The sequence below is a fragment of the Oncorhynchus mykiss genome, chromosome 15, assembly GCF_057628025.1.
Source record: "Oncorhynchus mykiss isolate SJ-2025 chromosome 15, ASM5762802v1, whole genome shotgun sequence".
In the NCBI taxonomy this organism is placed as follows: Eukaryota; Metazoa; Chordata; class Actinopteri; order Salmoniformes; family Salmonidae; genus Oncorhynchus; species Oncorhynchus mykiss.
Window position 1 is genome coordinate 15,442,944 of NC_143036.1, and position 287,057 is coordinate 15,730,000.

Consider the following 287,057-nt stretch of genomic DNA (forward strand, 5'->3'; position numbering starts at 1 on the left):
AGTCATAACACAGTCATAACACAGCCATTACTCAGTCATATCAGTCACAACACAGTCATTACTCAGTCATTACACAGTCATATCAGTCACAACACAGTCATTACTCAGTCATAACACAGTCATATCAGTCATAACACAGTCATAACACAGTCATTACACAGTCATAACACAGTCATTACTCAGTCATTACTCAGTCATATCAGTCGTTACTCAGTCATATCAGTCATATCAGTCATAACACAGTCATAACACAGTTATATCAGTCATAACACAGTCATTACTCAGTCATAACACAGTCATATCAGTCATAAGACAGTCATTACTCAGTCACAACACAGTCATTACTCAGTCATAACACAGTCATTACTCAGTCATAACACAGTCATATCAGTCATAACACAGTCATATCAGTCATAACACAATCATTACACAGTCATAACACAGTCATAACACAGTCATAACACAGTCATATCACAGTCATTACACAGTCATATCACAGTCATAACACAGTCATAACACAGTCATTACACAGTCATTACACAGTCATATCAGTCATAACACAGTCATAACACAGTCATATCAGTCGTTACTCAGTCATATCAGTCATAACACAGTCATATCAGTCATAACACAGTCTTAACACAGTCATTACTAAGTCATTATTAAGTCATTACACAGTCATTACATAGTCATAACACAGTCATTACTCAGTCATATCAGTCATAACACAGTCATATCAGTCATAACACAGTCATTACTCAGTCATATCAGTCATAACACAGTCATATCAGTCATAACACAGTCATTACTAAGTCATTACACAGTCATTACACAGTCATATCAGTCATAACACAGTCATATCAGTCATAACACAGTCATTACTAAGTCATTACACAGTCATTACACAGTCATTACACAGTCATATCAGTCATAACACAGTCATTACTAAGTCATTACACAGTCATTACACAGTCATATCAGTCATAACACAGTCATATCAGTCATTACTAAGTCATTACACAGTCATATCAGTCATAACACAGTCATTACTAAGTCATTACACAGTCATAACACAGTCATATCAGTCATAACACAGTCATTACTAAGTCATTACACAGTCATTACACAGTCATTACTCAGTCATATCAGTCATAACACAGTCATATCAGTCATAACACAGTCATTACTAAGTCATTACACAGTCATTACACAGTCATTACACAGTCATATCAGTCATAACACAGTCATATCAGTCATAACACAGTCATTACTAAGTCATTACACAGTCATTACACAGTCATTACACAGTCATATCAGTCATAACACAGTCATTACTAAGTCATTACACAGTCATTACACAGTCATTACACAGTCATATCAGTCATAACACAGTCATATCAGTCATAACACAGTCATTACTAAGTCATTACACAGTCATTACACAGTCATTACACAGTCATATCAGTCATAACACAGTCATTACTAAGTCATTACACAGTCATTACACAGTCATTACACAGTCATATCAGTCATAACACAGTCATTACTAAGTCATTACACAGTCATTACACAGTCATATCAGTCATAACACAGTCATATCAGTCATAACACAGTCATATCAGTCATAACACAGTCATTACTAAGTCATTACACAGTCATTACACATTGACACAAGATGACGTTGAAGGATGGCTTCAACCAAAATATGTTGATGGCTCTGTGGGGTTATGTTCACACAAACTGTGTGCGTGTGTGTGTGTGTGTGTGTGTGTGTGTGTGTGTGTGTGTGTGCGTGCGTGCGTGTGTGCGTGTGCGTAAGAGAGAGAGTAAAGGCCAATTTTTCTTGTTTTTCAAGCGAAAGTCTTTTAAGGGAGTATGCGAACACACTCGTTTGGTTCGGCTAGCCGAATTCGGCTAGGAGCCAGCCAAACTGCAGCATGCTGACGCCTTAAGAGACAGAGACAAAGATAGAAAGAGACAGACAGAAACCGAGAAAGGGTGAGAGAGGTTTCAGTCAGAGTGTTGCTGTGCTATCTGGTGCTCCTGTGTGAATGGTCTTTGAGAGGATGCCTGCGTGGCTCTTGGCTCGTTTAACGCTAGCTAATCTTTGTACAAATATCTACTTAGCACACACAGGACTGTTTGTCTACACACACTCTGCTTACTTACCAGTGTCTGGAGTTTATCAATGATCTAACAACACTATGTCAGTCTCTCACACACAAACAGCAGAGTGTGTGTCAACACACCTAGAGGTCACTGACGCTAAAGGTCACACGTGCCTTTATTCAAACATAAGTGTGACTTCTACCTACGTAAAACTAGTCTTCTGATTCAGGGTGGCAAGCTGATGATGGATACTATGCAGTCAGCAGTACAAAACAACAGTATGTAGGGACGGGCATGTTCCACTTCAATCAACCAGTTTAGAGTTTGTGATAAAACTGTCCTCATTTGGAATGCAGCTTGTGTTTTCCATCCCGTTAGGATACAAGCTCCCGTTAGGCCTACAAGCTCCCGTTAGGATACAAGCTCCCGTTAGGCCTACAAGCTCCCGTTAGGATACAAGCTTCCATTAGGATACAAGCTCCCGTTAGGCTACAAGCTCCTGTTAGGATACAAGCTCCCATTAGGATACAAGCTCCCATTAGGCTACAAGCTCCCGTTAGGATACAAGCTCCCGTTAGGATACAAGCTCCCGTTAAGCTACAAGCTCCCGTTAGGATACAAGCTCCCGTTAGAATACAAGCTCCTGTTAGGATACAAGCTCCAGTTAGGCCTACAAGCTCCCGTTAGGCCTACAAGCTCCCGTTAGGCCTAAAAGCTCCCGTTAGGGTACAAGCTCCTGTAAGGATACAAGCTCCCGTTAGGATAAAAGCTCCCGTTAGGATACAAGCTCCTGTTAGGCCTACATGCTCCCGTTAGGCCTACAAGCTCCCGCTAGGTCTACAGAAATAAAGGCCTATAAAAACAAAAGATTTTTTTGCAAATGTCTAAAAAATAAAAACTGAAATAATTTATTTACGTAAGTATTTCAACCCTTTGCTATGAGACTCTAAATTGAGCTCAAGTGCATCCTGTTTCCATTGATCATCCTTGAGATGTTTCTACAACTTGATTGGAGTCCACCTGTGGTAAATTCAAAGGATTGGACATGATTTGGAAAGGCACACACCTGTCTATAAGATCCTACAGTTGAAAGTGCATGTCAGAACAAAAACCAAGCCATGAGGCCGAAGGAATTGTCCGTAATACACCGAAACATGATTGTGTCGAGACACAGATCTGGGAAAAGGTACCAAAATATTTCTGCTGCATTGAAGGTCCCAAAGAACACAGTGGCCTCCATCATTATTAAGTGGAAGAAGTTTTGAACCACCAAGACTCTTCCTAGAGCAATCGGGGGAGAAGGGCCTTGGTCAGGGAGGTGACCAAGAACCTGATGGTCACTCTGACAGAGCTCCAGAGTTCCTCTGTGGAGAACCTTCCAGAAGGACATCCATCTCTGCAGCACTCCACCAATCAGGCCTTTATAGTAGAGTGGCCAGATGGAAGCCACTCCTCAGTAAAAGGCCCGCTTGGAGTTTGTCAAAAGGCACCTAAAGGACTCTCAGACCATGTGAAACAAGATTATCTGGTCTGATGAAACCAAGATTGAACTCTTTAGCCTAAATCCAAGCATTACTTCTGGAAGAAACCTGGTGGTGAAGCATGGTGGTGGCAGCATCATGGCAGGTATGTTTGTAAGTGACAGGGACTGGGAGACTAGCCAGGATCAAGGGAAAAATGAACGGAGCAAAGAACAGAGAGATCTTTAATGAAAACCTGCTCTAGAGCGCTCAGGACCTCAGACTGGAGCGAAGGTTCACCTTCCAACAGGACAACGACCCTAAGCACACAGCCAAGACAACACAGGAGAGGCTTTGAGACAAGTCTCTGAATTTCCTTGAGTGGCCCAGCCAGAGCCCGGACTTGAACCTTATCCAACATCTTTGGAGAGACCTGAAAATAGCTGTGCAGCGACGCTCCCCATCCAACCTGGCAGAGGTTGAGAGGATCTGCAGAGAAGAATGGGAGAAACTCCCCAAATATAGGTGTGCCAAGAAGACTCATGGGTGTAATTGCTGCCAAAAGTGCATCAACAAAGTACTGAGTAAAGGGTCTGAAAACTTATGTAAATGTGATATTTCAGTTTTTTTTTATTTTTAATACATTTGCAAAAAATTCTAAAAACCTGTTTTTGCTTTGTCATTATGGAGGATTGCGTGTAGATTGATTAGGGATAAAAACAACTTCATCCATTTTAGAATAAGGCTGTAACGTAACAAAATGTGGAAAAAGTCAAGGGGTCTGAATACTTTCTGAATGCACTGTATGTACTGTATTATCACTGAGACAGGTCTCAAGGAGATTTATTCAACACCGCTGAAAGGCCAAAAGCACATCGTTTCAGGTACATCTGTGTAATGTGATCAATTGTTAGGTAGGTGGCAGGGATACAGGAGTGTGAGCAAACATCTACAACTTCTATGTGTCTCGAACTATGCAGACTTTTCACTCCTCCACTTGCATTTTTTATCTCTGTCCTCCCTTCCCTTTCTCTTCCATGCTTCTCTCTTGCACAGCTATGTTCTCTATTCCCTCTCTCCTTCATTCCCCTCTCCTCTACCTCCTTTCTCCATCCCTCCCTCTCTCTCCCTCTCTCCCCCTCATCTTGTCTGGAAGAGGCTGTGGAAGGCTATCGAGGTATGCAGGGTCAGGCTTGGGAGGCAGGGCGGCTCGGAGCCCCATGGGAGGGTACTGGACCCTGGCCACCTGTTGCTCCAGGTGGCCTTCTCTGAGACTGGACACCTAAAACCACCAGGACATGAGAAACCTGACCCTACAACCCCTGCAACACTAAAGCATAATATGTCAAGTAAACTACACAGCCCTATATGCAAATCTACAGAACAATAGGTTTGATCTGTGGGAAAATGTTCAAATGAGCTTCCAGCAACCAAGCCTTTATAGTTGGCTATGTGTATGATCACCACTACACTAAAACACTAGTATAACCGCCTAATATGGATAGACTCACAGCCTAAAGTAGCTCTCTTTCACAAGCACAGTCCACAGTGCAGGCTATGAGAAACACACAGCATGCCCTACACTGAGATCTGACTTCACTGGGACATGCAGGTGATCCTGAGAGGGGCGTGTTCAAGACGAGAGTGACAAGCTGCACATTCCAGTGTAAAGAGATAATCCTGATTGGAGAACCATCATGCACACACACACACACACACAGAGAGTTAGGCCCGCAGATAGTAGCCTGCAGGCTGTTATGACTACATGATCGTACCCGCTGTAGCACAGATGAAAGTACACCCTCAGGAGTTATTTTTCTCCTTTTGCCAATTAACATTAAATCCTAAGAAAACAATAAACCTTTCCACAGTTGTAGCCAAAACTTAGACAGAACTCAAAAAGTCCCACATTGCCAGAACAAGAACTAAAGAACTATCCACCCAGAGTCACAGCCAGGACAAAAATTATCCATGGACTCAGTGCCAATCTATATTCATGGCATCAGAAGCAAAACAACAGCAACCAGAACCTAGCCAGAGTAAGCACTAACCATGGACCCATAGCCAGAACATAGCCAGTACAAGAGATATCCTGCCCAGAACCAGAACTATCCAAGAAAATACATCCAGACAGGATGAGATCTATCCATTGAGTCATTGTCAAAACAAGAGCTATCCAATGAGTCCTAGCCAAGCCAAGCTATTCATAGACAGAACAAGACATACCTACTGAGAGTGGACCAAAACACCAATGCCAAACACACACCTATTAAGGCAACACAGTACTTCAAGGCCTGATGTTATCTTTCCAGAATAGGCCTATGGACCAGTCCTTGTCTTTAACCCTGTTGTTAATAGTTATTGAACGTTGGGCTGACATGAAAATGGAACAGTGAAATGTGTGCGTTCATCGGCACATAGCTAAGGCTGCTCAAAACTCTGCCACCAAATAAGATCAGAAGACTGAGAAAGGAGAGAAAGCCAATCAGACTGGAATGAATTAGAGAATAGCTTTGACCAGAGACCGCCGAAGGTCAACAACAAACTCTACCACACCAGAGATGATGTTCCTTAGATGTCCCTGAGACAGAGGCACAGGAATCAATGCCAAACATACATGGCCTCTTGGTAAACCAGTTCACTTATTCAGTTAATTGAAGAGATCATTCTTCTTGATCTCTTCAAGTAAAGGAATGCAAAGATCACACATTTTACTGCAGTGGGCTAAATCAGGGTCACGCAGAGTGTTTCTTGGTAGTCTTAAACAAATCCACTTTGAAACAAACACCTCACACACATGGTTATGGGCTGAAACCAAATAATACACCTGACATGGTACAGGTGTCGAGTTGAAATGTATTACATTTAGAGTTTGCATCCCAATATTACACTTTATATATATCACAGAATACTGAAATATAACAGAACTCTGTGACATAGAAACACCGGACTTTCTATTCATTTAAAAAAAATCCTGTTTATTAATTATGAAATTATGAAAAAGATGAATAATATTCCAGCCATAAGGCCACTAGGAGACAATTTGGTCATTTGACTGCAGGAAAGGGTTTTAATAGCGATGGGGGAAATCAATACAGTTACATATCGGGATATTCTTTTTTTTACAATATATTGTATCTTTTAGTTTTGACAATATCCAAGTCTTATTTTTACACTAGTTGACTGTACCTGCACCAAAACAAAGTATTTGTCTTTCATAGCTTGTTCTCCATCTTCGATTTAAATAGGGAGACAATTAGTTTTCAGCCCTTTTATTTCCATGACTGATTAAAGCCTGTTTTCTCATGACTCTCTCTTGTCCCTCTGCTGAAGACATGGTGAGCAATATGTTTGGGACATAAAATCACAATTAACAACTATAAAATCACAGTATCGAATAGAAATACATATTGAATCATGAGAATCTCAATACATACATTATCCAGCACCAGTCAAAGGTTTGGACACACCTACTCATTCTAAGGTTTTTCTTTATTTGTACTATTTTCTACATTGTAGAATAATAGTGAAGACATCAAAACTATGAACTAACACATTTGGAATAATGTAGTAACCAAAAAAGTGTTAAACAAATCTAAATATATTTTATATTTGAGATTTTTCAAAGTAGCCACTCTTTGCCTGGATGACAGCTTTGCACACGCTTGGCATTCTCTCAACCAGCTTCATGAGGTAGTCAGTCACCTGGAATGCATTTAAATTAACAGGTGTGCCTTGTTAAAAGTTCATTTGTGAAATGTATTTCCTTCTGAATGAGTATGTGCTAATCAGTTGTGTTGTGACAAGATAGAGTTGGTATACAGAAGATAGCCCTATTTGTCAAAAGACCAAGTCTATATTATGGCAAAAACAGCTCAAATAAGCAAAGAGAAACGACAGTCTATCATTAATTTAAGACATGAAGGTCAGTCAATCCGGAACATTTCAAGAACTTTGAAAGTTTCTTCAAGTGCAGTCGCAAAAACCATCAAGCACTATGATGAAACTGGTTCTCACGAGGAATGCCACAGGAAAGGAAGACCTAGAGTTACCTCTGCTGCAGAGGATAAGTTCATTAGAGTTACCAACCTCAGAAATTGCAGCTCATATAAATGCTTCACAGAGTTCAAGTAACAGACACATCTCAACATCAACTGTTCATAGGAGACTGCATGAATCAGGCTTTCATGGTTGAAAAACACCAATAAGAAGAAGAGACTTGCTTGGGCCAAGAAACACAAGCAATGGACATTAGACCGGTGGAAATCTGTTCTTTGGTCTGATGAGTCCAAATTTGAGATTTTTGGTTCCAACTTCCGTGTCTTTGTGAGATGCAGAGTCGGTGAACGGATGATCTCTGTGTGTGTGGTTCCTACCATGAAGCATGGAGGAGGAGGTGTGTGATGGTGTGTGGTTACTACCATGAAGCATGGAGGAGGAGGTGTAGATGGTGTGTGGTTCCTACCATGAAGCATGGAGGAGGAGGTGTGATGGTGTGTGGTTACTACCATGAAGCATGGAGGAGGAGGTGTGATGGTGTGGGGGTGCTTTGCTGGTGACATTGTTGGTGATTTATTTAGAATTCAAGGCACACGTAACCAGCATTGCTACCACAGCATTCTGCAGCGATACGCCATCCCATCTGGCTTGTGCATAGTGGGACTATCATTTGTTTTTCAACGGGACAATGACCCAACACACCTTCAGGCTGTGTAAGGGCTATTTGACCAAGAAGGAAAGTGATGGAGTGCTGCATCAAATGACCTGGCCTCCACAATCACCCAACCTCAACCCAATTGAGATTGTTTGGGATGAATTGGACTGCAGAGTGAAGGAAAAGCAGCCAACAAGTGCTCAGTATATGTGAGAACTCCCACATCAGTAGGTGTGTCCAAACTTTTGAGTGGTACTGTATTTACAAAAGTATGTGGAAACCCCTTCAAATTAATAGATTCGGCTTTTTCAGCCACACCTGTTGCTGACAGGTGTATAAAATCGAGCACACAGCCATGCAATCTCCATAGACAAACATTGGCAGTAGAATGGCTTACTGAAGAGCTTAGTGACTTTTAACGTGGCACTGTCCCACATTTCCAACAAGTCAGTTCATCAAATATCTGCCCCGCTAGAACTGCCCTGGTCAACAGTAAGTGCTGTTATTGGGAAGTGGAAACGTCTAGGAGAAACAATGGTTCAGCCCCAAAGTGGTAGGCCACACAAGCTCACAGAACATGACCGACGAGTGCTGAAGTGTGTAACACGTAACAAATCGTCTGTCCTTGGTTGCAACACTCACTACCGAGTTCCAAACAGCCTCTGGAAGCAATGTCAGGCTGTTATAGCAGCAATGGTGGGGGGGGGGGGGGGGGGGGCAACTCCATATGAATGCCCATGATCTTGGAATAAGATGTTAGATGAGCAGGTGTCCACATACTTTTAGTCATGTAGTGTATCATATCGGCACCAAAGTATCGTGATAATATGGTATCATGAGATCCCTGGCAATTTCAAGCCCTCGTTTTTAATCCATCTGACATCATGGATTGAGCTGAAACAATCTCTCCAGCTGTCAGGATATCTTTTCGGTTTAACTGAGGTCTATTTTCTATGCGAGGCAGTTGGGCTAATTGTATTCTAAATAGAGCAGTGACTATCTCACCCATTCGCGGATTCGCCAAGAGCTCATTAGCCCATTGGATTAGAAAAAAATATTTTGTCATTTAAATTATTCCTCAGCAAAGTGATGATATGAGACTCATTGAGAGACGCCCTTGACAGCTCACAGCTAAAAGACATTCAGGCATTCCACCACATTGACGGTTCAGAGGAGTTGACCAGCTGTCCATTTATTGTAATTAGGTTATTCTTGCACAGTGTACGTTTGGTTTAGTGATGAGGGGAGTGGGTTCTTTTTAAAAGCACACAATTAGTGGTGTCAAAGCTGTGCGTCATGAGATAAAATCCAATCTGTTTCTGTTGACATTGAGGCAGGCTAATAAATAAGATGTAGGCATGAAACCAACGATTTGGGGAGGGAATTTGGCAGCGCTTTGCCATGTCTGTTTTCTGTTACTCTCCTCTATAGGAACGACTACGGACTGAGGCCTGCAAAAATCTACACACTGTTGGTCTTAAAATGACAATGTTTTTACCAAAAAATAATATACATTTTAATCATGAGAATAATACAAAATGCATTCAGACACAAAGATCTAACGTTTGAGAAACGAATTTGGCAAAAAAAGACGCAATTCTGAAAGCTGAAGGCAGAAATGGTCAAAAGCTACTACCATCACTCAATGCGTCCCAAAACTATCTTCTACAACCACCCTAAAATCACATTTTCAAATTAGTACTTTTTATGACCATTTCGTTCCATATTCCCAATATTAAGCGAGCAGTCTTTGCTTCTATTGATTTGCCCTGAACGGTTGTTGAATCAAATAGAACGTGGAAACAAAACAATTGTTACACACAAAGTTAGCGAGGTATCCGCATCCCGATTACAACATGAAAAACACTGAACATACAAGGTTTATGTTATCACACATCCGTGTCTAAAATATGATTCCCTGAGTGAATCCGTTATTACACATAAATAAAAGCATATTGTTAACTTGTAACGCATGTGTCATTACTTCGCGTAGTACCTACCGCAAGACAGGGATCATTAGCAAAGAAAAACTTACCAAAACGTGCTATAGTTGGTATTTACTCCTCGGACAACAATCTATCTCTTTCTCAGCTTTTTACTTCAGTAAAATCCGGGGGGAAAAAACACTTTTCCTTTTTCTTTACTGCTTTAGTAATTTACTGCGATGCCACCGACATTTTCTTAGGCTCCCCAAGTTCTCACATTGAATGGCCGTTTTTGGATGACTGAGCTCTCAAACAATTCTCCCCTTTGCGACGCCTTTTCGGGTCCACCCACTTCCCAAGAAGGGGGAGGGATCTGAACAATAGGGGCTCGCTCCCAAATCACAAAGTTTGGTAAAGCTCTCTAGTTTCCCCCAAGAAACACACTCTATTGTCAGGCCCAGTTGTTCTCACCGCAGTGCGTAATGATGAAATGTGTTGTTATAATGAATGTATGTACCTGGTCATAAAATAGTTTTATAGGAACAGTATAAGACAAACAAAAAAGTCCCAAAAGTTCTACATGGTGGGGGGAGCAAAAAATGCCCCTCCCCCTCATTGCCTAGACTGGTGTGTTCCTCCAGTTTTTATTGAGCCCGTCCATTGAAGCCCGCATGCCTCTATCTCTCTCTAGCGCAGCTGTCAGGAGATGGAGGCAGTAAGAGGCATCGCAATACTCTCTCTCTCTCAGTGATCACAGAAAATAACCCATGCACATGCCTCGCAAATTCTACTTCACTTCAATCAGCGCCATTTGAAATGAGGGCGCCAAACTGTCCACTTAATTAATAAAGGACTATCGCGACTAAGATTACAGGGGTTTGACAGGGTCCAGTTGGTGGGGGGTTGTCCGGGAGCTGAATGGAGGAGATCCCACCATGCACCTGAGCTGTTATTGCAACACAGTGGGGTGTTATTTGCATACAAAGCCTTTCAGGTTTGTGACAGCTGCTGTTCTTGTTCAAGGTGAAAGTGTATGAAGTGTGTGTGGTGCTTGGGGTAGCTGGGTTGTTATGTGTGTGTGTGTTATTGCCAGTGTGCAGTTGGTCCTGTCTGTTCTTTATGCACCCCCCTCCTGCTAGTTCATATCCACATGTTATTGGTATGCATGGGACTGATGATATTATTGACATGTTGGTGAAATAATCATGTTCATTCGTCAGATTGACTAAAAATAAACAGTGTCCATAATCAGACATGCTCCCTCATAAAGTAAGGATACTCTCTCCCTGTCCTGTGTACACAGACACACACACACACACACACATTTTTTGGAGAGTCATCTTCAGTATTTGAGGGTGTTTTCCCAAAGCTTTGGTGTGGGTGTGGTTTGCCAGTGCTTGGCCAGTGTTCTGGTGTTGCTGTTGCTACTGCTTGGGGGGCTGTTTCTATGTGGTTGTCAAACTCTGGACTGCTCTGGACCCTCCAGTGACCACTAGGAGCAGAGCGAGAGGGTCCCAAACTCTCAACCAACCCCTCCATACCGCCTCTTCCCCCTCCCCCTCTCAGCTCTGTGCTGGTCTGGCTGAATTAGGCCTGGACAAAAGGCTTTGTAGCCCAGCCATGAAAGGCCCATTAACCATACTGCAGCCCCCAGAGGCCTTGCCTGCAGCAGACCACCTCCCAGAATGCCTCTCTCTCAGCAGGCTGCTGTCCCAGCATGCAACACTCCCCTTCAGCTAGGCTGTCCTGTCACCATTCCTAGCTTCAGCCCCCCCCCCCCCCCCCAACCACCAAACCCCATTATAGACCCAGACAAAGATTGTCATGTAGATTGTTATGAATTAAGTTATTAGAGTGATAGAGAGGGAGTGAGAAGTTGGGGAAAATAGTGGGAAAGTGGACTGTTTTTGCTGTGTGAATGTTGGCAGTGTTTAGGCTGTAAATCTATCTGTTTGTACTGTCTATACATATAGACTACTTACAGCCTATTGTATGTGGCTAGTAGGTACTCATTGAGTATGAATGAAAATGGGGAGCTAACTACAGCACTACAACGTCTCAGTTATATCAATGTTGATCATTGATCATATCAAATAAGCAATATAAATAAATAAAGTACAGAATAAAAATGGGTTTGCGTGACCATTGAATGCATGTAATTTCCTGTGTCTGCAGGTGTGTGTGGGGTACTGTACGCATCAATGTTGAGTGTGATGTTCTCCTAAACCCCCCCAAAGTCTCATCAGTCTTCACTGAGCACACTATTATTCATGTGGGCGCCATGACAACGACCCCCTCATGCGGTGTCTCCTACTGACCTCAGCAGCTGTGTCACATCCTCACTGTGACAAAACACTGAACAAATCACACACACACACACACACACACACACACACACACACACACACACACACACACACACACACACACACACACACACACACACACACACACACACACACACACACACACACCTGCTAATGTACGCTTGCACACTATGACACAAGTGCACTATAGTACCCTGTTAAAATGTTACAACTGGGAACATACAGTCTTACACATTTGGAACCACGTAAAGATAAGAAATTATCTGAAAATAAAGCTGTGCACATCCACCCTGCAGGACTCAAAATACTCACCACTACAGACTAAAAACTTTGCATGTTGCAAAAAATATGATTGCAAAAATATTCATCCCCCTTGGCATTTTTCCTATTTTGTTGCATTACAACCTGTCACGCCCTGTCACGCCCACCCGGACCCTCCCCTGTAGGTTCAGGTTTGCGGCCGGGAGTCCGCACCTTTGGGGGGGGGGGTACTGTCACACCCTGACCTTAGAGAGACGTTTTATTTCTCTATTTGGTGAGGTCAGGGTGTGATTTGGGGTGGGCATTCTATGTTGTCTATTTCTTTGTTTTAGCCGAGTAGGGATCCCAATCAGAGGCAGCTGTCTATCGTTGTCTCTGATTGGGAATCATACTTAGGCAGCCTTTTTTCTCACCTGTGTTTGTGGGTGGTTATTTTCTGTTTAGTCTCTGTTACCTGACAGAACTGTTCACTTTCGTTTTGTTACTTTGTTCGAGTGATTTTTGATAATAAAAGAAATCATGAACACTTTCACGCTACGCTTTGGTCCACTCCTTCCGACGACAGGCGATACACAACCTGTAATTCAAATAGATTTTTATAATGGACATAGACAAAATAGTCCAAAGTGCTGAGGTGAAACGAAAAAAAATTACTTATTTCAAATAATTAGAAAAAAAAAACGGAAAAGTGGTGCGTGCATATCTATTCAGCCCATCTACTATGAAGCCCCTAAATAAGATCTGGTGCCACCAATTACCTCCAGAAGTCACATAATTAGTTAAATAAAGTCCACCTGTGTGCAATCTCAGTGTCACATGATCTGTCACATGATCTCAGTATATATACATCTGTTCTGAAAGGCCCCAGAGTCTGCAACACCACTAAGCAAGGGGCACTACCAAGCAAGTGGCACCATGAAGACAAATGAGCTCTCCAAACAGGTAAGGGACAAAGTTGTGGAGAAGTACAGATCAGGGTTTGGTTATAAAAAAATATCCAAAACTTTGTACATCCCACAGAGCACCATTAAATCCATTTAAAAAAAATGGAAAGAATATAGCACCACAGTAAACCTGCCAAGAGAGGGCCGCCACCAAAACTCACGGACCAGGCAAGGAGGGCATCAATCAGAGAGGCAACAAATAAACCAAAGATAACCCTGAAGGAGCTGCAAAGCGCCACAGTGGAGATTGGAGTATCTGTCCATAGGACCACTTTAAGCCGTACACTCCACAGAGCTGGGCTTTACAGAAGAGTGTCCAGAAAAAAAGCCATTGCTTAAAGAAAAAATAAGCAAACACGTTTGGTATTCGCCAAAAGGCATGTGGGAGACTCCCCAAACATATGGAAGAAGGTACTCTGGTCAGATGAGACTAAAATTGAGCTTTTTGGCCATCAAGGAAAACGCTATGTCTGGTGCAAACCCAACACCTCTCATCACCCTGAGAACACCATCCCCACAGTGAAGCATGGTGGTGGCAGCATCATGCTGTGGGGATGTTTTTCATCTGCATGGACTGGTAAACCTCCTTCACCTCCCATCAGGACAATGACCCTGAGCATACTGCTGAAGCAACACTTGAGTGGATTAAGGGGAAACATTTAAATGTCTTTGAATGGCCTAGTCAAAGCCCAGACCTCAATCCAATTGAGAATCTGTGGTATGACTTAAAGATTGCTGTCCACAGGCGGAACCCATCCAACTTGAAGGAGCGGGTGCAGTTTTGCCTTGAAGAATTGGCAAAAGTCCCAGTGGCTAGATGTGCCAAGCTTATAGAGACATACCCCAAGAGACTTGCAGCTGTAAATGCTTCAAAAGGTGGCTCTATAAAGTATTGCCTTTGGGGGGGGTTGAATAGTTATGCACGCTCTAGTTTTCTATTTTTTTTCTTATTTCTTGTTTGTTTCACAATTTTAAAAAATGGCATCTTCAAAGTGGTCGACATTTTGTGTAACTCAAAATGTTCTGTTCTTTCTCTCTCTGACTGTGCTGGGGCTCACTGCTGTGTGTATGTGTGTGTAAAAAAAACAAATCTAATTTAATTGTCACATGCGTGGAATACAACAAGTGTAGACCTAACAGTGAAATGCTTACTTACAAGCCCATAACCAACAATGCTTTAAGAAGTGTGTATGCATTCATCTTCATGTACACAACTGTTCAAAAGTTTGGGGGCACTTAGAAATGTCCTTGTTTTTGAAAGAAAAGCAAAAAACGTTGCCCATTAAAATAACATCAAATGAATCAGAAATACAGTGTAGACATTGTTCATGTTGTAAATTACTGTTGTTGCTGGAGACAACAGATTTTCTATGGAATATCTACATAGGTGTACATAGGCCCATTATCAGCATTCAGTGTAAGTTGTGACTAGACTATAGTAGTGTAGGTCTGGCATTCAGTGTAAGTTGTGACTAGACTATAGTAGTGTAGGTCTGGTGTTCAGTGTACGTTGTGACTAGACTATAGTAGTGTAGGTCTGGCGTTCAGTGTAAGTTGTGACTAGACTATAGTAGTGTAGGTCTGGCGTTCAGTGTAAGTTGTGACTAGACTATAGTAGTGTAGGTCTGGTGTCAGTGTAAGTTGTGACTAGACTATAGTAGTGTAGGTCTGGCGTTCAGTGTAAGTTGTGACTAGACTATAGTAGTGTAGGTCTGGTGTTCAGTGTAAGTTGTGACTAGACTATAGTAGTGTAGGTCTGGCGTTCAGTGTAAGTTGTGACTAGACTATAGTAGTGTAGGTCTGGCGTTCAGTGTAAGTTGTGACTAGACTATAGTAGTGTAGGTCTGGTTTTCAGTGTAAGTTGTGACTAGACTATAGTAGTGTAGGTCTGGTGTTCAGTGTAAGTTGTGACTAGACTATAGTAGTGTAGGTCTGGTGTTCAGTGTAAGTTGTGACTCTAGACTATAGTAGTGTAGGTCTGGTGTTCAGTGTAAGTTGTGACTCTAGACTATAGTAGTGTAGGTCTGGCGTTCAGTGTAAGTTGTGACTAGACTATAGTAGTGTAGGTCTGGTGTTCAGTGTAAGTTGTGACTAGACTATAGTAGTGTAGGTCTGGCGTTCAGTGTAAGTTGTGACTAGACTATAGTAGTGTAGGTCAGGCGTTCAGTGTAAGTTGTGACTAGACTGTAGTAGTGTAGGTCTGGCGTTCAGTGTAAATTATGACTCTAGACTATAGTAGTGTAGGTCTGGTGTTCAGTGTGAGTTGTGACTCTAGACTATAGTAGTGTAGGTCTGGCGTTCAGTGTAAATTATGACTCTAGACTATAGTAGTGTAGGTCTGGCATTCCGTGTAAGTTGTGACTAGACGATAGTAAATCAAATCAAAATCAAATTTTATTTGTCACATACACATGGTTAGCAGATGTTAATGGTCACATACACATGGTTAATAGATGTTAATGGTCACATACACATGGTTAATAGATGTTAATGGTCACATACACATGGTTAGCAGATGTTAATGGTCACATACACATGGTTAATAGATGTTAATGGTCACATACACATGGTTAGCAGATGTTAATGCGAGTGTAGCGAAATGCTTGTGCTTCTAGTTCCGACAATGCAGTAATAACAAGTAATCTAACTAACAATTCCAAAACTACTGTCTTGTACACAGTGTAAGGGGATAAAGATACATAAGGATATATGAATGAGTGATGGTACAGAGCAGCATAGGCAAGATACAGTAGATGGTATCGAGTACAGTATATACATATGAGATGAGTATGCAAACAAAGTGGCATAGTTAAAGTGGCTAGTGATACATGTATTACATAAGGATACAGTCAATGATATAGAGTACAGTATATACGTATGCATATGAGATTAATAATGTAGGGTAAGTAACATTTATATAAGGTAGCATTGTTTAAAGTGGCTAGTGATATATTTACATCATTTCCCATCAATTCCCATTATTAAAGTGGCTGGAGTTGAGTCAGTGTCAGTGTGTTGGCAGCAGCCACTCAATGTTAGTGGTGGCTGTTTAACAGTCTGATGGCCTTGAGATAGAAACTGTTTTTCAGTCTCTCGGTCCCAGCTTTGATGCACCTGTACTGACCTCGCCTTCTGGATGATAGCGGGGTGAACAGGCAGTGGCTCGGGTGGTTGATGTCCTTGATGATCTTTATGGCCTTCCTGTGACATCGGGTGGTGTAGGTGTCCTGGAGGGCAGGTAGTTTGCCCCCGGTGATGCGTTGTGCAGACCTCACTACCCTCTGGAGAGCCTTGCGGTTGAGGGCGGAGCAGTTGCCGTACCAGGCGGTGATACAGCCCGCCAGGATGCTCTCGATTGTGCATCTGTAGAAGTTTGTGAGTGCTTTTGGTGACAAGCCGAATTTCTTCAGCCTCCTGAGGTTGAAGAGGCGCTGCTGCGCCTTCTTCACAATGCTGTCTGTGTGAGCGGACCAATTCAGTTTGTCTGTGATGTGTATGCCGAGGAACTTAAAACTTGCTACCCTCTCCACTACTGTTCCATCGATGTGGATAGGGGGGTGTTCCCTCTGCTGTTTCCTGAAGTCCACAATCATCTCCTTAGTTTTGTTGACGTTGAGTGTGAGGTTATTTTCCTGACACCACACTCCGAGGGCCCTCACCTCCTCCCTGTAGGCCTTGTAATCCTGGCGTTCAGTGTAAGTTGTGACTAGACTATAGTAGTGTAGGTCGGGCAATCAGTGTAAGTTGTGACTCTAGACTATAGTAGTGTGTATTTGGCATTCAGTATAAGTTGTGACTCTAGACGATAGTAGTGTAGGTCTGGCATTCCGTGTAAGTTGTGACTAGACGATAGTAGTGTAATCCTGGCGTTCAGTGTAAGTTGTGACTAGACTGTAGTAGTGTAGGTCTGGCATATAGTGTAAGTTGTGACTCTAGACTATAGTAGTGTAGGTCTGGCGTTCAGTGTAAGTTGTGACTCTAGACTATAGTAGTGTAGGTCTGGCATTCAGTGTAAGTTGTGACTCTAGACTATAGTAGTGTAATCCTGGCGTTCAGTGTAAGGTGTGACACTAGACTATAGTAGTGTAGGTCTGGCGTTCAGTGTAAGGTGTGACACTAGACTATAGTAGTGTAGGTCTGGCATTCAGTGTAAGTTGTGACTCTAGACTATAGTAGTGTGTATTTGGCTTTCAGTATAAGTTGTGACTCTAGACTATAGTAGTGTAGGTCGGGCAATCAGTGTAAGTTGTGACTCTAGACTATAGTAGTGTGTATTTGGCTTTCAGTATAAGTTGTGACTCTAGACTATAGTAGTGTAGGTTGGGCAATCAGTGTAAGTTGTGACTCTAGACTATAGTTGTGTAGGTCAGTTGTGTAGGTCTGGTATGGCGTTCAGTGTGAGTTGTGACTCTAGACTATAGTAGTGTAGGTCTGGCGTTCAGTGTAAGTTGTGACTAGACTGTAGTAGTGTAGGTCTGGTGTTCAGTGTGAGTTGTGACTCTAGACTATAGTAGTGTAGGTCTGGCGTTCAGTGTGAGTTGTGACTCTAGACTATAGTAGTGTAGGTCAGGCGTTCAGTGTAAGTTGCGACTCTAGACTATAGTAGTGTAGGTCAGGCGTTCAGTGTGAGTTGTGACTCTAGACTATAGTAGTGTAGGTCAGTTGTGTAGGTCTGGTATGGCGTTCAGTGTAAATTGTGACTCTAGACTACAGTTGTGCAGGTCTGGCGTTCAGTGTAAGTTCTGACTCGACTTAACTGGGTCCAGATGCTGCAGACCCTCCTAATTGGACCTGGAGCCGCTCAAATCCCAGAACCACTCAGCTCCGCCTGGATAGCGTTTCATTTCAGAGCACGACTGGATTGGCCGATAGCCTGGGTTAAGCTACGTTGTAACTTGAGATTCACAGTCACGTGACAAATCTCTATTTACATCAACATGTTTTGATCCGAAAGCTAGGCATGTGTATTATTCTAAAACGTATGAGGGGAAAGGGTAGACTGACAGTACAGGGTAGAAAGTCTAAGATGGAAGGTTGAAGTGCTAGAGGAGTAGGGTGGCCTCAGACACTGATCTATGGTCAGTTTTGTGTTATTGCAGCAAATGGGAATAGGATAAGATAAGATGATCCTAGATCTGTGCCTGCAGGGTACTTCTCTATGAGTGGGCGACGTGAGGATAGGGTGGTGCAAAATGGTGCATGGATGATACGAGGAAGGATAACATATAATTGATGATACGAGGAAGGATAACATATAATTGATGATACGAGGAAGGATAACATATAATTGATGATAAGTGGAAGGATAACATATAATTGATGATATGAGGTAGGATAACATATAATTGATGATACGAGGTAGGATAACATATAATTGATGATACGAGGAAGGATAACATATAATTGACAGGGTTGGAAGAAAGTTGAGAGAATTGAGTTGTTGTACAGTGTATCAGAGTTCAGAGTGAACTTCAGAGGTAAGAGAGGGAGTAGAGGGTTGAGAAAGCCCTGACATGGTAGAACAAATCTGACGAAAAATGTTTGACTTTCTCCTTTCATCAAGCTCCTGGTTTTATCATGTTACCCTCCCTACATATGGCTCTATTTGGACCTCTCTTTCTTGCTCCCCCTCTTCTCTCTCTCACTCCCCCTGTTATTTTCCTCCCATCATCCATCTCTCTACCTCCCTCCTTTTCTCTTTCTCATTCCCTCTCTCGCTCTCCTCATCCATCTCTCTCTCCACTCCATTCCTCCCTCTCTCACTCTTCCTGTTCTGTATGGTGTATGGTGTGTGTGTGTATGGTGTGTGCGTGCCTAAACACAGGTCTCTGTTTCCCTGTACCTCCAGACCTGGCCTGAGCTCCCACTCCTCTCAGTGTTTCCTCATGCTCAGTGTAAGCAGTGAAGAATGATCTCACCTCCAAAAAACACACAAAATTACTTACAGAATCTCCAAATCAGGGCAACAACCCACAACGGCCTACTCTCCAAGAGCAATAACACACACACACACACACACACACACACACACACACACACACACACAAACACACACACACACACACACACACACACACGACACTCGCAGTAGCCCTCTGTGAATGAGTAATTCACTCTGAGGAGTATTAGAGTACGTCTGACTTTCAGATGAATAATGTCTCAGTGTGTTGTTTATCTGACTTGTGTTTGTGTAGTGTCTTAATGTTGAATTGAAGTTTATGTTTAATTAAGAGTATATATCCATGACATGTGTGTCTGTGTTTATTGTGTGTGTGTGTGTGTGTAATAATAATAATCATCATTTGGAGGGTGCTTATATTTGGCCTATTTCACACATGTGCAAGTGTGTATTATACGCAGGTGTGAATTGGAAATGTGTTTTTAGGGATAAATGCCGTCCTCAAGGGCACATCGGCAGATATTTTACCTTGTCGGATCGGGGATTTGAACAAGTAACGCTCTAACCGCTAGGCTACCTGCCACCCAGTGTGTGTGTGTGTGTGTGTGTTCTCTGTATGTGTGTGTGCCCTCTTACCCTGGCACTGTTCACCATGACGTGACATCATAATGACATCTCCTCACTACTTCACACAGACCATTCCATTCAGAGGGCTGACAACACACAGACCATCCCATTCAGAGGGCTGACAACACACAGACCATTCCATTCAGAGGGCTGACAACACACAGACCATTCAATTCAGAGGGCTGAGAACACACAGACCATTCCATTCAGAGGGCTGAGAACACACAGACCATTCCATTCAGAGGGCTGAGAACACACAGACCATTCCATTCAGAGGGCTGAGAACACACAGACCATTCCATTCAGAGGGCTGAGAACACACAGACCATTCCATTCAGAGAGGCTGAGAACACACAGACCATTCCATTCAGAGGGCTGGGAACACACAGACCATTCCATTCAGAGGGCTGAGAACACACAGACCATTCCATTCAGAGGGCTGAGAACACACAGACCATTCCATTCAGAGGGCTGAGAACACACAGACAATTCCATTCAGAGGGCTGAGAACACACAGACCATTCCATTCAGAGGGCTGAGAACACAGAGACCATTCCATTCAGAGGGCTGGGAACACACAGACCATTCCATTCAGAGGGCTGAGAACACACAGACCATTCCATTCCACAACCCTGATAAGGACCAGAGCTGATCCTATCTGTCACTCATAGCGAGGGACAGGGCCAAGACAAGGGCACAGTCTCTTACAGACCTACTGCAGCTTCCACACATCCACCAATAAACAAACATATGTGTGTCAGAGAGAGAGAGAGAGGGGGGGGGAGAGACAGAGAGAGAGACAGAGAGAAGGAGAGAGAGAGCGACATAGAGAGACAGAGAGAGAGAGAGAGAGACCCGAGAACACAGCAGGAAAGGGTGGCCACAGCACTCAAGGGAGTGATTTAAAAAACGTATTCTACTTTCCACAACAAACATGTAGTTATATCCACCCTGCTATCACGAAAAGACTTCCAGCCTGCTACCATACAGCGCTTAAATGCAAGTATTTCCTGTGACTGTGTCTCCAAACTAAATGTTTACCTAGCCCACCACTCTACCCTGGACTTGAACAGCCTCTATGACCAGGTCCACCTCTATAAGGCAGCAGAGCCCACCACTCTACCCTGGACTTGAACAGCCTCTATGACCAGGTCCACCTCTATAAGGCAGCAGAGCCCACCACTCCACCCTGGACTTGAACAGCCTTTATGACCAGGTCCACCTCTATAAGGCAGCAGAGCCCACCTTCGCTCTCAAACGCAGCCCCAACACACAGGAGCAAGAGATCAATAGACACCCTGCCCAGACCAGCGAGATACTCCCCCCCCCCCCCCCCCCCACCAGCCCATCCCCCACCAGCCACATACACACCCCCAACAGAACCGATCAACACCCCATCAAGTCAACCATGGCCACACCCCATTTAGGCCCCCTCAGATCAGACCTGTACCCCTCCTGCCCACCCCATGCACCCCATCTCCACAAAGAAGGCCTCAACATGGAAGTCACACATACGCCCAGGCCATGAACAGGCAAACAGGCCCAACCCCCACTCTTACACTAACCAAAGAAAATGAACAACAATGACAAATGGTTTGATGAAGAATGCAAAAACCTAAGAAAGAAATTGAGAAACCTTTCCATCCAAAAACATAGAGACTCAGAAAACCTGAGTCTACGCCTTCACTATGGTGAATCACTAAAACAATACAGAAATACACTACGGAAAAAGAAGGAACAGCATGTCAGAAATCAGCTCAATGTAATTGAAGAATCCATAGACTCTAACCACTTCTGGGGAAATTGGAAAACACGAAACAAACAAGAACACAAAGAATTATCTATCCAATATGGAGATATATGGGTAAACCACTACTTTAATATTTTTGGCTCTATAACAAAGAACAAACAGCAAAAACATATACATGATCAAATACAAATCTAACAATCAACTATTAAAGACTATCAGAACCCACTGGATTATCCAATTAACTTGAATGAACTACAGGACAAAATACAAACCCTCCAAAAAGGCCTGTGGTGTTGATGGTATCCTCAATGAAATTATTAAATATACAGATCACAAATTTCAACTGGCTATTTTTTTTAATTTATTTCACCTTTATTTAACCAGGTAGGCCAGTTGAGAACAAGTTCTCATTCACAACTGCGACCTGGCCAAGATAAAGCAAAGCAGTGAGACACAAAACAACAATACAGAGTGACACATGAACAAAACATACAGTCAATCACTGTCACGCCCTGACCTTAGAGAGACATTTTATTTCTCTATTTGGTGAGGTCAGGGTGTGATGTGGGGTGAGCTTTCTATGTTTTGTATTTCTTTGTGTTTGGCCGAGTGTGATTCCCAATCAGAGGCAGCTGTCTATCGTTGTCTCTGATTGGGAATCATACTTAGGTAGCCTTTTTCCCCACCTATGTTGTTCGATCTTGTTTTTTGTACAGCTCTTGTAGCCTACGGAACGGTACGTTAGTTTTGGTTTCACTTTGTTATTTTGTCGCTGGTTCTCAACTTCTTATGGCTGCAGGGGCAGTATTGAGTAGCTTGGATGAAAGGTGCCCAGATGTGCCCAGAGTAAACGGCCTGCTCCTCAGTCCCAGTTGCTAATAACTGCATATTATTATTAGTATTGGATAGAAAACACTCTGAAGTTTCTAAAACTGTTTGAATGATGTATGTGAGTATAACAGAACTCATATGGCAGGCAAAAGAAGAGAAGAAATCTAAACGGGAAGTGAGAAATCTGAGGTTGGTCGATTTTCAACCCAGCCCCTATTGAATTCACAGTGGGCTATGGATGAAGTTGTACTTCCACTAGATGTCAACTGTCTTTAGAAACTTGAATGAGGCTTCTACTGTGTTGTGGGGCTGTATAAGAGCTGAATGAGTCAGGTTACTGGCAGAGAGCCAGGTCATGGTCACGCGCAATTCACATCATAGCAACCTGCGTTCCATGGCTTTTCTACACACAAAGGAATATTTATGATAACAACACCCTAAAAATTGATTCTATACTTAGTTTGGCAAGTTTCTTCAACCTGTAATATAACTTTTTCGTTTTCGTCCGAATGTCCTCTGGTCTGATAAAACAAAAATAGAACTGTTTGGCCATAATGACCATCATTATGTTTGGAGGAAAAAGGGGAGGCTTGCAAGCCAAAGAACACCATCCCAACCGTGAAGCACGAGGGTGGCAGCATCATGGTGTGGGGGTGCTTTGCTGCAGGAGGGACTGGTGCACTTCACAAAATAGATGGCATCATGAAGCAGGGAAATTATGTGGATATATTGAAGCAACATCTCAAGACATCAGTCAGGAAGTTAAAGCTTGGTCGCAAATGGGTCTTCCAAATGGACAATGACCCCGAGTATACTTCCAAAGTTGTGGCATAAGCTTAAGGACAACAAAGTCAAGGTATTGGAGTGGCCATCACAAAGCCCTGACCTCAATCCCATACAAAATTTGTGGGCAGAACTGAAAAAGCATGTGCGAGCAAAGAGGCCTACAAACCTGACTCAGTTACACCAGCTCTGTCAGGAGGAATGAGGCCTACAAACCTGACTCAGTTACACCAGCTCTGTCAGGAGGAATGAGGCCTACAAACCTGACTCAGTTACACCAGCTCTGTCAGGAGGAATGAGGCCTACAAACCTGACTCAGTTACACCAGCTCTGTCAGGAGGAATGGGCCAAAATTCACCCAACGTATTGTGGGAAGCTTGTGGAAGGCTACCCAAAACGTTTGACCCAAGTTAAACAATTTATAGGAAATGCTACGAAATACCAATTGAGTGTATGTAAACTTCTGACCCACTGGGAATGTGATGAAAGAAATAAAAGCAGAAATAAATCATTCTCTCTACTATTATTCTGACATTTCACATTCTTACAATAAAGTGGTGATCCTAACTGACCTAAGACAGGGAATTTTACAAGGATTAAATGTCAGGAATTGTGAAAAACTGAGTTTAAATGTATTTGGCTAAGGTGTATGTAAACTTCTGACTTCAACTGTATATCAACAAATTGGCGAAGGCACTTGAACAGTCTGAAGCACCCAGCCTCACACTACTAAAATCTGAAGTCAAATGTCTACTGTTTGCTGATGATCTGGTGCTTCTGTCACCAACCAAGGATGGCCTACCGAAGCACCTAGATCTTCTGAACAGATTCTACCAGACCTGGGTAGACCTGTGTTCCAAAAAAGGTCCAGTCGCCAGGACCACAAAATAAGTTCCTTCTAGACACCGTTGCCCTAAAGCACACAAAAAAAACTATACATACCTTGGCCTAAACATCAGCGCCACAGGTAACTACCACAAAGCTGTGAACAATCTGAGAGACAAGGCAAGAAGGGCCTTCTATGCCATCAAAAGGAACATAAAACTCAACATACCAATTAGCATCTGGCTAAAAATACTTGAATCAGTTATAGAACACATTTCCCTTTATGGTTGTGAGGTCTGGGGTCCGCTCACCAACCAAGAATTCACAAAATGGGACAAACACCATTGTAAATACAACCCATATTTATGTTTATTTATTTTCCCTTATGTACTTTAACCATTTGCACATCGTTACAACACAGTATATATACATAATATGACATTTAAAATGTCTTTATTCTTTTGGATCTTCTGTGAGTGTAATGTTTACTGTTCATTTTTATTGTTTATTTCTCTTTTGTTTCTTATCTACTTCACTTGCTTTGGCAATGTTATCATATGTTTCCCATGCCTGTAAAGCCCCTTGAATTGAGAGAGAGAGAGAGAGAGAGAGAGAGAGAGAGAGAGAGAGAGAGAGAGAGAGAGAGAGAGAGAGAGAGAGAGAGAGAGAGAGAGAGAGAGAGAGAGAGAGAGAGAGAGAGAGAGAGAGAGAGAGAGAGAGAGGAAAATCTAATTTAGGAAAATTGTGAGAGAAAACAAAAAATGGCCTGTGTGTGTGTATTGCAGTATAAATATTGTGTTGTGCTTCAGTAACGTCTCTTCCTGTGTCTCCAGTAGCAGCACGCTCTTCTATTTATTTTCCTTCAAGATGGATGAGTTCTTATCAAATAAGCAGACACCGCCCACCGGCACACTGTCCAACCATGCGCTTCCCACGGATGTCCCGCCCACCGGCACACCGTCCAACCATGCGCTTCCCACGGATGTCCCGCCCCCGGCCCACTGCACTGTTACACAGCTCAGCATCCTGTCACTCACACGTGCTGACAGCCTTCCTAGCCATTCTAATTAGCACAACCACTTCAATAAGATCCTTGTTTTGACTTCACAGCCAGTCAAATTATCAACACTATCTTTCACAGAGAATTCCAACCCATCACAGTAGGACTGGGAACTGTGTTATGTTAGTACAGTAGGACTGGGAACTGTGGTATGTTAGTACAGTAGGACTGGGAACTGTGTTATGTTAGTACAGTAGGACTGGGAACTGTGGTATGTTATTACCAATTCTCCCTCCCTCTCACTTCCATGCTATACCCAGATGTGTGTGTGTGTGTGTGTGTGTGTGTGTGTGTGTGTGTGTGTGTGTGTGTGTGTGTGTGTGTGTGTGTGTGTGTGTGTGTGTGTGTGTGTGTGTGTGTGTGTGTGTGTAGTGAAAGCGAGAGAGAGAGAGAGAAGATAGAGAGATGGAAACAGAGTTCTTATAAGAGCGCAACCATGTGGGGTGGAGTGCAAATGTGTGTGAGTGTGTTTATGTCCGTTTGTAAGAAAATGTGTGAGCAGAAGAGAATGTGTGTTAGTGTGTGTGTGTGTCATCTCAGTATGTGTGTTAATGTGTGTTAGTGTGTGTGTCATCTCAGTATATGTGTTAGTGTGTGTTAGTGTGTGTGTCATCTCAGTATGTGTGTTAGTGTGTGTAAGTGTGTGTGTCATCTCAGTATGTGTGTTAGTGTGTGTTAGTGTGTGTCATCTCAGTATGTGTGTTAGTGTGTGTCATCTCAGTATGTGTTTTTTAGTGTGTGTGTGTGTGTGTGTGCGGGTGTCATCTCAGTATGTGTGTTAGTGTGTGTTAGTGTGTGTGTCATCTCAGTATGTATGTTAGTGTGTGTGTGTCATCTCAGTGTGTGTGTGTGTGTGTGTGTGTGCGTGTGTGTGTGTGTGTTGTTTGTGTGTGTGTGTGTGTGTGTGTGTGTGTGTGTGTGTGTGTGTGTGTGTGTGTGTGTGCGTGTGTGTGTGTGTGTGTGTGTGTGTGTGTGCGTGTGTGTGTTAGTGTGGGTGTCATCTCAGTATGTGTGTGTGGGTGTCATCTCAGTATGTGTGGGTGTCATCTCAGTATGTGTGTTAGTGTGGGTGTCATCTCAGTATGTGTGTGTTAGTGTGGGTGTCATCTCAGTATGTGTGTGTTAGTGTGGGTGTCATCTCAGTATGTGTGTGTTAGTGTGTGTGTCATCTCAGTATATGTGTTAATGTGTGTTAGTGTGGGTGTCATCTCAGTATGTGTGTTAGTGTGGGTGTCATCTCAGTATGTGTGTTAGTGTGGGTGTCATCTCAGTATGTGTGTTAGTGTGGGTGTCATCTCAGTATGTGTGTGTTAGTGCGGGTGTCATCTCAGTATGTGTGTGTTAGTGTGGGTGTCATCTCAGTATGTGTGTTAGTGTCGGTGTCATCTCAGTATGTGTGTGTTAGTGTGGGTGTCATCTCAGTATGTGTGTGTTAGGGTGGGTGTCATCTCAGTATGTGTGTGTTAGTGTGGGTGTCATCTCAGTATGTGTGTGTTAGTGTGGGTGTCATCTCAGTATGTGTGTGTTAGTGTGGGTGTCATCTCAGTATGTGTGTGTTAGTGTGGGTGTCATCTCAGTATGTGTGTGTTAGTGTGGGTGTCATCTCAGTATGTGTGTTAGTGCGGGTGTCATCTCAGTATGTGTGTGTTAGTGTGGGTGTCATCTCAGTATGTGTGTGTTAGTGCGGGTGTCATCTCAGTATGTGTGTGTTAGTGTGGGTGTCATCTCAGTATGTGTGTTAGTGTGGGTGTCATCTCAGTATGTGTGTGTTAGTGTGGGTGTCATCTCAGTATGTGTGTGTTAGGGTGGGTGTCATCTCAGTATGTGTGTGTTAGTGTGGGTGTCATCTCAGTATGTGTGTGTTAGTGTGGGTGTCATCTCAGTATGTGTGTGTGAGTGTGGGTGTCATCTCAGTATGTGTGTGTTAGTGTGGGTGTCATCTCAGTATGTGTGTGTGAGTGTGGGTGTCATCTCAGTATGTGTGTGTTAGTGTGGGTGTCATCTCAGTATGTGTGTGTGAGTGTGGGTGTCATCTCAGTATGTGTGTGTTAGTGTGGGTGTCATCTCAGTATGTGTGTGTTAGTGTGGGTGTCATCTCAGTATGTGTGTGTTAGTGTGGGTGTCATCTCAGTATGTGTGTGTTAGTGTGGGTGTCATCTCAGTATGTGTGTGTGAGTGTGGGTGTCATCTCAGTATGTGTGTGTTAGTGTGGGTGTCATCTCAGTATGTGTGTGTGAGTGTGGGTGTCATCTCAGTATGTGTGTACACAGAGAGTTGTGAGAGTAAATAAACGCTGTGCAGCAGGGGCACACGTGGCGTTATTATCAGACCTCAGAGAAAAAACTAACCCCCCCCTCCCCCTCCCCACGACCCACCACAGTCCACCCCCCCACCACCACACCCCTCTCTCCCCCTGACTCCAAACACTCCCCCAATTCCACACATGGTTCCAATAAAATAGTTATTTTTAGGACTTTTTTAGGAAGAATTTCAATCAGTTGTAGCATTGTGTATGCTGTGCCCTGATAGACTGATAGTTTGTTTAGAAACATCTATTGAGCAGAGTGACGTTTTCCAGAACTAGCCATGTGTACTTACACCTCCCTCCCCAAAGTGACCCCCACACAGCATCAGAGGGGTGAGATCATTCATCATGGGTCATTCCTGGTTTTCCAGACTCCCACCGCTAGATTGCGATCATATCCGAAGCCGAACAGCCTGATGGTTGGGACTTCTTTCTAAAATGGCCGATATGAAACGCAAATGCCAACGTTCTGTGGAATCACTTACTTTGATGGTTAAAAAAAAAAAATCCACTAAATGAAGTTTGGTTTGGAGACGACAGATAAAACACACACAACCTGTGGTATACTAAAGCATTCTTTCTCTTTATATGTCACACACACACACACACACACACACACACACACACACACACACACACACACACACACACACACACACACACACACACACACACACACACACACTCATTAATCTGGGCAGACTCAGGAAACCGCTCCAGTGAGCTGGCTAGAGGCCCTGAGAGTGAGGAGGGGGGAGGGAGGGAGGGATCAAAGCCACGACGAGAGCAGCAGACTAGCTGAAAAGAAACAGCAGAAGAAGGAAGAAAAGAGAAAAGAAAATGTCCTTTGCTCTGGAGCTCTGAGAATACAGGAAGGAGAGAGTATTTGCTCTGGAGCTCTGAGAATACAGGAAGGATCGTCTTTGCTCTGGATCTCTGAGAATACAGGAAAGAGAGGGTCTTTGCTCTGGAGCTCTGAGAATACAGGAAGGAGAGGGTCTTTGCTCTGGAGCTCTGAGAATACAGGAAGGAGAGAGTCTTTTCTCTGGAGCTCTGAGAATACAGGAAGTAGAGGGTCTTTGCTCTGGAGCTCTGAGCATACAGGAAGGAGAGGGTCTTTGCTCTGGAGCTCTGAGAATACAGGAAGGAGAGGGTCTTTGCTCTGGAGCTCTGAGAATACAGGAAGGAGAGGGTCTTTGCTCTGGAGCTCTGAGAATACGGGAAAGAGAGGGTCTTTGCTCTGGAGCTCTGAGAATACAGGAAAGAGAGGGTCTTTGCTCTGGAGCTCTGAGAATACAGGAAGGAGAGGGTCTTTGCTCTGGAGCTCTGAGAATACAGGAAAGAGAGGGTCTTTGCTCTGGAGCTCTGAGAATACCGGAAACTGAGAAGATCTCATCCCCCTCGTTTTAATCAACTGGCACAGACACAAGTGTGTGTGTGTGTGTGTGTGTGTGTGTGTGTGTGTGTATGTGCATATATTTATAGACAGTGTGCATGTGGCACTTTGTGAGCCTTTTTCTACACTCTTAGAAAAAAGGGTTAAGAGAACCCTTTTGGTTCCAGGTAAAAACCCTTTCGGGTTTCATGTCAAACCCTCTGTGGAAAGGGTTCTACCTGTAACCAAATAGGGTTCTTCAAAGGGTTCTCCTACCGGGACATTCCCCAAAATATTCCCCTCTTGTCTACCCCCTTCCCTCCCAGTCTCCCCCTTCCCTCTCTTGGTTCCGCCTTCCCTCCCTTGTCTCCCACTTCCCTTCCTTGTCTCCTCCTTTCCCTCTCTTGGTTCCCCCTTCCATCTCTTGTCTCCCACTTCCCTTCCTTGTCTCCTCCTTTCCCTCTCTTGTCTCCCACTTCCCTTCCTTGTCTACTCCTTTCCCTCTCTTGTCTCCCACTTCCCTTCCTTGTCTCCTCCTTTCCCTCTCTTGTCTCCCACTTCCCTTCCTTGTCTCATCCTTTCCCTCTCTTGTCTCCCACTTGCCTTCCTTGTCTCCTCCTTTCCCTCTCTTGTCTCCCACTTCCCTTCCTTGTCTCCTCCTTTCCCTCTCTTGTCTCCCACTTCCCTTCCTTGTCTCCTCCTTTCCCTCTCTTGTCTCCCACTTCCCTTCCTTGTCTCCTCCTTTCCCTCTCTTGTCTCCCACTTCCCTCCCTTGTCTTGCGCTTCCCTCAACTTTCTCCCCCTTCCATCCCTCTCCTCCCTTCCCTCCCCTTCCCCTCCTTGTCTCCCCCTTCCCCTCCTTGTCTCCCCCTTCTCTCCCTTGTCTCCCCCTTCCCTCCCCGTTCTCCCCCTTCCCTCCCCTTCTCTTTCTCCCCCTTGTCTCTCCATTCCGTCTCTTGTCTCCCCCTTCCCTCTCTTGTCTCCCCCTTCCCTCTCTTCCCTCCCTCCCCCTTCCCTCTCTTCCCTTCCCCTTCCTTGTCTCCCCCTTTCCCCCCCTTCCCTCCCCCTTGTCTCCCCCTTCCCCTCTAAGTCTCCCCCTTTCTTGTCTCCCCCCTTCCCTTTCTTCCCCTTCCCTCCCCCCTCCCTCCCCTTTCTCCCCCTTCCCTCCCCTTTCTCCCCCTTGTCTCCCTCCCTTGTCTTCCCCTTCCCTCCCCTTTCTCCCCCTTCCCTCCCCTTTCTCCCCCTTGTCTTCCCCTTCTCTCCCCGTCTTCCCCTTCCCTCCCCTTTCTCCCCCTTGTCTCCCCCTTTCCTCCCCTTTCTCCCCCTTCCCGTCCTTTTCTCCCTCTTGTCTCCCTCTTTCCTCCCTTGTCTCCCCCTTCCCTTCCCTTGCTCCCCCTTGTCTCCCTTGTCTCCCCCTTCCCTCCCTTTTCTCCCCCGTTCCCTCCCCATCTCCCCCCTTCCCTCTCTTGTCTCCCCCTTCCCTCCCTTGTCTCCCCCTTCCCTCCCCTTTCTCCCCCTTTTCCTCCCTTGTCTCCCCCTTGTCTCCCTTGTCTCCCCCTTCCCTCCCCTTTCTCCCCCCTTCCCTCCCTTTTCTCCCCTTTCCCTTTGCCATAAAAAAACACACAAAACAAAAGAATGCTGTCAGAGAAAGGGAGAGAGAGCGTTCCACTGGCTGGCCTGGGTCAGAACCCTATTTACCTACCGCATGCAGCACTGCTCTCCCAGAGCCTCCCCTCAGAGACCTGGCCCCACACACGCACATGCAGGAACACAATACATTCACTTTGCCCAGAAGCAGCACATGGTCCTGGTTAAGGGGCTCTGGGCCTTAAATGAAACTCAATCTCTCATGGAGTTATTTCTCTCATTTCTCAGAAATCATTGAAAAAAATGTATCTCTCCCTCTCCCTCCCTCTCTCTCTCTCTCTCTCTCTCTCTCTCTCTCTCTCTCTCTCTCTCTCTCTCTCTCTCTCTCTCTCTCTCTCTCTCTCTCTCTCTCTCTCTCTCTCTCTCTCTCTCTCTCTCTCTCTCTCTCTCTCTCTCTCTCTCTCTCTCTCTCTCTCTCTCTCTCTCTCTCTCTCTCTCTCTCTCTCTCTCTCTCTCTCTCTCTCTCTCTCTCTTCAATACAATTCAATTTAAGGGCTTTATTGGCATGGGAAACATATGTTAACATTGCCAAAGCAAGTGAAGTAGATAATAAACAAAAGTGAAATTAACAATACAAATTAACAGTAAACATTACACTCACAAAAGTTCCAAAATAATAAAGATATTTAAAATGTTAAAGTACAAAAGGGAAAATAAATGAGCATAAATATGGGTTGTATTTGCAATGATGTTTGTTCTTCTCTGGTTTCCCTTTTCTTGTGGCAACAGGTCACAAATATTGCTGCTGTGACGGCACAGTGTGGTATTTCACCCAATAACAAATTGGGTTTGTTTTCAAATTCTTTGTGGATCTGTGTAATTTGAGGGAAATATTTCTCTCTAATATGGCCATACATTTGGCAGGAGGTTAGGAAGTACAGCTCACTTTCCATCTCATTTTGTGGGCAGTGAGCACATAGCCTGTCTTCTCTTGAGAGCCAGGTCTGCCTACGGCGGCCCTTCTCAATAGCAAGGTTATGCCCACTGAGTCTGTACATAGTCAAAGCTTTCCTTAAGTTTGGGTCAGTCACATTCTGCCAGTGTGTACTCTCTGTTTAGAGCCAAATAACATTCTAGTTTGCTCTGTTATTTTGTCTATTCTTTCCAATGTGTCAAGTAATTATCTTTTTGTTTTCTCATGATTTGGTTAGGTGTAATTGTGTTGCTGTCCTGGGGCTCTGTGGAGCCAGCTTGCTTAGGGGACTCTTCTCCAGGTTCAGATACAGAAAGAGAACAATAGCAGACACAAATACACTTACACTGGTTCACAACCAGTCTCTGTTTGCCTTTCGGTATGGTGAATAAAATACTGTATAGGAAAGAAGGAAACTAGATTGCTACATTGCCGCATTGAGCCCATTTGTCTTCAGTTTGCGTGAGTGGATAACATTAAAAGCACAGTACGATACAAAATAGCTGACCTATCCTTCACAGTTTCCACACTCCTGTGGGTGAATCTGCCTCCCAGTCATGCACTCTCCAGCCCCACTTTGGTCGCTCATTAGGAACAGCTCACTTAGGGTAACTGTGTTATTTCAGTGTTTGTAGCTCATTGTGTGTGTGTGTTTGTGTGTGTGTGTGTGTGTGAGGGGGGTTAGATTAGAGTGTGATTCCAGATGTGGTTTTACTGCACTGGCAGCGGCGACAGGGCTGTAAAGAACCTCTCTGGAGTAGCCTGGGGGAGAGGGGGAACAAAGGGGGGAGGAGGAGGAGGGGGGGGAGGGGGAGATGGAGAGGGAGAGGGGTGAGTGCTGGACAGCTTAGGGCCTTGGGGAGGTGGATGGAGGGAGGTGAAAAGAGAAGAGCGGAGAAGAGATAAGTGCTGTTTTTAGGGCCTGGGGGACTGAAATGGAAGGAGGTGGGTGGAGGTGGGGATGGAGGGATGGAGGTGGAGGAGGGGGAGTGAAAGGATGTGACTGGCGTGAGCACTCAGCTTTATTGGCTCAGGTTTGGAGCGTCTGGCTCAGGAACCACAAAGGTATGTGTTTGTGTGTTTATGCAATAAAGATGCCTTAATGGAAAATGGCTCAAGTAAAAGTGTCCCACCCGGATCTGTTTTACCTGCCTTTGTGATTGTCTCCACCCCCCTCTAGGTGTCACACGTTGGCAGCGGAGAGTGCGTAGAACCAGGATGCACTGTTTGACATGTTCATGTTCCTGTCTCGGAGGAGGTTAAGGATGAGCTTGCTGCTCGGGAGTTACCCACGGATCTTGACTTCCTCATCGCTTTGACCATCTGCATCGATGGGCGGGTGTGGGAACGACGGATGGAGAGGTCATTCGATTTCGCTCGCACATCCAGAGATTCCACCTTACCTCCGAGTCATCCCGAAAGTCCCCGACGGTCCCGTTGTCGAGAGCACCCGAGGTTTCCCGACCTTCCTCGAGAGTCATCGAAGACGGCCGAGGCACTGTTTCCCGAGCCTATGCAACTAGGAAGAGCTGGGCTGTTGCCAGCGGAACGGCAACACAGGATCAACACAAGGAGCTGTCTGTATTGCGGGATTTTTGGTCATTTTGTGTCCTCTTGCCTGGTAAAGACCAGGCTCACCATTAGGAGCGAGTACTCTGGTGGGCCATATGGAGAACTTTTCTGCTTCCCTTTCTTGCACCCCTTTTCATTTCTTTCTGCTGTGGGGAAACCAGTCCAAATCTCTCCGGGTCCTTATTGACTCTGGTGCCGATGAGAGCTTTTTGGATGCCACACTGGCTTCCGAGCTGAACATCCCCACTCAGCACCTCTCCATTCCCATGGATGTTAGAGCGCTGGACGGGCGCTCTATAGGTCAGGTCACCTATAACACCATTCACATCAACCTACGTGTGTCAGGGAATCACAGCGAGACAGTTCAATTCCTGCTCATCAAGTCCCCCCAGATTCCTGTGGTTTGGGATTCTCCTGGCTCCGGGGACACAATCCTCTCATCAACTGGTCTACGGGTGCTAGTGTAACGGATGTGAAACGCTAGCTTAGTTAGCGGTGGTGCGCGCTAAATAGCGTTTCAATCGGTGACGTCACTTGCTCTGAGACCTTGAAGTAGTAGTTCCCCTTGCTCTGCAAGGGCCGCAGTTATACTGTTACATTGATGCTGTTGACCCGGATCACTGGTTGCTGCGGAAAAGGAGGAGGTCAAAAGGGGGGTGAGTGTAACGGATGTGAAACGCTTGGCAGAACGGACTCCAGCCCGTGATAGTGTAACCGTATAACTTTAGACCGTCCCCTCGCCCATACCCTGGGGCGAACCAGGGACCCTCTGCACACATCAACAACAGTCACCCATGAAGCATCGTTACCCATCTGTCGAGACCAGAGACCAAGGCTATGGAGACCTACATCAGTGACTCCCTAGTTACAGGATTTATCCGTCCCTCTTCCTCTCCCGCTGGCGCAGGGTTCTTCTTCGTGGAGAAAAAGAACAAGGGGACTCAATGACATTACGGTTAAGAACCATTATCCGCTACCACTCATTTCCTCTGCCTTCGAGCGACTCCAAGGGGCCACGGTTTTCTCCGAGCTGGATCTATGAAACACCTTCCACCTGGTGCAGATACGAGAGGGGGACGAGTGGAAGACCTTCAACATGGCCAGTGGCCACTATGAATATCTGGTCATGCCCTTTGGCCTCACCAATGCCCCTGCCGTGTTCCAGGAGCTGGTGAATGATGTTCTCCGCGACATGTGGAACCGGTTCGTCTTTGTCTACATTGATGACATCCTCATCTTCTCCCGCTCCCCACAAGAACACATGCTCATCGTCCGACAGCTTCTCCAGCGCCTTCTGGAGAATCAGTTGTTTGTGAAGGTGGAAAAGTGCTAGTTCCATTGCTCAACCATTCCCATTCTGGGCTACATCATCTCTGCTGGGAGTATCCAGATGGATCCCGAGAAGGTGAGAGAGGTGGTGGATTGGCCTCAGCCTACATCCAGGGTGCAGCTGCAATGCTTCCTGGGATTTGCCAACTTTTATCGCAGCTTCATCTGGGGTTACAGCACCCTGGCCTCCCCCTGTCTGCACTCACCTCTACCAAGGTTCCGGTCATGTGGTCCTATGCCACTGACCGGGCGTTCCGGGTCCTTATCGCTTAACCACTGCTCCCATCCTGTTTCATCCTGACCCTTTCCAACAGTTTGTGGTGGAGGCCGATGCTGTGGATGTCGGAGTGGTGGCTGTCCTGTCCCAATGTTCTGCCCTGGACCTTAAGGTGCCTCCCTGCACCTTCTTCTCCAACCGTTTAATTCCACGGAGAGGAACTATGATGTGTGGAATCGGGAGCTTCACGCCGTGAAGATGGCGTTGGAGGAATGGAGGCACTGGCTAGATGTTCATCCACCTTCGCCGTACCTGGAAGAGAGCCCAGGCCCCTCTGTTGAAGACCACTTCCAGGTATAATCGACAAGTGGATCACCACCAGACCCCTGCTCCATGCTATCGGCTCGGGCAGAGGATATGGCTCTCCACCCGGGACCTTCCCCTCCGGGTGGAGTCCCATAAACTTTCCCCCCAATTCATTGGCCCGTTCCCCATCTCTAGAGTCATTAGCCCCCCTTCTGTTCGTCTGTTACCCTCCGTATTCACCCTACTTTCCATGTGTCTAGGATTAAGGCCACGTCTCACAGCCCTTTGTCTTCTGTTTCCAGGCACACCAGTCCTCCCCATGTCATTGATAGCCATTCGGCGTACACAGTGAGACGCTTCCTGAGTAATCGACCACGGGGCAGGGGTTTCCAGTACCTGATTGACTAGGGCGGTTATGGCCCAGAGGAGAGGTGCTGGGTCCCCGCTAGAGACATCTTGGACCCAGCCCTCATCGACAACTTCCACCGCCGGCACCCCGGTCAACCAGGTATGCGCCCAGGTAGGACGCCAGGTGGTGTCCCTAGAGGGGGAGGGTACTGTCACACCCTGATCTGTTTCACCTGTCTTTGTGATTGTCTCCACCCCCTCCAGGTGTCGCCCATCTTCCCCAGTATCCCCTGTGTATTTATACCTGTGTTCTCCATTTGTCTGTTGCCAGTTCGTCTTGTTTGTCAAGTCAACCAGCGTTTTGTTCCCAGCTCCTGCTTTTCCCCAGTCTCTCTTTTTCTCGCCCTCCTGGTTTTGACCTTTGCCTGTCCTGACTCTGAGTCCGCCTGCCTGACTGAGCGTGTAAGAGTGTGTGTGTGTGTGTGTATGCAAGCATGTATGAGCGAGTGAGTGTGTAGTGAGGGGTGTGTTCTTGGTCTGTGGGTCCTGCAGCTTGTTAGTCACGCTCGTTAATATGCGTCTGCTTTACAGGCTCTGTTCAAAGACTGACGTGGCATTTCATCTAGTTCACCTTCTACACACACTACTGAGAATAACAGGAGGAAGAGGATGAGAGGAAGAGGAGGAGGAAGTGGAGGAGAGAAGGAAGAGTTGGAGGAGAGGAGGAGAGGAGGAGGATGAGGTAGAGGAGAAGAGAGGAGGATAAGGAACATGAGAATGAGGATAAGTAAGGTACTAGTGGATGAGAAGGAGGAGAGGAAGAGGAGAGGAGGGGATGAGGTAGAGGAGAAGTAAGGTATTAGTGGATGAGGAGGAGAAGAGGAGGAGGAGGAGATGAGGAGGAGAGGAGGGGATGAGGTAAAGGAGAAGTAAGGTATTAGTGGATGAGAAGGAGAAGAGGAGGATGAGGAGAGGAGGAGGAGAGGAGGAGGAATGGTGAACACCAGGAGGAGAACAGTACACCCGACTGAAACATGCCACGTCACACCATCTTCCACCTGACACAGAGTTTGAGCGTATGACCATTCACTTGCCCTCTCTGCCTCCTTTACCCTCCCTCTCGCTCTCTCTCCACCTCCCTTGTTCTCTCTTCCTCTTCCAAAGGCACACCAGCACCTCCAGGCCCGGAGAGCAAGGCTTTCTGGGAGATCAGGAACAGATGTGCCTCTTGCCCCACTCGCTATACACACACACACACACACACACACACACACACACACACACACACACAACCTTGACAACAATGCACACACGCACACGTGCGCACACACACACACACACTCCCCCCTACACATACACACCTCACAGCAGATCAGAACTGGCAGCAGGACCCAGTCGGAGTGGCGGTCCAGAGCGACCCCGGACCTGACCCCAGCCTGCAACACCTCAGACAGGAAAGGTCCGCAATTGGGTTCAGCTGTGACCCTACTCCCTCGGCCTCCAACCGTCTCATTAAAACACACTGTTTTTAAAGGCGAAGCAACTTTCACTACCACTAAAACCAACACCCTGGAGCTGAGGGAGGGAGGGAGGGAGGGAGGGAGGGAGGGAGGGAGGGAGGGAGGGAGGGGTACAAAGAAAGAACAAAAGATCAAGGTAAAGGAAAATACAGAAAGGGAGGGAGAGGAAGAGAGAAATAGGAAAAGTCAGCTTATATCACAAGCAGCTGTTGAAAGGCACCCCGATCCCAGAACGCATTGCCACATGACATCGCAGTCCTAATAAGAGCAGGCGGCGTCATGGTTACATCCCATATCAAAACATTCCTAACAACAAGTTTTAATTGCAAGGGGAGGCATTATGAGTTCACTTATTAAAGATAAAGTAATGTCATTGTAGAGTATCTGGCAGTGAACAGGCAGCCTGCTTGGAGCCGAGCTGTTGTGTTTGTGTATAAAAACGTATTTGTCTGTCTAGGCACTTGAACTCTGAAACACTGAGAGAATACAACTCCACTGCTCCACTCTTCGACTTCAAGACTAATTCCTCCCTTTCATTCATGTCTCTTTTCATTTGTCCCTCTCTTCATTGCTTCATCCCCCTATTTCTTTCTCTCTATTCATGATGGTAAGTGTGTTATTGTTTGGGATTTGTCATTGTAGTGTTGTTTATGTATGAATATTGTGAGAAAAATTCATGTGACCACTGAAATATTTAGCTTCTTTGTACTCATGTTTCATGGTGGCTCCAAATAAACTTTTCAAATAATTGTGTGTGTGTGTGTGTGTGTGTGTGTGTGTGTGTGTGTGTGTGTGTGTGTGTGTGTGTGTGTGTGTGTGTGTGTGTGTGTGTGTGAGTGAGTGGCAGGGCATGCTGAGGTAGATTAATACGCTGGCTCAGTCGTCCATTCAGCTCTGACTGATCTGCGTCCCAAATTGATTTATGAAAACGCCTCTTAATCAATTACGTGTGGCGAAAGAGGGCGAGAGAATGGAGAGAGGAGAAGAAGGGATCCAAGGGGGGTGAAAGTGGGAAAGAGAGAGGATAGAGGGACAGAGGAGAACCAGGGGGCAAAGAGGAAGGAAAACAAGAGGCAGAGAGAGGTGGTGTGTTGTGGAAAACAAGAGGCAGAAAGAGGTGGTGTGTTGTGGAAAACAAGAGGCAGAGAGAGGTGGTGTGTTATGGAAAAGAAGAGGCAGATAGAGGTGGTGTGTTGTGGAAAACAAGAAGCAGAGAGAGGTGGTGTGTTGTGGAAAACAAGAGGCAGAGAGAGGTGGTGTGTTATGGAAAACAAGAGGCAGATAGAGGTGGTGTGTTATGGAAAACAAGAGGCAGAGAGAGGTGGTGTGTTGTGGAAAACAAGAGGCAGATAGAGGTGGTGTGTTATGGAAAACAAGAGGCAGAGAGAGGTGGTGTGTTGTGGAAAACAAGAGGCAGATAGAGGTGGTGTGTTATGGAAAAGAAGAGGCAGAGAGAGGTGGTGTGTTGTGGAAAACAAGAGGCAGAGAGAGGTGGTGTGTTGTGGAAAACAAGAGGCAGAGAGAGGTGGTGTGTTGTGGAAAACAAGAGGCAGATAGAGGTGGTGTGTTGTGGAAAACAAGAGGCAGATAGAGGTGGTGTGTTGTGGAAAACAAGAGGCAGAGAGAGGTGGTGTGTTGTGGAAAACAAGAGGCAGAGAGAGGTGGTGTGTTGTGGAAAACAAGAGGCAGATAGAGGTGGTGTGTTGTGGAAAACAAGAGGCAGAGAGAGGTGGTGTGTTATGGAAAACAAGAGGCAGATAGAGGTGGTGTGTTATGGAAAACAAGAGGCAGAGAGAGGTGGTGTGTTGTGGAAAACAAGAGGCAGATAGAGGTGGTGTGTTATGGAAAACAAGAGGCAGAGAGAGGTGGTGTGTTGTGGAAAACAAGAGGCAGATAGAGGTGGTGTGTTATGGAAAAGAAGAGGCAGAGAGAGGTGGTGTGTTGTGGAAAACAAGAGGCAGAGAGAGGTGGTGTGTTGTGGAAAACAAGAGGCAGAGAGAGGTGGTGTGTTGTGGAAAACAAGAGGCAGATAGAGGTGGTGTGTTGTGGAAAACAAGAGGCAGATAGAGGTGGTGTGTTGTGGAAAACAAGAGGCAGAGAGAGGTGGTGTGTTGTGGAAAACAAGAGGCAGAGAGAGGTGGTGTGTTGTGGAAAACAAGAGGCAGATAGAGGTGGTGTGTTGTGGAAAACAAGAGGCAGATAGAGGTGGTGTGTTGTGGAAAACAAGAGGCAGAGAGAGGTGGTGTGTTGTGGAAAACAAGAGGCAGATAGAGGTGGTGTGTTGTGGAAAACAAGAGGCAGATAGAGGTGGTGTGTTGTGGAAAACAAGAGGCAGAGAGAGGTGGTGTGTTGTGGAAAACAAGAGGCAGATAGAGGTGGTGTGTTGTGGAAAACAAGAGGCAGATAGAGGTGGTGTGTTGTGGAAAACAAGAGGCAGAGAGAGGTGGTGTGTTGTGGAAAACAAGAGGCAGATAGAGGTGGTGTATTGTGGAAAACAAGAGGCAGATAGAGGTGGTGTGTTGTGGAAAACAAGAGGCAGATAGAGCTGGTGTGTTGTGGAAAACAAGAGGCAGATAGAGGTGGTGTGTTGTGGAAAACAAGAGGCAGAGAGAGGTGGTGTGTTGTGGAAAACAAGAGGCAGATAGAGGTGGTGTGTTGTGGAAAACAAGAGGCAGAGAGAGGTGGTGTGTTGTGGAAAACAAGAGGCAGAGAGAGGTGGTGTGTTGTGGAAAACAAGAGGCAGAGAGAGGTGGTGTGTTGTGTAGTGTTTGCTGGGGAATGAGGTTAGTTGTGTTTTGGAATACTGGTCCTGTAGTGTCATCACATGTTGGGATAGTTTGTCTATGTTATTGGATATTGATGGGCAGTGGTACGTTATGAATGGCATTGCATGGTGTCGATGCTCTGTTGTTTGATACTGTGTGTGCACATTGTTTGGTTAATATCGTACAGTGATATGTAATTACACTGTTATTACTCTGCAATAGTATTGCACTGATGTGGTGCCCTCATAGTGGTGGTGTATTGATGTGTTATCATAGTGGTGGTGTAATGATGTGTTATCATAGTGGTGGTGTAATGATGTGTTATCATAGTGGTGGTGTAATGATGTGTTATCATAGTGGTGTTGTAATGATGTGTTATCATAGTGGTGTTGTATTGATGTGTTATCATAGTGGTGTTGTATTGATGTGCTATCATAGTGGTGTTGTATTGATGTGTTATCATAGTAGTGCTGTAATGATGTGTTATCATAGTGGTGGTGTAATGATGTGTTATCATAGTGGTGGTGTAATGATGTGTTATCATAGTGGTGTTGTAATGATGTGTTATCATAGTGGTGTTGTATTGATGTGTTATCATAGTGGTGTTGTATTGATGTGCTATCATAGTGGTGTTGTATTGATGTGTTATCATAGTAGTGCTGTAATGATGTGTTATCATAGTGGTGTTGTATTGATGTGTTATCATAGTGGTGTTGTAATGATGTGTTATCATAGTGGTGTTGTATTGATGTGCTATCATAGTGGTGTTGTATTGATGTGTTATCATAGTAGTGCTGTAATGATGTGTTATCATAGTGGTGTTGTAATGATGTGTTATCATAGTGGTGTTGTATTGATGTGCTATCATAGTGGTGTTGTATTGATGTGCTTTCACAGTGGTGTTGTATTGATTGGCTAAGTAATGGTATAACTCTCGGTTACTGAGAGTTTCTTCAGGTTTCTATTTTGTAGAGAGTATTCCATTTCAGCAACATGTTATCTCTATGTTGTTGTGTTAAGTTGTAGCGTGATCCTTGTGTGTTGGTATCTGCACTAGTAACACTATAGTCTGTGTGTTTTATGAAGTGATATGTGTGTTAATAGCATGGTGTGGGTGTGTGCTATGATAATGGCCCAGTATTGGGTGTTGGGGTTGGGGGGGCGGGCATTGTTAGAGTTGAGCGGGGCTGCAGTTGTTTAAAAAGTCCTTCTCCTGGCGGCCCCATTGTGCCTCAGACGGGGAGGGGGGTCATGCTGGGAGCTCGTTTCTCCTGCCTGTCAGAACTCTATCTGGGATCCAGCCGGAACTAATCAACTCCAATAGGCCTCGCCATTACCCATCCTGCACTGGGGCCCGGACAGGGGGCTAAGGGTAGGCCTGTGGGAACAGAAGAGGCAGAGCGGGAGAGACAGAGGGAGGGGGAGATGACCCCCCCCCCCCAACACACTCACACACAGACACACACTCCCAGTTCATACACACACACACACTCACACACACACACACACCCGTCAGCCAGCATGGCACACACAACACTCCCACTGTTTCACACTGAAGCAATAATAAACACTTGCAATAATATTTTCACAGCAAGCAACAGCCTGCTTCACATCAGAACCTAACACAGCTGTGCTGTACACACACACACACACGCATACAGACTCACTTCAAAAACACACTCTTCCTTCTTCACACACCCGCTTATAGAGACATACCATGACAGTCAATGTGTTACTCTCTGGTAGTTTCTGAATTCTGACGACACACTTTGAGGTTCATTCAGGCCAACTGCAATCTTTCAGAAAGACAAAATCTTCCTAAAATGGCCCCTGTACTCAACTCTACATACCAAGGAAAGTGAGTTACACATTTGATGCATCTAAAAACAAGTCAACCAAAGCTGAATTAATATTGAGACTATGGTCAAACAAACACTACTTAACTTCCTAACGACAAACTAAACAACCCTAGTAAAAGAAAGTAAATAGTCAACCTCACAGTGGAAACTACATCGCAAAGAAGAGGGAAGTCATAGTTAGTGGCTTTATATGTTGAGAGAAAGAGGGCACATTCCAACACACAACTCCCTCAACACAAGCCTCGTACTGTGTGTGTGTGGACAGTGTGGTGGTATATGGATGTTGCCCTCTGGTGGAGGCAAAGTGACGCTACAAAGTTTAACGAGAACTCAGTATGTTCCCTGAGAGTGTACAGCCACTGGGCTCCAACGGTTCTTATAGAAGTCAATGAGGAAGAACCAGCGGATACATGCCAAAACCACACTCTGCAAAAGTATATTGACAGTACAGTTGCTGCATTGAGTCTTCCTTCTTTATCTTTGATCCACCGTCCTGGTTCCATTGTGCAGCCAAACAGAATGGAAGCTGAAATCAGCATGGTTGGAAGAGGCTGCTTTGATATTGGATATTCTGATAGCAGTCGTATGTATTGATGCGTGTCTGAAAGCCTAAACCATCTGCAAAAACCAGACAGCAAAGCTTAGTAGCTGAGTGAAACCCGAGGTATTTTGATGTACCAATATCAGACAGTCTAGATGTAAGAAAGGTATATCTGGAGTCTCATCCCCTAAGGCCTCCTGTGGTGAAGCATTCACATGAGCTAATAGCCTGGAGGAGAAAGAGCCAAATCAGGCATTTATACCACAAAGACAGAGTGCTTCATCATGAAATCTGTTTCATTCTGACCACCAATCTCCCCATTAACCTCTCCTTCAGCCTGTCAAGTGTCCCTCACAACCTCCCTCACAACCTCCCTAGACAATGTGGAAGTCAATCCTGTCAACCAGTGACTGAGCGTGTGTGTGAGACAGAGAGTGTGTGTTTTCTGAGCTACGTAGAGGGGGCGACTACAACCCCCCTTCATTAAGGTGAAGTGGGAGCAGATTTAAATGTGTTAAGAAAACTAAAGCGTGTGTCTGCACAGTCCTCCCCACACACCTCTCATATTGACATTTCCTCTGTGTGTGTGTATACTTTATGTGTGTATGTCTCTCTCTCTCTCTCTGTGTGTGTGTGTGTGTGTGTGTGTGTGTGTGTGTGTGTGTGTGTCTACCCTAAATGAGAACATTACATTTTAACGTAATGCCTGTGCATTAGGAGTGTGTATGTGGTGTGTGGAGCGGCTGGCTGGTGTAGAAGAGGAGAAAGGACTCTCCTTTGACTCCCAAGAGGCAGATAAAGGAGGGTTCCCAGATGGGAATGTCCCCAGGTCTCGGGGTGTGTGAGGGGGGGTATATAGCCACTGGGGCAAGGTTAATCCCCATTCATCCCCTTTTCCACTCAGCCGCACAGAACACAATAGACCCCTCCTCCTCCCCCTGTTATCACCGTGACGACCCTTAACCCTGCGTTTACCGCCGGTGCTCCCGGCCTCTTTATACAGCAGCAGTTATTATCTGACATATTTACTCCTTTAGATATTTCCCCTGGCTATTGTGGCACTGTCACCCCTCTCTGGAAAAACTCAAGTGGTCCTCTCCTTCCTCCCCACTCTAATCTGCTCTACTCTGACCCCTGGCCCTGCAACCTGCAGACCACAGAATATAGCATAGTACACACCTGAGGGGATAAATATTATATTGTTTGGTTCATAAAATGGTTTGTGGATAAAAGTTAATAAAGCAGTCTAAACAGCTACTATATAATCACTCAACATGTAGGAGAGAAAAAATCTGATCCTTTTCTACAGTACCTCTCTATGTTTTGTCTGGACTGAAATGAAAGAGAGCGGGAAGGCTTTAGGAACTGCTCATCATACTAATATTTTGGAGCTTATTTTGCTGTTGGGGACATTGTGGACTTTCTTGCTTCCTCAAAGTTTAGACAGGCTAGCTAATAAGACATCACATTGCACTATATCAATTGCAGCAAAGAAACTCTTGCTTTTATTCTCTGAATTGTGCCCTTGGGTCCACTAAGTCCTCAAAAGCTCCCCCAATAATTACCTCCTCAAATACTATATTTCCAAATCGACTTTCATATCAATTAAGTTTTGATTGAAACACCCCCATCTGTTGGCAATTCAGTGGTATTGCAACATCTAGTTGCAACGTACTTTTGCTTTAGGGGAAATGTTGAAACAACCCCATTTAGTAGATAAAACACTTAATGCATGTTTTGAATAATTGCAGTAGAGTCAACTGCTTGAATGTGGAAGGTCAACTCAACCTGCTCTCTGGTGATGAAACTGATCTGTGACAGAGAGGTCAAGGGTGAAAATGTAATGACCCTCACAAACTTCTACAAATGCACGATTGAGAGCATCCTGTCAGGCTGTATCACTGCCTGGTACGGCAATTGCATTGTCCGCAACCGCTGGGCTCTCCAGAGGATGAGAGACTGAAAAACATCTTTCTCCGGGCCATCAGACTGTTAAATGGTCACCACTAGCCGGCTACCACCCAGTACTCTACCCTGCACCTTAGAGACTGCTGCCCTATGTACATAGTCTTTGAACACTGGTCAATATTTACATACTGTTTTACCCACTTCATATGTGTATATACTGTATTAGAGTCAAGGCTCATCCTATATAACTACTGCTGCACACACCTTTTCTTTTAATATACTGTCCATACTGTCTACACACCATCATATACATACATACACTATATATAGAAAAGTATGTGGACACCCCTTCAAATTAGTGGATTCAGCTATTTCAGCCACACACGTTGCTGATAATTGTATAAAATTGAGCACACCGCCATGCAGTCTCCATAGACAAACATTGGCAGTAGAATGGTCTTACTGAAGAGCTCAGTGAATTTCAACGTGGCACCTTCACAGGATGCCACCTTTTCTGCCCTGCTAGAGCTGCCCCGGTAAACTGTAAGTGTTGTTATTGTGCAGTGGAAACGTCTAGGAGTAACAACGGCTCAACCGCGAAGTGGTAGGCCACACAAGCTCACAGAACAGGACCACCGAGAGCTAAAGTGCATAGCGTGTAAAGATTGCTTGTCCTCAGTGACAACACTCACTACCTAGTTCTCAACTGGAGCAGTGGAAACACATTCTCTGGAGTGATGAATCACACTTCACCATCTGGCAGTCCGACGGACAAATCTGGGTTTGGCAGATGACATGAGAACGCTACCTGCCCCAATGTGTAGTGCCAACTGTAAAGTTTGGTGGAGGAGGAATAATGGTCTGGGGATGTTTTTCATGGTTTGGGCTAGGCCCCTTAGTTCCAGTGAAGGGAAATCTTAATGCTACAGCATACAATGACATTCTAGATGACTCTGTGCTTCCAAATGTGTGGCAATAGTTTGGGGAAGGTGCACTTTCCTGTTTCAGCATGACAATGCACCAGTGCACAAAGCGAAGTCCATACAGAAATTGTTTGTTGAGATCGGTGTGGAAGAACTTGACTGGCCTGCACAGAGCTCTGACCTCAACCCCATCAAACAGCATTGGGATAAATTTGGAATGCTGACTGCGAGCCAGGCCTAATCGCCCAACCTCACTAATGCTCTTGTGGCTGAATGGAAGCTAGTCCTCTAAAGTAATGTTCCAACATCTAGTGGAAAGCCTTCCCAGAAGAGTAGAGGCTGTTATAGCAGCAAAGGTGGGGGGGACCAACTTCCATATTAATGCCCATGATTTTGGAATGAGATGTTCGACGAGCAGGTGTCCACATACTCTTGGTCATGTAGTGTATCTACCTCAATTACCTCGTACCGATGCACATTGACTCGGTGCTGGTACCCCTTATATATAGCCAAGTTATCATTACTAACTGTGTATCTATTATTAAGTGTTTTACTTTTCTATTATTTGTTTATTTTCTTTCCCTCATCATTGTAGGGAAGGGCCTGTAATTAAGCATTTCACTGTTAGTTCACACCTGCTGCTTGTGACAAAATCAATTCAGATTCTATCAGGCAGGTGGAGTTGACAGTTTATGGTTGCAACCATAGTGATTCTAATATTGTCTCTCTATCAAAAGAAGAAAACTTTTCAGACCATGAGGGGTCTTGTTGCACTACATGTAATGAGGATATGAACAAGGGGTCCTTATGGTACAGCTGACCCTGCTCAGTCCTGATTCATTTAGGATTTAGCTTTACCAAACATCCTGAAACATATTTTAGCATTCACAGTTTTGAGATAAATATTATTTAAAGTCATTTTTCAGTTCATATCAATTTCTGCCAGCTTTCTGTTATTTTTTTTAGCTTTTTTTCCCCCTTATAAAATACCCCTGAATGTAAATTTTAAACTAAAATAATTGAACAAAATCCATTTTTTTTCAACTATGTAAATAGTTTCCCTGTCGAACAAGGATTGTATCGACTTTAAAGAATCCTTGAGCTAGTTTCCTGCTATTCTACACATTTTGCCATGAAGCTGAGAGAAAATAAAAAGTCAATATGTAACTTTTTGGGCGACTCACCAAATTCATGTAGAAATATGTGTTATAGGGCTATCATTCTACTTAAAAGCAAGTCTAAGAAGGGGTAGATATGTTCTATGTATGTTATTTCTATGCTTCCCGTTCATACGTTTTGTTTTTGGGTCTTTTACTTTGGGTTTTGTACACCAGCTTCATACAACTGAAAATAGATTTCACTGCGGTTTAGATGGTACAATGATTCACACTATACTAGCTTATTTTGTGACATGAACTGAAATTAGGTGAACTATTCGAGTTTTAGTAACCAGGGAATGGTGGAGGGATTTCTGCATAGTACAACTCTAAAGCTAATTTCCTGTAATAAAAAAACAGAAAAAAAGTAACGTATTATGTATGACATGTTCATATGCTATTTGGGGGTGCCGACCCACAGGGGGACGATCGATGTAAGCGGCCTGTTCCTGATCTTTCACATTGCCGCGGCACCTTCAGCTGTCAAATGCTAAAATCGCTTGCGTAATATTAAGCTCTATTAGTTGAGTGACAAACAACCTATGTGATTTCTAGGTTGTTATTATCTATGCGCTGTTTGAAAATGTTGTTTTACTGGAAACACAACACTCACCAGGCTCTAACTTCTGAAAGTTGTTCAAGGTCACCATCAACAATAGTTTTGGTATTTTGCTTTAAACAATAAGTGTATATGGTCATTTTTAGATATACAGGGTAAAATTGATATAATATCATAACTAGCAATCACATTTGCGAGGCACATGCATTCGATGTTGAGATGGAGGTGAAATCCACATTTGTGCTATATACAGTATATTCATTGGCTATGTCATCATTTTGTAAACAATAAATATTTATATATTACTAGGTCAAACATTTAATCTACAAAAACGACACATTCATTAGTGGGTGATGGTGATTTCATTAGTGGGTGATGGTGATAGTCTCCTTTACGGCTCAACTCAGGCGTTTACATTAGAAGCCTACATACACCATAGACGTACAGTACGTCATTTACACACTTACACAGCAGACACACAGAAGTCAGCTCAGACAGATCCAGCTCACAGAGGCCAAGCTCATGGGTTCCATCAGCAGCAGATTTCATTTTAGAATGGAACATATATGTGTTTATGCAACAAATGTTAAGTGCATCGAAATGATTCGTTCTCTAATCAAGCCGAAACGCACCGAATCGTTTGAAACTGAAATGTATCGGAGCCCATGTATATTATTGATACATATCGAATCGTCTCGATACATATCGAATCGTCTCGAAAGGGAAAGTTGCTCATCTATTTCCCTTTATGAGGCTTTCGAAAAATTCCCTGGTCTGTGAAGTTGAATGTGTGCTTGAATGTCAATACTTGACTGAGGGACCTTCCAGGCATTGTACGGTAAGTACGGGGACAGAAGAAAGGGTAGTCATTCACAAACCATGTCAACCCGTATTAGTCCACACAGAGGGAGTCCATGACTTATGTGATTTATTAAAGGTCCAATGCAGCTGTTTTTATCTTAATATCAAATCCTTTCTGGGTAACAATTAAGTACCTTACTGTGATTGTTTTCTATTAAAATGGTCAAAATCAAACCAAAATAGCTTCTTAGTAAAAGGCTATTTCTAAAGCAATAATTTTGCTAGCACTGTCTGGGAGTGGTCTTACAGAGGGACCCAACTGGAGGAGCCTAATGGGAGGGATGTCTAAACCTGAAAACTACAGTGCCTTCACTTTTTCCACATTTTGTTGTGTTACAGCCTGAACTTAAAATAAATTACATTTAGATGTTTTTGACACTGGCCTACACACAATACCCCATAATGTCAAAGTGGAAATATTAGTTTTTTAATGTTCACAAATTAATCAAATGAAACCCTGATTTGTCTTGAGTCATTAAGTATTTGTTATGGGAATCCTAAATACGTTCAGGAGTAAACTGTGCTTAACAATTCACATAATAAGTTGCATGCATCCTGTTTGTGTCAAGGTTGTTCGCTACTGGTGGAGAAGTCAGGTGCAGGAGAGCAGAGAGTTGTGAACAGGAGCACACTTTATTAAGGCATTTTTCACTATAATTTGCAAATAAATTCATTAAAAATCCTACAGTGTGATTTTCTGGATTTTTTTTCCTGATTTTGTCCGTCATAGTTGAAGTGTACCTATGATGAAAATTACAGGCCTCTCTCATCTTTTTAAGTGGGAGAACTTGCACAATTGGTGGCTGACTAAATACTTTTTTGCCCCACTGTACACTGAACAAAAATACAAAGGCAACAATTTCTAAGATTTTACTGATTTACAGTTCATGTGAGGAAAGCAGTCAATTGAAATAAATGTATTAGGCCCTAATCTATGGATTTCACATGACTGGGAATACCTGTTACGTCCGTCGTAGAAATGAGAACAAAGCGCAGCGTGGAAAGTGTACATCTTCTTTATTTAAAATGAACAACAAAAAACAACAAAAGATAAACGAACATAAAGTTCTGCAGGGCTATACAGCTACTGTGCAAAAACAAGATCCCACAAACTCAGGTGGAAAACAGGCTGCCTAAGTATGATTCCCAATCAGAGACAACAATAGACAGCTGCTTCTGATTGGGAACCATACCCGGCCAACAAAGACATAGAAAACTTGAATGGCCACCCAAATCACACCCTGACCTAACCAAATAGAGAAATTAACAGGCTCTCTAAGGTCAGGGCGTGACAATAACAATATGTATCTGTTGGTCACAGATAACTTAAGAAAATGGGCCTAACAATGGGTCTCAGGATATCATCATGGTATTTGTTGTCCTTAAGCCATTTTGACACAGGTTATTATCCATTTGGAAGATCCCTTTGCGACCAAGCTTTAACTTCCTGACTGATGTCTTGAGATATCCATCATTTTCCTTCCTCATCATGCCATCTATTTTGTGAAGTGCACCAGTCCCTCCTGCAGCAAAGCACCCCCACAACATGATGATACCACCCCCGGGCTTCACGGTTGGGATGGTGTGCTCCGGCTTGCAAGCCTCCCCCTTTTTCCTCCAAACATAACAATGGTCATTATGGCCAAAAAGTACTATTTTTGTTTCATCAGACCAGAGGACATTTCTCCAAAAAGTACGATCTTTGTCCCCATGTGCAGTTGCAAACTGTAATCTGTTTTTTTTATATGGCGGTTTTGGAGCAGTGGCTTCTTCCTTGCGGCCATTCAGGTTATGTCGATATAGGACTTGTTTTACTGTGGATATAGATACTTTTGTACCTGCTTCCTCCACCATCTTCACAGTGGGCGGCAGGTAGTCTAGTGGCCTAGTGTTTAACACGTTGGACTAGTAACCGAAAGGTTGCAAGATCGAATCCCCGAGCTGACAAGGTAAAAAATCTGTCGTTCTGCCCCTGAAAAAGGCAGTTAACCCATTGTTCCTGGGTCGTCATTGAAAATAAGAATTTGTTCATAACTGACTTGCCTAGTTAAATAAAGGTAAAACATTTTTTAATTTAAAGGTCCTTTGCTGTTGTTCTGGGATTGATTTGCACTTTTCGCACCAAAGTATGTTCATCTCTAGGAGACAGAACGCGTCTCCTTCCTGAACGGGATGACGGCTGCATGGTCCCATGGTGTTTATACTTGCGTACTATTGTTTGTACAGATGAACGTGGTACCTTCAGGTGTTTGGAAATTGCTCCCAAGGATGAACCAGACTTGTGGAGGTCTACAATTATTTTCTGAGGTCTTGGCTGATATCTTTTGATTTTCCCATGATGTCAAGCAAAGAGTCACTGAGTTTGAAGGTAGGCCTTGAAATACATCCACAGGTACACCTCCAATTGACTCAAATTATGTCAATTAGCCTATCAGAAGCTTCTAAAGCCATGACATGATTTTCTGAAATTTTCCAAGCTGTTTAAAGGCACAGTCAACTTCTGTAAACTTCTGACCCAATGGAATTGTGATACAATGAATTATAAGTGAAATAAACTGTCTGTAAACAATTGTTGGAAAAATTACTTCTGTCATGCTCAAAGTAGATGTCCTAACCGACTTGCCAAAACTATAGTTTGTTGACAAGAAATTTATGAAGTGGTTGAAAAACGAGTTTTAATGACTCCAACATAGGTGTATGTAAACTTCCCAACTGTTTTTACTGTACATGTGTGTGTATATGTGTATATATATGTTGGTATATATAAAAAAATATAAAAAAATATATTATTACTATCATTATTGTGTTTTGTGGTTGAGGGGCGGGGCGGGGGGAGGTTGATGGGGATGGTGGAGGTACTGTGGGTGTGCTATTGAGGGTTTATGGGGATGGTGGAGGTACTGTGGGTGTGCTATTGAGGGTTGATGGGGATGGTGGAGGTACTGGGGGTGTGCTATTGAGGGTTGATGGGGATGGTGGAGGTACTGGGGGTGTGCTATTGAGGGTTGATGAGGATGGTGGAGGTACTGTGGGTGTGCTATTGAGGGTTGATGGGGATGGTGGAGGTACTGGGGGTGTGCTATTGAGGGTTGATGGGGATGGTGGAGGTACTTGAGGGTCCTATTGAGGGTTGATGGGGATGGTGGAGGTACTGGGGGTGTGCTATTGAGGGTTGATGGGGATGGTGGAGGTACTGGGGGTGTGCTATTGAGGGTTGATGGGGATGGTGGAGGTACTGTGGGTGTGCTATTGAGGGTTGATGGGGTTGGTGGAGGTACTGGGGGTGTGCTATTGAGGGTTGATGGGGATGGTGGATGTGCTGGGGGTGTCCTATTGAGGGTTGATGGGGATGGTGAAGGTGCTGGGGGTGTCCTATTGAGGGTTGATGGGGATGGTGGAGGTGCTGGGGGTGTCCTATTGAGGGTTGATGGGGATGGTGGAGGTGCTAGGGGTGTGCTATTGAGGGTTGATGGAGAAGATGGAGATGCTGGGGGTGTCCTATTGAGGGTTGATGGGGATGGTGGAGGTGCTGGGGGTGTCCTATTGAGGGTTGATGGGATGGTGGAGGTACTGGGGGTGTGCTATTGAGGGTTGATGGGGATGGTGGAGGTGCTGGGGGTGTCCTATTGAGGGCGAAGGGAACTATTGGGAAGGGGATTCTTCATGGAGGCACATTCAGTCCTAGTTTTGTTTATTATATTATTATACATTAATATTTTACATTGCTTTAGCCTTACCGAAATCCCCCCCCCCCCCCTCCTTCTAATTTATTTAATTTTGTGGCTAGAGTCAAATAATTTCTGCGGCACACATCAGAGTCAAATATTTTCTATAGAACAAACTTCACGTCAGAATAGGCAACCGAAATGAATAATTATTGTATGTGTGTTATATTAAACATAGAGGAAGAAGTAAAATGTAGTCAAGCAATAAACATTTCAGACCAAGATGACGAGTTTACGAATTTTGGCAAATACATTTATTTATAGACAAATACACACTTGAAACAAAGAGCCAAACCGAAAACTGCAGACATTACTAATTCCTCCCCCGCGATCAAACCGACATAAAAATAAAATTAAACGCAGCCTAACGTGATCAGAAATCTCAACTATCACGCAATGAAGAATTGAGTGCGTGCGCGTTCACGCGAAGGGGGGGGATTCTGGCGGGGGGGAGCTGTTCGTCACAACACCTGTGCTGTGTATCCAACAGTTGCGCGCTTCTTGGTTAAATAACTTCACTTCCTAGTTACCAAGGACGCTATTTTACAGTAGAGCATGATGGGAAATGTAGTCTTCAACATAGCCACAAGTAAAGGGTGTAGTGTAGCTAGTGGGAGCTTCAGACAGGGCTGAATAGTGAAAATCAAATTACCTGAAACATAGGCCAACTATTCATCATGTCCCCAAATAAAAATATAAACAATGTAAATAAATTGCATAATTTGTCTTAATTATGGAAAAAAAATGTATACTGTCATGTGTACTAATAGTTAAAACCACCAGATGGCAATGTCATCTAACGAATGATTTTCAACTTCACTAATGTTTCAAATGTGCTCGATGATCGAACAGTATACCCACACATACAGTGGTGTAAAGTACTTAAGTAAAAATACTTTAAAGTACTACTTAAGTCGTTTTTCGTATGGTATCTGTACTGTACTTTACTATTTATATTTTTGACAACTTTTACTTTTACTCCACTACATCCCTAAAGAAACGCAGTTATCAAGAGATCATGGTGGACTGATTAAACACAAATGCTTCCTTTGTAAAGATGTCTGAGTGTTGGAGTTTGGTCCAGGCTATCCATAAATTAGAAAAACATCACAAATCTTGCCATCTGGGTTGCTTCAAATATGGCATTTGAAATTACATATACTTCTAAATTGGATACTTATGTATATTTTAGCAAACACATTTACTTTTGATACATAAGCATATTTAAAACCAGACACTTTTAGGCTTTTACTCAAGTAGTATTTTACTGGGTGACTTTCACTTTTGCTTGAGTCATTTTCTATTAAGGTATCTTTAATTGGGTACTTTTCCCGTCACTGTACACATAGCATAATGAGGCCTATACCATAACTACTTTTGTAATTTTCTAGCTCTAGTAGAATACAACTTATTCCCAAGACCATGAACACTGAGCATGCAATAAGTAGGTAGGTAATGAGTTAGCATTCACTTGATAGGGCCTATTAATATCCAACTATGTGTGTGTGTGTGTGTGTGTGTGCGCGCGCGCGTCTTGGCCATAGTTTGTACGCACACAATTCAGTTTAAGGTGATAATGTATGAGTGAGAGCTACTCTCGGCCAGCAGTCAATACGTCCACTCCATTCAACAATCGGGCCTTCCATTGTGCGCGCAGGGGTCCCAAGGGGGTAACCACACCCAACACCGCACGGGGGCTACCCTCGGAAAGCGGAGGGGCTCTTCAGAACTGAGCGCAGTGACACTTGTTCACACTGACAACTGGCTGGCTGGCTGAGCACTGAAAAGTCTAGGAACATGTCAGTGACCAATGCGCAAGCGGAAGTTTAACTGTTGCCCACCTTTCATTGAAACTGGACACGCTGGTTCGATGCACTCTCGCCCTAGATGGACTCGGACTGGGAGGCAGTACTGTATGAATGGGTGCAAAATTGATATCTCTTGCACAGATCTTTCTGACGTAGACTATCCACAAGAAACCGTGAATAACGTGCTCTTTTCGAATTTAGTATCATGGTCTAGTTTCCTATATGTTAGTCTACTGTAGAAACGTTTGGAGGAGTTAATCGACATGCATTAGAAGAGGAGAAACAACTTGCTGGGCTGGTGAACTGGACAGAAGAAGATTTCGCGAGGACACTCGCAGGGCGCGTATGGATTACATGTAAAACCAGTGTTGGTTTCGCTGCTATTTGGGGGAAAGTCATCCGAGAAGTGCATTTTCAGGAGACCATGGACAGCCTCGCTTCCGTGCTAGAGGGATTCGGTTCAGCCTGGATTGATGTTTCCCGGGACTCGAAGAGCTCACAGCCGTGGAATGGAGAGTGAAATAAGCTCTATGAAAAAATAGGCTATTTATAATATTGGTGTGAAATGTATTTATGTTCTGGGTATCGTGGTTTATTTCCCCAACAATCGTAAATAAACTACTTGGAATCTAGTGATACACTTCGAATAGATACTTTTAAAAGGAGCGCTTTGGTGACACATGTATGGATCTATTGAATTAGGCTATGCACGGAATTCAACTGTCAAATGACAGTTTTAAAGACGTTTTGTTTTGTTTCCACTTTGTCGCCACTATCTCTTTAATTTCATCCATCCACCGTATCACTCCATTAACCAGGTTAGAGCCGTAGAGAAAGATAAATAAACCCCCTGTCTCTTATAGCGCGCCCACACGGGTACAGGGGTCGGGATGTGGGGTGGCCGAGGTCTCCCAATGTCTGTCACCGTGGTTGTAACTCTACTCCTGGTTATTATTGACGTTAAGGCGAGTGGAGAATACTGTCACGGTTGGCATGACACCCAGGGCACCTGGAGAGAGGGCTTCCAGTGCCCGGAGAAGTTTGATGGTGAGGATGCCATCATCTGCTGCGGGAAATGCGAGCTCCGGTACTGCTGCTCCAGCACTGAAGCACGACTGGACCAGGGGACTTGTGAAAACGACAAGCAAGCCCAGGAACCGGGCACCAACAGCAAGGAGAACAAGGATACGGGCGCAGGTAAGAACTCTGTCTCTCTGTCTGGCCCAGCACGGTCAGCTTTAGGGGCCATAGCAGCTCTGCCTTAAGGCTGCAAAGCTCTCATTGTCTGCTCAAAATTATAATGTATTTTATAAATTAGATTTCATACTGGTCTAGTTGAAATTGTTTAACTTAATTGTTATACACCAGCAATATTGCATTTCCAAGTAGTTGAGAGCGAGACAGAAAGTGTGGGCCTAATTGCCTAAGTTTAAATGTTAGGCTACACTGGCCCAAGACTAGAACAAATGACACAGGTCTAATTTAAGTTGGAGGTATGGGGTTCTTCATTATTTCAAACATTTCGGTATGTTCTAGTTTTTCCAAACACTATCTCTATCTGGGATCTTAACAATCGCTTCAGTTGGCAGCGACAGCTGCAGAGGAGTTTGCCTGGCTACCCAGACTCCCTACTCCGGCCAAACGCTACGCCACGCCCACGGATATTAGTTTCTTCTCTGTAACGAGTCTGGATCCGAGTACCCCCAACGCTTCACCAAACGTGAAAACATTCGGGGCAGTCTGATTGGTCAAGGAACCGATGGGTTGGGCCAGAGCCAGAACACACTTGTGTAAAACAGGACTTTGAAAACTCTAACCACTAGGCTACCTGCCGCCCCTACGCTCTAACCACTAGGCTACCTGCCACCCATACACCCTAACCACTAGGCTACCTGCCTCCATCTATTTAAGCACTTGACTCCAGCACATGCCTCAGCAGACGCTGGTTCATGCACGTCGATGTGCCCTTGAACAAGGCACTTAACCCCAATTGCTCCTGTAAATTGCTCAGGATAAGAGCATCTGCTAAATGACTAAATGTATGTTTCAATGCTCGCGCATGCAACGTGGCAGGTGAGGGTTGCATGAGTATTTCGGCTACAGAGACAGTGGACACCAGAAAGTGCCCACTCACTCACAAATGGCAAATTGTGCTGCGTTGCGTTATAAATAGCTGTGTTTGTTCTAGCTCTAACAAAAGCGCGCGCCGCAGGGAATGCAGAGCAGGAGCTCTGTCCCCATGAGGATCATGTTTGGACTTGACCGGATCTTTAGGGCAGTGGTTCGCAACGGCGCTGACAGCTCTGTTCATAAAAACAAATCGCGATATGGATCATTTCCCCGCGCTTGCGTGTTGATTTCCATCCAGAACACCTCGAGAGTGGGGATCCCTTGAGTGTTCCTGAAGTTAGCTGAGCTAAAGTGACGTCTGTTTGTCTGGTTACCTTCACATGATTTTCTGCGGCTGGCCTTTTTATGTTGCGGATGACTAGGGTGTCCATATAACCCATTGCCACGGAACGGAAGCCCCTAATAATGTCACATTGTAGCCTCTTCTCAGGTTTAGTAGTGATTTAGTATTAATAATTGGGTGTGATTGGAAGAACAGATGTCATAACTCTTCATAATTTGTATTGAAAGTAGATTTGCTGAAATATTTAAAGGTCTGAACTGGTATTAGGTCTTAATCTCTTGTTTCCAACATGTTTCCATCTTTTTCATAACATCAGAGTTTATAGGAAGAAAAGAGAAATTACATCATTTAATTATGCAAAATGAGAGGCACATTTACTAAGACTCCAAAATCTTGCAACGGTAATTTTTCAAAGAAAAATGAATAGTTATCTAGACTTAGTCCAGATATTGAAAGATATGCATCAACAGAGCATGCCTTTCTTGTAGAGTAACCTACAGTATGCTTCTCTCTTGGCATTTGTTGAAACAATCATCCCTTATCACTCCAGAAAGAGCTATTTACATTTTTCATACAGTGGACAGCGGCCAAAATAACTAAAAGTATGGAGGGTTTTTCTCCCAAGAGCCAAAAAGGAAGTATTTTGTCGTGCAAGGCACCGTTTGTACATTTTATACATTGTTCATCTACAGGGCAACCTATTAATCATGAAGCAAAGATACACACAGCCACGTCAATGAATAACCCTGAGGAGGATATTAGATATGCATTAAGAACAACAAACAGAGCGTAACATTCAACATTAAGGAACATGTGTGGATTTCAGGAAAGGAGAGGACCCCTGGAATTATCTTGCCGGCGAGATATTTTAACTGACACTGTTGCTGTTCAGTAGGAAATAGGTCATGGTCTCAGATTATTGATGTCGTAGTGTCTCAGCTTCTACCTCTTCTGTACTCTATCTAGACTAAATCTAGTCTAGTCAGCTGTTCAAATCAAATGACATTTTATTTGTCACATGTGCTGAATACAACAGTTGTAGACTTACAAGCCCTCAACCAATAATGCAGTTCAAGAAATATAGTTAAGGAAATATTTACTAAATAAAATAAAGTAAAAAATAAAATAAAAAGTAACAATAAAATAACAATAACAAGGTATACAGGTTAGTTGAGGTCATTTGTACATGTAGGTAGGGGTAAAGTGACTATGCATAGATAATAAACAGTGAGTACATGTAGGTAGGGGTAAAGTGACTATGCATAGATAATAAACAGTGAGTACATGTAGGTAGGGGTAAAGTGACTATGCATAGATAATAAACAGTGAGTACATGTAGGTAGGGGTAAAGTGACTATGCATAGATAATAAACCGTGAGTACATGTAGGTAGGGGTAAAGTGACTATGCATAGATAATAAACAGTGAGTACATGTAGGTAGGGGTAAAGTGACTATGCATAGATAATAAACAGTGAGTACATGTAGGTAGGGGTAAAGTGACTATGCATAGATAATAAACAGTGAGTACATGTAGGTAGGGGTAAAGTGACTATGCATAGATAATAAACAGTGAGTACATGTAGGTAGGGGTAAAGTGACTATGCATAGATAATAAACAGTGAGTACATGTAGGTAGGGGTAAAGTGACTATGCATAGATAATAAACAGTGAGTACATGTAGGTAGGGGTAAAGTGACTATGCATAGATAATAAACAGTGAGTACATGTAGGTAGGGGTAAAGTGACTATGCATAGATAATAAACAGCGAGTACATGTAGGTAGGGGTAAAGTGACTATGCATAGATAATAAACAGCGAGTACATGTAGGTAGGGGTAAAGTGACTATGCATAGATAATAAACAGCGAGTACATGTAGGTAGGGGTAAAGTGACTATGCATAGATAATAAACAGTGAGTACATGTAGGTAGGGGTAAAGTGACTATGCATAGATAATAAACAGTGAGTACATGTAGGTAGGGGTAAAGTGACTATGCATAGATAATAAACAGTGAGTACATGTAGGTAGGGGTAAAGTGACTATGCATAGATAATAAACAGCGAGTACATGTAGGTAGGGGTAAAGTGACTATGCATAGATAATAAACAGCGAGTACATGTAGGTAGGGGTAAAGTGACTATGCATAGATAATAAACAGCGAGTACATGTAGGTAGGGGTAAAGTGACTATGCATAGATAATAAACAGTGAGTACATGTAGGTAGGGGTAAAGTGACTATGCATAGATAATAAACAGTGAGTACATGTAGGTAGGGGTAAAGTGACTATGCATAGATAATAAACAGTGAGTACATGTAGGTAGGGGTAAAGTGACTATGCATAGATAATAAACAGTGAGTACATGTAGGTAGGGGTAAAGTGACTATGCATAGATAATAAACAGTGAGTACATGTAGGTAGGGGTAAAGTGACTATGCATAGATAATAAACAGTGAGTACATGTAGGTAGGGGTAAAGTGACTATGCATAGATAATAAACAGTGAGTACATGTAGGTAGGGGTAAAGTGACTATGCATAGATAATAAACAGTGAGTACATGTAGGTAGGGGTAAAGTGACTATGCATAGATAATAAACAGTGAGTACATGTAGGTAGGGGTAAAGTGACTATGCATAGATAATAAACAGTGAGTACATGTAGGTAGGGGTAAAGTGACTATGCATAGATAATAAACAGCGAGTACATGTAGGTAGGGGTAAAGTGACTATGCATAGATAATAAACAGTGAGTACATGTAGGTAGGGGTAAAGTGACTATGCATAGATAATAAACAGTGAGTACATGTAGGTAGGGGTAAAGTGACTATGCATAGATAATAAACAGTGAGTACATGTAGGTAGGGGTAAAGTGACTATGCATAGATAATAAACAGTGAGTACATGTAGGTAGGGGTAAAGTGACTATGCATAGATAATAAACAGTGAGTACATGTAGGTAGGGGTAAAGTGACTATGCATAGATACATTTAAATACAAAAATAGAAAACAAATGGACAGTACAACTTTCATAACAGTTACAGTTGAAGTCAGAAGTTTACATACACCTTAGCCAAATACATTTAAACTCAGTTTTTCACAATTCCTGACATTTAATCCTAGTAAAAATTCCCTGTCTTAGGACAGTTAGGATCACCACTTTATTTTCAGAATGTGAAATGTCAGAATAATAGTAGAGAGAATGATTCAAACACACCTGGCTGGGTGGTGCCAGAATTACAACCTATCCCTCAATGTAACCAAGACTAAGGTGATGATTGTGGACTACAGGAAAAGGAGCACCGAGCACGTCCCTATTCTCATCGACGGGGCTGTAGTGGAGCAGGTTCAGAGCTTCAAATTCCTTGGTGTCCACATCAACAACAAACTAGAATGGTCCAAACACACCAAGACAGTCGTGAAGAGGGCACGACAAAGCCTATTCCCCCTCAGGAAAATAAAAAGATTTGGCATGGGTCCTGAGATCCTCAAAAGGTTCTACAGCTGCAACATCGAGAGCATCACTGGTTGCATCACTGCCTGGTACGGCAATTGCTCGGCCTCCGACATTATGGCCAAACAGTTCTATTTTTGTTTCATCAGATCAGAGAACATTTCTCCAAAAAGTACGATCTCTGTCCCCATGTGCAGTTGCAAACAGTAGTCTGGCTTTTTTATGGCGGTTTTGGAGCAGTGGCTTCTTCCTTGCTGAGAACCTTTCAGGTTCTGTCGATATAGGATTTGTTTTACTGTGGATATAGATACTTTTGTACCTGCTTCCTCCAGCATCTTCACAATGGGCGGCAGGTAGCCTAGTGGCCTAGTGTTTAGAGCGTTGGACTAGTAACTGAAAGGAAGCAAGATCGAATCCCAGAGCTGACAAGGTTAAAAATCTGTCGTTCTGCCCCTGAACAAAGCAGGCCCCTGAACAATGTTCCTGGGTCGTCATTGAAAATAAGAATTTGTTAATAACTGACTTGCCTAGTTAAATAAAGGTCATTAAAAATACAATAAAAAGGTCCTTTGCTGTTGTTCTGGGATTGATTTGTACTTTTTGCACAAAGTATGTTAATCTCTAGGAGACAGAACGAGTCTCCTTCCTGAGCGGTATGACGGCTGTGTGGTCCCTTGGTGTTTATACTTGCGTACTATTGTTTGTACAGATAAACGTGGTACCTTCAGGCGTTTGGAAATTGCTGCCAAGGATGAACCAGACTTGTGGAGGTCTACAGTTCTTGGCTGATTTCTTTTGATTTTCCTATGATGTCAAGCAAAGAGGTACTGAGTTTGAAGGTAGGCCTTGAAATACATCCACAGGTACACCTCCAATTGACTCAAATTATGTCAATTAGCCTATCAGAAGCTTCTAAAGCCATTACATAATTTTCTGGAATTTTCCAAGCTGTTTAAAGTCAACTTAGTGTATGTAAACTTCTGACCCACTGGAATTGTGATACAGTGAATTATAAGTGAAATAATCTGTCTGGAAACAATTGTTGGAAAAATTACTTCGGTCATGCACAAAGTAGGTGCCCTAATCGACTTGCCAAAACTATAGTTTGTTAACAAGAAATTTGTGGAGTGGTTGAGACACAAGTTTTAATGACTCCAAACTAAGTGTATGTAAACTTCTGACTTCAACTGTACGTACCATTAAAAATAGTCTAGCCTGCTGGCCTTACTGGGTCGATGGGAACATTAGCCCCAAGCATTTTGGAGGGATATCACACCTGGCACAAATGATTGTTTAGTTCAGTTTTTCCTGCCGAGGGGTGCCCTATACCTGCGCTCAGAGGGGAGTAGTTCAAAGTCCGGGTACAGGGGGTGGCTTGGGTGTAAAATTATTTTGTGAGCCTCGTAGAGGGCCCTGACTGGTCTGCTTGAAACATTGCAGACTCGGTCAGGGAGAGGTTGAAAATGTCAGGGAAGTCACTTTCCAGTTGGTCTGTTGTCCCAGAATTACAGTAAAAGAGAAAGAGAAAAAGACAGACAGACAGACAGACAGACAGACAGACAGACAGACAGACAGACAGACAGTTCCTCTTTGTGCTTCAAAAGGATGTGTGTGTAACACCTTTCGGTCATTGCTGCCAACATTCCCCATGAGTGCTCACTGTTGGGTCAAAAGTTACCTCCCCAAAAAACATAAACATTTAGTATGAACCACCTTGTTTACACAGTAGTAGGCTACACTGCCATTATCTACCTCGCTCTGTAAGAGAGTTAGCCTACTGCTTGATTAGCAAGTCATCTTCAGTCACTACAACATGCAGATGGTCTAAAGCTCATAATGTGATAACTGTACTTCCTGGAGCTGATTTACAGTAGACACATGGTAGAATAAAAGCTATGTACTCTGTTATGGAACTTTGAGGGGTAAATTATATGCTGATTATCACAGAATCATGCAGATCTAACACACAGTAAGCCTGTTTCATGTCCAGATTCACAGGGGTTATATTAAACACAATTACAGAAAGATAGATGTAGTGTACATTAGAGCCCCACTGCAAGGTTGGCCTTTATAATACTGAAAATATGGATGGAATTAGGCCTGTAATGTGGCCTGCTTCACTACTCCAAACCAGCCACCGTTAATGCCACTCTCAATATGTCTTAATGCTGCCTCTATACAGTTTAAGTGACTATGTTGTCTTGAAGGGCCTGGCGTTATGTGGATTTATATATGGGAAAAGGGCAAAAGTACCCACATAACAAATTCTGTCTGCATAACTTTGGTATGAGACAGAATCTCCCTCACACAGACATAAATACAGATCAAACACACACACACAGAGAGAGAGAGGGGTGCAGGGTCGGCGGGGGAGGGGGGTGGGGGGGTCACAGCTGGGCGTGCAGAATTATAACAGATGAAAACAAAGTTGATAAGTATTAATGAGGGCCTGGGGCCCCCTGGGGACACGCCACTAGTCCACCTCTGTCTATCCCTTTCTTCCTCTCCTTTTGTCTCTCCATCTTTTCTCTTTTGTCTCATTGTCTCACTCTACCTCTCCTTCACTCACGTGGGAGATTTGAGTTTGTGGGCGAGGTTGAAACACGTGATTGTAAAAGTTCTTGGTTTAAACTCTAGACAACCTGGTTTCCTCATGGTGGTTGAATCGTAGTCTTTCAACTTTACTCATTCAAGCAACGAGTGTATTTTCCAAAATCATGTCAAATGTCTTGATGGCAGAAAATAAATCACTTCATCATGTTGCTGTTGTACTGTGTTCAGTTTGTTTTCTCTGAGGGCGTAAGTGGTTATGGTCTGAGGAAGTTCTGTCCTCGCTCTGCTCTACTTGTTATAGAGAGAATGAGCCTGCTGCTTGATTCCTATCGTACTGTCATTCCTGTCATACTGTATATTTGATAATGAGAGAAAGAGAACAGACCCATTTTTTGTTGAAAATCCATGTGTTATCGTCAGATCACTGACAATACCTTTCTCTCTCTCTCTCTGTCTCTCTCTCTCTTTCTCTCTTCAGTACCCATCTACGTTCCCTTCCTGATCGTGGGCTCTGTATTTGTGGCCTTCGTCCTGGTGGGTTCCGTTGTTGCCGTGTGCTGCTGCCGCTGTCTCCGCCCCAAACAGGAACTGTCTTCAGGGGGTGGGGGAGGAAGCGGTTCTGGTGGCGGCCGTCTCCTTGAGACCATTCCCATGATGGCCAGCGTGGGCACGTCTCGCGGTTCCTCCTCCCGCCAATCAAGCACAGCCACGTCATCCAGTTCCTCTGCCCCTCCTGCCCAGGTGCCTCGCCCGGCCCCCCAGCCCATGATGCGCACCCAGGCCTCTTGCTGTCTGCCTACAGATGCCAGTGTCTTCGTCAACATGCCCACCAACTTCTCCGTGCTCAACTGCCAGCAGGCCACCCAGATCATGCCCCACCAGGGACAGTTCATCCACCCCCAGTACATCGGCTACGCCACCCACCACATGTCCCCGCCCCAGGGGGTCTACCTGGACCCCACCCAGGGGGGCTACAGACAGTTGCAGTCCCCCTACCCCCCACCCACCAGTGTGGCCAGTGTCACCAGTGAGCAGAAGTACCCTCCAGTAACAGTTTGAGGAAGGGGCCATTTTGGTGACTGTGTGTCTCAGACCGTGTGAGGACTTTGTGGAACTCTGCCAGAAAACCTTACAGAGGTTGCGTGAGAAACCTTATGGGGACATTGGGAGCTCGCCAGCTTGGAGAGAGAATGATATGGACTCTGGCTCACACAGAGGACTCGTAAAACCCAAGCTGGGATCTGTGCCTAACCAGCCACAGTGTGTTGCGTGCGTGTCTGTCCGACATCCCACTGGGCACACACCGGTTGAATCAACAATGTTTCCACATTATTTCAATGAAATGACGTTGAACCAACGTGGAATAGATGTTGAATTGACTTCTGTGCCTAGTGGGATGTGTGTGATATTACGTTGTCTCAGGGTAATCATTCTGACTGAGTCAACCTCACCCCAAGATGGAGTATGTGAGGACAAGAAAGGGGTACATCTTTCTGGATGTCCTCATTCAAGAAAACACAATCACATAGAGGGGTCAAGCTACTCACCATGGCCAACGACTCTCATCATACAGTGGCTTGCGAAAGTATTCAACCCTTTGACATTTTTCCTATTTTGTTGCAATCTGGAATTAAAATGGATTTGGGGGGGTTTGTATCATTTGATTTACACAACATGCCTACCGCCTTGAAGATGCAAAATAATTGTTATTGTGAAACAAACAAGAAATAAGACAAAAAAATGAAAACTTGAGCGTGCATAACTATTCACCCCCCCCTCCCCCAAAAGTCAATACTTTATAGAGCCACCTTTTGCAGCAATTACAGCTGCAAGTCTCTTGGGGTATGTCTCTATAAGCTTGGCACATCTAGCCACTGGGACTTTTGCCAACTCTTCAAGGCAAACTTCTCCAGCTCCTTCAAGTTGGATGGGTTCCGCTGGTGGACAGCAATCTTTAAGTCATACCACAGATTCTCAATTGGATTGAGGTCTGGGCTTTGACTAGGCCATTCCAAGACATTTAAATGTTTCCCCTTAAACCACTCGAGTGTTGCTTTAGCAGTATGCTCAGGGTCATTGTCCTGCTGGAAGGTGAACCTCCGTCCCAGTCTCAAATCTCTGGAAAACTGAAACAGGTTTCCATCAAGAATTTTCCTGTATTTAGCGCCATCCATCATTCCTTCAATTCTGACCAGTTTCCCAGTCCCTGCCGATGAAAAACATCTCCCACAGCATGACGCTTCCACCACCATGCTTCACTGTGGGGATGTGGTTCTCGGGGTGATGAGAAGTGTTGGGTTTGCACCAGACATAGTGTTTTCCTTGACGGCCTGAAAGCTCAATTATAGTCTCATCTGACCAGAATACCTTCTTCCATATGTTTGGGGAGTCTCCCACATGCCTTTTGGCGAACACCAAATGTGTTTGCTTATTTTTTCTTTAAGCAATGGCTTTTTTTCTGGACACTCTTCTGTAAAGCACAGCTCTGTGGAATGTACGGCTTAAAGTGGTCCTATGGACAGATACTCCAATCTCCACTGTGGCGCTTTGCAGCTCCTTCAGGGTTATCTTTGGTCTCTTTGTTGCCTCTCTGATTAATGCCCTCCTTGCCTGGTCGGTGAGTTTTGGTGGGCGGCCCTCTCTTGGCAGGTTTGTTGTGGTGCTATATTCTTTCCATTTTTTAATAATGGATTTAATGGTGCTCTGTGGGATGTCAAATCATATCAAATGTATTTGTCACATACACATGGTTAGCAGATGTTAAAGCGAGTGTAGCGAAATGCTTGTGCTTTTAGTTCTGACAATGCAGTAATAACCAACGAGTAATCCAACCTAACAATTTCACAACAACTACCTTATACACACAAGTGTAAAGGGATAAAGAATATGTACATAAAGATATATGAATGAGTGATGGTACAGAGCAGCATAGGATGCAGTAGATTGTATCGAGTACAGTATATACATATGAGATGAGTAATGTAGGGTATGTAAACAAAGTGGCATAGTTTAAAGTGACTAGTGATACATATATTCCATAAAGTTGCAGTACAGTATATTCATATGAGATGAGAAATGTAGGGTATGTAAACATTATATTAAGTAGCATTGTTTAAAGTGGCTAGTGATATATTTTACATCAATTTCCATCAATTCCCATTATTAAAGTGGCTGGAGTTGAGTCAGTGTGTTGGCAGTGTGTTGGCAGCAGCCACTCAATGTTAGTGGTGGCTGTTTAACTGTCTGATGGCCTTGAGATAGAAGCTGTTTTTCAGTCTCTCGGTCCCTGCTTTGATGCACCTGTACTGACCTCGCCTTCTGGATGATAGCGGGGTGAACAGGTAGTGGCTCGGGTGGTTGTTGTGGTTGTTGTTGTTCAAAGTTTCAGATATTTTTGTATAACCCAACCCTGATCTGTACTTCTCCACAACTTTGTCCCTGACCTGTTTGGAGAGCTCCTTGGTCTTCATGGTACCGCTTGCTTGGTGGTGCCCCTTGCTTAGTGGTGTTGCAGACTCTGGGGCGTATATATATATATATATATAGGTGTATATATATATATATATATATATATTGAGATCATGGAACAGATCATGTGACAGTTAGATTGCACACAGGTGGACTTGGAACTAATTCTGTGACTTCTGAAGGTAATTGTTTGCACCAGATCTTATTTAGGGGCTTCACACCACTTTCTCGTTTTTTATTTTTTATAATTTTTTAAAACAAGTTATATTTTTCATTTCACTTGACCAATTTGGACTATTTTGTGTATGTTCATTACATGAAATCCAAATAAAAATAAATTTAAATTACAGGTTGTAATGCAACAAAATAGGAAAAACACCAAGGGGGATGAATACTTTTGCAAGGCCCTGTACATTCGTGTGTTTAACATCTTGAAGTTTGTCCATGTAGTATCTGTTGTATGTGTAAATGAGGGAATGTGTGTATGTACAGTACAGGTTGTGAGGTGCTGTGTCCAGTGTGTGTACTGTATGTGAATTGTGAATATATGAAGAGTTTATTTCCAAAACGCTATACCAACCAATTGTTCATGTTTTTAAAAAAAAATCAGAAATTATTGCTTATGGGTACCTTCATGTGTGTGTAAAATATTACTGTTGTCAGATTTTTTATAATAGATTTTAGATGCAAATGAAAATGTTTTTTTTTCTTCAAAATGCTATGTATCTATTGTTTTGCTGGAATGGAATGTTGGTGTACTGTTAATTTGACTAATGTGGTTGTCTCAGCTAGCTATCTTAAGATGAATGCACTAAATGTAAGTCGCTCTGGATAAGAGCATCAGCTAAATGACTAAAATGTAAAAGTTTTACATACAGATATTATCGTATTGATTTATTTAGTATTTTTTTTATATTGATGTCACAAGTGTATAATTTCTAGTTTTTTTGTAATATGTGACTGTGTAAAAACGAACTACTTATTTCTCTCAGAGTGAGGTGGATATATAGCATTTTGCAACAAAAAAAACAATTGTCTGTCTCTCTGAAATGAAACCATTAAGTAATAGATGTCACACAAATACATGTGTCATTGAACAAGCCCATGCCATGGTTAGATAGTGAAAAACACAGCACTCTCGTTCATCATTTCTTTGAACAATAAAAGCTAATTTACTAACATTTCTGAAAATGGTTAGCGTTTTGGAATGAAACTCTTTATATGTACAGTATGTGCTGTGTGAGCAATATGTGGTGCTGAATGGCTCTATGTTAACAGAGGTACTGTGAGTGTATGTGTGCTGTGTAATGGGAAATGCAGGTGGTGGGATGTGAAAAGCAGTCCCTCTCTCCCTGCAGACCGGTTAAAGTCCAATGAAGTGAACACAGGACACAGACTGTGACGCCCCCCCCCCCACACACACACCGCTGCCCTGAGCAGAAATATACACACACACACCCCTGCCCTGAGTAGAAATACACACACACACACACACTGCTGCCCTGAGCAGAAATACACACACACACACCCCTGCCCTGAGCAGAAATACACACACACACACCGCTGCCCTGAGCAGAAATACACACACACACACTGCTGCCCTGAGCAGAAATACACACACACACACTGCTGCCCTGAGCAGAAATGCACACACACACACCCCTGCCCTGAGCAGAAATACACACACACACACCCCTGCCCTGAGCAGAAATACACACACACACACTGCTGCCCTGAGCAGAAATGCACACACACACACCCCTGCCCTGAGCAAAAATACACACACACACACACACACACACACACACCGCTGCCCAGAGCAGAAATACACACACACGAAAATACACAAACACTCACACAAGGATTTGGAAATAAATGTGCCCGAAAGGTGAAAGGAGGTGTGAGACTGAACAGGAGTGCCGTGCTTTCTCCCTGTGTAGCTGTGATCGGCAGCCTTCTGAAGACTGCAGAGTTAATAATGCAGCCAAACTGTTCCCCTTCACTAAGCCTCCCTCCTGTGAAAGAAGTGTGTGTGTATGTCCCTCTGTGCAAACTGAAGGTAGACTGGAGTTTTGTTGGAAGGTTTCAGGGTATTTCCAACATTTTGAGTCCATTCTTTTCACCTCAGCAGGGATAGAAAAATACCTACAAAGTCACAACTGACAGTCACATTGGGTGTCTGGTCTTAAAGGGGCCTTTTGGACTCTGGAACCCCTCCTGTTTTAGAACTGGTTCTGTACACACAACTCAGCCCTAAGTGCCAGTTCATCAAATTGCAGAAGTGCATAAATGTCCCAAAGCAGACTAATCTGACTGCGTGTGTCGTGGATTTCAAGCACAATGTCTGTATGATCAGCTGTGCGTGTGTGTGTGTGTGTGTGTGTGTGTGTGTACGTGTATCCTGAGGTTGAATGTGTACCTGCTCCGTGTGCCATTTTTCAGAAGAATTATAATAAATAAATATGAAACAGAGTCTAAACTCTCATGAAGTCATATGTCCATTCTGCCTGAAGTTCAACTGCTACCATTTAGCACGTTTCTAGAATAAGAGAAACACACATTGCTGAGGTTTTGCCTGGCTTAAGAAAGGAAATATACTGCTAACCTCACAGTCGTTTGGGCCATGTCTGTTCTTAACCATCCATTTACCCCCCACCACCACCACCAGTCCACACAACACATGTTCCATGGTTAGGTTAGAGAGGCAATGTCTGTAGCCATCAGACTAGCACCATGGCTGACTCGGTCCTGGCAGGAGCTGTGAGATATTAACACGCTTAGAGACGAGGCGAGAACTAGAACTACAGAAACAACATTCCCAAGTGTAAAAACTGACAGCCAGCAGGAGCCGAACCACAAAACAGTCTCGGGGAGTGAGTAGCCAACATACACACTAGATATAGCACTCACACTTTTACACACTCTCGTTGCCTCACACTCTTGGTCTTTCTCACACTCTCCCGTTCGTACAGACAACATACAAATCATACTTAGTTACCATACCTTAATGCCTATAAACACACTAATTACAGACAGAGACAGCCGTACCACCCAGTGTAGACAACACAAATACCGGTCACATCCATCACCAGCCACATAACGCTGTGATATTAACAAACCACAACAATTACAGTCCCTAAACCCCAACTATTTCCTCTGTGCTCGGGAGGTGTATTCTTGGCAAGTCTCTATGGAAACTTGGGGACTAGAGAGGGGAAGTGGAGTTGAGTGGAGAGAGAAAGTTTGAAGGCTGAGGGTGAGTCATTTTAGGAAGGTGAAATGGATCTACTACTCATGCTGGGGAGGAGAAATGGATTCTCCATATTGGATCTGGAGCCAGGCTGCAGGCTGGGAGACATCCAAGAAGGTAGGTGTGGCATCCCCATGCTTATTCCCACTGATCAGGGACAGGAGTTTAATGGTGGTTCTAACAGGACGTGACTGGCTTGCACAGCATTCACAGCTTACATTCATAATGTATATTCCGTTCACATTCCATCTCTCTCTGTGAAACTGGCTGTAGATGTACTATTCTGAGTGTTCATCTCATTCTCCTTCAACATGCTCTTAGCCTTCAATCACCTTGGGACTTTATTTACCCTACCCTCATGTCACAATGTTTTCATTGATCAAGAAACCTAAACTGCCTACTCTATCCTGCAGAACGAAAGTTCAGGTTTAGTAAGTAAAAGTCAAGAAGCATTTAAATCACAGATTGACTATGTCTAATGATTCCATCTGAAATGTAGTAAAATTCCCTGACCCTTGCATTCCTTCCCTGAAGTGTCCTTAACACAGTTTACAAACACACCACATTCACACAGACCACAACACATAGGGTTGAATCCAACTACATTCTGCAGAATATTTATTGGAATGTCAACTATGTGGACTCCGATATAGTGCTTATTGATGAAGTGGAAATGGAATTGACCACAACCCGAACATTTGTGAAGTATATGTAGCACCTGTTTCTAGTTCACATCATATCCCTTTTGCCTCCAGCTAATATAGTCTATAGTCCAGTATGAGATAGAACATATAATAGTATATATCTATCTATAAAGGAGCAGAAACACAGATATTAAAAGAGAAAGACAAGTCCATTTATTCAACAACAAAAGAAGTCCATAGATGAATTGAGAACCCAACCAACCGCTACAAATTAGGCTGCTGCTGACCTGACCTCCTGGGGGAGACAGCCAGGATTCACAGGAATCACAGGAGCGCCACTATACAACAGAAAACACATTCAACCAAGCAGGTACAGGAGACGCCCCGCAAATGAGAGGGGGGAGAGATATGAGGTCGCTGAGCCAGAGAGGGAAGTGGGGATCCTTGTAGAGTAGTGGTCAGTATGGGTAGGGATCCATGTAGAGTAGTGGTCAGTATGGGTAGGGGTCCTTGTAGAGTAGTGGTCAGTATGGGTAGGGGTCCTTGTAGAGTAGTGGTCAGTATGGGTAGGGGTCCTTGTAGAGTAGTGGTCAGTATGGGTGGGGGTCCTTGTAGAGTAGTGGTCAGTATGGGTAGGAATCCTTGTAGAGTAGTGGTCAGTATGGGTGGGGGTCCTTGTAGAGTAGTGGTCAGTATGGGTGGGGTTTCCCCCTCAATGGCATCTCTGTGATCTTTGGCAGTGGGGCTCTCTTCTCTTCAGCTCTCAGAGAGGAATTCCTCCTGGGCCAGTATATGTTCAGTCTTTATTTCAAAGTGCCCCTCCTCCTCCTTCCTTCCCCCATCGTCACGGTGATGACGGATGAGCTAAACACCGGCTCAGGAGAGCGAGATGAGAGGGAGTATAGCCACACACACACACAAAAACACACACACAGATACATACAGTAGCACAGACAAGTGCAGACATACACACGGACAAAGACACACTGATGTGTAAACTAAACCCAGTCCATGCTATAATTAGATACACATTACAGTCTCTGTGGTTGATTTATTATGTCTGTTTGTGTGGTTGTGATTACTCGTGCCTGTGTGTCTGCTCTATGGGTGTGTGTGTGTGTGTGTATGTGAGTCAGCAAGAGCGTAGACCAGTTTGGACAGTACAGACGGGTCTGGTCCTTTCCCTTTAGTCAGTGTTCCATGCCGAGCAACGGCCTCCAGGGGTCAAGGTCCCAGGTAAAGGTCAGTCAGTATAAGTTCCAATAAGGCCACAGCAGGGGTGATCCCTTATCATCAGTCTGTCTCCTCTGTTGCCTGGGCAACCGTTGCCAAGAGCCCCGTAGCCAGGTGGGCCTTGGGCGGGGGGGGCTAGACACTGGGCCGTTGGCGGGTGGTGTCGTAGGATCGACACACCTGGGACTGAGACACCACCCCATGTTCCTCCTGGGAGAAGGCATAGCCATCTAGAGAGATGGAGAGGGGAGAGAGAGATGGCGAGAGAAGGAGAGACCGTGAGAGAGAAGGAGAGAGAAAGAAAGAGTGAGATAGAGAAGGCGAGAGAGTGAGAAAGGAGAGAGATATGGAGAGAGAGCGAGAGAGAGCGATATGGAGAGATAAAGTAAGTACACACCTGTATTGTCACCTACCTAGACAGTATATTATATGACCTAGACAGTACATTATATTACCTAGACAGTATAATATATTGCAAAGACAGTATATTATATTACCTAGACAGTATATTATATTACCTAGACAGTATATTATATGACCTAGACAGTAAATTATATTTCCTAGAAAGTATATTAAATTAGTAGAAAGTATACTATATGACCGAGAAAGTATATTATATTTACTAAACAGTATATTACATTATAGAGACAGTATATTATATTACCTAGACAGTATATTATATGTTCTAGAAAGCATATTATATGTCCTAGAAAGTATATTATATTACATTACCTAGACAGTATATTATATTGCAAAGACAATATATTACCTAGACAGTATATTATATTACCTAGACAGTATATTATATTGCAAAGACAAGATATTACCTAGACAGTATATTATATTACCTAGACAGTATATTATATGTCCTAGAAAGTATATTATATTACATTACCTAGACAGTATATTATATTGCAAAGACAGTTTATTACCTAGACAGTATATTATATTACCTAGACAGTATATTATATTACCTAGACAGTATATTATATTACCTAGACAGTATATTATATGTCCTAGAAAGTATATTATATTACATTACCTAGACAGTATATTATATTGCAAAGACAATATATTACCTAGACAGTATATTATATTACCTAGACAGTATATTATATTGCAAAGACAGTTTATTACCTAGACAGTATATTATATTACCTAGACAGTATATTATATTGCAAAGACAGTTTATTACCTAGACAGTATATTATATTACCTAGACAGTATATTATATTACCTAGACAGTATATTATATGTCCTAGAAAGTATATTATATTACATTACCTAGACAGTATATTATATTGCAAAGACAATATATTACCTAGACAGTATATTATATTACCTAGACAGTATATTATATTACCTAGACAGTATATTATATGTCCTAGAAAGTATATTATATTACATTACCTAGACAGTATATTATATTGCAAAGACAATATATTACCTAGACAGTTTATTATATTACCTAGACAGTATATTATATTGCAAAGACAGTTTATTACCTAGACAGTATATTATATTACCTAGACAGTATATTATATTGCAAAGACAGTTTATTACCTAGACAGTATATTATATTACCTAGACAGTATATTATATTACCTAGACAGTATATTATATTACCTAGACAGTATATTATATGTCCTAGAAAGTATATTATATTACATTACCTAGACAGTATATTATATTGCAAAGACAATATATTACCTAGACAGTATATTATATTACCTAGACAGTATATTATATGTCCTAGAAAGTATATTATATTACATTACCTAGACAGTATATTATATTGCAAAGACAATATATTACCTAGACAGTATATTATATTACCTAGACAGTATATTATATTACCTAGACAGTATATTATATTACCTAGACAGTATATTATATTTCCTAGAAAGTATATTATATTACATTACCTAGACAGTATATTATATTACATTACCTAGACAGTATATTATATTACCTAGACAGTAAATTATATTTCCTAGAAAGTATATTATATTACATTACCTAGACAGTATATTATATTACCTAGACAGTATATTATATTACCTAGACAGTATATTATATTACATTACCTAGACAGTATATTATATTACCTAGACAGTATATTATATTACATTACCTAGACAGTATATTATATGTCCTAGAAAGTATATTATATTACATTACCTAGACAGTATATTATATTACATTACCTAGACAGTATATTATATTACATTACCTAGACAGTATATTACCTAGACAGTATATTATATTTCCTAGAAAGTATATTATATTACATTACCTAGACAGTATATTATATTACCTAGACAGTATATTATATTACATTACCTAGACAGTATATTATATTACCTAGACAGTATATTATATTACCTAGACAGTATATTATATTACATTACCTAGACAGTATATTACATTACCTAGACAGTATATTATATTACCTAGACAGTATATTATATTACATTACCTAGACAGTATATTACATTACCTAGACAGTATATTATATTACCTAGACAGTATATTATATTACCTAGACAGTATATTATTTTACCTAGACAGTATATTATATTACCTAGACAGTATATTATATTACATTACCTAGACAGTATATTATATTACCTAGACAGTATATTATATTACATTACCTAGACAGTATATTATATTACCTAGACAGTATATTATATTACATTACCTAGACAGTATATTATATTACCTAGACAGTATATTATATGTCCTAGAAAGTATATTATATTACATTACCTAGACAGTATATTATATTACCTAGACAGTATATTATATTACATTACCTAGACAGTATATTATATTACCTAGACAGTATATTATATTACATTACCTAGACAGTATATTATATTGCAAAGACAATATATTACCTAGACAGTATATTATTTTACCTAGACAGTATATTATATGTCCTAGAAAGTATATTATATTACATTACCTAGACAGTATATTATATTACCTAGACAGTATATTATATTACATTACCTAGACAGTATATTATATTACCTAGACAGTATATTATATTACCTAGACAGTATATTATATTACATTACCTAGACAGTATATTACATTACCTAGACAGTATATTATATTACCTAGACAGTATATTATATTACCTAGACAGTATATTATATTACATTACCTAGACAGTATATTATATTACCTAGACAGTATATTATATTACATTACCTAGACAGTATATTATATTACCTAGACAGTATATTATATCACCTAGACAGTATATTATATTACCTAGACAGTATATTATATTACATTACCTAGACAGTATATTATATTACCTAGACAGTATATTATATTACATTACCTAGACAGTATATTATATTACATTACCTAGACAGTATATTATATTACCTAGACAGTATATTATATTACATTACCTAGACAGTATATTACATTACCTAGACAGTATATTATATTACCTAGACAGTATATTATATTACATTACCTAGACAGTATATTATATTAACTAGACAGTATATTATATTACATTACCTAGACAGTATATTATATTACCTAGACAGTATATTATATCACCTAGACAGTATATTATATTACCTAGACAGTATATTATATTACATTACCTAGACAGTATATTATATTACCTAGACAGTATATTATATCACCTAGACAGTATATTATATTACCTAGACAGTATATTATATTACATTACCTAGACAGTATATTATATTACCTAGACAGTATATTATATTACATTACCTAGACAGTATATTATATTACCTAGACAGTATATTATATTACATTACCTAGACAGTATATTATATCACCTAGACAGTATATTATATTACCTAGACAGTATATTATATTACCTAGACAGTATATTATATTACCTAGACAGTATATTATATCACCTAGACAGTATATTATATCACCTAGACAGTATATTATCTTACCTAGACAGTATAATATATTGCAAAGAAGGTATATTACCTAGACAGTATATTATATTACTTAGACAGTATATTATATTGCAAAGACAGAATATTACCTAGACATTATATTACCTAGACAATATTACCTACAAAAAGTATATTAACTGTATACAGGAAATGAATACAAGTAGCTGAGGCCGGGACAGGGGAAGGACAGGGATACTCACGGGACACGTTGCTCTGCTGCACAGAGTTTTTGCACCCCACATTGGATGGTGTTTTCCTAAAGACCCGGGTCAACAGGTGGGCACGCTCGTTCAGACTGGAGGGCAGGAGACAGACAGGTCAGTCCACCAATCACAGAACACACAGACACTCAGTGACAGGTCACAGCACCAATCACCCTGGAGACTCTGTTACTGACAGGTTAACACGACCAACAGGACAGGTGGAAGTTCTACTCAGGAGACTAATTGTGACCTAATACTTTTAGAAGCCTTAATTTCCTGAATGTCACTGACTTGCTACACTTAGACGTACAGTGTGAGATGCTCATATTCATTAAATGAAACCTGGTCCTAAGCATCTCAGGTCCGCTCTGGTTCCATGTTCAACATAACGCTCACGTCCCAGAACACTGGATAACATGGCACGTGCTCTGCTCTGCTGGCCAAAGGTTACTTGTCCTGTGTAGCAGGAAAAAAAACTACTGTGTTCCTGATACCCCAGTGTAGCTCCTATGTCAGCCTGTTTGACTATCCCAGTGTAGCTCCTATGTCAGCCTGTTTGACTATCCCAGTGTAGCTCCTATGTCAGCCTGTTTGACTATCCCAGTGTAGCTCCTATGTCAGCCTGTTTGACTATCCCAGTGTAGCTCCTATGTCAGCCTGTTTGACTATCCCAGTGTAGCTCCTATGTCAGCCTGTTTGACTACCCCAGTGTAGCTCCTATGTCAGCCTATTTGACTACCCCAGTGTAGCTCCTATGTCAGCCTGTTTAACTACCCCAGTGTAGCTCCTATGTCAGCCTGTTTGACTACCCCAGTGTAGCTCCTATGTCAGCCTGTTTGACTATCCCAGTGTAGCTCCTATGTCAGCCTGTTTGACTATCCCAGTGTAGCTCCTATGTCAGCCTGTTTGACTATCCCAGTGTAGCTCCTATGTCAGCCTGTTTGACTATCCCAGTGTAGCTCCTATGTCAGCCTGTTTGACTATCCCAGTGTAGCTCCTATGTCAGCTTGTTTGACTATCCCAGTGTAGCTCCTATGTCAGCCTGTTTGACTATCCCAGTGTAGCTCCTATGTCAGCCTGTTTGACTACCCCAGTGTAGCTCCTATGTCAGCCTATTTGACTACCCCAGTGTAGCTCCTATGTCAGCCTGTTTAACTACCCCAGTGTAGCTCCTATGTCAGCCTGTTTGACTACCCCAGTGTAGCTCCTATGTCAGCCTGTTTGACTATCCCAGTGTAGCTCCTATGTCAGCCTGTTTGACTATCCCAGTGTAGCTCCTATGTCAGCCTGTTTGACTATCCCAGTGTAGCTCCTATGTCAGCCTGTTTGACTATCCCAGTGTAGCTCCTATGTCAGCCTGTTTGACTATCCCAGTGTAGCTCCTATGTCAGCTTGTTTGACTATCCCAGTGTAGCTCCTATGTCAGCATGTTTGACTATCCCAGTGTAGCTCCTATGTCAGCCTGTTTGACTATCCCAGTGTAGCTCCTATGTCAGCCTGTTTGACTATCCCAGTGTAGCTCCTATGTCAGCCTGTTTGACTATCCCAGTGTAGCTCCTATGTCAGCCTGTTTGACTATCCCAGTGTAGCTCCTATGTCAGCCTGTTTGACTATCCCAGTGTAGCTCCTATGTCAGCCTGTTTGACTATCCCAGTGTAGCTCCTATGTCAGCCTGTTTGACTACCCCAGTGTAGCTCCTATGTCAGCCTGTTTGACTACCCCAGTGTAGCTCCTATGTCAGCCTGTTTGACTACCCCAGTGTAGCTCCTATGTTAGCCTGATTGTGCTATCATGCCAACTCTTTGTCACGAATTGTCATGCCAATGACAGCAAGGGAGTTGGCACTTGCAAGAGCACAAACAAATCTGGGACCAGGCTATCATTTCCTCATCTCCTTTCCTTTATGGACACATATAGGTGAAAAGACAATCTGTTTCCACCATATTGCTAAGACCATTCAGACCTTCAGATATGTGGTCTTGAAGGAAAGAGAGAAGTGAGAATAGATGATCTAGTTCTATTAGGGTTAAAGAAGTCAGTCTGGCATCCACCCTTGCCTAGACCTGACCCCAAGATAAGTCTACTTTTTGATGTGACTACCAGAGTCATACCTGATAGGGTAGAGTCTAGGCCAGGGATGGGCAAACTTTTTGGCTCGATATTGGGATTTTGAAATTCAACAGAGGGCCGCATTTTTTGGGGGACCAATTGTTTGTTAAAATCAATTTGCAGGGGCCTCCCGAGTGGCGCAGTGATCTAAGGCATCACTACAGACCCGGGTTCGATCCCAGGCTGTGTCACAGCTGGCCGAGACGGCGCACAATTGGCCCAGCATCGTCCGGGTTAGGGGACGGTTTGGCAGGTCGAGATGTCCTTGTCCCATCGTGCTCTAGCAACTCCTGTGGCGGGCCGGGCGCTCGGACACGCTGACACGGTCGCCAGGTACACTGTGTTTCCTCCGACACAGTGGTGCTGCTGGCTTACGGGTTAAGCGGGCAGTGTGTCAAGAAGCAGTGCGGCTTGGCTGGGTCGTGTTTTAGAGGACGCACGGCTCTCGACCTTCACCTTTCCTGAGTCCGTATGGGAGATGCAGAGATGGGACAAGACTAACTACTAATTGGATACCACGAAATTGGGGAGAAAAAGGGGAAGAGGGGGGCCATACTTTTGCCCCCCACTGGTCTAGGCATATTTCTTGGCTGGTACTGAAGAGCAGATTGACATTCAGTTAATCCAATCACATCTCATTATGTGACTGACACTATTTTTCCAGACAACACACCATCATCGCTCCTCTACCCCAATAACCAGCCCCATTCCTGCCCTTGTTAACACACACCGCATGCATTCTCGCTCACATGCAAACTCTCACACACACACACACACACTCCCCCAGCCTTCTTCTCTCTCTCAATCCTCCTCCTACCCATCTTCCTCCTCCTCATCACTAATGGCAACGCAAAACATTCGGATAACAGTCTGTATCCAAATGGAACAGATTGCTTCCTCCTAATAGAATGCTACAGGATGCTCCCCAGATCGTCGAATTCCGCTGTGGAACACGGTAGGTTACTTCTCTAGATCAGGCAGCCAATAAGGCCTTATATCATCACATGAGGGAGGTTTTCCAAGCACTGGGCACGGGCCCTGATTTGATCCACAGAGTGTATGGACCGGGGCCAGCCTCCCCAAGGTCACACTTCTGAGCAAGCAGCTGGGACCCGCTCCTTACGGTACCACAGGGAACCTAGAACCGGCGTGTTTGGCAAAGCCTGAAATAAAGTTTTGCAACCGTATCATTCGGCAAAGAAAATGAGGTCTGCTAGATGAATAATAAGGTGAATGACTGAAGAATGAATGGATAGACGAACACATGAATAAATAAACATCGAAATAGCACATATTTAAACTATGCCTGAATCCTGTACTGTCGCTGTCTGGAAGGGCATTGAGACTTCAAACAGTCCAAGGATGCGCCACATCTAAATACTTCCCCAGAGAAACTTTGGTCCTCTACCTTTCCCACCCCCACCCTCATCCCAACCCTCGCCCGTTATGAAATACAAATACAGATGTGTGCGTTTCTGCTCTGTTCCTCTCTGAAACTCCTCCTCAGTGTTATCCATGGTCGTTGCTGGGGCCCCTCCTGGTTCCTACCCATGTTTGGGAGCAGGTTAAGCCCAGGACAAGGCCCTCACCTCAGGGCTAGGGAAGGCTGTGTGCGTCCCCTGTCCAAAAACAACGCCCTGCCTCCCCTCCCTGTCCCTGAGCACCTCCCTGCGCCAGCTCTGTCCAAGCCAGTTCTCTGCTCTGGACGGGATTGTTAGCCTAGCCGTATCACTGGATGATTGAGGACTATTGTTCCTGCCCAAAGCCCACCAAAGAGCCCCATCCCCAGCCAATATCCCACATAACAGTCCCTCAAATGGCCAAACCTCAGTCTTCCATCTCCCACTCCACTTCTCAACCTAATACCTCCAATGTTCAAACGTTTTCCACCCGGAGCTGTTCTACTCCTTCTCTTATGACAGATATGACTATAAACACACAATACAAACTAACACAAACGGCTCTCTCTAACACACAACCACAGAAGCTACAGTACACCCAGTCCACACACCCAGTCCTTACAGCAGTGGAAACCTGTCCACTTCCTGACTCGAGAGAATCAAATGGAGGGATACAAAAATAGACGGAGAAAGAAAAGAAAAACATAACATGAGACATGAGACATGAGGTGGGTGAGAGAGACGAGGGGAAGAAGGGATCACTCCACACACAGGTCAGAGGTCACACAGTGAGACAGGTCAAACCAAGCCAAGGTGCTACCTGTGTGTGTGTGTGTGTGTGTGTGTGTGTGTGTGTGTGTGTGTGTGTATGTATGTATGTATGTATGTATGTATGTATGTATGTATGTATGTATGTATGTATGTATGTATGTGTGTGTGTATGTATGTATGTGTGTATGTGTGTATGTATATGTGTGCGTGTGTGTATGTATGTGAGCGTCTGTGCCCCGAGCTGTGGGACTAGGGGACCTCAGCTTTGGCCCTGTGGATGGGTCAACCAGGTTACCAAGAGGTTACCAAGAGGTTACCAAGAGGTTACCAAGAGGTTACCAAGAGGTTACCAAGAGGTTAGAGGGCCATGGTTACAGCACTGGTCTTCTCTCATACAAACAGTCATATAAACACTAGGACATAAATCAAAATAAACACGCACATTAATCTTATAGACTCGTAACAAAATCTTTGAAGGGTGTTTCCCCTCAGTCCAAGGAGTTATCATGATCTCTGATATGGCATGAAGATTAACTATGCCACAGTCAATTCTGTAGAGCTCCTGTCTGTGGCCTCCCAACTGTGATCCCATGATGCAGTGCGTGTGTGTGTCTGACCTGCGTCCGCTGGCGTCTCGGAGCACAGCGGCCCCCGGGTCAACAGCCCTGGCCTCCAGCTCCTGGACCTCTTCCAGAAGAGACTTCTTCACAGTGCGACGACCCCTACAACACATTCATAGGGTTCTATTGCTTATTAGCCCCACCAGGATTTCACTGTTTCTGTGGTAAAAATCTCCGGACAAAAAGGCTCGATTTTGCTGCAGCAATTCTGATTGAACCATTTTATGCAGTAAAAGTGATGGTGATTGGTTAAAAGTCCTCTTTTTGTAGTGTGGTGATCAGACAGTTTTAAGTGACTAATAATTAGAAGATTGGTCAGTTTTGCTAGTCCTTGAGGGGTTGATTTTGCAAAAATTATCTGCGTTCACTAAATCGCAAAATCCTGGAGGGACTGTTTTCCACATACATGTAGGAGTATTTATTGAAATGTGACTTTTTAAAACATGTTTATATAATATGCATGTGTGTGTTTTAGAATGTCTGTGTATTGCTTTGGGTGGTACATACGGTGCATTCAGACCCCTTAACTTTTCACACATTTTGTTACGTTACAGCCTTATTCTAAAATGGATTAAAACACATTTTTTCATCAATCTACACACAATAATCCATTATTTTTTGCAAATGTATAAAAATATCACATTTACATAAGTATTCAGACCCTTTACTCAGTACTTTGTCGAAGCACCTTTGGCAGCGATTACAGCCTCGGGTCGTTGTCATGTTGGAAGTTGAATCTTCGCCCCAGTCTGAGGTCCTGAGTGCTCTGGAGCAGGTTTTCATCAAGGATCTCTTTGGACTTTGCTCCGTTCATCTTTCCCTCGATCCTGACTAGTCTCACAGTCCCTGCCACTGAAAAACATCCCCACAACATGATGCTGCCACCACCATGCTTCACCTTAGGGATGGTGCCAGGTTTCCTCCAGACGTGACTCTTGGCATTCAGGCCAAAGAGTTCAATCTTGGTTTCATCAGACCAGTGTAGCTTGTTTCTCATGGTCTGAGAGTCCTTTAGGTGCCTTTTGGCAAACTCCAAGCGGGCTGTCATGTGCCTTTTACTGAGGAGTGGCTTCCGTCTGGACACTCTACCATAAAGACCTGATTGGTGGAATGCCACAGAGATGGTTGTCCTTCTGGAAGGTTCTCCAATCTCCACAGAGGAACTCTGGACCTCCCTGACCAAGGCCCTTCTCCCCTGATTGCTCAGGGTGGCCAGCTCTAGGAATAGTCTTGGTGGTTCAAAACTTGTTCCATTTAAGAATGATGGAGGCCACTGTGTTCTTTGGGACCTTCAATGCTTTACAAATATTTTGGAACCCTTCCCCAGATCTGTGCCTCGACACAATCCGGTCTCAGAGCTCTACGGACAATTCCTTCGACATCATGGCTTGGTTTTTGCTCTGATGTGCACTGTCAACTGTGGGACCATATATAGACAGGTGTGTGCCTTTCCAAATCATGTCCAATCAATTGAATTTACCACTGGTGTAGTCAAATCAAGTTGTAGAAACATCTCAAGGATGATCAATGGAAACAGGATTTTTCTGAGCTCAATTTCGAGTCTCATAGCAAAGGGGTTGAATAATTATGTAAATAAGGTATTTCTGTTTTTTATTTTTAATAAATGTGCAGAAATGTCTAAAAACGTGTTTTCACTTTGTCGTTATGGGGTATCGTCTGTCGATTGTTGAGGAATTAGATTTATTTAATCCATTTTAGAATAAGGCTGTAACGTAACAAAATTATGAAAAAGTCAAGGGGTCTGAATACTTTCCGAATGCACTTTATCTGTTCATATTCATGTAGGTATTGATTTTGATAGTACATATGCAGTGTGAGTGTGTTACTCACGCGTTCCAGGCAAAGTCTTTGAGTAGACAGGCTGCTGGCACCAGGACCAGCCCCAGCCAGAAGTGCCAGCAGTGCATCACCCTGTCAGCCTGCAACAAACACACACAACATCAACATAACACACACACCGTCAACATCACACACACACCCACACCATCAACATAACACACACACACACCGTCAACATAACACACACACACACACACCGTCAACATAACACACACACACACAGTCAACATAACACACACACAGTCAACATCACACACAAACACCATCAACATAACACACACACACCATCAACATAACACACACACACACACAGTCAACATAACACACACACACACACACACACAGTCAACATAACACACACCGTCAAAAATAACACACACACAGTCAACATAACACACACCGTCAACACAACACACCCACACACAACAACGCACACACACACACACACACACACACAACGTCAACATAACGCACACACATACGTCAACACACACACACGTCAACACAAACACACACACGTCAACACAAACACACACACACACACACACACATCAACACACACACGTCAACACACACGTCAACACACACGTACACGTCAACACACACACACGTCAACACACACACACACACACACACAACGTCAACACACACACAATGTCAACATAACGCACAACGTCAACATAACGCATGCACACACAACGTCATCACACACACACACACACACACACACACACACACACACACACGTCAACACAACACACACACGTCAACACAACACACACACACGTCAACACACACACACACACACACAACGTCAACACACACAACGTCAACACACACACATAACGTCAACACACACACACACGTCAACATAACGCACACACACACACTTCAACACACACACCGTCAACACACACACACACACTACGTCAACACACACACATGTCAACACACACAGTGTCAACACACACACACACACACACAAACGTCACCACACACACACAAACGTCAACACACACACACACAAAAACGTCGACACACACACAAACGTCAACACACACACAAACGTCAACACACACACACACAAACGTCAACACACACACAAACGTCAACACACACACACACAAACGTCAACACACACACACACACAAACGTCAACACACACACGTCAACATAACACAATGTCAACATAACACACACACGTACACACACACACCATATCAACATAACACAACATTCCAGCAACAAGTTAGACAGATACTCTTCATTGAGTAACTACTAGGGTCTCCTCCCTCTGTCATCCAGCTGCAGTCAGTCGCGTTGACCTCTGACCTCTAACCCTGACTCTAGGGGTTAATCATCCACTCAACTTCTGTCTCTCTGCCGCTCTCTCAATCAGCTACGTCTTCCTTTCTCTCCACTCAGATTCTCTCCATCTGTATTTATTTTTATTTCTCTTGATTCATCTCTGCCTGTTGTCCCCCTTGAGCCCCCTCCCCTCTCCCCCCCCTCTTGTCTTTCTACATGGTATCCATTTCTGCCACCATATGCTGAATACCAGTAACAGTTAGCTGAATATGCCATGGCAACAAAGCCCATCTCTCTACTATACTGCATTAATACAACTGGACACTGTGCTGTAGTCTACGTTGTACTGGCTAACTAGCTACATCCTTAGTAGCTGTTATGAGGCTGTAGTTCAGAGATAGATAGTTTGGGCCAGACACAGCTGGCATTCCCAGGAAGATTCTCCGGACTGAATTGGAAAACCATTATGAAACATTCCCTGTGACAGCTGGAAACACACCCAGAGACGCTCAGACTACACACACATTCCCTGTCTGACACACACCCACAGACTGTCAGTCTCCGACTAACACCTCCACGTATACGTACATACACACAAACACACATTCTCAGTCTGTCAAAACACCAACACACACAGACACGGTCTCCGACAAACACCGACACAAACACAATTATTAGAAGAGTAGACAGAGCACTCAATGAACAGCCCATTATTCATCCCTTAAGGGAAGATGAATGCAGAGATAGGGGGAGCAAGGGTGAGGTCAGAATGTGTGACGGGGGAAGTGATGCGTAGAATGAGAGGGGCGGGAGAGGTGGGGTGAGGGAGGGGGAGAGAGGTGGGGTGAGGGAGGGGGAAAGAGGTGGGGTGAGGGAGGGGTTGTGACGGGGAAAAGAGGTGGGGTGAGGGAGGGATTGTGACGGGGAAGAGAGGTGGGGTGAGGGAGGGGTTGCGACGGGGGAGAGGTGGGGTGAGGGAGGGATTGTGATGGGGGAGAGAGGTGGGGTGAGGGAGGGGTGTATGTATTTCTCAGTTCCCCAGTTGGACTGAGCAGCTGCAGGGTTATTCATGTTCCTCATTTCTGACACAAATTGAATTAATGGTCTGAAGGGGGCTGAGACTTCCCCCTCTCTCCCCCTCCCTCCCCAGCACAGTGGGGTACCCCCGCACCAACACACTACCCCCCTAAAAACAGTCAATCAGGGGGTACCCCATAGACACCCACCCACCGGTCCTCCACCAGCCCTGCACAGCCAATCCCACCCACTCTAGAGTCAACACCTCCAGGGCAGGCCGTAAAAGCCTGGGGCTCGGGTGACGGCGCAGCAGGTGCAGAGGGCCTGCAGAGCGGGCTGGCAGGGTATGAATCTCCCTGGGGCTCCAGCAGTGCTGATATGGAACACCCAGAAGGCCAGCCGCCCTGGCGCCAGGCGTAATGAAGGGTTATTACCTACCCCCCACCATCCCATTACCAAAATGACTGACACGTTTGGGGAGAGCTGGGAGGTGGAAAGCACTAAGTCCATATAGAACAGGTCCACGGAGCTGTTTCCAAACTATTATGACATATTTACAGCATGGTCTGAGGCGGGGTTATTGGGGCTGACCGCACACCTCTACCGGGTACCTCAGCTTTTCAAGTCAACAGGGCACCGTGGACACGGCTTCGTTGAACAGAAGAGACCATTTGAACCATGAGGAGGAGGAGACTTGCCTGGCCTTGCATGTCAGGAGCGATGGGGATGGACGGCCAGAAAGCTGAGTAGACCGTGAAGAAGAGCAGCCAGAGAATCATACTGCCCCACACCGCCAGGTGGGAGAACTATAGGGAGAAGAGAGGGGGAGAGAGAAGAAGAAGAAGAAAGGAAGGGAATAAAATAGAGGAAGTGAGGTCACATAGTTAGTTACTGTACATACTGCATATAGACAACCTTGTCCCCGAGTGTCGCCCCTCCTCTCTGTGGCTCTCCCGTCCTCCCCCTCTGTACGGGGCAGTGGTGGAAAACGTATTGGGGACTTACTTGTCATACTTGAGTAAAAGTATAGATACCTTAATAGAAAGTTACTCAAGTAAAAGTCTAAAAGTATTTGGTTCTAAATATACTTAAGTATCAAAAGTAAAAGTATAAATAATTTCAAATTCCTTCTATTAAGCAAAGCAGACGGCACCATTTTCTTGTTTTTAAAATGTATGGAAAGCCAGGGTCACACTCCAACACTCAGACATCATTTACAAAAGATGCATTTGTGTTTAGTGAGTCTGCCAGATCAGAGGCAGTAGGGATGACCAGGGATGTTCTCTGTTTAGTGAGTCCACCAGATCAGAGGCAGTAGGTATGACCAGGGATGTTCTCTGTTTAGTGAGTCCACCAGATCAGAGGCAGTAGGTATGACCAGGGATGTTCTCTGTTTAGTGAGTCCACCAGAACAGAGGCAGTAGGGATGACCAGGGATGTTCTCTTGATAAGTGTGTGAATTGGACCATTTTCCTGTCCTGCTAACTATTCAAAATGTAACGAGTACTTGTGGGTGTCAGGGAAAATGTATGGAGTAAAAAATACATCATTTTCTTTAGGAATGTAGTGAAGTAAAAGTAAAAGTTGTCCAAAATATAAATAGTAAAGTAAAGTACAGATACTCCAAAAAACAACTTAAGTAAAAAATACTTTAAAGTACTACTTAAGTACTTTACACCACTGGTAAGGGGACACTGTGTGAATTCCTATGGGACCCTGCTTCACTACCGGTGGGGGGGGGGGGGGGGGGTGGACAGCAGAATGGACAGGGGGTGTCAACCCACCTCTACCCCCCCTCACCGCAGTAGGAATGAGCTGAGATGGCTGTAACACATGGCAAGGACTGTGTGTGTATGTACAGTATATACGGGGTGCTGTCTCTCTAAACTAGAGTATACCCCACACTGCCAGCTGTCAATCTGTAGACTGCCATCTGCAGGCTACCTTCTATGTACAGTCGTGGACAAAAGTTTTGAGAATGACACAAATATTAATTTTCTCAAAGTTTGCTGCTTCAGTGTCTTTAGATATTTTTGTCAGATATTACTATGGAATACTGAAGTACAATTACAAGCATTTCATAAGAGTCAAAGGCATTTATTGACAATTACATGAAGTTGATGCAAAGAGTCAATATTTGCAGTGTTGACCCTTCTTTTTCAAGACCTCTGCAATCCGCCCTGGCATGCTGTCAATTAACTTCTGGGCCACATCCTGACTGATGGCATCCCATTCTTGCATAATCAATGCTTGGAGTTTGTCAGAATTTGTGGGTTTTTGTTTGTCCACCCGCCTCTTGAAGATTGACCACAAGTTCTCAATGGGATGAAGGTCTGGGGAGTTACCTGACCATGGACCCAAAATATCGATGTTTTGTTCCCCGAGCCACTTATCACTTTTGCCTCATGGCAAGGTGCTCCATCATGCTGGAAAAGGCATTGTTCATCACCAAACTGTTCCTGGATGGTTGGGAGAAGTTGCTCTCGGAGGATTAGTTGGTACTATTCTGATGTTTTTCCTGGAGAGAAGTGGCTTCTTTGCTGCCCTTCTTGACACCAGGCCATCCTCCAAAAGTCTACGCCTCACTGTGCATGCAGATGCACTCACACCTGCCTGCTGCCAGTCCTGAGCAAGCTCTGTACTGGTGGTGCCCCGATCCCGCAGCTGAATCAACTTTAGGAGACGGTCCTGGCGTTTGCTGGACTTTCTTAGGCGCCCTAAAGCCTTCTTCACAACAATTGAACCGCTCTCCTTGAAGTTCTTGATGATCTGATAAATGGTTAATTTAGGTGCAATCTTACTGGCAGCAATATCCTTGCCTGTGAAGCCCTTTTTGTGCAAAGCAATGATGAGGGCACGTGTTTCCTTGCAAGTAACCATGGTTGACAGAGGAAGAACAATGATTCCAAGCACCACCCTCCTTCTGAAGCTTCCAGTCTGTTATTCGAACTCAATCAGCATGACAGAGTGATCTCCAGCCTTGTCCTCGCCAACACTCAAACCTGTGTTAACAAGAGAATCACTGACATGATGCCAGCTGGTCCTTTTGTGGCAGGGCTGAAATGCTTTTTTGGGATTCAGTTTATTTGCATGGCAAAGAGGGACTTTGCAATTAATTGTAATTCATCTGATCACTCTTCATAACATGCTGATATGCAAATTGCCATCATACAAACTGAGGCAGCAGACTTTGTGAAAATTAATATTTGTGTCATTCTCAAAACTTGTGGCCATGACTGTACAGTACCAATCAAAAGTTTGGACACACCTACCTACACATTCAAGTTTTTTTTGTTTTACTATTTTCTACATTGTATAATAATAGTGAAGACATCAAAACTATGAAAACACACACAAATCATGCAGTAACCAAAAAAGGTGTTAAACATTTTAGCCACCTTTGCCTTGACAGCTTTGCACACTTGGCATCCTCTCAACCAGCTTCACCTTGAATGAGTAGGTGTGTCCAAACGTTTGAGTGGTTCTGTATGTCACCACGATACATCTAAGCAGTCTATAGGAGTAGTGCAGTGTGTGTGTGTTGGAGAGGAAATCGTTACGGTAAAAACAGACTGTACCCTGGTCCAGGCAGTGGTTTCCATACCAGCTTTCAAACACACTGTTACTACCACATACTGCAGAGAGAAGAGAGAAAGGGAGAGGGGGAGAAGGGGAGAGAAAGAGAGAGAATGAGGCAGGAGAAGAGAGAGAGAGAGAGAATGAGGGAGGGAGGGGAGAGAGAGATTGATGGAGGGGGAGTGAGAGAGAATGAGGAAGGGGGAGAGAGAGAGAGAGAATGGAGGGGGAGTGAGAGAATGATGGAGAGGGAGAGAGAAAATGAGGGAGGGAGAGAGAGAAAATTAGGGAGGGGGGAGAGAAAATGAGGGAGGGAGAGAGAGAAAATGAGGAAGGGAGAGAGAGAGAGAGAATGGAGGGGGAGTGAGAGAATGATGGAGAGGGAGAGAGAAAATGAGGGAGGGAGAGAGAGAAAATGAGGGAGGGAGAGAGAGAAAATGAGGGAGGGAGAGAGAGAAAATGAGAAAATGAGGGAGGGGAGAGAAAATGAGGGAGGGGGAGAGAGAAATTGAGGGAGGGGGAGAGAGAAAATAGGGGTTAGGGGAAGAGAGAAAACAGGGTGAGGGGAGAAAGAGAGAATGCGGGAGAGAGAATGAGGGGGAGAAAAAGAGAATTAAGGAGAAAGAGAGGTGGGGTTAATTCACAAACGACACCAGAGATGATAAATATCCATAAAGATACTGTAAACAATACCTGTTAAACCACTCAAAGTATAACCACTGCTCTCAGCCATCTAAACACTCACTAACAAATAAGCAACAGACACACACCGTGCTGAATTTAAGGAACAGAGTGATAGAGAGGACACTGTAGATGAATGGAGCGATTGCTGAGGACACTGTAGACCCATGAGTACACTTCATTACTTCTGTAATTAGTGGGATGAGTCCATGTTTTTGTTCAGAGTATCAGCACCAACACAGACGAGACACACTGTGAGGAGCTGTAGAGGCGATGTGCTTACCGTGTACACCATGTTCCCCACAAACAGGTAGTCAGTACCATGCCCGTTGTTGAAAGGACTGTCTGGGGAGAACACATACGCACACAGTGAAACATTTACTACAAGATGTACAGTTGAAGTCAGAAGTTTACATACACCTTAGACAAATACATTTAAACTCAGTTTCACAATTCCTGACATGCCCTGTCTTAGGTCAGTTAGGATCACCAATTTTTTTTAAGAATGTGAAATGTCAGAATAATAGTAGAGAGAATTATTTATTTCAGCTTTTATTTCTTTCATCACATTCCCAGTGGGTCAGAAGTTTACATACACTCAATTAATATTTGGTAGCATTGCCTTTAAATTGTTTAACTTGGGTCAAATGTTTCGGGTAGCCTTCAACAAGCTTCCCACAATAAGTTGGGTGAATTTTGGTCCATTCCTCCTGACAGCTGGTGTAACAGTCAGGTTTGTAGGCCTCCTTGCTCGCACACGCCTTTTCAGTTCTGCCTACAAATTTTCTATAGGATTGAGGTCAGGGCTTTGTGATGGCCACTCCAATACCTTGACTTTGCTGTCCTTAACTTCTTGGTGACAGGGGGGCAGTATTGAGTAGCTTGGATGAATAACGTGCCCAGAGTAAACTGCCTGCTACTCTGTCCCAGATGCTAATATATGCATATCATTAGTAGAATTGGATAGAAAACACTCTGAAGTTTCTAAAACTGTTTGAATGATGTCTGTGAGTATAACAGAACTCATATGGCAGGCAAAAACCTGAGAAAAATCCAACCAGAAATCTGAGGTTTGTAGTTTTGCAACTCTTTGCCATTCCAATATACAGTGTAAATGGGGTCATATTGCACTTCCTAAGGCTTCCACTAGATGTCAACAGTCTTTAAACCTTTGTTTGAGGCTTCTACTATGAAGGGGGGCTGAATGAGAGGGGATTGAGCCAGGTGTCTGGCAGAGTGCCACAGGCTCGTGATGCGTCGTCACGAGAGAGTTAGCTCTCATTCCATTGCTTTTCTACAGACACAGGAATTCTCTGGTTGGAACATAACTGAAGATTTATGATAAAAACAACCTAAAGATTGATTCTATACTTAGTTTGACAAGTTTCTACGGGCTGTAACGGAACTTTTTGAACTTTTCGTCCGACGTTTGGCTGGACCGGCACGCACGTTTGGATTTGTTTACCAAACGCCCTAACAAAAGAAGCTATTTGGACATAAATTAAGAACTTAATCGAACAAATCAAACATTTCCTGGGAGTGCATTCTGATGAAGATCATCAAAGGTAAGTGAATAATTATATTTTTGGCTGTTTTGTTGTCTGAACACTGTACTCAGATTATTGCATGGTTTGCTTTTTCCGTAAAGGTTTTTTTAAATCTGACACAGCGGTTGCATTAAGGAGAAGTATATCTCTAATTCCATGTACAACACTTGCATTTTCATCAACATTTATGATGAGTATTTCTGTAAATTGATGTGGCTCTCTGCAAAATCACCGGATGTTTTAGAACAACTGAACGTAACGCGCCAATGTAAAATTAGATTTTTAAAAATATAAATATGCACTTTATCGAACAAAACATACAGGTATTGTGTAACATGAAGTCCTATGAGTGTCATCTGATGAAGATCATCAAAGGTTAGTGATGAATATCTATCTCTATTTGTGCTTTTTGTGACTCCTCTCTTTGGCTGGAAAAATGGCTGTGTTTTTCTGTGAGTTGGTGGTGACCTAACATAATCGTTTGTGGTGCTTTCGCTGTAAAGCCTTTTTGAAATCAGACACTGGCTGGATTAACGAGAATTCTATCTTTAAAATGGTGCAAAATACTTGTATGCTTGAGGAATTTTAATTATGAGATTTTTGCTGTTTTGAATTTGGCGCCCTGCACTTTCACTGGCTGTTGGCGAGGTGGGACGCTACCGTCCCACATATCCCAGAGAGGAAGCCATTTTGCCACAACTTTGGAAATATGCATGGGGTAATTGTCCATTTGGAAGATCCATTTGCAACCAAGCTTTAACTTCCTGACTGATGTCTTGAGATGGTGCTTCAATATATCCACATAATTTTTCTACCTCATGATGACATCTATTTTGTGAAGTGCACCAGTCCTTCCTGCAGCAAAGCACCCCCACAACATGATGCTGCCACCCCCGTGCTTCACGGTTGGGATGGTGTTCTTCGGCTTGCAAGCCTCCCCCTTTTCCTCCAAACATAACGATAGTCATTATTGGCAAACAGTTCTATTTTTTTTTTTTTCATCAGACCAGAGGACATTTCTCCAAAAAGTATGATCTTTGTCCCCATGTGCAGTTGCTAACCGTAGTCTGGCTTTTTTATGGCGGTTTTGGAGCAGTGGCTTCTTCCTTGCTGAGCGGCCTTTCAGGTTCTGTCGATATAGGACTCGTTTTACTGTGGATATAGATACTTTTGTACCTGTTTCCTCCAGCATCTTCACAAGGTCCTTTGCTGTTGTTCTGGGATTGATTTGCACTTTTCGCACCAAAGTACGTTCATCTCTAGGAGATAGAGTGTGTCTCCGTCCTGAGTGGTATGACGGTTGTGTGGTCCCATGGTGTTTATACTTGCGTACTATTGTTTGTACAGATCAAAGTGGTATCTTCAGGCGTATATTCCTTAACAACGTCTATTTGCGCCCCTACTGGATGGAAATTACAAATGTAATGGCTGTGCTCAATGCAATGGCACTTATAAATGTAGATCCTTCAAACACCCACAAACAGGGAAATCGATCCCAATCAAAGGTGTTATTACGTGCTCCACTAAGGCAGTTATTTATCTTATAACTTGTCTTTGTGGTAAAAAATGATGTGGGTAAAACAAAGCGTGAATTAAAAGTCCGTATCTCAGAGCATCGCAGCACCATTAGGTGTAAAAACTTTACTTATCCAGTTGCGGCCCACTTCTTGGAGGCAGGCCACTTGATTTGGTCTTTGCGTTATATTGGCATCGAACATGTCACCCACCCTAGAAGAGGGGGTGACCTTGATAATTTATTGTTAAAACGAGAGGCTGCCTGGATCTTTAACTTAAAGACCCTTGCTCCCTTCGGTCTCAACGTAGACTTTGATCTGAAGCCATTCTTGTGATTATTGTGACTTTGCCATTGTAATTGTTTGTAAGCTTGTGTAACCTAAAATGAATCTATGATCGTATGCTATCCATTTGTTGATTGTATGCTGTTCTTTGTATGCCATTTTAATAATTGAGAATTAACCAATGATATTAGGCCACTCTTGGCCATGATTACAGACACCTGTGTATTTTGACACTACATAAACGAGTAATCCCGCAGTGTTTGTGATTATACCCTGATGACGGCTTGGCTGTCGAAACGTTGGTAATTACATTTTTGCATCTGAGCTCCTAGAGTGTGCAGCTCTCTTTTATTTTCAACTTTTCTACTCCGCTAGCCAGCACCTCGCCTAAATAGGTGTGCGTTTATTTTTCTTCTAGAACCTTCAGGCGTTTGGAAATTGCTCCCAAGGATGAACCAGACTTTTTACGATATACCATTTTTTTGTGAGGTCTTGGCTGATTTCTTTTGTTTTTCCATGATGTCAAGCCAAGAGGCACTGAGTTTGAAGGTAGGCCTTGAAATACATCCACAGGTACATCTCCAATTGACTCAAAGTGCAGAGTGCACGTGTGCGAGTGAATATGTCTAGCAGAGTGCACGTGTGTGAGTGAGTGTCTCTAGCAGAGTGCACGTGTGTGAGTGTCTCTAGCAGTGGGTGTAGGGACCACTACTTACCATGTTCTAGAACTTTGAGTGGAAACCAGAAGAGAATAATGGAATGGATCAGAGCATTTATACAGTGACCCCAAAACACCTGAGAGAGGGATGGAGAGAGGGAGAGAGAGAGAGAACAAGAGAATGAAAGAGAGCGAGAGAGAGAATAAGAGATGGATGGAGAGAGAATGAAAGAGGGAGAGAGAGAATGAAAGAGAGAATGAAAGAGCGAGAGGGCAGTAGTAGTGTCAGTAAAAACCAAAGCCAAAACACTCAGAGCCCACAGAAAAACAGTGTTCAGTAATACAACTACCACTATGTATTCACCATCGCTACTAACCAACTGCCCTACACCTGCGCACACACACACTTTCTACCCCTAAATTAATGATTTCCTTATTCTCATTAGAGTTGCCATGTGGATGGCCCAGTCTCCCTGCCACCTTGTTTACCTGCAGGATTCCAAAACAAACACCAGGTATCAAACATCCATCACAGAGATATGGACACAAGCCCCAGACATGACCCATCAAACACTGAGCTATGGGAGAACATAACCATGACAATCATAAACTACATGACCAAAAGTATGTGGACACCTGCTCGTCGAACATTAGTGAGGTTTGGCACAGATGTTGGGTGATTAGGCCTGGCGTTCAGATTCATCCTTAAGGTGTTTGATGGGGTTGAGGTCAGGGCTTTGTGCATGCCAGTCAAGTTCTTTCACACAGATGTCAACAAACACTTTCTGTACGGACCTCGATTTGTGCACGGGGGCATTGTCATGCTGAAACAGGAAAGGGCCTTCCCCAAACTGTTGCCACAAAGTAGAAAGCACAGAGTAATCTAGAATGTCATTGTATGCTGTAGTGTTAACATTAAGGGGCCTAGCCCAAACCATGAAAAACAGTCTCAGAGCAATATTCCTCCTCCACCAAGCGTTACATTTGGCACTGTGCATTGGGGTAGGTAGTGTTCTACCTGATCAGCCAAACCCAGAATCGTCCGTCGGACTGCCAGATGGTGAAGCATGATTCATCACTCCAGAGAATGCGTTTCCACTCATCCAGAGTCCAATGGCGGTGAGCTTTACAACACTCCAGCCGACATTTGGCATTGCGCATGGTGATCTTAGCCTTGTGTGCAGCTGCTCGGCCATGGAAACCCATTTCATGAAGCTCCCTACGAACAGTTATTGTGCTGACGTGATTCCAGAGTCAGTTTGGAACTTGGTGGTGAGTGTTGCAACCGAGGACAGATGATTTTTATGTGCTACACGCTTCAGCACTCGGCAGTCTCGTTCTGAGCTTGTGTGGCCTACCACTTCGCGGCTGAGCCGTTGTTGCTCCTAGATGTTTCCACTTCACAATAACAGCACTTACAGTTGACCGGGGCAGCTCCAGCAGGGCAGAATAACAGCACCAGGGCAGCTCCAGCAGGGCAGAATAACAGCACCAGGGCAGCTCTAGCAGGGCAGAATAACAGCACCAGGGCAGCTCCAGCAGGACAGAAACGTGACGAACTGACTTGTTGGAAAGGTGGCATCCAATGACGGTGCCACATTGAAAGTCACTGAGCTCTTCAGTAAGACCATTCTACTGCCAATGTTTGTCTATGGAGATTGCATGGCTGTGTGCTAGATTTTTATACACCTGTCAGCAACGGGTGTGGCTGGAATACCCAAATCCACTAATTTGAAGTGTTGTCCACCTACTTTGTGTATATATATATAGTGTAGCTTTATTTCAGATGATGCAATAAATGTTCATATAGGCCTACAAGTTGTGAAACTCTAAACTAAACTCGACCTCTGTCTAAACTCAAATTGTTTCATTCATAGTGTTCAATGTTCAAAAACGTTCCATATGTTTGTCCATTAATAATTATGGCAGTGTGTGTGTGCACAGTATTTCAATACGATTGAAAATGTAAAAAAGTGGTCTGTGCGTGTTTGTTTGTTTGGGTGTGTGTGTACCTTGGTGTTGAAGCCCTCAGCGTTCTGGGTGATGCTGTATAGCTGGGGGAAGCGGAGCATGTTCTGCTGACTGCATGGCCGGTCAAAGATCCCCAGAGTGAAGGGAGGCAGCGCTGTGAAGATCTGACACACACACACACACAGTACAACGTAAGACACCCAAACAAACACTATGATCGATTGACTTTCAGAAATTCCGACTTACTCCGTTGGCTGTTTTTATCGGTCGCACAATCAGCACAACAATCTCAGTGACACAATCAGCACCACAATCACAGTGACACAATCAGCACCACAATCACAGTGACACAATCAGCACAACAATCACAGTGACACAATCAGCACCACAATCACAGTGACACAATCAGCACAACAATCACAGTGACACAATCAGCACAACAATCTTAGTGACACAATCAGCACAACAATCTTAGTGACACAATCAGCACCACAATCACAGTGACACAATCAGCACCACAATCACAGTGACACAATCAGCACAACAATCTTAGTGACACAATCAGCACAACAATCTTAGTGACACAATCAGCACCACAATCACAGTGACACAATCAGCACCACAATCACAGTGACACAATCAGCACAACAATCACAGTGACACAATCAGCACCACAATCACAGTGACACAATCAGCACCACAATCACAGTGACACAATCAGCACAACAATCACAGTGACACAATCAGCAGTAATTCCACCACTTCCAAACAGCTCACACAGAGTCGAGACATGGAAAAAGAGGGAGAGTGAAAGAGAGAGGGAGGGAGGGAGGGAAGGAGAGATTGAAAGAGAGAGGGAGGGAGGGAAGGAGAGATTAAAAGAGAGAGAGGGAGGGAGGGCAGGAGAGATTAAAAGAGAGAGAGGAAGACAGGGAAAGGGAGGGAGAGATTAAAAGAGAGGTAGGGAGGGAGGGAAAGGGAGGGAGAGATTAAAAGAGAGGTAGGGAGGGAGGGAAAGGGAGGGAGAGATTAAAAGAGAGAGGGAGGGAGGGAAGGGGAGATTAAAAGAGAGAGGGGAGGGAGGGAAGGGGAGATTAAAAGAGAGAGGGAGGGAGGGAAGGAGAGATTAAAAGAGAGGGAGGGAGAAAGGGATCAAAAATATATAGAACGTGGGGGTGTAAAGGACAGATCCAGAAAGAGTGAGACAGAGAAATGCACAGTATGAATAAAGTGGACACTCACCACGTTGTAGAGGCCAATACACCAGCGTTCAAACAGGATCTGTCCAGAGAAGCCGTTCACAAAGGCAAACCACAGCTGGACAAGAGAGGGATGATATAGGATGAGTGAAATGAGGGAGCATGGAATAAATTGATTAACAGGGATAGATAGAGGATAACCACGTAGCCCTTGTGCATACATTGACTTCAGAAATTATTCAATTCTCTTGACTTTTTCCACATTTTGTTGCGTTACAGCCTGAATTTAAAATAGATTACATTTAGATTTTGTGTCACTGGCCTACACACAGTAACCCACAATGTCAAAGTGGAATAAAGTATTTCAAAATGTTTACAAATGAATAAAAAATGATAAGCTGAGTCAATAAGTATTCAACCCCTTTGTTATGGCAAGCCTAAATAAGTTCAGGAGTAAAAATATGCTTAAGTCATGTAATAAGTTGCATGGACTCACTCTGCGTTCAAAAAAAGTGCTTAACATGACTTTTGAATGTCTACCTCATCTCTGTACCCCACACATGAAATGATCTGTAATGTCCCTTAGTCGAGCAGTGAATTTCAAACACAGATTCAACCACAAAGGCCAGGGAGGTTTTCCAATGTCTCTCAAAGAAGGGCACCTATTGGTAGATGGGTAAAAATAAAAAGCAGACAATATCCTTTTGAACATGGAGATTACAAAGATACAGGCGACCTTCCTAACTCAGTTGCCGGAGAGGAAGGAAACCACTCAGAGATTTCATCATGAGGCCAATGACGACATTAAAACAGTTAGAGTTTAATGGCCGTGATAGGAGAAAACTGAGGCTGGATCAACAACATTGTAGTTACTCCACAATACTAACCTAATTGACAGAGTGAAAAGAAAAAAGCCTGTACAGAATAAAAAATATTCCAAAACATCCATCCTGGTTGCAACAAGGCACTAAAAAAATGTGGCAAAGCAATTCACTTTTTGTCCTGAATACAAAGTGTTATCTTTGTGGAAAATCCAATACAACACATTACTGAGTACCACTCTCCATATTTTCAAGCATAGTGGTGGCTGCATCATGTTATGGGTATGCTTGTAATCAGTGGCAACCAGTCAACTGTTTTGAGCCCCACCTATTTAGGCACCTGTTTGTTTGTTTTATGTTGTTGCCTATTTTGCATGTTATTTGGTGATGTCACATATCAGTTTGCAAAGAATGTAAAACAATAAAGCCGCATACAACCTTTTTTTGCTTTATTGAGTAAGGCAGCTCCAAAATGCAGGTGTTTCAGCCTAGCTCAGTGCTTTATTGAGTAAGGCAGCTCCAAAATGCAGGTGTTTCAGCCTAGCTCAGTGCTTTATTGAGTAAGGCAGCTCCAAAATGCAGGTGTTTCAGCCTAGCTCAGTGCTTTATTGAGTAAGGCAGCTCCAAAATGCAGGTGTTTCAGCCTAGCTCAGTGCTTTATTGAGTAAGGCAGCTCCAAAATGCAGGTGTTTCAGCCTAGCTCAGTGCTTTATTGAGTAAGGCAGCTCCAAAATGCAGGTGTTTCAGCCTAGCTCAGTGCTTTATTGAGTAAGGCAGCTCCAAAATGCAGGTGTTTCAGCCTAGCTCAGTGCTTTATTGAGTAAGGCAGCTCCAAAATGCAGGTGTTTCAGCCTAGTTCAGTGCTTTATGTGGTGGTGGGGCAACCAGCGGAAAATACGGAGCGTAGGGGTTGGTAACGTTCTCTAGTTGCGGCGTGATTGGCTCAGTGTTCTGTAATGGGGACACTACGTCACTGCAAAATCTACGGGTAGAGCTAAAAAATCAAGTCGACAATCTACTGGCAAATCCTTTTCAATCCTTGTCATAAGATAAACAATGAAGAGAAATTATAGATAAAACGTATCGGTGCTAATCTGCTATTGGACATAAACATTACACAAGTTGGAAATCGCAAATTCAACAATAAGTGGTTTGGAAAGAATAAGTGGCTAACTGCAAGCAAGGGTTTAAGGGTCTCTTTTCCAGGCTTAAAAGGATGAACATTTAACATTGGCCATGCTGTCAATCCAGCATGATTTATGCCGCGCTCAAAACAACTTGAAACTCGGAAATCTCAGACTTCAGTGAGTTCAAGACAACTGGGAACTCGGAAAAGAATGAGGTCTGAGTGGGAAAACACGTTTTGAACGGTCATCGAACTCGGAATTGCAAGTCGGGAACTCAGGCCTATTTCTAGAGCTCCAACCTGAAGATCACTGATGTCATCGTGATTCAACCTTGTTTTTTCCCCAGTTTCCCAATTGTCTTGAAAGCACCATAAATCCAGAGAATTCCAGACTTTGAAGACAAAGTTTGATGACAAAATTTGCCCACGAAGTACTGCCACACCACCTTCCTGTTCAAGTGAGCACAGCACAACAAGGTGTCCAAAAATGTCTTGTATGCTGCTGCATAAATGATGTAATATGCCAGGGAGATATGTATACTGTAGCTAAGAAAGTAATACTTAGTATATGTTGTGTATTAAGCTGTTAGTAGCCCATGTGCCTCACCATAAAAATGTGGTCTTTTTAAATCTTAAATGTTGCCTACTGTTCTGACTTGGTGGTGCACATGTAGCCAATAACCTCTTTTAGAGTAATGTAATCATTGAATATTGTAAGAGCTTTCATTGTCTGCTAATGTGAACATTGGCCACTGTGAAGTCAATGGAGAACAAGAGCACCTCCTCCCAGCTGCCCACTGCACTGAGGCTAGGTAACACGGTCACCACCGATAAATCCATGATTATCGAAAACTTCAATAAGAATTTCTCAACGGCTGGCCATGCCTTCCGCCTGGCTACTTCAACCTCGGCCAACAGCCCCACCCCCCCCGCTGCTCCTCGCCCAAGCCTCTCCAGGTTCTCCTTTACCCAAATCCAGATAGCAGATGTTCTGAAAGAGCTGCAAAACCTGGACCCGTACAAATCAGCTGGGCTTGACAATCTGGACCCTCTATTTCTGAAACTATCCTGTTCAACCTCTCTTTCATATCGTCTGAGATCCCCAAGGATTGGAAAGCTGCCGCAGTCATCCCCCTCTTCAAAGGGGGAGACACCCTGGACCCAAACTGTTACAGACCTATATCCATCCTGCCCTGCCTATCTAAGGTCTTCGAAAGCCAAGTCAACAAACAGGTCACTGACCATCTCGAATCCCACTGTACCTTCTCCGCTGTGCAATCTGGTTTCCGAGCCGGTCACGGGTGCACCTCAGCCACACTCAAGGTACTAAACGATATCATAACCGCCATCGATAAAAGACAGTACTGTGCAGCCGTCTTCATCGACCTTACCAAGGCTTTCGACTCTGTCAATCACCATATTCTTATCGGCAGACTCAGTAGCCTCGGTTTTTCGGATGACTGCCTTGCCTGGTTCACCAATTACTTTGCAGACAGAGTTCAGTGTGTCAAATCGGAGGGCATGCTGTCCGGTCCTCTGGCAGTCTCTATGGGGGTGCCACAGGGTTCAATTCTCGGGCCGACTCTTTTCTCTGTATACATCAATGATGTTGCTCTTGCTGCGGGCGATTCCCTGATCCACCTCTACGCAGACGACACCATTCTATATACTTTCGGCCCGTCATTGGACACTGTGCTATCTAACCTCCAAACAAGCTTCAATGCCATACAACACTCCTTCCGTGGCCTCCGACTGCTCTTAAACGCTAGTAAAACCAAATGCATGCTTTTCAACCGATCGCTGCCTGCACCCGCATGCCCGCCTAGCATCACCACCCTGGATGGTTCCGACCTAGAATATGTGGACATCTATAAGTACCTGGGTGTCTGGCTAGACTGCAAACTCTCCTTCCAGACTCATATCAAACATCTCCAATCGAAAATCAAATCAAGAGTCGGCTTTCTATTCCGCAACAAAGCCTCCTTCACTCACGCCGCCAAGCTTACCCTAGTAAAACTGACTATCCTACCGATCCTCGACTTCGGCGATGTCATCTACAAAATGGCTTCCAACACTCTACTCAGCAAACTGGATGCAGTCTATCACAGTGCCATCCGTTTTGTCACTAAAGCACCTTATACCACCCACCACTGCGACTTGTATGCTCTAGTCGGCTGGCCCTCGCTACATATTCGTCGCCAGACCCACTGGCTCCAGGTCATCTACAAGTCCATGCTAGGTAAAGCTCCGCCTTCTCAGCTCACTGGTCACGATGGCAACACCCATCCGTAGCACGCGCTCCAGCAGGTGTATCTCACTGGTCATCCCTAAAGCCAACACCTCATTTGGCCGCCTTTCGTTCCAGTACTCTGCTGCCTGTGACTGGAACTAATTGCAAAAATCGCTGAAGTTGGAGACTTTTATCTCCCTCACCAACTTCAAACATCAGCTATCTGAGCAGCTAACCGATCGCTGCAGCTGTACATAGTCTATTGGTAAATAGCCCACCCATTTTCACCTACCTCATCCCCATACTGTTTTTATTTATTTACTTTTCTGCTCTTTTGCACACCAATATCTCTACCTGTACATGACCATCTGATAATTTATCACTCCAGTGTTAATCTGCAAAATTGTAATTATTTGCCTACCTCCTCATGCCTTTTGCACACATTGTATATAGACTCCCTCTTTGTTTTCTACTGTGTTATTGACTTGTTAATTGTTTACTCCATGTGTAACTCTGTGTTGTCTGCTCATACTGCTATGCTTTATCTTGGCCAGGTCGCAGTTGCAAATGAGAACTTGTTCTCAACTAGCCTACCTGGTTAAATAAAGGTGAAATAAAAAAATAAAAAATTATACACCCCCTTTATTTATCCTACGGTTCTGACTTGGTGTACAGGGAGAACACTGTAAGAATGGCCCATGTTCTGAATTTTGTCGGTGTACATTTCAAAGTGCTGAACAAATAGTTATATAGACTATGTCCCTCCTAGCTCGCTCATTAATGTCTTAATCGAGATTAAGGATTGCCTCCGCCTTTATGCCATAGTTTGTACAACTCAATTGTCAGTAGAAAGCAAGTCAGCCATATCAGCTATGTATTTTTAAAAGGCAGTAAATTAGGCTGAATGTTTGGCTGCCAGACAAGGCTCCACTGATAGCCAGGTGTATCAGTGGTAAGGTGTTAGCACTGCTGTTGGGACAGCTTTATGAAACAGTTCGTGGGCACCGTTTGTCACCGTTATAGTGCAATTAATGTATTGCTTAGTGTTGTGTAGTGGATTTACTGGCATGCATCTAAAGAAAAAACTATTTTGAGTGTGCCCCAGCAAGATTTACATGCTAAAATCGGGGAGTGGGGGGTTTTTCAGGATAAAAAAATAATGCCAAGAGTTTGCAAAGTTGTCATCAAGGCAAAGGGTGGCTACTTTGAAGAATCTCAAATATAAAATATATTTTGATTTGTTTAACACTTTTTTGGTTACTACATGAGCAAGTGTGTCCAAACTTTAACTGGTACTGTATATATATATTTTTTGTATTTAACTCCCTTTTTTCTCCCAATTTCAATTACAATCTTATCTCATCGCTGCAACTCCCGAACGGGATCGGGAGAGGCGAAGATCGGGTCATGTGTCCTCCTAAATATGACCTGCTACACAGCGCTCCTTAACACCCATCAGCTTAACCCGGAAGCCAGCTGCACCAATGTGACGGAGGAAACACCGTTCAACTGACGACCAAAGTCAGCCTGCAGGCGCCCGTCCCACCACAAGGAGTCACTAGAGTGCGATGAGCCAAGTAAAGCCCCCCCGGCCAAACCCTCCCCTGACCCGGACGACGCTGGACCAACTGTGCGCCGCCCTATGGGACTCCCGGTCACGGCAGGTTGTGACACAGCCTGAGATCGAACCCGGGTCTGTAGTGACGCCTCAAACACTGCGGTGCAGTACCTCAGACCGCTGCTCCACTCGGGAGGCCCATGTATTTGATTTGTAATAAATCTGCAACAATTTCTAGAACAATGTTTTCACTTTGTCATTATGTGTGTAGATGGGTGAGAGAGAATAAATATATTGAATCCATTTTGAATTCAGGCTGTAACACAACAAAATGTGGAATAAGTCAATGGGTATGAATACTTTTTGAAGGCACTGTAGATTACAGATCTAGGATCAGTTCACACTACCCAATGCTAAAGGTATCCACAAAGAGTAAAACATCCATCCATACAGAGACACAGACTGATCAGAGTGTGGTGAGGTTCCTGGAGCATACAGTGGAGCACCTGCCTGCTCTGCCAACCCCCACCCCCCCCCAAAACACACCACTCTGTATCTCTGCTTTGTGGACAGAGAGTGTCTATGCCCCTTGACGTACAGATCTCTACAGGCAGCCAATCACATGTGATAATCACACATCCTTAGACCTGAGGGAGAGGGACATTGTGGTAGAATGTTGAGGGTCTGCACCTGCTGGCCTCCTTAATGTTAGACAGAGAAGGGGGCACAGCTGACAAATCACCCTCATGATGGTGGAGCCTTCCAAAATGCCCCTGACCCCTCACACACACACAGTCCCTGACCGACCATGTGTGTGTGGGTGTATGTGTGTGTGTGTGTGTGTGAGACAGAAAGCAGACACCAGAGGAGCACCTCATCCGTCATTGTCAAACATTTCGACAAACAGCTGCAAAATGTCTCTGTTAATGTGTGTGTGTGTGTGTGTGTGTGTGTGTGTGTGTGTGTGTGTGTGTGTGTGTGTGTGAGAGAGAGAGAGAGAGAAAAGAGATTGGTCTAAGGAGGGAAAGGGAGTTAGTCTCTCTCCAAATGGGTCCAGCTTCTACTAATGTTGTTTTAAATAGTAATACATCTTCAAACATTACTGGATGGCATTTATAAGGTACAGTCTATATGTGGGAGGGGTGATGGGGAGGTGAGGGTTGAAGGGTGGGAGAGTTGAAGGGTGGGCGAGGTGAGGGTTGAAGGTTGAGAGAGGGAGGGAGGGAGGTTTGAAGGATGAGAGTTGAAGGGTGGGAGAGGTGAGAGTTGAAGGGTGAGAGAGGTGAGAGTTGAAGGGTGAGAGAGGGAGGGAGGGTTGAAGGGTGGGAGAGGTGAGAGTTGAAGGGTGGGAGAGGTGAGAGTTGAAGGGTGGGAGAGGTGAGGGTTGAAGGGTGGGAGAGGGAGGGAGGGTTGAAGGGTGAGAGAGGGAGGGAGGGTTGAAGGGTGAGAGGTGAGGGTTGAAGGGTGAGAGAGGGAGGGAGGGTTGAAGGGTGGGAGAAGTGAGGTTTAAGGAGTGGGACGGTGAGGGGGAGGGGTGTGTCTTACCTCTATGATGTAGAGAACCACATTCTTATAGAAACAGTAGAGAATACACTTAGTGACACGGTTATAACTCCACGCCCCATGGACCAGCAACAACTTCTCTAGGTAGGAAAACTAGTAACAGAAAGAGAGGGGGGTGAGTGAGAGAGAGAGAGAGAGAGAGAGAGAGAGGGGTGGTGAGAGAGAGGGAGATACAGGGTGAGACAAAGAGATAAGCAGTAGTAGACACCTGAGTGGTAAAGACAGATAAACAGAGAGAGAGATTCCTCTGGCTCTCACAGAATACTTCAACTAGCTTCTCCCGCTCCCTTTCCCCCCCTCTTCCGTTCTCTACTTAGTGTGTGTGTGTGTGTGTGTGTGTGTGTGTGTGTGTTACCTGTGCGATGGAGTAGTCCGAGGAGTTGGTTGCCTGCATGCCCTCGTTGCCACTGATGCCAACTCCTACATGGGCAGTCTGGATCATGCCCACGTCATTGGCCCCATCTCCTATGGCCAGAGTGATGGCCTTCACATGCTTCTTCACCATGTCCACTATCTCAGACTTCTGGAGGGGAGACACCCTGGAGAGAGAGAGAGAGAGAGCGAGACCAGTTCGAAAAAAGTTACAACAACATCAACGACCAAAAGTAAAAGATGTCTGGAGACTGGAAAAAACAGACAGGGTAAGATACAACCAGAAAAAATATGTTTTATTGAGATAAACTTGGGAGGACATATACAGGATACTACCCTCCACAACAAAACCTTCACTCCAAATCAAAACTCCAAACCTACAATGTGATTTTGGAAAACATTTCCTGGAAGGATTCCATTCCTAGGATTCCTCCTACTACTAAGATTCTTATTTCCAAGATATACAGCAAATGCTCTGGCAAACAAACAGGTTGACTAAGAAAATAAATACAGAACCGTACTTATATCAACGAATTGGCGAGGGCACTAGAGCAGTCTGCAGCACCGGGCCTTACCCTACAAGAATCTGAAGTCAAATGTCTACTGTTTGCTGATGATCTGGTGCTTCTGTCCCCAACCAGCGATGGCCTACAGCAGCACCTACAGCTGAAGTTGGAAGTTTACATACACTTAGGTTGGAGTCATTAAAACTAGTTTATCAATGACCATATTAGAGACACATATTTCCCTCAGATTACACAGACCCACAAAGGATTTGTAAACAAACCCAATTTTGATAAACTCATATCTACTGGGTGAAATACTGCAGTGTGACATCACAGCAGTAATATTTGTAACCTGTTGCCACGAGAAAAGGGCAACCACTGAAGGACAAACTCTTTTATGTTTATTTATTTTCACTTTTGTACTTTAACGATTTGTACATTTGACATTTGAAATGACTTTATTATTTTGGAACTTTGAGTGTTATGTTTAATGTACATTTTTATTGTTTATTTCACTTTTGTTCATTGACAAATCAAGTGAAGTAGATCATGTGTAAACAGCAAGAGAGCGAGAGATCTAGTCTCTGAGACCAGGCTGACTGTTGAGTCACTCTGTCACGCACACAGACCGACAGACACACCTCAGAGAGCAGAGGCGCAGCTCGTCTATCAACATCGACTTCTCCAGCCAAATCTCTCTGAGGGTTTCCCCTCGGAAATTGTGTGTGTGTGTGAGAATGCTAAGTGGACCACCCAGCTCTGCAGCTTCAGCTTGACCGGGCTACGGTCTTGCTTAGAACACACAGGGCATCTTTATGACTCATTGGCTTCCCCCTGGCCTGCAGTGTGTGTGTGTGTGTTTGTGTGTGTGAGATAGAGAGGTTACATGCTGGTGTAGAGATTTGCTCCATACCCACCCAGGCCCGCTCCCTCTTATCCCAGAAAGACTGTTCCTTGTTGGGGTTTTAAATCACTGTGGGTCCTGGTCTGACTACAGGCCTATAAAACAGACATACAGATAATAACAGGAGCCATGTCTTCCACAGGCATACTGTCTGTTATACACGCACACACATAAACAGTCTGTTTAAGTTTGAGTTTATTTTATTTGTACAGGGACAGTGTACATTAATCAACGTTTCAGTAAAAGTGCCGGTTTTAGCCAGCCGGCTAATTTTCAACCGCAGTCCCTGGGCAGGTTATTAAAAACAATTACAATATAGACAATAGCAACATAGGACAAGCAAGACGTAGCATACAGACAGAGCAACATAGGACAAGCAAGACGTAGCATACAGACAGAGCAACATAGAACAAAAAGCAGCAAGACAAAATTCAAAAGCAACAAAGTGTTTCCACACCTCACAAGCTACAGACAACAGACATGGAAAGCAGCAACACACAGCTAGGGACCATGTTCACAAATCTGATTGACCTTTAGCCATATCTTCAAGCCTTTTGTGAAAGTGTGATATGTGGTGCAGTTATGCGTGTCTGGTGGCAGTGTATTCCAGACATGGGAAGCTCTCACAGAGAAAACAGATTTACTAAAGGTGCTTTTCCTTAAGGGAACTATACAGTCACCTCTCATGGCAGACCTTGTGGATCTGCTGCCATATGTTTGGGCTTCCTGTTTAACAAAAATACTGAGTGGAGGGGGAGCCAGGCCATTTAGGATCTTGAATATAAGACATGCGTCGGTGTATTGCACAAGATTCTCCCAACTCAGGAGCTCATGCTTTCTGAGGATGTAACAGTGATGATGGCTATTGGGCTTCCTATCAAGCACTTTGAGAGCCTGTTTGTAGACAGACTGAATAGGTCTTAATGTTGTACACCAAGCTTGGGCCCAACTAGTCAAGCAGTGTGTTAAGTGGGGGAGTATCATAGATTTGAAGTACAGTTTTGCTACTTCTGTAGTCAAACAATTTCACATAAATCGGAAATTAGCTAGGTTGAATTTGAGAAGGCAGATCATTAATGTACAGGCTGAACAGGAGGCGCCCCAGTATTGACCCTTGGGGCACTCCCACATCATAGCTAAGAGTGGGCAACAGCTCATTGCTCACTCTGACACACTGAGTTCTGCCTTCAAGGTATGATTTCATCCATCTCAAGTCATCAGGGGAAAAGTTGAACTTGGACAATTTTGTGATGAGAATCTCATGGTTAACAGTATCAAAAGCCTTCCTTAGGTCCAGAAACACAGCCCCAACAATGCCCCCTTTGTCCATCTTGGACTTCACATTTTCCAGAAGAAAGCAGTTGACCGTTTCTGTGGAGTGTTTCGCTCTGAAGCCAAACTGCATGGAGTGTAATGTGAAGGGGCTGTTGTTGAGGTGGGCAATCAGTTGTTCTGCTACACACTTTTCAACAACCTTTGACACCACAGGTAGTATACTAATGGGCCTGTAGTTACTCACGTCAGCAGGGTCGCCTGATTTAAAGATTTTAAACCCTTGGAAACACCCCGAGACCAATAGATGTGTTGGTGACCTTAGTAATGGGGCCAATGAGTGACTCTTTGTAGTTTTTACGCAAAGTCCAGCCCAAACACATATTTGGCTTTATAGTTCTTCAGTGAGCTAATCAGCTTGTTTATCTCTGACTCAGAAACCTCCTTAATGATGAAGAAAGGTTGAGTGTAATTCACTGGCTCTGAGCCCAGGAAACCAGTGGAGGGGTTCTGTGTTAGGACCTTGACAGAGTCAACAAAGTACGAATTGAAGGCTGTTGATATTTCGACCGCATCCTGTGTTAGGTTGTTATTCACCATGATTTCTAGTCTTTTTGCAGTGTTACTATGGTCTTTCCCTGTTCACTTTTTTAGATTCTCCCAGATCAGTTTAGAATTTCCCTTTGCTTCACCAATTATGTTAATAAAAAAGTTTGCCTTGGCATGTCTGATTTCTTTCATCACCTTATTTCTCAACATGGTGAACCTACGTCTTGTCATGCTCTAATTTGGATCTTAGGGCTATTTTTAGAGCATAATCTCGTTCTTTCATCAATTTCCAGATTTCTCCATTTAGCCAAGGAAGAGTGCTCTTTTGGCCAGGTTTGGATTTGGTTTTCTTTAGGAAGCCATTTATTGTAGTCTGGATTGTGGATAGAAAAACCTGACTATCAGCTTCCAATTTGTATAGGACAAGAGATCATTCCAGTTAATTCCCTTAATTACCTTTTCAAAATGATTTAATTGACTCTTAGGTATTCTGAGCTGATCAGGCTTGCTACCAGTAGAGATGTTAAACCTGTTCTTGGAAAGCTTTCTGGCTATGAGTGTCAGATTATGATCAGACAGCCCAGTAACCATATTGAATGATTTAGTCACTCTCTCTGGTTTATTACTGAACACCAGGTCAATCTGTGTTTTAGAGCAACAAGTCACCCTGGTTGGTCCTTTAACTAGCTGTGTAAGGTCAAAGGTTTTCTTACAAGACTTGTCTTCATAATTAGTGTTAAAATCTCCCATTAAGATGACCTATTCCCAAAGTCACATTCCCTAAGCATGTTATTAAACTGATCAAAAAACAGACTTTTGGTGGAAGGTGGCCTATACATTCCAATAAGGGTAAAAGACATTTGGGGAGACAGTAACGTTTCACGCTGTGAAATTCCCTAGTCCCTTTCCCCTGGGCTCCTCATCTCATTGTCTATGTGGAGACAGAACCGGTTTAAGAGACAGACAGGGTTACAGGTTAAGAGGGTGAGTACCTCAATCAGCTATCATAATGACTGAACTGCTACATAAATCAATTAGTGGGAAGCGGTTCCCCTAAACCAGGCTTTCCCAAACTCGGTCCTGGACTCCCCCTGGGTGCACATTTAGAAAACCTCCCCTAAACCACTGATACAGGGGCCAAGATATTTCTATCCACGTAATGGTTCAGGTTAGGAGCTGGAGAAGTCACATCTAATCCTAGATATTTGGTTAAGGCAAACTTTTACCTTGGGAATTGGCTCTAAATGGAAGCAATTTTGGTTATTTTAAGCCCGGCAGTGATTCATGGTTTCCTGCTACCTGATGGAAACCACTAAACAAAAAGCTCATGGAGTTTGTGTGTGAAGTCTTACTGTTGCTCTGCCAACTCTTCCTGCATCGCCTTTCATTTGTTCTTTCTGTCTTCAACTCAACTTCAACCCACTTGTCTTTTTAGCTCTCGCTTTCCATTTCCAATAATTATCATCTTTATGCGTTTTGGAATTGATGTTGTTGTTAGTTCTCGCTCTCAATTCAACGGGGATTTATTAGCATGGTCTCTTTCAATTAAGATGGGTTTTATTAGCATGGGAAACATGTTTACATTGCCAAAGCAAGTGAAATAATAAACAATAAACAAAGAATGTCAACAAAAACATTTGAAAATCTACAGTAAACATTGCACTCATACAGGTTTCAAAGGGATTAAAACATTTCAAATGTTATATTATCAGCCATGTGTTTTAACAATATGCAAATAGTTGTAGTAGGAATAATAGGGGAAGATGAGGAAACAGATAAATATGGGAGGTATTTACAATGTTTTGTTGCCCGTTTACAATGTTTGGTTGCCCGTTTCTCATGGTAACGGGCCACAAACCTTGCTGCTGTGATTGCACATCGCGGTATTTCACCAACAGATATGGGAGTTTGTCAATGTTTGATTTGTTTTCAAATTCCTTGTGGGTCTGTGTGATCTGTGGGAAATATGTCGCTCTCTCTCGGTCTCTCTCAATTAAATTTAAGGGCATATTCGGCATGGGAAACATATGCTAACATTGCCAAATCAAGTGAAGTAGATAAACAAAAGTGAAATAAACATAAAAAATGTAACAGTTTACATTACACCCACAAAAGGTCCAAAAAGAATAAAGAAATTTCAAATATCATATTATGTGCAAATAGTTAAAGTACAGAAGTGAAAATAAATAAACATAAATATGGGTTGTATTTACAATGGTGTTTGTTCTTCACTGGTTGACCTTTTCTTGTGGCAACAGATCACAAATCTTGCTGCTGTGATGGCACACTGTGGTATTTCACCCAACAGATATGGGAGTTTATCAAAATTGGGTTTGTTTTCGTTGTGGGTCTGTGTGATCTGAGGGAAATATGTGTCTCTAATATGGTCATACAGGAGGTTAGGAAGTGCAGCTCAGTTTCCACCTCATTTTGTGGGCAGTGTGCACATAGACCTGGCTCTCAAGAGAAGACAGGCTTTCTACGACAATAGTAAGGCTATGCTCAACAGCAAGGCTATGCTCACCAAGTCTGTACATTGTCAAAGCTTTCCTTAAGTTTGGGTCAGTCACAGTGGTCAGGTATTCTGCCACTGTATACTCTCTGTTTAGGGCCAAACAGCATTCTATTTTGCTCAGTTTTTTTGTTAACTCTTTCCAATATGTCAAGTAATTATCTCTTTGTTTCCTCATAATTTATTTGGGTCTAATTGTGTTGCTGTTCTGGGGCTCTGTGGGGTCTGTTTGTGAACAGAGCCCCAGGACCAGCTTGCTTAGGGGACTCTTCTCCAGGTTCATTTCTCTGTAGGCGATGGCTTTGTTATGGAAGGTTTGGGAATCGCTTCCTTTAAGGTTGTTGTAGAATTTAACAGCTCTTTTCTGGATTTTGATAATTAGCGGGTATCGGCCTAATTCTGCTCTGCATGCATTATTTGGTGTTTTAAGTTATACACAGAGGATATTTTTGCAGAATTCTGCATGTAGAGTCTCAATTTGGTGTTTGTCCCATTTGTGAATTCTTGGTTGGTGAGCGGACCCCAGACCTCACAACCATAAAGGGCAATGGGTTTTATAACTGATTCAAGTATTTTTAGCCAGATGCTAATTGGTATGTTACATTTTATGTTCCTTTAGATGGCATAGAAGGCCCTTCTTGCCTTGTCTCTCAGATTGTTCACAGCTTTGTGGAAGTTACCTGTTGAGCTGATGTTTAGACCGAGGTATGTATAGTTTTGTGTGCTCTAGGGAAACGGTGTCTAGATGGAATTTGTATTTGTGGTCCGGGTGACTGGACATTTTTTGGAGCACCATTATTTTTGTCTTACTGAGATTTACTGTCAGGGCCCAGGACTGACAGAATCTGTTCAGAAGATCTAGGTGCTGCTGTAGGCCCTCCTAAGTTGAGGACAGAAGCACCAGATCATCAGCAAACAGTAGACATTTGACTTCAGATTCTAGTAGGATGAGGCCAGGTGCTGCAGACTGCTCTACTGCCCTCACCAATTTGTTGATATATATGTTGAAGAGGGTGGGGCTTAAGCTGCATTCCTGTCTCACCCCATGGGCCTGTGGAAAGAAATGTGTTTTTTCCCCAATTATAATGTCGTATGTTTTTCCCCAAACACTACTTTCCATCCATCTGAATAGCAGACCCTCATGTGCCATATTGAGTCAAAATCTTTTTTGAAATCAACAAAGTATGAGAAGACTGCCTTTGTTTTGGTTTGTTTGTTTGTCAAGTAGGGTGTACAGGGTGAATACGAGGTCTGTCATATGGTATTTAGGTAAAAAGCAATTTTGACATTTGCTCAGTACATTGTCTTCATTGAGGAAATGTAAGAGTCTGCTGTTAATGATAATGCAGAGGATTTTCCCACGGTTGCTGTTGACGCATATCCCACGGTAGGTATTGGCGTCAAATTTGTCGCCAATTTTGTGGATTGGGGTGATCAGGCCTCGGGAAGATGCCAGAGCTGAGGATGATGTTAAAGAGTTTAATAACTCTACATGTTGTTTGTTTGTTTTCCAATTTCCCCAGAAGTGGTTAGAGTCTATGGATTCTTCAATTACATTGAGCTGATTTCTGACATGCTGTTCCTTCTTTTTCCGTAGTATATTTCTGTATTGTTTTAGTGATTCACCATAGTGAAGGCGTAGACTCAGGTTTTCTGGGTCTCTATGTTTTTGGTTGGACAGGTTTCTCAATTTCTTTCTTAGGTTTTTACATTCTTCATCAAACCACTTGTCATTGTTGTTCATTTTATTCGGTTTTCTGACATTTTTAGCTTTGATAGGGAAGCTGAGAGGTCAAATATACTGTTTAGGTTTTCTACTGCCAGGTTTACACCTTCACTATTACAATGTAACGTTTTGTCCATCAAGATGTCTAAAAGGGATTGCATTTGTTGTTGCCGAATTGGTTTTTGGTAGGTTTCCACACTACTTTCCTTCCATCTATAGCAGTTCTTAATATTATTCAGTTCCTTTGGCTTCGATGCCTCATGATTGAGTATTGCTCTGTTCAAGTAGACTGATTTTGCTGTGATCTGATAGTTGTGTCAGTGGGCTGACTGTGAACGCTCTGAGAGACTCTGGGTTGAGGTCAGTGATAAAGTAGTCTACAGTACTACTGACAAGAGATGAGCTGTAGGTGTACCTACTGTAGGAGTCCCCTCAAAGCCTACCATTGACTATGTACATACCCAGCGTCCGACAGAGCTGCAGGAGTTGTGACCAGTTTTTGTTGGTTATGTTGTCATAGTTGTGCCTAGGGGAGCATATGGGGGAGGGAGTGCTGTCACCTCCAGGCAGGTGTTTGTCCCCCAGTCTGCTGAGGGTGTCAGGTTCTTGTCTGGTTCTGGCATTTAGGTCGCCACAGACTAGTACATGTCCCTGGGCCTGGAAATGATTCATTTAGGTCGCCACAGACTAGTACATGTCCCTGGGCCTGGAAATGAATACATTTAGGTCACCACAGACTAGTACATGTCCCTGGGCCTGGAAATGATTCATTTAGGTCGCCACAGACTAGTACATGTCCCTGGGCCTGGAAATGAATACATTTAGGTCACCACAGACTAGTACATGTCCCTGGGCCTGGAAATTATTCATTTAGGTCGCCACAGACTAGTACATGTCCCTGGGCCTGGAAATGATTCATTTCCCCCTCCAGGATGGAGAAGCTGTCTTAATTAAAGTGTGTGGGGGGGGCGGGGGAATATAGGTAGCACACAGATATAGGTCTCTCTCTCTCTTCTCTCTCGCTGATAAATGATAACCCAGTGGAGATGATACAACAGCCATAACATACACACAAAACAGCAGGAGAGGATCACAGCCACCTCTACCATGAGAGGGCCGGGGGGAGCAGGAAGAAAACAGAGGAACAAAAAGAGGGGGAGGGAGGAATGGAGCTATTTTGTAAGGCCTTGGAGACCCCAGTCCGGATATGGCTTTTATGCTAGGGAGAGTCGATTACTTCCCTCCTCACACACACACACACACAACTGTCACAGCAGTTTGACGTGGAAACATGACTAAAAAAGGGAATGTAAATATTCTAGGAGACTTTGAGAGTACATTGTATGAATGAAGGGACAGATGGAGGCAGTATAAATTATATATATATATATATATATATATATACATACACACACACACACAGTTGAAGTCGGACGTTTGCATACACCTTAGCCAAATACATTTAAAACTCAGTTTTTCACAATTTCTGACATTAAACCTAGTAAAAATTCCCTGTCTTAAGTCAGTTAGGATCACCAATTTATTGTAAGAATGTGAAAATGTCAGAATAATAGTAGAGAGAATGATTTATTTCAGCTTTAATTTCTTTCACATTCCCAGTGGGTCAGAAGTTTACATACACTCAATTAGTATTTGGTAGCATTGCCTTTAAATTGTTTAACTTGGGTCAAATGTTTTGGGTAGCCTTCAACAAGCTTCCCACAATAAGTTGGGTTCATTTTGGCCCTTTCCTCCTGACAGAGCTGGTGTAACTGAGTCAGGTTTGTAGGCCTCCTTGCTCGCACACGCTTTTTCAGTTCTGCCCACACATTTTTGATAGGATTAAGGTCAGGGCTTTGTGATGGCCACTTCAATACCTTGACTTTGTCGTCCTTAAGCCATTTTGCCACAACTTTGGAAGTATGCTTGGGGTCATTGTCCATTTGGAAGACCCATTTGCAACCAAGCTTTAACTTCCTGACTGATGTCTTGAGATGTGTCTTCAATATTCAATATATCCACATAATTTCCCTGCTTCATGATGTCATCTATTTTGTGAAGTGCACCACTCCCTCCTGCAGCAAAGCATCCCCACAACATGATGCTGCCACCCCTGTGCTTCACGGTTGGGATTGTGTTCTTCGGCTTGCAAGCCTCCCCCTTTTTGTTCCAAACATAACGATGGTCATTATGGCCAAACAGTTCTATTTTTGTTTCATCAGACCAGAGGTCATTTCTCCAAAAAGTACGATCTTTGTCCCCATGTGCAGTTGCAAACCATAGTCTGGCTTTTTTATGGTGGTTTTGGAGCAGTGGCTTCTTCCTTGCTGAACGGCCTTTCAGGTTATGTCGATATAGGACTCGTTTTACTGTGGATATGGATACTTTTGTACCCGTTTCTTCCAGCATCTTCACAAGGTCCTTTGCTGTTGTTCTGGGATTCATTTGCACTTTTCGCACCAAAGTATGTTCATCTCTAGGAGACAGAACGCGTCTCCTTCCTGAGCGGTATGACGGCTGCATGGTCCCATTGTGTTTATACTTGCATACTATTGTTTGTACAGATGAACGTGGTACCTTCAGGCGTTTTGGAAATTGCTCCCAAGGATGAACCAGACTTGTGGAGGTCTACAATTGTTTTTGGCTGATTTATTTTGATTTTCCCACGATTTCAAGCAAAGAGGCACTGAGTTTGAAGGTAGGACTTGAAATACATCCGCAGGTACACCTCCAATTGACTCAAATGATGTTAATTAGCCTTAGAATCAGAAGCTTCTAAAGCCATGACATCATTTTCTGGAATTTTCCAAGCTGTTTAAAGGCACAGTCAAATTCTGGAATTGTGATACGGTGAATTATAAGTGAAATAATCTGTCTGTAAACAAATGTTGGAAAAATTACTTGTGTCATTGCCAAAGTAGATGTCCTAACCGACTTGCCAAAACTATAGTTTGTTAACAAGACATTTGTCGAGTGGTTGAAAAACGACTTAATGGACTCCAACCTAAATGTACGTTAACTTCCCACTTCAACTGTGTGTGTGTGTGTGTGTGTGTGTGTGTGTGTGTGGTGGGATAATAGCAGTAAGTGAGTCATGACTTTGACATTTCCATGTGGTGCGGTGTATTCCATTAACCACTGAGATCCATGCCAAGATTTTATGATCTACAGTCATTTACTAACACTATTAAAAAACAACCAGATCCTTTAGTCAGCACCAAGCCCAAAACACACCCCCCAGCCCAAAACACACCCCCAAAGCCCAAAACACCCCCCCCCCCCAAGCCCAAGCCACACACCCCCAAACCCAAAACACACCCCCCCAAGCCCAACCCCCCCCCAAGCCCAAAACACACCCCCCAGGCCCAAAACACACCCCCCAGGCCCAAAACACACCCCCCAAGCCACATACCCCCGCCAGCCCAAAACACACCCCCCCCCCAAGCCCAAAACACACACCCGATGCCCAAAACACACACCCCCAAGCCCAAAACACACACCCCCAAGCCCAAAACACACACCCCCAAGCCCAAAACACACCCCCCCCAAGCCCAAAACACACCCCCCCCAAGCCCAAAACACACACCCCCCAAGCCCAAACCCCCCCCCCCCCCAAGCCCAAAACACCCCCCCCCCCCCCCAAGCCCAAACCCCCCCCCCCCCCCCCCCCCCAAGCCCAAAACACACCCCCCCCAAGCCCAAAACACACACCCCCCCAGAGCAGATGCAGAATAGGATGTGTGTGCGAGTGTGTCTCTTACCTGCAGCAGATGACGGCCTTGCAGGACAGGGCGAGGTCTAGGAAGGCTTGGCGGAGCTCGAAGGACAGGGCGTATTTCAGGGTCTGTCCATCGATGATCAGAGCCAACTCATTCTCCTTCCCCAGAGAGTCACCCAGAGACATACAGTGAGCTGTCAGGGTGGCACGTGTTGCCTGGGGAGGGCAAGAGAAAGAGGGGATTCAACACACACACACACACACACACACACACACACACACACACACACGGTATATATTCTTCATCTACAGGTTTTAAGCAGAAATGGAGATGCAAAAGTATACAATCGAAAATAAACACACACACTTCTTACACGTACATGAACAGGCTGGAGAGAGTGAGACAGTAGTGTGGACCAAGAGGAGAAAGAGAGACACTAGAGGGACAAAGGAGAGAGTGAGACACTAGAGGGACAAAGAGAGAGTGAGACAGTAGAGGGACAAAGAGGAGAGAGTGAGACACTAGAGGGACAAAGAGGAGAGAGTGAGACACTAGAGGGACAAAGAGAGAGTGAGACAGTAGAGGGACAAAGAGAGAGTGAGACAATAGAGGGACAAAGAGGAGAGAGTGAGACAGTAGAGGGACAAAGAGGAGAGAGTGAGACAGTAGAGGGACAAAGAGGAGAGAGTGAGACACTAGAGGGACAAAGAGGAGAGAGTGAGACACTAGAGGGACAAAGAGGAGAGAGTGAGACAATAGAGGGACAAAGAGGAGAGAGTGAGACAGTAGAGGGACAAAGAGGAGAGAGTGAGACAGTAGAGGGACAAAGAGAGAGTGAGACAGTAGAGGGACAAAGAGAGAGTGAGACAGTAGAGGGACAAGGAGAGAGTAAGACAGTAGAGGGACAAAGAGAGAGTGAGACAGTAGAGAGACAAAGAGGAGAGAGTGAGACAGTAGAGGGACAAAGAGGAGAGAGTGAGACAGTAGAGGGACAAAGAGGAGAGAGTGAGACACTAGAGGGACAAAGAGAGAGTAAGACACTAGAGGGACAAAGAGAGTGAGACAATAGAGGGACAAAGAGGAGAGAGTGAGACAGTAGAGGGACAAAGAGGAGAGAGTGAGACAGTAGAGGGACAGAGAGAGTGAGACAGTAGAGGGACAAAGAGGAGAGAGTGAGACAATAGAGGGACAAAGAGAGAGTGAGACAGTAGAGGGACAAAGAGAGAGTGAGACAGTAGAGGGACAAAGAGGAGAGAGTGAGACAGTAGAGGGACAAAGAGGAGAGAGTGAGACAGTAGAGGGACAAAGATAGCCCAACATTGTGAAAGGATTGAGTGAAGCAGGGAGAAGGAGATATCCATATCTTAATAATGAGGTTGCTGCTCGGGGCAATATGAACCTCTATACATAAGTAGCAACACAATCTGTGAAACACACTGATACCCAGGCACAAATCACACACACACACACACACACACACACACACACACACACACACACACCATGCGTGCAGCCCTGGTTGTGTTTGTTGGATCTGTTTATTGGGCTTTAGTTTGGGGCAGTTTTGAAGGAGTTGTTGATAATAAAGGAACAGACTAATAGAGAAAACAAACATCCCATTGCCTCTAATGAGAACCATGTGGCCAGGCAGACACACACCACCACACAGCCCACACACACTTCCAGGAGAACACACACACACGATACATACTTAATCCATACACAAACACTTTTATAGAACATGTATACACTGTACATTCAAACTGTAAACAGACACTTTCACGTCAGATAGACAGACATTGATCATCCTAATATTTCTAAATTCCATTCTTTTACTTTTTAGATTCATGTGTTATTGTTGTGTATTGTTAGATACTACGGCACTGTAGGAGCCAGGAACACAAGCATTTCACTACACCCATAATAACATCTGATTTGAATACAGACTTTATGGATTCAATGAACCAACAGAGAAGACAGGATTATTTCTAGTCAGATGACCCCAGTTCATCCCTGTGATCTGAACTGATTTGACCCCTCTTTCAACTGACCAGAGTGGGAGAAACTACACACTAATCACACACACACACACACTCCCTTTCTTTCGCCCAGACCAACATTCTTTTTGCCCCCTGCTTCCCTCCAAAATGTATACACGCACATGCAAGCACACACACTCCAAAACTGATCCAGCAACATGCTGTCACTCCTCTCTCTTGAAAAAATCTCCTCTCTTGTTCTCTCAGTCTTGGACTTTGTGTTTCTCTTCTAGTCCAGAATTCGTGTTTGCATTTACCTTCTCCCAAACAAGGGGAGAGTAAAACAAAGAGAATGAAAGGATATTACCGGTTGTCATAGTTCTGCAAATCAAAGTCCCTGTGTGTGTGTGACTGTGTGAGAACGTGAGCGTGTGCTTGTGTTTGTGTTTAGGGACACAGTCAGATAAAGTCCTATCCATCTGCCCCAGCGGAACCTTGTGCCTGTTGTCATGATTACTTCATCTAACACCCACACTGTTATCATGAGGTAGTTTGGTGTAGAGGGGCCGGCACACTGTTATTACGAGGTAGTTTGGTGTAGAGGGGTCGTCACACTGTTATTACGAGGTAGTTTGGTGTAGAGGGGTCGTCACACTGTTATTACGAGGTAGTTTGGTGTAGAGGGGTCGTCACACTGTTATTACGAGGTAGTTTGGTGTAGAGGGGTCGTCACACTGTTATTACGAGGTAGTTTGGTGTAGAGGGGCCGGCACACTGTTATTACGAGGTAGTTTGGTGTAGAGGGGTCGTCACACTGTTATCATGAGGTAGTTTGTTGTAGAGAGGCCGGCACACTGTTATTACGAGGTAGTTTGGTGTAGAGGGGTCGTCACACTGTTATCATGAGGTAGTTTGTTGTAGAGGGGCCGGCACACTGTTATCATGAGGTAGTTTGTTGTAGAGGGGCCGACACACTGTTATCATGAGGTAGTTTGTCGTAGAGGGCCGGCACACTGTTATCATGAGGTAGTTTGTCGTAGAGGGGCCGGCACACTGTTATCATGAGGTAGTTTGGTGTAGAGGGGCCGACACACTGTTATCATGAGGTAGTTTGTTGTAGAGGGGCCGGCACACTGTTATCATGAGGTAGTTTGTTGTAGAGGGGCCGACACACTGTTATCATGAGGTAGTTTGTTGTAGAGGGGCCGACACACTGTTATCATGAGGTAGTTTGTTGTAGAGGGGTCGTCACACTGTTATTACGAGGTAGGCCGACACAAAATCATGAGATATTACAGCCTACCTACATCATCACAATTACACTCCCCAAGCAATAGCCAACACACTGTGCTTCTCACACACACACACACAGAGTCCAACTGGAAGCAAACAGTGTAATGGCCTAACACGTTGGTGCTAATAACCCACAGCTACTTGTCACAGCAGAGAGACAAGCACACACACTAGCTAACAGATCGGAAACTAACATATTAACTGATTAAAAATCATTGTCAAACAGTCATTAGTAAACTGTAAATCATCATACATCATTGCTTTATGTAACTTTTAACACCCCGTATCTTTCTTAATGTAAAACTAACCATTTGGATCGTCCTGCACATCTACAGTTAAGAGATACTGTAGACTGTAAAATGACTGGCATCTCTGACGTCACTGGATGAATTCCTCTCATATAACTCCCTATGTTTGGGGGCAATCAAGTACTGTACATTTTCCCATGTCACCGGATGACAGATCTCTCAGTAAAGGCATTTTCAGTTCCAAACAAAATGTTATTTTTCATATGCATCTGCGCTGGGAACAGGCTTGAACAGAGATTCACACACACGCTGTTAACCTTTCTCTCAGGCTCTTGTGTGAAATCTTCTCAGGTTTATATTTAGAGCTGGGCAGAAAGGTTCAGATGGTGTGACATATCACAGATCACCTTCTCTCAGCGCGCGCACACACGCACACACGAGAGAATGAGGGAGTTGGGTACGGTAGTGAGGTGAGAGTAGAATGAGTAAGAGGGAGGTTGAGAGGGTGGAGAGGGGGGTATGTGAGGGGGAACGGGGTATGTCAGGGAGAGGGGGTATTGGTTAGTATGTTGGAGGGTGGTATGGTTAGTATGTGTGAGGGGGGTATATGAGGAGGGTATGGTTAGTATGTGGGAGGGGGGGTATGGTTAGTTTGTGGGAGAGGGGTATATGAGGCGGAGGGGGTATGTGAGGGAGAGGGGGGTGTCTGAGAGAGAGGGGGGGGTGTGAGGGAGAGGGGGGTATGGTTAGTATGTGGGAGGGGGGTATTTGAGGCGGATGGGGGTATGTGAGGGAGAGGGGGGTGTGGTTAGTATGTGTGAGGGGGGGTATGTGAGGGAGAGGGGGGTGTGTGAGGGAGAGGGGGGTATGGTTAGTATGTGTGAGGGGGGGTATGGTTAGTATGTGTGAGGGGGGGTACGGTTAGTATGTGTGAGGGGGGTATGGTTAGTATGTGTGAGGGGGGGTATGGTTAGTATGTGTGAGGGGGGGTATGGTTAGTATGTGTGAGGGGGGTATGGTTAGTATGTGTGAGGGGGGGTATGGTTAGTATGTGTGAGGGGGGGGTATGGTTAGTATGTGTGAGGGGGGTATGGTTAGTATGTGTGAGGGGGGGTATGGTTAGTATGTGTGAGGGGGGGTATGGTTAGTATGTGTGAGGGGGGTATGGTTAGTATGTGTGAGGGGGGGTATGGTTAGTATGTGTGAGGGGGGGTACGGTTAGTATGTGTGAGGGGGGTACGGTTAGTATGTGTGAGGGGGGGTATGGTTAGTATGTGTGAGGGGGGGTATGGTTAGTATGTGTGAGGGGGGGTATGGTTAGTATGTGTGAGGGGGGTATGGTTAGTATGTGTGAGGGGGGGTATGGTTAGTATGTGTGAGGGGGGGTATGGTTAGTATGTGTGAGGGGGGGTATGGTTAGTATGTGTGAGGGGGGTATGGTTAGTATGTGTGAGGGGGGTATGGTTAGTATGTGTGAGGGTGGTATGGTTAGTATGTGTGAGGGTGGTATGGTTAGTATGTGTGAGGGGGGTATGGTTAGTATGTGTGAGGGTGGTATGGTTAGTATGTGTGAGGGTGTTATGGTTAGTATGTGGGAGGGTGTTATGGTTAGTATGTGGGAGGGTGGTATGGTTAGTATGTGGGAGGGGGTTATGGTTAGTATGTGTGAGGGTGGTATGGTTAGTATGTGGGAGGGGGTTATGGTTAGTATGTGGGAGGGGGTTATGGTTAGTATGTGGGAGGGGGGTATGGTTAGTATGTGGGAGGGGGGTATGGTTAGTATGTGGGAGGGTGGTATGGTTAGTATGTGGGAGGGTGGTATGGTTAGTATGTGGGAGGGTGGTATGGTTAGTATGTGGGAGGGGGTTATGGTTAGTATGTGGGAGGGTGGTATGGTTAGTATGTGGGAGGGTGGTATGTTTAGTATGTGGGAGGGTGGTATGGTTGATAGTGGGAGGGTGGTATGGTTAGTATGTGGGAGGGTGGTATGGTTAGTATGTGTGAGGGTGGTATGGTTAGTATGTGGGAGGGGGGTATGGTTAGTATGTGGGAGGGGGGTATGGTTAGTATGTGGGAGGGTGGTATGGTTAGTATGTGGGAGGGTGGTATGGTTAGTATGTGGGAGGGTGGTATGGTTAGTATGTGGGAGGGGGTTATGGTTAGTATGTGGGAGGGGGGTATGGTTAGTATGTGGGAGGGTGGTATGGTTAGTATGTGGGAGGGTGGTATGGTTAGTATGTGGGAGGGTGGTATGGTTAGTATGTGGGAGGGGGTTATGGTTAGTATGTGGGAGGGTGGTATGGTTAGTATGTGGGAGGGTGGTATGGTTAGTATGTGGGAGGGGGTTATGGTTAGTATGTGGGAGGGTGTTATGGTTAGTATGTGGGAGGGTGTTATGGTTAGTATGTGGGAGGGGGTTATGGTTAGTATGTGGGAGGGGGTTATGGTTAGTATGTGGGAGGGGGTTATGGTTAGTATGTGGGAGGGGGTTATGGTTAGTATGTGGGAGGGTGGTATGGTTAGTATGTGGGAGGGTGGTATGGTTAGTATGTGGGAGGGGGTTATGGTTAGTATGTGGGAGGGGGTTATGGTTAGTATGTGGGAGGGTGGTATGGTTAGTATGTGGGAGGGTGGTATGGTTAGTATGTGGGAGGGGGTTATGGTTAGTATGTGGGAGGGGGTTATGGTTAGTATGTGGGAGGGGGTTATGGTTAGTATGTGGGAGGGTGGTATGGTTAGTATGTGGGAGGGTGGTATGGTTAGTATGTGGGAGGGTGGTATGGTTAGTATGTGGGAGGGGGTTATGGTTAGTATGTGGGAGGGGGTTATGGTTAGTATGTGGGAGGGTGGTATGGTTAGTATGTGGGAGGGGGTTATGGTTAGTATGTGGGAGGGTGGTATGGTTAGTATGTGGGAGGGTGGTATGGTTAGTATGTGGGAGGGGGTTATGGTTAGTATGTGGGAGGGTGGTATGGTTAGTATGTGGGAGGGTGGTATGGTTAGTATGTGGGAGGGTGGTATGGTTAGTATGTGGGAGGGTGGTATGGTTAGTATGTGGGAGGGTGGTATGGTTAGTATGTGTGAGGGTGGTATGGTTAGTATGTGGGAGGGTGGTATGGTTAGTATGTGGGAGGGGGGTATGGTTAGTATGTGGGAGGGTGGTATGGTTAGTATGTGGGAGGGTGGTATGGTTAGTATGTGGGAGGGTGGTATGGTTAGTATGTGGGAGGGTGGTATGGTTAGTATGTGGGAGGGTGGTATGGTTAGTATGTGGGAGGGTGGTATGGTTAGTATGTGGGAGGGTGGTATGGTTAGTATGTGGGAGGGTGGTATGGTTAGTATGTGGGAGGGTGGTATGGTTAGTATGTGGGAGGGTGGTATGGTTAGTATGTGGGAGGGTGGTATGGTTAGTATGTGGGAGGGTGGGTGAATGAGTCTGGAGCAGTGGAAATTAGTTCTCTGTTTCAGGCCCCTTAGTTCCAGTGAAGGGAAATCTTAACACTACAGCATACAATGACATTCTAGACAATTCTGTGCTTCCAACTTTGTGGCAACAGTTTGGGGAAGGCCCTTTCCTGTTTCAGCATGACAATGCCCCTGTGCACTAAGCCAGGTCCATACAGAGATGGTTTGTCGAGATCGGTGTGGAATAACTTGACTGACGCTTGGCTCAACCCCATCAAACACCTTTGGGATGAATTGGAACGCTGAATGCGAGCCAGGCCAAATCGCCCAACATCAGCGCCCGACCTCACTAATGCTCGTGACTGAATGGAAGCAAGTCCCCGCAGCAATGTTCAAACATCGAGTGGGAAGCCTTTCCAGAAGAGTGGAGACTGTTATAGCAGCAAAGGGGGACCAACTCCATATTAATGCCCATGATTTTGGAATGAGATGTTCGATGAGCAGGTGTCCACATACTTTTGGCTATGTAGTGTGTGTGTGTGTGATGATTAATGAGCAGCACAGTGAAGAGGTTTGTGTTTGACTTGTAATGCGGGCGGTGTGACAGGACAGAGGGGGGTTGTGGGTAAGATTGATGAAATGTATATCCAACACTATGAGCCTGATCTGTAAAAGCCACCACCTCTACTGTAAAGACTGGTGTGTGTGTGTGATATATTTGATATAAAGGTGACAGATGGACATGTCACCGTGTAACCGTCACAGGTCGCCATGTTTACCCAGGAGGCATTGCTTAGAGGGTTTGTTTTGACAAAAGGGAGTGCCAAAAGGAGATCACATTACTCTCCTAACTCATCACCCTCAGATGGCTCTATATATCCCTCTCTCCAGTACCTCTCCCTCTATCCAGTGCCTCTAGCCACCTCTCCAGTACCTCTCTCCAGTACCTCTACCCCTCTCTCCAGTACCTCTCCCTCTATCCAGTGCCTCTAGCCACCTCTCCAGTACCTCTCTCCAGTACCTCTACCCCTCTCTCCAGTACCTCTACCCCTCTCTCCAGTACCTCTACCCCTCTCTCCAGTGCCTCTACCCCTCTCTCCAGTACCTCTACCCCTCTCTCCAGTACCTCTCCCTCTATCCAGTGCCTCTAGCCACCTCTCCAGTGCCTCTAGCCACCTCTCCAGTACCTCTCTCCAGTACCTCTACCCCTCTCTCCAGTACCTCTACCCCTCTCTCCAGTGCCTCTACCCCTCTCTCCAGTGCCTCTACCCCTCTCTCCAGTGCCTCTACCCCTCTCTCCAGTGCCTCTACCCCTCTCTCCAGTGCCTCTACCCCTCTCTCCAGTACCTCTACCCCTCTCTCCAGTACCTCTACCCCTCTCTCCAGTGCCTCTACCCCTCTCTCCAGTACCTCTACCCCTCTATCCAGTACCTCTCTCCAGTACCTCTACCCCTCTCTCCAGTACCTCTACCCCTCTCTCCAGTACCTCTACCCCTCTCTCCAGTACCTCTACCCCTCTCTCCAGTACCTCTACCCCTCTCTCCAGTGCCTCTACCCCTCTCTCCAGTGCCTCTACCCCTCTCTCCAGTGCCTCTACCCCTCTCTCCAGTACCTCTACCCCTCTCTCCAGTACCTCTACCCCTCTCTCCAGTGCCTCTACCCCTCTCTCCAGTGCCTCTACCCCTCTCTCCAGTGCCTCTACCCCTCTCTCCAGTACCTCTACCCCTCTCTCCAGTACCTCTACCCCTCTCTCCAGTGCCTCTACCCCTCTCTCCAGTGCCTCTACCCCTCTCTCCAGTGCCTCTACCCCTCTCTCCAGTACCTCTACCCCTCTCTCCAGTACCTCTACCCCTCTCTCCAGTACCTCTACCCCTCTCTCCAGTACCTCTACCCCCCTCTCCAGTACCTCTACCCCCCTCTCCAGTACCTCTACCCCCCTCTCCAGTACCTCTACCCCTCTCTCCAGTTCCCATCCCTCTTTCTCTCTCTTAATCTATTTAACTTTGTCTCTCCCTTTTACCTCCAGATGTTTATCTCGCACATCACACACACACACACACACACACACACACACCTCTTCCTGTGTACGGAGGGGTTGCTGACAGATGTATAGATAGCAGCATGAAGGAGACATGGAAAGGGGGAAGAAAAGAGGGGAGGGAGGGAGACATCCGCCTGACTACCAACCACAAGATCAACAGAGATGAGCCTCACCTCCGAAAAACTAAAGAAACAAACTGAAAGAAAGCGGGGGAAGGAGGAGAAGGAGTGGTAAACTAGGACAAGAGATACACTGCAATGGGCAACAGGTGTGGAATTATATTTTTATTATACATATATATTTGCTCCTGTTCTCCCTAACTCTAACAAACACAAACCCACCCACCTACAGATGTTACACACACACACACACACACACACACACACACACACACACACACAGTGGTGGCTCTAACCTGAACCTCAATCAGTTATTTTAAGTGTGAATTGAGATAAGTCTGTCTGCTTTCATCTGTGGTGACCTGTCCTCTCACCACACCTCTCTGGACCTGTCCTCTCACCACACCTCTCTGGACCTGTCCTCTCACCACACCTCTCTGGACCTGTCCTCTCACCACACCTCTCTGGACTTGTCCTCTCACCACACCTCTCTGGACCTGTCCTCTCACCACACCTCTCTGGACCTGTCCTCTCACCACACCTCTCTGGACCTGTCCTCTCACCACACCTCTCTGGACCTGTCTTCTCAACACACCTCTCTGGACCGGTCCCCTGGACCTGTCCTCTCACCACACCTCTCTGGACCTGTCCTCTCACCACACCTCTCTGGACCTGTCTTCTCAACACACCTCTCTGGACCTGTCTTCTCACCACACCTCTCTGGACCTGTCCTCTCACCACACCTCTCTGGACCTGTCCTCTCACCACACCTCTCTGGACCTGTCCTCTCACCACACCTCTCTGGACCTGTCCTCTCACCACACCTCTCTGGACTTGTCTTCTCACCACACCTCTCTGGACCTGTCTTCTCAACACACCTCTCTGGACCTGTCCTCTGGACCTGTCCTCTCACCACACCTCTCTGGACCTGTCTTCTCAACACACCTCTCTGGACCTGTCTTCTCACCACACCTCTCTGGACCTGTCCTCTGGACACTCAGTCCCACTCAACACACACAACAGAACAAGGTAAGGGCCCAATCATCCTTCACATTAAGCTACAAGAATGCATATTTTAATTAGTATATACTAAGTCAACAAAACAATATTTACAGTAGGAGGGATGAAATAAAGCCAACTGTTATTGGTTGAATTTCAGGGTGACAGGAATGTTACGTTGGAGTGGTCCCTTAACGTCAGTTAAGGTTTTAATTGAATAGACTCAGTCTGACTAATTACAGTGCTACTGAATGGTCTCATTGTCAAGAAAAGCATTTTACTGTAAACCGAACTCCCTTTCCCTCTCATTCTCTTATGGAAGTGTGTACTTTTCCCTAGCCACACACACACACTACCTACACACACTACCTACTCTCTCTACCTACCTACACACTCTCTCTCTACCTACCTACAAACTCTCTACCTACACACTCTCTCTCTCTACCTACACACTCTCTCTCTCTCTACCTACACACTCTCTCTCTCTCTACCTACACACTCTCTCTACCTACACACTCTCTCTCTCTCTACCTACACACTCTCTCTCTCTCTACCTACACAATCTCTCTCTCTCTACCTACACAATCTCTCTACCTACACACTCTCTCTACCTACACACTCTCTCTCTCTCTACCTACACACTCTCTCTCTCTCTACCTACACACTCTCTCTCTCTCTACCTACACACTCTCTCTACCTACACACTCTCTCTCTCTCTCTACCTACACAATCTCTCTACCTACACACTCTCTCTACCTACACACTCTCTCTACCTACACACTCTCTCTACCTACACACTCTCTCTCTCTCTACCTACACACTCTCTCTCTCTCTACCTACACACTCTCTCTACCTACACACTCTCTCTCTCTCTACCTACACAATCTCTCTCTCTCTACCTACACACTCTCTCTCTCTCTACCTACACAATCTCTCTCTCTCTACCTACACACTCTCTCTCTCTCTACCTACACAATCTCTCTCTACCTACACACTCTCTCTCTCTACCTACACACTACCTACACACACACACTACCTACACACACTCTCTCTCTACCTACACACTACCTACACACACACACTACCTACACACTCTACCTACACACACTCTACCTACACACACACACACACACACACTACCTACACACACACACAGTCTGAGACACAATGGAGTGTAGAGGCCGTAAACCTGTCTGCTATCTGCAGACTGTCTAACAGACAAATTAACTCCACTAAAGCAAGCAGACTGTGCCGCAGTGTCATACTTAAAAGTAAAGTAAAGATCCTAGCCTAGTGGTTAGAGACAGGTAGCCTCGTGGTTAGAGACAGGTAGCCTCGTGGTTAGAGACAGGTAGCCTAGTGGTTAGAGACAGGTAGCCTCGTGGTTAGAGACAGGTAGCCTCGTGGTTAGAGACAGGTAGCCTAGTGGTTAGAGACAGGTAGCCTAGTGGTTAGAGACAGGTAGCCTAGTGGTTAGAGACAGGTAGCCTAGTGGTTAGAGACAGGTAGCCTAGTGTTTAGAGACAGGTAGCCTCGTGGTTAGAGACAGGTAGCCTAGTGGTTAGAGACAGTTAGCCTCGTGGTTAGAGACAGGTAGCCTCGTGGTTAGAGACAGGTAGCCTCGTGGTTAGAGACAGGTAGCCTAGTGGTTAGAGACAGGTAGCCTAGTGGTTAGAGACAGGTAGCCTAGTGGTTAGAGACAGGTAGCCTAGTGGTTAGAGACAGGTAGCCTCGTGGTTAGAGACAGGTAGCCTCGTGGTTAGAGACAGGTAGCCTCGTGGTTAGAGACAGGTAGCCTCGTGGTTAGAGACAGGTAGCCTAGTGGTTAGAGACAGGTAGCCTCGTGGTTAGAGACAGGTAGCCTAGTGTTTAGAGACAGGTAGCCTCGTGGTTAGAGACAGGTAGCCTAGTGGTTAGAGACAGGTAGCCTAGTGTTTAGAGACAGGTAGCCTCGTGGTTAGAGACAGGTAGCCTAGTGGTTAGAGACAGGTAGCCTAGTGGTTAGAGCAGGTAGCCTCGTGGTTAGAGACAGGTAGCCTCGTGGTTAGAGACAGGTAGCCTAGTGGTTAGAGACAGGTAGCCTAGTGGTTAGAGACAGGTAGCCTAGTGGTTAGAGACAGGTAGCCTCGTGGTTAGAGACAGGTAGCCTAGTGGTTAGAGACAGGTAGCCTCGTGGTTAGAGACAGGTAGCCTCGTGGTTAGAGACAGGTAGCCTAGTGGTTAGAGACAGGTAGCCTCGTGGTTAGAGACAGGTAGCCTAGTGGTTAGAGACAGGTAGCCTCGTGGTTAGAGACAGGTAGCCTCGTGGTTAGAGACAGGTAGCCTCGTGGTTAGAGACAGGTAGCCTCGTGGTTAGAGACAGGTAGCCTCGTGGTTAGAGACAGGTAGCCTCGTGGTTAGAGACAGGTAGCCTCGTGGTTAGAGACAGGTAGCCTAGTGGTTAGAGACAGGTAGCCTAGTGGTTAGAGACAGGTAGCCTAGTGGTTAGAGACAGGTAGCCTAGTGGTTAGAGACAGGTAGCCTAGTGGTTAGAGACAGGTAGCCTAGTGGTTAGAGACAGGTAGCCTAGTGGTTAGAGACAGGTAGCCTCGTGGTTAGAGACAGGTAGCCTCGTGGTTAGAGACAGGTAGCCTCGTGGTTAGAGACAGGTAGCCTCGTGGTTAGAGACAGGTAGCCTAGTGGTTAGAGACAGGTAGCCTCGTGGTTAGAGACAGGTAGCCTCGTGGTTAGAGACAGGTAGCCTCGTGGTTAGAGACAGGTAGCCTCGTGGTTAGAGACAGGTAGCCTCGTGGTTAGAGACAGGTAGCCTCGTGGTTAGAGACAGGTAGCCTAGTGGTTAGAGACAGGTAGCCTAGTGGTTAGAGACAGGTAGCCTAGTGGTTAGAGACAGGTAGCCTAGTGGTTAGAGACAGGTAGCCTAGTGGTTAGAGACAGGTAGCCTCGTGGTTAGAGACAGGTAGCCTAGTGGTTAGAGACAGGTAGCCTAGTGGTTAGAGACAGGTAGCCTAGTGGTTAGAGACAGGTAGCCTAGTGGTTAGAGACAGGTAGCCTAGTGGTTAGAGACAGGTAGCCTAGTGTTTAGAGACAGGTAGCCTAGTGGTTAGAGCGTTGGACTAGTAACTGAATGGTTGCTGGATCGAATCCCCGAGCTGACAAGGTAAAAATCTGTTGTTCTGCCCCTGTTCTACCTACTGTTCCTAGGCTGTCATTGTTCTTAACTGACTTGCCTAGTTAAATAAAGGTCAAATGTAATAAAATATTACTTGCATAAAAGTCTAAAAGCATTTGGTTTTAAATATACTTAAGTATCAAAAGTCAAAATCATTTCAAATTGCTTTTAATTTTGCAAACCAGAGGGCACCATTTTCTAGTTTATGGAGAGCCAGGGTCACACTCCAACACTCAGACATCATTTAAAATCTAAACATGTGTGATTAGTGAGTCTGCCAGATCAGAGGCATGGGATGACCAGGGATGTTCTCCTGATAAGTGTGTGAATTAGACCATTTTCCTGTCCTGTTAAGTATTCAAAATATACTTTTGGGTGTCAGGGAAAATGTATGGAGTAAAAAGTACATTATTTTCTTAAGGAATGTACGAAAGTTAAAGTTGTAAAAAATATAAATAGTAAAGTAAAGATACCCTGAAAAACTACTTAAATGGTACTTTACTCCCCTGCTGAGACGGAGTGTGTGTTTATTCTCACGACAGTAATCCAACCACTTAGAATCAGCAGACTCTACATGAAAACAACATACATACTGACCCTCAACTCAACCAGCCTAAATCACAGGTTTAAATGGAATCTGACCAGAGCATACTGTGTTCTATAGAGTGTCTCCTATGCCAACGTGTTTGTGTGTCTGTTTGTGTGTGTGTGTGTGCGCGAGAGAGACCGGGATGAGAGGAGAGAAAGCGATACAGCAGTATGTGTCTTTCATCTCTTTCTCCAGGAAGACACCAGACACCTTAATTACCTCCACCTGTGAGCAGACAAAGAGACACACACACCAATCTCTACTCTGCCACACCCCGATTCCCACGGTAACACTCTAGAGCCCACACAGACCCAAAGAGGAGAGGGAGGAGGGAGTTGAAGATGAGGAAATGGCTGGGTGGAAGAGGTGAGGAAGATGTACTCACATCCAGTGAGTCCTCGTTGACGATGAGGAGGGACATGCCGTGGGTCACCAGACGACAGGAGTAGCCTGAGACAGAGAATACAATACCAGATACAGCACAGAAATAGACACACGTCTCTCTCTCTCTCTCTCCATGCCCCCCTCTCTCTCTCTCTCCATGCCCCTCTCTCTCTCTCTCTCCATGCCCCCCCCCTCTCTCTCCCTGCCCCCCCCCCCTCTCTCTCCCTGCCCCCCCCCCCCCTCCCTCTCTCCATGCCCCCCCCCCCCCCCCTCTCTCTCTCTCTCGCTCCATGCCCCCCTCTATCTCGCTCACCTATGTTGATGGCGGTCTCCTGTTTGTCTCCAGTGAGGACCCAGATCTTGATGTCGGCCTTCATCAGAGTAGCAATGGTCTCAGGGACCCCTGCCTGGAGACGGTCCTCTATAGCTGTGGCCCCCAACAACAACAGATCCTACAGAGAGAGAGAGGGGGGGGGGGGGGGGGTTGAAGAGACAGGCTGGGCAGCAGAAGCATTAGACAGGGTAACCAAGTTGAAGAGACAGGCTGGGCAGCAGAAGCATTAGACAGGGTAACCAAGTTGAAGAGACAGGCTGGGCAGCAGAAGCATTAGACAGGGTAACCAAGTTGAAGAGACAGGCTGGGCAGCAGAAGCATTAGACAGGGTAACCAAGTTGAAGAGACAGGCTGGGCAGCAGAAGCATTAGACAGGGTAACCAAGTTGAAGAGACAGGCTGGGCAGCAGAAGCATTAGACAGGGTAACCAAGTTGAAGAGACAGGCTGGGCAGCAGAAGCATTAGACAGGGTAACCAAGTTGAAGAGAGGCTGGGCAGCAGAAGCATTAGACAGGGTAACCAAGTTGAAGAGACAGGCTGGGCAGCAGAAGCATTAGACAGGGTAACCAAGTTGAAGAGACAGGCTGGGCAGCAGAAGCATTAGACAGGGTAAGAAGTGGTCTGTATCATGTGGGTCAAACAGCAGCGTGGGGAAAGTCTTATTGTTTCCCAAACATTTACTTTGAACTCTATTAAAACACGCAAATACAGTCATGTAGTCACCCATACACACCCACACACCAGTTTTAAGGGTCTCTTGGCAGACTGGTGAGGGTAATTATCTCTGTAGTCTTCCAGTCTACCGAAACCCTTTCCTCCCTTCTATCCCATTACCTTCCCCCTCCTCTCCTCTGGGCCGTCTCTCAAAACCCCTCTTTACTGGAGGGCTGCCTCTCATTACAGCCAAACAAAGGCAGCTGTGGAGTCATGTGCCATCCTAATGGCCAGCCTTAATGTATACACTCTCAGAATGAGTTTTGTGCCTACAGCTGCCATGTCCAGACTATTAATAACCACAGACATGATCACGTCCAGATGTATACTGGAGATGTCCTCTGGGTTACAGGGTGTCTGTACTGTTGACACCTTAGGGGAGTGACCGACTGGTGTTAGCACACACACACACACACACACACACACACACACACACAGAGGGGGGGGGGGGGGGGTTCCTCTGGGGAAACGGGGCTTCTTCAGTACTGAGAGGTCATAGTTCTCAACAGTTGATCAGTGGGACCACTCTGCCCTCTGCTGGACAAACTCACCAGCCCAGCAACACACTGACTGAAGGGGATGGAGTGAGGGGTAGTCACCATCTTACCAACCCAGCAACACACTGACTGAAGGGGATAGAGTGAGGGGTAGTCACCATCTTACCAACCCAGCAACACACTGACTGAAGGGGATAGAGTGAGGGGTAGTCACCATCTTACCAACCCAACAACACACTGACTGAAGGGGATAGAGTGAGGGGTAGTCACCATCTTACCAACCCAACAACACACTGACTGAAGGGGATAGAGTGAGGGGTAGTCACCATCTTACCAACCCAACAACACACTGACTGAAGGGGATAGAGTGAGGGGTAGTCACCATCTTACCAACCCAGCAACACACTGACTGAAGGGGATAGAGTGAGGGGTAGTCACCATCTTACCAACCCAGCAACACACTGACTGAAGGGGATAGAGTGAGGGGTAGTCACCATCTTACCAACCCAACAACACACTGACTGAAGGGGATAGAGTGAGGGGTAGTCACCATCTCACCAACCCAACAACACACTGACTGAAGGGGATAGAGTGAGGGGTAGTCACCATCTTACCAACCCAGCAACACACTGACTGAAGGGGATAGAGTTAGGGGTAGTCACCATCTTACCAACCCAACAACACACTGACTGAAGGGGATGGAGTGAGGGGTAGTCACCATCTTACCAACCCAACAACACACTGACTGAAGGGGATAGAGTGAGGGGTAGTCACCATCTTACCAGTCCAACAACACACTGACTGAAGGGGATAGAGTGAGGGGTAGTCACCATCTTACCAGTCCAACAACACACTGACTGAAGGGGATAGAGTGAGGGGTAGTCACCATCTTACCAACCCAACAACACACTGACTGAAGGGGATAGAGTGAGGGGTAGTCACCATCTTACCAACCCAGCAACACACTGACTGAAGGGGATAGAGTGAGGGGTAGTCACCATCTTACCAACCCAACAACACACTGACTGAAGGGGATAGAGTGAGGGGTAGTCACCATCTCACCAACCCAACAACACACTGACTGAAGGGGATGGAGTGAGGGGTAGTCACCATCTTACCAGTCCAGAAACACACTGACTGAAGGGGATGGAGTGAGGGGTAGTCACCATCTCACCAACCCAACAACACACTGACTGAAGGGGATGGAGTGAGGGGTAGTCACCAGCTTACCAACCCAACAACACACTGACTGAAGGGGATGGAGTGAGGGGTAGTCACCATCTTACCAACCCAACAACACACTGACTGAAGGGGATAGAGTGAGGGGTAGTCACCATCTTACCAGTCCAACAACACACTGACTGAAGGGGATGGAGTGAGGGGTAGTCACCGTCTCACCAACCCAACAACACACTGACTGAAGGGGATAGAGTGAGGGGTAGTCACCATCTTACCAGTCCAACAACACACTGACTGAAGGGGATAGAGTGAGGGGTAGTCACCATCTTACCAACCCAGCAACACACTGACTGAAGGGGATAGAGTGAGGGGTAGTCACCATCTTACCAGTCCAACAACACACTGACTGAAGGGGATAGAGTGAGGGGTAGTCACCATCTTACCAACCCAGCAACACACTGACTGAAGGGGATAGAGTGAGGGGTAGTCACCATCTTACCAACCCAACAACACACTGACTGAAGGGGATAGAGTGAGGGGTAGTCACCATCTTACCAACCCAGCAACACACTGACTGAAGGGGATAGAGTGAGGGGTAGTCACCATCTTACCAACCCAACAACACACTGACTGAAGGGGATAGAGTGAGGGGTAGTCACCATCTTACCAACCCAACAACACACTGACTGAAGGGGATAGAGTGAGGGGTAGTCACCATCTCACCAACCCAACAACACACTGACTGAAGGGGATAGAGTGAGGGGTAGTCACCATCTCACCAACCCAACAACACACTGACTGAAGGGGGTAGAGTGAGGGGTAGTCACCATCTCACCAACCCAACAACACACTGACTGAAGGGGATGGAGTGAGGGGTAGTCACCATCTTACCAGTCCAACAACACACTGACTGAAGGGGATAGAGTGAGGGATAGTCACCATCTCACCAACCCAACAACACACTGACTGAAGGGGATAGAGTGAGGGGTAGTCACCATCTCACCAACCCAACAACACACTGACTGAAGGGGGTAGAGTGAGGGGTAGTCACCATCTTACCAACCCAGCAACACACTGACTGAAGGGGATAGAGTGAGGGGTAGTCACCATCTTACCAACCCAACAACACACTGACTGAAGGGGATAGAGTGAGGGGTAGTCACCATCTTACCAGTCCAACAACACACTGACTGAAGGGGATAGAGTGAGGGGTAGTCACCATCTTACCAACCCAACAACACACTGACTGAAGGGGATAGAGTGAGGGGTAGTCACCATCTTACCAACCCAACAACACACTGACTGAAGGGGATAGAGTGAGGGGTAGTCACCATCTTACCAACCCAGCAACACACTGACTGAAGGGGATAGAGTGAGGGGTAGTCACCATCTTACCAACCCAACAACACACTGACTGAAGGGGATAGAGTGAGGGGTAGTCACCATCTTACCAACCCAACAACACACTGACTGAAGGGGGTAGAGTGAGGGGTAGTCACCATCTCACCAACCCAACAACACACTGACTGAAGGGGGTAGAGTGAGGGGTAGTCACCATCTCACCAACCCAACAACACACTGACTGAAGGGGATGGAGTGAGGGGTAGTCACCATCTTACCAGTCCAACAACACACTGACTGAAGGGGATAGAGTGAGGGGTAGTCACCATCTCACCAACCCAACAACACACTGACTGAAGGGGATAGAGTGAGGGGTAGTCACCATCTCACCAACCCAACAACACACTGACTGAAGGGGGTAGAGTGAGGGGTAGTCACCATCTTACCAACCCAACAACACACTGACTGAAGGGGGTAGAGTGAGGGGTAGTCACCATCTTACCAACCCAACAACACACTGACTGAAGGGGATAGAGTGAGGGGTAGTCACCATCTTACCAACCCAACAACACACTGACTGATGGGGATGGAGTGAGGGGTAGTCACCATCTTACCAACCCAACAACACACTGACTGAAGGGGATAGAGTGAGGGGTAGTCACCATCTTACCAGTCCAGAAACACACTGACTGAAGGGGATGGAGTGAGGGGTAGTCACCATCTCACCAACCCAACAACACACTGACTGAAGGGGATAGAGTGAGGGGTAGTCACCATCTTACCAGTCCAGAAACACACTGACTGAAGGGGATAGAGTGAGGGGTAGTCACCATCTTACCAACCCAGCAACACACTGACTGAAGGGGATAGAGTGAGGGGTAGTCACCATCTCACCAACCCAACAACACACTGACTGAAGGGGATGGAGTGAGGGGTAGTCACCATCTTACCAACCCAACAACACACTGACTGAAGGGGATAGAGTGAGGGGTAGTCACCATCTTACCAACCCAACAACACACTGACTGAAGGGGATAGAGTGAGGGGTAGTCACCATCTTACCAACCCAACAACACACTGACTGAAGGGGATGGAGTGAGGGGTAGTCACCATCTCACCAACCCAACAACACACTGACTGAAGGGGATGGAGTGAGGGGTAGTCACCATCTTACCAGTCCAACAACACACTGACTGAAGGGGGTGGAGTGAGGGGTAGTCACCATCTCACCAACCCAGCAACACACTGACTGAAGGGGATAGAGTGAGGGGTAGTCACCATCTTACCAACCCAACAACACACTGACTGAAGGGGGTAGAGTGAGGGGTAGTCACCATCTCACCAACCCAACAACACACTGACTGAAGGGGATGGAGTGAGGGGTAGTCACCATCTTACCAGTCCAACAACACACTGACTGAAGGGGGTAGAGTGAGGGGTAGTCACCATCTCACCAACCCAACAACACACTGACTGAAGGGGATAGAGTGAGGGGTAGTCACCATCTTACCAACCCAACAACACACTGACTGAAGGGGGTAGAGTGAGGGGTAGTCACCATCTCACCAACCCAACAACACACTGACTGAAGGGGGTGGAGTGAGGGGTAGTCACCATCTCACCAACCCAACAACACACTGACTGAAGGGGATAGAGTGAGGGGTAGTCACCATCTCACCAACCCAACAACACACTGACTGAAGGGGATAGAGTGAGGGGTAGTCACCATCTCACCAACCCAACAACACACTGACTGAAGGGGGTGGAGTGAGGGGTAGTCACCATCTCACCAACCCAACAACACACTGACTGAAGGGGATAGAGTGAGGGGTAGTCACCATCTCACCAACCCAACAACACACTGACTGAAGGGGGTGGAGTGAGGGGTAGTCACCATCTCACCAACCCAACAACACACTGACTGAAGGGGGTGGAGTGAGGGGTAGTCACCATCTCACCAACCCAACAACACACTGACTGAAGGGGGTGGAGTGAGGGGTAGTCACCATCTTACCAACCCAACAACACACTGACTGAAGGGGATAGAGTGAGGGGTAGTCACCATCTCACCAACCCAACAACACACTGACTGAAGGGGATAGAGTGAGGGGTAGTCACCATCTTACCAACCCAACAACACACTGACTGAAGGGGATAGAGTGAGGGGTAGTCACCATCTCACCAACCCAACAACACACTGACTGAAGGGGATAGAGTGAGGGGTAGTCACCATCTTACCAACCCAACAACACACTGACTGAAGGGGATAGAGTGAGGGGTAGTCACCATCTTACCAACCCAACAACACACTGACTGAAGGGGATAGAGTGAGGGGTAGTCACCATCTCACCAACCCAACAACACACTGACTGAAGGGGATAGAGTGAGGGGTAGTCACCATCTCACCAACCCAACAACACACTGACTGAAGGGGATAGAGTGAGGGGTAGTCACCATCTTACCAACCCAACAACACACTGACTGAAGGGGATAGAGTGAGGGGTAGTCACCATCTCACCAACCCAACAACACACTGACTGAAGGGGATAGAGTGAGGGGTAGTCACCATCTCACCAACCCAACAACACACTGACTGAAGGGGATAGAGTGAGGGGTAGTCACCATCTCACCATGCTAGACAGTACAGAGAAATATATATATATTCGCAATATCTAACTACACATGCAATGCTAATCACTAACCGCTAAGCCCAACCTTAACTCTTACCTTCTCCAGCAGTTCATAGCAGTCCTCTAGTTTCTGGGCCCGGTCTTTGATGATAGTGCTAATCCGGGTGTACTCCTTCAGCCACTCCTGGTATACCCCCTCCTCCAGATCAACATAGGTAAAACACAGAGTCCGCAGACCTGGGGGGGGGGACACGGTCAACATGTAATACAGTGGTAATAAGGTAGAAAAAGGGAGTGAAAGGGAAAAATGAATCTTGCAGAGAAAAAGATGGTAAAAACTTAAGAGAACGTAGACAAAAGATAGCAGGAACAAATATGACCAGCACATTTACAAAGAGAAAGGCTGTACCCTCGGTGGCGAACTGTTCCAGATGTGCCATGGTCAACTCTTTGTACTGAGACGAATCAGTGAGACGCTCAAAGATCACATTATCCTGAAACACACACCATGACATCAACACGCGCCAGTTCATCTTCAATATGAGCAATGCCACTATGGGAATAAACTGTGGTGCATTCAATGACTGGGGTTATACTCACTGCTCCCTTGCAGTACAGACGCAGTTTCCCATCGGGGGTTCGGACCACTACAGACATGCGCTTACGGTTACTGGAGAAAAGGGAATGACTGTTAAGTGTCTGTGAATGTGTGTGTGTGTGTGTGTGGGGGGGGGGGGGTTTAATTTACCTTGAAAACTCCAGCACATTCAGCAGCTCAAAGCTCTTCTCCTTCCCCCTCTGAAAGACACAAACAAATAGAAAGAATTCAACAGAGAAGAGGATGAATATTTACCCTTCCTCAAATGACGCACTCCATCCCGTGTCTCAAACCCACACTTACAGCTTCCATGATAACGGAGCCAGGAGTCCTTGCTGTGAAAACGAAGCCCAGACCTTTGGCTCCTTTCACCAGAGCTCCTTCATCTGAGGAAAGGAAAACACACATGCAGTGCACATGCATGTTGAGTTGATTCGATTGGCTCTAATGTGTTGTAGCTTGGATGTGACTGGCTCTAAGGTGTAGTAGCTTGGATGTGATTGGTTCTACGGTCTAGTAGCCAAGTTATGATTGGCTCCTAGATGTATAAGCTGTGTCGTGATAGGCTGTCTACCTGGCGAGGAGGCCTGGTAAATAAGCTGGTCCTCCTCTCTCTCTGGGACCACGGTGTGACACACCGCCATCATCGTCAGGAACTCACAGATTTGAGCAGAGGTCGGCTGGAGAGAGGGAATGAGAGAGAGAGCGAGAAACAAAGAGAAAGAGAGTGGTCATACACAGCCCAGTGTCAATCTCTTTCAGTATAATAATTACCATGACAGAAGGGGAACACCTACATGGTTCTCCTCAATGTTCTGGATGAGAGTGGGGTCATCAAACTCTGTGGAGTTAAGACTGCTGGACGGCAGGGGGCTGAGGGAGGAGACGGACAGAATTAAACACTACTAATTGACACTAACTACATAAAACAAAAATAAAGCACAGCCAAAGGTGAAGAATAAGAGGAGGTCACTGACCTGAAGTCCTCTATGGAACGATCAACATCCAGGTCAGGGAAGTGGCCGTATGTGATCCCAGCGATGGTACACTTCTTAAAGTGCATGACGTTACAGGTGAGAGTTCCTGTCTTATCAGAAAACAGATACTTCACCTGGGAGAGGGGGAAAAGGAAGGATATCAGTTCACAACAGGAATCAACTCTGATTGGTTGAGCTCGGATGTGAACATGATAAAGATTGGTAGAGTCCATCCTCACCTGGCCCAGTTCTTCGTTGAGATTGGACGTTCGAGCCATGGCGGGTGTGTCTGTCTCCGCGTAGTACATCTCCACATCCTGACACCAAACACAGAGAAGTTGGATGAAAGACATCTAAAGACAGCCAAACGCTCTCTAAACACACCCGAGCCTGCGTCCGTGCATACCCAGTTGATGAAGAGTGCCTGTGTGAACTTGACGACCTCCAGAGTGACCAGCAGGCTGATGGGGATGAGGTTGTTGTAGAGGATGATGAACGTCAGCAGGTTATACCAAAAGTTAGTGGAGATGTCACCTGTAGACACACACACACACGGTTGTATGGAAGAAGAATAAATGACTACGGCATGTGTGTGTCCAGGGGTGTGTGTGTCCAGGGGTGCGTGTGTCCAGGGGTGCGTGTGTCCAGGGGTGCGTGTGTCCAGGGGTGCGTGTGTCCAGGGGTGCGTGTGTAATCTCACCGGCGCGTGACAGGTACCAGCAGGCCTCCTCAGTGTGTTGTTTGTTCCAGATGGAGGCTCCTATAGAGCTCACTAGCGCCATCACCAGGAGGATGCAGAACAGCACCAGGATCTGGACGTTGGTCACCCGCTCCACGTTAGAACGCTTCAGAGGGGCCTTGGTGGAGTTCTGGAAGGAACATTCACCACATTAGTACATCCTTCATGTGGAACTACAGAACACCCTAAATGACACAGAGGTCAGGAACTCAGTCGACCGCTATGGAGGAAGAACCGCAAACTCTACAGCCTTCATTAGAGTATTAGAGTTTAGATTTGCTTGATCCAAGGCTTGAAATGTCTCACCTGCATCAGTTTGGAGTCATGTCCAGTGTAGACTATAATACCCACAACCCATTGTGTGTTCCTGAGCTGGGCACCTCGCAGCAGCACCTGGTCAGGACCCAGAGGAACCGCACTGGAAAGAGAACAGTGACGAGCAGGTGGAGGTTCAAAATGATGCAATCCTATGTTAGGTGTGTGTTCAGAGAGAGAGAGAGAGAGAGGCAGTCATGTAGACGAACAGCTCCTCACTTCTGGTTGCTAAGAGTGAGATTAACAAGATTCAATTAGCAAAACATATATATAGGTAATCAAATTGTACAACTGAAGATCAACACAGGAGGAAAAGATTGACAGAGTGAGTAAAAAAAAACTAAATTCAACGCAGCAGCAGTGACTGAGATACTCCTTACCCCCCTCCCCATACCGACCACCCCCCCATACCGACCACCCCTCCATACCGACCACCCCCCCATACCGACCACCCCCCCATACCGACCACCCCTCCATACCGACCACCCCCCCATACCGACCACCCCCCCATACCGACCACCCCTCCATACCGACCACCCCCCCATACCGACCACCCCCCCATACCGACCACCCCTCCATACCGACCACCCCCCCATACCGACCACCCCCCCATACCGACCACCCCCCCATACCGACCAGCCCCCCATACCGACCACCCCCCCATACCGACCACCCCTCCATACCGACCACCCCCCTCCATACCGACCACCCCCCCATACCGACCAGCCCCCCCCATACCGACCAGCCCCCCCCATACCGACCACCCCCCCATACCGACCAGCCCCCCCCATACCGACCACCCCACACCCCATACCGACCACCCCCCTCCATACCGACCACCCCCCCATACCGACCAGCCCCCCCCATACCGACCACCCCCCCATACCGACCACCCCCCCATACCGACCACCCCCCTCCATACCGACCACCCCCCCATACCGACCACCCCCCTCCATACCGACCACCCCCCCATACCGACCAGCCCCCCCCATACCGACCACCCCTCCATACCGACCACCCCCCCATACCGACCCCCCCCCATACCGACCACCCCCCCATACCGACCAGCCCCCCCCATACCGACCACCCCCCCCATACCGACCACCCCTCCATACCGACCCCCTCCCCCATACCGACCACCCCCCCATACCGACCACCCCCCCATACCGACCACCCCCCTCCATACCGACCACCCCCCCATACCGACCAGCCCCCCCCATACCGACCCCCCCCTCCATACCGACCACTCCCCCCATACCGACCCCCCCACACCCCATACCGACCACTCCCCCCATACCGACCACTCCCCCGATACCGACCACCCCTCCATACCGACCCCCCCCTCCATACCGACCACTCCCCCCATACCGACCCCCCCACACCCCATACCGACCACTCCCCCCATACCGACCACTCCCCCGATACCGACCACCCCCCCATACCGACCACCCCTTATCCACACCCCCAGTCAACAGGGAGGCTCACATGGGGACACCTACTACAGAGCTCTATGGAACCCCTGACACACCCCTCACAGTACCCAGACCCTGTGTACCCCAGCCCCAGACACACCCCTCACTGTACCCAGCCCCAGACCAAGCCGTAAACCCACTATTCTGGTAAAACTCACTGAGGTGGCCATCCTCATTGACTCTTATGGGAAATTCATCCATTAGGATAAACTCTTCCCCCAACACAAGGTGTCCAAAATATGGATGCACTCCACATCCTGCCCCAGCCTGACTTTGGCATACCAGGCCACATTATTATTCACACCGGCACCAACAACCTGCTAGAGGAGCAGGAGAGAGTAGGCAGCCTGGTCAACAGAGTAGCAGAGAGGGCCTCTGAGTGGTTCTCCAACATCACCATCTCCACTCTGCTGCCCCGCAAAGACTTTCATCCCGTATACCATTCAGGAGGTCAATGCTGACATCACCAGAGGGTGTGGCCTACTCCCGAACGTGTACGTTGTTCACCACCCCAACAATCACCCCAAAGCACCTGCACGACCACTCCCACCTGAGGAAGCAGACGTATACCATGTTTGCCAAGTCTCTAAAGCAAGTGGCACTTGCCCCCCCTGCCCAGACCTGGCTCCCCTCCCCTCCACAGGGCCCAACAGCAGGACCAGCGCAGCTACACAGAGACCCCAGAGGACAGGAGAACTCTGTAGGTTTGAGTGAGATTAAACAGCTCCTCCAATACATCGGCACTGAACACACACAGCTACTGTACTAAAAGTTTACTTGTTCAATGAATAGTTACTGTATTTCTGTTATCCTGTTTATTACTCTGAACAACTCAGTAGTTACTGTATTTCTGTTGTCCTGTTTATTACTCTGAACAACTCAGTAGTCAGTAGTTACTGTATTTCTGTTGTCCTGTTTATTACTCTGAACAACTCAGTAGTTAGTAGTTACTGTATTTCTGTTGTTCTGTTTATTACTCTGAACAACTCAGTAGTTACTGTATTTCTGTTATCCTGTTTATTACTCTGAACAACTCAGTAGTTAGTAGTTACTGTATTTCTGTTATTCTGTTTATTACTCTTAACAACTCAGTGGTTACTGTATTTCTGTTATCCTGTTTATTACTCTGAACAACTCAGTAGTTACTGTATTTCTGTTGTCCTGTTTATTACTCTGAACAACTCAGTAGTCAGTAGTTACTGTATTTCTGTTGTCCTGTTTATTACTCTGAACAACTCAGTAGTCAGTAGTTACTGTATTTCTGTTGTCCTGTTTATTACTCTGAACAACTCAGTAGTTATTGTATTTCTGTTGTCCTGTTTATTACTCTGAACAACTCAGTAGTCAGTAGTTACTGTATTTCTGTTATCCTGTTTATTACTCTGAACAACTCAGTAGTTATTGTATTTCTGTTATTCTGTTTATTACTCTGAACAACTCAGTAGTTAGTAGTTACTGTATTTCTGTTATTATGTTTATTACTCTGAACAACTCAGTAGTTAGTAGTTACTGTATTTCTGTTATTCTGTTTATTACTCTGAACAACTCAGTAGTTAGTAGTTACTGTATTTCTGTTATTACTCTGAACAACTCAGTAGTTAGTAGTTACTGTATTTCTGTTATTCTGTTTATTACTCTGAACAACTCAGTAGTTACTGTATTTCTGTTGTCCTGTTTATTACTCTGAACAACTCAGTAGTCAGTAGTTACTGTATTTCTGTTATCCTGTTTATTACTCTGAACAACTCAGTAGTTATTGTATTTCTGTTATTCTGTTTATTACTCTGAACAACTCAGTAGTTAGTAGTTACTGTATTTCTGTTATTATGTTTATTACTCTGAACAACTCAGTAGTTAGTAGTTACTGTATTTCTGTTATTATGTTTATTACTCTGAACAACTCAGTAGTTAGTAGTTACTGTATTTCTGTTATTCTGTTTATTACTCTGAACAACTCAGTAGTTAGTAGTTACTGTATTTCTGTTATTCTGTTTATTACTCTGAACAACTCAGTAGTTACTGTATTTCTGTTGTCCTGTTTATTACTCTGAACAACTCAGTAGTCAGTAGTTACTGTATTTCTGTTATCCTGTTTATTACTCTGAACAACTCAGTAGTTATTGTATTTCTGTTATTCTGTTTATTACTCTGAACAACTCAGTAGTTAGTAGTTACTGTATTTCTGTTATTCTGTTTATTACTCTGAACAACACAGTAGTTAGTAGTTACTGTATTTCTGTTATTACTCTGAACAACTCAGTAGTTAGTAGTTACTGTATTTTTGTTATTCTGTTTTTTACTCTGAACAACTCAGTAGTTAGTAGTTACTGTATTTCTGTTATCCTGTTTATTACTCTGAACAACTCAGTAGTTAGTAGTTACTGTATTTCTGTTATCCTGTTTATTACTCTGAACAACTCAGTAGTTAGAAGTTACTGTATTTCTGAATGTGTCATTCTTTCTTTTTGCAACATGAAAACATTCAGGGCTGAAGAGTTTTGCACAGGAGTTTAAATCAAATGTTAAAGAAGTTGATGTCATCATTCTGCAGGAGACATGGAGTAAGGCAGACATTGTCACTGTCCCACAGGCTACAGAGAGGTCATTGTGCCGTCACAGAAACACAGCTCTGTCAATAGAGGCAGAGACTCCGGAGGATTGGTCATTTTCTACAAATCCCAACTACAAAATCTAATTGATCCCCTAAATATCACATTTGGTTCAAACTGAAAAAAATAACTTGTACTGACAGAAAAATACGTGTTCTTTGCGCAATATATAACCCCCCTCAGAATCCCCATATTACTCAGAGGAGATCTCCTCCTCCCCCCCCCAGAATCCCCATATTACTCAGAGGAGCTCTCTTCCCCCCCCCCCCCTCAGAATCCCCATATTACTCAGAGGAGATCTCCCCCCCCCCTCAGAATCCCCATATTACTCAGAGGAGATCCCCCCCCCCCCCCTCAGAATCCCCAAATTACTCAGAGGAGATAGTCGACCCCCCCCCCCCTCAGAATTCCCATATTACCCAGAGGAGATTCCCCCCCCCCCCCTCAGAGGAGATCTTCCCCACCCTTGAGGCGTGCCATTTGCGAACAGTTAGAGACACAAATGCGAACACAGGAAAACTACCTGATCTAACGAGCACATGAGGGGACAGCTTTATTACAGGCCATAGTGTCTCTAACTGTCTTCATCTCCCCCATAGAAACAACAGTGACAGACCACATGAGGGGACAGCTTTATTACAGGCCATAGTGTCTCTAACTGTCTTCATCTCCCCCATAGAAACAACAGTGACAGACCACATGAGGGGACAGCTTTATTACAGGCCATAGTGTCTCTAACTGTCTTCATCTCCCCCATAGAAACAACAGTGACAGACCACATGAGGGGACAGCTTTATTACAGGCCATAGTGTCTCTAACTGTCTTCATCTCCCCCATAGAAACAGTGACAGCACCGTCAACAACAACGGAAGGGATCTGTTGCAGCTCTGTAGAAGCCTGGGTCTGTACTTTGTCAATGGTAGGCTACGGGGGGACTCTTTGGGGAGATTCACCTACTGCTCACCTCTTGGCCAGAGCACAGTAGACTATATGATTACAGACATTGACCCTTCCTCTCTCAGCTCATTCACTGTCAAGCCACTAACACCTCGGTCTGATCACAGCCAAATTATGTTGTTCCTCAAAAGAACAGACATGGAAACAACCACACATTCACAGCCCAGTCAGCTGTACAACATCAGAAATTCACAGCCCAATAAGCTGTACAACATCAGACATTCACAGCCCAGTCAGCTGTACAACATCAGACATTCACAGCCCAATAAGCTGTACAACATCAGACCTTCACAGCCCAGTAAGCTGTACAACATCAGACAATCACAGCCCAGTAAGCTGTACAACATCACAGCCCAGTCAGCTGTACAACATCACACATTCACAGCCCAGTAAACTGTACAACATCAGACATTCACAGCCCAGTCAGCTGTACAACATCAGACATTCACAGCCCAGTCAGCTGTACAACATCAGACATTCACAGCCCAGTCAGCTGTACAACATCAGACATTCACTGCCCAGTAAGCTGTACAACATCAGACATTCACAGCCCAGTCAGCTGTACAACATCAGACATTCACAGCCCAGTCAGCTGTACAACATCAGACATTCACAGCCCAGTCAGCTGTACAACATCAGACATTCACTGCCCAGTAAGCTGTACAACATCAGACATTCACAGCCCAGTCAGCTGTACAACATCAGACATTCACAGCCCAGTAAGCTGTACAACATCAGACATTCACAGCCCAGTCAGCTGTACAGCATCAGACATTCACAGCCCAGTAAGCTGTACAACATCAGACATTCACAGCCCAGTCAGCTGTACAACATCAGACATTCACAGCCCAGTCAGCTGTACAACATCAGACATTCACAGCCCAGTCAGCTGTACAACATCAGACATTCACAGCCCAGTCAGCTGTACAACATCAGACATTCACAGCCCAGTAAGCTGTACAACATCAGACATTCACAGCCCAGTAAGCTGTACAACATCAGACATTCATACAGATGGGCCCAAAACAGCACAGAAGAATACCAGAAAGCAACCTGGAACCAAAATATCCAGACACTCTTAGATAACTGTCTGAATAGCACATTCACTCACAGTAAAGAAGGCATCAATCTGGCAGTAGAAAACATCAACTATATATTCAGGCAAACAGCAAAAGAAGCACAACTGAAATTGATTTAAAAAAACGAACCAAAAAAAGACCACAGATGACAACTGGATTGATGCAGATTATAATTTTACAAGGAGAAAAACAAAAGCACAGAGACCCAAATAATTATGAATTATGCCTTAATTACTGTGAGACTTTAAAACTCTATAAAAGTACACTCAGAACCAAAAAAAGCACAGTACAACAGCAATCATCTGACAGTGAGGAGTCCATAAACACAAACAACTTCTGGCAAAATTGGAATTAGCGATAGAAAATGGAGAGATATGGACGACCCATTTACAACACTGTTCACATTGATGCAAACGCAGAACAACGCCAAATTCATGAGACGTTTAATGGACTAGAAAAAGCTATAAAGGACAATCAACATCCACTGGACTCCCCAATTACTGACCAGGAGCTCTATAAGAAACTAAACTATTACTGACCAGGAGCTCTATAAGAAACTAAACTATTACTGACCAGGAGCTCTATAAGAAACTAAACTATTACTGACCAGGAGCTCTATAAGAAACTAAACTATTACTGACCAGGAGCTCTATAAGAAACTAAACTATTACTGACCAGGAGCTCTATAAGAAACTAAACTATTACTGACCAGGAGCTCTGTAAGAAACTAAACTATTACTGACCAGGAGCTCTATAAGAAACTAAACTATTACTGACCAGGAGCTCTATAAGAAACTAAACTATTACTGACCAGGAGCTCTATAAGAAACTAAACTATTACTGACCAGGAGCTCTATAAGAAACTAAACTATTACTGACCAGGAGCTCTATAAGAAACTAAACTATTACTGACCAGGAGCTCTGTAAGAAACTAAACTATTACTGACCAGGAGCTCTATAAGAAACTAAACTATTACTGACCAGGAGCTCTATAAGAAACTAAACTATTACTGACCAGGAGCTCTGTAAGAAACTAAACTATTACTGACCAGGAGCTCTATAAGAAACTAAACTATTACTGACCAGGAGCTCTATAAGAAACTAAACTATTACTGACCAGGAGCTCTATAAGAAACTAAACTATTACTGACCAGGAGCTCTATAAGAAACTAAACTATTACTGACCAGGAGCTCTATAAGAAACTTCAGGCTCTCAAATTTAAAAAACCATGCGGACCTGATGGAGTCCTAAATGAGATGCTCAAACTCATTAGTGAAAAATTTCAACTGGCTATATTAAAACGGTTTCATTTGATCCTGAGTGTAGGTTATTTCCCTGACACCTGGAATCAAGGACTCATAACCCCAATCTTAAAGAATGGAGACAAATTTGACCACAAATTTGAGCACATGGCCTACAGCAGAGCCTGGGCCTGCTAGAGCAGTACTTCCAGACCTGGGCCCTGGCAGTAAACCCCCACAGCAGATGGCCTACAGCAGAGCCTGGGCCTGCTAGAGCAGTACTGCCAGACCTGGGCCCTGGCAGTAAACCCCCAAAATAATATAAATATAAGAGAGAGAGCGAAAGAGCGAGAGAGATCAGTACTTTTGGTTGTCCAGGCGTAGAGTCCCAGTGAAGTCATACAGGTGTCTGTTGGGCTCTTCACACTCCAGACGGCCAGAGAGACCCATCAGCTCCTCCAGAGACTGGAGACCAGCTGTGAGAGGGAGACCCTGAAATACACACACACACCCTGTTAGAGCAGTCCCATCACCAGCTCCTCCTCCGGAGGTCGATAAAGCACAGCGTTGGGGTCATTCCGCACGCGTCTCACCTGTCTGATTTTCAGGTTGGTTTCTCCGTCCAGGTTGGAGGTCTCAGTATAACACATGGCCTGAGGCTCACTGTGGAGAGAGATGGAGTCCAACTTTACCACAACATTCATCTATGCAACGGTCAAATGACAATATTGAATCATTGATCAAACATAATGGTGACAACCCTCAATGCCTCCCCTATTACTAGCCTGACAACACTGATCAAACACCACTTTAACTAACACTGACCACACAAAAACACAAGACCGCAAACCAACCTGGAGGACACTATGACCATGTCAGCTGGAAGATGCTGCCCATTGGTCACCTTCACTATGTCTCCTACTGCCACCTTGTGGCCAGGACACAGAAATGCAACAGCATGAGGTGAGAATGACATTGAAAATGGATGGGGGGGAAGAGAGAGAGATGCAAGATAAAGTGAGTCAGGGGAATAGAAAGAGAGAGAGAGAGAGGGATGGTGGAGAGAGGGAGAGATGGTGGAGAGAGGGAGAGATGGTGGAGAGAGGGAGAGATGGTGGAGAGAGGGAGAGATGGTGGAGAGAGGGAGGTATGGTGGAGAGAGGGAGGTATGGTGGAGAGAGGGAGGGATGGTGGAGAGAGGGAGGGATGATGGAGAGAGGGAGAGAGAAAGTGACAGTGAGCAGCAAGTAGCTTTACTGTGGATGTTTAAGTCTGACGCGTCCCTCGGTCAGAGCAAGCTCAGCATTAGATAGAAAGAATACTCAACAACGTGAAGAAAAATGCCAGAGAACATTCTGGAGAGGTACAGAATGAGCCATGCAGTCTTAGTTAGGACATTTTCCATGTTCAGGTGTGTTGTGGAAAGTGTGAGCTCCATCTGTAACCACTAGTCAGACAGGCTGTTGAGAGGATGAGGGTAATGGTACCTGTTTCCATATGATAGTCTGCCAGGCTCCATTCCTCAGAACTGAGACACAATGACAACAGAGCTGTTAGCCTAAACATGTCATATACTGCTGCTCTTTCCTAAAGCACAACTGTCTATTCCCATAAGCTACATGGAATTCACTCATGAAACTGACTAGCACGGCGTCACACATGTCCAATACCTGTGGTCTTTTTCTTGTTGACTGTGTTGTCTGCCTTGTGTCTTTGCTGTAAAGAGACAGAGGGGGGGGTGTGAGCTCCTTACCAGTCTCCCTCCCTTTTTCTTTCACATTAGATGCACAAGAATGGCACTGTGCCGGCTAAGCAATTGTTTTGGAACAGAGGTGGAGATTTATAAACTCTGCAGGGTGTTGTTCCACAGCGGAGGAGTTGACCTGTGACTGCTGACCCATGATTGCTGACCCGTGACTGCTGACCCGTGTCCGTCCTACTTACATAGTCCTCTATGATCTCTTTGATCCCGGCCACAGTGAGGATGAAGATGAGTGGTACCAGAGTGGTGTAGCGACCCGTAGGAGACACATCAGGGATTTGCTGAGAGGAAGAGCGCAGAGACAATGTTGAAGAAACGCTGACGGTTTGGTTAGACACGGTCAGGTTGTCAGTGCAGGTTACAGATAGAAATGTAATAGATAGAGCTGATTTGTTTCATAGTTCTACTCCACAGAGAATCATATATTGTCAACACATTTCTATCTGAATGCTCCAGGACGTTGCTCCCTCCAGAGTAAACCACATGTACTGGGCGTGGCCTACCTGCATCAGGGCAATGAAGAGGAAGAAGGCATTGGCGGCCCGGCGGATCTGCTCGTACAGGAAACGAGGCAGGAAGGTGAGCACGCCGTACTTAGTGGTACTGAGAAGGAGGAGAAGTAGGAGGAGGGGGATACATGTAAAACACAGGGTTAGTCACCACGGTAATGAAACACACATCCGCACACCAAAAAAGTAATCCCCCTTGGGCTGTGAGTATACTGTAGACAAAAATAGGGAGTTTGATTTGACTTTCTCGATGTTCTCCAAGGTAACACAGAGGTAGTCACTAGAGTTTAAATCCCTTCTTCAAAACATTCTTCAAAAATCTCTACTAAAATGATCGATGCACATGAAACCCCATTACAGAGACAACACAATTAGACTCAAAATGTCCTATGGCGGTGAAATGGGAATATTTAAGATGAATAACGTTAATATTCAGTTAATAGTAATTAACAATTAGCATATTTATGTTTTCCCTTTTCTGTAATGCACATGATTTCCAGTGTTCTATTTGTGACTCATATTTGTGTACTGACTGATGGTCACTAGACCGGATCTCCTGGATTGTTCTCATATCGTTAACAGTGAATGACGTGAGAGCTCCTGAAGGTGTAAGGACCGAGGACACACTGATTCTTATAGTGTTGATGACAATATGAATACTGTGTGATTCTGTAGCAGCAGGCAACGACAGTGCCTTCTGTTTTGACTTGGTACAATCCTCTCAGGCTGATGTTTAGAGAACATTGAGTGGTGTCTGGTTAGAAGAGAAAAGGGCCCGTCTCCAGGAGCTGCATGTTGCAACTTGCAATTGAACTGAAATGATTTCGGTCTGTTTTCAATGGCTGCCCTCCTTCTTGTTCAACTGGAAATTCCTGTTACAGGCAGCAAAACATTACCGGATCAGGCAGCAAAACATTACCGGATCAGGCAGCACTTTACTATAGCTAGCATTATAACATGGCTATAACACTGTCTTGACACACATTTAGACCTGTTGGATATATTATTATAGCTGGTTATGACACCTACATAAGAGAGTGTCAAAACCCACAAAACCCACCACACAAGGAAAGACATTCCATTACACCATAGCCTGCATGTCAACAGTATGTTCATGTTATTTTAACATGTTCTGAAATGTGAGAATACCCCAAGCCCACAGGCCCGTCTCTGGTGGTCTGGAAAAGGATTTTCTCGGCGTGGCCCTTAAAAAAATGGTCTCCCTGCAACAAGCCCACAGTCACACACAAAGACCAGGATATCAAATAGCAGACGCAACAGCTGAACCGGATACAGACACACACACACACACACACACACACACACGTGCAAGCACACACGTGCAAGCACGCACACACACACGTGTAAACACACGCACACACACACGCACACGTGTAAACACACGCGCACACACCCCTTCTTCTGGTACCACAGTGTGTTGCGATAAGCACATCTGACCCACACATTAAAGATGCTTATATCTCATCTAACAGACAAATGGTGAAGTGTATTTTCTTAGTCCAAGTTAAGTGACACAGGATGGTCACAATGAATTATGACATTGCCATAAAGAGTATTTTATACAAGTTATTTAAAATATGATGGGAAAAAAAAACATGACCGTAAAGAATTCATTACAACAACAAAGGACATAAGAAACAAACTTTCAAACAAAAGGAAACTTCTTGTCAGGGAAAAAACACATTTGAATAAATGCAGGTGTCATAACCAGCCATAAAATAACACAATATATGTCACAGGTCTAAACATATGGGTCATGACAGTGTTTTGACCATTTCTGACATGGTTATGACCGCGGCATAACATGTTATGGCGTTGGGTGTCAAGTAAAGTGTTACCAAGGATCTATTATGGGCTGCACACCTTCACACTCCTGCAAATGGACCGAACCTCACTGTTCAAAGCTTTATATTTAGACCAAACCTCCTAAATAGGGGTGTATGAGGCCTTGGAAGGCTCACCTTGTCAGTCAATCACCTGTATGGCTCAGACAACAGCAATTATTAGCATTGCTAATAGCCAACAACTGTAAGAGTTTTTTGAGAGACAAACATAACTACCATAACTACGAGCCCACAGTCACACACAAAGATCAGGACATCAAATAGACATAACAGCACCTGCTGACCCAGATACACACACCTTCTTCTGGTACCTCAGTGTGTTCATACCTCATCTGATTCACACGTTAAACCTGCTTATATCTAATCTAACAGACAAATGATACCACACACACAGTTCTGTCATAAAGTAGTTGGTTGCTAGTGGAAAAATGTTTGTTTATAATGTGGCCATGTAATTGCTGTGATGGTATCAGGGCAGTTTATGGTTGTGGTAATTACAGTATATTGAGATGTAACAGATCTAAGGTGGTTGTCTGAGTGTTACTGTGGTTACTGTGTTTGTTAATGAGTTATGATTGCGCCTAGAGACTGATGTATGGTCCGTTTTTACATTTCTTCCCTAATGGTTAAGGTTAGGAAACTGTCGAGTTCAAGCTGATCCTAGAGCAGTGTCTAGGGACACCATCTACGCCAACTATTCGTTGACGGTGGTTGTGTTGCTGTGGCAACTGATTGATAGGTGGAGGAGATTTTCACTCATGCACAGGGACAAAGGGACACAGATACACAGGGACACAATACCTCAATTACCTGGACTAACCGGTGGCCCGCACATCAACTCACTATTGTTATTTTACTGCTGCCTTTAATTATGTTAAGTAAAAAAAAAAAATGTTTTTAATTATCTATTTTTTTCTTAAAAACTTCTTAGAGCACTGTTGGTTAATTAAGGGCTTGTAAGTAAGCAGTTCACTGTAAGGTCTACACCGGTTGTATTCAGCGCATGTGACAAATACAATTTGATTTGACTCAGGGACGTGAAGAAAACATGTAGCGAAGGCAGAGAAGAGGTGGAAGAGGAAAACAGAAGAGGTGGAAGAGGAAAACAGAAGGGGTGGAAGAGGAAAACAGAAGAGGTGGAAGAGGAAAACAGAAGAGGTGGAAGAGGAAAACAGAAGGGGTGGAAGAGGAAAACAGAAGGGGTGGAAGAGGAAAACAGAAGAGGTGGAAGAGGAAAACAGAAGAGGTGGAAGAGGAAAACAGAAGGGGTGGAAGAGGAAAAAAGAAGGGGTGGAAGAGGAAAAAAGAAGGGGTGGAAGAGGAAAACAGAAGGGGTGGAAGAGGAAAACAGAAGGGGTGGAAGAGGAAAAAAGAAGGGGTGGAAGATGAAAACAGAAGGGGTGGAAGAGGAAAACAGAAGGGGTGGAAGAGGAAAACAGAAGGGGTGGAAGAGGAAAACAGAAGAGGTGGAAGAGGAAAACAGAAGGGGTGGAAGAGGAAAACAGAAGAGGTGGAAGAGGAAAACAGAAGGGGTGGAAGAGGAAAACAGAAGGGGTGGAAGAGGAAAACAGAAGAGGTGGAAGAGGAAAACAGAAGGGGTGGAAGAGGAAAACAGAAGGGGTGGAAGAGGAAAACAGAAGGGGTGGAAGAGGAAAACAGAAGAGGTGGAAGAGGAAAACAGAAGGGGTGGAAGAGGAAAACAGAAGAGGTGGAAGAGGAAAACAGAAGGGGTGGAAGAGGAAAAAAGAAGAGGTGGAAGAGGAAAACAGAAGAGGTGGAAGAGGAAAACAGAAGAGGTGGAAGAGGAAAACAGAAGGGGTGGAAGAGGAAAACAGAAGAGGTGGAAGAGGAAAACAGAAGAGGTGGAAGAGGAAAACAGAAGAGGTGGAAGAGGAAAACAGAAGGGGTGGAAGAGGAAAACAGAAGAGGTGGAAGAGGAAAACAGAAGAGGTGGAAGAGGAAAACAGAAGGGGTGGAAGAGGAAAACAGAAGAGGTGGAAGAGGAAAACAGAAGAGGTGGAAGAGGAAAACAGAAGAGGTGGAAGAGGAAAACAGAAGAGGTGGAAGAGGAAAACAGAAGACGTGAGGGGATAAGAGCTATAGGAATTTAATCTCAGAGTAATCAATAGGACCAGTGAAGCACTAAAACACAAAACACAGACATACACAGGGCATGGCTCCAGAGACAGACTGTCCAATCACAGGCCAGTAAATGGCCTGGTGATCCAATGAGACAATTTGACGAAGGCCCACCTTAATCTCATTAACGGACCTGAAATAGGCCCCTTTCAGAGCAGAATTTAATCTCCTGACAGTAAAGACAGATCGGTGAGGTGTGTTTGCCGATTGCCCCACGTAACTAGCACCTGATGGATTCTATAGGCGGCAGGGTAATGTTCAGGAGGGCGTAGTCTCCTAAATGTTCCAGATAGAGTATAAAGCCAACATGATTTCCTATTCTACATAACAGAGAAGCATAACTATTCTACAAAAGTTATATTTGAACATTCCGACATTGCTGCACACCACTGTGCTGCACACCACTGTGCTGCACACCACTGTGCTGCACACCACTGTGCTGCACACCACTGTGCTGCACACCACTGTGCTGCACACCACTGAACTCAACCCTATCTCTCCTCAAGCCAACATAAATACACTGAGGGGTAATAACAAATGTAAAACAATACATTGGTCTGCAAAGCTATACGACTCAACAGTTATAGCTCCAGTGTCGTCGTCACCATCGAATATGCAGCCGACAGCTGGGAGGGTGTTTGTAAAAGAGATTCCACACAAATGAAGATTCCGTTTGGGCCCTACCCAGAACCCAACCCATGAGAGATAGCCACACACCAAATCATTAACCAACTGGTTGTGAATGTTTTCGCTTTAGAGACTGGATTTGTTAAGGCCAGATCCTCTGCTTACCAGGGTTGGGAACAATTTAAATTACAGGGAATTCAGAAGGTAAGCCAAATTCCAATTATTCCTAATTGAAAAGCATAGAAGATAATTGTAATTTCAGAGTACTTCCTGAATTGAAGGAATGAGTATCCATTTTAAAATGTAGTGTGAGAAGGTTGTTTGCTTCATCTGATCAGGACAGCACAGAGTAAAATGACCAGTGACCAGACCTGGATCATACTGTAGATCTTGTTAGATTTGGGGATATTTTTCCTGAGCAAAACAAATTTGTTTCAAACTTTGAATGGAACCTGTTCTATTCTATTTCATTTCATGCTAGACTACTAAATCTCTTCCATGACCATCTGAGGCAGTTCTATTAACTATCTGTAGTTAGTTACCTTTCTTTCAGTGCCTGCTTTAAAAATACATGAGTCATTATCGATTAAAGGAATAGTTCACCCAAATTACAAAATTACACATTGGTTTCCTTACCCTGTAAGTAGTCTATGGACAAGGTATGACAGAAATCCATGATTTGGTTTAGTTTCCCAGGCACTGTTTCCACATGCTAACAATTTAGCATTTGTGGCACAAATCCCATTCAAGTCATGGGACCGATCATGTCCAAATCAACCGAAAATATCTTAAATTGATTGTGAAGCTCAACAAAAAAACCTTAGATGTTTTGATATGATGGGCAAAAAAAAAGCTACAATCGGTCACATGACAGTAGCCTAAATGTTCACGTGAAGCACTTTCTTCAGACCGACACTAACAGGGGAGTCCTAAAACAACAACCCGTTGATGCCTTTCTCCAATCATCGGAGGTCATTTAATACATAATTGATTATAATTTACAACCAGAATTTACTGCTCCGTAAATGGCCCATTATCTCCTATAGCCTATCAATAATAAGACCATTGGGCAATCACAAAAACAATTTAACTAAAACAAAATAAAAATGTAAAAAACAAATTCCTAAAAGTATCAACAAACTGTATTGTAGGCAATCATAATATCACAAACCGTCTGGAAAGGCAAACTTGATGATAAAGATGCTGTAGCCAGATTAAATTTTACCTGACATGGTTATCACAGAACTTGGTGTTCTGAGGTTGGTTGAGCAGAATCGTCCGCGCCGTGGCATCTGTGGGATCCGCCTGAGAAGTAGTCCCAGACATCTCATCATCTGCCTTGTGGTACCCGGCGGATGAGTAAGAGGGTCCTGCACGGTTCGATTGATGGGAGAAAGATAAGGCTAGGGTAAGTATGTGTGTGGGGGAGACAGAGACATACGAGACGTTGTTTAAAGTTAAACAGCGGAGGGCATAAATAACAGGTAGGTAGGGCTAACTGTATTCTGATGTAAACTGGCGGAGTGGCGGTCGATGTCAATGAATTCCCCCCTCCCCATTCCAAACAGCCCCTCTTCTTTCAGTGCGCTCTCGCCTCGCTCGATGCTGTTGCACCATCACCAATACACACACAAGCCGCTCAACGCCCACGGGACCATCTGTATAGAATGTGCTGAGGGATGTACAATGTTCAAACAAACACCGTTGGTTTGACTCCTTTTATCGTTGCGGAAACCTTGTGTATTTGTTTATCTAACACAATTGGGGACTTGTTACATCGTCCTATGTGCGCACAGAGCACCTGCATTATCACCCAAGAGAACCTGAACCGACGCGGCATGAATCGCGCGGCACTGCTTCCATACTGGGTCACCCCTCTTTTGTTGTTGTCTCGTTTAAAATCAAGGCGAATCAGTGATCCGCACGACTCGCACACCCACTGAGCGTCGGAGGAACATTTTCTATCATCGCGCTAAATAACGGAGGGGGGAGTGAGAGGCAAGCAGTTGCGGAATAGTTTACCCAGCTGGCACAACGAGCCTCGGCGAGGACAGCTGGAGCACGCCCGTCACTCGTCTCCTTTCCCTCCGCCTCGCTGTTGAGTAAGCTCCCGAGTCCTGGTTGTGAGAATATCCCAAGCCCACAGACCTCCGCCGGCTCCGTTTCATCGGGCCGTCTCTGGCGGTTTAGAAAAGCCTTTTTCTCGGCATGGCCATTAAAAATTGCCTCCCTAAATGATGCTCCGAAACCAGACAACCGCCCCAGTCTCCCGCTAAGGCTTGACTACGGGTGTTCCCATCTAAGGGCGGGCTGAGGGCTCCGGATTTAAAGGGACAGTAGCCCCCTGAGCGAGGCTGGTATAGTGTCTGCTGTCTGGCATATTTTTTTGCAGGCTTGTTTTACCAGTTTATTTTACACTTGTAAGGGGACGCGTCATCCATCAAGAGATCACGTTCCTCAGTTTCCCACACTGTTTCCTAGGGCCTTATACGGTTCAGGCACTACATTCACTATTCAGGGCAGGCTATATGAAATCATAGCCACAAACTGCAATATTGGCCCTACTGCAGCTCGATTTCTAACAAATTTCAGGTTCTACTCCAAACTTCACTAGCAATACAATTGCCAATCAATTCTTACAATATTGGGCCCTGTTTGGATCGCCTTGTGGGGCTGGAATTGAAAACAGCCATCATTATTCCATCAATAATTCAGAAAAATAATACAAGGCAGCCGAGCTTTCCCTCTGTGTGCTAAGTTATTTCTGTGTGTAACCTCTGTCAAATGACTAGGCTGAAATGGCCAGGTTGAAAGCAGAACAGATGGTCATTACAGCCCCTGATAGCATCAATATTCATACACATCCTGTTCTCCACTGGAATGGGGACAGGGACACATGTCTAGGAGGAGTGGAGATCACAGTAAGGTCTTGTTAGGCAGATCAGGTAACATACAGGTGTCACAGTGTGCGCAGGCTTAGAAACAATTTATGCTTGATCTGAAAATGTGGTTGAAGGCTCCGTATGGAGGTTGTGACGCAGTTGTGGACCCTCCAGAGGCTTGCAGAGGCCAAATTGATCTCCGTACCGCATCGCCGGGCGCCTCCCAAATTTTGTAACAATGCGGAGGGTAGAGATCCGCATTGACATGATTGGTTGACGGTAGGTGGGGGCGGGAGGTCCTGTATAAACACAAACTTACATCCTTGACAACTTCCTTCTCAACAGCTCAACGCTGCTCCGTGAAGCGCAAGAAGAATGAATGCCCTGACTACTGCAGAGGCCGTATCCCTGTAAAATGCTTCACGGCCAATGCAGACGTCAGATTGACCATGCAGTGCCTTTTAGGATATGTTTAATCAGGTGCTACAGCTGGACTGGAACACAATCCTGCACACATAGCAGATATCCAGGACCAAATGTTCCAACCGCTCATAAAGATTCATGCAGGGAGCCTCCTGGTCGTCTGGGGCTAGTTCACAGGAGACCGGGTCAAAGGTCATCTGAGCAGACTGATCACTGTGGTCACGTTACCTTGCTCAGACGTTGCACGCATCAACCAATGGTTGCCTGCCACGTCGTTAGGCACCAGATTGCTATAAAATATGTGGTTAGCTGATAAGTAAAATGCCTATCCAGGCGTTGTAGGATCTGGCATGTGTCAGAAATGCCTGCGCAGAGGAACGCACCATGTGTCTCCTCTCTTAGTGGCTTATTGCACAGTAAACAACAGGCAAATAAATCACCTCCCACCATCTATCTCACAGCTCACTGGGGAGAGAGAGGAGGAGAGGAGGTTGTGATCACGTAGGAGTGTACATTTTTAGCAGAGGATGCAACAAGGTGAAAGACAATGCAGTGAAGAAGGAATAAGACAGCTACAGGGCCTCAGGATGATTTGTTTTGATTAGGGCTGACCCCGACTAAAACAAGTATTGGTCGATTGAAAGTCGTCTGTTCTTTTGACAAGTCGATTGGTCGACATTATTTAACGTGTATTCTTCCATATGTAGACACACACCATGTATGCATTGAGCTTGTCTGATGCTTTAATAAGCACACTGTCTGATAAAATAAGACACACATGACTCAAGAGGGAGCCAGAGATCACAATAACCAGAAGAAAAAACCTTAACCTGTCCAGACCATCCTCCTCTGCTCCTACTGGCTTTCTCAGATTCTTCCGCTACTCTCCGGTAATAGGCTACAATAGGATACTTTCTACCTGCAGGCTGCAGTGTTTTTATTATTTATGCATATTTATAAATATGTATGTGTATATATATATGTGTATATATATATATATATATATATATATATATATACATATATATATATATATATACACATACACACATATATATACATATATATATATACACATACATATATATATATATATATACACATACATATATATATATACACATACATATATATACACATACATATATATATATATATATATATATATATACACATACATATATATACACATACATATATATATATATATATATATATATATATATATATATATATATATATATATATATATATATATATATATGTATGTACACACACACACACACACACACAGTAGGGCAAAAAAGTATTTAGTCAGCCACCAATTGTGCAAGTTCTCCCACTTAAAAAGATGAGAGGCCTGTAATTTTCATCATAGGTACACTTCAACTATGACAGACAAAATGAGAGAATAAAATAAAATAACAACGCAATGTTTATATCCCAGGACAAATTAGCTAGCAACAGCAAGCTAGCTAAATAGGACAAATTAGCTAGCAAGTGCAAGCTCGAAGTCTCTTATTCACAATTTGAGAAGCACTTGATAATACCTCGGATTTCCCGACGCAATCCCCTTGTGTGGCGGTAATGCCTTTTTTTCGCGGCCATTAGCCGCTGTGCCCTTGGGTTGAATATAATCATTTGAATTCCCTTCTCCCTTTGTGCTGCGTGCTTCGACTCACATCCCACTCACATGGCTCTCCATCACGTGATTGGGTCTTTCTCACATGCTACAAGTGAAGACATACACATATGCACGTGTCCTATCCATTTCCGAGGCGCATATTGAAGATATTAGAACTGTCCACATTTACTTTTCGTCAGCCAACAAGGTGAGTAGGCCTAACGGACAGCAAAAGCACTAGCTTATGTCAATCTACTATCCCCCACAGTACAAAAGTTGCCCGATTCTGTCCGAGAAATAAATATTCCAAACATAGTCTGGGACAGTTGTGTGATGCGATAGATCCCAAATTAATACAACCACTAGCATCAAAAACACTTTTTTACGCTATAAGGCTGACACAACACATGAGAACGTTTAGCTTTACATTTTGTATAAATTATTGGGCTATTTTTTCACATTACAAGAACAGCAATGCACACACGGCAGTAGGCTATAAGCGCGAATGTATGCCAGTTAGGCTCTACACCCATTGTAAAGCGGATTAATGTGCTTCATTTTAAGAAGTTATTTGGCCCCTTTAGTTGTGATACAAACCTTATCAAAACATAGAGGCTTATGGGCTCCCAAGTGGCGCAGCAGTCTAAGGCACTGCATCTCAGTGCTAGAGGTGTCACTACAGACCCTGGTTCGATTCCAGATTCCAACCGGCCGTGATTGGGTGGCACACAAATGGCCCAGCGTCATCTGGGTTAAGGGAGGGTTTGGCCGGGGTCGGCCGTCATTGTAAATAACAATTTGTTCTTAACTGACCTGCTTAGTTAAATAAAACATTAATAAAATATGGTCTAGGCTACAGGTCTGGGACTATGATTTAAAAAAAGTTATGTATTGTTTCTTGCCTTATGCTGGGCGTCATTCATAAGTGATAATATATAATATATAAATTGATAGGCTAATATTGTCACCCATCAGACTATTCTTGATTTAATCTTGTCTTTACATATACTAAATAATGTGTGAAATTTGTTTTGATTTAGAATGGACCATTATCACGCATATGGCTTGAAACAGGGGGGATACATGTCATCTAAGCACTTAAATAGCGAGTGGAGGACGCTTTTCCCGTGGTTCATTTTCATGCCAGCCAGGTAGGCTATACTCCTGTAAAGACAAGTAATGTGCTTAATATTAGGAAAGTTGAGAAATAAATATATTAGGCCTAGCCTATAGAAAACTGATGGGATCCTCCTCTTTGTTAACTGCTCAACAATGAGCCGCATGTGCACACTCCCTCAAATCGTTTGGAGAAGATATCCTTCATATTTTATTCAGCTTTGTTCAGTTGTATTCTTCATACTATAAAATAATTCCATGGAATTCTAAGCTACTCTTGTCTGCTAAATGAAATAGTGTAGCCCACAGCCATATGGCATAGCCAGATCAGGACCTAACATAAAGACAACTCAGAGTATGCTATTCTGTTCTTCTGAAATGGACTACATTTTCTTCATGTCATGTTTCTTTAGACCAGTCTAAAATAAATAATGGATTTATTGTGAAGGTGTAGGCTATATTACATGGATTTATTAGACTTTTTAAAAAGTAGATTTTCCAAAGGTCTGCATCAGTGGAAGCCAAGAGATGCTAAACGTGTTTATGTTAATAAACGGTCAATTACCGTGAGACCGGCAGTTATATGCTTGACAATCACAGGCTAACTAAATTTTGTGACCGCTACAGTCCTAATTATGATGTCCACCAATTGAATGTGACAGTCAGATAGCGACGCTCAGTGTTTCTTGTTTTGGCTTATGGTTTTGACTATCTGTAAAACAGGCATACAAAGTCAGTCATGTGACTAAAAATAAGCAAACTACAAATTCAGACAGCCCACTTGAAGGTCCCACCCTCTGAAAACTTCTTGGTGAATCGGAGGTTCCCCAATCGCCCACCAGTCTCCCTGTGTTGATTCGTTGCCCCTCCCATTACAGGAAAGCATTACCTACAGAGCAGCGGAGTCTGACCGTCTGACCCCTACGAGGTTCCATGGCTGTCCCTGTTCCTAAAGTGACCTCTAGCCAGGTCGTTTACTTCCTGGTCAAGGTTGACCTGCAGGTCTGCTGTGGTGGCCAGTGGGTCCAGTTACCAAGACGATGGAGTGAACAATTAGTAGAGGAGAGAAAGCCTCTTTCCTACAGCACAAGCTGGAGTAGTAATCCTCTCTCTGTCTGCTCTGCAACTTCCTCTACCTGCTAATCCATACACTGATAATCCTACAGGTGAGACCAGAGACAGGATAATACAGTTATACCTAATCACATATACTGTACGGTTCACGCATGCACAGACACACATTCACACAAAGCAAAAAAATAAAAATACACAGTAGTGCCCACTATTACAGTGGCAATGCATTTACACATGCAATGGCCCAACATGCAGTTAACTACTCGCCTGCTCACCCTCTCACTCACTCACTCTCACCCAACCCAACAGTCAACCGAAACACATGCATGAATCTATGTGCATGGTTAATTCATGCCATGTGCATACGCATGGGTCACAAGTAAGTGTTTTATTTACATATGCAGTTGAAGTTGGAAGTTTACATACACTTAGGTTGGAGTCATGAAAACTAGTTTTTAAACCACTCCACAAATGTCTTGTTAACAAACTATAGTTTTGGCAAGTCGGTTAGGACATCTACTTTGTGCATGACACAAGTCATTTTTCCAACAATTGTTTACAGACAGATTATTTCACTTATAATTCACTGTATCACAATTCCAGTTGGTCAGAAGTTTACATACACTAAGTTGACTGTGCCTTTAAACAGCTTGGGAAATTCCAGAAAATTATGTCATGGCTTTAGAAGCTTCTGATAGGCTAATTGACATCATTTGAGTCAATAGGAGGTGTACCTGTAGATGTATTTCAAGGTCTACCTTCAAACTCTGTGCCTCTTTTCTTGACATCATGGGAAAGTCAAAAGAAATCAGCCAAGAAATATTGTAGACCTCCACAAGTCTGGTTCATCCTTGGGAGCAATTTCCAAATGGCTGAAGGTACCACGTTCATCTGTACAAACAATAGTATGCAAGTATAAACACCATGGGACCGTGCAGCCGTCATACCGTTCAGGAAGGAGACGCGTTCTGTCTCCTAGAGATGAACGCAGTTTGGTGCGAAAAGTGCAAATCAATCCCAGAACAACAGCAAAGGACCTTGTGAAGATGCTGGAGGAAACAGGTACAAAAGTATCGATATCCACAGTAAAACGAGTCCTATATCGACATAACCTGAAAGGCCGCTCAGCAAGGAAGAAGCCACTGCTCCAAAACTGCCATAAAAAAGCCAGACTACGGTTAGCAACTGCACATGGGGACAAAGATTGGATTTTTTTGAGAAATGTCCTCTGGCCTGATGAAACTAAAATGGAACTGTTTGGCCCTAATGACCATTGTTATGTTTGGAAGAAAAAGAGGGAGGCTTGCAAGACAAAGAACACCATCCCAACCGGGAAGCACGACAGCATCATGTTGTGGGGGTGCTTTGCTGCAGGAGGGACTGGTGCACTTCACAAAATAGATGGCATCATGAGGTAGGAAAATTATGTGGATATATTGAAGCAACATCTCAAGACATCAGTCAGGAAGTTAAAACTTGATCGCAAATGGATCTTGACCCCAAGCATACAGTACATCCAAAGTTGTGGTAAACTGGCTTAAGGACAACAAAGTCAAGGTATTGGAGTGGCCATCACAAAGCCCTGACCTTAATCCTATAGACAATTTGTGGGCAGAACTGAAAACGTGTGTGCGAGCAAGGAGGGCTACAAACCTGACTCAGTTACACCAGCTTTGTCAGGAGGAATGGGCCAAAATTCACCCAACTTATTGTGGGAAGCTTGTGGAAGGCTAAATGAAATGTTTGATCCAAGTTAAACAATGGAAAGGCAATGCTACCAAATACTAATTGAGTGTATTTAAACGTCTTACCCACTGGGAATGTGATGAAAGAAATAAAAGCAGAAATAAATCATTCTCTCTTTTTCTGACAATTCACATTCTTAAAATAAAGTGGTGATCCTAACTGACGTAAGACAGGTAATTTTTACTAACTTTAAATGTATTTGGCTAAGGTGTATGTAAACTTCCGACTTCAACTGTATGTGACCATGTTCTTGTGTGTGTTTTGTGTGTCTTTCGATATGTGTACAAGATCTTGCAGAGTGAATACATGGTGGTTTATACAGTATGTGTATATGTGATCGTATGTCAACGAGCACATAAAGTCACTCTGCAGACAGGCAGACCAGCCTAGTCCAGCGGTCACCAGCCCTGGTCCTGGAAAGTCGTGTGTCTCTAGTATCAGGGTTAGTGACCACCACTGTGCTCTAGTCCAGCGGTCACCAGCCCTGGTCCTAGAAAGTAGTGTGTCTCTAGTATCAGGGTTTAGTGACCACCACTGTGCTCTAGTCCAGGGTTGGGGTTCATTTTCAATTGAAATTCACTCCTTGAATTGATTGGCCCCGACCGCTGCTCTAGTCATTAAAGGTTACTATTCCAGTGCACGCACTAGTGAACTCCAAGCAGTGAGGGTCTCCAGCCTGGCCAGCCTGGTGAACTCCAAGCAGTGAGGGGCGCCAGCCTGGTGAACTCCAAGCAGTGAGGGGCGCCAGCCAGGCCAGCCTGTGAACTCCAAGCAGTGAGGGTCTCCAGCCTGGCCAGCCTGTGAACTCCAAGCAGTGAGGGTCTCCAGCCTGGCCAGCCTGGTGAACTCCAAGCAGTGAGGGGCGCCAGCCAGGCCAGCCTGTGAACTCCAAGCAGTGAGGGGTGCCAGCCAGACCAGTCTGTGAACTCCAAGCAGTGAGGGGCGCCAGCCTGTGAACTCCAAGCAGTGAGGGGCGCCAGACTGGCCAGCCTGTGAACTCCAAGCAGTGAGGGGCACCAGCCAGACCAGCCTGTGAACTCCAAGCAGTGAGGGGTGCCAGCCTGTGAACTCCAAGCAGTGAGGGGCGCCAGCCTGGCCAGCCTGTGAACTCCAAGCAGTGAGGAGCGCCAGCCTGTGAACTCCAAGCAGTGAGGGGCGCCAGCCTGGCCAGCCTGTGAACTCCAAGCAGTGAGGGGTGCCAGCCTGTGAACTCCAAGCAGTGAGGGGCGCCAGCCTGGCCAGCCTGTGAACTCCAAGCAGTGAGGGGCGCCAGCCTGGCCAGCCTGTGAACTCCAAGCAGTGAGGGGTGCCAGCCTGTGAACTCCAAGCAGTGAGGGGCGCCAGCCTGGCCAGCCTGTGAACTCCAAGCAGTGAGGGGTGCCAGCCAGACCAGTCTGTGAACTCCAAGCAGTGAGGGGCGCCAGCCTGTGAACTCCAAGCAGTGAGGGGCGCCAGCCTGGCCAGCCTGTGAACTCCAAGCAGTGAGGGGCGCCAGCCAGACCAGCCTGTGAACTCCAAGCAGTGAGGGGCGCCAACCAGACCAGCCTGTGAACTCCAAGCAGTGAGGGGCGCCAGCCAGGCCAGCCTGTGTAAGACAAGACTCTAACTCACTTCTGTCAAACCTGTCAGTGAGGCGAGAGCGCATGGCGGCCACGCCGACGCCCCGCTCGGGGTCCAGGTGGTCAGGAGACTCCTACTGACTAATGGGAGTCAACACTAACTGCTCTGGGGGAGACAGAAATCATGGAGCAGGCCATCAGCCGTGGGACGGGAGAAAGATAAGGGAGTAGGCCACCAGCCGTGGGATGGGAGACAAAGATAAGGCAGTAGGCCACCAGCTGTGGGACGGAAGACAAAGATAAGGGAGTAGGCCACCAGCCGTGGGATGGGAGACAAAGATAAGGCAGTAGGCCACCAGCTGTGGGACGGAAGACAAAGATAAGGGAGCAGGCCACCAGCCGTGGGACAGGAGACAAAGATAAGGGAGTAGGCCACCAGCCGTGGAACGGGAGACAAAGATAAGGGAGTAGGCCACCAGCCGTGGGACGGGAGACAAAGATAAGGGAGTAGGCCACCAGCCGTGGGACGGGAGACAAAGATAAGGGAGTAGGCCACCAGCCGTGGGACGGGAGACAAAGATAAGGGAGTAGGCCACCAGCCGTGGGACAGGAGACAAAGATAAGGCAGTAGGCCACCAGCCGTGGGACAGGAGACAAAGATAAGGGAGTAGGCCACCAGCCGTGGGACAGGAGACAAAGATAAGGCAGTAGGCCACCAGCCGTGGGACAGGAGACAAAGATAAGGGAGTAGGCCACCAGCCGTGGGACAGGAGACAAAGATAAGGGAGTAGGCCACCAGCCGTGGGACAGGAGACAAAGATAAGGTAGTAGGCCACCAGCCGTGGGACAGGAGACAAAGATAAGGGAGTAGGCCACCAGCCGTGGGACGGGAGACAAAGATAAGGGAGTAGGCCACCAGCCGTGGGACGGGAGACAAAGATAAGGGAGTAGGCCACCAGCCGTGGGACAGGAGACAAAGATAAGGGAGTAGGCCACCAGCCGTGGGACAGGAGACAAAGATAAGGGAGTAGGCCACCAGCCGTGGGACAGGAGACAAAGATAAGGGAGTAGGCCACCAGCCGTGGGACGGGAGACAAAGATAAGGGAGTAGGCCACCAGCCGTGGGACAGGAGACAAAGATAAGGCAGTAGGCCACCAGCCGTGGGACAGGAGACAAAGATAAGGGAGTAGGCCACCAGCCGTGGGACAGGAGACAAAGATAAGGGAGTAGGCCACCAGCCGTGGGACAGGAGACAAAGATAAGGGAGTAGGCCACCAGCCGTGGGACAGGAGACAAAGATAAGGGAGTAGGCCACCAGCCGTGGGACGGGAGACAAAGATAAGGGAGCAGGCCACCAGCTGTGGGACGGGAGACAAAGATAAGGGAGTAGGCCACCAGCCGTGGGACGGGAGACAAAGATAAGGGAGTAGGCCACCAGCCGTGGGACAGGAGACAAAGATAAGGGAGCAGGCCACCAGCCGTGGGACGGGAGACAAAGATAAGGGAGTAGGCCACCAGCCGTGGGACGGGAGACAAAGATAAGGGAGCAGGCCACCAGCTGTGGGACGGGAGACAAAGATAAGGGAGTAGGCCACCAGCCGTGGGATGGGAGACAAAGATAAGGGAGTAGGCCACCAGCCGTGGGATGGGAGACAAAGATAAGGGAGTAGGCCACCAGCCGTGGGACAGGAGACAAAGATAAGGGAGTAGGCCACCAGCCGTGGGACAGGAGACAAAGATAAGGGAGCAGGCCACCAGCCGTGGGACGGGAGACAAAGATAAGGGAGTAGGCCACCAGCCGTGGGACGGGAGACAAAGATAAGGGAGCAGGCAACCAGCCGTGGGACAGGAGACAAAGATAAGGGAGTAGGCCACCAGCCGTGGGATGGGAGACAAAGATAAGGGAGTAGGCCACCAGCCGTGGGACAGGAGACAAAGATAAGGGAGTAGGCCACCAGCCGTGGGACGGGAGACAAAGATAAGGGAGTAGGCCACCAGCCGTGGGACGGGAGACAAAGATAAGGGAGTAGGCCACCAGCCGTGGGACGGAAGACAAAGATAAGGGAGCAGGCCACCAGCCGTGGGACAGGAGACAAAGATAAGGGAGTAGGCCACCAGCCGTGGGACGGGAGACAAAGATAAGGGAGCAGGCCACCAGCCGTGGGACGGGAGACAAAGATAAGGGAGTAGGCCACCAGCCGTGGGACGGGAGACAAAGATAAGGGAGTAGGCCACCAGCCGTGGGACGGAAGAGAACAACACAGAGAGTCAGTAACGCAATGCCACTATTGTCCGGGGCTGGCCACACAACAACACAAGTGTGAGTAAGTAATCAATGTGTGTGTAGGTGAGTTCAGGTGTGAATCTAGAAGAGGCAATTGACTGTGTGTGTGTGTGTATGTGTGCCTGTGTGTTTATGTAGACTGTGTGTGTGTGTGTGTTTCTACTTGTGAATGCTGTTGGAATGTCGTTGACATTGTCTTGAGTCCCATGAAGGTTGTACACAGTGCTCCTCTGTGGCCAACTGATCACATTGCCTCCTGAAGCTTTTCTGGAGCTCATCATATTTGTTCCCTAGACTGACCGTGCCAGCCACACATCCATCCATAGAGAGCATTCATTCCCCAAATGGTATCCTTAACAACCTAGCATCCATTACAACCAGGAATTATACACTATATATAAAAAGGGTATGTGGATACCCATTCAAATTAGTTGATTTGGCTATTTCAGCAACACCCGTTGCTGACAGGTGCATAGTATCGAGCATACAGCCATGCAATCTCCATAGACAAACGTTGGCAGTAGAATGGCCTTACTGAATAGCTCAGTGACTTTCAACGTGGCACCGTCATAGGATGCCACCATTTGTCAAATTTCTGCCCTGCTAAAGCTTCCCCGGTCAACTGGAAGTGCTGTTATATTGAAGTGTAAACGTCTTGGAGCAACAGCGGCACATCCGCGAACTGGTAGGCCACATAAGCTCACAGAATGGGCCCGCCAATGCTGAAGCCTGTAGCCCGTAAAAATCATCTGTCCTCGGTAGAAACACTCACTACGGCGATCCAATCTGCTTCTCAAAATGGATTTCCATGGCCGGGAAGCCGCACACAAGCCTAAGATCACCATGCGCAATGCCAAGCGTCGGCTGGAGTGGTGTAAAGCTTGCCGCCATTGGACTCTGGAGCAGTGGAAACGCGTTCTCTGGAGTGATGAATCACACTTCACCATCTGGTAGTAAGATTTTGGGTTTGGCAGATGTCAGGAGAAAGCTACCTGCCCCAATGCATAGTGCCAACTGCAAAGTTTGGTGGAGGAGGAATAATGGTCTGGGGCTGTTTTTCATGGTTCAGGCCCCTTAGTTCCAATGAAGGGAAATCTTAACGCTACAGCATACAATGACATTCTAGACGATTCTGTGCTTCCCACTTTGTGGCAAAAGTTTGGGGAAGGCCCTTTCCTGTTTCAGCATGACAATGCCCCAATGCACAAAGCGAGGTACACACAGAAATATTTTTGTCAAGATAGGTGTGGAAGAACTTGACTGGCCTGCACAGAGCCCTGACCTCAATCCCATTTGGATGAATTGGAACGCAGACTGCGAGCCAGGTCTAATCGCCCAACATCAGCGCCCGACAGCACTAATGCTCTTGTGGCTGAATGGAAGCAAGTCCCCAGCAGCAATGTTCCAACATCTAGTGGAAAGTCTTTCCAGAAGAGTGGAGGCTGATATGATGTAGCAGCAAAGGGGGGACCAACTCCATATTAATGCCCATGATTTTGGAATGAGATGTTCCAAGAGAAGGTGTCCATATACTTTTGGTCATGTTGTGTATGTCCCCAGAAAGACACACAGACAATAGCCTGATTTATATCATTATATCTTTATACATGGTAAACCACACTTCTCTGGGGACTATACACACACAGAATAGTAATGCGGTGGCAGGTATCCTGGCGGTTAGGAGCATTGGGAAAGTAACCAAAAGGTTGCTGGATCGAATCCCGAGCAAGGCAATTAACCCTAATTGCTCCTGGGTAGCTGTCAATAATGTCTGATCCCTGACCCCACTCTCTGAGTGTGTCTCAGGGAGAGTGGGATATGCAAAAACCACATTCCCATCTCACACCTTACAGGTTACTCACTTGTACATACAATATATAATAAGAACTGTCAACATCTCCCTTAAATGTCACTGGGGGGGTCCGTTAATAGGTCTATAGGGATAGTGTGAGTGTTTGTTCCCGGATGTGTTGTCCTGTCTTGACTCCTGGGTCCCGACTGTCCTTATTAACCCAGAGTAAAAGTACTTTTCTGTCAATATCAGCTTTCCCTGGAGTCTCTCACTAGAACCTGTTGGAGGAAAAACATTCAGTCACACACAAACACCTGCCACAATGCACTTGTGCCAGTTAATTGTGCCAGTCACTCAAGGTCATTCAGCCACATGCATACCCTCTTCCAGGACAATTGCTGCATCAAACCTGCCCCAACTATCTCCCAAAACCCTGACCTCCTCCTCTCTATTCCCTGCAGCCTTGACCCAACACCTCTTATAGCTGTCACTCCCTGACATGGTCAAAACGCCAATAATCATGCTAGGATTTTCCGTGTGTACATAGGCTAGAGTCCGTGGATAAAATAAGTATGCGCTGTGTGGGGAGTACTGTGCAATGATGCTTTCTGCTGTCCCTGTAACGCATAGAGGGCAAAAGCGCATCTGTGACGCATTGTTTTTTTTCGGGGACAAAAGCGCAATGAATAGCCCCAAAAGACCAATCACTATTCTGCACCAGTATACAGGCCCAGATAATGTCTCTATTATGTAGCCTAAACTAGCACAGATGTCGTGTTCAACTGTGTGGGTCCCGCGTGACCTTAACAGGTGAGATGGCCTTCCCGCTAGGGGCTTAGAATAAGATCCCTTAGTCACGTTGCCTTTAAGTAACGACTGTGTTAAACAACGGGCTCTCCCACCGTGCCGAACTGTGGGCAGTTATGTGTTCTCGGACTAAAGTATGTCCTATCCTGACAGTTTGCACCCTTCACACCATTAACCCATTCGCCCTGGGAAAGTAAATCGATTCCGTGGACAAATAGTCTACATAGGCATTTCTGTAGGCTAGTCTATTAGTCTATTACGTGCGCATGTTTAAAGTGAGGATATGACATCTCGGTCCCCGCTAACCTACACTAACCTCGTCTCCATCTACCGGTATTTACTGAATTATTTTTGCACAGCATAATTACGCACAGTACGCTACGCTATACAAAGCATTCGACGCTGAGCCCACAATCCGAGTCAGTCCATGCCAATAGAAAATTAGCCCTGCACTGACTGTGTAGCCTATGACAGGGTGCACCGCCTCCGTGCCGCAGTCCTGGGATAAACAAGGCCATCCCAACCCCTATAGTCCCAATAATATAGCCTAAAGCACATATATAATAGGCCAGATTGCACAAATTGTCAATAGAATCAATCAATCAGTCCTCGTCGCAATGTTTATGTCGCTGCCAGTTCGACCCCTATAAATACCCATGGAGCTGTAGACTACAGTACATGCGTCGTCCCCTCTAGCCACGCTTACCGCCCTCGCTGTGGATCTTCTTCGATCGCCGGTTGAAATACATCCTGAACTTGTGCGGTTCTGTATCAGGCTGGAAGATGGCGTCCGGGGCACCGGCATGCTAGTGGCTCACTGTCACAGCAGGGAATGCGAGCACGGGACAAGGCTGCATTCGCTCGGAGATTAACCATAACCGACCAGTAGGGCGGTGGTGGGTCGACTCAGCAGCGACGAGGGCGCGCATAGATGCCATGTGTTCGTGCGGCTTCGTCCTCAGCCAAACTCACAAAAAGGCTAACCTCGTTCCTTCGTTCAGTCTCACTTTGCTTCCACTGGATATGCATGTAGCCAATGTGTGCCATAAATTAATAGTCTAACATGTCATGTGTAAAAATAACCTAGTAACGCAGTAGCCATAGACTGGAGGAGGCCAACACTGCAGAGCTAGGTTAAATAGCATGCTAAATGGATATAGGGAATATGACTATTAGCACTATGGTTATTTAATATTTGGATATTTAAAAAATGAAGTGTTACATTCATCTAATTTCATAGGCCTATGAGTAATTTGTAGCCAGGGAGAGAGAAAGTCATATTAAAGACAGGGAGAGAAACCATCACGTGTCGTGTCATAGGAGGAGAGATGTGGATAAAAACAGTGGTTTTGTGTGAGGAACAAACACAGTCACACAAAATAACTCCAGGCATAACAAAGCTGTATTTAATTCCATTGTTAAGGAGCAGAGAAGAAAACCCTTGTATATTTATATTACACAGTAACAGAACACATTAATCTTAACAGTTTGTTTTAATCTCATCACATAACAATAAGTATTCAATATCTCAAAGGATGTTTTTGATCTCATTAAATAGGAACAGAATAAATACTAAATTCTGAATTCGATGGCCACAAACCCTCCCACTCAGTCTTAGATTAACATTCAGGTGACTGATTAATGCTGCTAAATCATATGACATTCTGTTTTGTCACTTCCTTCAGCTCTACCACACACACACTTATCCATCACACTCACAGCTCCACAATGCACGTACGCTCAGATTCTGCAGTATACAAAGAGCAATATTACCCAATTATCACACCCCTGTCTCATGGGTCTGCATGACAAAGGTCAGGATTCAAATGACAGAAAACCCCTGCCCTACCTGGACACCGATAACACTGGCCTCCAGTTCTCACCATGTTGTATTGTGGTGAATACTGCCCCTGGTGGTAACATGGCGATACTGCATGCAGGAAAAGCCAATTGAAATCTAGGCCAGGCTAATGGAGGAAGAAATCTGTTGTTCACTGATCTGAAAGGATTGGATAGATATAGAAAATGGTTGAGTGGTGCCGGAACCATTTTGCTTTCACCTATTCATTCCTTTCTGGTTTGTGAACATGGAAATCAGGCCATGACAGGCAGGTTCTACCAGAACTGGGACTTTAAAACACAGACGTTGAAGGAGTGGGAGGTGATGAACTACTTTTTGATTACTGGGGTATCTCTAGGAGGCCGAGGGTAGAGGGACAGAATACTACTGAGCAGATACTCTATTTCCCAACAGAGGAACTAATCATTGATGCCAAGGAGTAAACAAGGGAGAAAGAACAGCACTATAATGTTTTAAAATGTAACTATGAAAAACAGTCCTTCCTTCCCTCCATGTTATTGCACAACTCCTTGTCTAGCATCAACATTATTGGCCTGTCTCTGTAACAGACAAGTTCTACTACAAGTGCTTGCTGCTAAATCACACACTTTCCTGGTCATCTTTTTCTTTAGATGTTTCTTTCTGACTTGGGGTACTAATATTTTAGTGTCAAAGGCTGTAACGGAATGAAATGTTGAACATCCACTGTGGATCTGTGGGGTTCGATGGCTAGGTTGAAATATACCGAACAGGTGGGCAAACAACAGGATCCTTGGGACCACTGACCAAGTGAAAACTCATTCAAAAGTCAGGATACACGACAGCCTTTGTCCACACAATGTCAAATCATAGAGGACACTTTGAAAGGAATGTCGGGGCTTTAAAAATGGAGGATTCCAATATTAGCTTTTAACTTAAAATGGCTGTTTCCTGCTTCTGATTAAAAATGCAATGCGACTGAGGACTTTCTCTTCTGAACCCCAAAACACAGGAGGCGGTGACATATTTACACGTTCTCAACCAAATCAAGTCCAGAGATGTGTCTGGCTGATTACTGTAGTCTGGTTGTGACAGGGTGATGTCACAGCGCATCAGGTAGAGGAGCAGCAGCTGGCTATAGTAGCTCATTAGCATAAGTCCTATCTTTACATGTGGACCTCAGTGACAACATGACAGAGTGGCCAAACAGAAACAAGGAGGGGAAGAAAAAAAAAAAGTGCTGAAAATAAAATACTTCTAAAAAAATAAAGCTTTGTTAATTCTCTGCATTTATAGTCCCCCCCCCCCCTCAATGGATAGCGCAATGATAAATGAAAACATTAAAGCGCTATGTACATGCACCGTCCACTCCGCTCGGGCATGCTTAGTTCAGCCAACAGGTGGCAAGGTGTAGCTGGTGGCGGTCTAGGGTCAGGGCAGGGTCAGTCCTGGTGCACAGGGAGGATGGGCTGCCTGCAAATGGGGCAGGTGTTGTTTTCAGAGAGCCAGCGGTCAATGCAGTGGATGTGGAACTCGTGGGCGCAGGGCAGGCGGCGCAGCTTATTCCCCTGGGCATACTCATTAATGCAGACGCTGCAGGCGCGCCCCGCCTCTCCCTCCAGGCTAGCCTGGCCGTAGGTGCGCGTGGCCAGATTATCGATCTGCTCTTTGGTCAGGCCACGAGGGTGCTCCTCGTCCTCCTCATCGTTGAGCAGAAAGAAGTGGGCCAGACGCAGGATGGGCAGTGTGCCGTTTTCCACGAGGTTGTTTGTGTCCCTGCTCGTCGGCCGACCCTCATTGGGGGTAGGGACTCCACCGGCACCGCCGTCACTCCCGACTAATCTCTCCTGGCCTCCTTCCTCCTCGGCCCCTGCCACTCCCTCGGTCTCCATCTCCACCCCTCCTGCCTGACCTTCCACCCCAGTTCCACTTTCGTTGCCATGGTAGGCCTGTGTGGTGGTGTTTGCGTTGGGTCCAGCAGGGTCCTGGTGACCTGGCGTGCCCCCGGTGGTCTCAGAGTCAGCCTCCGTCTCCATGAGGGAGCTGAGCTCTCCGAAGCCGGTCATGATCTGTCTGAGGATGGAGCGCAGGGCGGTGGAGCTGGGCTCCCCCAGGCCCGTCTCACTGATCCTCCTCAGAGGGATCCGGATGGTGCTGACGTAGGTCCGGATCCCGGCCCGCTCCGAGCGGGAGATGGTGCGCCGGAAGCCTCCACTGTCACTCTCGAAGGTGACGGTATTCTCAGCAGCGCGGGCCCGGGAGCGGGTACGGCTGGCGATGCTGTCTCGGTCCCGGTTCTCTCCCGGTCGGATGCGACGCACCTGCAGGTCCAGCATGATGGTGGGATGGCGGCGTACCCCTCCGGCGCCCCCCGCCCCGGCCGTGTGTGCCTCTCCCTCCTGCTCCTCTGCCTCTGGACCAGGCTCTGATACTACAGCCGGCTCTGACACGGCTTCACCAGTCTCCATGGAGACAGAAGCAGTTCCGTTGCTGGGCTCGGCAGTGTGGATATTATTAGAGCCACCATTTCCACTCCCACCATTAGGGGATAAGGTAGCCGAGTTAGGGGCGGGGTTTCTCTGAAGAGGGGAGCGGCTACGTCTCCTAGATGACCGGGAGGAAGTCCCACCTCCTGCCACAGCCCTGCGGGTCCGGCCGCGGGATCGAGTCCTGCTGCTGTGTGGCTCACGCCCCACAGACGCCCCCTGGGGGCCAGACTGGGGCGCTACACGGGGGCAGTCCAGGGTAGCAACTCCCTCCTCCTGCCTCTCCTCTTGGGAGGAAGCTCCACTTGGGGACTGGAGCTGTGGAGGGCTGCTTTGATCCTGAAGGGTAGGGGGGGTGATGGGGAATGGGGGGAGGTGGAGGGCTGTTGTACTCCTTAGAGCAGTAGGGGGGGACAGGGGTGAGGTGAAGGGTGCAGGAGTCAGAGGAGGGGTGGTGGTAGTACTGCGTGTACGGCGGGTTTGAGCCCTCCTGCCCAGGGTTGCTCGAGGTGAGGGATAGGGGGAGGGCCGGGCAGGGGTGTAGGGTGAGGGGCGAGTGGAAGGGGAAGTGCGTATGGACGCTGTGGATGGAGGGGGGACAGGGGACAGCTCTGAGGGGTCAGGGGTGTCACTGTGCTCCCCTGGTTCCGGCTGCTCATGGTTGATGTTGATCTCCAGGCTGAAGCGGAACTCTCCACTGTTGGGGTTGGTGCGGCTGACCGCGCGCCACGTCTGGTTGCCGCTCTGGCCGCTCCGTGTGGCATTCCCGGTTCGTCGGAACGTGTTCAGCCACTCCAGCAGTGAGTCGCCATTAGATGTCTCTGCTCCCGGCTCAGCAGTACCTATACAGACAGCGGCTCGTTACTGAACTGAGTCAGTTGTAATTATCTAGTAATACGTCAGTACTATACAGCAGAAATTAGGTTATGAACCTTTTGAGAACCATTACATCCTGTCAAGTTTAGGTTATACAGGCTAGACCCTTTAGCATCCATTTCCTCCCCAATATTCCTTCCATGCCCCTCCTAACCCTCTCTCCTCCCCCTCACCACTGCTCCCCTCCTCTTCTCCGGCCTCCGTATTTTGTGGGCGTGGTTCAGGTCGTGGCTGAGATGACACACGCTCCTTTGCCCCGTCCAGGCGCTGCCGTAGCTCCTCCGCTGTCACTTCACCTGGGGAATAACATGTCCCCTGTTAGGTCAAGATGGAGGGTGTATGATATGGGGTAGGTTATATGCTTCATTGTTGAGGGTCCAGTTCAGCCCTTAGTGGCCAACATGGAGCCATTATATTATGATGTGATATTACAAATGTTTGTGTTTTATTTTACCTTTATTTAACTAGGCAAGTCAGTTAAGAACAAATTGTTATTTACAATGACGGCCTATATTAGATTGTATTAGCGAGTCTGCATTGGTGTATTGGGTTTGGACAGGGGTGGACAACTACGCCAATCCGAGGGCTGCAGTCCTGCTGGTTTTCGTTTCTCCATGGCATTAATTAGCACCACTGATTGGCTAGGGGGACCGGGCACGTGGCTGTCCTGATACAAATTAGCCTGTGATTTAAAAACATGGAGGAAAACCAGCAAACACCACTGCCCTGAGCGATTGGAGCTGTGCAGCCCTACATTATAGCGGGTTCTAGTGACGTCAGGTATTCTAGGTTCCTGGGGTTCTTGTGAGGTCAGGTGTTCTAGGTTCCTGGGGTTCTAGTAAGGTCAGGTGTTCTAGGTTCCTCTCACCAGGTGTGCCCAGCAGGTTGCTGTCTCTCATGAGGCGGTACTCTTCCTCGCTCAGATCGTTGATGAAGTGATAGTACGCCTCCTCCCTTCGAAGACGCTCCGCCTGACGCCGCCGCTCGTCTCGCCCACCGGGAGGGTCCATCACCATGGAAACCCCTGGGGCACACGGAAGGGGTGATAGGGGTGTCAGAATTGTGGAACACCTGGCTGGATCTTACCAGGGCACTATTGTGATGCATCCATCATTCAATCATAGGGAGCAGTTGAGTTGGGATCAGACATATTTGACAGATTCTATACAACTAATGTACACGTCACTGACACACTTGACAAGCATGGATTAGAACGAGGCTTTACTGATCATCCAATTCCCTGGGGAAAAACCGCAGTCCAATAGCTTGTGTCACGTGAAAGTAGGATTTACAGAAAGGCTATTACTCGATCAATGCAATTATGTGACATTGCAACTCCCGTCGCCTTTACATTTTTAAACCGGTTTCCGTGGCCAACCTTTAGCCATGAACGATGAAGTCAAAACAACAACTTCCATTTTGATGTGGAATGAGACATGGCCAGTAAGAGGTCGGCTGAGCTGACATAACAAAAATCTAACCTTCCCTGTTCCGACAGCTAGCTGGCTAACCTCCTTGGATTCATTAGAAAATCTCTATACAACAGCATCAATGCAACTGCGATAGACAGCAAAACATATTTCGTCGGCCGTAAATGTTGCAACAATCACGGTCTTTGGAGCAATAATGCCGTCTCTACAAAGCATCATAATATAGTAGGCCATGTTGGAGAACACAGGAGGAGCAACAAAACTGACGTTGTCATCCTACTAGTTACCAATCACCGACCCAGGAATGATCACAGACACGTCGAGAGTCCAAACATTGCACTACGGAGGAGGGACATGACAAAGAAAAGTCAGGCTCCATACAAACTGACTATGTAGAGGACAAAGAATCGTCACCTAACTATTGCAACAGAATTATATAAACGTCTCCAACTACAAAAAAATATTGTTCACACCTATACGCAGGTTTCACATTGCCTTTCAAAGCGGCGAGCTGTCATTTTGAATGCGCAACGCATTTGTTAGTTGCTGCCGACAGCTAACTAGCCATCTTCTGGTGAAAGGTTTGACCAATAAATAATACTTTTTTTTGACAAGCAACACACGAACAGAGTGCATACTATACTCAATCTAAACAGTGTTATTGGCTCGAGTAAATGGCAATGACAACGAAATTTAAAGGGATTGTTGTACCTGACACAGCAGCTGTAATATGGACGGGTTTGCTTTCCTCTCCGCTCTGATTACAATGTAGCCAAGATGGGACCACCTGTGCTACACTTCTCACCGTCTGACCAAACACTATCAATGTCAGATTAGTTCCTACCCAATGAAACCGCACGAATACGAGGATTAAAACAGCTAATTGTTGTGTTTCAATCAATGTATATATGTATTATTATTTGTTTAACTATGAAGACGACTGCTTTACAATTTTCAACAGGTTATTTTTCACAAATGTATTTTACATAAAATCACGAAGTTTGATAATTTTTCTCCCCGCAGTCTGAATGCAATTGGAAAATGACATAATTACATGTTTTCGTTTGTCAATGTCTATGCGCGTATATTGACTAGTCTTTCTGCCTTTATTAGACGCCAGAATTGTCTAATTGTGGACATCCACATCAATGTATTATTAAGGAGAGGAGTAATTGCCATAAAATGTGAAGGGGGAACATTTTAAACTTGCTGCAGAGGTACCAAAGTTTTGAACAGAATACTATATATTTGTTTGTGTGAATTTTAGCCCCTTCACGTTACAAAGAGTTAAAGTCCACGTGGTGCTCTAAACACTTTTCTCCCGTCTCTTTCTGTACAGTCTACATAACGACATTTTACGACAAAGCCGTGCATGGAATTTCTGTTCTCCCCAGTGAGATACCGGTTGGAGAAACGCAGTAGCAAGAGAATACATAGAAGGGTTAGTAATCGTTCCCATACCTGTCCCCTCGTCCCGGATAAGAATCCGGCATCTTCTCTGGTACACATAAACCGAGCGGTTAGATGTGGAAACAGGGCTGAGGAGAGAGCGACGCGAGGGAAGGCAACTAAAAATTCTAACCCGGGTTGTGAAGTAAGTTGCCTCCTAAGCGGCGCTTTAAAAGGAAGCAAAAGATAATTGACCAAAACAACAGAGAAGATGGACTATGATTTCAAAGTGATGCTGACCGGGGAGAGAGAACGTGTAGAGGACCTGTTTGAATATGAGGGATGCAAAGTGGGGAGAGGCACCTACGGTCATGTATATAAAGCAAAGAGAAAAGATGGGTAAGTTTATATTGATATAGCCAGTAAGAAGGCCTTCAGGTCCGCCAGTCTCCAAATAAAATAACTCCGGTGTCTTCGTTAATTGCTCCTGTTTTCAAGGCCCAATCTCCGATTGCTATTTGCAGCAATAAACCTATTTGTAACTCGTAGTGTGATGAAAATCACTAGTAGATTGAAGAACCCACTGAATACACTCCAGAGACGTCATATCATCTGGAGAATGGGGGCTCGAGCTCCATGACACAATTTACTGTCTCGATTTGACCACTGTCATCAGTGGCCTATCCCCGTGCTAACGGTGCAGTGTGTATGCAAAATCCATCAGTTTAATTTGACATCGTTGAATGCAGTTCAATCAAGCAGTTTTTATAAGGGCGCCTTCGCTCACAGATTAAACATAACATAACCGGGGGTGTTGTAACAACTCACGTCGGGGTTTTGCAGACAGAAATTCTGAGGATGTATTTCGGTATCAAATTATGCTGTCATTTTTACATGATCAGATTTTTACATTTTTCGCAGCAATATCAACAACTGAGTGAAGTAGGCCAGCCTATCACTGACGCAGCCAAACAAGCCAGGGGCTATCCTACGTAGCAGGCGTAAAAGAAACGCCTGAAACGAGATCCCCAAAATACTGGATTTGACAAGAAAAACAACTGTCAGGGGTGGTTCTCTTCTGCACTGTTTAACCAATCCAGTACACGTGGAGGAAGAGTTAATATGGAGCGTTAAAGAGTCAAATATGTTATGGGAAAAAATAATGTTTAATGGAAAACCAGATGTTTTTTGCTTAGTTATAGTGAAACACGTCGATATGGTCTTCATTTTGACAGTTTGATGCAAAAGTGTTGTTTCAGTTGTAAATCTAATCTAAATCTTTTGGCCCTTAGCAGTTAAACTACCATTGAAATCGACTCAAAATGATGACTATATCTACATTTTTCACTATAACTAAGGAAAAAATCATATGGTTTTACATCATCTCAAGGGAGGGGTTAGGTATGAAATCCACGCCCTTCTCGATGTGCTGGGTTGTACCACCTCAAGGCTTCCTATAAAAGGAGGTGTCAGCGGCCATATTTGGCAATGGTCTTGGTAGGTGGAGTGTGCCAATATATTTAGCATTATGCTTCCTTGACTAGAAGTTACACAAAATTCAAAAGACGGTAAGGCACATTTCCACATATGACCAAATACAACGTTTTTACCTACTGTTTTATTCAGAGCGAAAAAAAAACATGTAGGCAATGATAATTATGCTTTTATATTGGTGATCGATTGGTGGCACTGTCTACTATGACAGCTTGTTGAGTTGTAATCCCACATGGCAGATATTTATTTACAATATTCATCCTGTGGCCACACACTTGTAATTCTGAAAAGGGAAAGCATACATATGAGAAGGCTCACCCTGGTAGTAGTTGTAGGTTTTTATACAGTACCCAAGACCAATCTGTGAGTTAATTTGACCATTGGAAAAAGAGCTAGTGCGTGACCTCTCGTTCTCCGTGGCCAAAGCGAGTAAGATATTTAAGCGTGTTAACCCTCGCAAGGCTGCCGGCCCATGCAATATCCTAAGCCGTGTCCTCAGAGCATGTGCAGACTGGAGTGTTTACGGACATTTTCAATCGCTCCCTATCCCAGTCTGTTGTTCCCACTTGCTTCAAGATGTCCACCATTGTTCCTGTGCCAAAGAAAGCGAAGGTAACTGAACTAAATGACTATCGCCGCCCCGTAGCACTCACCTCTGTCATCATGAAGTGATTTGAGAGGCTAGTTAAGGATCATATCACCTTTTAGCCAAAACCCTAGACCCAGTACAATTTGTATACCGCCCCATCAGGTCCACGGATGACTCATCGCACTGCACACTGCCCTATCCCATATGGACAAGTGGAATACCTATGTAAGACTGCTGTTAATCAACTATAGCTCAGCCTTCAACAATATAGTGCCCTCCAAGCTCATCACTAATCTCAGGGCCCTGGGGCTGCTCCCCACCCTGTGCAACTGGGTCCTGGACTTCCTGATGGTCCACCTCCAGGTGGTGAAGGTAGGCAACAACACCTCCACTACGCTGATCCTCAAAAGGGTGCGTGCTAAGCCTTCTCCTGTACTCCCTGTTCACCAATGACTGTGTGGCTATGCATGTCTCCAACTCAATCATCAAGTTTTCAGATGACACAACAGTGGTAGGCTTGATTACCAACGACAAGAGCCCCGAGGGCCCTGGCGGAGTGGTGCCAGGAAAATAACCTCTCCCTCAACGTCAACAAAACGAAGGAGCGGATTGGGGACTTCTAGAGACAGCAGATACAGGACGTTCACATCCACAAGATCATAGTGGAAAGTGTGAAACGCTTCAAGTTCCCCAGTGTGCACATCACTGACAACCTGAAATGGTGGCAACAGCGCCAAAATTGGCTTTGGCTTGGCCCCTAAAACCCTCACAAACTTCCACAGATGCACCATTGAGAGGATCCTGTCAGGCTGTATCACCGCCTGGTACAGCAATTGCAACGTCTGTAACCACAGGGCTCTCCAGAGGGTGGTGCGGTCAGCCCAATTCATAACCGGGGGCACCCTGCCTGCCCTCCAGGACATCTACAGCACCCGGTGTCAAAGGATGGCCAACAAGATCATCAAGGACCTTAGCCACCCGAACCACTCTGTTCACTCTGCTACCACCTAGAAAACATAGACAGTACAGGTGCATCAAAGCTAAAAACGAGAGACTGAAAAACATCTTTCTCCGGGCCATCAGACTGTTAAATGGTCACCACTAGCCGGCTACCACCCAGTACTCTACCCTGCACCTTAGAGACTGCTGCCCTATGTACATAGTCTTTGAACACTGGTCAATATTTACATACTGTTTTACCCACTTCATATGTGTATATACTGTATTAGAGTCAAGGCTCATCCTATATAACTACTGCTGCACACACCTTTTCTTTTAATATACTGTCCATACTGTCTACACACCATCAAATACAGTGCATTTGGAAAGTATTCAGAACCCTTCCCTTTTTCCAAATGTTGCTACGTTACAGCCTTAAATTAAACATTTTCCTCATCAATCGACACCCAATGCCCCATAATGACAAAGCAAAAGCAGGTTTTTAGAAATGTTTGCCATTTTATTACAAAAAAAAACAGTTGAAGTCAGAAGTTTACATACACTACATTTTCAACCACTCCACAAATGTCTTGTTAACAAACTATAGTTTTGGCAAGTCGGTAAGGACATCTACTTTGTGCATGGCACAAGTCATTTTTCCAACAATTGTTTACAGTCAGTTTATTTCACTGTATCACAATTCCAGTGGGTCAGAAGTTTACATGCACTAAGTTGACTGTGCCTTTAAACAGCTTGGGAAATTCCAGAAAATTATGTCATGGCTTTAGAAGCTTCTGATAGGCTAATTGACATCATTTGAGTCAATTGGAGGTGTACCTGTGGATGTATTTCAAGGCCTACCTTCAAACTCAGTGCCTCTTTTCTTGACATCATGGGAAAGGAAAATGATGAGGATATTTTGAAGCAACATCTCAAGACATCAGTCAGGAAGTTAAAGCTTGGTCGCAAATGGGTCTTCCAAATGGACAATGACCCCATGCAAAGCGTGTATGACAAGGAGGCCTACAAACCTGACTCAGATCCACCAGCTCTGTCAGGAGGTATGGGCCAAAATACCCCCAACTTAATGTGGGAAGCTTGTGGAAGGCTACCTGAAACATTTGACAGAGAATTTTTACTAGGATTAAACATCAGGAATTATGAAAACTGAGTTTAAACTTCCGACTTGTTGTAAATTCAATTGATTGAACATGATTTTGAAAGCCACACATCTGCCTATACAAGGTCCCACAGTTGGCCTTGCATTTCAGAGCAAAAACCAACCCAAGGAATTGTCCGTAGAGCTCCGAGACAGGATTGTGTCGAGGCGCAGATCTGGGGAAGGGTGCCTAAACATGTCTGTAACATTGAAGGTCCCCAAGAACACAGTAACTCCATCATTTTTAAATGGAGGAAGTTTGTAATCATCAAGACTCTAACTACAATTGTCCGCCTGGCCAAACTGTGCAATCGGGGAGAATGGTCTTGGTCAGGGAAGTGACCAAGAAACCCGATGGTCACTCTGACAGAGCTCTAGAGTCCCTCTGTGGAGATGGGAGAACCTTCCAGAAGGACAACCATCTCTGCAGCACTCCACCAATCAGGCCTTGATGGTAGTGACCAGACGGAAGCCATTCCTCAGTAAAAGGCACATGGCAGCCCGTTTTGGAGTTTGCCAAAAGGCACCTAAAGGACTCTCAGACCATGAGAAACAAGATACACTGGTCTGATGAAACCAAGATTGAACTCTTCGGCTTGAATGCAAGTGTCACATCTGGAGGAACCTGGCACCATCCTTGCGGTGAAGCATGGTTGTTCTTTAAAAGTAATTTCCTCACCATCTTAAATAAGCACGCCCCTTTCAAAAAATGTAGAACTAAGAACATATATAGCCCTTGGTTCACTCCAGACCTGACTGCCCTCGACCAGCACAAAAACATCCTGTGGCGTACTGCACTAGCATCGAATAGTCCCCACGATATGCAACTTTTCAGGGAAGTCAGGAACCAATACACACAGTCAGTTAGGAAAGCAAAGGCTAGCTTTTTCAAACAGAAATTTGCATCCTGTAGCCCTAACTCCAAAATGTTCTGGGACACTGTAAAGTCCATGGAGAAGAAGAGCACTTCCTCCCAGCTGTCCACTGCACTGAGTCTAGGAAACACTGTCACCACCGATAAATCCACGATAATCGAGTTTTTCAATAAGCATTTCTCTACGACTGGCCATGCTTTCCTCCTGGTTACCCCAACCCCGGCCAACAGCTCCACACCCCCCGCAGCTACTTGCCCAAGCCTCCCCAGCTTCTCCTTCACCCAAATCCAGATAGCAGATGTTCTGAAAGAGCTGCAAAACCTGGACCCGTACAAATCAGCTGGGTTAGACAATCTGGACCCTCTCTTTCTAAAATTATCCGCCGCCATTGTTGCAACCCCTATTACCAGTCTGTTCAACCTCTCTTTCGTATTGTCCGAGATTCCTAAAGATTGAAAAGCTGCCGCGGTCATCCCCCTCTTCAAAGGGGGTGACACTCTAGACCCAAACTGTTAAAGACCTATATCCTTCCTGCCCTGCCTTTCTAAAATAACAAACAAATCACTGACCATTTCGAATCCCACCGTACCTTCTCTACTGTGCAATCCGGTTTCTGAGCTGGTCACGGGTGCACCTCAGCCATGCCAAGGTCCTAAACGATATCATAACCGCCATCAATAAAAGACAGTACTGTGCAGCCATCTTCATCGACCTGGCCAAGGCTTTCGACTCTATCAATCACTGTATTCTTATCGGCAGACTCAACAGCCTGGTTCAACAACTACTTCTCAGAGTTTAGTGTGTCAAATTGGAGGGCCTGTTGTCCGGACCTCTGGGAGTCTCTATGGGGGTACCACAGGGTTCAATCCTCGGGCCGACTCTTTTCTCTGTATATATCAATGATGTGGCTCTTGCTGAGGGTGATTCCTTGATCCACCTCTACGCAGACAGCACCATTCTGTATACATCTGGCCCTTTGGACACTGTGTTAACAAACCTCCAAACAAGCTTCAATGCCGTACAACACTCCTTCCATGGCCTCCAACTGCTCTTAAACGCTAGTAAAACTAAATGCATGCACTTCAACCAATTGCTGCCTGCACCCGCCCGCATGACTAGCATCACTACTCTGGACGGTTCTGACTTAGAAAATGTGGACAACTACAAATACCTAGGTGTCTGGCTAGACTGTAAACTCTCCTTCCAGACTCATATTAAGCATCTCCAATCCAAAATTAAATCTAGAATTGGCTTCCTATTTTGCAACAAAGCCTCCTTCACTCACGCTGCCAAACATACCCTCGTAAAACTGACTATCCTACCGATCCTTGACTTCGGCGACGTTGGAGGCTATTTTGTAAATGACACTCTACTCAGCAAACTGGATGTAGTCTATCACAGTGCCATCCGTTTTGTCACCAAAGCCTCATATACCACCCACCACTGCGACCTGTATGCTCTCGTCGGCTGGCCCTCACTACATATTCGTTGCCAGACCCACTGGCTCCAGGTCATATATAAGTCTATGCTAGGTAAAGCTCTGCCTTATCTCAGCTCACTGGTCACCATAACAACACTCACCCATAGCACGCGCTCCAGCAGGTCATTCCCAAGGCCATTACCTCTTTTGGCCGCCTTTCCTTCTAGTTCTCTGCTGCCAATGACTGGAACGAATTGCAAAAATCGCGGAAGTTGGAGACTTATATCTCCCTCACTAACTTTAAGCATCTGAACAGCTTACTGATCGCTGCAGCTGTACATAGCCCATCTGCAAATAGCCCATCCAACTACCTACCTCATCCCCATATTGTTTTTATTTAATTTTTTGATATTTTGCACACCATTATTTCTACTTGCACATCATCATCTGCACATCTATCACTCCAGTGTTAATTTGTTAAATTGTAATTACTTTGCTACAATGGCCTATTTATTGCCTTACCTCCTTACGCCATTTGCACACACTGTATATAGATATTCTATTGTGTTATTGACTGTACTTTTGTTTATCCCATGTGTAACTCTGTGTTATTTTTTTGTCGCACTGCTTTGCTTTATCATGGCCAGGTCGCAGAGAGCTTGTTCTCAACTGGACTACCTGGTTAAATAAAGGTCAAATAAAAAAATTATGGTGGCAGCATCATGCTGTGGGGATGTTTTTCAGTGGAAGGGACTGGGAGACTAGTCAGGATCGAGGGAAAGATGAACGGAGCAAAGTACAGAGAGATCCTTGATGAAAACCTGCTGAAGAGCGCTAAGGACCTCAGACTAGGGCAAAGGTTCACCTTCCAACGGGACAACAGCCCTAAGCGCACAGGAGTGGCTTCAGGACAAGTTTCTGAATGTCCTTGAGTGGTCCAGCCAGATCCCGGTCGAACATCTCTGGAGAGACCTGAAAATATCTGTGCAGTGACACTCCCCATTCAGCCTGACAGAGCTTGAGAGGATCTGCAGAGAAAGCTTATAGCGTCATACCCAAGAAGACTCGAGGCAGTAATCACTGCCAAAGGTGCTTCAACAATGTACTGAGTAAATAGTCTGAATACTTATGTAAATGTGATTTTTCAGTTTTTTTTTATTTTTAATATATTTGAAAAAATGTCTAAAAACCTGTTTTGTTATTGAAGGGTACTGTGTGTAGATTGATGAGGGGGGGGGGACAATTTAATCAATGTTAGAATAAGGCTGTAACGTAACAACATGTGGAAAAAGTGAAGGGGCCTGAATACTTTCTGAATGTACTGTACATCATATACGGATTCTGACATTGTTTGTTCTGATATTTCTTAATTCCTTTCATTTTATTTAGTGGATTTGTGTGTATTGATTTGTATGACTGCAGTGTTGGAGCTAGAAACCTGATAACATCTGCAAAATATATGTACACAACCAATAACTATTTTACTTAAATCGGGAGGTAATTGAAGCATCTTTCCCTCTTCTCACGGCCAGGCAGGTAGCCTAGTGGTTAGAGAGCTAGGTCAGTAACCAAAAGGTTGCTGGATCGAATCCCTGAGCTGACAATGTAAAAATCTGTCATTCTGCCCCTGAGCAAGACCGTTAACCCACTGTTCCCCGGGTGCTGATGTGGATGTCGATTATGGCAGCCCCTGAGGGGTTGGGTTAAATGAGTAAGACACATTGAATGCATTCAGTTGTACAACTGACTAGGTATTCCCCTTTCCCACTCCTGTTCCACCAGCTGCCAGCCTCCATTATCTCTGTGTAGCAAGGTCACATGGGAACTGTGGTGAACTGGGGATGATGCTGTATCTTCTCTGTCTGCAGGAAGGATGATAAGGACTACGCCCTCAAGCAGATTGAAGGCACTGGCATCTCCATGTCTGCCTGCAGAGAGATTGCAGTAAGTGTGGTGTTTAGCTCGAGCAGGTTTAACCTGGGTCTGTGAGACATCTCATAATGTTTGTGTGAATGAATGTTTATTTTTCTAGCTACTGCGGGAGCTGAAGCATCCTAATGTGATCTCACTGCAGAAGGTGTTCCTGTCACACGCAGACCGTAAAGTCTGGTTGCTCTTCGACTATGCCGAGCATGACCTCTGGGTAATACACGTTTCACTATCCTATTTTCCCTAACTTTAACCCTAATTCTATTGTAAAACCTAAACCTCACCCCTAAGCCTAAAATAGTCTTTGTCCTTGTGGGGACCTGGAAAATGTCTCCACGAGGGAGAATTTCTTGTTTTACTTGTGGGGATTTACGATTCCCACAAGGAAAGTAATATACACACACACACAAACGCAAACACGCTAACAATGCCCCCTTTATCCACAGCACATCATAAAGTTCCACAGAGCGTCCAAGGCCAATAAGAAGCCCCTGCAGCTGCCCAGGGGGATGGTCAAGTCCCTGCTTTACCAGATCCTGGATGGCATCCATTACCTTCACGCCAACTGGGTCCTACACAGAGACCTGGTGAGAGACCGAAGTAGAAAGACCATCCATTTCCTGCACACCAACTGGGTCCTACACAGAGATCTAGGGAGGGAGGGAGGAAGGGGTCGAGGAGAGGAGAGATCAGAAGAGAGTCTTGTTCTGCTGCTCTCTTGGATGTTATGTTCACTGTTTTTCCACCAGAGGGCAGCATTGACACTTCCTGAACCATTCACATGTGACTCAGCCTTATGGTGCCAAATTCATCTTTAATTCCTTTCAGTTAATGTGTTATCACTGTGGGTATTAGGATAATGGAAGTAAAAATTTGGATTACATTGAAGGGGCAATCTGCAGTAGCTACATCAATTTTGGACTTTATAAATTAAATATGTATCCATTTATTCTTGAATAATTTAACTAATAAATGCCTCATGAGCTTAGTTCAAGTGTCGTACCCCATCAGAACCCAAAATATAAGCATGTTTTACTCCAATGTTTGTAAACAAAGTAAACGTACGCAAACACTGTATAGCTGCAAAACATGGTTAAATAAACATGTTGATTTCATGGATGGTCGTTCCTTGCATCCATAGCGCTGTCTATTAACTTGAGTTGTTACATTTCTCCGGCCCCATGTGAAACAGTGGCGGGCAAAAACACTGTTATTCTTTCAACTGCTGATTACTGCTTTAACTGTCATCTGTTTTTCCTCAGAAACCTGCCAACATCCTAGTAATGGGGGAGGGGCCAGAGAGGGGTCGAGTAAAGATCGGTACGACGAGATCTCATGGCGTGTTTTCAGGACCCTTTTCATAAGGTTTTGTCACTACATATAGGTTATAAGGCTTTATGTCACTACATATAGGTTATAAGGCTTTATGTCACTACATATAGGTTATAAGGCTTTATGTCAGTACATATAGGTTATGAGGCTTTATGTCACTACATATAGGTTATAAGGCTTTATGTCACTACATATAGGTTATGAGGCTTTATGTCACTACATATAGGTTATAAGGCTTTATGTCACTACATATAGGTTATAAGGCTTTATGTCACTACATATAATGGATATAGTTAATTCACTTCTCATTACACATTATTTGAACATTATACTTCATTATTATTTATTGATTTGTGTTTCCCTACAGCGGACATGGGCTTTGCCCGCCTCTTTAACTCACCACTGAAGCCGTTAGCAGATCTGGACCCTGTGGTGGTCACCTTCTGGTACAGGGCACCAGAGCTACTGCTAGGTGCCAGGCACTACACCAAAGCCATCGGTGAGAACGGCCACGGGGTGGGTGGGTGGGTGTGGTGGTCACCTTCTGGTACAGGGCACCAGAGCTACTGCTAGGTGCCAGGCACTACACCAAAGCCATCTGTGAGAACAGCCACGGGGAAGGGTGGGTGTGGTGTTTTTTTTTTGCCCTGTGCACCAAGAGAGGAAGTTTTGAGCTATCCTTCCACCATCCTAGGACATATTCTGCTGTGTGTGTGTGTGTGTGTGTAAGCGTGTAAGCGTGTGTGTGTGTGTGTGTGTGTAAGCGTGTGTGTGTGTGTGTGTGTGTGCGTAAGCATGTTCAAGAGGGTGTCTCTGACTGGGCGTGTGCTCCAATCCCAGTGTGACATCTCTAATCTTGCATGTGCATCTGTCAGACATCTGGGCTATTGGCTGCATCTTTGCCGAGCTGTTGACATCTGAGCCCATCTTCCACTGTCGCCAAGAGGACATCAAGACCAGTAACCCCTACCACCATGACCAGCTGGACCGCATCTTCAACGTCATGGGCTTCCCCGCTGGTGAGAGAGCTGGGCTGGGCCTGGCGGCAGGTAGCCTAGCGGTTGGAGGGTTGCCAGTTCGAATCCAGAGTCTGACAAAAATATGTTGGGAAGTAAGCTGGCAACCAGGAGGATGCTGGTATCAAATCCTAGATATAGAGGGTTCCCCATGAGGGCTGGATATAGAGGGGGTTCCCCCACGAGGGCTAGATATAGGGGGTTCCCCCACGAGGGCTAGATATAGAGGGTTCCCCCACGAGGGATGGAAATAGAGGGGGTTCCCCCACGAGGGATGGAAATAGAGGGGGTTCCCCCACGAGGGATGGAAATAGAGGGGGTTCCCCTACTAGGGATGGAAATAGAGGGGGTTCCCCCACTAGGGCTGGAAATAGAGGGGGTTCCCCCACGAGGGCTAGATATAGAGGAGGTTCCCCACGAGGGCTGGATATAGATGAGGTTCCCCACGAGGGCTGGATATAGATGGGGTTCCCCACGAGGGCTGGATATAGAGGGGGTTCCCCCACGAGGGATGGAAATAGAGGGGGTTCCCCCACGAGGGCTGGATATAGAGGAGGTTCCCCACGAGGGCTGGATATAGATGGGGTTCCCCACGAGGGCTGGATATAGAGGGGGTTCCCCCACGAGGGCTGGATATAGAGGGGGTTCCCCACGAGGGCTGGATATAGATGGGGTTCCCCACGAGGGCTGGATATAGAGGGGGTTCCCCCACGAGGGCTGGATATAGAGGGGGGGTTCCCCCACGAGGGCTGGATATAGAGGGGGTTCCCCCACGAGGGCTGGATATAGAGGGGGGGTTCCCCCACGAGGGCTGGATATAGAGGGGGGGTTCCCCCACGAGAGGGCTGGATATAGTGGTGGGGGGGGGTTACCCCACGAGGGCTTGATATAGTGGGGGGAGTTTCCCCTTCGCGGACTAGATATAGGGGGGGTTCCCCCACAAGGACTAGATATAGGGGGGGGGGGGTTCCCCCACAAGGGCTGGATATGGGGGTGAGTTTCCCCCACGAGGGCTGGATATGGGGGTGAGTTTCCCCCACGAGGGCTGGATATGGGGGGGGGGTTACCCCACGAGGGCTGGATATAGAGGGGGTTCCCCCACGAGGGCTGGATATAGAGGAGGTTCCCCACGAGGGCTGGATATAGATGGGGTTCCCCACGAGGGCTGGATATAGAGGGGGTTCCCCCACGAGGGCTGGATATAGAGGGGGTTCCCCACGAGGGCTGGATATAGATGGGGTTCCCCACGAGGGCTGGATATAGAGGAGGTTCCCCCACGAGGGCTGGATATAGATGGGGTTCCCCACGAGGGCTGGATATAGAGGGAGTTCCCCCACGAGGGCTGGATATAGAGGGGGGGTTCCCCCACGAGGGCTGGATATAGAGGGGGTTCCCCCACGAGGGCTGGATATAGAGGGGGGGTTCCCCCACGAGGGCTGGATATAGAGGGGGGGGTTCCCCCACGAGAGGGCTGGATATAGTGGTGGGGGGGGGGTTACCCCACGAGGGCTTGATATAGTGGGGGGAGTTTCCCCTTTGCGGACTAGATATAGGGGGGGGGGGGGGGTTCCCCCACAAGGACTAGATATAGTGGTGGGGGGGTTACCCCATGGGGGCTTGATATAGTGGGGGGAGTTTCCCCTTCGCGGACTAGATATAGGGGGGGTTCCCCCACAAGGACTAGATATAGGGGGGGGGGGGGTCCCCCACAAGGGCTGGATATGGGGGTGAGTTTCCCCCACGAGGGCTGGATATGGGGGTGAGTTTCCCCCACGAGGGCTGGATATGGGGGGGGTTACCCCACGAGGGCTGGGTACAGTGAGGGGGGGTTTCCCCCACGAGGCCTGGATTTTGGGGGGGGGGGGGGGTTACCCCACGAGGGCTGGATACTCCCATAACTCATCAGGACACGGCTATGTGCATTGAAATGGGCGCTTGTATGTGTGACATTTTTTACCTTGGTCAAACCTTGGAGAGCCCATGTGTAATCCAAAACCTGCCTGGATAACGGTGATATTAAGAGAATACTGAATGACGAGTGCAATTAAACCCTAACTAGGCACAGTTCTATTCTGTCCGGCTTGTATGAATCCAAAGCAATATGTGGGTTCTGTACAAACACTCACTGACATCGTCTGATGATGTAATCCTCAGAGAAGGACTGGGAAGACATCAAGAAGATGCCCGAGCACTCCACTCTGATGAAGGACTTCAGAAGGAACACGTGAGTACCTTTATCTCTACATGTGTGTCTGACTGCCTGCATGCTTCCTGCCAGCTCAGGACAAGATCAATTTTAGGATTTTAAGATTGGATATGTCTTCTACTCATCCACTGATATAACCTGTTCTTGTATCACAGGTGTACAAACTGAAATCACACCTTTTATCACAGGTGTACAAACTGAAATGACACCTTTTATCACAGGTGTACAAACTGAAATAACACCTTTTATCACGGGTGTACAAACTGAAATAACACCTTGTATCACGGGTGTACAAACTGAAATAACACCTTGTATCACGGGTGTACAAACTGAAATAACACCTTGTATCACGGGTGTACAAACTGAAATAACACCTTGTATCACGGGTGTACAAACTGAAATAACACCTTGTATCACGGGTGTACAAACTGAAATCACACCTTTTATCACAGGTGTACAAACTGAAATGACACCTTTTATCACAGGTGTACAAACTGAAATAACACCTTTTATCACGGGTGTACAAACTGAAATAACACCTTGTATCACGGGTGTACAAACTGAAATAACACCTTTTATCACAGGTGTACAAACTGAAATAACACTTTTTTTTTTACAGGTATACAAACTGCAGCCTAATAAAATACATGGAGAAACACAAAGTGAAACCAGACAGCAAAGCATTCCACTTGGTGAGTTAAAGTTCGTTTTTGCCTGGAGATTGTTGTTACATACTGTAGCATTGTTCAGGCTGACACAAAAGTATTTTCAGTTAAAAAAAAAATTTAAAATGAAAAGGAATCACTGTGTTTTACTCGTGATGTGTCTAACGTTGTGTTTAGCTCCAGAAGCTGCTGACCATGGACCCGATCCGCAGGATCACGTCTGAGCAGGCCATGCAGGACCCTTACTTCCTGGAGGAACCACTGCCCACCTCAGAGTGAGTCAGGACCCTAATAAAACATCAATGAGTCAGGACCCTAATAAAACATCAATGAGTCAGGACCCTTACTTCCTGGAGGAACCACTGCCCACCTCTGAGTGAGTCAGGACCCTAATAAAACATCAATGAGTCAGGACCCTAATAAAACATCAATGAGTCAGGACCCTTACTTCCTGGAGGAACCACTGCCCACCTCTGAGTGAGTCAGGACCCTAATAAAACATCAATGAGTCAGGACCCTAATAAAACATCTCTAACTTGTTTATTACTACATAACACATTTATAACAACAACAAAAAACACTTATTACTACAAGTATTACGACATAACACGTATTTATACACGTAATACTACATGTATTACCACATAACAGGTATTACTACATGTATTACCACATAACACGTATTACATTTGACATTTCTAGTCATTTAGCTGACACTTATCCAGAGCGACTGTCCATGTACGCAGGTACGAGATCCGAGTTAAAAGTACGCAGAAAGGAAAAAGACCTGTTATTTTATTTTTATTTTAATACTTGAAGAAGAAAAAAAGTATCCACTGAGTAAATCTAACAACCCGATTCTCGAGCTGCAACACACAGACATGAACGGAGTTTGTGTCAACGGACATGGAGATGAATACATCATTATTCAACGTAGCTTCCTCGTGTCTGTCCCTCCTGTTTGTTGTGATGCTGAGTTTGCAGACTGTCAGCTGTAAGTTAACACATGGACTCTGTGTGTTGTGGAAAGGTAAAGGCATTGGTTCAAGCTAACGTTAGCGAACATAAGATGGACATTCAGTGGGCTCTAATGTGCCAGCAGTTCACTCGCATTTGCTAGTGAAAGAAACTAAATGCAAGTACGAAAAATAACTGTTCGCATTTGTGCGAGTGTGAAAAACATTTAATTCTGCGTCCCATTAGTTGTTTTTTCCACGTAACATTACGAGGATAACGCAACCTGATAGACTAACAGTAATTATGATCCACGTCACAAAAAGCATGGAATTAAATGGAGTTGAGTTTAGAAGACTGCGCGATGAAGAATGAATGAGTGTCCTGTATTAGATTTAGAGGCAATACTTCTAAAATGCCTTTGCACTACATTTTAGATTTGATCAATTTCGAAAATCTGAAATGATACATGCGCAAAGAAATACAACAGACACCTTTACATAGGCTGAAACAGACTCTTCTAGCGAACAGCGTTCAGATTCTCTTTGCGGTAGCCTACTGAACAGCGTTCAGATTCCCTTTGCGGTAGCCTACTGAACAGCGTTCAGATTCCCTTTGCGGTAGCCTACTGAACAGCGTTCAGATTCCCTTTGCATTATCCTACTGAACAGCGTTCAGATTCCCTTTGCGGTAGCCTACTGAACAGCGTTCAGATTCCCTTTGCATTATCCTACTGAACAGCGTTCAGATTCCCTTTGCGGTAGCCTACTGAACAGCCTTCAGATTCCCTTTGCGGTAGCCTACTGAACAGCCTTCAGATTCCCTTTGCGGTAGCCTACTGAACAGCGTTCAGATTCCCTTTGCATTATCCTACTGAACAGCGTTCAGATTCCCTTTGCGGTAGCCTACTGAATAGCGTTCAGATTCCCTTTGCGGTAGCCTACTGAACAGCCTTCAGATTCCCTTTGCGGTAGCCTACTGAACAGCCTTCAGATTCCCTTTGCATTATCCTACTGAACAGCGTTCAGATTCCCTTTGCATTATCCTACTGAACAGCGTTCAGATTCCCTTTGCATTATCCTACTGAACAGCCTTCAGATTCCCTTTGCAGTAGCCTACTGAACAGCCTTCAGATTCCCTTTGCATTATCCTACTGAACAGCGTTCAGATTCCCTTTGCATTATCCTACTGAACAGCGTTGAGATTCTCTTTGCGGTAGCCTACTGAACAGCGTTCAGATTCCCTTTGCGGTAGCCTACTGAACAGCCTTCAGATTCCCATTGCATTATCCTACTGAACAGCGTTCAGATTCTCTTTGCATTATCCTACTGAACAGCGTTCAGATTCCCTTTGCATTATCCTACTGAACAGCGTTCAGATTCTCTTTGCGGTAGCCTACTGAACAGCGTTCAGATTCCCTTTGCATTATCCTACTGAACAGCGTTTAGATTCTCTTTGCGGTAGCCTACTGAACAGCCTTCAGATTCCCTTTGCGGTAGCCTACTGAACAGCGTTGAGATTCCCTTTGCGGTAGCCTGCTGAACAGCGTTCAGATTCTCTTTGCGGTAGCCTACTGAACAGCGTTCAGATTCCCTTTGCGGTAGCCTACTGAACAGCCTTCAGATTCTCTTTGCAGTAGCCTACTGAACAGCGTTGAGATTCTCTTTGCATTATCCTACTGAACAGCGTTGAGATTCTCTTTGCGGTAGCCTACTGAACAGCGTTCAGATTCTCTTTGCGGTAGCCTACTGAACAGCCTTCAGATTCTCTTTGCGGTAGCCTACTGAACAGCGTTCAGATTCCCTTTGCATTATCCTACTGAACAGCGTTCAGATTCCCTTTGCATTATCCTACTGAACAGCGTTCAGATTCCCTTTGCGGTAGCCTACTGAACAGCCTTCAGATTCTCTTTGCGGTAGCCTACTGAACAGCCTTCAGATTCCCTTTGCATTATCCTACTGAACAGCGTTCAGATTCTCTTTGCGGTAGTCTACTGAACAGCCTTCAGATTCTCTTTGCGGTAGCCTACTGAACAGCCTTCAGATTCCCTTTGCATTATCCTACTGAACAGCGTTCAGATTCCCTTTGCGGTAGCCTACTGAACAGCGTTCAGATTCCCTTTGCATTATCCTACTGAACAGCGTTCAGATTCCCTTTGCATTATCCTACTGAACAGCGTTCAGATTCCCTTTGCATTATCCTACTGAACAGCGTTCAGATTCCCTTTGCATTATCCTACTGAACAGCCTTCAGATTCCCTTTGCATTATCCTACTGAACAGCGTTCAGATTCCCTTTGCATTATCCTACTGAACAGCGTTCAGATTCCCTTTGCGGTAGCCTACTGAACAGCCTTCAGATTCCCTTTGCGGTAGCCTACTGAACAGCCTTCAGATTCTCTTTGCGGTAGCCTACTGAACAGCCTTCAGATTCCCTTTGCGGTAGCCTACTGAACAGCCTTCAGATTCCCTTTGCATTATCCTACTGAACAGCCTTCAGATTCCCTTTGCGGTAGCCTACTGAACAGCCTTCAGATTCCCTTTGCGGTAGCCTACTGAACAGCGTTCAGATTCTCTTTGCGTTAGCCTACTGAACAGCCTTCAGATTCCCTTTGCGGTAGCCTACTGAACAGCCTTCAGATTCCCTTTGCATTATCCTACTGAACAGCCTTCAGATTCCCTTTGCGGTAGCCTACTGAACAGCCTTCAGATTCCCTTTGCGGTAGCCTACTGAACAGCCTTCAGATTCCCTTTGCATTATCCTACTGAACAGCCTTCAGATTCCCTTTGCGGTAGCCTACTGAACAGCCTTCAGATTCCCTTTGCGGTAGCCTACTGAACAGCGTTCAGATTCTCTTTGCGGTAGCCTACTGAACAGCCTTCAGATTCCCTTTGCGGTAGCCTACTGAACAGCCTTCAGATTCCCTTTGCATTATCCTACTGAACAGCGTTCAGATTCCCTTTGCGGTAGCCTACTGAACAGCCTTCAGATTCCCTTTGCGGTAGCCTACTGAACAGCGTTCAGATTCTCTTTGCGGTAGCCTACTGAACAGCGTTCAGATTCCCTTTGCATTAGCCTACTGAACAGCGTTCAGATTCTCTTTGCGGTAGCCTACTGAACAGCCTTCAGATTCCCTTTGCGGTAGCCTACTGAACAGCGTTCAGATTCCCTTTGCGGTAGCCTACTGAACAGCCTTCAGATTCCCTTTGCATTAGCCTACTGAACAGCGTTCAGATTCTCTTTGCGGTAGCCTACTGAACAGCGTTCAGATTCTCTTTGCGGTAGTCTACTGAACAGCGTTCAGATTCTCTTTGCGGTAGCCTACTGAACAGCCTTCAGATTCCCTTTGCGGTAGCCTACTGAACAGCCTTCAGATTCCCTTTGCATTATCCTACTGAACAGCGTTCAGATTCTCTTTGCGGTAGCCTACTGAACAGCGTTCAGATTCTCTTTGCGGTAGCCTACTGAACAGCCTTCAGATTCTCTTTGCGGTAGCCTACTGAACAGCGTTCAGATTCCCTTTGCGGTAGTCTACTGAACAGCGTTCAGATTCTCTTTGCGGTAGCCTACTGAACAGCGTTCAGATTCTCTTTGCGGTAGTCTACTGAACAGCGTTCAGATTCTCTTTGCGGTAGCCTACTGAACAGCGTTCAGATTCCCTTTGCGGTAGCCTACTGAACAGCCTTCAGATTCCCTTTGCGGTAGCCTACTGAACAGCGTTCAGATTCTCTTTGCGGTAGCCTACTGAACAGCCTTCAGATTCCCTTTGCGGTAGCCTACTTGAGCTTTGTGTAGCCAGTTTGCAGTCTGTGTCGATGTGATCATTTGTTTTTAAGTTTTCAAAATGATTTTGCTTTTAATGTTTGATTAGGAACCGCGTCTAAAAAAACAATACTTGTGAGCTGGCCCTAGTGATTGGCCCTGTTTGAGAGTGCTAATTCTACAAAACATATATTTATATTATATGTTCTGTACTTATCAGTATGAATCTTTTATTTATGTTTTCTAAATACCTTTTCAGAGGTCTAAACTGAACCAGGTGTGATGCATAATGTTTATCTAAGCACATGAATCTCCAATTTGCCGTGCCCATCTGGTACTCTAAACAGTTGGACAGGGTTGGCAGGTCTGATCATGGCCTTATTTCTATTACAGCATGTTGGATGACTGTCATTCATATTCCATTCACCCAGTTCAATGTAACAGAGATAGGTTTAGGCTACTACATGATACTCCAATTTTCCCTGTACTCATCATGAGGTTGCTACAACCTAGCCTATTAATTAAAGTTTACAATGTCGGAGTAAACAGGTCGAGAGACACATTTGAGGTGACAGACAGTGGCATTCAATACCGCCTTGCACACTCATGCCTGCATCTAGCTGATATGGGGTGTAATCATTAGTCCATTGAAAACAAGAGTTTCTATTGGACAGGTATGTTTATCCCCGTTTTTGATCCGGTTGCTTCCGTTTAAGAAATGTTTTTCAACAGAATCGGCGGAATGAATACACCCCTGATCATGCATAAACTCTCACGCTGTATTCCTTCCCTTTGCTTGTGAACTTTAATGCACAACAAATCAGCTGTATGTGACCCGGCGAAAAAACCTTTCCAAGCCAAACCTCTACAAACAGCCTACATCGTTGTCACCATATTAGCTAAAGTAACATCTTAGTCAGCATAGCTAACAGAACTAACGTGTTAGTGTATAGTCAGTATGTAGTTACACCGGTGGGCCACGCAGTAGTAATACCAAAAGCTTACCTTGACTTGGAGTTCCAGTGTTGTGTTGGAAAGTCATAGCCAGCTAGCTAACATAGCATCCCTCTGTTGGAGCAGGTTGCTTCATTAGGCTAAATTAGCTAGCTGCATTTGCTAGCAAAGTAAGTGTCATTTCTTTTTACTTTCAATCTGTCTCAGGTCTCATTTTGGAAGAAATTGTGTTCAAAACTGTTCAACTATTGTCTTTCTCTCCGAGTCAATAACTCACCACTTTTTATCCACTGCTGTGCTAGCTAGCAGTAGCTTATGCTTTCAGTACTAGATTTGTTTTCTGATCCTTTGATTGGGTGGACAACATGTCAGTTCATGCTGCAAGAGCTCTGATAGGCTGTAGGACGCCCTCCGGAAGTTGTCATAATTACTGTGTAAGTCTATGGAAGGGGGTGAGAACCATGATCCTCCTAGGTTTTATATTGAGGTCAATGTACCCAGAGGAGGACGGAAGCTAGCTGTCCTCCGGCTACACCATGGTGCTACCCTACAGAGTGCTGTTGAGGCTACTGTAGACCTTCTTTGCAAAATAGTGTGTTTTAATCAGTTATTTGGTGACGTGATTATATTTAGTATAGTTTTATCTGAAAAGGATAACTAAAATTTTTATGAAATTCACTGAGGAGGATGGTCCTCCTCTGAGGAGCCTCCACTGCTTTGAAAGAAGTAGGGTTTCAAACAATTTCTGGAAGATTGGCAGCTGCCATGATGTTAAGGGGAAGCTTGGTTCCACCATTGGGGTGCCAGGACAGAAAATAGCTTTTACTGGGCTGAGCGGGAGATGACCACCGGTAGGGGTGGGACGCCAGGAGACCAGAGGTGGCAGAACAGAGTAGCACATTTATTACTACATGTCTGGGGTTATGTGGGGGTATATCCTGTAAGATAAGTGATTGATAACTCTTTGTATTTCTCACTCAGTGTGTTTGCAGGCTGCCAGATCCCCTACCCAAAGAGGGAGTTCCTGACAGAGGAGGAGCCAGAGGACAAGGCAGAGAAAGTCAGAAATGTGAGTGCCTCATATATATATATATATATAGTACCAGTCAAAAGTTTAGACACACCTACTCATTCCAGGATTTAATTATTTATTTGACTATTTTCTACATTGTAGAATAACAGTGAAGACATCAAAACTATGAAATAATACATATGCAATCATGTAATATCCAAAAAAAGTATATTTTATATTCTTTGAAGTAGCCACCCTTTGCCTTGATGACAGCTTTGCACACTCTTGGCATTCTCTCAACCAGCTTCATGAGGTAGTCCCCTGGAATGCCTTTCAATTAACAGCTGTGCCTTGTTAAAAGAGAATTTGTGGAATTTCTTTCCTTAATGCGTTTGAGCCAATCAGTTGTGTTGTGAAGGTCAGTCAATCTGGAAAATGTCAAGAACTTTGAACGTTTCTTCAAGTGCAGTCGCAAAAACCATCAAGCGCTATGATGAAACTGGCTCCCCTGAGCTACCGCCACAGGAAAGGAAGACCCAGAGGTACCTCTACTGCAGAGGATAAGTTCATTAGAGGTACCAGCCTCATAAAGTGAAGCCAAAATATATTATTCACAGAGTTCAAGTAACCGACACATCTCAACATCAACTGTTCAGAGGAGACTGCGTGAATCAGTCCCTCATGGTCGAGTTGCTGCAAAGAAGCCACTACTAAAGGACACCAATAAGAAGACTTGCTTGGGCCAAGAAACACGAGCAATAGACATTAGACCGGTGGAAATCTGTCCTTTGGTCTGATGAGTCCAAATTTGAGATTTTTGGTTTCAACCACCATGTCTTTGTGAGATGCAGAGTAGGTGAATGGATTATCTCTGCATGTGTGGTCCCCACTGTGAAGCATGGAGGAGGAGGTGTGATGGTGCTTTGCTGGTGACCCTGTCAGTGATTTATTTAGAGGCACACTTAACCAGCATGGCTACCACAGCATTGTGCAGTGATACGCCATCCTATCTGCTTTGGGCTTAGTGGGACTATCATTTGTTTTTCAACGGGACAATGGCCCAAAACACACCTCCAGGCTGTGTAAGTGCTATTTGACCAAGAAGGAGACTGATGGAGTGCTACATCAAATGACCTGGCCTCCACAATCACCCGACCTCAACCCAATTGAGATGGTTTGGGATGAGTTGGACCGCAGAGTGAAGGAAAAGCAGCCAACAAGTGCTCAGCATATGTGGGAACTCCTTCAAGACTGTTGGAAAAGCATTCCAGGTGAAGCTGGTTGAGAGTGCCAAGAGTGTGCAAAGCTGTCATTAAGGCAAAGGGTGGCTACTTTGAAGAATCTCAAATATGAAATATATTTTGATTTGTTTAGCACTTTTTTTGGTTAATACATGATTCCATATGTGTTATTTTGTAGTTTTGTCTTCACTATTATTCTACAATGTAGAAAAAATAAAAATAAAGAAAAACCCTTGAATGAGTAGGTTTATCCAAACGTTTAGTGTGTGTGTGTGTGTTTAGTCAAATGTAGATGAAAAGTTTTTAAAGGCCCAGTGTATTTTTTGGTGTGTTTTGTATCATTTCTACACAAACTTGTTATTAGCAGGTTTGTAATGGGATTTAGTTTCAGCTTTCCATGGTGACGTCACTGTGGTAAATTGGTTAATAGACCAATAACAGAGGGTTCCAAACCTCTCAGCCAATAACCGCTTGTTTTTCAGTTTTCCCCTCGCCACTCAGACCACTCCCAGACAGTCCTAGCAAAATACTTGGAAATCTAGGAAATGTATTACAGTTAGTTACTTAATTGTTACCCAGAAATGGTTTGATATTGATACAAAATTGATTATGATATAATATATAAAAATGTCTGCATTGGGTCTTTTAAGCGAAACATTTGAGTGTATTTCCAGTGTGTGTTAGTGTATGGTTATCCGTTGATGGATGCTTGGGTGGGTGTTTCATTTTCCAGAAGAACCAGCAGCAGCAGGGGAACAACCACACCAATGGGGCGGGGCACACTGGTAACCCTGACAATAGCCATGCCCAGGGCCCGCCCCTAAAGAAGGTGCGAGTGATCCCGCCAGTCACTACCTCAAGTGGCCTCATGACCTCAGACTATCAGGTATAGTACACACACGCAATACCATATACAGCATGATTTAGCTCATTTCTGGGTTATCCCACCAAATTGTAAAAACCTAAATTGGAAATTAAGAGTCTGATAAATTACCTTTATTTATCTGTCAGCGCTCCAATCCACATGCTGCCTACCAGAACCCCGGACCAAGCACATCACTGCCCCAAAGCAGCATTGGATACTCCTCTACCTCCCAGCAGCCCCCGCAGTACTCACACCAGACCCACCGCTACTGACCCCTGACCTCTACCCACCCCTCGCCATGCCCGCTAGGGAGAATGTACTAAGGGAAGTGGGTGTGTCTATGGCAACAGCCCACCGGTCCACCCTCACTGCAGCAGTCCATTAGCCCAGTATGTTAATACAATATACTCATTCTAAAAGAACATGACATAACGCAACAACATCAGCCATGACAGAACATGACATAACGCAACAACATCAGCCATGACAGAACATGACATAACGCAACAACATCAGCCATGACAGAACATGACATAACGCAACAACATCAGCCATGACAGAACATGACATAACGCAACAACATCAGCCATGACAGAACATGACATAACGCAACAACATCAGCCATGACAGAACATGACATAACGCAACAACATCAGCCATGACAGAACATGACATAACGCAACATCAGCCATGACAGAACATGACATAACGTGACAACATCAGCCATGACAGAACATGACATAACGTGACAACATCAGCCATGACAGAACATGACATAACGCGACAACATCAGCCATGACAGAACATGACATAACGCAACAACATCAGCCATGACAGAACATGACATAACGCAACAACATCAGCCATGACAGAACATGACATAACGCGACAACATCAGCCATGACAGAACATGACTTCAATTCAACCATGACCAACACATGGAGACTAAACCAAGAGAAAGATGGAGAAGGAAGAACAGATGCTGTCAGTTTGTTGTTTCCCTCGTTCCTTCCCATGTGGTTCAAGTTATCGTTGCTGCAAGTTTGTGACCATTACAAAGTTAACCTTCAGAACTGGAACTGAACTACAGCCACAAGACCAACAAACAGAAGGTGGAACCGGGGCTCCCCTCTTCCCTTACCCTCCTTTCCTTCTCTCCTTACCCCTCCACCAATGCTCTACCCCTTTCCAGCCGGATTCCCCTCTTCCCTTACCCTCCTTTCCTTCTCTCCTTACCCCTCCACCAATGCTCTACCCCTTTCCAGCCGGATTCCCCTCTTCCTGTTGAAGGTTTGATGAGACTAAAGCTACCATGTGACTGTCTCTGTCTGTGTGTCTTCCCGTCTGTCTGTCTTTGTGTCTGTCCGCCCTTCCATGGGCATCTTCGTTGGGGACCGAATTGAGCTGCTGACAGGAGCATTCTGGGAGTTTGTGGGGCCCCGCCCACAGCTCTGGTTGAGGGCTTTATTGAGAAAAAACAAACAAAAACAACAAAGGAATAAAAAAAAAAAGATTTTAGTAGTTTAGAATTTAATCTGTTTTGTTTTCACACAAAAAAAAAAGTGGCGAAGTAGCTTCTGTTGTGCTGAGAGAGAGCTGCCGTTTTTATCGCTGTGGGCAAAGCCTTATCTTCCAGATGACAAACCAACACATTGTGTAGAGGATGGCATATGGAACATGCATTTTTACTGTATTGAAATATTTTACATGACGCAAGTATCCTGACAATAAAAGTGGTAATGTTGACATTGGGGTCTCTCTCTGTCTTGCTGTCTCTTTGTGTGTGTCTGTCTGTCTCTGTCTGTCTGTCTGTCCCTCTCTCTCCCTCTCTGTCTCTCTGTGAGTGCTTTTTTCCAGGTTATGTTCTCTTCCAGGAATAGAAGAGTGTTTTCAATAATGGAACAATCCCAGTTCGTCCTCCTTTTATTTATTTCATTTTTTAATCTCTAAGATCTGTCATTACTGGTTCTCTGCCCTCTGTCTTTCTCTCTCACACACACTTACACAGAAGATGAGGTTGCCCTCTCCCAAAATATAGTCTGCCCCCATTGCCTAGTTCAAAGCTTGTGCATCCCTAAAGCAAGCAGTCATCCCAGTCAGTTACTAAAGCTGCTAGAATGGAATCAGTCCAGCTCTATCATTAAACCCACCACTGCCACGTGTCAATTGCTCCCAAAAAACTCTCTCAAAAGATGCCCCAGTTATAAGACCATTTTAAACTGTAGGCCAAATCCTCCATCCCCCAAAATGTGTTTCTTTTAAGCCTTAAACGTTAACACGACATGGGGACTGGATTGCATAAAATGGTAAACCCGCTGTAGCCTCCCCTACACACCCTGAGACCACGCCCTATCCATGCCCGACAGGGAACCTCGATGTCACTCATGCCTTTCAAGGGCTGCAATTTGACAATAGGAACACCCACTACTTATTAAATCGTTGCTGAATGCTGATTGGCGGAGGCTGATGGCGTATCCCGCCCCCCGCGGTGGATTGTTTAGAGTGGCCAGACCGCCAGGGACACAGATGGCAGCGCGAACAGGAGGAGTATCTAACGGGACATGCTGCCAGATTAATCTATTACATTTCTGACTGCTGGTGAGGGTATTTACTATGCTTTTATAACTCATAAGATTCGGAATATTTCTTGCCAAACTGTTTATATTTGCCCCTAATTTAATGTTTTTTTTATATACATATATATGCATGTGTGTGTGGAATTGCGTTAATCCAAATGGTCGAACCACTGACTGGACATAGCGGCCGGCCACCACTAGTGGACACTCAATAGATTATAATGATGAAGCACAAGGGCTTTACGAGTTCTGTGTCCAAGGCCCGATTCTTTAATTAAAATTATAGCCTATTTTTGCACACTCCAATTGGCCACTGCATGGCTTGGAACCGTTTGATTTATTGTTTACTGGAACGGACTAAATGCATTTGATGTAGAAAGTGTTGGAACTAAGTTGGGTTATAATATTGTTGCTATCGATGCAGGCTGGGAAATAGAATCGTTAAACAGATGTAGGTCAACCAACCCATCAGTAACGGGAAGAGACACTGAGGAACTTTGATTGATCGCGCTTGCCATCAGTGTTGTGTCTGCGTGTGTAGAATAGGCTGTGTTGTGTTTGTGCACTGCCTGCAGCCCGCGCACAGGCGGCATTTTTTGTTGCTCACCCACTCTACTTAAAGCAAGATGGATTAACTACAATTGTTCTATTAATATGTGCAATGGGCTACATTCTTTTGTGAATGTAGGGCAGTGACATGTCAATTATTATAAGGGTCACAGGCTATAATTAATATAGCCTGTATATTTATTAATATAACTGTCTATCAGGGCGAATAGGCATGGTGTAGAGATCATGCATGATCTAGCAATGTCAGAGTTAGAGTTTTAGCGTAATTTGTAGGACAATGTGTAACCTGACATAATTGATCTTGCAATATTGATGACCCCACCACGAGCTCGTGTGCCAAAAGGCTGTACTTGACTCATACATTGATAATGTTGCCCTGCTCTGGAATTTCAGGATTCCATAGTAAAAGCTGTGTGTGGGCGTAGAGGGTCTTTAGGGAGACACATGAACTACATCCTGGTGGCAGCAGTCAGGATGCCTCTAGTGAAGTTCAAAGGCCCTCTGCTCTCTGAGCTCTCGAGATGGCAAATGTGCTGCTAATCGTCTGAGAGGCTATAGTGGATTTGTGTGCCTGACAGAGAGAAGGACTTTAACTCTGTCATTAAAGTTATCAGTTTGTCAGAGTAGCCTGTATGCCTGGCGGAGCTATTCCTGTGTGTTTGTATTAGGGCATTACCCCATTTCTTTGACTACGTGCAGTTTCTCACTCTCTCCCCATCTCTCTCTCTCTCTCTCCCCCCAACTCGCTAGTGTTCTACATCTCTTGCTCTCTCTCCCCACCTCTCTCTTTCTCAAATGTTCTTACTCATATATATCAGTGGAGGCTCCTCAGAGGAGGAAGGGGAGGACCATCCTCCTCAGTGAATTTCATGAAAATAGTGTAACATTAAAAAAGCTAGTTTTAGATAAAACCATACTAAATATATTCACGTCACCAAATAATTTATTAAAACAAAGAAGGTCTACAGTAGCCTCAACAGCGCCACGGTGTAGCCGGAGGATAGCTAGCTTATGTCCTCCTCTGGGTTTATTGACTAAAATACAAAACCTAGGAGGCTCATAGTTCTCACCCCCTTACATGGACTTACACAGTAATTATGACAATTTCTGGAGGATGTCCGGTTATCGAGATTTACCGCCCAAAACCACTCACTTTTCCCGGGATATATAACTGTGTGGAAACAGTCAATTATAATAAATTATTAATGTAAATAGTGACGTGACATGGAACTGTTAAATTATATGCAAGTCCAAATATGTATTCTCTACTGCCTTCACTCTGTTCTCTGCATGATCAGTCATCAACGCTCATGGTTGGGTCAGACAGACCATCTCAGTATGGAGCGCAGTTCACAATGCATGTAGACCTATCATCTCATCATGGTAACTTTTTTTCTTGTGACATGTAGGCCTACATTTGCTGCAGTATAGTCTATGCTACAATAATATATGGACCGAATGTGCGTCTAATTTACACATCTCCATCTGGCTTTCGGGGGCCACCTTGTTTTTTAAATTATTGCAGCTGCAGAGTTTTGAAACAGCCTATCGTTGTTTTAAATCAGAGCATTCACAAGCAGTCTTCCTCTCTCTCATCAATTCCATTCAAATTGCATCCAAAAAGATAATCCTGTTCAAAAGTGATATACAGACGTGCTCAAATTTGTTGGTACCCTTACAGTTAATTAAAATAGTGCTTCATTCCTCCTGAAAAGGGATGCAATTAAAAGCTATTTCATCATGTATACTTGCATGCCTTTGGTATGTCATAGAATAAAACAAAGAAGCTGTGAAAAGAGAAGAATTATTGCTTATTCTACAAAGATATTCTAAAATGGCCTGGAAACATTTGTTGCTACCCCTTAGAAAATATAATAAATCATTGGATTATAGTGATATTTCAAACTAATTAGTATCACACACGTCTCCAATCTTGTAATCAGTCATTCAGCCTATTTAAATGGAGAAAAGTAGTCACTGTGCTGTTTGGTATCATTGTGTGCACCACACTGAACATGTACCAGAGAAAGCAAGGAGAGAGATCAGAAATAAAATAATAGACAAGCATGGTAAAGGTAAAGGCTACAAAACCACCTCCAAGCAGCTTGATGTTCCTGTGACAACAGTTGTAAATATTATTAAGAAGTTTAAGGTCCATGGAACTGTAGCCAGCCTCCAGGGGGCGTGGCCGCAAGGGGAAAGTCAACCCCAGATTGAACAGAAGGATAGTGTGAATGGCAGAAAAATAACCAAGGATAACTGCCAAAGCGATCCAAGCTGAACGTACGTCAGTTTCTGATCGCTTTTTGAGCGACAGTGGGCTCCATGGAAGAAGACCCCAGGAGGACTCCACTTTTGAAAGAAAAACAAAGACAGACTGGAATTTGCTAAAATGCATATTGACAAGCCACAATCCTTCTGGGAGAAGGTCCTTTGGACAGATGAGTCAAAACTGGAGCTTTTTGGCAAGTCGCATCAGCTTTATGTTCACAGATGAAAAAATGAAGCTCACAAAGAAAATAACAACATACCTACAGTGAAACATGGAGGAGGCTCGGTTATGTTTTGGGGTTGCTTTGCTTCGCCTGGCACAGGGTGCCTTGAATCTGTGCAGGGCACAATGAAATCTCAAGGCTATCATGGCATTGTGGAACAAAACGTACTGCCCAGTGTCAGAAAGCTCTGTCTCAGTCGTAGGTCATGGGTCCTCCAACAGGATAATGACCCAAAACACACAGCTAAAAGCACCCAAGAATGGATAACAACAAAACATTGGACTTTTCTGAAGTGGCCTACATTTATGGAAAGAGCTGAGTCTTGGAGTCTGGAGAAGGCACCCATCAAACTTGAAGCAGTTTGCTCAGGAAGAGTGGGCCAAACTACCTGTTAACAGGTGCAGAAGTCTCATTGAGAGCTACAGAAAACATTTGATAGCAGTGATTGCCTCGAAAGGTTGTGCAACAAAATATTAGGTTACGGGTCCCATCATTTCTGTCCATGCCAGTTTTCATTTGTTTCATTATTTACAATATTATGTTGAATTAAAAACTCTAAAGTCTGATTTCTATTAAATATGGAATAAACAATTGTAGATGCCAATTGCTTTTGTCAGTTTCAAGTTATTTCAGAGAAAATTGTGCATTCTTTGAATTTTGTGGAGGGGTACCAACAAATTTGAGCACGTCTGTATATAGAGGACCAGTCAAAAGTTTGGACACACCTACTCATTCAAGGGTTTTTCTTTATTTGTACTATTTTCTACATTGTAGAATAAAACATAAAAACTATTAAATAAGACACATGGAATAATGTAGTAACCAAAAAAGTATTAAGCAAATCAAAATATATTTTATATTTGAGATTCTTCAAAATAGCCCCCCTTTGCCTTGATGACAGCTTTGCGCACTCTTAGTATTCTCTCAACCAGCTTCACCTGGAATGGTTTTCCAATAGTCTTGAAGGAGTTTCCACATGCTGAGCACTCGTTGGCTGCTTTTCCTTGAGTCTGCGTTCCAACTCATCCCCAACCATTTCAATCTGGAGCAGGTTTTCATCAAGGATCTCTCTGTACCTTGCTCAGTTCATCTTTCCCTCAATCCTGACTAGTATCCCAGTCCCTGCCGCTGAAAAACATCCCCACAGCATGATGCTGTCACCACCATGCTTCACCATAGGGATGGTGCCAGGTATCCTCCAGACGTGACGCTTGGCATTCAGGCCAAAGTGTTCAATCTTGGTTTCATCAGACCTGAGAATCTTGTTTCTCACGTTCAGAGTCCTTTCTTTTGGCAAACTCTAAGCGGGCTTGGAGTGGCTTCCGTCTGGTCAATCTACCATAAAGGCCTGATTTGGTGGAGTGCTGCAGAAATGGTTATCCTCTGGAAGGTTCTCCCATCTCCACAGCAGAACTCTGAAGCTCTGCCAGAGTGACCATCGGGATCAAATAAAATAGTTTTATTGGTCACATACACTTGTTTAGCAGATGTTATTGCGGGTGTATCGAAATGCTTGTGCTTCTAGCTCCGACAGTGCAGTAATATCTAATAAGTAATATCTAACAGTTTCACAACATATACCCAAAATACACGTAAATCTAAGTAAGGAATGGATTAGTAATATTGATACATATATGTCAGAGCGGCACTGAACTAAGAAACAGTGGCATAGTAAAGAATACAGTATATACGCATGAGATGGGTGATGCAATATTTACACACAATTAAAGTGACTAAGATACCGTAGAATAGTATAGAGTACAGTTTATACATATGAGATAAGTAATGCTAGATACAGAGAGAGACATTATTAAAGTGGCCAGTGATTCCTAATCTATGTCTATAGGCAGCAGCCTCTGATGTGCTGGTGATGGCTGTTTAACAGTCTGATGGCCTTGAGATAGCTGTTTTTCAGTCTCTCGGTCCCAGCTTTGATGCACCTCTACTGACCTCGTCTTCTGGATGATAGCGGGGTGAACAGTCAGTGGCTCGCGTGGTTGATGTCCTTGATGATACTTTTGACCTTCAGATGGCATCGGGTGCTGTAGGTGTCCTGGAGGGTGGGAAGTTTGCCCCCGGTAATGCGTTGTGCAGACTGCACCACCCTCTGGAGAGCTTTGTGGTTGTGCCTTACCAGGCGGTGATACAGCCCAACAGGATGCTCTCGATTGTGCATCTAGAAAGGTTTGAGGGTTTTAGGTGTTAATCCAAATTGCTTTAGACTCCTGAGGTTGAAGAGGCGTTGTTGCGCCTTCACCACACTCTGTGTGGGTGGACAATTTAAGTTTGTCAGTGATGTGTACGCAGAGGAACTTGAAGCTTTCCACCTTCTCCACTGTGGTCCAATCGATGTGGATAGGGGGGTGCTCCCTCTGCTGTTTCCTGAAGTCCACGATCATCTCTTGGTCACCTCCCTGACCAAGGCCCTTCTCCCCCAATTGCTCTGAGCGGCCAGCTCTAGGAAGGGTCTTGGTGGTTCCAAACTTCTTCCATTTAAGAATGATGGAGGCCACTGTGTTCTTGGACCTTCAATGCTGCAGACCTTTTTTAGTATCCTTCCCCAGATCTGTGCCTCGACACAATCCTGTCTCGGCGCTCTATGGACAATTATTTTGACCTCATGGCTTGGTTTCTGCTCTGACATACACTGTCAACTGTGGGACCTTATATAGAAAGGTGTGTGCCTTTCCAAATCATGTCCAATCAATTGAATTTACCACAAGTGGACTCCAATCAATTTGAATAAACATCTCAATGATGATCAATGGAATCTGGATGCACTTGAGGACCTGTTAATAGGTGCAGAAGTCTCATTGAGAGCTACAGAAAACATTTGATAGCAGTGATTGCATCTAAAGGTTGTGCAACAAAATATTAGATTAAGGGTCCCATCATTTCTGTCCATGCCAGTTTCATTTGTTTTATTATTTACAATATTATGTTGAATTAAAAACTCTAAAGTCTGATTTCTATTAAATATGAAATAAACAATTGTAGATGCCAATTGCTTTAGAATAAGGCTATTTCATAACAAAATGTGGAAAAAGTCAAGGGGTCTGAATACTTTTCGAATGCACTGTATACAGTGGGGCAAAAAAGTATTTAGTCAGCCACCAATTGTGCAAGTTCTCCCACTTAAAAAGATGAGAGGCCTGTCATTTTCATCATAGGTACACTTCAACTATGACAGACAAAATGAGAAAAAAAAATACAGAAAATCACATTGTAGGATTTTTAATGAATTTATTTGCAAACATTAGATAATATGGTGACAATGGTGTAGTCTGTGTGTAACGGTTAGCGGTTATGATATGAAGGTTTGGCGTACACACAGACAGCTGATGTGTTATGCACTGGATTCCACAAGCAAAGGGAAAAGGTGAGCGAGGAGGAGAGCGCATAGATGTGAGAAGGAATTATGAGCAAAGTGATCATGCTGTTTGAATGTGGCAGCTATGAAAGTGAACTGTGTTTTGCGTGTGATCAGGGGGTGTATTCATTCTGCCGATTCTGTTGAAAAACGTTTCTTAAACGGAAGCAAACGGAACGAAATAGGGATAAACATACCTGAATTTGTCCAATAGAAACTCTCGTTTGTAGCCGTTGGACTAATGACTACACCCTAGATCAGCTAGACGCAGGCAAGAGTGTACAAGGCGGTATTGAATGTGTCACTGTCACCTTGATTACAAAAAATGTACTTGACCTGTCCACCTACGTTGTAAACTTTCATTAATAGGCTAGGTTGTAGCAAACTCATGATGGGTATAGGGAAATTTGAGTACCATGTAGTAGCCTAACCCTATCGTTGTTACATTGAGCTGGGTGAATGGAATTTGAATGACAGTCATCCAATATGCTGTAATAGAAATAAGGCCACGCTCATAAAGAAATAATCATCCTCCCTCATCTTAAACAACACCGGCCATCACTAGTGTATATAATATTAATTGTATTATTATTATTGTCTCATTCACACCTGCGCTGTTGGAGCTTGGAGCTTAAGAATTTCCCTGTACACTGCAACTACATTTGCAAACATGAAAGTGACTAACTATAAGAAATCGTAATCTAAACTCTCTCTCTCTATTTTTCCATGTGTCTCTCTTTCTACCATCTCTTCCTTTCTGAGTGGAGTGCCCTCGTTTCAGGGTGTGTTAAAGGAGGTCTGGGGAGGAGGAGGGGAGCGGAGGGGGAGGCATGCATGGGAGCACTCTGCTGTTGCCGTGTGAACGGAGCTCTATTGTCCTAGGAACCTTTCAGAGTGGCTTCCCTGAGGCCCTTGCACAACTCACTCCCTCACTAACTCACTCTCCACACACACACACACACACACCATATACACACATGATTTACCCCCTCACACACACACACACATGTTCCCTTCCTCTCTCCTCTTCCTTTCATTTGCCTCCCCACCCCAACCTCTTAATTATCTCCCCATTGTCACACCAGACAAGAACCAATACAACTCACGACATATGTTAACTATACTCAGAACTTCCAAGCAGAGCAGACCAACACATTTCATAGACTAGCGTTTTTCTATAATACTGTAGGCCTGGTTCCATACGCAAACCATGGCGCTATCTCTTTAACAGCATGCCTAATTAGCTGTTTTCAGTGAGTTTTGTGGCAGCAGACGGTGATGGAGTAATTTCTCCTATGTTGTCCCTTATTGGTTTATGGCTGTAAGCAGGGCAGGGGGTATTGGACCGAGGCCAGCGGAGGACTCTGTTGTAGCCTTGTGGGGAGGTTGCTACTTGGTGGTCAGAAATTACTATTTTCTCTGTCAACACCATCAAAGGGGCTAGCCTCGCAGTTAGATTGTTGGGCCAGTAACCGAAAGGTCGCTGGTTCAAATCCCTGAGCCAGCAAGTTGGAATACTATGCCGTTCTGCCCTTGAGCAAGGCAGTTAGCCCCAAACAACAATTGCTCCCAGGCACCGATGACCTGGACATTGATTAAGGTAGCCAACCGCACCTCTCTGATTCAGAGGGGTTGGGTTAAATGCGCAAGACACATTTAGGTGGAATGCGTTCAGTTGTGCAACTGACTAGATAGATATCACCTTTCCCTTCACAAAACGCCCTATTCATCAATGACACACACAGCCTAGCATACTAGATCTGAAATGAAGTGCATGACTAAGGGGTCAGCTTTGCTGTTGGGAGTGTGGCCCCCAGCAGTTCCTCAAGCTGTAGCTGTATTGTTCTTCTGCTGCTCCTCTGGGAGGACAGGGAGAAGAGATGTTACACTGTGAGGAACAGGAAGCTGAAGCCGGGCGGAGGCCGCAAAAACAGGAAGCAGGAAGAGGCCCAGATAAGATGGCCGCTCCGATGCTTTCTGAGATCCCTTTTTCATCTGCTATAGAAGCTGCCCTTAGACTCAGATCTAGGATCAGCTTAGCCTCCTCAGATCCTGATTTTAACCATTCTAGGGAAGATGCTAACCTCACCTTAGATTAGTGTCAAGGAATGGGCAACTTGATCCTTAGTATCTAGTGAATATGTCCAAGTGCATTGGAGAGTATGTGTGTTGGTCTGAACTATCAAGGGAATGGGTCTCAGCGTGCACGCCACGGGAGAGTGAGTGTGTGTGTGTGTGTTTGGGCAGTTGACCCTACCTCTGGGGCAGTGGTAAGGCTGGAAAGCATTAGCTGGACTGTAGCTTATTTTCCTAATCTGTCTGCCGATGGCCTGCTACTGTTTACTACTACAGTCTGGACGGGTCACAGTTGTATGCCCAGTCTCTTTAACCCTGTTTCGAAGAATAGGATTGTGTGTTTGTTAGTGTGTGGTAATACGTCTGGCCATGTGACTATCTGTGTGTGTGTGTGTGTGTGTGTGTGTGTGTGTGTTTAGTCAAATGTAGATGAAAAGTTTTTAAAGGCCCAGTGTATTTTTTGGTGTGTTTTGTATCATTTCTACACAAACTTGTTATTAGCAGGTTTGTAATGGGATTTAGTTTCAGCTTTCCATGGTGACGTCACTGTGGTAAATTGGTTAATAGACCAATAACAGAGGGTTCCAAACCTCTCTGCAGCAAACAAGTGCTCAGCATATGTGGGAACTCCTTCAAGACTGTTGGAAAAGCATTCCAGGTTAAGCTGGTTGAGAGAATGCCAAGAGTGTGCAAAGCTGTCATTGAGGCAAAGGGTGGCTACTTTGAAGAATCTCAAATATGAAATATATTTTTATTTGTTTAGCACTTTTTTTGGTTACTACATGATTCCATATGGGTTATTTCGTAGTTTTGATGTCTTCACTATTATTCTACAATGTAGAAAATAGTAAAAATAAAGAAAAACCCTTGAATGAGTAGGTTTATCCAAACTTTTTGTGTGTGTGTGTGTGTGTTTATACTACTTACCATACTTGCAATAGTTATAACTTAAAACAAAAATTGTCTGTAAGTACGTCCTTTATGTAAGTAGAGTGTGTCATATATCATATGTATTGTGTGTCCTGTGCTTCTCTCTAGGTGTGACAGTGTGAGGCATCACCATGCCTCTGGTGAAGAGGAACATCGACCCGCGCCACCTGTGCCGGGGGGCGTTGCCAGAGGGCTTAGGCAGTGAACTGGAGTGTGTGATGAACAGCACCCTCTCCTCCATCATCCGCCAGCTCAGCAGCCTGAGTAACACACACACACTCTCTCTCAGAGCACTAACCACACACTACAAACAACTTCATACGCTTTATACCAGTGTGTCAACAGTAACATATGTCATTATCATTGCCCTCTTCCACACCTATGAACAACATTCTTATTCTCCTCAAGTTGTATTGATCCTAACTATATGAGACATGTTACAATTCCCAAGTGGGTTAACCCTATTGGCGCAATGGGTAGAGTGTTTGCCTTTCACCCCAGCGACCCAGGTTCGCTTCCCTGCCCCGCCGTTCACTACAATATTATACTATTTCACACTCACATTAAAATACTCTCTCATCACTATCTCCTAGTTATCTTGCTGCAGTGCACACTGCACAGTCCTGCTTGACGTTGATAAGAAGATGATGTAGTGTTTAATCCTGGAGCAGTGATTGATTTGTGAGGATCAGACCTACAGGTCGCTAGGTCAAGACTCTGTCATCATAGACCCACAGGAGGATGTAATCCTGTTTAGATATTTCCGCTAGAATACATTCAGAATATGTGTGTGTGTTTGGGTGTACTGCGGTATATTAAACAAACTATGCCGGAAGGGGGAGGAGCCTGAATACCCTGGCTGTTCCCATGACACAACCAATATCATGTCCTGTGAAATATATTGACATATTCTTTCCTCCCTTATACCCAGTATCCAACCACCACTGCTCCCTCTCTCGCTTTCTCTCGACCCTCCCTTTCTTGCTTTCTATGTCTTCCTCATACTCTGTTTTCTTCCCTCCCCCAACTCTGTCCCTCTCTCTCTTTCTGTCTTTCTGTCTCACTTTCTTTCTGTCTCGCTTTCTGTCTCGCTTTCTTTCTTTCTCTCTCTCTCTCTCTCTCTCTCTCTCTCTCTCTCTCTCTCTCTCTCTCTCTCTCTCTCTCTCTCTCTCTCTCTCTCTCTCTGTCTCTGTCTCTGTCTCTGTCTCTCTCTGTCTCTCTGTCCCCCTCCCTCTCTCTCTCTCTCTGTCTCTCTGCCCCCTCTCTCTCTCTCTCTCTCTCTCTCTCTCTCTCTGTCTCTCTGTCCCCCCCCCCCCCCCCCCCTCTCTCTCTCTCTCTCTGTCTGTCTCTCTGTCCCCCCCCCCTCTCTCTCTATCTCTCTCGTTCTCTGTCATTGTGAGAGTTCTTGTGGTGGGAGTGGGCCTTTCAGCAGCTGCTGTGTGGGATAAATATAAATGACTAGGTACAAAGGCCTGGAAGGTCTGAGCTAGGGACAGGAGGTGTGTGGGTGTGGGGGTGTGTATCCGTGTGTGTGTGTATCCGTGTGTGTGTGCATCTGTGTGTGTATCCGTGTGTGTGTATCCGTGTGTGTGTGTGTGGAGGTGGACTGAATGTCAGAACCATGAAGGGAGGTCAGAGTTGATGGAACTCAGCATGCTAGATCTCTCTTCCTTCCTTCCTCTAGATAGAGGTCATTCTCTCAGTATGGTGACAGAAATAGTCTAGATATTTCTCCAGAGGTCATCCTGTCATTATGGTGACATAAAATAGTCTAGATGTTTCTCCAGAGGTCATCCTGTCAGTATGGTGACAGAAATAGTCTAGATTGTTCTCCAGAGGTCATCCTGTCAGTATGGTGACATAAATAGTCTAGATATTTCTCCAGAGGTCATCCTGTCAGTATGGTGACATAAAATAGTCTAGATGTTTCTCCAGAGGTCATCCTGTCAGTATGGTGACAGAAATAGTCTAGATTGTTCTCCAGAGGTCATCCTGTCAGTATGGTGACAGAAATAGTCTAGATTGTTCTCCAGAGGTCATCCTGTCAGTATGGTGACAGAAATAGTCTAGATTGTTTCTCCAGAGGTCATCCTGTCAGTATGGTGACAGAGATAGTCTATATTGTGCGTGTGTGTGCATTCATGCTTGTGTTTGCGTATGACACACAAAAGTTCAGCGTTGTTAAAGCGTATTGACGCTGACCTAAACAGACTTGCTCTAGCAAAGATTGATTGCTGTGGATTTTTCCTCTAGGACCTTCCCTGACAGTGATGCCCTGGTCTATTTGTTAGTTACATTTGTTACCAGAAGAATGGCAGAAAGAGAATTGATAGTACCAATCTTCAAGTCCATCTCAGTTGGTTTCCCCTACCTGTCTGACGCCAAACACCAGTCTCAATGTCAACAATGAAGAGGCGACTCCGGGATGCTGGCCTTCTAGGCAGAGTTGCAAAGAAAAAGCCATCTCAGACTGGGAAATAAAAAGAAAAGATTAAGATGGGCAAAAGAACACAGACACTGGACAGAGGAACTCTGCCTAGAAGGCCAGCATCCCGGAGTCGCCTCTTCAATCCTGTTGCCGTTGAGACTGGTGTTTTGCGGGTACTATTTAATGATGCTGCCAATTGAGGATACGTGAGTCATCTGTTTCTCAAACTAGACACTCTAATGTACTTGTCCTCTTGCTCAGTTGTGCACCGGGGCCTATATAGATATTCCATAAAATGTGCCGTTTCCAGCTACAATAGTCATTTACAACATTAACAATGTCTACACTGTATTTCTGACAATTTTATGTTATTTTAATGGACAAAAAATATGCTTTTCTTTCAAAAACAAGGAAATGTCTAAGTGACCCCAAACTTTTGAATGGTAGTATATAAACTCACTGTCAACTGCGTTTATTTTCAGCAAACTTAACATGTGTAAATATTTGTATGAACTTAACAAGATTCAACAACTGAGACACAAACTGAACAAGTTCCACAGCCATGTGACTAACAGAAATGGACTAATGTGTCCTTGAACAAAGGGAGGGGACAAAATCAAAAGTAACAGTCAGTATCTGGTGTGGCCACCAGCTGTACCTCACTGCATCTCCAGTTCTTGCTGTGAGATGTTACCCCACTCTTCCACCAAAGCACCTGCAAGTTCCTGGACATTTCTGGGGGGGAATGGCCTTAGCCCTCACCCTCCGATCCAACAGGTCACAGACTTGCTCAATGGGATTGAGATCCGGGCTCTTCGATAGCCATGGCAGAACACTGACATTCCTGTCTTGCAGGAAATCACGCACAGAACGAGCAGTATGGCTGGTGGCATTGTCATGCTGGAGGGTCATGTCAGGATGAGCCTGCAGGAAGGGTACCACATGAGGGAGGAGGATGTATTCCCTGTAATGCACAGCGTTGAGATTTCCTGCAATGACAACAAGCTCAGTCCGATGATGCTGTGAGACAACGTCCCAGACTATGACGGACCCTCCATCTCCAAATCGATCCCGCTCCAGAGTCCAGGCCTCAGTGTAACGCTCATTCCTTTGACGATAAACGCAATTCCGACTATCACCCCTGGTGAGGCAAAACCGTGACTCATCAGTGAAGAGCACTTTTTGCCAGTCCTGTCTGGTCCAGCTACGGTGGGTTTGTGCCCATAGGCGACATTGTTGCCGGTGATGTCTGGTGACGACCTGCCTTAGAACAGGCCTACAAGCCCTCAGTCCAGCCTCTCTCAGCTTATTGTGGACAGTCTGAGCACTGATGGATGGGTTGTGCGTTCCTGGTGTGCGTTCCTGGTGTAACTCGGGATGTTGTTGTTGCCATCCTGTACCTGTCCCGCAGGTGTGATGTTCGGATGTACCAATCCTGTGCAGGTGTTGTAACAAGTGTTCTGCCACTGCGAGGACGATCAGCTGTCCGTCCTGTCTCCCTGTAGCGCTATCTTAGTCGTCTCACAGTATGGACATTGCAATTTATTGCCCTGGCCACATCTGCAGTCCTCATGCCTCCTTGCAGCATGTCTAAGGCACGTTCACACAAGGACCCTGGGCATCTTTCTTTTGGTGTTTTCCATAGTCAGTAGAAAGGCCTCTTTAGTGTCCTAAGTTTTCATAACTGTGACCTTAATTGCCTACCGTCTGTAAGCTGTTAATGTCTGAACAACCGTTCCACAGGTGCATGTTCATTAATTGTTTATGGTTCATTGAACAAGCATGGGAAACAGTGTTTAAACCCTTTACAATGAAGATCTGTGAAATTATTTGGATTTTTACAAATTGTCTTTGAAAGACAGGGTCCTGAAAAAGGGACTTCTTTTTTTGTGAGTTTATATATGTACGTATGTATTTATATGGGGCGACAGGGTAGCCTAGTGGTTAGAGCGTTGGACTAGTAACCGGAAGGTTGCGAGTTCAAACCCCCGAGCTGACAAGTGCTGTCGTTCTGCCCCTGAACAGGCAGTTAACCCACTGTTCCCAGGCCGTCATTGAAAATAAGAATTTGTTCTTAACTGACTTGCCTGGTTAAATAAAGGTAAAAAAAAAAATTAAAAAAAATATACAGTTGAAGTCGGAAGTTTACATACACCTTAGCCAAATGCATTTAAACTCAGTTTTTAACAATTCCTGACATTTAACCAGAGTAAAAATGCATTGTCTTAGGTCAGTTAGGATCACCACTTTATTTTAAGAATGTGAAATGTCAGAATAATAGTAGAGAGAATGATTTATTTCAGCTTTTATTTATTTCATTACATTCCCAGTGGGTCAGAAGTTTACATATACTCAATTAGTATTTGGTAGCATTGCCTTTAAATAGTTTATCTTGGGTCACACGTTTCAGGTAGCCTTCCACAAGCTTCCCACAATAAGTTGGATGAATTTTGGCCCATTCCTCCTGACAGAGCTGGTGGATCTGAGTCAGGTTTGTAGGCTTCCTTGCTCGCACACACTTTTTCAGTTCTGCCCACACATTTTCTATAGTATTAAGGTCAGGGCTTTGTGATGGACACTCCAATACCTTGACTTTGTTGTCCTTAAGCCATTTTGCCACAACTTTGGAAGTATGCTTGTGGTCATTGTCCATTTGGAAGACCCATTTGCGACCAAGCTTTAACTTCCTGACTGATGTCTTGAGATGCTGCTTCAATATATCCACATAATTTTCCTACCTCATGATGCCATCTATTTTGTGAAGTGCACCAGTCCCTCCTGCAGCAAAGCACCCCCACAACATGATGCTGCCACCCCCATGCTTCACGGTTGGGATGGTGTTCTTCGGCTTGCAAGCCTCCCCCTTTATCTTCCAAACATAATGATGGTCATTAGGGCCAAACAGTTCTATTTTAGTTTCATCAGACCAGAGGACATTTCTCCAAAAAGTATGATCTTTGTCTCCATGTGCAGTTGCAAACCGTAGTCTGGCTTTTTTATGTCGGTTTTGGATCAGTGGCGTCTTCCTTGCTGAGCGGCCTTACATTTTATGTCTATATAGGACTCGTTTCACTGTGGATATGGATACTTGTGTACTTGTTTCCTTCAGCATCTTCACAAGGTCCTTTGCTGTTGTTCTGGGATTGATTTGCACTTTTCGCACCAAACTGCGTTCATCTCTAGGAGACAGAACGCGTCTCCTTCCTGAACGGTATGACGGCTGCACGGTCCCATGGTGTTTATACTTGCATACTATTGTTTGTACAGATGAACGTGGTACCTTCAGGCATTTGGAAATTGCTCCCAAGGATGAACCAGACTTGTGGAGGTCTACAATATTTTTTCTGAGGTCTTGGCTGATTTCTTTTGATTTTCCCATGATGTCAAGCAAAGAGGCACTGAGTTTGAAGGTAGGCCTTGAAATACAGGTACACCTCCAATTGACTCAAATGATGTCAATTAGCCTATCAGAAGCTTCTAATGCCATGACATAATTTTCTGGAATTTTCAAAGCTGTTTAAAGGCACAGTCAACTTAGTGTATGTAAACTTCTGACCCACTGAAATTGTGATACAGTGAATTATAAGTTAAATAATCTGTCTGTAAACAATTTTTGGAAAAATGACTGCACAAAGTAGATGTCCTAACCGACTTGCCAAAAATATAGTTTGTTAACAAGACATTTGTGGAGTGGTTGAACAACTAGTTTTAATGACTCCAACCTAAGTGCATGTAAACTTCTGACTTCAACTGTATGTGTAACAGTTTAGCATCTGTCCCTCTCCTCGCCCCTACCTGGGCTTGACCCAGGGACCTTCTGCACACATCAACAACTGCCTCTCACGAAGCATCATTACCCATCGCTCCACAAAAGCCACGGGAACAACTACTTCAAGGTCTCAGAGCGAGTGACGTCACCGATTTGAAATGCTTTTTGCGCACTAACTAGCTTGCCATTTCACATCGGTTACACACATACATACACACACACATACACACATACACACATACATACACACATACACACACACATACACACACACATACACACACACATACACACATACATACACACACACATACACACACACACACACACACACACGTACGTACATGCGTGCGTACGTATGTATGTATGTATGTATGTATGTATGTGTGTGTGTATATGTGTGTGTGTGTGTGTGTGTGTGTGTATGTGTGTGTGTGTGTGTGTATGTGTGTGTGTGTGTGTGTATGTGTGTGTGTGTGTGTACACTTATACACTACCGGTCAAAAGTTTTAGAACACCTACTCATTCAGGGTTTATTTTATATTTGTACTATTTTCTACATTGTAGAATAATAGTGAAGACACAGAACTATGAAATGACACATATGGAATCATGTAGTAACCAAAAAAGTGTGATACAAATTCTTCAAATAGCCACCCTTTGCCTTGATGACAGCTTTGCACACTCTTAGCATTATCTCAACCAGCTTCATGAGGTAGTCACCTGGAATGCAACAGGTGTGCCTTCTTAAGTTATTTTGTGGTACACAGTACCAGTCAAATGTTTGGACACATCTACTCATTCCAGGGTTTTTCTTTATTTTTATATTTTCTACATTGGGATCATAGCGTTCACCTGGATTCACCTTGTCAGTCTGTCACTCAGTTTATATACTGTCATTATAAAGAGAGCAGTTGTCTATAGTTATCTCAATGTGCAGTACAGGGTAGACATAGTATGCATAATTTAGTGCACCAGGATGTCATGCTAACCACATTATCCATCTGTCTACCCTTGTACTGCAGGTAAACATGCGGAGGACATTTTCGGAGAGCTGTTCAATGAGGCCAACACCTTCTACCTGAGAGCCAACTCCCTGCAGGACCGCATCGACCGCCTGGCCGTTAAGGTCACTCAGCTGGACTCCACCGTGGAGGAAGGTGAGACAGGGGTTAGAGGTCACAGGAAATAGGAAGTGACATCGTTACTCGTTGACATAGCGATGGTGTAAAAGTGAGGAAACTGAGGATATATAAATACTTCTCTCACACCCTGTCTATCCCCCTCTCCCGAACCCTCTCTCTCACACCCTGTCTATCCCCCTCTCCCGAACCCTCTCTCTCACACCCTGTCTATCCCCCTCTCCATAACCCTCTCTCTCACACCCTGTCTATCCCCCTCTCCATAACCCTCTCTCTCACACCCTGTCTATCCCCCTCTCCCTAACCCTCTCTCACACCCTGTCTATCCCCCTCTACCTAACCCTCTCTCTCACACCCTGTCTATCCCCCTCTCCATAACCCTCTCTCTCACACCCTGTCTATCCCCCTCTCCCTAACATCTCTCTCACACCCTGTCTATCCCCCTCTCCCTAACCCTCTCTCACACCCTGTCTATCCCCCTCTCCCTAACCCTCTCTCTCACACCCTGTCTATCCCCCTCTCCCTAACCCTCTCTCTCACACCCTGTCTATCCCCCTCTCCCTAACCCTCTCTCTCACACCCTGTCTATCCCCCTCTCCATAACCCTCTCTCTCACACCCTGTCTATCCCCCTCTCCATAACCCTCTCTCTCACACCCTGTCTATCCTGCTCTCCATAACCCTCTCTCACACCCTGTCTATCCCCCTCTCCCTAACCCTCTCTCACACCCTGTCTATCCCCCTCTCCCTAACCCTCTCTCACACCCTGTCTATCCCCCTCTCCCAAACCCTCTCTCTCACACCCTGTCTATCCCCCTCTCCCTAACCCTCTCTCACACCCTGTCTATCCCCCTCTCCCTAACCCTCTCTCTCACACCCTGTCTATCCCCCTCTCCCTAACCCTCTCTCACACCCTGTCTATCCCCCTCTCCCTAACCCTCTCTCACACCCTGTCTATCCCCCTCTCCCTAACCCTCTCTCACACCCTGTCTATCCCCCTCTCCCTAACCCTCTCTCACACCCTGTCTATCCCCCTCTCCCAAACCCTCTCTCTCACACCCTGTCTATCCCCCTGTCCCTAACCCTCTCTCACACCCTGTATATCCCCCTCTCCCTAACCCTCTCTCTCACACCCTGTCTATCCCCCTCTCCCTAACCCTCTCTCACACCCTGTCTATCCCCCTCTCCCTAACCCTCTCTCACACCCTGTCTATCCCCCTCTCCCAAACCCTCTCTCTCACACCCTGTCTATCCCCCTCTCCCTAACCCTCTCTCACACCCTGTCTATCCCCCTCTCCCTAACCCTCTCTCTCACACCCTGTCTATCCCCCTCTCCCTAACCCTCTCTCACACCCTGTCTATCCCCCTCTCCCTAACCCTCTCTCACACCCTGTCTATCCCCCTCTCCCTAACCCTCTCTCACACCCTGTCTATCCCCCTCTCCCTAACCCTCTCTCACACCCTGTCTATCCCCCTCTCCCAAACCCTCTCTCTCACACCCTGTCTATCCCCCTGTCCCTAACCCTCTCTCACACCCTGTATATCCCCCTCTCCCTAACCCTCTCTCTCACACCCTGTCTATCCCCCTCTCCCTAACCCTCTCTCACACCCTGTCTATCCCCCTCTCCCTAACCCTCTCTCACACCCTGTCTATCCCCCTCTCCCTAACCCTCTCTCTCCTTCTATTTATGCGTCCTCTCTCTCTCTCACTCTTTGTTTGTCCTCTTTCTTTGTCCTCAGTCTCTCTGCAGGACATCAACATGAAGAAGGCTTTTAAGAGCAGTACCGCCCAGGACCAGCAGGTGGTATCCACGAGGAGCGTTCCCATCCCTGTCAAGGAGATGTACAACCTGAGTAACAAACCTCCACCTCTCAACATCCTCTCCAAATATAGGTGTGTTCTCTCCCCCTCCCTTTCTATGATCTGTCTAATGTTTCCTACCCAGGGCAGTCTTAACCCAGAGTCAAATTCCTCACCTGATCTTGTTTTGTAGTTTCATAATAGAATGTTGTGGATTTCATTTCCCACAAACGCTGACCCGCGTTTGCCCTTTGACCCTGTAGGGATGACCACAAGGAGGGGCTGAAGTTCTACACTGACCCCTCCTACTTCTTTGACCTGTGGAGAGAGAAGATGCTGCGGGACACGGAAGACAAGAGGAAGGAGAAGAGGAAGAACAAAGTAAGCAAAACAATCTCTCCCTTCTTCTCTTCCTTGTCCTCCTCCGTCTCCACTAATATGTGTCTCCTCGCAGGAGCAGAAGCGTTGTGTGGACGGGACGTTGCAGAGGGAGGTGAAGAAGGTGCGTAAGGCTCGGAACCGTCGCCAGGAGTGGAATATGTTGGCCCTGGATAAGGAGCTGAGGCCTGACCACCACCACACACACTCTCTCCACCGGGGGGCCACCTGCGAGGGATCACTATCCCCTGAGATGAGGCCAGTCCAAATACACACAGTTACATACATACTGCATGATGAGGTCAATGAAGAGTTGACTTGAAACAAAGATTCTTTAATAAGATAACATATCAAATGTTTTTTTTAAAGTATGGAATAATTACTTTTCTGTATATTACATTTCTGTATAGATGATTATTACTCGCATGCAAATAATGTTTTTCCCCCAGTAGAAATAATGTGTTTCCCCCAGTGGAAATAATGTGTTTCCCCCAGTAGAAATAATGTGTTTCCCCCAGTAGAAATAATGTGTTTCCCCCAGTGGCAATAATGTTTTTCCCCCAGTGGAAATAATGTGTTTCCCCCAGTAGAAATAATGTGTTTCCCCCAGTGGAAATAATGTGTTTCCCCCAGTGGAAATAATGTGTTTCCCCCAGTGGAAATAATGTTTTTCCCCCAGTGGCAATAATGTGTTTCCCCCAGTAGAAATAATGTTTTTCCCCCAGTGGAAATAATGTGTTTCCCCCAGTAGAAATAATGTTTTTCCCCCAGTGGAAATAATGTTTTTCCCCCAGTGGAAATAATGTTTTTCCCTCAGTGGAAATAATGTTTTTCCCCCAGTGGCAATAATGTTTTTCCCCCAGTGGAAATAATGTGTTTCCCTCAGTGGAAATAATGTTTTTCCCCCAGTGGAAATAAGGGGTTTCCCCTAGTGGAAATAAGGGGTTTCCCCCAGTGGAAATAAGGGGTTTCCCCCAGTGGAAATAAGGGGTTTCCCCCAGTGGCAATAAGGGGTTTCCCCCAGTGGAAATAAGGGGTTTCCCCCAGTGGAAATAAGGGGTTTCCCCCAGTGGAAATAAGGGGTTTCCCCCAGTGGAAATAAGGGGTTCCCCCAAGTGGAAATAAGGGGTTTCCCCCAGTGGAAATAAGGGGTTTCCCCCAGTGGAAATAAGGGGTTTCCCCCAGTGGCAATAAGGGGTTTCCCCCAGTACTGTGATCATTTAGTCTCTGTCAGCTGTTCAAGGAGACGTGACGGTCCTCTTACTCCCCCTGCTGGCCATTCTGTAAAATGCTGTTTCCATCTCCCTCCCTTTCTCTCTCTTAGGGGTCTTGGGCCTGACCACCACCAATGCCACTATCCTCACTCTACCAATCATGCTGGTCACGCCCACACGTACTCCGGCCCGCCTCCCAGTCTCCTGGCTGCTCAGCTGGCTGCTCAGGGAAACGCCACTCTGGACCATGCCTACAGGGGATACAACCTGGGTCGCCCCCACAATGCTCCACCTCCTCTCCCTCCCATTGAGAACATGAATGGATCCATGTCTCTACGACCTGTGGACTACAGGTCAGAGAGTGCACATGAATAAACACACTGGCAGACAGATTGATGCATATATGCACTCAAATAAACATTAACATTAATTGACATGTGCACAGGGACACCAAACAAACCCACGTACGCTCTTTTGTTGGGGCTCTGCCCCAGCTTCAGGGTTTGTTGTGTTTAATGTGCTATTGGTTTGGATTAGATCTGATGATGAACAACAGGCTTTACCCTCTCTGGAGTTTAGCAGTTGGCTCTGTAATGTACTGTCATCCCATACAAGCCAAGTACTGCACTGGTACACTCAAAACCCAAACACGGTCCTCTGCTTTGGTCTTGACATGACTCGTCTGTGACCTGTCTAACTCTGGTAATAATTCCACCCTGTTGTTCTTTCTTCTTGAACTTGTCAGAGGATGTTGGTATGGTAGGATTATCATGGTTACATGTGAGATGTTGGTATGGTAGGATTATCATGGTTACATGTGAGATGTTGGTATGGTAGGATTATCATGGTTACATGTGAGATGTTGGTATGGTAGGATTATCATGGTTACATGTGAGATGTTGGTATGGTAGGATTATCATGGTTACATGTGAGATGTTGGTATGGTAGGATTATCATGGTTACATGTGAGATGTTGGTATGGTAGGATTATCATGGTTACATATGAGATGTTGGTATGGTAGGATTATCATGGTTACATGTGAGATGCTGGTATGGTAGGATTATCATGGTTACATGTGAGATGTTGGTATGGTAGGATTATCATGGTTACATGTGAGATGTTGGTATGGTAGGATTATCATGGTTACATGTGAGATGTTGGTATGGTAGGATTATCATGGTTACATGTGAGATGATGGTATGGTAGGATTATCATGGTTACATGTGAGATGTTGGTATGGTAGGATTATCATGGTTACATGTGAGATGTTGGTATGGTAGGATTATCATGGTTACATGTGAGATGTTGGTATGGTAGGATTATCATGGTTACATGTGAGATGTTGGTATGGTAGGATTATCATGGTTACATGTGAGATGTTGGTATGGTAGGATTATCATGGTTACATGTGAGATGTTGGTATGGTAGGATTATCATGGTTACATGTGAGATGTTGGTATGGTAGGATTATCATGGTTACATGTGAGATGTTGGTATGGTAGGATTATCATGGTTACATGTGAGATGTTGGTATGGTAGGATTATCATGGTTACATGTGAGATGTTGGTATGGTAGGATTATCATGGTTACATGTGAGATGTTGGTATGGTAGGATTATCATGGTTACATGTGAGATGTTGGTATGGTAGGATTATCATGGTTACATGTGAGATGCTGGTATGGTAGGATTATCATGGTTACATGTGAGATGTTGGTATGGTAGGATTATCATGGTTACATGTGAGATGTTGGTATGGTAGGATTATCATGGTTACATGTGAGATGTTGGTATGGTAGGATTATCATGGTTACATGTGAGATGATGGTATGGTAGGATTATCATGGTTACATGTGAGATGTTGGTATGGTAGGATTATCATGGTTACATGTGAGATGTTGGTATGGTAGGATTATCATGGTTACATGTGAGATGTTGGTATGGTAGGATTATCATGGTTACATGTGAGATGTTGGTATGGTAGGATTATCATGGTTACATGTGAGATGTTGGTATGGTAGGATTATCATGGTTACATGTGAGATGTTGGTATGGTAGGATTATCATGGTTACATGTGAGATGTTGGTATGGTAGGATTATCATGGTTACATGTGAGATGTTGGTATGGTAGGATTATCATGGTTACATGTGAGATGTTGGTATGGTAGGATTATTATGGTTACATGTGAGATGTTGGTATGGTAGGATTATCATGGTTACATGTGAGATGTTGGTATGGTAGGATTATCATGGTTACATGTGAGATGTTGGTATGGTAGGATTATTATGGTTACATGTGAGATGTTGGTATGGTAGGATTATTATGGTTACATGTGAGATGTTGGTATGGTAGGATTATCATGGTTACATGTGAGATGTTGGTATGGTAGGATTATCATGGTTACATGTGAGATGTTGGTATGGTAGGATTATTATGGTTACATGTGAGATGTTGGTATGGTAGGATTATTATGGTTACATGTGAGATGTTGGTATGGTAGGATTATCATGGTTACATGTGAGATGTTGGTATGGTAGGATTATTATGGTTACATGTGAGATGTTGGTATGGTAGGATTATCATGGTTACATGTGAGATGTTGGTATGGTAGGATTATCATGGTTACATGTGAGATGTTGGTATGGTAGGATTATCATGGTTACATGTGAGATGTTGGTATGGTAGGATTATCATGGTTACATGTGAGATGTTGGTATGGTAGGATTATCATGGTTACATGTGAGATGTTGGTATGGTAGGATTATCATGGTTACATGTGAGATGTTTTTGTGGAGAGGCCGATTAACATATCATACTTTTTATTTCTGAAATGGTTATGATGATTAATATAATGCCTCATGTTCACCCTCCATCTGTCCCTCTCTCCCTCAGTATGGAGGGATATGGAAATGGCTCCCCTCCTCCTGCTCCTCTCATGCCATCTGCACAATCTGCCTTTGCCACGCCCCCCGGAGGCCCACTTCCTCTTCCAGGTCTAATGGGATCAGTTGGTGTCTATGCCCTGCCCCCACCGCCAATCGCTGGGTCGCTGGTGGCTCCAACTCCCCCAATGCCTCCGCCCCCTCCTCCAGGCTCCTCCTACTCTACCACTCCCAAGATGTCCTCCGTGCCCCACAATGCCCAGCCTGTTAATGATGCTCGTAGTGATCTGCTGGCTGCCATACGCATGGGTAAGACTGCCTATCTGTATCTAACCCACCTGTCTCTGTGGCAGAGCTATTCTGTGTGTGTGTGTGTGTGTGTGTGTGTGTGTGTGTGTGTGTGTGTGTGTGTGTGTGTGTGTGTGTGTGTGTGTGTGTGTGTGTGTGTGTGTGTGTGTGTGTGTGTGTGTGTGTGTGTGTGTGTGTGTGTGTGTGTGTGTGAGTTTGTTTTGCATTACCTGGTGCCCCGGGGTGGGGGAGATTTCTCTTTAGGACCAATGGAATTATCTAAAATGAGCAAGTTGCGCCAACCTTGGGCCACGGGCCATGCAAACCGAACCTTCCTTTTCTGTCTGTCTGTTTGACTGACTGGCTGGCTGACTGCCTAACCCGTCTCTCTCTCCCTGGCTGTAGGTATCTAGTTGAAGTGTGTCTAACTGTCTCTCTCCCTGGCTGTAGGTATCTAGTTGAAGTGTGTCTAACTGTCTCTCTCCCTGGCTGTAGGTATCTAGTTGAAGTGTGTTGGTGTCTAACTGTCTCTCTCCCTGGCTGTAGGTATCTAGTTGAAGTGTGTCGGTATCTAACTGTCTCTCTACCTGGCTGTAGGTATCTAGTTGAAGTGTGTCTGTCTCTCTCCCTGGCTGTAGGTATCTAGTTGAAGTGTGTCTAACTGTCTCTCTCCCTGGCTGTAGGTATCTAGTTGAAGTGTGTCTAACTGTCTCTCTCCCTGGCTGTAGGTATCCAGTTGAAAAAGGGTCAAGAGCAGCAGGAACAGCAGGCTAAGAGAGAGCCTGTAGGGAACGACGTGGCCACCATCCTCTCCAGACGCATCGCTGTCGAGTACTCCGACTCCGAAGATGACTCAGAGCTGGAAGAGAACGACTGGTCCGACTAACACACACACATCACTCACTCAAAAGCTGAAAAGCACATACATGTGCACGTTCACATCCACACAAAAAATAAACCACTAAATGGTTCACTGAGTGTACTAAACATGAATAACACATTCCTAATATCAAGTTGCACCCCCCTCCTCCTTTTGCCCTCAGAACAGCCTCAATTCGTAGGAGCATGGACTCTACAAGGTGCTGGATGTCCTTTGGGTGGTGAACCATTCTTGATACACATGATAAAACTGTTGAGTGTGAAAAACCCAGCAATGTTGCAGTTCTTGACACAAACCTGTGCGTGTGGCACCTACTACCATACCCGTTCAAAGGCACTTACAATTTTTGTCTCGCCCATTCACCCTCTCATTGGCACACATGCACAATCCATGTTTCAATTGTCTCAAGGCTTAAAAATCCTTCTTTAAACTGGCTCCTCCCTTATACCGATACTGATTGAAGGGGATTTAACAGGTGACATCAATAATGGATTATAGCTTTCACCTGGATTCACCTGGTCAGTCTATGTCACAGAAAGAGCATGTTTTGTACATTCAGTGTATATACTGTCATTATGAAGAGAACAGTTGTCTATAGTTTCCTCAAACTGCAGTGCATGCATAGTAAGCAGAATTTAGTGCATGTTTTGTTTTGTACACTCAGTGTATATATACCAACAAAACGTAAACAAAAACACACACACACACAGGATGTATTTGTACATGATATAAGCTGGGTGACCCCTGGTCACATGTAGCACTGCTGGTAAATCAGACTCCTGCATCAGCCGCTGAAGGGTCCAGAACTGGACTTCTAGCGGTGTATTCAAGATGCACACTATCGGGTTCAGCTGCTATACTGACACTAATTGCAACTAAACGTTCAATTCAATACTATTACTGTTAACATTTTAAAACTCTCAAGCAATACTCAGGTCATCTTGAATAGACCCCAGGAGACCACAGTGTGTCTCTGTATAATATGTTATCCATAATAACACTAGTAAAGCCCTGTTTGTGGCACCCCAGGAGTGGCACTCATCTCATGTATAGTTACAGTCTTAATAAGGGCCTTACTTAGAGAACCCCCCCTTGGGAAGACAGTCTACGTCTTTTTTCTAATGTTTTTACTGAAACACTTCATCTAGGACTGAGACCAATTTTTATGTGTAGATTATAGCAACAGGGAGATGAAGAGAAGTCAAAAGAAACAGTGTGGACTGTGCTGCTCAGGGTAGCGTTCAGAAGGAACCGTGTGGACTGTGCTGGTCAGGGTAGCGTTCAGAAGGAACCGTGTGGACTGCGCTGGTCAGGGTAGCGTTCAGAAGGAACCGTTTGGACTGCGCTGGTCAGGGTAGCGTTCAGAAGGAACCGTGTGGACTGTGCTGCTCAGGGTAGCGTTCAGAAGGAACCGTGTGGACTGTGCTGGTCAGGGTAGCGTTCAGAAGGAACCGTGTGGACTGTGCTGGTCAGGGTAGCGTTCAGAAGGAACTGTGTGGACTGCGCTGGTCAGGGTAGCGTTCAGAAGGAACCGTGTGGACTGCGCTGGTCAGGATAGCGTTCAGAAGGAACCGTGTGGACTGCGCTGGTCAGGGTAGCGTTCAGAAGGAACCGTGTGGACTGTGCTGGTCAGGGTAGCATTCAGAAGGAACCGCGTGTGGACTGTGCTGGTCAGGGTAGCATTCAGAAGGAACCGCGTGTGGACTGTGCTGGTCAGGGTTTTGTTGGAACAAATGGGAGAAGATGTTTTGAAAGTGTTTTCCTACTGTGTTCCTTCTGAAGGCGACAGGTGTGTGTGAGGGAGTGGCCTGAGAGGGAGGCTGTATTCCATCATCCACACTAGAACACTACCCCATGTGCTACACTTAGGAGGATGCACAGCCAGCATTGTTTCCTTCTAAGTGGTACTCTAGTATGGATATTGGAACGTAGCCTGAGTGAGTGAGTGAGTGAGTGAGTGAGTGAGTGAGTGAGTGAGTTGTGAGAGCGTCTGATTGGAGATAGGGAAAGATGAAAGGCGGCTTAATGGATGACAGCTGTCTAATCGCTTAGTGATGTCTAGCAGAGATATGGAAGATGAAGAATAGATTGGATTGTGTTTAGGGTTGTCATGGTTATTTTTAGTGTGAACTCTGTAAACGTTGAACTCTGTGACCCTGAGAATAAATACAAATATGAGGAATAACGATTGATATTCACAATGTTGTGTCTGCGTCTCTTTCCTGTTGCACTGTTGTCATGGAGACAACACGGTGCTGACACTGACACAGCAGTTTCCATGGTAACAGTATTGCTAGCCAGCATCTTTGGGACGTCCCTACCCTATTGAAGTTAAAATTTAAAATGGTTAAGGTAAAGGTTCAGAATAGGGCTAGGGTTATTTAAGAATTATTGTTACTGGGATTCCGGATAGCACTGGCCCAGCTAAGAAGGGAGTCACCATGGGAACAGAGGAGCGGCGGGAGGCACTGAGCCAACGGATGCAGAGGGAGGATAAACAAACCAAACCAACACAGGGGTTTTGTTTTTCATACACAGCACATTATTTTAATATAAAATTAACAAGATCTCTCAATTCAGTAAACTAACCAAAGCAATACAAAGTTACAGCTAACACCTTGGAAAAATATACACCTTGTTCACACAATGTCTTACAATATCTCAGTTAGTGCAGGGGTTCTCAAAGTGGGGAGCAGTATTTTTTTAAATTAATATTCCCAACAGATTCCAGTAATTTGGCCAAGGGATCCGTGGAATAAGTTTAGAGGGTGTGATACAATACATGTACACTGAACAAAAATATAAACGTAACATGTAGTAATTTAAAAGATTTTACTGAGTTACAGTTCGTAGAAGGACATCAGTCAATTGAAATGAATTGATTAGGCCCTGATCTTTGGATTTCACATGAATGCATGTCATTGGATATCCTGCAATAATTGGCTGTTGAGACTGTTCTGTTATTTATTTATTTTATTCATGGAAATTCACTACAAATTCATTACTTGGGAGCCAGGCCCAGCCAATCAGAATTAGTTTTTCCCCACAAAAGGGCTTTATTACAGTCAGAAATACTCCTACAAGTGAAGAACCCGGATGAAATTCTCTGGCACTAGCTCTGGTGGACATTCCTCTGGTGGACATTCCTCTGGTGGACATTCCTCTGGTGGACATTCCTCTGGTGGACATTCCTCTGGTGGACATTCCTCTGGTGGACATTCCTGCAGTCAGTATGCCAATTGAACGCTCCCTCAAATATTCTGTGGCATTGGGTTATGTGACAAAACTGCACATTTCAGAGTGGCCTTTTAATGTCCCCAGTACAAGGTGCACCTGTGTAATGATCATGCTGTTTAATCAGCTTCTTGATATGCCACACCTGTCAGGTGGATGGATTATCTTGGCAAAGGAGAAATGTTTATTAACAGAAATGTAAACAAATTAGTGCACAAAACTTGTGCGAAAAATAAGCTTTTTGTGAGCATTAAACATTTCTGGGATATTTTATTTCAGTTCATTTAACAGGGGACCAACACTTTACAAGTTATGTTTACATTTTTGTTCAGTATAATATTATTGATATACAATTTATGCTGTTAACCCTAAGCAACATGGGCTTGGGAAGCTCACAGGGATATTTGTATCCACAGTACATTTTCCAACTCAATAGTTAATTGTATTCCCCCAAACTAGTAGTGGTGCGTGGGTAAAATCACTGGGGAAGCCAAGCCAGAGAGAAAAGCCACATTCCAACCTATATGTTGTGATAATTGCTTTGTTTGCTCTGTAACCTGTTAGTTCATATGCCTTGACACTGTGATATATACTGTAGGCCTAAAGGCCGAGACAATGAGATTACACAGTGGCAGAATAAACTCAACCAGACCTTTGTTTCATCACAAAACCAGAGAGCAACCTCTGTCTGGTGAAGACCACAAAGCATATTGAATGTAACAAACAGTTACATGACCTACAGCATGGTCAATCAAGTTAATGTTTCTGACATTTTAGGACTACTGAACAACTATTGATTTAGAACCACAGAGAGTTACCTCTAGTCACAAAGAGAACAAGAGCTGCTTTCACTATTCCAGCAACATTTCAACTTCATCAAATCACCTATGCTTAGTCTAATACAATAACAATTAAAAGATACCAAAAACAATTTAGTCCAATCAACGTAAGCTAAATACAGTGGGGCAAAAAAAGTATTTAGTCAGCCACCAATTGTGCAAGTTCTAATTGTAATTTTCATCATAGGTACACTTCAACTATGACAGACAAAATGAGGAAATAAAATCCAGAAAATCACATTGTAGGATTTTTAATGAATTTATTTGCAAATTATGGTGGAAAATAAGTATTTGGTCACCTACAAACAAGCAAGATTTCTGGCTCTCACAGACCTGTAACTTCTTCTTTAAGAGGCTCCTCTGTCCTCCACTCGTTACCTGTATTAATGGCACCTGTTTGAACTTGTTATCAGTATAAAAGACACCTGTCCACAACTTCAAACAGTCACACTCCAAACTCCACTATGGCCAAGTCCAAAGAGCTGTCAAAGGACACCAGAAACAAAATTGTAGACCTGCACCAGGCTGGGAAGACTGAATCTGCAATAGGTAAGCAGCTTGGTTTGAAGAAATCAACTGTGGGAGCAATTATTAGGAAATGGAAGACATACAAGACCACTGATAATCTCCCTCGATCTGGGGCTCCACGCAAGATCTCACCCCGTGGGGTCAAAATGATCACAAGAACGGTGAGCACACGGTGAGCACGGTGAGCCCCAGAACCACACGGGGGGACCTAGTGAATGACCTGCAGAGAGCTGGGACCAACGTAACAAAGCCTACCATCAGTAACACACTACGCCGCCAGGGACTCAAATCCTGCAGTGCCAGACGTGTCCCCCTGCTTAAGCCAGTACATGTCCAGGCCCGTCTGAAGTTTGCTAGAGAGCATTTGGATGATTCAGAAGAAGATTGGGAGAATGTCATATGGTCAGATGAAACCAAAATATAACTTTTTGGTAAAAACTCAACTCGTCGTGTTTGGAGGACAAAGAATGCTGAGTTGCATCCAAAGAACACCATACCTACTGTGAAGCATGGGGGTGGAAACATCATGCTTTGGGGCTGTTTTTCTGCAAAGGGACCAGGACGACTGATCCGTGTAAAGGAAAGAATGACTGGGGCCATGTATCGTGAGATTTCCTTCCATCAGCAAGGGCATTGAAGATGAAACGTGGCTGGGTCTTTCAGCATGACATTGATCCCAAACTCACCGCCCGGGCAACAAAGGAGTGGCTTCGTAAGAAGCATTTCAAGGTCCTGGAGTGGCCTAGCCAGTCTCCAGATCTCAACCCCATAGAAAATCTTTGGAGGGAGTTGAAAGTCCGTGTTGCCCAGCAACAGCCCCAAAACATCACTGCTCTAGAGGAGATCTGCATGGAGGAATGGGCCAAAATACCAGCAACAGTGTGTGAAAACCTTGTGAAGGCTTACAGAAAACGTTTGACCTCTGTCATTGCCAACAAAGGGTATATAACAAAGTATTGAGATAAACTTTTGTTATTGACCAAATACTTATTTTCCACCCTAATTTGCAAATAAATTCATAAAAAATCCTACAATGTGATTTTCTGGATTTTTTTTCTTCTCATTTTGTCTGTCATAGTTTAAGTGTACCTATGATGAAAATTACAGGCCTCTCATCTTTTTAAGTGGGAGAACTTGCACAATTGGTGGCTGACTAAATACTTTTTTGCCCCACTGTATGTTGTTTTTCTTCCAAAAAATAAAGTGCATTTCACATTTAACACAGAGTATACGTCTACACAAGATGCTGTACTGTAGGGTCCCCTGCCCCACACATTCTGAAGCCCATAGAGGTGTTAAAAGACTTGTATTTAGCTCTGGATCGGGGTACCATACCCCCCAAACCACATGATTCACCCACAATGCTTGAAACCCCAACCACTGGCCACAGTTGTCATGTTGTCTTGTCTCTGTCCTTTCCCTTCACCCTGTCTCCCTCTGCTGGTCGTGTTAGGTTACCTTTTCTCCCCCGCTTTCCCCCAGCTGTCCCTTGTCTCCTCTAACTACCCATTCACCCCGTTCCCCACCTGTTCCCTTTTTCCCTCTGATTAGGTCCCTATATCTCTCTCTGTTTCTGCTCCTGTCCTTGTCGGATTCTTGTTTGTTTGTGTCATTCATGCCTGAACCAGACTGTCGTCATGTTTGCTGTAACCTTGTCCTGTCCTGTCAGAATCTGCCGGTCCATCTGAGCCTACCTATGTTTGGTAATTAAAGAAGCTCTGTTTAAGTTGATTCGCTTTTGGGTCCTCATTCACGCACCGTAACAGAAGAATCCGACCAGGAATGGACCCAGCGACTTCGGATCCTCTCCACTCAGCCGTCGAGATCCAGGGAGCGATGCTAGGCAGACACAAGCAGGAATTGTCTGCTGCTCGACATGCCGTTGAGACCCTGGCCACCCAAGTCTCCAACCTCACAGAACAGGTTCACCATCTCCGCCTCGATCCACCGGCCACTTCCAGGGCTTTCGAATCTCCGGAGCCCAGAATCAATAACCCGCCGTGTTACTCTGGGGAGCCCACTGAATGCCGCTCGTTCCTCACCCAGTGTGATATTGTGTTTTCTCTCCAGCCCAACACTTACTCCAGGAGCACTGCTCGTGTCGCCTACGTCATATCTCTCCTTATTGGACGGGCTCGTGAGTGGGGCACGGCAATCTGGGAGGCAAGGGCTGAGTGTATTAACCAGTATCAAGACTTTAAGGAGGAGATGATACGGGTTTTTGATCGATCTGTTTTTGGGGAGGAGGCTTCCAGGGCCCTGTCTTCCCTATGTCAAGGCAATCGATCCATAACAGACTACTCTATTGAGTTTCGCACTCTTGCTGTCTCCAGTGGCTGGAACGAGCCGGCCTTGCTCGCTCGTCTTCTGGAGGGTTTCCGCGCAGAGGTAAAGGATGAGATTCTCTCCCGGGAGGTTCCTTCCAGCGTGGATTCCTTGATTGAACTCGCTATTCGCATTGAGCGACGGGTTGATCTTCGTCACCGAGCTCGTGGAAAGGAGCTCGCGCTCTCCGTCGCCTCCCTCTCCGCATCACTACCATCTTCCTCTGCCGGCTCGGGTGCTGAGCCCATGCAGCTGGGAGGTATCCGCATCTCGACTAAGGAGAGGGAACGGAGAATCACCAACCGCCTCTGTCTCTATTGCGGTTCCGCTGGTCATTTTGTCACTTCATGTCCAGTAAAAGGCCAGAGCTCGTCAGTAAGCGGAGGGCTACTGGTGAGCGCTACTACTCCTGTCTCTCCTTCAAGATCCTGCACTACCTTGTCGGTCCATCTACGCTGGACCGGTTCGTCAGCTTCCTGCAGTGCCTTAATAGACTCTGGGGCGGAGGGCTGTTTTATGGACGAGACCTGGGCTCGGGAACATGACATTCCTCTCAGACAGTTAAAGGAGCCCACGGCCTTGTTCGCCCTGGATGGTAGTCCTCTCCCCAGGATTCAGCGTGAGACGCTACCTTTAACCCTCACTGTTTCTGGTAATCATAGTGAAACCATTTCTTTTTTAATTTTTCGTTCACCTTTTACACCTGTTGTTTTGGGCCATCCCTGGCTAGTTTGTCATAATCCTTCCATTAATTGGTCTAGTAATTCTATCCTCTCCTGGAACGTCTCTTGTCATGTGAAATGTTTAATGTCTGCTATCCCTCCTGTTTCCTCTGTCTCTTCTTCACAGGAGGAGCCTGGTGATTTGACAGGGGTGCCGGAGGAATATCACGATCTGCGCACGGTGTTCAGTCGGTCCAGGGCCACCTCTCTTCCTCCACACCGGTCGTATGATTGTAGTATTGATCTCCTTCCGGGAACCACCCCCCCCCGGGGTAGACTATACTCTCTGTCGGCTCCCGAACGTAAGGCCCTCGAAGATTATTTGTCTGTAGCTCTTGACGCCGGTACCATAGTCCCCTCCTCCTCTCCCGCCGGAGCGGGGTTTTTTTTTGTCAAGAAGAAGGACGGGTCTCTGCGCCCCTGCATAGATTATCGAGGGCTGAATGACATAACAGTGAAGAATCGTTATCCGCTTCCTCTTATGTCTTCAGCCTTCGAGATCCTGCAGGGAGCCAGGTTTTTCACTAAGTTGGACCTTCGTAACGCTTACCATCTCGTGCGCATCAGGGAGGGGGACGAGTGGAAGACGGCGTTTAACACTCCGTTAGGGCACTTTGAATACCGGGTTCTTCCTTTCGGCCTCGCTAACGCTCCCGCTGTCTTTCAGGCATTAGTCAATGATGTCCTGAGAGACATGCTGAACATCTTTGTTTTCGTTTACCTTGACGATATCCTGATTTTTTCACCGTCACTCCAGATTCATGTTCAGCACGTTCGACGTGTCCTCCAGCGCCTTTTAGAGAATTGTCTTTTTGTGAAGGCTGAGAAGTGCACGTTTCATGCCTCCTCCGTCACATTTCTCGGTTCTGTTATTTCCGCTGAAGGCATTAAGATGGATCCCGCTAAGGTCCAAGCTGTCATTGATTGGCCCGTCCCTAAGTCACGCGTCGAGCTGCAGCGCTTTCTCGGCTTCGCGAACTTCTATCGTCGTTTCATCCGTAATTTCGGTCAGGTGGCAGCTCCTCTCACAGCCCTTACTTCTGTCAAGACGTGCTTTAAGTGGTCCGTTTCCGCCCAGGGAGCTTTTGATCTCCTCAAGAATCGTTTTACATCCGCTCCTATCCTTGTTACACCTGACGTCTCTAGACAGTTCGTTGTCGAGGTTGACGCGTCAGAGGTGGGAGTGGGAGCCATCCTTTCTCAGCGCTCCCTCTCTGACGACAAGGTCCACCCATGCGCGTATTTTTCTCATCGCCTGTCGCCGTCGGAACGTAACTATGATGTGGGTAACCGCGAACTGCTCGCCATCCGGTTAGCCCTAGGCGAATGGCGACAGTGGTTGGAGGGGGCGACCGTTCCTTTTGTCGTTTGGACTGACCATAGGAACCTTGAGTACATCCGTTCTGCCAAACGACTTAATGCGCGTCAGGCGCGTTGGGCGCTGTTTTTCGCTCGTTTCGAGTTCGTGATTTCTTATCGTCCGGGCTCTAAGAACACCAAGCCTGATGCTTTGTCTCGTCTCTTCAGTTCTTCAGTAGCCTCCACTGACCCCGAGGGGATTCTCCCTGAGGGGCGTGTTGTCGGGTTGACTGTCTGGGGAATTGAGAGGCAGGTAAAGCAAGCACTCACTCAAACTCCGTCGCCGCGCGCTTGTCCTAGGAACCTTCTTTTCGTTCCCGTTCCTACTCGTCTGGCCGTTCTTCAGTGGGCTCACTCTGCCAAGTTAGCCGGCCACCCTGGCGTTCGGGGTACGCTTGCTTCCATTCGCCAGCGTTTCTGGTGGCCCACCCGGGAGCATGACACGCGTCGTTTCGTGGCTGCTTGTTCGGTCTGCGCGCAGACTAAGTCCGGTAACTCTCCTCCTGCCGGCCGTCTCAGGCCGCTTCCTATTCCCTCTCGACCGTGGTCTCACATCGCCTTAGATTTTGTCACCGGACTGCCTTCGTCAGCGGGGAAGACTGTTATTCTTACGGTTGTCGATAGGTTCTCTAAGGCGGCTCATTTCATTCCCCTTGCTAAGCTTCCTTCTGCTAAAGAGACGGCACAAATCATCATCGAGAATGTTTTCAGAATTCATGGCCTTCCGTCAGACGTCGTTTCGGACAGAGGTCCGCAATTCACGTCTCAATTTTGGAGGGAGTTTTGCCGTTTGATTGGGGCTTCCGTCAGTCTCTCTTCCGGCTTTCACCCCCAGTCTAACGGTCAAGCAGAACGGGCCAATCAGACTATTGGTCGCATCTTACGCAGTCTTTCTTTTCGCAACCCTGCGTCTTGGTCAGAACAGCTCCCCTGGGCAGAATACGCCCACAACTCGCTTCCTTCGTCTGCGACCGGGCTATCTCCTTTTCAGAGTAGCCTCGGGTACCAGCCTCCGTTGTTCTCATCTCAGTTCGCCGAGTCCAGCGTCCCCTCCGCTCAGGCTTTTGTCCAACGTTGCGAGCGCACCTGGAAGAGGGTCAGGTCTGCACTTTGCCGTTATAGGGCGCAGACTGTGAGAGCTGCTAATAAGCGTAGAACGAAGAGCCCTAGATATTGTCGCGGTCAGAGAGTTTGGCTCTCCACTCAGAACCTTCCCCTTAAGACGGCTTCTCGCAAGTTGACCCCGCGGTTCATTGGTCCATTCCGTATCTCTCAGGTCATTAATCCTGTCGCAGTGCGACTTCTTCTTCCGCGATATCTTCGTCGCGTCCACCCGGTCTTCCATGTCTCCTGTGTTAAGCCCGTTCTTCGCGCCCCCGCTCGTCTTCCCCCCCCCCCCCCCATCCTTGTCGAGGGCGCACCTATCTACAGGGTCCGTAAAATCTTGGACATGCGTCCTCGGGGCCGTGGTCATCAGTACCTAGTTGACTGGGAGGGGTACGGTCCTGAGGAGAGGAGTTGGGTTCCCTCTCGGGACGTGCTGGACCGTGCGCTGATTGATGATTTCCTCCGTTGCCGCCAGGTTTCCTCCTCGAGTGCGCCAGGAGGCGCTCGGTGAGTGGGGGGGTACTGTCATGTTGTCTTGTCTCTGTCCTTTCCCTTCACCCTGTCTCCCTCTGCTGGTCGTGTTAGGTTACCTTTTCTCCCCCGCTTTCCCCCAGCTGTCCCTTGTCTCCTCTAACTACCCATTCACCCCGTTCCCCACCTGTTCCCTTTTTCCCTCTGATTAGGTCCCTATATCTCTCTCTGTTTCTGCTCCTGTCCTTGTCGGATTCTTGTTTGTTTGTGTCATTCATGCCTGAACCAGACTGTCGTCATGTTTGCTGTAACCTTGTCCTGTCCTGTCAGAATCTGCCGGTCCATCTGAGCCTACCTATGTTTGGTAATTAAAGAAGCTCTGTTTAAGTTGATTCGCTTTTGGGTCCTCATTCACGCACCGTAACAACAGTAGAAATCCCTCCAACCACATCTTAGTTCAATATGACACTTTACGGTGCAATTACACTGCACAATAATAGTTTAACATTAGATGAATATGTATTCCTAACAGAGAAGTACTGTGTCAAACCCACACACGAGTGGTTCCTTTGTCTACTCAATAATGTGAAGCCCTTGTTTTCACCTATGAAAGCTCATCGTGAATCATGAAAGATTGACATTACTGTACATGAGAGAACATTCATCAAACAAGGTAGGCCCGGTTCCATTTCCGTCCCTAGCCCTTAGCTCATTGGTCTGGCAGATCCTCAAGGTTTGGGATAGGTGTAAGCAGTACTGTGACAGCACCATCTAACCCTCCAACAGGCTAATCTGCTAAGTAAAGTATATGCCATACTGCATTGACCTATCCAGACTTTGCAGATCTGCCTAAAGAAGGGGTTGGGATTGGGGGGAAGGGGCTAGGGATGGAAATGTACACAGACTGTAAAATTACAATAAAAGGGGGTCAAATTTGATGTCATTCTAATACGGTGCACCTGAGTCCCCCTTGGATCCTGCAGCAGGTAGCACCATACATGATGTCAGAACACCCCTATAATGATAAGCATGCTCTATTTACAGAATCTAATTGGTCAACAGAATGCCATACAAAATAAACAATCATTTCTTTACCAATTCATTCAGGAGAGGCTCTACAGCGCATTAAAATACAAGATACTTTGGATACATCATAATTCAGGCGAGACAACCCTGAGAAAAAAAAATAGCGACTTTCAATAAATATAACAAAATAGATTATTCTTCAAAGGTAAAGGAGAGTGTTTTCTTGGTATTATTGTTTGTCTGTGAAGAGCCACCAGAACCTGTGATAACGATATAAGTTATTTTTCCATCAGTCACGTGACGGCGTTGCCTTAACCCCTTACTACGGCTCAGAGTCAGCCGTTGCACATGTACACCATACAGTACCATCTTTGCTTCTACTATTCATTTAAACATATCCTTCTCTATTTCATTCCTGTGGTGGAATTTGTCACTTCTCTCAGAAGGTCACTTCTCTCAGAATGATAGGAAGACAAGCAGACAATTTCCTCTGAGGTCAAAGGGTCACACTGGAAGTAAGTCCTCAGAGCCACTGTCCCCATGGAGACAGATATACATGAGGTCTGTGCTGCTGATCACAAACCCCCATACAAGCCATAGAAATTTAATGAATTCTATTTCTATGGTACACAGATCACACACACACTCAGGGGCCATGCAACTCAAATGCACAGAAACATTTTCCTTATTCACAGACGCTTAGGTTTACAACACTCAAAAACACGTCATAGGTTCACAAAGGCAGATGCAACTGAAAACGTGTAAGATATTTTCTTACCGAGTCCAATTTCATTCATTGTAAGATATTGAAGAAGACCATAGCCAGAGAATAGAGCAGGAGATTCAGAATAAAAAAAGGCAGTGACATTGTAATGACTAATGACAGAATACTGGGCAGTGGCAGTCAGTATCCTGTCCCATTCACATTTTCAAAAACAAAACACATAAGTCAAGATCTGATTTCCCATTTGGAGAAATCACATACAGCACAAGTCTTGGGAAGTTGAGTCCTTGTTTGGGCCTGGTGTATAAGGACTCTGCTAGGCATCGCAGAAGGGCTGTTGGTTGTTGTCGTCGTATATCATCATGCTGGAGGTGGTCATGTTACTGGGGAGAGGCTGTTATTGCTGACAGAGTATTTATATCGGTCCATGAAGTAACTAACACGTAGTTACTGCTGCGCGCTGATATGACGGGGTAGAATGAGGATCTGGAAGCGCTTAAGAACGTGTACCGTAAACTCACTCCACAGCTAGTGAAATATCACCGATGGAGCTACTGCCTTACATATTTTTCGATAGCTCAAATGGTTGGTACGTTGTCAAGGAGGGCGATCACGTGTGCTAGAAAAGTGGACGTCCTGGGTTCGATCGTGACTCGGTGTGAGCGAATCAGGAGAAATTGGCAAGCAGCGTGACGTATTTAAGGGTTAATGGTGCGTTTGGACAGGCATTTGGAGGGTTAATGGTGCGTTTGGACAGGCATTTGGAGGGTTAATGGTGCGTTTGGACAGGCATTTGGAGGGTTAATGGTGCGTTTGGACAGGCATTTGGAGGGTTAATGGTGCGTTTGGACAGGCATTTGGAGGGTTAATGGTGCGTTTGGACAGGCATTTGGAGGGTTAATGGTGCGTTTGGACAGGCATTTGGAGGGTTAATGGTGCGTTTGGACAGGCATTTGGAGGGTTAATGGTGCGTTTGGACAGGCATTTGGAGGGTTAATGGTGCGTTTGGACAGGCATTTGGAGGGTTAATGGTGCGTGCTACAGGTATCTGGGGACTTTCCTTCCCGAGGCTGTTGTCACCTCAGAATGGAAAGCAAGCAGAACATCATAATAACCTACATTCTCACATGCTCGAGGGTGGGGGCTTTAAAGGCAAATAGGGAGAGATGAAGAGAAATAGGCTCCCGCTCTCCGCCTCCGCGGCTTTGTTTCTTTGCATGGAGTCTGTGTCGGACACACGGCACGCGGATCACAGAGCACCCAGGTTATTTTTAGCCTCCCGTGGTTATCTGTCTTTCAAGGCACGTTCAGAGTGCAGCAGCGAGACAAGGTGATTGAGCCCTCAGCCCGACTTCATCTTGTATGCATCTTGATAATCGCCCCACCTCTGTCATCCCTCACTCCACTTCTCCTCCTCTCTTCCTCCTTCTCTGTCCGTGTGACATCCTATCTTTTTGTACACACACACACAAGCCCTTTATCTGATGTGCGGAAAGTGGCACAATCTTTAATAATCTAATAATAATCTCTCAATCCTTCTGAGGAAAAAAGCCCACATCAGTAAAAGCGGCTAAAATGACTATGCACGCAGTCCGTCCTTTCCAGCCACCTGCCTGAGCCCAGGCTGCCTGTCTGCCTCCTCCCTCTGCCCAGGGCACCTCTCTCCTTCCCTCCCGGGACCTGTGTCTGGGTCAGACGTGGCTAGGGGTCCGGGCCCTGTGGGCCACCCTGGCCGGTATACAGCCACAACACACCAGCCACAGAGCCTTCTGGATGTCCTGGTTCCTGAAGGCATAGATCACTGGGTTGATGACTGAGTTGTAGGTGGCGGGCACCAGGGTGGCGTAGGTGTAGAGAGGTGGGTATGTGTAGTCGGCGACCAGTGAGTAGACGGTGAAGGGCATCCAGCAGGCGGCAAACGTCCCCAGGATGATGGCCAGCGTGGACACGCCATTCCTGGTTGTGACGTAGTGGGGCGAGGCGGACAGGAAGTGATGCTGCAAGGCGATCTGGTGGGCGTGGTGCATGACGATCTTACAGATCTGCACGTACAGCTGCAGCATGAGGCCGAACAGCAGGAGGAAGGATACGGACAGCACCGCCACGTTGTTCTTAGTCAGGGGGCGCACCACGCTGCACGTCGACTCCTCTGCCAGGCAGTTCACCCCTGTGATGGGCAGTAGGCCCAGACAGAGAGACAGGCCCCAGAGGAGGACCAGCATGGTGTAGGTGAAGGCGGCAGTGCGCTCTGAGTTGTAGGTCAGGGCGTAGTAGAGTGACAGGTAACGGTCTATGGTGATGGCCAGCAGGCTGAAGACGGAGGCTGAGAAAGAGGCCACCACCAGACCAACAGTCAGCAGCTGGGCCGAGTCAGACCTCAGCAGGTAGGCCAAGGTGAAGTGGAGCACCAGGCCCAGACCAGCCAGGAGGTCAGCCAGGGCCAGGCTGCCGATCAGCAGGAACATGGGGGCACGCAGAGCCGGGTTCTGCCAGATCACCAGTACAACCAGGGCATTTTCACAGGCGATGAGAGTCCCTGAGGAGCACAGCAAGATGTCCCAGGGATTGACCAGGAGAGGGGGCAGTGGGGGGAAGGAGCCCATAGGTGGGTAAGTGGCATTATCTGTGAATCCGTCTCTGCTGCTGGACCAGACAGTGGGGTCAGAGGTCAGCCAGCTGGGGGTGACTGATGCCTCGTAGTCGTTGCTCATTTTGGCCCGTCTGGAAACACACGCGCTATTATTATAAGAGATCACACACGCACACGTGAATCCATCCATACAAACACACACACACAAATAAACACACTATGTGAGATCACACACACACTCTTCATTTAAGAAGCCACACAGACATGAGGGAGTGAAGATCATACATTCATCGAGGACTTTAGTATCCTGGAATCCATCTACTCACACAAACATGCACATTCTACTTGTATCTTATTTATTTTGAAAAAGTATTCAGACCCCTTCCCCTTTTCCACATTTTGTTACATTACAGCCTTATTCTAAAATTAATACAAGTAAATGTTTTCCTCATCAATCTACACACAATTCACCATAATGACAAAACAAATGTTTGCAAATCTATCAACAATATATATATATATATATATATATATATCTTATTTACATCAGTATTCAGACCCTTTGCTTTGAGACTCAAAATTGAGCTCAGGTGCATCCTGTTTCCATTGATCATCCTTGAGATGTTTCTACAACTTTATTAGAGTCCACCTGAAGTAAATTTAATTGATTGGACATGATTTGGAAAGGCACACACCTTTCTATACAAGGTCCAACAGTTGACAGTGGATGTCAGAGCAAAAACCAATCCAAGAGGTTGAAAGAACTGTCCGTAGAGCTCCGAGACAGGATTGTGTCGAGGCACAGATCTGGGGAAGGGTACCAAAACATTTATGCAGCATTGAAGGTCCCCAAGAACTCAATGGCCTCCATCATACTAAAATGGAAGAAGTTTGGAACCACCAAGACTTCCTAGAACTGGTTGCCCAGGCTGAACTGAGCAATTGGGGGAGAAGGACCTTTGTCAGGGAAGTGACCAAGAACCCAATGTTCACTCTGGCAGAGCTCCAGAGTTCATCTGTGGAGATGGGAGAACCTTCCAGAAGGATATCCATCTCTGCAGCACTCCACCAAGCAGGCCTTTATGGTACAGTGTCCAGACGGAAGCCACTCCTCAGTAAAAGGCACATGATAGCCCTCTTGGAGTTTGCCAAAAGGTACCTAAAGGACTCTCTGACCACGAGAAACAAGATTCTCTGGTCTGATGAAACCAAGATTGAACTCTTTGGCCTGAATACCAAGCGTCACGTCTGGAGGAAACCTGGCACCATCCCTACGGTGAAGCATGGTGGTGGCAGCATCATGCTGTGGGGATGTTTTTCAGTGGCAGGGAGTCAGGATCGAGGGAAAGATGAACGGAGCAAAGTACAGTGAGACCCTTGATGAAAACCTGCTCCAGAGCTCTCAGGACCTCAGACTGGGATGAAGGTTCGCCTTCCAAAAGGACAATGACCCTAAGCACACAGCCAAGACAATGCAGGAGTGACTTCAGGACAAGTCTCTGAATGTCCTTCAGTGGCCTAGCCAGAGCCCAGACTTGATCCTGATCGCACATCTCTGGAAAGACCTGAAAACAGCTGTGCAGCGATGCTCCCCATCCAACCTGACAGAGCTTGAGAGGATCTCTAGAGAAGAATGGGAGAAACTCCCCAAATACAGGTGTTCCAAGCTTGTAGCGTCATACCCAAGAAGACTCGAGGCAGTAATCATTGCCAAAGGTTCTTCAACAAAGTACTGAGTCAATATGATACATTTGCAAACATTTCTAAAAACCAGTTTTTGCTTTTTCATTATGGGGTGTTGTGTGTAGATTCATGAGGAACAGTTTTTATTTAAGCCATTTTAGAATAAGGCTGTAACATAACAAAATGTGAAAAAGTCAAGGGGTCTGAATACTTTCCGAATGCACTGTAAATAACATCTCAAATGTATTGTGTCCTATCTGATACAAATTGAAACAACAACACACACTATAACTTGCCGTTGTGGTATGGAGTAGCCTTGTGGTGCTTACCAATAGGCTCCATATAAAGTCTAATTAAAAACTGTAAAAAATCATCAGTAAATGTATAATAAGTAAATAATAGGCCTAAATATGAAAATACAAACCATGTAATAGGAAGCCTAAAAGACATGCATCTTTACACTATGCACACATACAGTATATACAGGGATGTTATTGATAAGCCTGTCTTTACCAAACCTCTGATTGCCTGCACTCTTAGAAAAAAGAGTTCCAAAAGGATTCCTTGTCTGTCCCCAGGTAGAACCCTCTGTGGAAAGAACCAACATGGGTTCTTCAAAGGGTTCTCCTATGGGGACAGCCTAAGAACCGTTTTAGGTTCTAGATAGCACCTTTTTTCTAAGAGTGTGGGGACTGAAAGGTCTATCAATAACCTTCCAGGTGTTGTGCCGAAAATCTCCCCCCTGCCCGAATCGCCCCTTCTAATTTCCTTAATTTTGTGGCTAGTCAGGCGCGGGCGCTGAAGGGTGGGGGTGGGGGGTGGGGGGGGGGAGCCAAACCGAAAACTGCAGACAAAAATGCTTTCTGCTACTAAGATCAGTGAAATGTAGACTAAACTGACAAAGGAGTGAAGAGCAGAAATCTCAACTAGCAAGCAAGTCGCATCAATGAAGAACGCGAAGAGGGGGGATGATTGTGGCAGGGGGGGATATTTCAGCACATCAACCGTACCGGTTATAACTCACACCACCAAGTGTCTGTTTTGCAATAACGCATAACAGACGCTTTCCGAATCCTGGTCCTTTGTAGCCCTCTCATACATTCTCATTAGTCTCACCACTAATGTTTTATCATCTATGGTTCTTCCAAATGCACTGCCAGGTTGCAGTAACAATAGCCCGCCCGTCCATTCATTCATCCATTCATCTACCGCTATCCACAGCCTACCTAGACTCTGATGTTCGGTCTAGGCAAAAGTGCGTCCTTGCTGTATTTCCATGATACGCAATTGATAACGTTGGCGGCAGGTGCGGTGCCTGGATCAGATGGAGATGCAGCAGTAGCATCGGGGGATGGGTCTTTGCTGCTCTGAGTCCCAAACGGGCCAGACTCGGAGACGGGTCCTGTTTGTTCAATAGGCTACCCCCTACCGGAAGAAGAGGCAGCAACAGCTCAATACCAGGACTTATCCGTATGTCTGCACGCACTGCCCAAGGACAGAGACAGATAGGAGTGTGGTGCGCAACTCTCTGCGTGTGTTCGTGAATGGCGTACCGGACACCCCTGTGGGTCATCGGTTTATTAAAACAAATATATATATATATATATATATTATAAGAAATAATTTTGACAGTAACCCTCCAAAAAAGTATTCATAAACATTTTTAATTTCTATATGTAGCCTACTATGAAGCTAAGTATTTGTTTCTTGGGCTTCAAGAATGTGACTCATCAAAGTGCCTTAAGCTTTGGAAAACATATAGGCCTAATTGAACTGATTGAAAGTAAGGGGACATCCGTAAACAAATGCTGTCGTCAAGGCTACACTGGCGCCAGTGCAATAAGTGGAGTTTATGTTTTCAATGCGCATTTCAGACTGAGAGCATAATGCTTCGTTCTAAGGTAGTTCTTTATGAGTTTAGTTTAGAAAATGATCTCTCCGGAGAAGCGACAGTTAGAGAGATGGTTAAAAACAACTTGATTGCCAATGCAACATCAACAACTGGGCAGAATGGAGTGGTGGTTCAAATACAGCAATTCTGCAACATCTTTAATTGAGCCTCCCGCATTCTCCTTAACAACACCTGTTTCAACACGTCACATAAATCGATTAATTGTAGGCATATATGAACTTCTGGGACAGGTCGTCTGTATACTGGACAGCCAATACATTGGAAGATGCAAATATCAGCAGTCCTTTATCTCTGGTATATCTAGTCATGCATCATTCAAGACTACGTTTAAATTGTGTGCTGCTTAATGAACATATAATTCACAAATGAATGCCTCAGGAGGATTTAAGAAGACCAGGGGAGTATCTCAAGTTAGATTTTCGTGAATTTACCTTGATTGCAGCCCATGTGTGTAGTTCAACAATAAATAGTGGCTAAATGTATGACTACGTTTTCCTCATTGTTAGACTATTTGATGTATAATTTGTATTAAAAAAATGTATAAATATAAGCTTAATGTCGGCTGAATAGTGTATAGATAGTAGGCTACACTGCGTAATGAAACAATCCATACTAAGCTAGTGTTTTGAGGGTGGACTGTAGTATTTGGCATTAATAGACGGGTTTTTGCTAAACAACTTTCTATCCAAGCTGGGAGGAGGCTCAAGGATGGCTCATGTCATATAGGTTCAGATAGGCTATACAGGACAGTTGAATAATTAGTATGCTTTGGATCGAACATTTATTTTACAATATGCAATGTTTGAATTTCCAACTTTAAAGATGAACTATGCAAAAAAAATAGTTAGCCTATTTTCAGATTATATGACAAAACAAGAGTTTCGTGTAGAGAATCGTTGTACCATCTAAACCGCTGTGAAATATATTTTCCAAAACCAAAATTGTATTTTCAGATGTTTCGAAGCTGGTGTACAAAACCGAAAGTAAAAGATGCAAAAGGTAACTTAAGCACAGGAAGCGTAGAAATAGCGCATGTAGACCAGATAACCTAGTGGTTAGCGCATTGGGTTAGTTACTGAACGGTTGCTGGATCGAATCTCCGAGCTGACGAGGGGAAAATCTGTCGTTCTGCCGCTGAGCGAGGCAGTTAACCCGCTGTTCCCCGTGCGCCGAAGAAGTGGATGTCGATTATGACAGCCCCCGCACCTCTCTTATTCAGATGTGTTGGGTTAAATGCGGAAGACACATGTCAGTTGAATGCATTCAGTTGTACAACTGTCTAGATATCCCCCTTTCCAGATCTACCGCTTCTTAGACTTGCTTTCAATGAGAATGACATATCTATAATTCACATTTCTATGTGAATTTGGTTGGTTGCCCAAAAAGTTACATATTGTGTAACAGTACAAATTTAGACCGTCCCCTCGCCCATACCCGGGCACGAACTAGGGACCTTCTGCACACATCAACAGTCACCCTCGAAGCATCGTTACCCATCGCTCCACAAAAGCCGCGGCCCTTGCAGAGCAAGGGGAACTACTACTTCAAGGTCTCAGAGCAAGTGACGTCACTGATTGAAACGCTATTTAGCGCCCACGCTAACTAAGCTAGCCGTTTCACATCCGTTACACTCACCCCCCTTTTGACCTTCCTCCTTTTTTTCCGCAGCAACCCGGGTCACGGCACCAATGTAACAGTACAAATTTAGACCGTCCCCTCGCCCATACCCGGGCGCGAACTAGGGACCTTCTGCACACATCAACAGTCACCCTCGAAGCATCGTTACCCATCGCTCCACAAAAGCCGCGGCCCTTGCAGAGCAAGGGGAACTACTACTTCAAGGTCTCAGAGCAAGTGACGTCACTGATTGAAACGCTATTTAGCGCCCACGCTAACTAAGCTAGCCGTTTCACATCCGTTACACTTGCAGCTTTAATTACTGAACAATTAATTACATTTTTGACGTCAGCCAGCAGTCTAAATAATGGCAGCCTTGTGACACCTTGTATAGTTTTGTGAAATGTTAGGCTTAACGTGAGAAAATGAACTCTGACTTTGCAGGGGTCCATAGAAACTGCATTAGGCAAATGCCAGTGTCTTTCTCTTTTTTTAAGTGAAGGGACGGGTTATGGTTGGTTACCAGGGTGTGGTATCACCATTTCCATTTCCTGCAGATGTGTGAGACAGGGTTGGGGTTCATTCTGACTTGGGCTGCAAATTGCTCTTTAATTCTAATTCAATTGAATTTTAATTGGCCACACCCCAAAGTAAAAATATTTTTAATTGAATGAAAGGAAGTCGAATTTAATTAAATTAATTTAAATTTAAATTAATTATTCACCATAGTAATGTTTATTTTGACATCATGTAGCCTATGGTTACCAATACCATTTAGCATAAGGTTGAAACATTACCTTTTTTAAACTCATTAGTGGTCACATTCTAAGATCATGTTGGGGGTTGTCTATGATTATATTATTTAAATAATTTCCCAGAATGCATTAGATCAAACTGCAGTATGGAACGGAACACTAACATCTCATGACAAGGAAAAAAACACATTGAATTATAATCAAGATAGTATGCTATTTGAAATGGTATGTGTATTCATTGCATTAATAAGTGACATATCTTTTTGATAAGATTTGTCAAATGAGACTTTCATGTTTCACATCTCAGTTGAATTGTTTTGAATTAAATTCTACTTCCTACAATTCAAAATGAATTAATTTTAATTAATGATGTGGCCAGTGAAACTTTGCATCTGAAAGTCCAATATCTTGAAAATGTAACTGCTTACATGCAAAACATTTTGGGCCCATATCAACAGTGGACTAATGAAAATATGAACATATATTTTTTTATTTTCCCTTTAATTCATTTTCTTCAGTTCTATAATGATGGCATGTAGTTTTGATGTGGAGCGCTTCTCTCCACTTCCAAGCCCCCCGTGGATTGCTATTCTGGGCATGTCTACTCTAACTACAATCTGTGTCAGCCACCACCTCCTCCCAATTCTCATCCCTCCATCTTCTGTCTGCCCTTATCCCACTATTCCAAACCACTCTCGGTTTCTCTGTGCTCTAGGGCCTTCGCTTTCAATCAATAAAAGGAAATACATTTGCAATATATTCCCATTGAGTAATACACTCAGATCAGTGATAAAGTATTTATTCAGATGTCTCTATAGGTGGCTAGTCTCCTACAATGAGCTGCCCTAGCATAATCCAGCCCTGTTGTTGTTAAGGGAACAGTGGGTGGGCTAGGCTGCAGCATCATGACTGGGGGTGTGAATGGATTAAAAATAGACTGCTATTGTGCTGTTGCAGTATGAACCTATAGTGACCAGGTACAACCACTGAGGGGCAGTGCTGAGTATAGATGAGTCATCAGTGTGCAGCAGGAACCTGTTTGCGTTACACACACACACTATTTATTAGCTTTTATTAATTTTTCTTTAAAACAGAAAATGAACATTTCACAATGACCATTTCTCAAGCAAACCCTCACATAAACCTTTCCAACACCTACAAAAAGGTATCAAAAGTGCTCCATAGTGTCAATACATGTTCTTCTCAAGGTTTTACGTTTTTTCCTCCCTATGATAATATCATCTTATTCTTCTAATAATATTTATACAAATACCACATTTTGTACACGGTAGAAATACACGACCCAAACATCCCACACTTGGAACACTCGCCTCCACCCTCCTACTTCATGCAGTAAACTGGTCTACTCTGACTGGGCCCCAGCTAGGGAACAAAGCAGTGTTACAGTCTGAGGGAGTGTGCAGACGCCTGGCCGATATTACAACACATGAATCATTAAATACCCACTCACCCCACCCAAACACTCATGCTATAACTAACGCCTCATTCCCAAAACCTCTGTACAACCCTCATTAAACACCTTTCGAACTCACAAAACTTTGATACAACATCCACTGATCCTTTGACAAAACTCTCCCCTGTAGCTGCATCTCCAGCCTAAGTGACAGGGTGTGGGAGGGCAAGGGGGGGGGGGGACTGACTCCGAGGCTGAGCTGCAGTAGATCCATTTACACAGGTTTGAATGACACCTGTATGGTCCATTATTCCCACTGCTGAGGCACTGGGCTTTTCTCCTCCGCTCCAATGGGAGGCACTGTCCTCTCCAGGGCCAGTCAGTCTCTGGACTGGTAGAAGAGGATGTAGCCTGACTCAGAGTTCTTGGAGATCTCAGAGGTGAGGCCATAGAACTCCTCTATGGCCTGGGCGTCTATCTTCTGCAGAGGGAAGGAGAGACAACATGGATCAGTGGGTTCGCACAAAACAAAAGGGCGCACACATGTATGTTCTCCCACACACACACGACTAGCTTACCTCTACAATGTCGTCATCAAACAGCAGCCAGAAGTCGTGACTCTTCACAATGGCGATGTAGTGTCCTCGGTTTGGGCCACTGAAAACAAGACAATGCAGTCATGGACACACTCACACTCTTTATGGTCAGTTTGGATACTTTTAGACAACCTTGTAGACACAATACTGACCTCCCACAATGCACCACGACAGCGACCAGGTCGTAGAGTCTCTCAGGATTGGTTGCGTCTCCTGAGGTGTTGAAGAGGCGGAGCTCCAGAGGGAAGACGACGCGATAGGACAGCTTGGTGTAGCGCTGCAGCTGCTCCATGTACTTAAACCTCTTCAGGTGTAGAGCCAGGATCATAGGCAGCTTCTTCACACGCATCCTGGGGGCGCACACACAATACCTTATAGTAGCGATAAAAACTTAGCAAAGAATACTTATGTCCACAACACTGCCAACACTGACCTTTTGTGTGCCTCCTGTTTGCTTCTACATTCTTCACAGTAGTACTTATACTCACTGCAGAGAGTCTCTGTGTTACTAAACCCCCTGGAGGGAGCGAAGGAGAGAGAGATCATGGTACTTGGAGTCACATGGAGAAAGGAGCAATACACAGGTCATTCAGTATGTAATGTGTTATTGTAGTTAGGTGTTGTAGATGTTACCTGAGACAGTGTGTGATGGAGGTGTTCTGTTCCACGTCCACTGACAGGTCCAGGAAGTCTTCATCTTTGCTGCTGATCTGTAGGGAGAAAACAACAGCAACAACAACCTGTGATGACTAGAGCCAGACAAAAACATCATTCAATCTATCTTCATGCCAACAGAACTTGAGCCTGCCTTCTCTCCACAGCGTATCACAGACAAGTATTGCATCCTGCTGACCACAACAACAACAGAGACATCAGTAGTTGACATGGGGAGTCAGACTCAGACGGTAGGTACCGTTTCGCAGGTGAGGCAGCGGGTCTCGTTGGTGAGGGTTCCCTGGAAGATCTCATGGACCCAAGTGGAGGGGGGCGGGGTGTTGCTGTTGTGGTTCTGGGAGTCGAGCGAGCCATTGGCTAGACGGCCGTTGGTCTTGTCCTGCTTCCTCTCCTCCTGCAGCAGGTCAGCAATGGTGTTGAGCAGGTAGTTCAGGAACTCATGGGCATCCTGTTGCATGTAGTTGTCGAACAGCTCTGCAGGGGTAGAGGATAGGGGGAGGGAACAGTGGAGAAATAGGAGTGTGTCAACCTCATCCCTCTTACTCCTGCTGTAAAAAGGTCTACACCCACAACATTTTCAACCATCCACTTCTTTCTCTATCTCCCCCCTCCTGAACGGCAAGCATACTACAGCCCTCTCACCATTCTCCTTGCGTAGGCGCGTGATGAACTTCTTGGGTGGTATGACTCCCACCTTCCTCTTCTGGTTGGCGATACTGTGGAACAGGTCGGCCAGGCAGGTCAGCAGGTTCTCCTTACGTCGGGGCTGGCTGCGGTAGGCCAGGATCTTCTCCCGGAATGGACGGCAAAAGTACAGAGCCTGCAGCACCGAGTTACAGTAGCAGGTGTTCCCAAACTGCATAGAGGGGGAAATACATGAGGAATACAGAGAGTGAGGCTGAGAGCTGGATGCACACCGATTTTAACCATCTATATGAAGAAGGCACATGTGATCTGTAACACAGATTATGCAGACATGTGCATGTGAACTACGGCACTCTCACTTACGTTGACCAAGCCGAAGTAGTGCTCGTTGACAGGGAACTGCTCTGAGCCAATCTCTTTCTCCAGAGCGGAGGCATTGGCGCCCTGGAACACAGAAACAAAGTGCTGATATTTTTTAGCATAGGTCTATGTGAGTGTGTATCAATGCTATTTCATATCCAATGCCAATGGCCGTCAGTGGGAGTGCCATTCTTAGATAATGGAACATGACTGACATAAGCAGCTGTGCAAATGCACTGCAAACAGGATTTCCTGAGTAGACCTACATGGCCAGAGGTTGGTTATGAACACAAAAAATAAAATAAACAAAAACCCAATGCATTGTCCAAATGAATGACGTCTGACAAGTTTGCCACACTAAGGGGTTAGCAAGACACGGAACAACATGTCTGTCTTGTCTAGCAATCTAACGCGCAGCTGATCATGTAGTCATCCACTGTGTTCCAGAAACAGCTCGAAGTGGCTTGGTTTTCAGGACGATAACTCACTGTATCATCCATCAGTCACAACATTGTGTCACCGTAGTTAACTAAAACTAGCTATCTGGAAAGTTTGCTACCTAAATTATTATTGACATCCAGGAAAAGTACAGGTGTGAGCAAATGCATTTTCCAATTGTGACCATAAATTAACTATGGTGGTTGTGTCCAAATGCCTTGACACCCACACTGTTTTACTGCTAAATGAATGTGTAAGCTAAACGCGGTAACCACAGCGGTGCTGAAGCCGCAGAACTATGCGGTGCGGTCAGTAGGTCACATTGTGGGCGGATATGAGCACAGCATTTGATTTATTGTTTTCGCTAATTAAATGTAAGATCATACATAAACAGCTAATATATAACAATGTAGACCTACGCTACGATATTAACGTAGCAATCATAGATAGCTAGACTAACTAAAGAACGTGAAACGAAAACAAGATTGTCGTGTCAGTGAAGCTACTTAGCTAACGTTAGCTAGCTAAGAAAAGTGACTGGGTAGCAACCGGAAAGTAGAAGATTTTAACCATCTTCCCTGCCACGCAATATAGACACAACACAACCGCGGTTGTCATGCCATCCTCACATCACTTTACATTTGTGTAGTAGATGCCATTTTACTCACCATGGTACAAAAAGAGGCAAATTTGGAAACTGTCATTAGGATTTCCATTCGCCCAGCGCCATCTTCCACCCAATCACCGCGCGGAGGCGAGGAGGACCCTCATGAGGGCCCACTGCTGGACTGGCGATGCGAGCTCCGCTTGGTCTTAGCGCCGTGTTAAAAAATATCCATCCGATGTCCATGTTCTGTGGCGTACATTATATGAAACGCACACATATGCCCACACGTGCAATTCCTGACACAGCTGTGTAGAGATTGACGACTGTAAATCAATGTCAAACCAGAGTCAAGCTCACTGAATCTTTGATCAAGTTTTGAAAACGATTTTGAAAAAGTCTAATTTACTTGTGTAGCTAGCTAGAGTATATAGCTAGTTATATAGCTAGCAATCTGCCACGGTCAGCAGTTCATACATAAAATATTTCGATTAGGCACAAGTACAACAACATATGCATTTCTCCCAATAATTTTGCAAACAAAAGTTGTAGCTAGCTATCAGATGAGTCGTTTCCCACACAGTTAGTTCACTGACATGACGCTTCACAGTGCGTCAACACTCCAATAGGAAGTAAATATTATCTGATCTGAAATCATCATTTTACCCAACCCCGGTGTGAGTTTAGGCATTAGGGTATAAAATCAACACTGACATTAGATCAGCGTAAAGAGGACAAATCCATTCGACAATTGTATTTTTGTTCAGGCAATATGAAGGCACTCCTGAATTCTATTTCAGAAGGAGGAGTTTCGGGGCCTTCAATCTCTCTTTCCGCTGTACCCGCCATCTTGCGAGCAAACGGGGGTAAGATGTGTTCCGTTTTACAGCCCGTGAAAGCATAAAATCTCGTTTTAAATGTATGTAAAGACATTGATATAAGTGTGTTAAAGCATACTCTACATTTGAGGCCAGAAATAATCCATTAACGAACGTCTGTATGGCATATATTGGCATGATGAATGAATGAGGTAGCAGCGTGGCTTCACATGTGGGCCTAGCCACTGCAGTGTACGCTAAATTAGCCGGCTTTTAGGGATTTAAAATGGCATAGCCAGACAGCAAGTATGTCACGAACCGTAAAATAACAACTGTCACGTTGAAACAAAGTTATCTTGTCAATCAGGGGAAATGAAGCTCTATCGGTTTTGGATAGTTTGCGAGCTAATTAACTGTAGCTAGCTCTGTGTCATAAATCTTGTATTTTGACGTTGCCATATTTGAAATGTCCCCTTGTAATTTTAAATTATTAACGTTAATGTTAGAGTAGCTAAGCTACCGGTGTGTAGATTTTCTTTGCATTTAAGTTAACTTTGTCAACAGATTGCAGTTGTCAGGTGACGGTTAGTCAGACCAGGGTATTGTAAGCTAACTAGCTAAATGTCATAGAGAAAATGTAATTACGTGACTTGACTAATTACGTGACTTGACTAATTACGTGACTTGACTAAATCAGTCTACATAATTCTCAGCCACCCTTGTAACCTTACATTTTTACAGCCACTGTAATAAATAATTTATACTTTGCCATTGGGTTTCTCTGACATTTGAATATCCATGTTCCAGTAATCAGGCATCATGACCAACACAAGAGGCAAGAGGAGGGGGACGAGGTACATGTTCAGCCGTGCCTTCCGCAAGCATGGTGAGTTCATATCAAAACGACTGAAGATCTGTTGGAATGCCTTAGGTCTCTTTTTAAGTTATTTAAAATAAATAACTCTGGGCTAGGGGTGTTTCTGGCATGAATCCACACTGGCGTAGCCTTCATGAATTACTCTTGAGTCCATCTTAGAATGTCGTTTTGTTTGGCTGTGTATAATATATGTGCTTTGTTCCTCAGGCCCCATTCCCTTGTCTACATACATGCGTATTTACAGGAAGGGAGATATCGTTGACATCAAGGTAGGCTTTGTTCCACCTTTCTGAGTGTTTACTGGTAGTGACTGCACTTACAATGAATGAGTTATGTTTTTCTCTTTGGACTTCCCCCAAGCAGAATTCTTACGATTGTGAATGTCTCTTCCAGGGTACAGGTACCATCCAGAAAGGAATGCCTCACAAGTGCTACCACGGCAAGACAGGTAGAGTCTACAACGTAACCCAACATGCTGTTGGCATCATTGTCAACAAGCAGGTCAAGTAAGTACAATGTGTGGAGGGGTATGTCAAATTGTCACTATCCGTGTCCTTTCCAGCTTGGCCATGGGATGTTCTTATATTGAAGTTGCATTTGATATCTTTGTAAGAGAAGGTTTATGTTTGCAGAAGTCTGTCGCATCTGAACCCCATCTTCACTTTGAAACCAGGGCTGACCTAAGTGGTCATTCACTTGGGGGACAGTATTTGTCCTTCAGCACCCGGCCAAGTACTTACTGTATGTTTGAACTAGGGTTGTTGGAGACTCCTTTTTTATTTAAAAAAAAAAAAAAAAAATTATACAGATTATTTCACCATTCATTGGAAGTGTAATGTTTTCTGTTAAGTCAGGATGTCAATTGCTTTGTTTACATGTCATAGGTAAGTGACCAGTAGCCTTTTGTATGTTTTGCAGGCAACGTCTCTGAATTTAATTTCCGAGCTGAAAGCTATGTCCCCTTCTCTCTGTAGGGGTAAGATCCTGGCCAAGAGGATCAATGTGCGTATTGAGCATGTGAAGCACTCTAAGAGCAGGGACAGCTTCCTGCAGCGTGTCAAGGAGAACGAGAAGAGGAAGGTGGAGGCCAAGCAGAAGGGCACCTGGGTGGAACTGAAACGCCAGGTATGGAGAGCACATTTACCTGGGCCATTAGCAGTAATGTTGAAATGCTCTAAGTGTCCTGTACACCCTCCAGGACCATGTTTGTTGGTCACTATTCTACATAAACAGTCCAGATTGAAGATATAAAATGAACATTAATGCTGATCTAGTGGAATGTTGCGTAAATACAGTTCTGTTGCTTGGTTGACGCATTCTGTAATGTTAATTCATCCATGTCATTATTTCTAATACATAGTCCTTTGAATTGTTTGTATTTGAAGTAGTGACATCTCATCTAAACTTATGTCCTTTCCTCCTGGTCTCCCCCTGCAGCCCACGGCTCCTCGTGACGCCCGCTTCGTCAGCACCAAGGGCAACGAACCCCAGCTGCTGGAGCCCATCCCTTATGAGTTCATGGCATAACTGTGCTGACCAAAATAAAACATGTTTATACACAATGATTTGTGTGGACCTGAGTCTCTTATGCATGGATGCGTTACACCATGGCTTAGTCATTATTACTGCATGTCAATGACTGGGAGAGAAAGTGGGAAGATGGAGTGTTTAGTTATAATGTAGAGTCTAACCAGGGAGATCAATGTTGCTGCTGTCGTTCAGTGATGATTCTTCTCCATTGATCAGAGTGAAGTGAAATGCTATTTCACTGGCGAGCACAACAGTCTCAAAGTACACTAAGAATAATACACTTGAGTTACCCAATCCCAAAAATGTACATGTGTAGGGAATTGCTTGCCCAAAATAAAGCAGACAATCTGGGGTATATTGAGTAGAATAGCTTGGACATGTCAATGTACAAGGCAGACCTGATTTGTGCCAAATTCTCAATCTATTTACACCATTTTGAACTTTGCACCCTGTTCAATGTTCCCCTTGAATGTCTGTTGGAATGACAGTCAGTCCAGCAGAGGGCAATGTGCACCAGGATAAGTGCCTTGTTACTTAAGCTTATGAGCTCTGATGGGCTGCTTTGGTTTTCAATGTGAGAAATTACATTCCCGTGACTGAATACCCAGGTACCTTTAAGCATGCTGATGAACAGATACTGGGATTATATTTCCAGAGAAAGCAATGCACTAAACGGTGATTGTGTCCTAGATGACTCCACTCTTGGAAGATGTCTCAGGGAGAGAGATCCAAAATAAAACATTTACAGATCACACATGCATATTTCACACCTGTAGATGTGAAATAGGACAAATTTAAGCACCTTCCACATGAGTAGAGAACACTGATTTGACAGTTTGAGCACCAAATGTCCTTCAAGTACAATCACACCATTCGCTGAGAATCAATAGAGTATACATTGCATGCATTGTTCTTCAGGTGTTACATCTTTCTGGTTATGTGACCATGCAGTCACACTGTTGTGTGTGTGTTGTGTTCTGCAGTTTTTGTGTGTGACTGTGTACTCTGTGATTGGTGTGTGTAGTGACCACCCCTGTCGTATCTTGACGTGTGCTGTTTAATCAGTGGAGGCTGAATGGCTGACTGGATATCTGACAAACACTGTATGTTATCTCATCCCACCTCAGTACTTTACCCAATATTTACCCCAATTAGGACCAGTTTCCTGAGATGGTAGCAGCAGCTGGAAAGGTTATAGTAGTGTAGAGAGGAAGAGCACAAACTGACTCTCGAGTGTTTAAAAAATGTTCAGGTATAATGAGGCATATTGTGAATTTAAGATATGACAATTTATCACTTTACTTTTTGAAATGTCCACTACAAATGGCATTTCTTGATAACAACTCACTGAACTAGTCCTGAGATATTTGTTTACTAGAAACAATTTGAATATCAAACTCACAAAAATTGTAAGTCATAATTACACACTTTTTTAAAAAAATGTACTAATTTTGACTCCAGATATTTTTTTAAGAACCAGGAAAATATAGTGGTCAATATCACAACCCCACGCGTGATATCATTGAAAATGATATCATAGAACGTCTTTCCAAAAGGACAACCGGACTTAATACAGTGGCATGTATGGCCTCAGAGATACGGACTTAATACAGTGTCATGTATGGCCTCAGAGATACGGACTTAATACAGTGGTATGTATGGCCTCAGAGATACGGACTTAATACAGTGGTATGTATGGCCTCAGAGATACGGACTTAATACAGTGTCATGTATGGCCTCAGAGATACGGACTTAATACAGTGGTATGTATGGCCTCAGAGATACGGACTTAATACAGTGGTATGTATGGCCTCAGAGATACGGACTTAATACAGTGTCATGTATGGCCTCAGAGATACGGACTTAATACAGTGGTATGTATGGCCTCAGAGATACGGACTTAATACAGTGGTATGTATGGCCTCAGAGATACGGACTTAATACAGTGGCATGTATGGCCTCAGAGATACAGACTTAATACAGTGGTATGTATGGCCTCAGAGATACGGACTTAATACAGTGGTATGTATGGCCTCAGAGATACGGACTTAATACAGTGGTATGTATGGCCTCAGAGATACGGACTTAATACAGTGGTATGTATGGCCTCAGAGATACGGACTTAATACAGTGGCATGTATGGCCTCAGAGATACGGACTTAATACAGTGTCATGTATGGCCTCAGAGATACGGACTTAATACAGTGGCATGTATGGCCTCAGAGATACGGACTTAATACAGTGGCATGTATGGCCTCAGAGATACGGACTTAATACAGTGGTATGTATGGCCTCAGAGATACGGACTTAATACAGTGGCATGTATGGCCTCAGAGATACGGACTTAATACAGTGGTATGTATGGCCTCAGAGATACGGACTTAATACAGTGTCATGTATGGCCTCAGAGATACGGACTTAATACAGTGGTATGTATGGCCTCAGAGATACGGACTTAATACAGTGGCATGTATGGCCTCAGAGATACGGACTTAATACAGTGGCATGTATGGCCTCAGAGATACGGACTTAATACAGTGGTATGTATGGCCTCAGAGATACGGACTTAATACAGTGTCATGTATGGCCTCAGAGATACGGACTTAATACAGTGGTATGTATGGCCTCAGAGATACGGACTTAATACAGTGGTATGTATGGCCTCAGAGATACGGACTTAATACAGTGGTATGTATGGCCTCAGAGATACGGACTTAATACAGTGGTATGTATGGCCTCAGAGATACGGACTTAATACAGTGGTATGTATGGCCTCAGAGATACGGACTTAATACAGTGTCATGTATGGCCTCAGAGATACGGACTTAATACAGTGGTATGTATGGCCTCAGAGATACGGACTTAATACAGTGGCATGTATGGCCTCAGAGATACGGACTTAATACAGTGGTATGTATGGCCTCAGAGATACGGACTTAATACAGTGGTATGTATGGCCTCAGAGATACGGACTTAATACAGTGGTATGTATGGCCTCAGAGATACGGACTTAATACAGTGGTATGTATGGCCTCAGAGATACGGACTTAATACAGTGGTATGTATGGCCTCAGAGATACGGACTTAATACAGTGGTATGTATGGCCTCAGAGATACGGACTTAATACAGTGGTATGTATGGCCTCAGAGATACGGACTTAATACAGTGGTATGTATGGCCTCAGAGATACGGACTTAATACAGTGGTATGTATGGCCTCAGAGATACGGACTTAATACAGTGGTATGTATGGCCTCAGAGATACGGACTTAATACAGTGCTATGTATGGCCTCAGAGATACGGACTTAATACAGTGGCATGTATGGCCTCAGAGATACGGACTTAATACAGTGGCATGTATGGCCTCAGAGATACGGACTTAATACAGTGGTATGTATGGCCTCAGAGATACGGACTTAATACAGTGGCATGTATGGCCTCAGAGATACGGACTTAATACAGTGTCATGTATGGCCTCAGAGATACGGACTTAATACAGTGGTATGTATGGCCTCAGAGATACGGACTTAATACAGTGGCATGTATGGCCTCAGAGATACGGACTTAATACAGTGGTATGTATGGCCTCAGAGATACGGACTTAATACAGTGTCATGTATGGCCTCAGAGATACGGACTTAATACAGTGGTATGTATGGCCTCAGAGATACGGACTTAATACAGTGTCATGTATGGCCTCAGAGATACAGACTTAAAACAAATGTCCACTAGAGAACAAAAATAAATTGCTGGGTCTCGGGAGGCAGTATAACCCTCTGTTATCCTTAGCTGTCTCCCTAAGGGCAGAAGGTACAGACACCTGCCTTATCAAACTGGTGTAATAAGTCTCCAACAAGCTGAACGAACACAAGCTGGTGTTACACATGAACCCAAAATCAATGTGATCAATCAGCAAGGCACATCCAAATCCCTGCTTATTGATCAATATAGACTACATTGAGGCCTGGGTGTTGTACAGATAACAGTATGGTGTTGGGACCTACTGTTTCACCTATCTTTCTTTCCTCGTAGTGATATCAGTCCTGCCAGATAGAATATACAAGGATATGACAAATAGTGTGAGAGAAATAAGGAAACTTCCAGAAACTGTGGGCTTGTATTACTATCCATGTGGGTACTGCAAATCCCCACAAGGATACTAAAACAAGGAACATTCTCCCTCATGGGGACATTTCACAGGTCCCCACGAGGACAAAGGCTATTTTAGGTTTAAGGGTTAGGTTTAGTGTTAGTGTTACGTGAAATAGGATTTTGATTGGAAATACATGTTATGTCCCCACAAGAATAGTCAAACATATGCTGTGTGTGTGAATCTGCTGTCACAGACAGAACAGGCCTTCATCTGGAGCGCTGACTCATGGGAGTTACTGATTGAAGGAGGAAAAAGTAAACAGTCTGAGAGACAGTGAGTGAGGAGAGAGAGAGCGTGGAACGGGACTTGTGTGTAAAAGCAGTGGATTACTATGTGCTCCTTAATCACACACATTTGACATACAGATTGAGGCTGTCAACTCAGCCATCAGCCCAGAGCAGCCATATCGACCCTGTCTGTCACATATTAACCACACAAACACACACCACTGGTGAACAGTGGAGAGCAGAAGCCTCACAAACACACACCACTGGTGGACGGTGGAGAGCAGAAGCCTCACAAACACACACCACTGGTGAACAGTGGAGAGCAGAAGCCTCACAAACACACACCACTGGTGAACAGTGGAGAGCAGAAGCCTCACAAACACACACCACTGGTGGACGGTGGAGAGCAGAAGCCTCACAAACACACACCACTGGTGGACGGTGGAGAGCAGAAGCCTCACAAACACACACCACTGGTGAACAGTGGAGAGCAGAAGCCTCACAAACACACACCACTGGTGAACAGTGGAGAGCAGAAGCCTCACAAACACACACCACTGGTGAACAGTGGAGAGCAGAGGCCTCACAAACACACACCACTGGTGGACGGTGGAGAGCAGAAGCCTCACAAACACACACCACTGGTGAACAGTGGAGAGCAGAGGCCTCACAAACACACACCACTGGTGAACAGTGGAGAGCAGAAGCCATATGGGATGATATATCAACAGACATCAGACTGTGACTCTCTCTTCCAATTCACAATGATTTCATGTTCTCTCAACCCTGCTAATTTCATCTCTCTCAGTTCTCTTTCTTTGATTCTGGCCTGATTACACATAATGCACTGTATGCATCTAGGTGATAGTGGACAGATAGGGTCTTTCTTCCACCTTCACTTGCCAGGAGTGGTTATCAGTGTAGACCATGGTCATACACAGATACAGACCCCTGTCAGTGAAGGGATTGGGACAGTCGGGGACCAGACGTGGAGGTGGAAAGGCTGATAACGATGGCGGCCGACAGAGGCCGGGTGACCTGAAGCGTGGAGGGAGCAGAGGTACCGCCCTAGGGTTCTCAATACGCCTCATTCAGAGAAGCCATTCTAAGATTTCACACCAGATCATGGTACGTGAATGGTAGTTGGTCTCTAGTCGTTAGGTAATGTACACACCACATTGGATTGAAGATTTTCTATTTTGTTTTCTGATTTGTGTCAAGCTTTCCTGAATTCACAACTAAAGTATCCTTGTGGAAACATAGTATACTGTTAATCCAATTAAGTCTAAATAAAGAGCAGTGTCATAGAATTGGGAGTGGGTTGAACTGTCAACAGGATTGGAGGAGTCAGGTTTGAAGAGCATCACATTGGGACAGAGCAGGAGAATGAAGACTGGGTTGTGACTAAATCACACCTATCATAGAACAATATGGAGGAGGTTGATAAGATCACGATTAGGGCTATAAATGTAACGGGTATGTGAAGACTGGAGACAGACAGTCGCTCAGCTCAGACTACAATCGCGCGCACACACACACCACAGACAGAAGATAGCGATGCATAGTGTCAGGAGCCTGCATGACAGTTTTAAAGCCTACAATCAATCAGAGACAGGCAAGCTCAAAGACCTGAATTGCAACAACTGCTGTTCAGTAAAAATGATCAATGACTAGTCTAGTCTATTGAATTCATCAATAACAGTTAGGACTAATCTAGGTCTTGGATATAAGAGCCAGAAACCCAATCACATCCATTTGCAAGAGGCTATATTGCCTCAATCTCAAGCAGTAGCCTATTTCATAGTAGGCCATGAATGTAAGTTTAAAGCTGCAATATGTAACTTTTTGGATGACACATAGAAATGTGGGTTATAAATCTGTCAATCTCATTGAAAGCAAGTCTAAGAAGTGGTAGAGCTGTTCTCTGTGTGCTATTTCTGTCTTGTACTTTCAATTCTGTACACCAGCTTCAAACAGTTGAAAGTACAATATTTTGGGTTCTATAAAATATATTTCACAGCAGTTTAGACGGTACAATGGTTCTCTACACCATGCTTGCTTGTTTTGTCACATAAACTGGAATTATGTGAACTGTTTGAATTTTAGCAACCAGGAAATGGTGGAGCGATTTCTGCATAGTGCGTCATTAATTAACCCATGGAGATTGATAGAGGACTCTAATGCCCAAAAGCCGGTTGTGTCATGGGCAGTGCCATTGGACTTTCACCATTTTGTAAGTAGTCAACTGGGTGGGACCTCCTATGAGTTAAGGAAGGATCACATAATTCCATCCAGATCAGTGGGATCGGCCAATGAATTATACTCATACTTCATAACTGCAGGTGGCAGTAAATCGCCAACCTTGACTTTATACCTGTTCAAACAATACATTTCAGGTGGCAGTATACAGCCTTTCAGTTTCTTTACCAACTCATAGAAGTAGTAGAAGAAGAAAATGGACTACTTCAAAATGGAGATGGCCTCAATTGTGCAGCCCATGCTCTCACATATGCCATAACCAGATCAAATAATCAGTCTATTTACAGTACCTTGCTATATGCTGTTTTAAAGTCAGGTGTGCGTCAATGCACAGCAATTCACTGTTCCAACCTCCTCCAATCAGGAACTAAAACTACGTTCAAATGTAGAGTGATGGTTGAATAAAATCATGAAGCAGGTGTCCAATATTCATTTATAAATCATCAATATTTCACCAAAATAATGATAGTACTTAGGCCTGAAATTAATTTAGGCTATTACAGAGCCAGACTTTGCTTTCTATTTTGTTCACTTTCCATTGCGTGGATTGAAACACCCCTGTATTATCCAACAGTGGTATCGCCCAATAAAATATATAGTCCTCAGGTGTTAACCCATGTAGGCCGGTAAACGACCTGACCTATTGGTTTTTCGTTATCAAAACACTGTCATCTGTACAATTAAAGATGGGGGAAAGGATTCAAGTCCAAAGAAGCTTTATTTGTTCTTTTGTCAACTGCAATGCCACCTTCAATAAATCATGGAAATTAGATGCCCATCTTTGCAAGCACACAGGTTTGGTGAGTACCTATCCTTCCCAGCTGGCATCTTTTAACAGATGGTCCAGATCAGATCCTATGTACTGAATTTAGAATTTCTGTTAATCAGAAACCTATTGACGTAAGTGAAATACAACTGAACGTGAATGAATGTCTGCGGTCAGAAACACGTATTATTGTGTTTTGTTACTTGGTCACGTTTCTCTTTGACAGAAACCCTTCTCGTGCGAGAACTGTGACAAGAGCTTTTGTACCCGCTACCAGCTCACCAGACACGGGCTGAGCCACAGTGGAGAGAAGCCATACACGTGAGTATGAAACTTCACTATCCTATAGGGCAATGGTTCACTGTTAATGATCGGCTGTATGGCTGTTCCTGCCTTCAACAATGTCTCATTGTTGCCTTTCCAAATTATTTGGCAGACAGTCAGTTGGCTAAAGTAAAGACTAGCACCAAAGCTACGGTTTAGTTGTAAATGGTTTTGAACCAAATGTTTCTGAATCAACTCGAGTAGGAGCGCTAAACCATTGTGCTAGGAGTCATGCAATTCATTATTGCTCTTCCAACCTTCCCTCCGGTCACTCCTGTTTCTGTGCGTCTGCAGGTGTCAGTCTGCAGGATGCTCCGAGGCCTTTGTCACACATGCCAGCATGAAGAATCACATGGCTCGCGTTCACCAGCACCAGGAGAAGCACTATAAGGTTGGCTAAACCGAAGTCAGACTTTGACGCAGCCAATGAATCACTGATACCACTTGGTTTAGTCTGAAACAAAGCCCTGCAAAAATCGTGGCCATTTTCCTTAAGCCAGAATGTTTAATGAAATTACATTTGACTTTACTCTACTGCTGCTTGAAATGTGAGGTTTATTTAGAGCACCAGCACTGAAGCCCATGCTCTAAACTATGTCAACATCTGTTAGTATGTGTGCATGTAGTCTTGTGCACTTGCCTTCGGTCATAGGCAGACATCTTGCCACAGAAGTAGACCTGCGTTTTGCCTGTAATAATATTTTCCTGCAGTTTGTCTAATTTCAACCAGCTGAATGACCAACACCAGACATCATGCAGAGTAAGTGGGGGGGGAAAATTAATCACTATTCGACAGACAAGCTACTTTTATCTGCATGGCATTGCCTACATGGTTGACGGCACCACCATATTTTCATGACTCAGGCTAAACCGAGGTTCACATTCATCACCCAGTTGATGGGTAAAGGTCAGATTCCTCGACTTCCACCTCCAGGTGTGGCTGAAGGAATAGTGAAGGCAATGTTGGACTAAGACAAATGGTCCGCATGCTAATTTTCATTCAAAGGTTTGTAAATTATGTTCTAGTGTGACCATGTGCACTGTGGGATGGAGTTCAATAAGAAGAACCAACTCAAAACACACAAGATTAAACACGCACAACTGCTGCCCTTTCAGTAAGTATAACACACTGGCCTCTACAAGAGAATGTGGACTCTACCACATCAGGCTGAACTCTGACCCTTTCCCATAGGTGTATCTTTGAGGGCTGTAAGAGAGAATTTGCAGCTCCCGGACAACTGAAGCGCCATGAGAAAGTACACCAAGGTGAGCCCTACACATGCCACATACCCACAAGTCTGATCAGAGGTCCTGTGGATGTTTTATCTAGCCATTTCTCTTTCCCAGGTTACCCCTGTGCTGTGGAGGACTGTCCATTCCAGGGGAAGACTTGGTCAGAGTATCAGAAGCACAGGAAGGCTGTGCACAGAAGTATGTAGGCCCTCCAACACTGCCACCCTCTTGACCATTCTGCAACTCATCCCTTTGCATTGTCTTGTGAACCCCTCTCACATGGTCCTAAATATTATATGGATTTAAAACGGATCCGATTGTAAAGTCTTCACCGGTTGTGTGTTCAGTCAAGCTACAGTGTGATAGCTGCAGTAGGATGTTCCTGGGGGCGTGGTTTTTGAAGCAGCACCAGCTGCGGGTCCACTCCGGTGCGCCCAAGAGGGTGTTCCAGTGCTCCGCCGCTGGGTGTGAGAAGACCTTCACCACCCACTTCAACCTGGAGAACCACGTTGTGTCAGACCATGAGGGCAAGCGGGCTTTCTCCTGTACCCACGAAGGCTGTGGCAAGCGCTTCGCTATGCAGGTGAACTCATGGGACAAGGCTCCAGTTACAATATCCTGTCACTTCGTAAATAGTTTTGCAGAACTCAATCTGTCTTTAAGTGGAATATTTGGTGTAAAACAAAATGTTTTTATATTCCCTAGGAGAGTTTGAGACGACACGGAGTGGCTCATGACCCAGAGAGGAAAAAGCTGCAGGTGAACGCTGGTATTGTTGGGTATATGGTGGAAAAGTAGCATCCTAACATGTAGTATTATAATCCACTACTTTTTCCTTTTGCAGAAGGTGTGTCCTAAAAAGAACAAGCCGTTGGGGCCAGCCTCTACACAGGCTGAGACCAGCAGACTGGCTGACCAACTCCATAACACCAGCTTGGGCTACTCTACATCATAATACCAGCTTGGGCTACTCTGACCTGGACTGGTCCATCAGAACCATGGGGGGGGGGGGGGGGGGGTGTAAATCTGAAACCTGTGGAACAGGAACCTATTCTTTGCTACTTGTCAAGCTGTTTTTGTTTAGTTTTCAAGAGCTGAATTTCAGTTATGTATCAAACACTTATCTAATAAATCCTCACCAATGCATGGCTGGCTCCTTGTCTTTTAATGGTTATGTAATGCACTATGACACTTTACAAATACCCAATGGTGTCCCACATGATTCACTTTCAAAGCATATTATCAAGTTTGGTCCATCATCCTGGGAAGTGTGAGAACTGGGCCCAAAATCTGTCTTCTCCAGCAGGTTTTTTTTTTTTTTTTTTTTCTCCAAGGAGGTGATTGAGTGAATTTGGTAAACACATTGACTGGCTTATTTGATAGACTTGAAGTTGAATAATTAGGATACAAGTAGGACATGTGGCATCCCAGAAACTGAGGAAACCACTCTGCCTTGTGCCTGTTCACACTTACTAGCCCTGAGTGGCTAGTGGTCCCACCTGTTCTAGCCGCTGACTACCTTATCTTTCAAGCGGCCACTAGATCTACCTGTTCACAAATGGCCGATCTGTAGGCGGGTTGGTGACGGTGAACAAATTGCATCAGTGTGCTTGCAATGCACCACTCCAATAGTTTGTAAAGAATCCAATGGAACTTGTCGTGGTATTGTTAAAGATTTTGTTTGGGTGCCAGGCAGGTATTAACCCTGCCGAAAGGAAGAGTAGGACGGTGTACCACTACCGGACCCACAGACTGCCCAGTGTAGCCTGTTTGCCAGAGCCAGTGGTGTGAAAAGACCATAAAACCTCGCAGCACAGGGATAACCCAACGAAACGGCAGAGCAAATTCATAGAAATAATTCACAAAGAACCCAGTCATCAGGATTTGCAATCTGTATTACCACTTCTGAACACATCCAGGTGCTGAAATGATTCCACTAGCAGAGTTTTCCTCCTTCAGTATGAAGGTGTGGGGCCAGGCAGATGTGGGTTAGAACTGACTCCAAATGCTCTCTGTGGAAAATATTTATCAAATGGCAGAATCCACAAGTAAACCCTAGGGAGCTGATGGCTGGATCGTCATGGTGATGAGGCCTAACGCTGTGTCCAGGGGACTTGGGCCCCCAGAGTAAGGCCTTGGGTTTATTCAGTTGGAGCGAGTAGGTGAAAACGTTTTATCCCATTTTTCTCCTGATGACCTTAGCAACGTTTCAGACAGAAATACATGGCTTAGAGCTGATCTAAATCATTACATGGCAGAGACTCTTCTGTTCTATGCAATGAATTTCCATCTGTTGCGGCCACCTGAACGCACCCTTGGTATATTCAACTGCAGTCCAGAGACGATGTACTGTCCTTGAACAGATACAGTCCCGATAACATGACCATAGGAACACAGTCTGTTTGTGGGGCTGACACAGTCCGCCCTAGTATCAAGTGATTTTGCTCAATAGGGCCAGGTTTCCTCTAGCCTGGTTTGATGAAGTCTGTAATTTGGCCCAGGTTACAGTAGGTCCAATCTAAAACAATTTCAGTATGGTATGATTTGGCGCCATAGCCTGGTTAGATCCAGTCTACAGTAATTTCAGTATGGCATGATGCTATGCCAGGCTGCCAGGCCAGGAGACCACGGTGAGAGCCACTCTGCTACGCTGCTCCTTCAGCATGGGTACCAGGGCTGAGTGGCTCATACCAGCCGTAGACAGTCCATTAACCGCCACTATCATGTCCCCACACCTAGGGAACAGAGGGGACACAGAGGGGCACATCAAAATGGATGGACCACATACAGATAGATATACACCAGTTTATTATGTACACCCACCCCTTGTTCATGAAAATGGTTTGCTCCAACAGACAGTGAGTCACATGGCCATGGCTTGCTATTTAAAGTAGGCAGACAGGCACCAAGGAATTCAGTTACTGTTCGATTGAATGTTATAATGGGCAAAACTATTGACCTAAGCGATTTTGAGAGTGGTATGATCATGTCAGGCGCTCCGGTTCCAGTATCTCAGAAATGGCCGGCCCCCTGGTCTTTTCACACATGATAGTGTCTAGGGTTTACCGAGAATGATGAGACAAACAAAAAACATCCAGTCAGTCCTGTGGGCAAAAACAGCTTATTGACGAGAGGTAGAAGGAGAATGGCAAGAATCGGACAAGCTAATAGGCGAGCCAAAACAGGCAAATAACGGCACAGTACAACAGTGGTGTTCAGAACGGCATCTCGGAACACACAACTCATCAGTCCTACTGCAGCAGACGACCACACCGGGTTCCACTCCTATCAGCTAAAAACTAAAAGAAGCGGCTCCAGTGGGCACAAGATCACCAACACTGGACAATTGAGGAATGGAAAAATATCACCTGGTCCAAGGAATCCTAGTTCCTGTTGCATCATGCTGACGGCAGAGTCAGGATTTGGCATATGCAGCAGGCATAGTACAGGGTGGTGTAATGGTGTGGGGAATGTTTTCATGGCTCATGTTAAGTCCCTTGACACCAATTGAGCAATGTTTCCATGCCCAGAAGGATTCAGACTGTTCTGGAGGCAAAGGGGGGTCCGAACCGGTACTAGATGGGTGTACCTAATACAGTGTATGTGTGAGATAATATAAGATGTACTTTATTGACAATTAACTTACAGAGAACGGAAATGTGTCTATATGCTCACAACCCAACAACATGACTGAAGGCTTACTTGAGGCGGCCATCGTAGTATGCAGGCGTTCCAAGGACAATGGTCTTGATGAAGAATGCCTGGTTGCTATGGTTTTCCTCGTATCCCCCGACGATGCTGAAGCCCCAGCTCCCAGGGTGACTTCTACGCAGAACAATCTCATGGCTACTGTGAAGGTAACTGAGAGAGAGAGAATACAAAGGGAGAGAGATGGACGGAGAGAATGAGCCAGTGTTTTAGTGAGAGGGCGAGAGACAGGGGGGGAAGATAGAGGGAGGAGCAGGGAGAGAAATGGGGAAGGAGGGCAAGAGAAAGACAGAAAAGGAGGGAGGAAATAGAGAGACAGATAGGGAGGGAAAGAAAGCAATAGAGTAAGGGTGATTCAGAGGGAGGGAGAGAAACAAAGAAAGACAGCAGAAGAAAAGGAGAGAGCGTAAGAAAAAAGAGGGTGAGTTTGAGGCTGCTCTCTGCACCAGTCTCAGAAGGAGGAATTATGGAGAGACATTGGGGATGTCACCACATGCCTCTCAGTTGATAATCCACACTACAGCACAGTTCAGGACAACACACACACAAACATAATCTCCCGTATGGACCTCCTTACATAACACACACACACATAATACTGACACATGAAACGAAAGACATATTCTAATACCTCACACACTCAAACACAATCTCCCTGGATGACTTCAGGTGGCCTTCAATAGTCTAAAAGGTCTTCCTCTCCTCAGCTTCACCTACACTAACATGAAACCACTAAATAAGTCACAGCAATACTTTCACACAAACTCCCAATATCCCAAACACCCCAAGTGAGTCCAACCCAAACAGGTGTGAGTGTGTGTGTGTGTGTGTGTGAGGGTTATATTCTCTATACCTGGGCAGGCCGAGCCACAAGACCCAAGAAGGGGACCAGGAGGAGTCGTAGTCTGAGTTGTGTGTGTGATGATGTGGGGGAAACAGCTGGTCCTCGGGGCTCTGAACCTGGCCTGGCTCCTCCACCATGCTGACCTCCAATGCCCTCAGCTGGACGGAGGGCGATGCTGCGCTGGCCTTCAGGGTGCCCACCGCCTCACTGTGGCTCAGGTAGGTCAGGTCCTGGCCATTGATACTCAGGAGGATGTCACCTGGAGAGAATGAATGAATGAATGAATGAATGAATGAATGAATGAATGAGAGAGAGAGAGAGAGAGAGAGAGAGAGAGAGAGAGAGAGAGAGAGAGAGAGAGAGAGAGAGTGTGTGCGTGCGTGCGTGTAGGAGTGAGAGAGGGGGAAACAGAGGGAGGGACAGAAAGGACAGAGAATAACAGTTAGTTAGGGACAAATAATCCTGAGAGACACTGACCTCTGAGACTTCAGCTGAACAGATAATGAGCACAGGAAGAAAGCCAAACCAAAAACTGACAACTTGAATTAGGCCTTGAGAATAATATCAGAAGCTCCCACTGGGGGATGTGAGTTATTACTCACCTCGTTTGATTCGTCCATCACGTGACAGGCAGCCGTGTGGTTGGACGCTGGTCACAAAGATGGGCAGCTCGCCACTCTTGCTGCCCCGCCCCCCGGCCACGGTCATACCCAGAGACTCATGAGGCTCCTTCTTAACAGTGATGTGTTTCTCCTTACAGGTCACACACTGGGACAGGTCCTACACACACACACACACACACACATACACACACACACGATAAGAGAGGTCAGTATACAAAGATACACATTAATAGACACAGTCAGACACACACACTCCCTTCAGGTGTGTGTACTCACTCTGTGGGTGCTGGAGCGAGCCAGGTGGGCACAGGTAGGCACTGGGCTGGGGCTGGGGGAGAAGCTGTGGTGGTGGTGGTGGTGATTGGGGAGGAAGTGGTCATGGCAGTACAGGTCTCTGTTGGAAGTGGAGCTTGGTGGAGGGGTAGGCTTACTGGGCCGGCCAATCAGTAGAAAAACTCTCTCACCGCTGGCCTGTAGTCGACAGGGAAAGAGAGTAGGATTGGCCATCAAATCAAATCACATTTTATTTGTCACATACACATGGTTAGCAGATGTTAATGCGAGTGTAGCGAAATGCTTGTGCTTCTAGTTCCGACAGTGCAGTAATATCTAACAAGTAATCTAACAATCCCCAACAACTACCTAGTATACACAAATCTAAAGGGGCGAATGAGAATATGTACATATAAGTATATGTATGAGCGATGTAGGCAAGGTGCAATATATGGTATAAAATATGAGTAATGTAAGACGTAAACATTATGAATAAAATACAGTATATACATGTGATTTGAGTAATGTAAGATACTGTACAGTGCCTTGCGAAAGTATTCGGCCCCCTTGAACTTTGTGACCTTTTGCCACATTTCAGGCTTCAAACATAAAGATATAAAACTGTATTTTTTTGTGAAGAATCAACAACAAGTGGGACACAATCATGAAGTAGAACGACATGTATTGGATATTTCAAACTTTTTTAACAAATCAAAAACTGAAAAATTGGGCGTGCAAAATTATTCAGCCCCTTTACTTTCAGTGCAGCAAACTCTCTCCAGAAGTTCAGTGAGGATCTCTGAATGATCCAATGTTGACCTAAATGACTAATGATGATAAATACAATCCACCTGTGTGTAATCAAGTCTCCGTATAAATGCACCTGCACTGTGATAGTCTCAGAGGTCCGTTAAAAGCGCAGAGAGCATCAAGAAGAACAAGGAACACACCAGGCAGGTCAGAGATACTGTTGTGAAGAAGTTTAAAGCCGGATTTGGATACAAAAAGATTTCCCAAGCTTTAAACATCCCAAGGAGCACTGTGCAAGCGATAATATTGAAATGGAAGGAGTATCAGACCACTGCAAATCTACCAAGACCTGGCCTTCCCTCTAAACTTTCAGCTCATACAAGGAGAAGACTGATCAGAGATGGAGCCAAGAGGCCCATGATCACTCTGGATGAACTGCAGAGATCTACAGCTGAGGTGGGAGACTCTGTCCATAGGACAACAATCAGTCGTATATTGCACAAATCTGGCCTTTATGGAAGAGTGGCAAGAAGAAAGCCATTTCTTAAAGATATCCATAAAAAGTGTTGTATAAAGTTTGCCACAAGCTACCTGGGAGACACACCAAACATGTGGAAGAAGGTGCTCTGGTCAGATGAAACCAAAATTGAACTTTTTGGCAACAATGCAAAACGTTATGTTTGGCGTAAAAGCAACACAGCTGAACACACCATCCCCACTGTCAAACATGGTGGTGGCAGCATCATGGTTTGGGCCTGCTTTTCTTCAGCAGGGACAGGGAAGATGGTTAAAATTGATGGGAAGATGGATGGAGCCAAATACAGGACCATTCTGGAAGAAAACCTGATGGAGTCTGCAAAAGACCTGAGACTGGGACGGAGATTTGTCTTCCAAACAGGACAATGATCCAAAACATAAAGCAAAATCTACAATGGAATGGTTCAAAAATAAACATATAAGTTTATAAAAATAAACATAAGTCCAGACCTGAATCCAATCGAGAATCTGTGGAAAGAACTGAAAACTGCTGTTCACAAATGCTCTCCATCCAACCTCACTGAGCTCGAGCTGTTTTGCAAGGAGGAATGGGAAAAAATGTCAGTCTCTCGATGTGCAAAACTGATAGAGACATACCCCAAGCGACTTACAGCTGTAATCGCAGCAAAAGGTGGCACTACAAAGTATTAACTTAAGGGGGCTGAATAATTTTGCACGCCCAATTTTTCAGTTTTTGATTTGTTAAAAAAGTTTGAAATATCCAATAAATGTTGTTCCACTTCATGATTGTGTCCCACTTGTTGTTGATTCTTCACAAAAAAATACAGTTTTATATCTTTATGTTTGAAGCCTGAAATGTGGCAAAAGGTCGCAAAGTTCAAGGGGGCCGAATACTTTCGCAAGGCACTGTATGTAAACATTATTAAAGTGGCATTATTTAGAGTGGCATTGTATAAAGCGACTAGTGATCCATTTATTAAAGTGGCCAGGGATAGAGTCTCAGTTTCGGCAGCAGCCTCTCTGAGTTAGTGATTGCTGTTTAGCAGTCTGATGGCCTTGAGATAGAAGCTGTTTTTCAGTCTCTCGGTCCCAGCTTTGCTGCACCTGTACTGACCTCGTCTTCTGGAAGGTAGCAGTGTGAAAAGGCAGTGGCTCAGGTGGTTGATGTCCTTGATGATCTTTTTGGCCTTCCTGTGACCTCAGGTGCTGTAGGTGCCATGTAGGGCAGGTAGTGTGCCCCCGGTGATGCGTTTTGCAGACCACACCACCCTCTGGAGAGCCTTGCAGGTGAGGGTGGTACAGTTGCCGTACCAGGCTGTGATACAGCCCGACTGGATGCTCTTGGTTGTGCATCTGTAAAGGTTTGTAAGCGTTTTGGGTGACAAGCGACATTTCTTCAGCCTCCTGAGGTTGAAGAGGTGCTGTTGCTCCTTCTTCACCACACTGTCTGTGTTTGTCTGTGATGTGTACGCTGATGAACTTAACACTTTCCACCTTCTCCACTGCTGTCCCTTTGATGTGGATAGGGGGATGCTCCCTCTGCTGTTTCCTGAAGTCCATGATCATCTGCTTTATTTTGTTGACATTGAGTGAGAGGTTGTTTTCCTGACACCACACTCCGAGTGCCCTCACCTCCTCCCTGTAGGCCGTCTCATCGTTGTTGGTAATCAAGCCCACTACTGTTGTGTCATCTGCAAACTTGATGATTGAGTTGGAGGTGTGCATGGCCACGCAGTCGTTGGTGAACAGGGAGTACGGGGGGGGGGGGGGGGGGGCTGAGGACGCACCCTTGTGGGGCCCCAGTGTTGAGGGTCAGCAAAGTGGAGATGTTGTTTCCTACTGTCACCATCTGGGGGCGGCCCGTCAGAAAGTCCAGGTCCCAATTGCACAGGGCTGGGTTGAGATCCAGGGCCTCCAGCTTGATGATGAGCTTGGAGGGTACTATGTTGAATGCCGAGCAGTAGTCAATGAACAGCATTCTTACATAGGTATTCCTTTTGTCCTGATGGGCTAGAGCAGTTTGCAGTGTGATGGCGATAGCGATAGCGTCTTCTGTGGACCTGTTGGGGCGGTATGCAAACTGAAGTGGGTTTAGGGTGGCTGTTAAGGTGGAGGTGATATGATCATTGACTAGTCTCTCAAAGCACTTCATGATGACAACAGTGAGTGCTATGGGGTGGTAGTCATTTAGTTCAGTTATCTTTGCCTTCTTGGGTACAGGAACAATGGTAGCCATCTTGAAGCATGTGGGGACAACAGACTGGGATAGGGAGCGACTGAATATGTCCGTAAACACACCAGCCAGCTGGTCTTCGCATGCCCTGAGGACGCGGCTAGCAGCCCTACGAGGGTTAACACGTTTAAATGTTTTACTCACGTCAGCCACAGAGAAGGAGAGGGGGGGAGGGGGGGTGCAGTCCTTGTTAGTGGGTCGCGACGGTGGCACTGTATATCCTCAAAGCGGGCAAAGAAGGTGTTTAGTTTGTCTAGAAGCGTGACGTCGGTGTCCATGACATGGCTGGCTTTCTATTTGTAGTCTGTGATTTCCTGTAGACCCTGCCACATATGTCTTGTGTCTGAGCCGTTGAATTGCAATTCCACCTTGTCCCTGTGCTGGCACTTCGCTTGTTTGATTGCCACGCAGAGGGAATAACTACACTGTTTATATTCACTCATATTCTCAGACCTCTTTCCATGGTTAAATGCGGTGGATCACGCTTTCAGTTTTGCGCGAATGCCGCCATCCATCCACGGTTTCTGGTTAGGGTAGGTTTTAATAGTCACACTAGGTAACATCTCCAATGCACTTCTTTATAAACGCACTCACAGAATCAGCGTGTAGGTCGATGTTGTTCTCTGAGGCTGACCGGAACATATTCCAGTCTGCGTGATCAAAACAATCTTGAAGCGTAGACCAGCGTTGAATGGTTCTCGTCACTGGTACGTCCTGTTTGAGTTTCTGCCTATAAAACGGTAGGAGCAAGATGGCGCCGTGGTCGGATTTGCCGAAAGGAGTGAGGTGGAGGGATTTGTATCCATTTGGAAGTTAGAGTAGCAGTGGGCGAGGGCATTGCCCATGCGCGTTGCACAATCAATATACTGGTAGAATTTAGGTAGCTTTGTTCTCAAATTTGCTTTGTTAAAATCCCGAGCTACAATAAATGCAGCCTAAGGATATATGGTTTCCAGTTTGCATATACAGTGCCTTGCGAAAGTATTCGGCCCCCTTGAACTTTGCGACCTTTTGCCACATTTCAGGCTTCAAACATAAAGATATAAAAGTGTATTTTTTTGTGAAGAATCAACAACAAGTGGGACACAATCATGAAGTGGAACGACATTTATTGGATATTTCAAACTTTTTTAACAAATCAAAAACTGAAAAATTGGGCGTGCAAAATTATTCAGCCCCCTTAAGTTAATACTTTGTAGCGCCACCTTTTGCTGCGATTACAGCTGTAAGTCGCTTGGGGTATGTCTCTATCAGTTTTGCACATCGAGAGACTGATTTTTTTTCCCATTCCTCCTTGCAAAACAGCTCGAGCTCAGTGAGGTTGGATGGAGAGCATTTGTGAACAGCAGTTTTCAGTTCTTTCCACAGATTCTCGATTGGATTCAGGTCTGGACTTATGTTTATTTTTATAAACTTATATGTTTATTTTTGAACCATTCCATTGTAGATTTTGCTTTATGTTTTGGATCATTGTCCTGTTTGGAAGACAAATCTCCGTCCCAGTCTCAGGTCTTTTGCAGACTCCATCAGGTTTTCTTCCAGAATGGTCCTGTATTTGGCTCCATCCATCTTCCCATCAATTTTAACCATCTTCCCTGTCCCTGCTGAAGAAAAGCAGGCCCAAACCATGATGCTGCCACCACCATGTTTGACAGTGGGGATGGTGTGTTCAGCTGTGTTGCTTTTACGCCAAACATAACGTTTTGCATTGTTGCCAAAAAGTTCAATTTTGGTTTCATCTGACCAGAGCACCTTCTTCCACATGTTTGGTGTGTCTCCCAGGTGGCTTGTGGCAAACTTTATACAACACTTTTTATGGATATCTTTAAGAAATGGCTTTCTTTTTGCCACTCTTCCATAAAGGCCAGATTTGTGCAATTTACGACTGATTGTTGTCCTATGGACAGAGTCTCCCACCTCAGCAGTAGATCTCTGCAGTTCATCCAGAGTGATCATGGGCCTCTTGGCTGCATCTCTGATCAGTCTTCTCCTTGTATGAGCTGAAAGTTTAGAGGGACGGCCAGGTCTTGGTAGATTTGCAGTGGTCTGATACTCCTTCCATTTCAATATTATCGTTTGCACAGTGCTCCTTGGGATGTTTAAAGCTTGGGAAATCTTTTTGTATCCAAATCCGGCTTTAAACTTCTTCACAACAGTATCTCGGACCTGCCTGGTGTGTTCCTTGTTCTTCATGATGCTCTCTGCGCTTTTAACGGACCTCTGAGACTATCACAGTGGAGGTGCATTTATACGGAGACTTGATTACACACAGGTGGATTGTATTTATCATCATTAGTCATTTAGGTCAACATTGGATCATTCAGAGATCCTCACTGAACTTCTGGAGAGAGTTTGCTGCACTGAAAGTAAAGGGGCTGAATAATTTTGCACGCCCAATTTTTCAGTTTTTGATTTGTTAAAAAAGTTTGAAATATCCAATAAATGTCGTTCCACTTCATGATTGTGTCCCACTTGTTGTTGATTCTTCACAAAAAAATACAGTTTTATATCTTTATGTTTGAAGCCTGAAATGTGGCAAAAGGTCGCAAAGTTCAAAGGGGCCGAATACTTTCGCAAGGCACTGTAGTTCAATGAAGTTCCTTGATGGCCATCTTGGTGTCCATCAAGGAATGTACACAGCTGTGACTATAACTGATGAGAATTCTCTTGGTAGGTAAAATAGCCAGCATTTTATTGTAAGGAATTCCAGGTCAGTGAGCAGAAGGACTTGAGTTCCTGTATGTTGTTATGATTACACCATGAGTCGTTAATCATGAAGCATACACCACCGCCCTTCCTCTTCCCAGAGAGGTGTTTATCTCTGTCGGCGCGATGCATGGAGAGCCCGGTGGCTGAACTGACAACATATCCCGAGAGAACCATGTTTCTGTGAAACAGAGAATGTTACAATCTCTGATGTCTCTCTGGAAGGCAACCCTTGCTCAAATTTAGTCTACCTTGTTGACAAGAGACTGGACATTGGCTAGTAGTATACTCGGGAGTGGTGGGAGATGTATATGTCTACGGAGCCCGACCAGGTGGCCGCTTCGTCTACCCCTTCTGCGGCGCCGTTGTTTTGGGTTGACTACTGGAATTAGATCCATTGTCCTGGGTGGTGGTCCGAACAGGGGATGCGCTTCGGGAAAGTTGTATTACTGGTCGTAATGTTGGTAAGTTGACGTTTCTCTTATATTCAATAGTTCTTCCCAGCTGTATGTAATAAGACTTAAGATTTCCTGGGGTAACAATGTAAGAAATAATACATAAAAAACAATACTGCATAGTTTCCTAAGAACTCAAAGCCAAGAAAAACTGTCCCAACTCACCGTTTCAGAAACACTGTTTAAACCAAAGTCTTACCTGTATGATCTGAGCAGCCTGTTCAGGCGTGCCGTGGCGTAGGTCCTGTTCATTGACCGCCAGCACGCGGTCGTTACTACACAGCCTCCCGTCCTTGGCCGCCAGGCCGCCGTCTAGCAGGTCTAACACAAACACCCCCACCTCGTCCGTCCTGCGCACCAGCTTGATGCCCAGCTGCTCTGACGAGTCCCGCTTGTGCAGGGTGATCCTCAGGCTGGCAGGGCTGGATGGGGTGCTCTCTGGGGTGGAGCAGGGGGCGTGAGGCACAGAACGGGTGGTGAAAGGGGGCGGGCGAGAGGCACAGCGGCGCTCTCTCAGGACAGTGAGCTGTAGCATGGCACAGGGGCGTGCAAACGTGGAGCGGGCAAAGTTATGGGGCACATTGCTGATGTCTACACTGTTGACCTAGGAAGGGGGAGAGAGAGCACTGAAAGGGATATTTGGGATTTTAACAATGAGGCCCTTTATCTACTTCCCCAGGTCAGATGAACTCATGGTACCATTTTTATGTCTCTGTGTCCAGTAGAAGGAAGTTAGAGGTAATTTTGCGAGCCAATGCTAACTAGCATTAGCGCAATGACTGGAAGTCTATGGTATCTACTACCATCCTAGTAGGTACCATAGACTACCAGTCACTGCATTAGATATATTAGAGAAAGGAGGAGATAGGAATCCCAATGGGCAATGAATGGAGGAACGTATAACGTCTCACCTAGCAGACCGTTGACCAATTGCATTCACGATGTCTTGCTACGCCACGTGGTTCCTAAGCTAATCGTCACGCAATCCCTTCTCAAAGTCAGGATCGAGAAACCTGCCTATTTTCCTCGAAAGTATGTAAAGTCACGATGGCAAAGCTATACGATATTACAGAGAACAAGTGAACTATCTCACATCTCAGAAAATATATGTAATGGTGTACTAAATTCATGCTAAATTTGAGTTTTAGAGCTAGTGCTTAATTGACCCCCATTCACTCAAGCTCTCCCTGTCCCAGAATCTCCCAGAATGCACTGGTCCATGGACGACGCATAGGCAACGTACATAATGGCCGTTAATACAATTCCAATGGCGTTTCCCATCTCCTCAAATGTATCTCTGATTGCATCTACTAGCATGCTAGCAGTTACCATAGACTTCCAGTCATTGTGCTAACACCAGTTAGCAATTGTGCTAACGCTAGTTAGCAACTTCCTTCAAACTGCACGCAGAAACTTAAAAATGGTATCCATGAGTTAATCTGACTCTAGGAAAGTAGATAAAGGGCTTCAATGCCAAAATCCTGAAGTGTCCCTTTAAGAGAGGAGGATAATAGAGAATGAGGAAAGGGGGGTAAAGTGGTTAGGAAGAGGAAGAGTGGAAATAGAAGAAAGATTACAGCCATGCAGGACCCTCACCTGTAGTATCTGGTCTCCGGCCAGAAGCCTGCCATCTCGAGCAATGACCCCGTCACGGTAAACTTCCTGGATCACCACGTTGATAAGAGGCGTCTCGTTGCCCCCAACGATGCTGATGCCAAGTTCTACATAGGGGTTGGAGCGGTGGACCTCGATGGTGGTGATCTCACCCTCTGGAATGGACGGCAGCTTCACACAACCTTCACACAACATGGACATGGAAGCACATCAATCTCTTATAATTATGAATGTTTAGATTCATTTAGAGAGGAAGGTTAAGGAAAGCAAGTCAGATGGAGGAAGTGATGTCATACCTTCTTCTGCGGAGAGGGGCGGGGACTCGGGGCAGTCCCATCCTGAGGAGGCGGAGCTGGCGGTACGGAGGAGGTGGATGCAGGGGTTACTGAGGGGTCGCTTTACCCTGGGCACCACACACTCCAACCCTACCACACCTACACAGAGCGAGAGAGGTTAGTAATACACACACACACGCACACACGCACACATGTACACAGTTATTGCTCTTACTCACTGTCCTCCTCAGTGCTTTCCTCAAAGGCAGGGTTGTCCAGTCCAGGCTCATCAATCCACATGGGAACACTGCTGCTGGCGGTGCCACCAGGGGGCGAGGGTGAGCTCTCCTCCCGCAGGTCTGTCTCTGTCTGGAGGGAGCGGGGGGACCTGGGTGGGCTGGTCACCATGGCTCCCTCCTCCCCGTGATCACATGGTGGGCCCTGTAAATTGGTCTGCTGAGACCGAGTCCCCGGACACCTGGGCACAGAGAGAGAGGGATTTCAGAGGTTACACAACTGGCCAATGTTCCCTCTAAGCTGTGCACGTGAGAAGCACGAGATTGAACTTCACTCAACATTCTAGAGTATTCCCCATTAGTAAACACTATCAATTTTTCCCTTTAATGTGGGAATTGTGATCGAATCAACGCAATATTAGCCACTTTCAATGCAACATACCGAAAACAAAACAAACTATGCAATACTTAGTATGCAAAACAAACTATGCAAGAGATTTTGTTGTAGGCAGAACGCATAGGAGTAGGATACTATTGCATTGACAGGCTCAATTCAGACCGGTGTGCCATAACCAATCAGAGCTGCAGTAGGCCTAAATGCAAATAAAGCATTTCCATATATGGATCTGTGCCATTCACTTTGAACTGGACTGTTTTTACAACATGAGCGGGTCTTGAGTAGATGCGGTTGTTTTGAGATCAAAGCAAGAACTACATGTAGTGAGCATGTGCACATTTGTACATATATGTTCATATCCTTTGCCAGTTAGTGAGTTATTAGCCCAGGTATAACTACTTTGTTGACAGCAACAGGGGAGTGATCGCTTCCTACAACAGCACAAAACGTGTGCATCTTTGAAAAGCGAGTCAGGTACATAGCTTTTTTTTTGTCTTAAAGGAGTAGTGTTGTATTTTGAGACAGGCTTGAATAAGCTAAGTAGCCAATAGGCAGAGGGTAGCATCATTTGTCCGATTCTCTGTATTAATGGTATGGGAATAATGCTGCATTGTTTTGTAAAGTGGTTTCTTGCATCAAACAACACAACAACATTCCCAGTCACCTCCTTGTCTGAAGGACAAGTGGATAAACAGGTTAATGTCAAGTTCTGCATGTTTTTTTCCCCAAAGTCTCATGGAATGTAGGCCTACATTGAACACCACACATTGGCGGCTACTGTAGGCTGAATGATCAGTTTTACCTAATTTTTACCAGCATGTTACATGTGCAACCAGAGGAAAAACTCTAGACCACCTTTGCTCCACACACAGAGATGCATACAAAGCTATCCATTTGTCAAATCTGACCATAATTATATCCTCCTGATTCCTGCTTACAATCAAAAACTAAAGCAGGAAGGACCAGTGACTAAATCAATACGGAAGTGGTCAGATGACTCGGATGCTACGCTACAGGACTGTTTTGCTAGCACAGACTGGAATTTGTTCTGGTATTCATCCAATGGCATTGAGGAGTATACCACCTCGGTCATCGGCTTCATCAATAAGTGCATGATGACGTCATCCCCACACCAACCAGAAGCCATGGATTACAGGCAATATCCGCATCGAGCTAAAGGCTTTCAAGGAGCGGGAGACTAATCCGGACCCCTATAAGAAATCCCGCTACACCCTCAGACAAACCATCAAACAAGCAAAGCGTCAATACAAGATTAAGATTTAATCCTACTACACCGGCTCTGATGCTCGTTGGATGTGGCAGGACTTGAAAACTATTACGGACTACAAAGGCAAACCCAGACGTGAGCTGCCCAGTGACGCGAGCCCACCAGACGAGCTAAATGCCTTTTATGCTCGCTTCGAGGCAAGCAACACTGAAGCACGCATGAGAACACCAGCTGTTCTGGATGACTGTGTGATAACGCTCTCGGTAGACGATGTGAGCAAGACCTTTAAACAGGTCAACATTCACAAAGCCAAGGGGCCAGATAGATTACCAGGACGTGTACTCAAAGCATGCACGGACCAACTGGCAAGTGTCTTCACTGACATTTTCAACCTCTCCTTGACTGAATCTGTAATACCTACATGTTTCAAGCAGACCACCATAGTCCCTGTGCCCAAGGAAGCGAAGGTAACCTGCCTAAATGATTACCACCCCGTAGCACTCACGTCGGTAGCCATGAAGTGCTTTGAAAGGCTGGTCATGGCTCACATCAACAGCATCCTCGCGGATACCCTAGACTCACTCCAATTGGCATACCGCCCCAACAGATCCACAGCTGATGCAATCTCAAACGCACTCCACACTGCCCTTTCCCACCTGGACAAAAGGAACACCTATGTGATAATGCTGTTCATTGACTACAGCTCAGCGTTCAACACCATACTGCCCACAAAGCTCATCCCTAAGCTAAGGACCCTGGGACTAAACACCTCCCTCTGGAACTGGATCCTGGACTTCCTGACGGACCGCCCCCAGGTGGTAAGGGTAGGCAACAACACATCTGCCACGCTGATCCTCAACACTGAGGCCCCTCAGGCGTGTATACTTAGTCCCCTCCTGTACTCTCTGTTCACCCACAACTGTGTGGCCAAACACGACTCCAGCACCATCATTAAGTTTGCTGATGACACAACAGTGGTAGGCCTGATCACCGACAACGATGAGACAGCCTATAGGGAGGAGGTCAGAGAACTGGTAGTGTGGTGCCAGGACAACAATCTATCCCTCAGTGTGAGCAAGACAAAGGAGCTACAGGAAAAGGCGGGCCAAACGGGCCCCCATTAATATCAACAGGGCTGTAGTGGAGTGGGTCGAGAGTTTCAAGTTCCTTGTTGTCCACATCCCCAACGAACTATCATTTAATAATTATTTTACAATGACTGCCTAGGAACAGTGGGTTAACTGCCTTGTTCAGGGGCAGAAGGACAGCTTGGGGATTCGATCTAGCAACTTTTCGGTTACTAGCCCAACGCTCTAACCACCAGGCTACCTGCCGCCCCAAAAAAACACACCAAGACAGTCGTGAAGAGGGCACGACAATCCTTTTCCCCCTCAGGAGACTGAAAAGATTTGGCATGGGTCCCCAGATCCTCAAAAAGTTATACAGCTGGGCCTCAGTGGTTAAGGGTGCTGTACTGCAGCGCCAGCTGTGCCACCAGAGACTCTGGGTTCGCGCCCAGGCTCTGTCGTAACCGGCCGCGACCGGGAGGTCCGTGGGGCGACGCACAATTGGCCTAGCTTCGTCCAGGTTAGGGAGGGATATCCTTGTCTCATCGCACACCAGCGACTCCTGTGGCGGGCCAGGCGCAGTGTGCGCTAGCCAAGGCTGCCAGGTGCACGGTGCTCCGAAACATTGGTGCGGCTGGCTTCCGGGTTGGAATGCGCGCTGTGTTAAGAAGCAGTGCGGCTTGGTTGGGTTGTGTATCGGAGGACGCATGACTTTCAACCTTCGTCTCTCCCGAGCCCGTACGGGAGTTGTAGCGATGAGAAAAGATAGTAGCTACTAAACAATTGGATACCACGAAATTGGGGAGAAAACGGGGTAAATTATTTTTTACAAATTTTAAAAAGTTATACAGCTGCACCATTGAGAGCATCCTGACCGGTTGCATCACCGCCTGGTCTGGCAACTTCTCGGCATCTGACCGTAAGACGCTACAGAGGGTAGTGCGTACGGCCCAGTACATTACTGGGGCCAAGCTTCCTGCAATCCAGGACCTACAGTGCCTTGCGAAAGTATTCGGCCCCCTTGAACTTTGCGACCTTTTGCCACATTTCAGGCTTCAAACATAAAGATATAAAACTGTATTTTTTGTGAAGAATCAACAACAAGTGGGACACAATCATGAAGTGGAACGACATTTATTGGATATTTCAAACTTTTTTAACAAATCAAAAACTGAAAAATTGGGCGTGCAAAATTATTCAGCCCCTTTACTTTCAGTGCAGCAAAATCTCTCCAGAAGTTCAGTGAGGATCTCTGAATGATCCAATGTTGACCTAAATGACTAATGATGATAAATACAATCCACCTCTGTGGAATCAAGTCTCCGTATAAATGCACCTGCACTGTGATAGTCTCAGAGGTCCGTTAAAAGCGCAGAGAGCATCATGAAGAACAAGGAACACACCAGGCAGGTCCGAGATACTGTTGTGAAGAAGTTTAAAGCCGGATTTGGATACAAAAAGATTTCCCAAGCTTTAAACATCCCAAGGAGCACTGTGCAAGCGATAATATTGAAATGGAAGGAGTATCAGACCACTGCAAATCTACCAAGACCTGGCCGTCCCTCTAAACTTTCAGCTCATACAAGGAGAAGACTGATCAGAGATGCAGCCAAGAGGCCCATGATCACTCTGGATGAACTGCAGAGATCTACAGCTGAGGTGGGAGACTCTGTCCATAGGACAACAATCAGTCGTATATTGCACAAATCTGGCCTTTATGGAAGAGTGGCAAGAAAGCCATTTCTTAAAGATATCCATAAAAAGTGTTGTTTAAAGTTTGCCACAAGCCACCTGGGAGACACACCAAACATGTGGAAGAAGGTGCTCTGGTCAGATGAAACCAAAATTGAACTTTTTGGCAACAATGCAAAACGTTATGTTTGGGGTAAAAGCAACACAGCTGAACACACCATCCCCACTGTCAAACATGGTGGTGGCAGCATCATGGTTTGGGCCTGCTTTTCTTCAGCAGGGACAGGGAAGATGGATAAAATTGATGGGAAGATGGATGGAGCCAAATACAGGACCATTCTGGAAGAAAACCTGATGGAGTCTGCAAAAGACCTGAGACTGGGACGGAGATTTGTCTTCCAACAAGACAATGATCCAAAACATAAAGCAAAATCTACAATGGAATGGTTCAAAAATAAACATATCCAGGTGTTAGAATGGCCAAGTCAAAGTCCAGACCTGAATCCAATCGAGAATCTGTGGAAAGAACTGAAAACTGCTGTTCACAAATGCTCTCCATCCAACCTCACTGAGCTCGAGCTGTTTTGCAAGGAGGAATGGGAAAAAATGTCAGTCTCTCGATGTGCAAAACTGATAGAGACATACCCCAAGCGACTTACAGCTGTAATCGCAGCAAAAGGTGGCGCTACAAAGTATTAACTTAAGGGGGCTGAATAATTTTGCACACCCAATTTTTCCGGTTTTGATTTGTTAAAAAAGTTTGAAATATCCAATAAATGTCGTTCCACTTCATGATTGTGTCCCACTTGTTATTGATTCTTCACAAAAAAATACACTTTTATATCTTTATGTTTGAAGCCTGAAATGTGGCAAAAGCTCGCAAAGTTCAAGGGGGCCGAATACTTTCGCAAGGCACTGTATATAATAGGCGATGTCAGAGGAAAGCCCATAAAATTGTCAGAGACTCCAGTCACCCAAGTCATAGACTCTGTTCCCTGCTACCGCAAGGTAAGCGGTACTGGAGCGCCAAGTCTAGGACCAAAAGTCTCCTTAACAGCTTCTACCCCCAAGCCATAAGACTGCTGAACAATTAATCACATGGCCTCCATTTGTTTTGTACACTGCTGCTACTTGCTGTTTATTATCTATGCATAGTCACTTCACCCCTACCTACATTTACAAATGAAATCTAACCTGTGCCCCCGGACATTGACTCAGTACCCCCTGTATATAGCCTCATTATTTTTATTTATTGTGTTACTTTTTGTTATTTTTTACTTTAGTTTATTTGGTAAATATTTTCTTAACTCTTCTTGAACTGCACTGTTGGTTAAGGGCTTGTAAGTAAGCATTTCACGGTAAGGTCTCCACTTGTTGTATTCAGCGCATGTGACAAATAAAGATAGATTTTATTTGATAGAACAGCTTTTTCCATGTTAAAATGTTATGGGATGCATTTTCTCCATTGTTTTTGATGGCAGGCCACTCTGGTAGACCTACATTATGATCAAATAGCCACAGTAGCCTACTTTACCACTGTTAAAACTAACTTAAAGCGGGTACACTAAACGTGGGCCTGAATTTTCAAAACATTCAAGTTTGAGCTCAGCAGACCTGAAATTTGCTCAGTGCTGAAAAAAATGAGAGGGAACATTACAACTGGCTGCACATATACTGAGCTGGCTTACATTTCACACACACATGCTGCATGCATGAAAATATACACAACCTGCCACCATTGAGTTCAGCTCATAAACAGGTAGAACAGAAAACTTCAGGAAACCTACTGAATTGAAATAGAGCTGTGTTTCTCAACCCCTGGTAGCAGAGGTCCCTGGGATGTTTCTGACCAGTCACTCAGAAGGATGCTCCAAGTGCCCTGGCATGTTTCTGTTCTAATCTAATGGTAGCGGCAGTGTCCAACCACTGACTTTAAGGCAGCTGTAGGACCACAAACAATGTTAAATGTCCAAGCTGACAGACACCCAATTCTGTCTCTCATGATCTCATCCCATAATTAGCTCCATTACTGTTTTAGGGCTGGGGCAGAGGGCACTAACCACATGGATCTGGGCCTTAATCTATAGATGCTATTAAGACCAGAGCAAAGAATGCCCAGTCCCAAAACCGACACCTCAGAGAGACCTCATTAGGGCCAACTTAGAATGAGACAGATCTCACCTGCCAGAACATGAATCCCCCCCCCCCCCTCCCCAAAACAATTTTGCTTATGCTTGTCCATCAGCTGAGGAGAAGGTGTAGTGAACATCTAGCCTTTGGCTTTGTACAAACACTTTGAAAGTCATCCTCCCTTACTCCCTTCATTCATTCATTGAGGTAATTACTGATTGACATTGTTGGCACTCATTGGTTTCACCAATCCAACCTTGGCAGATCAGTGATGATTTTGAGGGAGGAAGGAAGCAAGAAAGGATGCACTTAAAAATAAGTTGAATTTAGCTTTCGTGGACCGGGCCAAGGGCTGGACAGGGCAGAGAGGGGTGTCCCGTGCCCAGACAGCTGACTCAGAGAAAGCCTGTTAAGTGTTAACAACAGTTCATTAGCCATAGCTCGTTATGGTAAATATCCTCTGAAACATTTCCTTAAGGATACCTACAGAATGTGGAATTCAGCTAAATAAAAGTTATCCGTTTTTAGTTGGCATTCCTCTGGTCTAGTCCAGAATCAGTCCAGAACCTCACACAGTTCAGTGTAGCCTAGTAACCAGTATGTTCCAGCTTTAACCAAATCCTTTGGTGTTGTCGTGTCACAGCAGGAGTCAGGACAACAACAAATGAGTTGGCTGAAGACGAAAGGCTAGCACCCAGGCATTAAACTCTAGATAGGTAAGATACATCTCTACACAGTAATGCAACTTTTCTTCTAATTGCTGATTCAAACACGACAAGGTTCAGCATCAATTTATAACATGTTAGAGGCCAGATTCTACTTTGTTTCACCCGACATCTAAACAACTTTAGTACGTTACACAGCAGACCTCCCTCACCGCGGATATAGTAGCTACACACACATCAACACATCTCACAGCTACCACAAGCCTGCTGAGTTCCCCACCACCACACACACTGAGTTATGTGTGTGTGTGAGGCTTTGTGGGTTGATCACCCGATTAGAGAGGTGCTAGAACAGCCAGATGTATTACCCTACCACCGGACTCACCATAGGTCGGGGTTGCCCTTGGCAGTGTCACAGAAAAAGTGGTTGAACAGGTCTCTGGAGTTGAAGTTTCCCAGCATGGTGAAAGTCAGAGTACATGGAGCCTCGGCCAGACAACACAACACATGACCAAGTCACTGGCTGGTAATCCCCAGTCACATGACCAGGGACCTAATAATCCCTGTGTGGTCTCCCAGTGGGGAGCTGCTTGTAAGAAACAGGTCTAGGATCAGTTGATCATAGTCAGCCCTAACCTTAGAGGTCCAATGCAGCCGTTTTTCTCTCAAACTCAAAAAATGTATGGGTAACAATTAAGTACCTTACTATGATTGTTTTGAATTAAGATGGTCAACAATAAACCAAAATAGCTTCTTAGCAAAGAGCCATATCTCAATCAAGATTCTTGCTAGGACTGTCTGGGAGTGGTCTGAGTGGGGAGGGGGAAACTGAAAACTAGATGTTATTGGCAGAGAGGTTTGGAACTATCTTTTGTCGTGTCTTTGGCTATGCCGGATGAAGTGATATGACATGCTATTCTATAAAATCCTTTCTCTTAATATTACCTGATTGAGCTAATCATGTAAATGTAATTAACTAGAAAGTCAGGGCACCACGAAAGAGTGTTTATAGAGCTGTTATCTTCCAAATAAACTCTGAAAGACCTAGTAATATTTTACATCAATAGCAGTCAATATTAATCGTCACCTTATTTCAGTCTCATCTGAAAGTTGTAAACTCTTGGTTATCTTCACGAACCCTGGCTAACAAGTTGAATCAGCAATACAAAATTGGGTTTAATTATTTATTTACTAAATACCTAACTAATCACACAGAATTACATCTACACAGAATTACATCTACACAGAATTACATCTACACAGAATGAATCATACCTTGATTACAAATTATGTCATAAAGGAAAACGTCCCTAGCGGACGGAACAGATATGACAGCTGGTTACCCAAAAGGGGGTTGGGTTTGAGTGAAAGAGCGGGAAGACTGAAGAACAAAGGGAGAAGCTGTGCTATTGTAAATACAGTATCTTATGCATTCTAAATGACCGCCCATTTGGAAAAGGAAAATGTAATAAATATTTACTCTGAGCTGCGCTTCGGTCGGTTAGTCGTAGATGCTGGCCGTGTTGGCCAACAGAGATCTCCCTGTCCTCGGAAGAATGTCACTGGTGGTAACTACGTTGTAGTGTCGTCGTTGTGCGGTAGACGGGATAGGTCGTCCGTCCTTTCCTAGCCCACGTTTACAGCTGCTGTTGCTAACTCAACGGCTAGGATGTCTCACTTCTTTAGTGAATAAGAGTTCAAAGTTCATACCATTCACAACCAAAGTTCACGCTGAGGTCGGCTTAGTTCTGTAGTTGACATGTTAGTCCTTTTCAATGTATGGACCATCGTCCTATCGTCCTCGGAACAGAAGGTTACATTTTCGTCAAGGGCTTATATAGTGGAGGGAGAGAAGGGTGTGTTTCATAGTTTATAACCCATGTCTCTTCACAGGGGCGGGCCACTGATTGAGCAGAGCTCTAACTTTATGAAAACCCAAATCTCTCATTTGGAAGCTAAAATTACATTTATATTTAAACATTTTAATTGCACAACAATTCCATGTGAATCTGATAACTAGAATGTGTAGACTTTCCCAGATACAGTTTATGTCGTCCTGTCATCTGTCATAATGTCTCAGATGACAACTGAACTGACATCATATTCATTAAGTACCAACGCATATTTTCAGCTGGTTCTATTACCGAAATATGAATCCTTTCCCCCACTTGTTTGATGTTCCCAGACTATCTATGTTTAACAAAGGCTAATCAAGAGTCCTTCAGTAGAGTCAAGAGAGAGAGGGGAGAAAGGTATTTATGGGGGGGGGGGTCATAAACCTTACCCTCCACTCTACCTGTGTTTGAGGTGTGTAAGTGTGTGTGTGCATGACTCCACTCTACCTGTGTTTTGAGGTGTGTAAGTGTGTGTGTGCATGATTCCACTCTACCTGTGTTTGAGGTGTGTAAGTGTGTGTGTGCATGACTTCACTCTACCTGTGTTTCAGGTGTGTAAGTGTGTGTGTGCATGACTCCACTCTACCTGTGTTTCAGGTGTGTAAGTGTGTGTGTGCATGACTCCACTCTACCTGTGTTTCAGGTGTGTAAGTGTGTGTGTGCATGACTCCACTCTACCTGTGTTTGAGGTGAGCCTCCAGGTCACAGCGGGGCATGCTGAGGCTGCAGGCCGGGGCCAGGGGACAGGACACAGACAGCTTGTCAAGCAGCTTGTGTACCAGGATGCTGCTCCGCCTACACACCTGCAGATGTAGCCGCTCCCGGTCCAGCGGGCAGAAGTCCCGTTCCTGGAGGAAGCTGCGGAGGCAGCGGGCACAGAAGGTGTGTCCGCAGGGTGTGTCTAGGGGCTGGACCAGGGGCTGCAGGCAGATGTGACACACCAGGTCATCGTCCACCTCCAGGCGGTAGTTATAGAGGTGGTTCTCCCAGGCCCGATGGATCTGACCACACTCTGGACACAAGGCCTCCAGCACGGGCTCCACCGGCCCTGCCGGACCCACCTGGATGGATAGGGGAAAAGAGATGTTGGATGACCATGGAAGTTGAATAGAACAGTTTGATTTAATGAATCCCAGAGAAAGTAATTAATAGGTTGTTATGATGCAATTACCATGTAATGTGTGTGAAATACCAGGTAGATAGTGACAATACACACACACACAGATATGAAGGTAAAAACTGCAAAACAAAACATATGTTATGTGTCTATTAATGCTTGGTTCACTTCACCCACCTCCCAGCCGGGGCTGCCCATGTCAGGACCGGGGCTCCAATCGCAGTATTTGGCACAGTCGTCACTGGGGTTACAGGTCGGGAGGTTACGGGCGGGTGGGGAGGGGGGCGTCCTATCCCATAAGCCTCAGAGGGTGAGCTGGTGACCGAGAGGACAGCCACCCCCCAGTGGCCAATCAGACATCACCCTGTAGGTCAGAGGTCAAAGAGCAGGGGTTAAACAGATGGGAAATTAAACAAAGTGTTTGTGTGTGTCTCTCTGAGTGTGTGTGCATGTGAGTGTACTCATGCACATTATAGTATTGTATCACATGGTGAATATTTGCTTTGTATGAGTGTATGTGTGACAGTGTGTGTGTGTGTGTGTGTGTGTGTGTGTGTGTGTGTGTGTGTGTGTGTGTGTGTGTGTGGTGTGTGTGTGTGTGTGTGTGTGTGTGTGTGTGTGTGTGTGTGTGTGTGTGCAGATGATGTAGCGCCGATCCTGTTCACTAATCGGTCAGTGTAATCTCACTTTCGCTTTCGCCTGCTGCAATCGTCCAATCCCACAGAAAGGGAATTATCTGGGATTGAATCAGAGAGGACATGGGTATGGCTAAGAGGAAGGAGAGAGAGAGGGATAGAGGGAGAGTGAATGAGAGAGAGGGCAGGAGAGAGAGATAACAAGAGAGCGAGAATGAAAG

At 45.1% G+C, this 287,057-nt stretch overlaps 11 protein-coding genes across 26 annotated transcripts in view; 5 read left to right on the plus strand and 6 right to left on the minus strand.

Moving 5' to 3' along the window:
- The window catches only part of LOC110489675 (brother of CDO), a 48,527-nt gene extending 37,843 nt beyond the window's left edge, over window positions 1–10,684 (minus strand). The window contains exon 1 of the mRNA XM_021562436.3: window positions 10,259–10,684. The gene's annotated coding sequence lies outside the window, so the exon portion shown is untranslated. The remainder of the gene's footprint in view (window positions 1–10,258) is intronic.
- A 42,194-nt stretch (window positions 10,685–52,878) lies between these two features.
- LOC110489673 (protein shisa-2) lies at window positions 52,879–66,159 on the plus strand. The gene is made up of 2 exons (XM_021562427.3): window positions 52,879–54,290; window positions 61,989–66,159. Exons 1-2 carry the CDS (start codon window positions 53,984–53,986, stop codon window positions 62,567–62,569), a joined length of 888 nt encoding a protein of 295 aa, XP_021418102.3. The 5' UTR covers window positions 52,879–53,983; the 3' UTR covers window positions 62,570–66,159.
- Window positions 66,160–69,062: 2,903 nt separating this feature from the next.
- On the minus strand, window positions 69,063–167,930 carry LOC110490927 (phospholipid-transporting ATPase IB). 11 transcript variants are annotated; one of them, XM_036943827.2, is made up of 36 exons: window positions 167,479–167,930; window positions 152,690–152,834; window positions 146,828–146,927; window positions 146,507–146,605; window positions 146,233–146,278; window positions 146,050–146,090; window positions 145,417–145,490; window positions 145,156–145,225; window positions 144,927–145,054; window positions 137,195–137,306; window positions 136,850–137,018; window positions 136,556–136,683; window positions 136,389–136,466; window positions 136,150–136,283; window positions 135,970–136,045; window positions 135,747–135,852; window positions 135,476–135,558; window positions 135,323–135,372; window positions 135,175–135,244; window positions 134,984–135,068; window positions 134,672–134,811; window positions 128,193–128,331; window positions 127,881–127,945; window positions 113,696–113,868; window positions 102,449–102,632; window positions 102,076–102,186; window positions 94,839–94,913; window positions 93,638–93,760; window positions 91,684–91,762; window positions 87,905–87,966; window positions 86,943–86,999; window positions 84,063–84,170; window positions 81,031–81,119; window positions 79,177–79,281; window positions 74,277–74,371; window positions 69,063–70,335 (listed from the first exon to the last, which is right to left on the minus strand). In XM_036943827.2, the coding sequence occupies exons 1-36, from the start codon at window positions 167,519–167,521 to the stop codon at window positions 70,241–70,243; spliced, it is 3,537 nt and encodes a 1,178-aa protein (XP_036799722.2). In that variant the 5' UTR covers window positions 167,522–167,930; the 3' UTR covers window positions 69,063–70,240. The 11 variants fall into 11 exon arrangements, with proteins under 11 accessions (XP_036799722.2, XP_090055497.1, XP_036799724.2 ...); XM_090199371.1 differs by having other exon boundaries at window positions 137,195–137,355; window positions 167,479–167,680; XM_036943829.2 differs by lacking the exon at window positions 167,479–167,930 and adding an exon at window positions 153,487–153,844.
- A 226-nt stretch (window positions 167,931–168,156) lies between these two features.
- LOC110490926 (E3 ubiquitin-protein ligase RLIM) lies at window positions 168,157–174,210 on the minus strand. Its single transcript, XM_021564348.3, has 4 exons — window positions 174,095–174,210; window positions 172,822–172,977; window positions 172,127–172,249; window positions 168,157–171,919 (listed from the first exon to the last, which is right to left on the minus strand). The coding sequence occupies exons 2-4, from the start codon at window positions 172,967–172,969 to the stop codon at window positions 170,034–170,036; spliced, it is 2,157 nt and encodes a 718-aa protein (XP_021420023.2). The 5' UTR covers window positions 172,970–172,977; window positions 174,095–174,210; the 3' UTR covers window positions 168,157–170,033.
- Window positions 174,211–174,455: 245 nt separating this feature from the next.
- Window positions 174,456–198,929, plus strand: LOC110489671 (cyclin-dependent kinase 8). 3 transcript variants are annotated; one of them, XR_016486575.1, is made up of 13 exons: window positions 174,456–175,171; window positions 183,117–183,192; window positions 183,281–183,391; window positions 183,624–183,764; window positions 184,440–184,497; window positions 184,877–185,109; window positions 185,385–185,528; window positions 187,680–187,749; window positions 188,351–188,423; window positions 188,574–188,671; window positions 195,047–195,134; window positions 197,052–197,204; window positions 197,330–198,929. XR_016486575.1 is itself a non-coding variant. In XM_036943843.2 (13 exons), exons 1-13 carry the CDS (start codon window positions 175,044–175,046, stop codon window positions 197,453–197,455), a joined length of 1,398 nt encoding a protein of 465 aa, XP_036799738.1. In that variant the 5' UTR covers window positions 174,456–175,043; the 3' UTR covers window positions 197,456–198,929. The 3 variants fall into 3 exon arrangements, 2 of the variants coding, with proteins under 2 accessions (XP_036799738.1, XP_090055501.1); XM_036943843.2 differs by having other exon boundaries at window positions 184,877–185,008; XM_090199375.1 differs by having other exon boundaries at window positions 174,719–175,171; window positions 184,440–184,542; window positions 184,877–185,008.
- A 732-nt stretch (window positions 198,930–199,661) lies between these two features.
- On the plus strand, window positions 199,662–226,184 carry LOC110489669 (actin-binding protein WASF3). Of its 2 annotated transcripts, none has more exons than XM_036943841.2 (9): window positions 199,662–199,781; window positions 209,309–209,464; window positions 216,423–216,557; window positions 218,279–218,432; window positions 218,603–218,720; window positions 218,794–218,975; window positions 220,042–220,284; window positions 222,826–223,124; window positions 223,832–226,184. In XM_036943841.2, exons 2-9 carry the CDS (start codon window positions 209,332–209,334, stop codon window positions 223,987–223,989), a joined length of 1,422 nt encoding a protein of 473 aa, XP_036799736.2. In that variant the 5' UTR covers window positions 199,662–199,781; window positions 209,309–209,331; the 3' UTR covers window positions 223,990–226,184. The 2 variants fall into 2 exon arrangements, with proteins under 2 accessions (XP_036799736.2, XP_036799737.2); XM_036943842.2 differs by having other exon boundaries at window positions 199,683–199,787.
- Window positions 226,185–237,019: 10,835 nt separating this feature from the next.
- Window positions 237,020–242,011, minus strand: LOC110489670 (G protein-coupled receptor 12-like). The gene is made up of 2 exons (XM_021562424.3): window positions 241,818–242,011; window positions 237,020–239,039 (listed from the first exon to the last, which is right to left on the minus strand). The coding sequence occupies exons 1-2, from the start codon at window positions 241,934–241,936 to the stop codon at window positions 238,010–238,012; spliced, it is 1,149 nt and encodes a 382-aa protein (XP_021418099.2). The 5' UTR covers window positions 241,937–242,011; the 3' UTR covers window positions 237,020–238,009.
- A 3,919-nt stretch (window positions 242,012–245,930) lies between these two features.
- LOC110489668 (ubiquitin carboxyl-terminal hydrolase 12) lies at window positions 245,931–249,746 on the minus strand. Its single transcript, XM_021562421.3, has 9 exons — window positions 249,672–249,746; window positions 248,569–248,649; window positions 248,203–248,416; window positions 247,799–248,034; window positions 247,519–247,595; window positions 247,319–247,402; window positions 247,038–247,235; window positions 246,868–246,946; window positions 245,931–246,770 (listed from the first exon to the last, which is right to left on the minus strand). Exons 1-9 carry the CDS (start codon window positions 249,717–249,719, stop codon window positions 246,669–246,671), a joined length of 1,119 nt encoding a protein of 372 aa, XP_021418096.1. The 5' UTR covers window positions 249,720–249,746; the 3' UTR covers window positions 245,931–246,668.
- Window positions 249,747–250,434: 688 nt separating this feature from the next.
- Window positions 250,435–252,862, plus strand: rl21 (60S ribosomal protein L21). The gene is given in 6 exon segments (NM_001160637.2): window positions 250,435–250,473; window positions 251,233–251,311; window positions 251,510–251,571; window positions 251,696–251,808; window positions 252,277–252,427; window positions 252,740–252,862. Coding segments are annotated over 5 exon segments (483 nt in total). The 5' UTR covers window positions 250,435–250,473; window positions 251,233–251,244; the 3' UTR covers window positions 252,830–252,862.
- A 5,318-nt stretch (window positions 252,863–258,180) lies between these two features.
- Window positions 258,181–262,941, plus strand: gtf3ab (general transcription factor IIIA, b). Of its 2 annotated transcripts, XM_021562420.3 has the most exons (9): window positions 258,181–260,272; window positions 260,465–260,559; window positions 260,857–260,953; window positions 261,589–261,677; window positions 261,755–261,828; window positions 261,910–261,993; window positions 262,143–262,378; window positions 262,501–262,554; window positions 262,640–262,941. In XM_021562420.3, exons 1-9 carry the CDS (start codon window positions 260,159–260,161, stop codon window positions 262,748–262,750), a joined length of 954 nt encoding a protein of 317 aa, XP_021418095.3. In that variant the 5' UTR covers window positions 258,181–260,158; the 3' UTR covers window positions 262,751–262,941. The 2 variants fall into 2 exon arrangements, with proteins under 2 accessions (XP_021418095.3, XP_090055503.1); XM_090199377.1 differs by having other exon boundaries at window positions 261,755–261,993.
- Window positions 262,942–263,672: 731 nt separating this feature from the next.
- Window positions 263,673–287,057, minus strand: part of LOC110489663 (ligand of Numb protein X 2) — a 28,354-nt gene continuing 4,969 nt past the window's right edge. Inside the window, exons 2-12 of one of the 2 annotated variants that reach the window (XM_036943836.2) lie at window positions 286,379–286,565; window positions 285,763–286,145; window positions 276,014–276,252; window positions 275,796–275,933; window positions 275,482–275,681; window positions 274,085–274,489; window positions 267,247–267,441; window positions 266,950–267,127; window positions 266,357–266,606; window positions 265,498–265,656; window positions 263,673–264,530 (exon numbers count right to left, since the gene is read on the minus strand). In XM_036943836.2, the coding sequence (XP_036799731.1) occupies window positions 264,395–264,530; window positions 265,498–265,656; window positions 266,357–266,606; window positions 266,950–267,127; window positions 267,247–267,441; window positions 274,085–274,489; window positions 275,482–275,681; window positions 275,796–275,933; window positions 276,014–276,252; window positions 285,763–286,145; window positions 286,379–286,399 (2,304 nt within the window). In that variant the 5' untranslated portion in view covers window positions 286,400–286,565 and the 3' untranslated portion in view covers window positions 263,673–264,394. Of the gene's footprint in view, window positions 264,531–265,497; window positions 265,657–266,356; window positions 266,607–266,949; window positions 267,128–267,246; window positions 267,442–274,084; window positions 274,490–275,481; window positions 275,682–275,795; window positions 275,934–276,013; window positions 276,253–283,574; window positions 283,689–285,762; window positions 286,146–286,378; window positions 286,566–287,057 lie in introns of those variants that run through there. The other variant, XM_090199376.1, reaches the window with a different exon arrangement.

Coding starts and splice junctions, on each gene's coding strand:
- gtf3ab (XM_090199377.1), top strand. CDS start 260,159: ATGGGGGAAAGGATTCAAGTCCAAAGAAGCTTTATTTGTTCTTTTGTC. Junction 260,273..260,464: donor TTTGCAAGCACACAGGTTTG/GTGAGTACCTAT, acceptor TCTCTTTGACAG/AAACCCTTCTCGTGCGAGAA. Junction 261,678..261,754: donor GCACAACTGCTGCCCTTTCA/GTAAGTATAACA, acceptor CCTTTCCCATAG/GTGTATCTTTGAGGGCTGTA.
- LOC110489669 (XM_036943841.2), top strand. CDS start 209,332: ATGCCTCTGGTGAAGAGGAACATCGACCCGCGCCACCTGTGCCGGGGG. Junction 218,433..218,602: donor AACATCCTCTCCAAATATAG/GTGTGTTCTCTC, acceptor TTGACCCTGTAG/GGATGACCACAAGGAGGGGC. Junction 223,125..223,831: donor GCTGGCTGCCATACGCATGG/GTAAGACTGCCT, acceptor CCCTGGCTGTAG/GTATCCAGTTGAAAAAGGGT.
- LOC110489670 (XM_021562424.3), bottom strand. CDS start 241,936: ATGCTACTGCTGCATCTCCATCTGATCCAGGCACCGCACCTGCCGCCA. Junction 239,040..241,817: donor GACCGAACATCAGAGTCTAG/GTAGGCTGTGGA, acceptor GTGTGTTTCCAG/ACGGGCCAAAATGAGCAACG.
- LOC110490927 (XM_036943827.2), bottom strand. CDS start 167,521: ATGTATTTCAACCGGCGATCGAAGAAGATCCACAGCGAGGGCG. Junction 145,055..145,155: donor CCAACCTGAAAATCAGACAG/GTGAGACGCGTG, acceptor TGTGTATTTCAG/GGTCTCCCTCTCACAGCTGG. Junction 93,761..94,838: donor GTATTGGCCTCTACAACGTG/GTGAGTGTCCAC, acceptor TGTGTGTGTCAG/ATCTTCACAGCGCTGCCTCC.
- LOC110489668 (XM_021562421.3), bottom strand. CDS start 249,719: ATGGAAATCCTAATGACAGTTTCCAAATTTGCCTCTTTTTGTACCATG. Junction 248,417..248,568: donor ACTACTTCGGCTTGGTCAAC/GTAAGTGAGAGT, acceptor CCCTCTATGCAG/TTTGGGAACACCTGCTACTG. Junction 247,596..247,798: donor GCTGCCTCACCTGCGAAACG/GTACCTACCGTC, acceptor TTCTCCCTACAG/ATCAGCAGCAAAGATGAAGA.
- LOC110490926 (XM_021564348.3), bottom strand. CDS start 172,969: ATGGTGATGGACCCTCCCGGTGGGCGAGACGAGCGGCGGCGTCAGGCG. Junction 172,250..172,821: donor CAACCTGCTGGGCACACCTG/GTGAGAGGAACC, acceptor GTTATTCCCCAG/GTGAAGTGACAGCGGAGGAG. Junction 171,920..172,126: donor AGAAGAGGAGGGGAGCAGTG/GTGAGGGGGAGG, acceptor CTGTCTGTATAG/GTACTGCTGAGCCGGGAGCA.
- LOC110489673 (XM_021562427.3), top strand. CDS start 53,984: ATGTGGGGTGGCCGAGGTCTCCCAATGTCTGTCACCGTGGTTGTAACT. Junction 54,291..61,988: donor GAACAAGGATACGGGCGCAG/GTAAGAACTCTG, acceptor TTCTCTCTTCAG/TACCCATCTACGTTCCCTTC.
- LOC110489671 (XM_036943843.2), top strand. CDS start 175,044: ATGGACTATGATTTCAAAGTGATGCTGACCGGGGAGAGAGAACGTGTA. Junction 184,498..184,876: donor GAGGGGTCGAGTAAAGATCG/GTACGACGAGAT, acceptor GTTTCCCTACAG/CGGACATGGGCTTTGCCCGC. Junction 197,205..197,329: donor TCATGACCTCAGACTATCAG/GTATAGTACACA, acceptor TTTATCTGTCAG/CGCTCCAATCCACATGCTGC.